The sequence below is a fragment of the Vanessa tameamea genome, chromosome 4 (genome assembly GCF_037043105.1).
Source record: "Vanessa tameamea isolate UH-Manoa-2023 chromosome 4, ilVanTame1 primary haplotype, whole genome shotgun sequence".
In the NCBI taxonomy this organism is placed as follows: Eukaryota; Metazoa; Arthropoda; class Insecta; order Lepidoptera; family Nymphalidae; genus Vanessa; species Vanessa tameamea.
The window spans coordinates 9,782,812-9,986,953 of NC_087312.1; the positions used below are offsets into that span (position 1 = coordinate 9,782,812).

The following is a 204,142-nucleotide window of genomic DNA, read 5'->3' on the forward strand; positions in this document are numbered from 1 at the left end:
TATACAATAACATACTAATAATTGGTCAATGTCCGCCCTTGGATCGGCTGGAATAAGATTTTTTTCATGAATGTGGAAAAATAAACTAAACTTACCGCTTTTGATGGAAAAAAATCCAATGGCGCGGCTTGGGAGTAAGACCTATTCATCTACCGTGCCGCCAAACGGCATGACGCTCTCTTATGCCGTCATGCCCCCTATCCGCTTGGTTCTCTACTCCCTTGTGTAATGTGTTATGTTGATCTTATACAATATTCTTCGGTGCAGTAAATTATTATAATAATAAGGAAACAATATTTTATTAATTGATTCTCATACGCTTTTCTAATTATTTTGTCATCAATTTCGATATTACGCAAATGCCGCGCGTCTCGTGAATACCACGTTTATAAAAAGTTATATATGTATATATATAATCTTAGTATGATAAATAAATATATATATATATATTGCATAATATATACACCATATCAATGTAATTATATTTTTTATTAAATAAATGTTCACTCAATTAATTCCGTTACTGACAACAGATGCAAGCAGAGCTGCAATATCTCATCACGTTGAAACGAGAAAATCCCTTATTACAAGTACTTAGCGCGGTAAAGGAATCTTACTCGCAGATTGAACGTGAAGCGTTGGATTTAGTATACGGAGTGAGGAAATTCCTTTATTATCTTTGTAGTAGGTAGTTTGTGAACATAAGCTTTGCTATCAATTTTTGGCAGTAACGCGAGTATGCAAATTATTACAGCTAGTAGAATACTATAGTGAACCATTTCATGAGTGCATTATAATAGTGTAAATTAAATTAAAAATTAAGCTAAAAAGTTTGTGTCTACAGACAAGCAAATAAATGTTCCGAACAACTGAAATTGCGTATTGTTATAACATTTCATTAATCATTTAACGGAGAGGTTGGACAAAATCTTTTCTTTTATACATTTATTATTTATCATAATTGTTGAAGAAGAACAATTAAGTACCTTTGTTGTTGATAACCTAAAATTTGGCTCGGTTTGATTTAGTTTTATCAATAACAGCAACTTCATCGACGCTCAAATGTTTTAAAAAATACCAGATTAATTACATTAATACAATTTATTAGTGTTCAGTCAGGAATTGTTCGCAGTACACTTAATTTTGACACGTCGTTAAACTACTAACTATTAATTAAATTACAAGATCTTAATGCCGATGACTACAATGACAATACTTTTATTAGTTAAGAATAATTTAAAATTTGTGTCTCATTATTTATGATGGCTTACAATATGAAAAGAGCAATTCTAAAATATAAATTTATTTCGTGATATTTATTCGTAACGATTTGGCTTAAATTTAGTATTAAGAAAACGTTTTGCTTTTTAAGTTTATCTTTATCTGTAAATTACAAAAGAATAATTCGAGCGAAGCTAAGTCACCTACCTTCTCGAGAATAATACTAGTAACTTTTTGTAGTTGCAGCCGTCGGAGAAGCAGTTACATAGCTTTAGAGAGCGATAAATAAATTATTTGATATTAGTTTTATATAAATGTATCATGGTCAGCACCAACTGTACTGTGCCAAAAACACTTAATATGGTAAAGCTGGGTGCTGCAATATCTCTCGCGCTAAATTTGGCTTTCATATAGTACTTGAGGTTTATGGCTGCTGCTCTGCTCCTGAGCCTCATATCATGAAGTTATATTGACGCTGACGGTGACGATTTCGCAGCCGTTTATTTGGTTTCAGTAACAGCCCAAAGTTATGATAGTTTGCCATTTTATGTATCTTCCTATGCTCCCTTGCTTCGGCATGCATGAAAGGTCGTAGACTCTGTGCATATGCTGATGTGGGAAACGCACTCAATGATCGCATAATTATTAACACTGAAGAAAACGATGTGGAGCTACCAGTGCCTAAAGTTAATATTATATGGAACAAGAGTACTGAATTGCGCTTTGAATTTTAATTGGAAAATACCTTTATTAATTACTAGCTACCCGTCCCGGCTTCACACGATTACCATAAAAGTCTATATGGAACTTTTATATTGAAGACCAGACATAAAAAGTAAGGAAGGTGATCCTTTCAAATAAGTCTGTTTATTGATGAAAACCGTAATAAAATCCGTTGCGTAGCTTAAAAGATCTAAACGTATAGAAGGCGCTATTCGAACTTGTTTTTTATTATGTATCTTAATCATTTATTAGAAACAATAAGAAATAAGTAAATCATATGAGATTTAATAAAATCATATGAGATTTTGCTTCTTAAAATCAAGGAACCTGAAAAATCAAATCAGGGACAAATCATACCAAATGTGACATTTTTACTGTTTATTAACTTATTAAGTACTTAACTAGTCAAATTAAATATAAATCTCAAATAACAACGTAGTTTGGCATTCGAAAATTTGTTTTTGTTTTCTCACACACGAATGGAAAGATGACTTAAAACAATATTTAATAGAAATTAATCATTAAAACTAGTTTTCAAGAGATCAAAACATAAATCAGGTAACAACAATTTTGTAGGTCGTAAAATGAAAGGAACATCGTCACTTTCCTATTTAAATTATAAAAATATCTCTTACATTCCTTAATGTATTTATTAATAAATGAATTTACTATAACTTTCCCTCTACTATCACCAATCACCATTATCACAATTCTTAGTTATATTACAATGTACATTTGTATTATTACAGAACTAGCCCAAATTAGTGACGTGTTGAAATAACACCCGTTAATCGAACAAAAATAGAGCAAATATTGCGCGTACGTATATTGGTTGAATGCTGATAAGGCTACTTTAGCTCCGAGTAGATGCTGCGGTTTTTATTGGTTTGTCCAACGTCACGAATCTTAACAGCATACAACGCTTATATGTAAGGCGAAATTACTTAACAGCTGAATATATAAAGTATTGTTATTGTTTAACAAAATAATAGCAAATATTCATTTAAAAAATAATTTAACGAAATATATATTTCTATTTGGTGGTTATTATTTATCATAAATCTTGTTGCATAGATAATGAGTTTTTTTTTTATATAAAAAAATAACAAAATTTGGAAAAAACGTGTCATTCCATAATATACTCTATACATTGTATATATACCTTTTCCTTTGATATGTTCCCTTAATTACACCAACTCCATTATCACAGCCCATTAACCGATTAGTATTAAATAACAGAATATAAACTATAAACAAGAGACAACTATAGAATGTCCATAAGTACTCAATTATTTTTACTTTCTAATTAAGTAGTTAAAAGAATGGAATATCATTAATAAAAAATCTATTGGCTATAAATATCATTAGAGCTAGGCTCTTTTAATTTAAATATTTTAGTTACCTACATATTATTTGTGGAGCGTATTCAATTAAGTCTTAAAAAAATTATCTACGTGTTTTTCGTAATTCCGTTTTTAAGTTATAATTATCCTAACCCGTAGGTAAATCTTCAGCTTGGATTGTTACCTACTGTATTGTACACAATTATTATAACTTTGAGGTTCCGTTAGGTGGGCTTCACCGTGACCTTCATTAGGACTAAGTAGCCTGTGCGCTAGCGATCATGATGATTGACACATAAAGTGGTAGAACTGATCGAAGTTAACCGGTTCCAGCTCATAATCTTTTTCTGATTTGTGGAGCAGCTCTGGATTTCTTTTCAAAAAGTTCCTTACCCAATCTTCACCTGCCATCCGAGTATTGACATCAAAAGGGTGGTTCAGATTGTTGTCTTCGGCATATTGGAATGCAAGCTCTCTAATATCTCTTCTGGAAACGCCCATGAAAAATTTTTCCATACTCTTAATATACCCGACTAAGTCCTTTTCTTGACTTTCTGTGAATACACGTCTGTAGTGTCCCATTAGTGGCTTGGGGTCATCGGGTTGCTGATAGCGTACTTTACTAGCTCGCCTTTGGAGTGTAGATCGTGGTATGTGGTAGGTTCTGGCGGCGAGTTTGTAACCCATTTTGCCAGACACCACGGCTGCCACGGCTTTTGCCATTTCTTCTTCGCTCCAGGATTGGCGTCCACTCATTCTTTCGTATTTCCGTACCATGACTGTCTGAAACGAGATAGAATTTGGTATATTCATATTGTGGTACATGTGTATCGAGAATTAAAATAGGGGTCATATAGCCGCTGTCAAACTTAGGCAGTCTTGCGTAAGTGAGTGTCACAATGGTAAATGAGGCCACGGTCCACCGATCACGTTTAACTTAGCTAAATTATTTTTAAATTTGCGATGAGTATAATAATAATATATAACATTAACTAGCTCTCCCTTGTTATATTAAATGAAGACACATCAAGTAACTAAATAATAAGCTGTTTATTTTTCATTAAAATTAAATGTAGACATGACATCTGCGATGTTCGGCGAAGGGTAACCGTGGCCTGTCTACCGGTTTTGTAAGCTGCGACCAATGTCGGCTCGAGGCGATGTAGTTAGAGCTATTTTAGAGGCTATGTTCAATGTAACTTCAAAGTAATATTTATGAATATGTAAATAAGGCTCATCTTTATTCAGGCAATGTGCGATATATAAGTAATGTTTTTAAAATAAATATGTACTATCAGTGCGTATTTTTATTCTTTTAATTAAAATGTAAGTTTTTATTAATTCAAACACTACTTATTGACTATTTTAGAAGCAGCTAAGTGTTTGATTACTTACGAAAAAAATAAGATTAATGAACGGACGCATTATTTTTACTTTCATAAAAAATCTTAAATAAATACATAAATATATATATATATATTATATGAATATTATATGAAATATATATATATATATATATATATATATATATATATATTTATCACTAATTAAGGATTGATCGAATTTAGCTTTTCCCTTTTTACATTTTAACATAATATATTAAGTACAAAATAATAATAATATAAGCTATATTTGAAAAACAAACTCGTTAATAAATTAGGAAATACTCTATAAGTAACTATGTACATATTATTGTAATGTAAATAGATTATACCCATTGACGTAGTTTTGGTCAGCTGCAAATAATTTGTATTAGATTATGAACATTCTAACTATGACGTAATAAAGACGATTTTCGCGTAAACAACAATGACTAACCGTGTTGGCGACCGCACACCGCATCGCTCGCAACAGCTGATAGTGAACACAGCACACGATAAAATGTGGCGTGTTTTTCCAGTGCGATAACTCGGGAAACGCGGCTTGAGGCCCCTTAACACAGCGCACATTTAACTACGATATTACTTAGCCGCAGTATGACCCACAAGTTACGTGCCTTAAAGATACATTAGCACCGGTAATGACTAGTGTCGTTTGCACGTCATTTGTGTTTCACTCTGGTGCCCGTTAAACGGGAAATACCACTCGATAGTTGTTGACCGTCCTTGAGTGACCGCGTCTTATTTTTTATCTGTTAAAAACTACGTTGACGGTCGGTCAGCTGTTTGTATTCGCTATATAATACACGTCTATCAACATATCCCTACAATCGAATGTAATTAAATGCTTTAAAACACGACCGAGTAGTATACACAATAATACATTGCTTATTTAAGTGTGTCTTTGTTCAGTTCTCTATTCGTCCAAAGAGCAATGCATGACGTCCAACGCGCTAGGTCGAGATTAAGATAGTTATTGAGACGTCACTGTAGCGGCACGAGCACGGCGTGAGCCGAGGTTACTGTGACGCGTGACTTGCAAGGTCCCCGCTGCATTGCACGATGCGCCAAGGTTGCCACGCTCTTCGTTACCGATATAAGAAATCTAGGTCTCGTGAACCAATAACTAACTATTTACGTGTAAAATTAATAGGAAGAGAGAGCAACGATGTGCGCGGGCATCCATCGGATGGTTGGTGTGCCAGAAGTGAAACCTGCATCGGCCGTTACCGCGGTGCATCGACTCGAAAGTGGTTTTCGGACGAGTAAATAACGTAGGGATAAAGGGGTGCTAGTACTCACGGGTGGTACGTCGGGAGCGGAGGGTGAGTGGTGGCGTCGGAGGCGGCGACAGGCGGCTGGCGTCAGGAGCAGGCGGCGGTGCGGGCGCGGGCAGCGAGGCGGCGTGCGGCCAGACTGACGGCGCGCGCGACACTGGCGCGGGGCCCGTCTTGCCCCGCCGCGGCCCTGGCGCGCTGACGTCACCTGGCCCAGGGCCCGGCTGCACGACTATTTTTGTCCACAACTAATTATCGCCTTCCTTTGTCCAATCATATGTTATGTACTGAAAAGGAAATCTGGTTTTGTGCCTACGTGCACCTATAGAATAAAGGACAATATGATAGCTGTAACAAGTGTCATACGTAATGGCTGCCGAAATTACACATGAGTCATAAATACATACTATTGTATATTATGCATGATACGTCTTGTTTTGTAAACATTACAATTTTTGGAAACATCAATCTTTCTTTAAGTTTAGTAGCCGATCCATCCAAATAGTATGACCGTGTTAAACCATTCCAATAATTTAATGGGCTTTTATATTAAACTGACTTACATTAAATAATTTTAAAGGCAAGATTAAGTTAAGGTTAATAGTTACAATAATTTCGTGTGTTTTATTCCAAGTTTATATTGTGGTCAGTAAGGTTATTGAATAAATAATTCCACAACATGTAAAATTAATAAATAATGCTTATTTACCATTTCTTCGATAAGACTAATAATTAAATTAGGTACCAACTATGTATAACTTAAAGTAGTTTTAAGTAATACTTAGTCATTTTTCGATAATTACCAAATTAGTAAAGTTCGCTAATTTGTTTTTGGTTATTTTGACTGATTAATAGTTAATTACTTTCTTATCTTATGACTAAAAAATTACACAAAAAATATGAAATGAAACAATTTATTAAAAATATGTTTTAAATTGTAAGCAATGAATAACATATTATATATGTACATATAGAAAAGAAAAACAAAAGTAATAATTATAAAATATTATTTTTACTATATTTGATTAAAGAAAAATTATAATAGACGCTGCTCAATTCACAAACAGATCATTGTGCGACTGTAAGCATTGAATTTGAGCCAAAATGCCTGCACTGAAGAAATTTCTTGTTATTACATTACGCGTCTGGATGACTCACATCGTCGGGTTTATCCCTGGTGGTTTCTGGACCGTTCAGATTTCTTTTCGATCGACTTTAATTACAATGCTTTCAAAATAAACGACTCAAGACTTTTGAAGGGTAACTTTACCTATACATTTTTTTATAGTTACAATATTAAGTATAATGCGCAATAATTATTTCCTTTATTGAATCTGCATTTAAATTCTCTAGCAGTCTAATATTTTACTACCCTCTTCAAAGCGTTTTAGACTATGCGGTATTGGATAATTTTCTTTGGGTGTCTCCACAATACTATGTTGTATCGCATCGAATCAGCTTACAAAACTAAAATGACTAATTAACTCATTAATAATAATTAATTCGATTTATTTTTGTCTTCTATAAAAAGAAACAACTTTTTTATAAACAATAATCGACCTAGATACCAAGTAACCTAGGTCGGTTATTCTTTATGAATTTATGGTTTTTTAATCTGTGCAAGAAATATTGCTACATTTACGATAAATCACAAACACTATTTTTGAAAATTATTATTAATGCCTAAACACTTTTCACAAATATTTTACTATTATATGTTCGTTTTCTATTTCACGTGACGCATTTACTAACTTATATTTGATGACTATTTTCTTTGGTTTGTACCACGTTCCAGTTTTTCCATTTGAACTAATTACATTTAAATATTGAAAAGGACCCAATGGTATATCTTTTATTAGAAAACACATTAGTATTTATTTATAATAAACATAGGGAGGTGTATTGTCTTTGTTAATTAATCTCTAGAGGAAAATGGAAAAACATCCCAAAGATATAATTTCTAGAAATACCCAGAGACCAACCTGACCCGCAGGGTTTTACATTACTGACGTGAGATTAAAGTGTTAAATCCTAATTTTTATCATATAATAACGACACTGTAATAAGTATAATTATGTGGAGTGTTAATGTTTTTTTTTATTGTTTTTTTTATTTTATTAATAAAATAACAAAACTCTACACTATTTACATTAACTGTATATTTTATAAATGATTTACCTACTTAAATAGTTGTTTTAAGTTAATATAATTTAATTTTTAATCATGATAATAATATTAAATATTTTTAAGATTAATTTTAAAATAATGTACAGCTGTGATTAAGACCAAATAAAAAAAACATATTAATTACTATACTTAAGTAGTCCATACTTATGTTACGGATGGGAAACAAAAAAAAAACAAACTACAACAGTTTTTTATTTTATTTAAAACATATTTATTTCGACTTTTTATATACCATTAATAACATTAATATCCATTTTTTTTCAAATAAATGTAAAATAAAACTGTTTTCGCACATTATTTATTGCATGATAACAATAATTATATTTTGATAATACCTTAATGCTATTCGGTAGAGTAGATAACTATATATACATATATTTACAATTATTTGTAGGAGTATGTCATTGAACTCCTTTAGTGAAGAAAAACATCGTCGGGGAAATGAATGTGCTAGATGAAACTCTACCACATACTCTTATGTCTATACAGTGATCCGTTGAAGCATGTGGTGGAATAAGTATCGAACCATTTTGATTTATTGTATTTCAGTCATTAATTTATTGCTTCTTTATAAAATTGACGTAGACTAAAATAGCGATCACAGACGACGTAACAGTTCATTTTAAAACATATGATAAAGTTACCGTTACATAAATATGCTTAAATAATTAACAATACCTTATTAACAATATTCTAATTATGGCTTACATTTAAATACGGAGTCGTAAAATTTTAATACATATATTTTAATCTTTAATTAGATAAAATAAGAAAATAGAAAAAATACGATATAAAATATACCTAAATTTAATATATAGCCATTTAAATATCTATTCTTGTTTGTTTTTGTAGAAATAGAAATTTGAAGATTTCGTCTACACTCAAACAAAATTATCACACACAATTATTATATATAAATAAATATTCATTCATATTGATTCATCATTAGCAGCCTGTAAATTTCCCACTGCTGGGCTAAAGGCCTCTTCTCCCTTTGAGGAGAAGATTTGAAGCATATTTCAACACGCTGATCTAATGCGGGTTGGCGGAATACACATGTGGCAGATTTCGTTAAAATTAGACACATGCAGGTTTCCTCACGATGTTTTCCTTCACCGCCGAGCACGAGATGAATTATAAACACAAATTAAGCACATGAAAATTCAGTGATTCCTGCCTGGGTTTGAACCCGAAATCATCGGTTAAGATGTACGCGTTCTAACAACTGGGCCATCTCGGCTATATGGTTGGCGACGTATTGACACTGTAAAGAGTTGTTTAAACTATAGCAGTACGTATTAGTGTCGATGGGCGAAAGTGTATACAACAGGTTCTCGTCTGCTGGCAGGTGGTTCTTCTGCCTTCATTTAATAAAAATAAATAATAGATAATTGAACTCTTGGAACCTTACAATATGATAAATTATTAAAATTTGAGCTGATAGAAATCGGATCCATTACAATAGCATATATAATTATAAGAAGTTATTAGTCGAAAATCAAACAAGAAATATAAAATGAATAAGAAATATTCGCGTTCTGTTATCAAAATAGTTTATTATCAGTCGTTTCCTCGCCGTTATCAGTGAAGATACAACTTCACCACTCTATCATGTTGTAGAAATCAAGATGTAGATAACATACGAGTAAGCGATGAGAAGTAGGTATCAATCCTTCGCTGTTACTTCTGTGACCTCCGATAAAATGTTGACATTCAATTACTCACTTATCATATAAGTAAGCGATCTGTTACAACTTTGTAAATTCATTGTGTTTTTTTTTCCAATCGTAAGATTTCATTCTCTACAAACTTTAATGCGTGTCCTTTTCTATAATATTTTTTTTGCTCTTTAGCTTACTATATTTCGTACATTTGATGTACTTATCTCGTTTTCGTTTTCTTTTTTCAGTTTTCAATTTTTTTTTAATTTAAACTTGTATGTACAAGTACATATATTAGATGTAGTACATATAGTATATTTTAAAACTGCCTCGTGTGCCGTGACGACAAACGGCATCACGCTTTCCTATGCTGTCGTGACCCTCACTCAGGTAGCTACAACGGTAGCTCTCTACTCCCTTGTTTGTGCGTGGCGCATATACTATACACATACTTCGTTGTTATATGTTATTCTAATATATTACTAACGATTATTTTGTATATTTATTTATTGGTATCCTTTAAATATAAATTCTACCAAAAACCATTAATTTCATTATATTTCATATTAATTATATTCATGTTACAATTCTGGCAAGCATCTCATGACGGCTTCTTTTTTTATGATTGAGTCGCACAATTTACAATATGTCTGTCGAATCAACATGTCACCCAGTTTTATAGCGCTACTTTGATTTGTGAATTGATTTGATGTTTTTCGTCTATAAAACAAAAGAAATATATATTTGTGTTAACAGTATATAATTGTGTAACAGCTGTATATCGTTTTCATAATTATAAATCATAAATATAATTTATATCCCGAGAAAACATCTAAAGTTTATTTTGTATACTGGGTAACATTTAATATAGACATATATCGCATGCTTAACGGAATACTGACTTAACTAAAAAATATCAATTTTTGGGAAATCGCAAAAGATCTTGCTATAAGGACTCATCTTACTTTTTGATACATAAAATTAATACTGATTAATAATTAATATTTAAAGCTTGTAATTTGAACGTTTGATTAAGTATTTATCAGATATGAGTCAAATAAGGCTTGAAACAATTTTTATTTTTATTTTAAAAATAAGATTCTAAAATGGGTCTATTTTTTGTAAAAAGTAAAGTAATAGTTTTTTAATGCAAGTGCTTTATTAAGTGATAAGCCAGTTTCATTTTTAATCATTTATTATTAATAATGACTCATTTAGTATTTAGTCTGTTCATGATTCATTTAGTAAAACACATTAGGTACGAGATTGGGTCAGTTTATTCAAAATGGCAGATCGTGAGTGAGCTTAATATTGGCCTTTTTCGATTAAATATAAGAAATAAATATATTCTATATTAATGTTTTATTGCAGCATCCTTGACAAGCAAGATAAAAGTAACGAATTTATTTATGGGCTTCATAAATCAACATAAAATAATTATGTACTCAACTTAAAGAACAAAATCGCGATAAAATAAAAACAAAAAGATCTAAGAAACTTACTTTAAAAAAATACAACAATACAATGTCTCGATCAAATTAAGTTAAATAACTATAAGATATAAAATAAGATATTTAAAGTAAACCTATTTAAACTAAAAGGAACTTTGTTTTTTTTAATATACCAGTACTCAATCAACGTTAACATGGGTTACACTGTTAAAGAATAGAGTTATAAAAGTCGGAATAAAATTTGGTATCATCTTTTTTGGAAATAATTCCCTAAGATCTTTCTTTTTATTCTCATTTAGGTCTTGCCTTAGAGTGTATACATTAATTGGTATAATATCACACGCACAGGAAGCATTTTCTTCCTTTTATTTCTGACGCTCACTTCCTGGTATTCACTATCTTTGTCTTAACGAAAAATGAGAAAGGCGTATCTCTGGTCACTCTTATCACCTTTATGTCATTCCATAAAACAGTTTTCCCCTCTTTTGATTTGTTAAAGTTAACACAACAATCTTCTTGTAGTTTTTTCAAGTCCACAAATGACTCGAATGTCAGTTCATGTACTGAGAATTTCTTGCCAGATTTCTTTGCGTTTTTAATTTTAGCTACATATTGGTGAGGTGAATATATTGGACCAGATTTTAGATTTTTTGCTATCTCCTTCTCTATGAGGCTATGAATATTATCACCCTCGTTTTGGGTATGACCTTTTACTAAGAATTTATGAGTGATAGTTTTTATATTTAGATGAGTGACTGCAAATAGGTACAGTGCTACCATGAATTTATTTTTATTTTGCCCGGAACAATTGTCAGATTATAGAATTAAGTTACACCCATTGTCATATGATGTCTCCGCTGAGAGCTTTTCAAAAACTTTTAGTAAGCAAGACCCTATTTCGTTGGCTCCGCGTTTAGCGTTTGTTTCATTCCAGAAGAAACAGTGTACATCATCATACCAGTCTTTCATCTGGCCGTCAACTTTTTTGTTTAAAGAAGTGACTGTGAAGTTGTAGCTATTCAACTTTGATTTGTAGTAAAATCCTGAAGTATCTCCTCTCGCGGATTGGAGAACAGCTTGTAGATCAAACACAAGAACCTTATTTATTTCGTCTATTTTTGAACGGTCATCATATTTTTCTTGGCGGCACAATGTTTTTTCTTATAAATGGGTATCGTACGATTCTTGGAGTAATAACTTTTGTTCAGGTGTCGAGTTCTTGTATTGCAAACATAGATCACATTGGTCTTTTCTAGGTCGGAAAAATAATATATTATAATCTTGTGTAAATTTTTTGTAAAATGTACAATATCTACCAGCCGCTTTTTTATTTTTATTTTGAGCTTCTTCAAAGTCCCGGAAAACATCTGAAATTGTTTTCCCGCCGTCAATGTACTCACGAGTAGAATATTCTCTGATATAATGGGATTCGATTCGTGGTATAGCGTCTATGAATTCTTTTATATCCTTTATTAGCTGTTCATCAATCCTTATATGGTTGATGTGTTGTCCTCTCCGATCTCGTGATAGAAATCCATGTTTATCTATTTTGTCTTTGACTGTGCGTATAACACGATCAGAAATATCTAATGTTTTAATAAAAAAAGTTTTACAAACACGTACCGATTGTCCTTCAAATAAGTTATGGAATGCTTGATTGCAATTTCTTGGATTACGAGCGTTTGTATATTTATATCTTGGGGTTATATCGGTCATACAAGAAATAATAAACGATCTTTGAGCATCAACTTGACCAAGATTCCAATATGCATCAAAAATTGTTTGTCTTTGTTCTGCGGTTATTTTTTCAGAACATTTATCACTACAGGGTGATTGAACAGAACGAGATTTGCTTGTTTTATTTTTCTTACTAATATATTGTTTTCCAGCATTTCTTAGACTTTTAGCTTTGTTCTGTTTCCAGCTTTGTTCATTTCGTTTACGTTTCCTTCCCTTCTTCTTTTCTTCTTGTGGTGTAGTATTTTCTCTGAATTCTTGATTTATCACAATTTCTGTTGTTGTACTTTCAATCTCGGTTTGCCGATTCCAGAATCTTAAAATATTCCTGTACGTTTGAGTAACGCTGATTTTCGGACTTGTTTGTTATATCACCTAACATCTAAAACAATTTAAAAAACCGTATTTAATAGTAAAAAAATTACAAAATATTTAAGAACACTTATAATAATTACCGTCACTTCAGTTATACGTACTGACTCGTATCCATCATCTTCTGTTGCCGTCTCTAAAGCTGGATTTTGAGCCTCAACAAGCTCCATTATTTTTTTTGACCTATTGAATAGCATTTTCACTCTAAAATATAAAGAGTAATATTATAAGTCTATTGTTTTTTTTTTAATAATAAGTATTTAGACTTACAAAGACTTAATATTAAAAAATTACAGGTAGTTCAAAAAGTGCGCATCCATTCTTTTTATTTTAACAAGGACTCAACTACTAATGCGGCTCCTAAGTAACAATACTTTAAGAAGTAAATAGACTTATACTTGAATGTCACAAAGTATTATAAATAATTAATAGTTTTTAATAGTAAACTGACTCAAATTGTATTAAGCCGTAAGAAATATAATAACTTACAATAATAAACTGTCTTAAAACGAAATGTTTCATGTTAGTAAAATTTGTAGTAAGCAGACCTAAGATTTAATCTGTCAATATTAGATTAAAAAAATTGATGAAACTTACCTTTGAATTCAGTTATAAATACAATCAACAACGATTGAGTCTTCGTTCAGTAAAATAATAATATCTTCACTCCACAAGTGCCGGACGCAAACTAGCATGAGTCGTTGTTCCGCGAATACACGATGAGAAATCTCATAAATATGAAAGAGACGGATATATCACTGGTGCGGCAACAATTCGTAACTTTAACGTAATTCTAAGGGTAAACGGTAGATGGTGCTAACAGAAGCATGTCTGTGTTCGTAACTCAAATCCGACCTATCAACTAATAGGTCAATTTTCGATTAAGCATGCGATATGTATAAACATTGCACAGAAAGCGGGCATAACGCCAGAAGAATGCTCTGCCAATCAAACTTAGGGAGTAGAAGAGAACGAACATTCGAATATGCATAAGATATGCAATTTATGAACTTAGGTCTAAAGATTAAGAAGCACATTAATATATTTTCATACTGATATTATTTTTATTAACCATTACCTTATAATTTATAAATTATCAAACAAAATTATTCTAATTTATTTTTTATTTTAAATTAGTCTGACTAATTTATAAATATAAATAATATTTACTATATTAAATACATATTTAAATTATACTACATTTATTTACCTTATCCAATTTTTGTATTGCAGTTGAAATTGGGCCAGCGCGCACTACATGAGATCGGATCGGGAATATTTTCTCTCACGTATAATTACATTACCGTAATTACGGCGTCAACGTGATTTCATATCTCATAAAATAATTTTACTAATATTCCGAATAATATTCTTGATGATTATTTGACGACCTCCGCGGTCGAGTAGTGTGTACACCGGTTTTCATGGGTACGCCACTCTGAGGTTCCGGGTTCGATTTCCGGCCGAGTCGATGTAGAAAAAGTTCATTAGTTTTCTATGTTGTCTTGGGTCTGAGTGTTTGTAGTACCGTTGTTACTTCTGATTTTCCATAACACAAGTGCTTAAACTACTTACATTGGTATCAGAGTAATGTATGTGATGTTGTCCAATATTTATTATTTATTATTATTATTATTCTACATGCGAAAGTAACTCTTTCAGTATGTAGTATAGCTATGTTTAATCATTAAGACTAAACTATTAAAGCGATATGCATATATAAATAAAAGCATATCAACTACGTGAAATATTATTTGACTCAGATAAACCTAGATGCTGGGATGGTGCTGCTCTCACATAAACACAAAACACAATCACAATGATAGAACTTGGCCTTAATTTAGTAATTAGATTGAAATTCGTCGTAACTCTTATCATTTTCGCCCTCCTATTACGGATTGGACTCTGATACAGATATACATATATCTTATTAAGGTTAAAGTCAAACGAGAACATTAACATGATCATGAGCGATCGCAGCTGCATTATACATATCTTTTAAAACACTATTTTATTCTTACAAGATTTTATTATTTTACTTCGTTCGTCATTATTATGTGTACGTGAAAAATGTGGCACAAGCATTTGGTGCAAGTTACGTGTTAATGTATAATTCGTACAATTAGGACCTCTTTATTTCGGTTGCATGTTTGATTCGAAGTAAATCCGAGGTATTCTTTCATTATATTTGTTTTTTTTTTTAAATTACTTATAACATTAAGAAAAAAAAAATTAAAAAAACCATTGCATAACCTTGCGTAAAGTATAAGTCTCGTATTTTAACATTGGTAATGTAACTCAACAACTTTCAAAAAATATTATTTTTATAAATTCTATGAATTTTTTTTCTGACCTTAAGAGACAACACACTATAAACATTATGTTAATTACCTTAAAAATACAGTTCTGTCCTTAAGCCTATAAGTAACTATTCTTTCTGTACACCAAGCCATTGAGTCATATGGGGATAACATTTTCCGTAAAATCATTGTATAGATTTTTATACAACTCAATAAAAAATATCTAGAACATTATTTTAATTATGTGACTTTCGATTAAGATTTGTATTTGTTTTTACAAATCTCATAACGTAAATTTTGTTAAATTTAAATATAAAAAAAAATACATCTTCAGTGAAATAAACCCCTACCAGTGAAAGTTGCATTTGTACTTTATAGATAGTAAGCATATTTTAAAAGTATATATCAAATATATCCTCACATAAAGTTTTAAGCGATCGTAAATTCTAATATTATAACATAAAATTGTCATTTAATGTCACCGAAGAGGTAGTTAAATAGTACTAATAAATATTTATTTTTTATTTGAGTTGTATGACTCATACAACGTAAATGAATGCTTAAGGTTCAAACGAGTGAATATTTGTTCCTAAGTCGAATGTCAATATCCAATATTGTTTCACTAAAATTAATTAATTTGAAACTTTGTTTTTTTATTTAGACGTGATACAAAACGGTCAAAAAATTAACCGTCTGAAATCACCTTTAGGTAGCATCTCACTTCTTGATGGTTATTCCAATGATTTTAAAAAGAATATCAAAATTTGTTTTTTAAGTTGAAAGAGCTTCTTAATTTTAGTAAATAATAAATAATAGAACACAAAAGAGGTTAACAACTGACACTAATGATATAGTAAAGAAAATTGATTTAAAAATGAACTAAATATATAAAACTAAAATAGGTACAACTTTTAAAGTTATTTATACGAGCACCTATCAAGTAATACTTACTCGTATATCGTCAAAAGACTAACCAAAAAGCTATCTGAGTAACGTAATACTCGACAGCTATTTGGTTAGTCCTTAAAATAGTTTCTTTTTATTGCTAATCTAAATATAAGTATAATTTAAAAGTAAAACTAAAAGTAAAAAAAAACGATTTTTATTTAAATGTATTTAGGTCAATATAGCTCATTAACAATTAGTTATAAATAATCTATTAAGAAATATATGTACACAGAAGTGTTGTACAAAAAATATTAACATATACTCTTATACAGTTCTACTCTAATATTTATTTAATAAACATATAATATAATAAACAAATTACAATAAAAGGTAGTATTTTGTAACTTAAACCTTTTTTAATTACATTGTGATGACTTTCCAAAGTCGCTGTCGTTGCGTCGAATCATATGAGAACCTTACCTTCCTCCCTGTTGGAGCATTGGATGGATGTGTGCAGAAGGATAAGAATAGCTGAAAGTTTTACATGAATAAAATAAATATCTGTAAGAATATAGGTATATACTTTACAAAGCAGATGTCCGGACTTAATAAAGGAAAACGATACATTATCAGAATATAAGAACAGCAATTAGCGATTCTTGGTAGTTAAAAGTATGTTGTCACTCGTAATTTTTATTTTCAACAACATATCTTGCCGTTAGTTCTGATATTATAGAGCATACTATTTTGGGTAATCTTTGGTCTCTTTTTTTCAAAATATCCTCAATCTTTCAGTAATGACACTCGTGCATCAATCTATTTCCTATAGCACGTACTGGAGATACAAGATAAACTCATTGGACCTTGGTCACGGACGCTACGTGACTTCCTATAGTACATGCATTGAGCCATTATCTTGAGTGCATTCATGCAATCTTCTTTGATTCACTTGCAAATAATTTGTAACCATAGAACATTTATTCGAAAGTTAATTCAATAATCTTTTCATTATTTTACTCACTAGTTGCTGATGTATGTATATAAAAAAACATGTCAAAGTCATGACACTAGCGGAACATCATTCAATGTATGACAATTCTGATTTTATCGGGAATAAATGATCCAGGTCCTATCACCAATTCCTAGCATAATTATTATTTAATTAAATTGTTTAGTATGGCAATCCAATAAGAAAATAATCCTCTCATTTTCAAGTTTAGTTTTGATAATAAAATTATATAACGATCAGATAAAAATATAGCAATTGACAATTTTGAAAAGGGATTTTTAGATTATTGTTTTCAATCCTGCCATTTGACTTATACATGCAGTTATCACAACTGGAAAAAAATGGCCCACATATTACATATATAATATGTGAGTCAGGCCCAAGGACTAACTGAATGCCCGCCGATCCCTTACGTATATTGACTAAATAACTACTAAGCCAATATACATAAAACTTATACCAGAAAATACAGTGTGTTTCGGAAAAGGTTTGTAAGAACTGCCGCGGGAAACGTTTCGCTTGTTTAATTATAAAATACTAATTTGAGTACTTACATTTATTTATTTTTGTTCTTGTCGGATATATATTCATGATAAATTTAAACCGTTAGCATATTTAATATCACATTAACAATTGGTTTTGGACTCAGGAACATATGGATTGGTTGAATACTTGTAATATGCATAGATAACGGCTGCCATTTTGTTTTTATGGTTTGCTCATCGGTTACTAATTACTACATATTTATTCAATAAGTTGAAGCAATGGTTATTTAACCCACGATTATATTTTAAGACGGCATCACATTTTGTTAGTCGTCAAAGCCTCGACCTCGACCTCGAAACACAAATCTCTCTTAATATTGAATAAAATATAGCGTAGCTGGTATGACAGTAGTAAATGTATATGTTTTAAACAAAAACAGTTATATTTTTCATTACGTATGTAATTGCATTAGAAACAGTCAGTGAACAATTTGACTTATCATAAGAACTTAAGGCTTTAAAAACTAGTAATAGTATATATCTCTTTCAATATGTTTTACGTTCCAAAAACAAGTCATTTCATAGTTTCAAATATAAGTTAAAATTGTTTTTTATCATATTTTTACTATTTTTACCTACCATATCAGCTTTTTAAATGTATTGTCATATTATCATAAAGCTGACATAGCTTTAGCATCGATCCAATATTGCTGTCACGAATGGCACAAACATTGCATATTTCATTTGCAAATTCGGTTCTTTTATTTAGAACAAGGTAATTGACCGACTTCACGTTGTATAACAATGTAACTCACACACGTGTAACTTACGCGCTTAAGTATGTGACGTAGCCCGTAGGTATGTGACACGTAATAGGTACATCTTTCACACCGACGATATGTTCACACATGCACAATGTGTCTAAAAAAGAATGTATAGATCATTTCGTCCACTATGGCGCGCCCCTCCACTTTAAATTCCGCACGCATGCATTAGTATGGGTGACGCTCGTGCTTACAAGTTGTCTTGGTGTGCGTGTGATGACTAATGTAAGAATTAAGGCAGCAAAAAATATATAAATTAGATTACTTTTGTTAATGCACGCCGATAATTTAACGTGGAGGGGCGCGCCTTCCTGAGTGAACAGGTCTATAAGAACTATCGATATGTTGTACTTTACTATAGTCTGATAGGTTATAGCGAAACATTTTTGAATTGTATAATTTGCAATTACGCCAGGATGTTTCATTAAAAATACATTGCCTCGTGAATCAAGCTAAAGTCAAAAGTTTAAGTACTATATGAGGGCTTAGATAATTTATTTAAGAAGCATTTTTTTTTGCAAATAAATAAGTATTTTTATTAAATCTGTTTTTATTTGTAGTATGGTGCGATTCACGTCGGTGGTTTTGACCATATATGACGTCGCGGTCCTTTCACTTTTGGGTACTTATAAATATTTTAAAATGTTTGCAAAAATAAATAAGTGACCTCAATAAAAAATTTTAAACAAAACAAATAATAAGAATTGTCAATTGATTTATGTAATTGCAGTTACCGCGGAATACTATAATATATACGAATTAAATCAATAATAGTAGTGATATATGATGTGACATATGAGTTTAAGAATACAATTGTCGTTATTCAGAATATGGTTTAGTAATCGTACATAACATCAAGTAATACTTATAACATATAAAATCATATACTTATAGAATAACGTGGCTTGTTAATGATTATTTAACAAATGTTCAAATTGAGATATTGACAAATGTAAAAGTGTCTGCGTTATTTTATTTTAGAAGCGAATACCTTGTCCCAGAAAGACGCATTGACATTGTGGAGTCGACAACTTTGTATTTTGGCAGACAATACAAAAACAAAATGTTTAGGAGTTAGGCGAAGTTCAAATTCCTGCACAACATAATAGTGTAGTGTAATTACATCAATCTTTATCAATTGGTACATTGAAGAGCTGTTAGATGATTGAATTAAAAAATGCAAAAAAACAATGAATGAAATGAGATGCCGACGTAAATTTCACATTAAATCATATTTTCTTCTTCATAGATCGGTCTTGTGGCTTCTTATTCAGCGTTGAGATAACAATCGGTGTATGAGTCCGCTCTTGGCATTCACCGCGTGCCTTATGATGGATAGGAACACATATGGCTGCGCAGTGAACGCGAGGAGGTGGACTGCTTTTTTCATACTATTTGCTTTCTTGAGTTTCTTTCAATATTCACTGTTTCTTATTGCTTCTGTGTATTGACTTCATAAGCTGATCCGGAGTTTATTTGCTTGAGTTTTTAAATATCAGTATAACATTTAAGTGTAATAAAATTTGTACTTTTTACATTTAATTTAAAAAATACGACTAATGTATTTTTTTATGCAGATAATGCAGATAGTACAAAATTTATTTCTAAGATTTTACGCCTACACAGATTTTGTTAATTTTCAAAAGCTATACATATTGCTATTTTAAACTTTACAGGCGTATAAATTTTTAATATAAATATGTATATATTTTGCATAACATTAATTTTACAATTAAAACAACACAATTTATCGAGTATTTGATACATTCAGATATTTAGAAATTTATAAAAATATGCGTTCCACAAGAAGTTGATCAATTTTCATATAAGAACACGAACAGAATAAGATGAATAAAGATGCCTCGTTTTTTCCAAGAATACCATAGACTATAAGGAATTACTATGATATTTTTTCTAATTCTTAACGTGACGCTTTCCAACTAGAGAGTCAATACTGTATGATAATTTTGAACAAGCGTAGCGTACGTTATAGCATAGATCAGGGGCTCAGGGGTGCATTGTCCAGAACAATAGGCTCAAGATGCAGCTGGCGTATTGTCACATATTCACAGGGTATATTAGAGGGGTTGTAATTTACCGAATTAGAGTTCTAGTTCGATTCGTATACTACGATTTCAGCTTTATATTTTTATATAATGTCGTGTGACTAAAATTATGTTTTTTGAATAGCGTTTTATTACTATAAAGGAATAGCCGCTGCATTAAATTCACCGTCTGAATATATTCATTACTTTTAAAAGGTTTAATTATATTAATGGTAAAGCAGTGTTGCTTATAAAGATAATAATAATTTGTAAATAATTGCAATTATAAAATACACACTGTTTTAAACAACAGTGGGTATTTTATAATTACGCCTTAAAACTTAAATTATCAACAAATTTATATACCTAATACCACTTTGTTTTTATTTAAATGTATTTAATTATATTACATAAATATGAATACATATAATTGAATTATGTAACTAGCAGAAATATCAATCAATAAACGGCATTTATAAAACAGTTACGTTATAACACAAAATCTTGTTCATCAGCGAAATCTTTTCCGAAAAAAATCAACTTTATTGAAAACTAATGAAAATTATATTCGTAAATTGTTAGCTCGTGTATTGTTGTTCAAATAAAGTCAGGTTTACGGCAGTGCATTCTCCATGGTGAAAGAATGTAAACATTGGGGCAATTAACCTCCACGAGCGAGGGGGCGGACTTACTACTTACTACTGGTCTTAAGGGGTGGCTAGTTGTTTAGTAACAGTTCGAGTGTATTACGATTTTAGTTATTAATGAGTAATAGTATCGCGTGTGGCTAAAGTCCACCCATTTGTTTTGAACGAAATTTGATAAATTTGATATTCGTATACATCTATGCTACATCGTAATCTTATCCTTGAAATAATGTTATATTCGTCTTATTTTATAATAAATGAGTATTTATTATAAAAAAATAAAACTATAGTATTCGATGTTTTCATATTACTCTATAGATTTTATTTCAACAATAGATAAGATAAAAAAATCTTTATCAACTTACAGAATCGATAAGTTGTTACTTATAAAACTATACAATAAATGTATTTAAAATGCAACTAGCATTTAAAGCAGAATCTAATTAGATAACAAAACAAAAGTAGATTAATAAAGCAAATTATCCCCGATCGTGAACAATGCGCGGAGGTTGGCAACGAGGGCAGGGAGGGTGAAGCCTCTCAATGCTTCCGATGACATCACACAAGTGCGTCTACGATCACGTATCCGATCATTGTATCTGACTACTTATTGCACGGTATTACGACATTGTTTATCAAAACATCAATCGATTAACCTCGGTTTTTCTTATACTAGCAATAGTTCTGGCTTCATTATACATTCACAATATACTAGTGGCATGAACATGCTTTGCGTTTTTGACTTCTAGCTTTAGATTCAATACGGTGATATACATATTTAACAAAGTAATTATATATTAACCAGTTCATCTGCTCGTGCCAGCTGTCACCTAGCGATTGCACAAAGAAAAATAAAGCAATTGTAAAATGTAATTTTGAAAAACAAGCTTTTATAGTATAGAAAATTTCGTATTTTTGGTACTGACTGTTGAGGAGTTGTTTGTTGTCAAATCATTGCATTATCATCGAAACTGCACGAACAAGTAAAATTTCAATTCCGTTTGATATGAGGCAGTGGTTCTAATCCAGCTTGAAAGATTCGACCCGTCCAAACAAATATTGCAAGATTAAAAACTTGTAATAAGTATTATACAAAGTTCGTTATCTTTTTTTGTATTCGTTAAAACAAATATGATAATACATTTAATTACTTAAGAATTATTAACAATATGTCTTTAACTATATACAAATAAAAAATAAAAATAGTATAAATAATATTAATATTTATTTTAGTAACGAACCTGTATGGTTTTATTTATTTTACTCCATGTATTGGTTTTCTTTAATAATAAATTCTTTCAATAGCATCATATACATACTAGGGCATCACGGGACGACAACTTTTTTTCTAAAATGGTATTTAACTTTTAAATTACTAATTTCTTTATCGTGATAATTTTTACGTTACAAACAAATCAGGTTACACTTTATTTATATTTATTTGTAAACCCAGTGCGCTTCCGAAGCAACATATTTATTAACTCTTGGTAATAAATACTTGAATAAAAAATAAACCATTATTTTTAATAATGGCATCATTTTTAAATTTATATTCGATTTACTTCATTCAATTATTTTTATCTATACTAATAAAACCGAAATTAAAAATAAAAGCGGTTGTTTGTATGTTTGATTGAACGATCAGGTTCTACCAGTTCGTTTTCGTCTCACCAATTATATTTGTACAATAAGGACTAAATAATTTAGAACCTATGGGGACGAAGTAGTAATGTGGTTGAAACCGCGCGGGGGCAACTGTTATAAGTATTAAGTCATTTCGCGTAAGCCTGAGGATATTCCATAGTTATCTGAATATTCATTTGCAATTATTTATAAACAATGAACTTAATTAACATTATTAAAGATGTTTGATTATTGAACTATAATTTTAACAAAAATTTAATGCACGTAATATTGAGTTTTGTAATTGTTCTATCGTACAAAATTATATTTTGAATATTCAGTTATGAATTTATCTTATAACTTTTTTAAATTTAAACCTCTTAAAAGTACATCGAACTTTCGTGTGAACAAAAAATGATTAGAACGAGTACGACCTTAGCACACTTATTTTTTTACGATCGCTATTTAAAATGAAGGGTTGATTTTGTAGGGAATGAAAGTCACGTGGCACTAGGGATAGTACATTGACCTCCTTGATACTTTTTTAACTATTTTAATTTATTACGTGTCAGAGTTTGTTAACAGAATTCTAAGTAAATCATTATTATATAGTTATGATTAGGTACTAGTTATACTCAACTAAAATTTTAAGTAAGTATGAAGAAACAAATGCTAATGGATGTACTGTAATAACAACGATAAAATTCAAATGGAAAATCAGATGATGACTACATATTAATAAGTTTTGTGTATATAATATATATATTTGTCAGTTTTAAATCTATTTATATAAATAACAAAAGTAATTGATCTGCTATTTCTAATCTATCAATGTTATAAGGACTACGATTTGACGGGTATGTGTGATAGCGTAGTAAAAGCCGGCAAAGACCGTGGGAGATGGAACCCTGTCATAACTTCCACCGTTCCGCACCCCACACAGCTGTCGCGATAATGTATGGAGTGTTCGATGAATCGATTGTTTGATTCACGACCGTCTTTTGTTCCTGTCAATTGTTCAGCAGACTCTTTGTCGCGATTGCATCGGGTTCCGTATCTATTATTATTATAATGGAAAGTTTGGACTATTAGCGTTTATCGTGTGAAGGTCGTAGTTCACATGTATGCGATTATCAAATTGCCTATAATGACGAACAATTTAAATCTGTGGTTTCAGTATATTCATACTTTTAGAACTTGACGAATAACAATGCTGCTATTTTTTATATTACAATACTTTCTAAATTATGCTTCTATGATCTGATAAAGTAATCGTTTATTTAATATGAAACATACTTATTCTGAATATTGAATTTAAGATTTAAGAATAATCATTATAATACCTTCATATGTGGGTAGGAATAATTTATGAAAACTAAATGATAAGTCTGACCAGTTTCACTATAATCCCTTATTTTTTAAAATAGGGTATATCCCTAGCCACATGCTTAATTCTATTAACAATGTAACCGGTTTCGCTGGCTTATGTCTATGTAACTTGCATTATGCATTTAATGCATACCATTATATATGCAGATAGCTTGCGCGTGCAAATAATGTTCAAATATAATGTATGGTCCTAGACAAAGCGGATTGAATTAATAACCCAAAATATGGGGTGAGTTTTTTGGACGTATAGTTGAATTGTCTAACTCTAGGGTCGTTGTACGCAGCTGCGCGGGCGCGGGCGCGAATCGAATTGATACGCACACATGTCGCGCGTGCGCCGTGACGTCATGCAATATGGCGAATGTTGCCGGCTGTCAAATGTTGCATGTTCTATGGTTATGCCGTTACATTGATTATGATTGTTAATAAATATAGTAAAAACCAGCCGGCACATTAAAATTATTAAAAAAAAAAATTGTACTCCAATTTATAATCATAATCAAAAAATATATTTAAATTCGTAATTGCAAAACTAGCTTATGGGAACGGTATACTAGCTTTATCTTTGTTTAAAATTCAAAGAGGGTGATTTACATTGCAAATAAAAGTAACCACGGCACATATTCTTCCCCTTTCCCTATGTCTGTGGGTGTTATCAATTTTATCAGAATGATATGTTAATAAAATTCTTATCTACTTTAAAAGTTAATTTCGTCCGTTCAATTAAATATAAAATTATTCAAGCCTATTTACGTACAATTTAGTAAAGACTAATTATTAATAAAACTATTTAGTAAAAGAGATTTTTCACGCTTACATATATCTATATGGATTTTTTCTATTATATAAATTTTATTTGAATATATTTAGTTTATATTTTTTTAATATACAAAAGATTTAATTGTTAAAAAACTTTTGAACTTATTATAAAATTAATACGTTTTGTTAGTAGCGTACAGTGATACGTACATAAGTTATGTTATGTTAAGTAGTATCTGTACAATTGCAACATTTATTTCGAAAATATTATTTGAAAACAAATATATTCCTTTACATATTACATTATAAAAATTAACCCCCTTGTATCCGATATATTGCATTTATTAAGATAAAAAAATGCAATTTAACGTTTTAATTTTTATGCGTGTGAAAACGATTTATAAAACTCATTTATAAACAACATATCGAAAACGTACGCGGATTTCTCGACAAAAAAATATTTTAAAATATTTTAATATTTGATATGTAGATAAATAGCACAGATAAACGATACATAAATGTTAAAATACTATAATAACCAAAAAGGTAAAAACTAGGCCTGTGCATTTGAGGCTGGGTGAGTATAAGTTTGTTTTATCATATAAATCATTGATTTCCAGATAAACGCCCTTATCACTGAGTGACCGAGGCTTAAGTTTGCTAATTTCCTTTGTAACACGGATTCATTTAATTATAAATTTACGCTTTATAACAATAATAAAATAAAATACTAAGTTTTAATTTTAGTTGGAGCTATTAAATTTGAAATAATAGTTGTTATTAATCAAATATTTGTAACGGTGCAGTTTAGATCGATCTATGACAAATAATGAATATATATTTTTGTTTTTACCATCGCAGTCACATCTTCAACAACAAAGTTTGATCCTCTTTCCATTATCCTCAACAAATTTGCTTATTTTTAACAAAAAAAAGTTTTAAAGTGTCGATTTTACGTTGTAATTATTTTATTGAATCTAATATATCTTTAATAATCTAACTATTGTTATCCTTTAACTAAAAACTTTGTGATCGCGAATAAAATCGAACGATCCGTTAACCACCACGGTCTCGTAGCGACTGCTACGCGCTACGTCAAGTTACGTTATCCATGATAACAGTCAGTTATAATGAAATGGTTCAGACGTACCAAAGCACATATGTATGTATGTGTAGTAAGTTCAACATACTCATTAATAAAGAGGTAATTTATTTTTTTTAAAGTTGAATATAAAACTAAATATATAAGTATTGTCTAAATATATAAGTTTGTCTTATATATATATAAGTATTGTCTCTCGATTGTTGAGTTCAATAAGGTTTTGCGATTACTTGATATAATAAGCTTTTGTTTTTAATAAGATTAATCGAAGATCCTCGATAGACAAAAATCGTAATATTTAAAATTATCATAAATTTTATCACTTCTAATATTTAAAGAGTGTTCTACATTGTTATTTATCTTCATTTTTTGACGTGTTTTATAGAAATATTTTACATATTTTATGTTTTATAGATATTGTATTCTTTAAATAAATACTTTTTTTTTTAATATTAATTTTGTTTTCTTCTGTATATGCGATCGTATTTAAATAAAATATATAATATTTTTAGAAATACGCAAAAACGCAGTAAATTTTAACTATATTGATAGAAGAATACGAAATTCTACAAATAAAACATCGAAAGAACACAGAACAGGCACAACACAGACATATAAAGCTGACATAGAAGCAACTTAAAACTATGTGCGATGTGCTCGAAGGCTGTCCTGGCAGAGTGCCAGCCGGCAAGGTGAAGTAGCGGCGCCAGTGAAAGTCCCCTTCTCCTTCTCTCCCGCTAGCTTCAGAACTACCCTAACTCATCTATTCAGTTATATTTTAAAACATTTCTATTAAAGTAACGAAGAGAAGAAAGATTCGCATGATTTAGTTTTATTTTAAATTTTCTTATAAAACTTAATATCGTACCTACATAGGATTCATTTTATAAATTTTAGTATGTATTTATGGGCAATAAATAGCGACATTCATTTTTAAAATCTCCAAAGATTTTATCCCACATTGAATATGAGAAATATTGAAGGTTGGCTATCATTCCTTCCTCCTTCCTTATTTTATGCGGTCGTTTTTCGATATAATGTGGCTTATGCTTAGTTTCATGTTAAAACAGATGTTAAAATGTTTCTTTCATTCGATGAACGCATTAAAAAACAAATAACGCTTGCATTTGTATAAAAATATGTACAAATTATTCACTCACCTTGTGACAAGCTCGAAGTCTGCTCTCCTCCGGCGTTTAATAGAAGAGATGCAGGCAGATAACGAGTGTTCGAAACAAAGAAAGCTTAGACAGATCATGCAAAACAGAAAGCGGACGAACATAGACACAGAAAATTTGATTTTTATTTCAATAGTAGCAGCTTTTAATAAAGCCGCTATAAATTCTTTAGGCATAACTTAAAGTTAATTGTGATTTTAAAATTTCAATGGACTAACAATCTTTTAATGTTAAATTACGCGAAACACAAACCACTTTTTAATTTTCATTCGATTCTCTTAATATTTTCTAAATATATATTTTTTAATTTATATCGCGATATCACAGAGTTGTCACTATAATTTAAAAATGTCGGGGTAGTTTGTCAACGGACACATTTGAAATGAGCGCAGAACAGTATGGTGCGACACTGACGGTGCATGCTTACGTACCTCGCCGGCTCACGGTTCACTCACAGTACTGACACTCGCGGAGCGCGCGGACAACGGTACACTTCAGGCAAACACCAAAAGCAAAATGGACATACCTGAGGGTGGCGGCTGGCACGGGGCGCGCTCGCTACTTGAATGAGCTTCCCGGGCAAAGCGGCGCGCGCAGGGGGCGCGGCTAGCCCGCGTGGCTCCGGCTGCCACCCTCTCACCTCCCGCGCTGCACCCGCCACCCCATCATCCCCAGCCTCTGCGTACGCCTGCACCGCTCAGCTGAGCCCTGATTAGCCCCGGCCGGGCTATTCAATTAGGGGTTGCTCGGTGCATTTCGCAAGGTAGCCCGGCAGCTGAGCCACCGGACCGCCCGCCGACCCTGACGCCCGCTTTGCTCGATGCCTTAAAGTACTCTTCATTACAATCTCTCCATAACTGATCCCATTACTTATATTCGTCCCGGCCAACAAGACCTCAGCTTAACCTGTTTATGATTTCGAATCTAATTTCGTCAGTAAAATATGATAGTAAGTAATAAAAAGTAATAGAAATATGTAGTAGTAATCTTTGTTACATTAAAAATACATTAAACATTTTGTTTTAGTTCAGTATATTAGAGGTTAGTTAGTATTTATGCTGAGAAAGAGTTATAAAATATATAATTAGTCGCAATGCTGAAGCTGTAATGTAACATAACGTAAAACCTTATCAATTGCGTCTGTATGAGACGCTATTGTCTACGCAAATTGCTACTGCCGAGGCGGAGAGTGGCCTGTCTTATTTGAATTGAAAATTAAGTGGAGACGTTGTCGCGAGTGGTCCCCAGGCGCGGGCTCGTTACCAACTACGAGACTTGCCAACAATGATGTTACTTTATTATTTAATTCTATACTAAAGTAATTGGGTTAAGTCATAAAGTATATCCAGTCTCTCTCTCAAGAGAGAAATTTCGTGATGAGATTATCTTAGAAAGTTTCTATTATTTATCGTCGATTATAGGCAAAATTATTTGTCGGCAGCTGTTCCTTGATAATAACCTTATTGTATTTAAACTACCGCATAGTTTAAGGACTTTATTTGTTATCTATACGGATCTATAAGGTGTAATTTGTTATCTATATCGATCTACGCATAAGTGTGTGTGTATTATGATTAAATTATTTATTTACATTTCATTTTTCTGACACGGCTTCTTCAAGCTTTATTTATATTGTATAATAAAAAAGGAAATAAAATTTGTCCTTTAAAACCTCAAGTACATGTTGTACATTTTACGAACATTGAGTGCCATTGCAGATGCCAAGGGTGATTTTTTGGTACTCTGGATGTATAAATCTACACAAATAATGTTCAACTCTATGTTCCTATATAGTAAAAGTTCTTATTTGTTTAAACGCCATATACCAATGCCATTTGAAAAAAAATTAAATTTGTATTGTGTATCCCATTCATCGAGAAAGGTTAAAGACTACATAACACTACGACGCACAAGGGCGGAGCAGTCACGAATAACTAGGGCGAAACCACGCGGATCAGCTTGTATGTGTTCTAGTTATATAGGATTTTTTGAAATTTCAATTTCAAGGATGCCAAATGGGGTTGACATTATTGAATTGGGGGAAAGTTTCACGAATATTGAGACCTAACACACTATTCGTTAAAATCGGAAGAGTTGTTCTCATCTTAATATAGGTACAATACCTAACTATTAAACCTTGTGCTTTTTAAAAGGCTTCATTAGTATTTTAGTAAATAATTTTCAGATTTTTAGGATTTAGATATTTGTGTTATTTATAAATGAATCAATTTACCTGTATGAAATGTTTATTACAACTGAATAATTAAAATACCAGTAGTGCATAAAATTAAAAAAAAAAGTTAAGATCAAGTTGTTTTAGTAATCTCATTAAAAGAATGTAACACGTTTTTATTTAAATAACGTTGACTATTTTGATTATTATATATGTTATTTAAAAATACAATTCAAAATCACCGAATCAATTATATTGAAAATAAAAATTAAATCACGTAAGTTTAGCAGACATATAAATCCAAAAGAATGCTAGTAATCTGTTTTTGAGAAAAATACATAATTTGTGACATCATAAAAAATGGGGCATTTTAATATAGTTATATAAAATGCTATTCATATTTTATGGTAATAGATTTATTCTAAAATAACCTATACTTATAGGCTTTCAACTATCGTTTTAAATTGATAAATAATGTTGAAAACATTACAAACATTTAACTGTTTTGTTGAGTAGGTAACTGGAATGGCTTTTCTAGTTTTTGTTTCTTTGTTATGTACACTGATTTCGTTATTGTGTTCATAGATATTTTGCCTCATTAGTAATCAAATTTTAATTAAAATATGTATATACGTATTAAAATTATTACTAACTGGACCCTCACATAAATGTTATATTTAACAACAATTTTTTTAAAGAAAAATGTCGTTAAATATAACATTACGAATGTATTTAAATCTTCTTATAAGACTAATATATTTATAGTTTAGCTTGTAAAGATTTTTCCTGAAGGTGAGCTTCTGTACAATGACAAAAGTGCTGAGAGCAAAGCGGGATATTGCAAGTGACACGAGGGAATTTTTAATTACAGCGGATAAAGGCCGTTAATGAACGCTATCTAGCAGCGCAAGAAAAGAACGATAAGTCTTTGGTGCATTTTAATCATTGTAGAATTATTTATAAGTTTAACACGGTACATTGTGAATAGAAAAAACTATGTACACTTCTTTTTCAAGTTTATACGAAAATAATGCATAAACGTTTTTTTAGAAAAAATATTATCTAAAATTAAAATGAATCTTTTGTGGCCCTTAAGAATATTTCTCAATATAACTTTGACATTCTGCAAAAGTGATACTTTCGTATTTGATTTCTAAGTTTAATTGATGTTTTTGTTAAGAACATAAGATTTTGATTATATATTATCAACCACACTGTTACACCATCAAGTACAAAACATCATAATCACAAATTAAATAGGTAAAAATTCGATAGTAATAACTTGATTTAAACTAGCAATCTTCTATTTTATCCACTGGAACATTCCGTGGCATACGAGTATAAAAATCGAGCTAGTTAAACTGTGCACTCTGAGTTTGAGGTTTGAGTAGTGGGATCTGTTTGACGTTGAAATAATATTGATATAAATGTCTAATGCGTGAAACTAGTGCAATCGAGCTGGGTAGACGAAATTCGAAACCAAATGGAATAGAAAAAATGTAAAAAGTAGTCGCGGAACCGATTCTGATTAAAGACACGATGCTGATTATTGATTATATTATTTATTTGTCTGGCCATTTGAAAAACAAAACTGGCTTATTATAAAACGCTCACACAGGAAAGGAGAAATGTGCAAAGACAGCCTAGAGGGTGTGTCGAACATTAATATTTTCAAATTTTCATACAACTAATTAATTATTAATAGTATCTTAAATATTTAAAATATTTTGACGTGATGCTCAGTTTTTAATTAATTCTAATTAATATTTCTATTATATATTTAATTTTTATTTCGATTTGAATGATTTACTTTTTAGTTATTATCTTGTTTTTAAGTTGTATAGATCTCACCAAAATATATTTTCCATGTGTTTAATTAGTGTTTATTACTCATATCTTGCTCGGTGAAGGAAAATATTCCGAGACAGCGTATATATGTCGGATGAAATTATATCCTACCCGATGGAGCAGCGTGGTGGAATGAGCTTAAACCAAACTTTCTCCTATAGAAGAAGAAGGTTTTGGTCCATCGGTGGCACATTTACAGATTTAGCGTATGTATTTGTTTCAATACTTTACGACGATTATATTCACTCGCTTCGTCTACTTAAAGATGTATTGACGCATTTAATTTTTTTTTAAATTAAACAATTGCTCAAGACGGTACTTATAGATTGTATCGCGTTTTCCATCAAAACATACTCGTACCGATTCTTATTAGAATGATATCCAAAGTTAATTTCAACGTACCAATTCATCTTAACATTTGCAAAGCTTGATCTTATTGAAAAACTAAATATTTATTACTTAATTGGGTATGAAGTGGGCGTACTTGTGTAATTATGTAATAATTAATAATATTTGTCATCAAATCTTGCAAATTTAATTCGAACTACTTCCCAGCTACCGATTGAGCTAACATTTTTCATACATATGTAAATCGCGTGACAATACAATATTATAATGACATGGTGCTGATCTGATGAGCCGGAAGGTGGTTGGGAAATAAAGTTCTTTCATTCCTTTTGTTATGAATGTAAATTCTATCTTTGATTAGATGGATAAGATGGATAACCCGATGCCAAGGTGAGCACGTGCCGAAGGCTGATTGGTATGATGGTGTATAGATATGTCATATTGCTAACGTTGCGCCTCTGGGTACCAGGGTGAACCCTGTTGTACTAAAGTCTTTATCCCCTTACAATGGACCTCTGGGAGATTGTCCGTTTTTGACCATTATTCGTGGGAACAACATGAACAAAAAAGAAACTACTACGCTAAGAAAGATACGTTCAGAGAAAGCGAAATTTAAGCGAAAGGAGAATAATGATTTTTAATGATAGCGATTTCCACAAGCGACAACGCTTGGAAAGAAATAGTTTAGCAGTAGCTAAATATAGAGAATACCAATCGTTAGAACAACTTGCTGTCCGGAAACATAACGTTAGTATACGTACACAAGAGAGAAGAAAAAATGAATTACGAGAAGAACACTTGGCCAGAATCGAAAGGAACAGAATGCTCAGGCAAGCGAGGAACAAACAACAGCAAAGGAACGCATTGTATCTAACACCAGAGCAAGAACGCCAGAAAAAGACTAATCAGAGGAATATACAACGTGTTACCGCTGAGTACTTTAATAACGCGATAAATACCTTTTTCGCTATTTTTATTTTCGGATTAAATAAAAGAACTAAAAATTTAAAAATAATAATTTTTAAACTTATAGGATTGCAAAAGAAAAATAATGAAGATGTTATTATGCAAAATGTTCTTTAATTATCCATTGCAATGTATTTTTTTTATTAGAACAAAATTACTTATTTTTAATATTTAGTTCTTTTAATTAACCCGAACATAATAAAAGTTTGTTTTTAAAAAAAAAACTGTTTCGCTAACTTTTTTATGAATATATGTATATGCCACGCTGTAAATAAATAAAATATTTATGTTTTTTCAGGATCTCTTACAAATATTATTATCTGTCTGTCCATAAAAGTTTGAAATTGATATCTTAATTTGTTTAATATAAGCGAGGCGGAAGAAAGGTTACGACATATACACTCACACTCTTCACATCTTTCTGTGTCCCGAAGATCCGAAGAAAAAAATATAATAAAAAAAAAATAAAATAAAAAATATATAAATTTATTAAAATACGAGGGATTAAAAATCTGACCTATTATAATAATTTACAAAAGAAAAGCTTATAAATAATATTTCGTCTTCTTGTCACATTTGTTTATAGTACACGTAATAGGTACATGTCTATAACTTTTTACCCAGAATGAATAAAAAAGAAATAAAATTGATGTCTACCACAATTTAAATGCATTGAATTTAGCTTTTCACGTCAACATACATCCATATTGGTATGACACAGAGAAGCTTTCCACAAACCTGCATAAGGAATTTCCGCTCACTACACAAGACGCGGTGAATCGTAAAGTCATTCGAATTGAATTTGCACATTGCAAACACGGAGTGGTGCAGGAAACTAGCAGTAAACGAAATGGCAAAAACGGGCTAAAATTCCATACCAGCAGGTTGGAACAATCTCTAAGGTGACTGCTTCGCTTCCGATGCAGTTACTTTACAGTCGGCTGCAGCCGGGTTTAACGAGCATATCCAGCACCGATGCCCGGGCCACGGTTAGAGCTCGATACCGTTGCCGGATGAAACCTAGCGTTCATTATAAATATAACCTTTACGATAGGTAATAGGGTTCGATGTTACGCGTTGTGTTTGTATGCAGGAGGTTGAGTTGTAAGTGCATAATGGCGTGTAATGTGTGTGTGTAGGTGGCTAGCGAGCGGCGGCGGGCGGCCCGGGCGACCCGGGCGGCGCGGGCGGCGCGGGCGGCGCGGGCGGCGCGGGCGGCGCGGGCGGCGCGGGCGGCGCGGGCGGCGCGGGCGGGCAGGTGCGCGTTGCCTGTGTGCGTGGAAGACAGGTGAATTAGTGACGCGTGCTAGCTCCCGGTACGGCGCAAGCCCGGGCAAGCTCGTCGCTATAGCGACACTCAGAATTTAATATAGAATTGTAGCAAATGAAGGCAAAAAATATATGATACACTGATCAAGGGAAACTGAATACAAAGAAGAAAAATACCTAATAAATTGTCAAATTGCAAATCGAGTAGTATTTATGAATGTATTTTAATTGCTACACGGTAGTTTTTCTCTCTGTAAATTTATCGAATTAAATTTATAAATAATATTTTTACAAACGGTATGTAATCTTAATCAAACCCGTATTATCTGTCCTTATATAATCCTAACACTTGCACTTTATTAATTTATTTAAAGAAAAAAACTTGCAATTTCTCGCGTTAGTTCCGCGGCTTAAGTCCACATTGAAATTTATTAAATACTTAAGGCTGTATTAAAACTAAGTACAGAAATAGAGTTAAAATAAAAATACAAGCTTTTAAAGCCGCACAAAAATGATAAGTATTAATCAGTTCTTAAAGATGTATGATGTGTCAGTTCTTAGAGAGCACATTTAATTGATAATATATATCTAATATTTAGATATTCAATGTATTATGTATTTACAATTGCACACATGTAGGTGTCGCCTGCACCGGCCATGCTCAGCTTATATAACATACACCATGCAATATTGCACATAACGTTATCCAATCTAAAACAAAATTAAATGGACTTGTCTGTCTCGAATTTTTGTATAAATGCTTTCAAAGAGGGGGATATAAGCCGATTATTAACAGACGACGGCTTTGTCTTACTGAAGAGATGAGATTTTATAAATGAGGAGCACTGGGATGTTTTCAATGGAAAGATTTTAATTTCATTTATATTTTCATCTCATGTTGACTTTTAAATAGAGTGAATGCGCCTGTAATTTATTTAAAATTAAAAAATATATATTATAGATTTAACTTTCGTACATATTAATTGCAGTCATCTATTGTCAATTTATTACTGTAAATAAAAACTATTCCCCTTTCTTATAATGTCATTAAAACTAAAGATATTTATTATATATTAGAGTAGAATTAGTGCATGACCTATTAAACTTAATACAAATTTCAAAACAGTTATTATGTTCGATATAATTAATTTTCTTTAATTCTTTTATCCCAAATATTCTAAGAGATAAGACATCAAATCTTTTTATTATTACGATAAAGATAAGAATAGATTACCTTGTTCTTTTTCTTACGTTGAATGGACATAAAATCTTGAATAAAAGCGGGATATATATGTATATCGGAAAATAAAAAAAAAAACTTTGGTTTCACCACCTACTGAGTTCAACTATAGCTAGAGACTAACAAGGTGACCCCAAAAGTACATATTTGGTCTTAATCAGAATTGTATATGTAGATTAGAATTATTTAATATCCGTTATTTGGCTCCATAGCGAAAAACCAGATGCACAGACTAGTGCAGAAGAAAAAATAAAACCGATCGATAAATTAGAAATTATTCAAGCAATTAAGAGTTTAAAATCAGATGAAAGCCCAGGTCTAGACAAAGGTACAAACGAGGCTATTAGGTATGGTGGAATTCTGCTAGTCACGATATTGGTACACCTTTTTAATCTCATCTATCTATCTATCTATCTATCTTGGTAAACAAATAAGCTGCACAAAAGATGGTAATGAAATGAAAATAGAGCGTAGAGTCAAAAACGCTTGGAATAAATACTGGAGTTTAAAAGATGTATTCAAAAGTAATATGTCTATTAAACTTAAAAAGATGATCTCAGACTCATGCATCCTACCTTCTTTAACATTATGGCTGTCAGACGTGGAAATTCACGAAAAAAATGAAAAATAAATTTAGTTCATGCCAGAAGGGTATGGAAAGAAGCATGCTAAATATAAAAAAGATACACAAAATTCGACACACAAAGATAAGACAACACACAAAAGCGATAAATGCGCTGCCGTATGCCCAAACACAAAAACTGAGATGGACTGGCCATGTAGTCCGTTATGTTGACGAGAGATGGATAATAAATGTCACTACGTGGACGGGCCCAACAGGCAAACGGAGAGTGTGGAGACTTTACACGAGATGGAAGGACGACATAAAAAAGATCGCAGGAACAAACTGGCTAATAACAGCAAAGAACAGAGACAAATGGAAAGCTTTGGAGGAGGCCTTCACCTGAGAGGGGTCCATGCAAACACAAAATTTCCAAGAAGAAATTTTCAAGAAATTTCCAATTAGGTAAGGTGTTTTACCTTACCTATGAAATAAAATGTATTTTTTATATATTTAAACATTTTAATTTTTTTTTTTACATAAATATTTAAAAATGTATATTTATATAACTTTAAAAAAAAAGAAAACACTTTATAACTGTAGATTTATGCATGGAATAAATAGGCTTTTTTATTTTATTATTATTTGGCTCAGATTTTATTTTAATTAATCTTATTATAACTATGTATAATATTCAAATAGACATAAATTCAAATTCGTCGAAAATGTTTTGATAGGTATTATACCTACGTTGTTTGTAACTAATGAAGAGGTATCGAATTCAAAGTTTGATCTGAAGTGCGTTTAATTTATTACCCTCGTAACAGTGAAGTTGGTACAAATATTGGCAGGACCGCAGGAGTAGCATAATTATGCCTAAATATGAGAGCTGCGTCGCCTGAGATTCCGAGCCTAGTGGCTGAACAGTAGTTGTCTCTTTGTTCGGCACATCTTTGCGTATTCATGAGCTTTTATTTCAAAAAATTGCATAAATTTAACTTTGTAAATAGAATGCTAAATGTCTGTTCGTCTTTTAGGTTTTTGAAATTACTATACTATATGGTATATACCATTCTTTTTATATTATTAGAGGTATTACTTAAGATACAATTGGAAACAAATAATTCTAATTATAAATAAATGAGATTCTTGTATTTTTTTTTTCATTTGGCACGTTCAGACCGCTTTTTACATGTATTGAGAATATGTGTATTAACTAATTAATAAGAGTATAAATTGGCCGATCGATTGTTTATTGTAACTATTCGGCTTCTTATGGTCATAGCGTGATGTTATATAATCTATTAACTTCCTTAATAAACGGACTATCTAACGCAAATAGATAATATAATATTAGTATAGGCAGTTTATGCTCCAGGTTTATACTTATAATGTAAAATATCATTTTGTAGTTGGCACTGGATTTGTTTTGAAAATACAACATTCTTATAACAAATAGTATGCAGTCCTACGAGCAAGTTTAGACAGCGTCACTAGAGATCGTTAGTTGCGCTAGAGAGTTCCATAGAAGACTGGGTGTCAGGTGGCACGTAACGGGAAGCTAATACAAAACGTGCCGAGTCGCCTCGGGCCGTAACTCTAAACTCCACTAGTTAAACCATCGCGAGGGAGAACTTTTGAGACAACTCTTCCAAATCCATGAACATAGGGGCGCTGAAACTCGTTAATCATGATGCGTTGCGCAAGTCCTCGGTTTTGTTTACAACTTTGGTGAGCCGCATATAAATAATGATATTGCGCCCACACTTATGACAAAACATTTTTAGAACCTATGTTTTAGCGTATAATATTTAAAGTTAAAAATTTACTATTTTGAAAATTATTATGAAAAAGCAGATATTCGATATATTATTTGTCTATGTGCGTGGGTGTATGGGACGTTATATGGGTGATATCAAACAGCCGGCGGCGAGCGGCGGCCGCATACAAAAGTTAACGGACGTCCGGATTGATTGAGTGGATCCCTCCCGATACAGCCTCTAATGACACGGAGTGGGGGAGGGTGACATCATTGAAGTTTTGCGAAGGCTCTTGCTGGGGCTCGTCCATAAACAGCGCCCGGGGATTACCAGAGCGAAGCGTTATCGGTTACTGTAAATATAAATTATTTATGCTACCGATTATACATCTGCTTGGAGAAAAAATAAATAGATTCTAATATCGTGGTATCAATAAAAAAAATACAATTAATGTTAAATTTAAATCATAATTTTAAAATTCAATCAAAGACTAAATTTCTTAATTATACAAGACATATTATGTATTTTACAATGAGCGCGTTTAAAGCTAAAGGCCAGTGAAGAGAAGAAAAATAAATGATATTGTAGAAAACCAGTATATAATATTAGATATACTTGTATATAATATTAGATATACTTGTATATAATATTAGTAATATTGACCATTTCTTACATAGCCAATACGCCACCGACCTTGGGAACTAAGATGTTATATCCCTTGTACCTGTCCTGGCTCACTCACCTTTCAAACCGGAACACAGCAATACTGAGTACTGTTGTATGGGGGTAGAAAATCTAAAAAATGGGTGGTACCTACCTAGATGGCTTTGAACAAAGCCCTACCACCAACTATAGTATATATATTATGTATAACAAAACAACTCTATGATTTGAGATTATTAATTTGATGACAGATGTATCATAAATATGGCCATATAATATAAAATGTTCATATCGAGAGTGAGTCGCAATCGCATGATATATGAGGGACGCGATCCGAGTGAAGCTGACGGCGGTCACCGGTCGCCGCGTTTTAGCTCAAAGGAAATCTCATTTTGCGGCCACCCTCGCCACCCTACGTCCGCCCGAGCGCGCCTTTCCAGTGAGGACTTCTATTAAAATTATTTGAGAAAACTCGACACTTTGCCAGACTCGACTCCGACGTCCATCACCCCCTGTTTACGACATTTTTTATTTTCAAGTCCTTTGTTGGATGTGAACGTTAATTAGATATCGCGTTTGAATAACATTATTTTATAAAGTAGGTACCTACTTATTAAAAATCAGACAGGAGGTATTTGAATTTTATGTCACAAATACTTTAAACATTTATGTACGTTGATCGTTTCGTTCGCTTCAATTTTTAATTAAAAAAAGATGACTTTCAATGTTTCTTCATTTTAATGTGAGATTTCGGAATATTAATTATAAAATTGTAGAAACCATACCCAGCTCTTACAATAAGACGTTTACAACTAAATAACAATTATATCATTTTTATAATTATTGTAATATTCGAATTATTTTGATATTTATTTGAACAAGGTAATAAATGTAGTAATAATGATACAATAATAGTTAACAGATTATTCCGTTGTAAAATAATTTAGTAATAAATATTTATATGGTTAGATATTTTAAGAAATCTGGCCTTTAGTCGTCAAAATGATGTTTCGACCAATAAAATATTTCTTAAAATCACACTCGAGAGTTAGAAAGTGTTTGTTTTAGTAGCCATATTTTTGTCTTTTTATCTTGCCTGACATTTATTAAATTTGAGATGCCTATGGTCCTACGCAAATTTAACAGTAACACAATTATCAACTGATTGAAGAGATATAATAATAATGTTAAATTATTATTATTTTAAACGTAACAATCTAGGAAGTCGATTATAACTTACTTCACATTCGTTTGAAACTTTTTCATTAATGAATTTCAGATGACAATATAACAATGGAAATCTTCACGTATAAATACATCTAAGCTTCAGCTTATTTAGTTTATTTTGATGAGTCCTATACATAGCAACCGACTATAATCCAAATATTATTGTTTGTAACAAATAAATGTTTTAAAATGACTTAATATTATAGGTAATTTTCTGCTTTTAACAGACTCAGGAATTCCGCTGAGCTGAAAGCGGACAATAGCTCGATAGGTATCAACGACAGAAATCGTAAGGGGTACCTAAAAATTCCATATTCCCCAAGTTAGTCAGGGGCCTGGGTAACTTTTTGAAGATTTTGAATTTAAGATTTTAAAAATATTTAAAATATCACAATTCTATTGTGTAAAATAGTTATGTATTAAGTACTTAAAATCTTTGTCATATTTTTTTCCTCGCAACATCAACAACTGCAAGACTTATAAAAAGCTACTTTATGTGTTACATTTTTGTTTTTCTCTCTCTGCATTAAAATAGGAACTGAAAACTTACTTTAACGTGTTTTTATATCGTTTATAGCTTAAATTGTTGTTTCTATATAACCATTGAGAAATAATATTTCTATTAATAATACATATATATAGGGCTTGTAATATAAGATACTTCTTGCTCAATATCTTTCAAAAGCATCAATATCATTATAATAAAATAAATTGGTACTTTTACGCGAAAAAAAATTTGTGCAAAGAATATCCATGTCATATGCAATGCAATGCTATGCTTTGCTTTAACGTTTAGGAGTGGATAAAGATAGATTTAAAATTTGAATTTTGCAATTTAGTACTCCACGATAGGATTTTGATAAATTTTGATTGTAAGTAACCGGTACACCCTTCATCATTAACTAAATTTTATCGTTAAGTTATTAGTACTTATTATTAGTGGTATTATTCAAGTCGTTTAAGGTATTATTCAGTTATGATATCAATTCTTATATTTTTTTTCTGTCAGTAGACAAAGCCGTGAAGGATAGTGTCCGTGAAGTGTAGTAGCTGTCAATCAATTTCATATATCTCAAAGAAAAAATCAGTGAAAGTATTAATTGTTTGTAAAAAAGGTTTCTCGTGTTTAATCTCACGGTATAAAAATGAAATAACTCAGGGTAATAAAAGCTTTTATGATTTATTTATAAAATCTCTAAGTATATTTTGATAAACTTTAGCATGTTGATGAATTTTAATTGTTACGTAAGAGCTGATTAAATATTTATTTTTAATATTTTTATGCTATGTTTATTTCTGAATAATATTAAAATAGTAAATGTGCATGTTTCTTTAAAATCTTCACAATAGTAACAGTTTAAGACAAGTGAAACATGTAAAATATTGTATTCCGCGCCTGGCAGATTTCAAATTACGAGGCGTGTTGGGGTGTATTACGTCTTACGCTTCGGGGCATCTTGATAAAGGAGCGTCGAGAGCCGAAATATTTGCATGGCATGCTACTTGCTTCAGACATTCCATACCTATATTCTACACATGCTCATGACTGTGTTAGCCTTAAGTAAAGTCCGCCTGTTCCTTAAATTAAATCTTAGAAACAAGTATGCTACTGATATATTCCGAAGTAATGTATTTAAGAAAAAAACAATTTGATTGTTGAAGTTTAATAACAAATTTAAATACTTATACAAATAAGATTATTCCGCTCATTATAATGTTTGCAACGTTTTGTCAACTTTGTTTAGGTAAGTTGTTGTTTCAGTAAAGGTCGCTGGGAGCTTTCGTTACAGATATGAGGTCGATTCATCATATTCTCATTATTTGACAGGCTCATTATTCGAAGACTGTAAAACAAATGATTACAAATGAATCGGGTGGTGCGAGCGGGGAGTGTGTTTCCATGGCGACGCGAGACGATCGATCCGCCCCGCCCGCGCACTCTGTGCGCCTCCAATTAAATAATGATTCACACGTTAGCAATGATGAATACGAGTTATATCAAAACCGCTTTGGGTTATGAATACATTTCTATCTACTACATATTTTGTAAAAGGAGATTACGGGAGAGAATCCATATTGGTTTAACCTAGGTTCTCAGACTCGTATGGTAAATGCCTTTAGAAAAATCTAATTGCTACAATAAGTTTTGTATTAAGCTGGTTTCATTCAAATATACAATTATGATGAACATTTGAAATTAACCTTTCATTATTAAGAAGTACTAATATAATAACCGAAAGAAAGAAATCACCGCTGTAAAAATATTTAAAAAAGCTATTAAATTAATATTATTTAAATTCATCTGCAATTGACAGAATAAAATCAATTAACAAAATATTATTGTTAGAAATTTATAAAATTATCTATATTCATATTTATATTACAGGAAAGAAAATTATTTTAGTTTATTTTAATAATATTAGGCCTGAGTAAGCATTAAACTTAAGATTGTGCTTCAGGGTCCAAACTGTTTATTTCAAACAAGGCTACTTAAAACGAAATATGCTTTTATATTTATTGCTTAACATTAAGTTTTCCGTATATTATGTAATCAAAATAATTGTGATTTTCAATTAGCACTCAGTGATACTACAGCCATATTTTAAAACGATTTCCAGGTTGAGCGCTTTTTAATTATAATTTTATTGCCACAACGTTATTATGTCGGTTAAGAGTTTAAATATTTGTTTGAAAATAGTTTTTATAATTGAACGGATTGCCTGGGTTATTAAATTTCTGTTCTGTCACATAAAATAAAAAAAATCGACGGCAGCTTGCGGTCGCTTTTCAAAAGACTTTACTTCGAATGCCAATAAGCGATTTGCTCGAAGTTGGCGTATCTACGACAGGTTTATAGGAATAACACCTAAAATAGTAAGTTTAAATGCGGCGCACAGGAGTGGGCCCGATGTAAGCTTTTATCGGATCAGACGGGCTAAACTCTTACCGACCTCCCCTAGTAAAGGGGTTATCACTATTAAAATTTGCGCTCATAAATGCTCGTCAAATAGAGATTTATTTCAGAAACATAACAATCTCAGGTGCATATGTATTATATTCAATGGTGTAATTACTTATAATTTATTAAATATGAATTTGAATAGATAGTATAAAATGTATTTAAAAATTGTGTAACAAGTTATAATTTTATATTTAAATATTATTAGTCGTTATTTGGTAAATTTAAATAGTAGTTTGTTTGCAGGAATAATAGCCTGGGTGACACGGATGGGACCCGATTGAACAGAAAGTTAACAACTAATAAAATAAGAAATGTTAATTTTACTTTCCTCAATCACCTCAACGCACCTTTTTCCACTTCACAGATATATAAAATTCACTGAAGTTTAAATTGATTGCAGCCATCCAATGAATATCATCAAAGGTATAATTATTATGAATGTCCATTACGGTTGGATGACTAAGTATTAACATGTATTCTATTAGAAAGTCTAACGAATTTCTTGTACTTTGTATCAGTGCGTTAGGAGCGAATGGGCAGACGTAAGAGCTGCATTTTAATTAAAATCTCGTAGCGAGAGATAGCGCAAGTTGTTGACTTTATTTTTCGCTTTTTCCAGTGGTTTGCTAGCAGTCTGAAAAATTGAAGGAGGTTTAACTCGGCGCTCGCAGCTAAAACCTGCGATAACGATAATACCGTGCCCGCATTTAAATAGGAGATTCTTGATGTGCATCTCCCAAGTGTTAATTCGAAATTTTCATTTGCGGTAAAATTTAAATATTTAAAACTACCTCTGGCAAATACAAAATGTTATCGATCAAAAGTTTTACTTCAAACATTAATTGATCTACACTGCGATGTTATTTTTACCAAACAAATATTTTAAAGATGTTATTTTAGCAAAGAGTGTCCCAAAGCTTTGTTTTGACGAGGACACAACAAAGATAAAAAAATTGCCTTTAATATTTTCACATTTTGCCGCTTCCGCAATAAATCTCATTAAAGTTATGTTATCAACTAAAGCTATGGGTGTTCGTTAAGTGACAACCACAACTCTCATTAAGCGTTTTCGTAATAAATACACAGGCGTCGCAATTAATGCCCATCGAACTCACACGTGGATGGGTAGCCGGCTTAATTATTTCCCCTGTAGATTTGTTCAATGGAATATAATGGTCCTTGGGCGATAATAGCGTGTCGTGTCATGCCGATGTGAATATTAGACAGAGTGTGAACTGTAGGTACTCGTGAATAGATGGCAGGGAGCTTCAGTCGGATACATTCAATCAAGTTAATAACTTTTGATTTAGAACATTCATATTATTTTTAAAGATGCTTCGATTGCAGAAATTTATTTCCTTTCATTGGATACATTTGGTTTACACGCTTTTTTTTAATAAAAACTTAACAAATATTTTTCATAAAGACTTGACAATTATATTTCATAAAGATTTTACAATAATTTTATGTCGTGTGGAAATGACATATTATTTCTGCGTTATTCGTGTACTTTTTTAATAAAATCCGTGTTGCCAACAAACTAATTGGTTAGATGAAAAGGTGAAGTAGCTCTCGCAGAGCTGTATGTATGTTATAAGAGAAATTTCTTCATTGAATTACGTGTAGTATGCAGTGCAAAGTGTAATAAGTATTTGTATGGGGTGGTGCTGCGAGGGCGGCGATCGAGCAGATCAAGGGCGCGTCAGACGGTGGGGCGGCGAAGGGGGACGTGTGGGCCGGCGGGGCGAGAGGCGCGGGGCAAGGGGTTGGACGCGGGATGCTGCGCTGGAGAGCGCGCAGATCAATATCTCGCGTTACCGGGGTGACGCCGCGCCAGACCGAGTGCCTCCCGTACTATGCCTCCCTAGCCGCCCCCACATCAACCCACAACTCGCTTATTTAATACATGCCGTATCTGGGATGCGAGCTTTTTCATGTTAAATGACAGGGCAGCGTAATACGCTTTAATTCCGAGTCACCGCGCCCGTGATAGTCGCGCGCTTCTCTGGCTGAGGGTTCCGGCGTTACATCGCCGGCTCTTACGATGACATTGACCCCTATCCCAGGGTGCTCGCTGAGTCTTTCCTACCCATTACCCTACATAGCTCACCATGAATAATAAAAAATTATAAAACATAACAAATTTCTCCAACACAACGATTATTTTATCAATTATAATTGTTTTCGTATTATAAAAATGTTATACAATATATATTTGTATTAAACTCGTCAAATTTTTGTGCTATTTTATCTCAAATTATGTAAATTTTGTGAATAATAAAATAATTAATTCTCTACTTACAAAATGTTAAAATATTATACAAAACAGTTGGGAAAATAGGACAAAGGAAAAATGAAACAGCAGACTTTAATACTTTTATATATTTTACTTTATAGCAACCCAAATAAATTAAGTCAACGTGGTAATATAGTCCAACTTCATTAAAATATAATAAAAGTAACCACTGAGAACTTAATAGGAATATTGAATTTAAGTAAAACAGAATAATTTATATAAGTACCTACTTACAGACGTTTAACGAAGAATTGCGTTTGTGTTCTTTGTTTAGAAAGCTGTTCCAAACGAACCTGGCACGAAGTATATAGGTATATTCGGGGTTATATTATTTGCTAGTCTTAAAAATATTAACAATTTATTTTCTATCAAATGTTTCGATTGGGACTTCAAAGCGATTTTATTTTAATTTCCAAATATTATTATTTAATTTTTTGATTACTTTTCTGTTTAATAAATATTACAAGTTACATTTATGTCGCGTTCGCGTCATTGATTTTCCAATTTTATTTTTATCCATATTCTATTCATTGGTACGGGCTCGTGCTAAGTGCATCGCTCGGAACATTAATTGAATCAGACGTCGCTTTACATACATAAGCATTCTATTTCTATTATAGAATCTAGGACAGACAACTAAACAGATAAATTAGATTTCAAATAAAATGACAAAAATAAATAATAATCCCTCGAAATTAACTCGATTAATACCTAAAGAAAGAAAAATAAAAACTACAGGTATATAAATATAACCTCAACCATTACAACCTATAAACAAAACTAAAATCTAATAAATTACGAATCTTGTTATTAAAGTACTAACTAAGAATAATATAATGAAATTATATTATATGTCGTGGACAAAACCCTTGGGCAAGACTATATTTTTGAATTCGACTTAATACGCTGAATTCACTATGTAAGTATTCAAACGTGATAAGTACAGAAATTTCTCTTCTCCTTCTAAAACTTTCCATGAAATTATAATTCGTATAGCGGCCGGCATAAGGCGTGGGCAGAATATTTTTAGTATCTTCTCCCTTGGTTAATCTAGGTCACATATATTTGATTTGTCTTCTATACGACAAAGCATATATGTTTGTATATATTATGTTTGTTTTAGAGAAAGAATGACTAGATCCAATATTATTAAAAATTACTAACGTTATTTTAATATGTTAAATACGGTTTGCTATATAAAAGGATAAAAAAATACACTACCCCTATACTACGCTAGGCACGTCTTCTCGTAGTATATGTTATTAAAAAAAGGCAAGCTTTCTTTCATAGTCTAAAAAATAGTTCGTAAACGTTCTTAAACCTGACCTGTGATACACATGGTAAATGACAATTCAAATGTTAGAATATATCTTTGAGTGAACGTTTTGGCACATTATTTCTTTCTGCTAATATGAAATTCTTCAAATATTATCAGAGCCACTTTCATGATCATTCCCGTTGAAAGTTGTAATGTGTGTATCTTCAAAAGATGAAACATACGATACTGTGTCTTTGCAAAAAATTAAAGAGACTATACAGTTTTTAAGCTGTCTTGTGGTAATGAAACTTAGAATGGCAGCTGTGTGAGGAGTGCCACACCTCTCATGATCCAGTGGTCCGGCGGCTGCGCGGTAGGCAGCCTCATGAAGAGGATGTAGTTGGTGGAATGTCCTGTGGTCGAGAGCACACCCCGCCGGTCACCCGTCTTATACAGCGGACAGTTGTAGAACACATCCGTCGGTATATCCTCCCGCTTCAAGGGGATCAACCATACCTAAATATATTTTACACATAAATCAATCGATGCCTTTAAATCTTACCAACTATCTGGATAGTACTTATTGTATAGACTGCAACTAAGAATACGAACACAACACCTTATTTATATGTGATGAATCGAAAATCTTATATTTAATTTTATATATATTATTTAGACTATTCAAATAATATTATTTGATTAAGATATAACGCGGGTAATATAAGACGTCAATTAATCATCGTTTTTGAGAATCTACAGACCAATTAACTTGTTCGTATAAGCAACAGGTCACAGAAATAGCCATTCCGTGAAATGTATTGCCAAGTCATCTTCTTCAATTGTAATCTATCCGTCGGAGCGGCGGGCGGAGTTTTAATTTTATTTGGCCTATTTAGCTTAATCACTTTCTACTTCTATCACGCAAAGATGAATATTCAATAGAAAGAAATTTCTGTTACCCAAATTAACTAAGAAAACAATATACGTATATATAAGCGTTTTTACGTTCCATGCACAAACAGATATCTGATAGATAATTTTAAAACATCATCATTTTGTATATACAACATCAACATATGTGTGTACATACAAAACATATAATGGCCTTTCTAAATAAAATTGGCACCATTACTTGTTAAAAAGTTATTTAAGAAAATAATTGTTTATTGGAGTCGGAATGAGTAATATTTGTTAGCTATCTATTTGAAAAATGCATTTCACATTTAATTTGTAATGCAAATGGTTTCAAATAAATGCAAAATATACATTATGAGAAAATGAGAAAAAAGAGTTAAGAGTTAAATTTAGTTGATAGAAGATAACAGTTTAACCCGGAAAAGATGAAGATGATATGGGATGAAATGAAGCTTAAATAACGTTTGAATGTTAGAATCCGAGGTTGTATCGTATAGATATTTTATTTGTCAACCTGCAAATGTGTCTGATGGTAACTTGTCACAATTTGTCATTAGCCCTGTGAAAAATATTAACCATTCCTTACATTGCCCCGCCAACCTTGGGAATTAACACGATATGTCTTGTGTCTGTAGTAAAATTGGCTCACTCACCCATCAAATCGGAACATAGAACTACTAAGTATTGCCGTTTAATGGTAAATATGTGATTAGTGTTCCCTGTCGAGACGGGGTTGCACAAATCACTAGTGTATGTAAATTACATTTTGAATCTGTTTAATTTCTATAGTTTTTGGTGATTTTAATTCTTTTTTTTTTATCATAATTTCATCTTTATATTTACATTTACTGATTGAACTGAACACTTAGAATTCTAACAATATAGAAAAAATATTATAAAATACTGTGATACAAGGCTCAAAATTATTTTTGAAGCAGATATACATTTAAACAGTTCACTGTTTTAATCAATAAATACATACATGTATAAAATTTGGAAACTTAGAGCGAGACAGAATTTCTGATGGCCTTCGACAAATGTAATAAATCTTTCTCTGTGCAATATAAAGAGTCCCTAAAAGTGTCACAAACATTGTCACTGTACAGCACAATGTGTGCTTAGCATTAGCAACTGTATATATCATATTTAAGCAATATTTAATCACTGTTCAACGCTGCCATTCTCGTACAAACTTCGAATTAGACCAAGGTCCACAATGGCTGCAGGCATAGAACACTGAGACATATAAACTTTGAAAGAAAACTACTTTAAGAATACTCTATCTACTTTAAGAAGAACATAGTCGTTTAGGCTGTATTACGTAAAACTTAATCAAGCCTTTACGTCTCCTGTACTGAATCGAAACATGAGACGACCGACACATGGATCGATCTAAGCATTATGGTCACTATGAACACTGAGAAATTTAGTAAACCTTGGGAGAGGGTGACTTCAATAAAGTGAGTCGATGCATCGTCAATAATTATTAAGATTTCATATTGTTACAAATTTTATCGCAATTTGAAGGGCTTTCATTCAAAGACCTAAGTGGTACGGTTTACTTATGCGACTTAATTTATATAAAATTACTATCATATGTCTATGTCGTTAATAGCTCTTAATGATCTTTACAGTCAACTTAAAGTTAAATACAATCTTCTCTTTTTGTATTTTTGAACTATTTATAATTTCTGTAAAACTACAAACTGATATTGTAACTTACCATGATTTAACTCCTGCCGTCGACAAAAACAATATATTTAGGTATACGGATAACACTCATAATTTGAAGACGTGCAAGAAGATGATCGATTTGCTTTAAAAGTAGCAATGTAATAATATGTTACAGTGGGAGGTTACTCAGGACACGGTAGCGTACTCGAGAGAGAGAAGTGGTGGGTACGGTTGGATTTTAGTGGGCATTCCGGCGCCCTCAAAACCGGTGAGTTCGCCATCACTTCATTTTCATTTTATTTTTATTTTCAATAGGACAACCAACAAGATACAATAAATATAACATCAAAATAAAAAATACATTTCAAAATTATCTTGGCAATTGTTCTACTATATACAGGTAGTCTCACCGTGCACTATCACATTGCACAAAATGTATTAAAAATATAAATTAAACATAATCAATGTGAGAGTCCTAGCGTAATTACATCGCACAATCTTCCATCATGCAGCAATACATAGTACTATTTATGTTCCGGTGAGTGAGCCAATGTAATTCCAGGGACAAAGGACATAACATCTTATTTTCCAACTATAACTTCCGTACATCTCCAATGCGCTGCATATTCATGCGATTAATATTTTTTACGAGGCTAATATTTCAGTCTTCGGGCGGTGGTAATAACTTGCTACCAGATGGCGTGTGAGCCCACCCGCAAACCAATATAAAAAAATATAGGAATAAACTAGTAAATGATGTTGACTTACTTACCATTTACAACATTTTATAGCTGTCATAAAAGAAGGTGATTAATTTCTATAGAACTAACCGGCGGGAAATCGTCGTACAGAACTTTAGGGCAGGACTCGTCGATAATGTAGTCTTCCATGTTCCAGCGCGCACCCTCCATGAACAGTCCGCGGATGTATACACCTTCATCTGGAGGCGTCTCCAGGTTGAAGGTGCGCTGGACCTTTTAATGTAAGAACAGAAAATCAATATATAATATTTTTTCTTTGGTAACTGTGGATGAAGAAGAAACGAGAGTAGAAAAAATACAAACTCAAAACATGTACTCATATTCATTTTCCTTCAATTTCTATAATGATGGAGTTCGAATTTCAATCACTGGGCGAACACTAGTCTAATGAATACGGGCACGTCGCGTGACGTGTTTCTTAAATTTACGCCTAAGTAAATATTATTGATAATTGATTTTTTTTTTAAATACAACCCGGGATTTGAACACCTTCTGGAATCTGGAGCTTTATAAGTTATTTACTAACAAGGTTGCCATTGATATCTAATACAATACTGTTAGATAATGCTTTGAACATGGATTACCATGTAGTAGTAATAACTATTAACCATTTTATTGACCTCAACGGCGCCTCAAATGATCACTGAAAAGTGTTCGCCAGACGTCGGAATGTGTTATATAGTTTTATTAGATATTAGAAATGCCCGTTGTAAGTGAGTTCTGTAGATTCGCTAAATTCTTCTTAAGTACACTGGGTTTTTATATCATACAGTCATATTTATTTTAATAATTATTATTATCAATGATTTGTGATCGCGTCGTTAAAAGACTTTTAAAGGGAAGAGTTTATCTTTTGTGAATTGAGGAAAGAATTGATGAATAAAGTTAATTTAATAAAAATGAAACTTTGTTTCTAGTTATTCTTCACACATTATCATATTCTATAGAAAAAGACTACAGTTACTTAGAAACAACATAAATATAATTATGAGACGTTTTCTGTAAAGAAATAAATTGGCTTCTAAAATTTTGCAATTTGGACTATAGTTTAGGATATATTTACAAGATATTTAACGGAAAAAACAAAATAACGCGTTAAAATACCACCACGAATAGATCCTTAGGATCTATTCGTGGTGGTATCGATATTCTAACAAAATATTAAATTTTGTTTTATCTCATTATTTAAAAGAAAATAAGAGTACAAAAATTTAAATCAATATGGATTGAAGAGAAAAACCGTATTTCGAAACCCAAATGCAAAAATTAATCATTAATTGCGTCTATCGGAACGCAAATGAATTTGGTTACAGAGCACTTAACAAAAAAGGTTACATGGAATTCAATAACGGTCGCGCTTTGTTTAAAATTGTATTACATTATAGCATTTTAATGAATCAGTAGACATATTCGATTTACATTTATAAATGTACGATTTTATAAATACATCGCTTCTATTGAATTTTCTGTACACCTCTCACTCATCAAAGAAGAGAAATCAACTTAATTAAAGAAAACATATTTTACTTGTCATCACGCATATCTCAATTTATAACATATTATTTATAGTGTATTTCTATCTATCTTTTACAAATTTTTATGTATACAAAATCTTTGATTAGCTATCTTTATTGTAGTATGATTATTTTTAAGTTTTTTTTTTTTGATAAACAATATATTTTGCACTAGATTTCGCCGGCGGCTTCGCTCTCGTTTTAGGGATGGTTGTCAGGCATTACGTATAAAAAGTAGCCAATGTCCTTGAATTTCAAATTTTCTCCATGAAAAAATCATACTTGATATATCGGTATATTTTGGACAATTTACAATAACATCTTTATAAATATGTTATGTGTCATTCTGATGTCTAAGCTATATCATTGTAAAGTATAATTTAAATCCATTCGGTAGTTTTTGCGCGAAAGAGTAACTAAGCCAAATCCATACATACAAATATCGATACCACCACGAATAGATCCTTAGGATCTATTCGTGGTGGTATCGATATTCTAACAAAATATTAAATTTTGTTTTATCTCATTATTTAAAAGAAAATAAGAGTACAAAAATTTAAATCAATATGGATTGAAGAGAAAAACCGTATTTCGAAACCCAAATGCAAAAATTAATCATTAATTGCGTCTATCGGAACGCAAATGAATTTGGTTACAGAGCACTTAACAAAAAAGGTTACATGGAATTCAATAACGGTCGCGCTTTGTTTAAAATTGTATTACATTATAGCATTTTAATGAATCAGTAGACATATTCGATTTACATTTATAAATGTACGATTTTATAAATACATCGCTTCTATTGAATTTTCTGTACACCTCTCACTCATCAAAGAAGAGAAATCAACTTAATTAAAGAAAACATATTTTACTTGTCATCACGCATATCTCAATTTATAACATATTATTTATAGTGTATTTCTATCTATCTTTTACAAATTTTTATGTATACAAAATCTTTGATTAGCTATCTTTATTGTAGTATGATTATTTTTAAGTTTTTTTTTTTTGATAAACAATATATTTTGCACTAGATTTCGCCGGCGGCTTCGCTCTCGTTTTAGGGATGGTTGTCAGGCATTACGTATAAAAAGTAGCCAATGTCCTTGAATTTCAAATTTTCTCCATGAAAAAATCATACTTGATATATCGGTATATTTTGGACAATTTACAATAACATCTTTATAAATATGTTATGTGTCATTCTGATGTCTAAGCTATATCATTGTAAAGTATAATTTAAATCCATTCGGTAGTTTTTGCGCGAAAGAGTAACTAAGCCAAATCCATACATACAAATTTTCGCCTTTAGAATATTAGTGAGGATTAAGCCATATATAACGTAATTTTAAATTAACTTTAATTTGCCTAACGCTGTCGGCAATTGTATTGTCGAACCACGCCCCATCGTATATTTATCAATATGTGATATGTTCACACAACCAACAACATGATTGTTATTTACGATACATTTTGAGAGCAATATCAGATTTATAGAAGATTTTTATTATTAAGTCGTGGATGCTTATCCTGATACAGAAAAAAAAACCTGTAGAATATAATGAATGAATGCTTATTCCTAACATAAGCACTTGAGCGTACAAATACTTTATTGAAATGCAGATAATCAAATCGTAGGGTTAAATAGCGAAGTATGCAAAGAACTTACCTCATAATGGAAGGCGAGCTGGTCGATGGGTATGCGGTACTTGCGCGCGTAGCTCTGCTGCGCTGCCGTGAGGAACGCTTGGGGAAAGTAGAAGCCCGACAGCCAGAACACCACCGGCGGCCCGTACTGATGCCAGGTCTGCCAGATTTATGAGTATTTATTAGTTTGCGTTTTAGGTAGTAGTAGTTTTCCATTACAACATTCATCTACCTGCAAAAACTCAAGCCTGGCCAGTAAGTCACTAAAGTATGCGCCAAGAGGTTTGAGCGAGGGGTAGCTCTTGCCGGCCCACAGCGCGGGGATGCGGCCGCGGACCATGCTCGTCAGCACTTCCTCTGTTACATCCGTAAGGACGCTTACGCCTGACAAAATATTAACAACAGGTTAAGTAATCAAAAGTATTTCATTAAAAGAAATTTTGGATTCATATTGTATTTCTCGCGCGACGGTAACGGTATCTTGTCCGCGCTAAAATATTTGTAACTGGCCGGTACGGGCTTGTGTAAACTTTTCTGGTTCGCGTACCGCCAAACAATAGGTGTTGCAGTAGCAGTATTTGTATTGCTGTACTTCGGTTTATGCACCCTGCATGAGCCAGTTTGAGCTGAAGACATCATAGTTTAGTTTCGGGTAGTCGGAGGTGCATTTTGTTAATGTATAAGAGTTGGTGATAACTCATTACCTTGGACAGCTCCAATCACAGCCCTGGAGCTCGATCGCACAACACTGACGAGTCGCTCGTACCTCGCCGCCTCCTGTATGACGACGATGGACATGGGCGTCATGTCCGCGGGCTTGATATCGCCCTCGTGGGACGGACCCGTTAGGATCTTGTTCGGTAGTCGCGCTAAGATATCATCAGCTATTGCCATGGCTTGTTGTTCTGGTGTAGCTCCACCACCGCCAGCGGCCATTGTATCCTAATACACAAATAATACTGTAAAACTTCTAAAAACCGTTTTCAAGTGTTTGATTAAATTATTTTAGTAATCTTTTATTAAAATTACAATTTAATAGGATTTTTATTAGGAAATACATGTTTTAAACTTTTGAAAAATATATAATGTGTGAAATAATTTATCTCTGATGAGAAATACCGGTTAACATCTATGTTACAGATCTGCTTCCAGAACATATTAGAAATTAATTGGTTTGTGAATTTATTGTTAAGAATTTACTGTTATTTTAATTGCAATCGTTTTGCATCCGAAGCGGAACGGAATTATACGGAGTCATTGTGTTGTTATCTACAAGACGACTACGAAGTCTTGTTGATTATAATTTTATGTCAAATAATTTAATTTGTAAAAAGATTGTCGTTATTTAAGAAAGCTGTATCTTTCAAGTAATACTTACGAATAACTCTTAACAATTAAATTAGCTTAAATAATGTTTCAAATAGTTTTCGCTCGTTGTTAATTTGATATAACAAACACATAAACATGTTCTATGAATATATTTACTTACCAAATATTGTTTCAGTCGGTCCTTTGGGCACAATGAAAAACAGTATGATTAATTACTTTTGCAGAATAGAAAAGATTTCATTAAAATTATTCATTAAAATTTGCTTACCGTGCGATCCTTGAGTAGAAGATGAATGAATGGAACAGAACAAAATATGATAGATTAGCTACATTTAAAAACATCTAAACTAAATTACAAAAATTACCTACGACTGATTAACTATTGTACAATGAAACCCAACAACAAATCGTATCGGCTACTTTATAAATAAACTATTGGAAAGTAGAAAATATGAATAAAAAGGTTATTTCTTTTTTACCTGATCACGAGAGCCGCATTATATATTCCATTATTACAATACTAGTTGTATGACAAGCCTTTGGCATAAGTATTTTCATGGCAGCGTTGTATGCGCTGAGTTTTTGTAGATGAGAAATTTTATTGGAAAGTCATCCTTACTACTAAGATGAAGTACTATTTCATTATACTATTAATATTAATGAATACAGATCAAGTGTGTTTATTACCTGTGTGAGCAACGCTGTGGTCAGTAGGTCCTCGGCTTCTCGGAAGTGCTTCGTGATGTCAGCGTTAGAGTGGAAGCCGAACACGCTGGGCGGAGCAGCCACAGGAAGAGAACGAGCGAACGAAATGAAGTCGGAATGCTCGCGGAGTGATGGTATGTAGTATGTACCTAGGTCAAGAGCGTTGAGCTGATTGCGTGATGGATAAATTGTCATCTATGTGTGAGAAGAAGTAAGAAACTAGCTCATGCCAGCCGTCTCATTTCAAAACAACTGGAATCTGCCTAGTAGATTTTTCATTATGTTCAAAGAAACAAACATATTTTACAGTTTCATAATAGGAAGTATAAAAAATATATTTATTTAATTAATGGCAAAACCTTTCTAACAGGAAAATACTGTAAAAACAAAACAAAGAGGATTTCTACATCGCGATGGGTTTTATCGTAAACTTTGTTATTATATTAACATTTCTGAAGGAATAGCGCTCACAGATAGTTTTTATTCTATAATTTTCTAATACCTATGTAGGGTCATGGTGCAGACTCAGTTTTAGACACAATTACCTGTGGATTCAAGCGGGTACTTGTCTTCGTCGATGGCCCGCGGGTTGTAAAACTTGTATAAGATGGTGTTCAGACAGCGCCGGTCCCAGTCGTCCGTCACGCGCCCGCCGTAGTTGCACTCACCGGTCAGATAGCGCAGCGCCACGAACTGCACGTCCTACGAGACATACGTTTACTATACAGTTATTTTGTGTTTAAAACTACTTAGTTAAAAAGTAACCATTAACATTAGAAATGTCTTTTTTCAGAAAATTACTATATATAGGAATATAAGTAATATTTTTGCCCTTCACTTAAACGTAATTTGTCTCAGGAGTGAGTTCCTCAAATGTCCAGAGGGTCAGAATCGATACTCCGACTTTTACATCAGTAGGCGGCCCGTATACTGTTAACCTATTGTCTTAAGTTATCATTAAATCCTTATATTTTTTTTTCTTCTATGAGTAAAACACAAGCCCTAGGTGTAAGACTTAAAAAAGTGTAAGACCACACGGTAACCTTAATTTATTCACGCGTGTTCGTCAAGCGTAAGGCTTTATATTTAAATAATGACAAGTCGTACACAATCTTTATACTAATTTAACTATAAATCACTACAAGACATTGCTGTCAATTTTAATTACACACATAAAAATAAGATAGCATTATTTTTAATTCCGTCAAAATAGCGTAAAACTAAATCCGATTCGCATTGAGATTGTGAAAATTTTAGGATTCACCAATTACGCGCATCGTACGGGTCCAAAACACACGCTATTGCTGCTATACATCGTTTTGAAAACATCCTCGCAAAATTAAAGTATCGTAAATTTTCTTTAGTTGACAGGATAAACTATATTTCTAATTTATTGTGTATAATGTTTGAGTATGAGATTATGCAATAAAATAAAATATCGAATGAAAGTTACTCTACTTTCCAATGCGTTCTCACCGATTACAATACTTACTTCATACTCGTTGAGGAACATATAAAGTTGTGTCACACTGATTCGGAGGTCGGTTTCATTGAACTCGTATCTGATGTTCCAGCCGAGTGGGCCAAACTGGCGACGTTCCTGGACTACAGCGTGGAAGAAACACAGCGCGAATAGAAGTTTCTTGAATATCTCCGATTGCTTGTTACCCTCGAACCATTCTTGATCGTTGATCGGGTCACTTTGATACGAACGTGCAATATTGGCTCGCAAACCTATTCAACAAGTAATTGATGTACAGTTATAAAATAGTTATGGACTTAGTTAATAGCTCTTGTTTCACCTATGATAGAATACTTTTTTAAAATATTTGATTTTTATCAGTTCGAATATTAATATTTCCATTATAATTTATTTTAGTCAGTTTACCTTGAGGTGGTTCATTAGTCATCTTTACGCCATTTTGAAGAACATAAACAGGGAAATGATCCGCTGGGTAGGATGTTAGCCACAGCCTGAAGTCCGGGTGTGTTGAATCTGGCGTCAGACCCTCACAAATCTGAATCGAGAAAATATAAGTTTTAAAAACGATTAGAATTTGATACTATATAGAGCGAATTATATGGTACCTTTTCCAGCATTGGCATCCAGCTTTTAGCTAAGTGACAGTTTTGCAACACAACCCAAGTGCCACTACGGACTCCTTCTTCGATCAATTTCACTGCTATTGGACCTTGGCCTTGTCCAAGTGACAGTGAGAATAAACGTGAGGATCCGAAGCCCTATAATTTATAAAGATCATGACTACCTGAACCAGAACAGTAACACATAAAAGTGATATATTACTCACCTGATCGTCAGCAAACTTGAGTAATGTGCCCATGGGGTCCGAGCCGGGTGTGAGAACAAACAAAAGTGGAATACAACAATGAGAATCCGCGTAAGATGAAGCCAAATCAAACAAAGGCGGCTCCACAAACTGACGACCCATTTGCGCTGAAATTATAATGATATTGAGTACGTGTACTGCAATATTAACATATCTTAAAAATATATCGATGTACGTCAAATAAAACTAACCTTCCACAAAGTTTTGTACAGCAGGTACCATCATATCCAAACGCATACAACGCAGCACCATCATTTTCTTAAACCAAAATTAAATAATCAATTACAAAACGCAGGCAAGTGAAACACGACAACAAAGTAGACACAAGGAAGAAATAATAAGAACTCAAGAAGCATATTATAATCCTGAAATATTCTCTAAATTGATTCTGATTGGAAATAAAAACATACATGTCAAACAAATACTAGAAAGATACACAATAGTCAAAGGCAACACGTCTGTGGAGATTAGAAGTATTGCAAGCAAAAATAACGCATATTATTCGTATGGTACTCGTAGTTGAATCTACGATGACACGCCTCTTTATTTCCTGATCACTACAGTAGTGTGGAATGTTATCAGTTAGAATGTGAGTTTATATCTATGTAGCAAACCCGCACACTGAGTTAATATCGTAGGTAAATTACATACGAGATTCATAGTCAACTGTAAATATGCTTTTCTACATATTCCCGATTTCTGATATACGATGTTATTTATTCAGTGTGCAATTTTCTGTATTAATCTTTTCTAATAATATTTATTTAAAACAAAATTATTTTTATTTATAATTTAAATTTGCGAAGACACAGCACAGAATAAATTTATTATGATGATGGCACCGCATTTCAGCACATCCATCCATTAGAATGGAGACTGTCTATCCTAAAAATATTTTATTATAAGGAAAGCAAATACCTGAGAACGAAGATAAAAAAATATATTATAAAAATAACATATTTATTGAAAAAAATATCTATTATGTTTGCATCATACTAAATTTATATTTGTCTGTTGATCAATATAAAAGCAAATAAATTTCAAAAATATATACCGGTCGCACTACCGAAACAAAAAATAGTGGGGAGTGATGTCGTGAATAAAACTGTTTGTAACATATATGTATATTGTAAGTATTTTGTAGGTTTCATTATTATCAACAAAACGTAACAAGTCACCTCAAACATATCAAGATTCTTATCCCAAGGCGCCGGCAAGGGTTGATTTTGAGGATCGATTGTATCACAATACGCTTCCCATTGATTCAGATGCTCAGTGAAATGGTCCACTATACCATGGAATGTATTAATTTCGTTAAGCCTGAAATCAGACTCCAATCATATAGTGCTAACCTAACCTAACATCATAGATTTGAAATATTTTAGTGACCAAAATAAATGACTAAGCGAGCCCGAAGTTAGGTCATGCACATAGCTCGCAACTATTTCAAATCAAATTTATCTAAATACAGTGTGAACCAAAATGTGGTAATAACCAAAAAAATTTTTTATTTTTTCTATTGTTACTACTATAAAAATGTGACTGCAATAAACAAAGAGTCTCCAGATTTAGGAACTACGGTGTTAGATCCCTTGTGGCTGTAGTTAGACTGGCTCACTCATGCTTTAAACCGGAACACAGCAATAGTAAGTATTATTACTATTTGGTGGCAGAATATATAATATGGTACCTACCCGTAGCTTTGGGGGCTTTGTGCGAGCCCGCCAAGTAATTCTCGAAAACTGAATGTTCTTGTTATTTAATGACTATTTAATATATAATTTCTATTTAATAAGCTGCATGAGCTACTTCACCAACAAAATATTTCTAACCCATTAAATTCTGCCCAGGCCTGTGGGCTGAGGAACGTTACTGGATTGGGAGGTACGTGGCGCGGCTGAGCTCCTGCCAGCAAGAACATTACGTTTGATTGAAGGAGCTTTTCCTCTGCCACCATAATCGTCACAGTGAGGAGCAGCGAAAACACCAGTTTATCCTAAATTTTATTAAAAAAATATATTTAGTCCACTTAAATATTGCTATGAGATTAAAACGTCTTTTTTCATTTTTGCGTTGAAAAACAATATCAAATCAAATTAAGTTAACAACTCATGTACTTTTTCAAAAAGACTCCTGCAGATGTTTGCATACAAGGAGTACGTAAAGTGCGCGCGAAGGATGGCAAGTCTTTCGGGAATCTCTTCCACCTTTTCGGTGTTGTCGATAGACGCCGTAAACAGTCCTTCAAACCATCCCAGAGAGTACTGGTACATGGGGTCGATATTCGCAAGCGAAGCTTTAACAACAGAAAATACATGTAAGTATATCATTTTATTGTAACTTAATATAAAAGTAAATAAATAGTTAGGCAATACCGATTAAGAAAAATAAGTTTGTTGAATGAACTGCAATCGGAATGTAATCGTTTCTGGCTTCATCGATAGCCTTCTCAGTAACCATAGCTACCTCTTGTTTCTCTTTAATCTCATTAGCCATATCTTTAGCTGAATTTAAAATCTGGAATATCATAATTTAATAAAAGTTATTTATGCGAAATAAGCTTAATAAGTGAAAGTTGGAAAAACTTTAATTTTATCAACTAATAGTCATTATATACCAGTCAATCTTTATACTAAAGATTCATGAAGGCACACTATGTTTAAATATACATTCTCATAGAACACATTTTAAAGTTCAGAAATTAAAAGAATAATATAATAATTACCTGAACTGCTTCTTCATCTTCTAATAAATGTTCTGAGGTAGAGAGCACATTAAGAATTTTCTTTTCTATATCCTGAAGCAGACGGCGATGCTCAGCGCCTTGGGTTGTGAGGTCCGCCTTAGCTTGCTGTAAGTCCGGTCTCTCTCGGGCCACCACTCTTGCTAGAAGCTGCGCTTCTAAGCCATCTTTCGCCAACATAAAATTGACCAACGTTACACGAACACCAACTTCCGGCAAATAGTGTGGGTTGGCCAATTTTGTACTTATGTAGAGTCTGTGCATTTAAAAATATAATTAGAAGAAATATATAATATTATTTACTATTTATATGATAGTTCGACATACTTAAAATCTTTGCTATATTCGACAATTGTATCTCCAATTTTGATACATAATGCTCCGCCTTGTCTGAACGTCTGTTGCTGCAGCAATGGCTCCAACATCGGATCTAATTCTTCTAGAACGTTTTCCAGTAAAACCTTAGATAAAAACGAAAAAGAAGCTTCGTGATACTTGTTAGTGTAATGTACAAGTTGTTAAATTAAAAATAAAATGGTTCAGCTAAGGCTCAATTGGCACCCCAGCCAATGTTATCAACGTCGATAAAACAATAGCAATTCACAATACAGAAAAAATAATATATTGAACACGTATTAACTTTTAAAATTTAACTTATAATTATATTTATTGTGCTTCCCACTAACTTTCCAAGTAGGCAAAAGCTATCGCCAAATTTCAGTGGTAACGCAAAGCTTTTTATTGAAATATAAAGAAAAGTAAGCCTATTTTATAAAAGTGTGAAATACTATTTTTATTATTGTAAAATATCTGCTAAATCGTGAAAAAGGGAAATAGAATATTGGAAATGGAAATAAATCATCATTATAACCGGTTGTCCAAATTGCACGGCGTTTTCCAAAATGCGACTCAGGTCGGCCTGGGTCATGCGCACCACGCTCAGGTTATTAGGTTTTTCCATGTTTTTAATCCAGCGATTAGCTTGTCCCTGTGGATCTATCATAAGTGGCCAACGACGTGCAGTCCTAAAATAAAAATAAAATATTATCCTTATAGTAAAAAAAAATAAAATTAAGCACAGGTTATTTTTTATGTAATATGTTGGCGGACGGGCAAATGGTCCATGTGATGGTAGGTGCTCACCACCGACCCATGAGTGTTACTCATTCCTTACCTCGCACCAATGCGCTACCAACCTTGGGAGCTTAAATGTAATGTCCCTTGTACTTGTTATTACACTGGCCCACTCCCCCTCCAAACCGGAACGCAACCGTTTTTGGTACCCAGACGGGATTGCAAAGCCCTACCACCAAGTATAAACGTAAATAAGTTAATTTATATTATGTCGCTCGGGTTTAGTTATTTTAACAAATTACTTGTAAAAATTCTAATGTTTTGATTTTAGTTTGTACTTCATACGGAAATTTTATATTTTGAATTCAATAACATGGAAACCTGAAAAAATTTAAATGAAATAATATGTGAAGTTATGAAAGATCAAAATACACACATGATAATGATCGCACTCTCAATGCTGAAGTCGTCTGCGGGCAGCCCGTCAATATTCCACTGCTGGATGGTGACGGGCTCTCCCAGCGATTTGATCAGGCTGTAGTTCAGAGTGCACACTATGCCACACTCGTGACACTCGTGTGCCCACTTCTTTACCTATTTTAGTTTTTGTATTTAGAATTATTGATTATGAATACACGTGATATTGTTGTAAAAATATTGTGATATCGCAGAAGGTATGCCAGTTTTGTTAAAAACATCCCGGAGGGAGTCTCGAGCTCTGAGGACTGACAACTATTACTAGCAGATCGCTCTAATTGTAGCAGATATCCTTAACCTGAGATTGTAATAATTTAAAGTTTTTCTAGCTCACTTGTTCATTTCTAAAGGCAGCAGTGAATGGTCCTAGATACGCTATAATTCCAGCAGCAATCAATATATCACCTGAGAATAAAATATTATCATAAAAAAATGACCTATCGAAGATTTCGCTTTGTGATTTTATAAATTATTTGCAATATATTTTATTTTTTTAACTTCATAGGAATTTAATCACCGGTGAGCGAGTTGTATGTTTCTCGTAGAGTCTTAGCGATGATCGTCCAACGCGTCTTTTCTCCTCCCAGACCAGAAATGAGCATCTCCGCTCTCTTCAGTTTATTGCTACAGTCCATCACTTCGTTGTCGAGAAGTCTTTGTTGACGATTCTGTTCAGATAGTGCTTCCTCCAGCTTCGCTAGCTTGTCTTGTACCTTTGATAAAATGTTATAATATCTTTTTTATTGTGCAAATAATATATTTAAAGTATATGTACGTACAGTTGGAATCTGTAAATGTAAGTAATAGCACATTTACTTCACATCGGATTAACTTTGGTTCTTTACCATAAATATTTCATTATTTTATAAAATTATTTATATTTTTTAAATTCCTAATTGTTATAGATGCTAAACATATGAAATTATTTCAAATGTGCAAAATTAATAGTACACGTATAGATTGTACAGGAGCGGTTTTTGTTTTCGATTGTCAATAGTATTTTCATAGTATCTATAAGGCAGATAAAATGTAATTTACTTCTTTGAGCTGCGCCTGCTTGACGGCGAGTGCGGCCATGGCCTTGTCGTACACGGCCTGCGCGGCCGCAAGGCGCTGCTTTTTTGGCGCCACCACCTTCGCCACCTTATCGTACTTCGTCATCGCTATTACCCACTTACACATACCTAAACAAATAGATCACAATATAATATACTAGATCCAAGCAGCTGCTTCGTCCGCGTGTGGGAAGAGTGGAGAGGCGATATTGAGATTGTTTTGCGGGTTTTAGAGGTAAAAGTAACCTATGTGCTATTTCAGACTAACAGAAAGAGGTAAGTCTGAAAAATATATTCTTCTTTACAACCAGTAAACACAGAAAACTTAACATAGAAATAAATCGAATTACCCTGCATTAATATTGGAATATGCAAGTCAGCTTCTTATTATTGACACTTAATTAAGGTAATAAGCGGGTCCTTTAATACCTTCAGCTGCAACTGACACGGCTCTAATCTTCTCCGGCACAAAGCCGTCGTCTTGCATAACAGTGGTCATGAGTTTCTTCATAACAGGCGGAGGAATGTTGTCTTTGTCGTAGTTCTGCAGCGATTCCAGGAACTTTATATCATTCAGTAACTTCTTCGAAGGACCCCAGTAATCCTCTATTGTACCAACTCCGGATGGATTTGGAACTTTGTCTGCTTTTACTTCCTAAATATTAAACACGAAGTAGTATATACTACATATAATAACATTATTATAGTATGCTATTAATTTTAGTTATAGAATAAAAAGTGTCAGTAACGTGTTAATTACGCCTGTTTTCTTACTGACAAAAATAACTAACATATATACAATTTTCTGCGCATCTTGACATTTAGACTGATTACTCAAAATAAATAAATCTGAAATGTATCTAATAGCAACAAAAACTACTTACCGGATCATCCTTTGAATGCATTGAAAATAGAAAAAATATAATAGCAAGTTTATATTTAAAAGTAAATGTAACTCAACATTTGCTCAGTGGATCAAAATAATTAATGATAACTTAAACGAATTTTTAATAAACATACTTTTAAAATGCAAATGGCTTCCATGACTAGCTTAATGCCTCGGGGTGGACTCTTCATAGTCTTAATGAAGGTAATGTCTTGCGGGGTTAGAGTGTCGAGAGCTGCTAGAGCAGCGTTGAGGATAGGCATCGCCTCGGCGAGATCAGCGTCGCACTCGTCTTTGATCCCTTGAGCTTCTTTTGCCTAAAATAACGTATGGTACATGTAGTACATGGTGTACAGGGAATACGAGTGATGAAAGTAAATAGCTAAATTATTAAGAAGTTAATCATTATTTCAAAACAATACGCGTTTCTTATTTTATTCTCTGCGTACAGTTACTTATGCTGCATACCGTTGTAGACTACCGGTCTAGAGCGAGAAATGAAAAATGAGTAAGTATAAGATTGGATAAAAATTATTAATTTGAGGAGACATTCCAGTAATAAATCTGAATTGATGTTTGTTATAGTAGACAGGAATTTTTAAGATAATCGATTTGTAATAGCTGAGAATTATTTGATTGACATATTGTTTAAAGCTTTATACCTGCTCTTCAGCCGCCGCTTGATCAGCTAACACTTCAGCTTCTACTAACGCGACTCCTTCCTTTTCCTTCTCCACTTTAGCTGTAGTCTCCGCCACCGCAGCAGCGCCTGCAGCCAGTTTTGGTTGTAAGACTTCCAGAGCTTCTTGCAGTGCTGCTACTGATTTAGCAGCTATGGCAAGCTGATCGAGTCCAGTTATGTATCGTTTTTCACTTGTTAACAACTCTCTGTAAAATTTATTGAACTATTTATCAAAATTGGGAAGTATGTAATTAAATAGTCTGAAGAAGCTACAATTACAATGGAACAAGTTTAAAAATTTAAGGGAACTTACGTTCGTTTCTTTCCTAACAATGCTTTAAACATATTGATTAATTCTAGATAAGCAGTCGGCGTGACGTAATTATATCGTTTTAAACGCAACAGGAACTGTTTGGTTAGTTCTTGAGTGTCCGTATGAAACAATTGACAGAGCTTAATGGCTGTGTCTCGTTCAAGATCTGTTAGCTCAACATCTTTTAAAAAGCGAGTAGCGACTGCGAGCAATGCATCTGGAGGCCATTCCTGTAGAATAATACATTAATGTTTTCTAGTAATTCTAGAAATTTTTATTATAAAATATGTTAGTTTTGATCTATGAAAATTTGGCTTATACCTGGAACCAGTCAATGGTACAGCAGTTGACAAGCGATGGAAACTTCCGTATGCGCGTGCGTAGCGATGTTCCGGCCGGTGACATCGCCAGCACGATGTGGAGCTGGTCGCGTACGATTGAGACGAAGTACGCATAAAGAGCAGTTGGACTGCCGTCCGTTTGAAGCGATTTGTCACGTTGACGATCTATCTGATCATATCAAAAGTGCGGCACTTGATTTTGAGTGTCAAAAGTGTTAAATAATAAAATGCTACTGCAATAAATGTGCGAGGTAATTTAACGCAGATTTAGTTATTACTTATTTCTTTCATATAGGCGTACATATTTTTGCACATACTATAACAATACATCAAACTCTTGTTTGACTTGAATATTATACAATTGTTTTATTTATTTAAATTAAGTATATAACGTCTCTCTCAGGATTTACCCAGAGTATTCAAAAGCAGATGAGTATTACGTAAAATAAATTTATAATACCTAATATATATAAGTATAAGTAAGTTGCATTTGCTTATTATATATTATAATATAATGTATAGAAACTCACTACTCGCATCTTTTCACACAGTTCCGCCTTTTCATCTGCGACGAAAATATTTGGTACTTCTCCAGAATTTAACATGTTATTAACATCTTCTAAAAATCCTTCCTCTTTGATCTGATTTTAAAAAAGATCGTGATGTGGATAATTATGTAATAATATTTTCATTTCATATTTAGCCTAATATACAATATACTTGCTTGTGACTCGATAAACAAGAATACCATGTGTAGATCAGGAGTACTTGATTTTCGTAACAAAGTCTTTAAATCTTCGCGCCATTCATTTTTACCATAGGTTCGACTCATTTCGACCTATAATAACAAGTACATTTAATATATTCAAAGCCAATCGATTAATTATTGACATTATTTTGTACATGTTGTTGTTGTCTTTAGTAGTCAAATATTACAAAAAAAATATATCATCTGTCTCTCATTCTGAAAATATTTGTCATTTTACAAACGTTTTATTAGCAACGGCAACTTACAACAATTCTTCTTCAAGCATGCTTAGGTGACGCAGTTAGTACATATTTAATAGTAAAGATATTTATGTAAACTACTTTTTGGAGCACCTATTATATGTTTGTATGAGTACAACTGTATAACTTCCTCATCATACGTATATGAAACTACGAATGTAATTTGATTTAGAGTTGCGATCTCCTGGGAATGTTTATATATTAGATGATGATAATGTCATCCTGTCACGGCGTCCAATCACAGAGGAGACCAGCCAACTCCGAAGGAAATTTTATAGTGCACAAGTAACACACAGGTGAACTCTCTGGTCCTTCACTCTTATAAACCGATGGGACAGCTAATCCGACACGACCGGAAAAAAAAGTTAAGGTTCAGGTTCAGACCAACGGCTTTACGTGCTTTTCGAGGCATAGGAGCTTCCAACTTCCAGACTTCCACAGTTACTGAGAATTTTTCGACACAAAAACCCAATAACTTTTTATAGGCCTAATGTAGGGCTTGAACCCAGAACATCAGGATCTGTGCCCTTATATTTCTAGACCAACGAAGCAGTCATATATTCGATAAATAATTATCCTTTGGTTTCAATTTTAGTTATAAAGGTTTGACCTGGAAGAGGTCGTATTCGTTGATGTGCGCAGCGAGGCGCGTCAGTGACTGCCGGCCAGAGCCGCCGAGCCCCACCAGCAATGCGTGCGAGCGCGGCTGAGTCAGCACGCGGCACACACGTGACACGTGCTCGATCGCAAACCTTCACAACCAAATTTATAAGTAACAATCGTGGTGTCAATTGTGCATCAAGTATAATAAATAAAAAAGCTTTTTATTACTATGGGTCAAAAATCGCTAAATTACCTAAAGAGCACAAGATTCATAGGTTTTTTAGACATGTTATTAAACTCCACAAGGTAAGCGTCCACAGTCGAATTTAAGTGCTCCATATTAGTGGTTTCCATGTAGAAGCGCGTATCCACTTTGGGATTGGCAAAGTCACAATATATTAAATTGCGTAAATGTAAATCCGTAATCTAAAAATAACAAGAACATTACATTAGTAGTAGTAAGCACATATACGAGTATAATATTTTATAATTAAAAAAGGTATCTTATAATAGTAGAAAAACTGATAAACGGTATCAATTGTATGTTCCATTTCAAGTGTCTTTATTAATGAAAAAGATCCTCGCCAAAGTCAAAATTCACAAAATATGGCTTCCTATTGTTAGGAATCAGATTTTTTTGTAACGTAATTAACAGTTTACGTAACATTTTTTTAAATAAAATTCGTTGTATCTAGATTCGAATAAAAAGTGTAATCTTATATAAAATAAGCTTACGGTATCTTTTGGTCCATTCAGCAATCTCGCGAGCAATTTATCGAGCTCATCATTTAAATGAAGATGAGTAGCTTCCCGCAAACACTTCACAAGCCAGTGACGATCAGCATCTTCTGTCAAACGATCAGAGAACACTCGCAGACATTCGTGAATCCATAACCTCTTGATAGATTGAAGATCAGGTGTCACTTCTGGTACCGATAATAGTACACCCTGGAGAAATCCGTGTGGTTAAACATATATATCAACTATTTTAAAGAATGAAAAGAGTATTTTTTAACAAACCCAGTTACAACATTTATAATTTTTTAGATACGTACCAATATAACTTTAGAAAAATCTCGTAAGTTAAAGGTATAGTGTGATTTAGATGGCGTTGGCAATAAGTTTAACCGACATTGCTTGTATACTTCTAATGTCGCAGATACTATTTCTTCAATGCACGGATCAAAATCTTTTGAAAAACCTCTGCAATAATAACTCTTAAAATCAAATTACTCTTGTATAAAAAGCATATTTGCAAAAGATTTATATAAGTTCCGAACCTTGTATCTAAATGCCAAAGCATAATTCTTCCGAAAATAACTTGAAGAGTCTCGTCATCAAACTCATCGATGCAAAAGAATGAGAAATGTCTCGAGAATCTTGGCGTTACTAACTTAGCACCAGGTGTGGGCTTACCCATCGCACACATGAACTGTAAGACATATAATTCAATTGTGTTTTTTTATAATTACATTACCATTAAATAACTTGACTTTTTGGACGATTTATGTCAATTTCTAAAGAAATATTACATTAGAATATTACGTATATATATAATATATACGCAAACTGTATCCGGTTGGCATATTTTATACGTGATATAATAATAACCAATAAATCTTGATACATATATAGGTATATATACAAATCTTCTGTTCGCGTGTATGTAACTAAACTCTTCCTAAATAGTCGGACCGATTTCGATTAATTTTTTATGTGTAGTTGAGTGGGTCCCTGGATTGTTTAAATTGGACCCAGTAGGAGGCGTAGGGAAGGAAGTAAAATTCTTATTTTACCAATACGAAGTCGGTAAAAACAGCGAGTAGCATAGAATTTAAGTTTATTTTAGGTATACTCGAGTATGTAATAATCAATCTATCTAATATGATGGTCAGTCTGCCTGTTATAAGTGTATCTACCAAACTGACATTTTAAAACAAAACGCTGAAAAGTTAACTAGCTCTTTTCCATCATATTTTGGAAACTACCTACCTTTACTGGTACAAGTTGTTGAATATTAGTTACTAATAAAAAAAAATATATATAGTCCATTACTTTTTAGCATGGTGATGATTAATATTTGTATAATTCATATTTATAAAAATAAATGAAACAGTTGTATACTAACTTGCACATCTATAAGGTGCATCGCGACATTAGTCTTTCGGTCGTACCATAGACCGAGATCGATGCCCTGTCTCAACACTTCTATCGGAGGCTGAGCGCCGTACGTCTCCGCTTGAGGCATGCTGACGTCGTCTACGAAGACCACACAGTAGCATCCAATCGGAGGACCAAATACACCTCAAAACAAAAATATTCGATATAACAAAAGAGAAGAAACAAAAAAAAAAAAAAATTTTACCTAGAAAAAAATTCTAATTGATAAATCAGAAAAAAATAGTACGTTAACCAACAATTAAAACAGTTAAATTATATTGTGTTCACCTTTTCTTCTTTTATCCAGTTTACCCATAATAATGTCCTGCGTTTGATTGCAGTTCGTTTGCGCTGAGAATGCCATTATTAGAGCTTTATATATCTTGGTATCCACTCTTTTAACTAAGAATTCCTAAAAAGCATAAATAATAGTAACACTGTTACCGAAAACTCAATATAATTGGACAAGATTTCAAACGTACAATGATATATGAAGACTTCCCCGTGCCAGTAGGTCCGATCATCATCACTGCTTTGTGATGTGTTACCAGCAACTTGAACAATGCCAAGTACCTTACACTGTCTAAGGTTGTAACCAATATTTGATTGGGGGGAGTATCGCGACTGATAGGCGGAGCTGCCACTACGTCATCCTGCCATGGTTTCCACTTTCCTTTGCCCTAATATTTAAAGAAAACTTAGAAGCATGAAACATCTTGCAACAATATGTATGTGACAGTGATAACAAAGGCTTACTTCTTTTATAAAACGATAATCATAAACTAAGCCATCTTTTGGAATTGTAAATATGTATTGTTTATCTGGTTTTGTAATCTCTTTCGGATACCCTAAAATTTCTATGACCTGTAACAATTTGTAAATATATAGATTTAAAGTGGCCAAAATTAAACAAAAAAAAAAGTGAAAAAAAATTATATACCTTTTCAGGGAATTCTTTTTCAAGTAAACCACGAAATAACATATCAAACTTTGCTCGGCCATCACTCTCTAACGTTGCTCCGATTGACCAAATACTCGAAAAGAAAAATACCCCCTATAATGTAAAACGTTTTATATTCAGTACTTTAACGATATCAAAGAAAAGAAAGAAATCTAAAGCATACTAGCATACCTCAAGTTGAGCTCTTATATCAAGATCTGATAATTGCTCAACATATTTCTCATCGTAAAAGTCATCCATAAAAGAGTCAAAAAGATTCATACACGCCTTCACTAAGTTCGAACGTGAGGTTATGTACATTTGCTGAAATATAAACATTACAGATACGAAAGAACTATTTTCATATTTTTTTTCAATCACTATTAATAAATTAATTAAAAATAAATATAGCAATTCATTAAAAATATGGCGAAATATTTTATATAACCAAATGTGAACACCACCCCTACCTTAACTTTTCCGGAGAGTTCAACAAGCCATAGCAATGGCGACATGAATCGATTGAACAATGTTCGGATGTAATTACGGTTAAAGCCATGTAGTGTAGAAGGCAGCGTATTTAGCCAAGATTCTAACAAACATTTCCAGCCAAGACCTTTCGGCTCCATGTAGATCATACCACAACGAGAAACCTAAGTTGTTAAGTAAATTTTGATTATTAATAGGCAGGAAAAGAAAACACAAAAATGATTCTGATTTTAAATGAAATAAATAATATTATTTTACATAAATATTTTGAATTATATTTTCAATTCAAAGTGCAAATAAATACTACTACTTTTTTTTAATTCAAAATACGAATAGGTAGGCAGACTAGCAAGTAGTTGAAACCAACGATAGACATTGGTATTGTAAGTCATTCCTTTGGTTTTTTTTATTCTAAATGGGCTTTTTCGCATACGCGAACATGCCGCCCTGGTTGAGGATTCATTATGAGGATACAAAAAAAATATATATTATTATTACAACTATCTTAATTAATCACAGGTCTATGACTTAATTTGGACATAATTTTTGACATTACATTCAACAGACATTAAATCTAAATAAGTCTACTTCTAAGTTATCCCTTACATCGCCAACGTACCACGAACCTTGGTGAGCCTATATTATATTATTTGCGCCTGTATATGGTCATTCAACACTTCAAACCGGAACACAACAATACTAAATATTGCTGATTTGCGGTATAATATGGGATGAATTGTACCAACCCAAAGGGCTTGCACAAAGTCCTACCACCCTACCACCGTTACTATTTACAATTGTTCATTTTGATTTCATAATATTTTTGAAATAATGAAACAATTTATTATTATTATAACAAAACAACATTGATACATATTTTTTTTTAATTCAAATTTAATAAATACCGTAGCCGGTGAAGCAGCTTCAAGGTCCATGGGTTCGAAGATGAGATTAGTAGTCGGCGCTAGCTGGATGATCTCTCCACTCATCAAACACAACTTCTTGTTATCATCCAATACTGTATTGAGGTTCTCTATCCAAATTGCATCTACAGGCCCATCAAATACAAGCCATTTTCTGCAAATTATAAAAGAAAATTACATAATACCGTAAAACCGGTTGGGTGAAGTGAAGAGTAAATTTTAGTTTTTTTAATTTTATTCTTATCAGTTACAATTTTAAAAAATTAATTACCTGTTATCGTTCGGCGATACTGCAAAAGCTCTATAACTGACTGCAAGAATTCCGTCCGACCACTCGTGGGATACAGGATCGAATTGACCATAGAGTTGACCCATCGTTATAGACTTTGGATTTATCACTGTCCACTCAACGGCGTTCTCTTCCATTAGACGCTATTTTTTAAAAATAATATAATGTATTTCTATGTAGTAAATTCTATTGAAACAAAATATATTTTACAGACCTTTTCAGATACTAATCCCAAAGCATGTCCGAGAGCGTGATAACATTTCGTCTTACCGGAAAACGGAAAACCGACTAACATTAAGCCGTGCCTCACTAAAATCATCTCATATAATTGAAGAACCTGTAAATGAAGCCCAGTAAGTAAAGCGGATATGTCGGATTACATATTAGTCAACTTATTTTGTTACCTTTTCAATAAAGAAATCATTAGCTTGAAGATTAAGTGGTACGCAAACTTCTTTCAAACACGAAACCAAATGTGGAAGTCCCGGTTGTGGCAAAGGCAGTCCAGGGAATAAGTCTCCAATGATACCCTGTTGAATTTTGCAAAAATAAATATTCACTGTTAAGCATACCCGCGTACTGTATCGTTCAAAGGCACATGACAGCATATTTTCGACCGTTCTTTCAGTTTTTAGTGCTGTCGTTTATAACTATTATCGAAATACCATTACCAAAATTTATGCGAATTCACAGCAACTTAATTTAATTGATTCAAATGCACATTTTAACATACCATGAAGAGTGGGACATCGTGTTCAAGAAACTTGGGCAAATTCACGTCTTTTATGGAACGTAATAAAATAACATCCTCTACTTCATCCGGGTAGCGCAATTTCAATGCACCGGCTGCTCTCAACACTGACTTTACAGCGCGCATACCTGTAAATTGAGATATTAAAAATATTTAACTTGCTTATAATTTTAGAACTTGTATATTTTACTATAATAATAAAGAAAAATTATAAACCATAATCATAGTGACTTTGAGATGAGAGCTGTTCTGAGCAGAGCTTATAAGTGGCCACGATCTTGACGGCGAGTGGTTTCGCATTAAGATAACCAAACGCATACAACTCGATCTCTGATATCAGCACGTAATCTGGTACCATCATAGCTACCGACCGGAAAAGCGCCTAGTAAAAAAGAAAACGAAGAAAATAATGTTTGTCGATTTAAGTTTATATGAATAATGAGAAAGGCGAAAATATCATTAAACCAATATTTTTATTTGATTTTATAGAATGCTTATTGCGTTACTAAGTATGACTACGAATTATTTTCGAAGACTAACTAGTTTAACAATACTGAAATAGTCTTAACTTTTCCACATACATATACTAAAGAGTACAACTGTTGATTTTAACTTAAGAGACTTACCCATAAAAGAAAATAAACCTTACCTTCAAATTGTCAGGTAATTCCGATCTGCCAGCATAACCCGGATTCATAGTTATAAAAACAGCGCAAGACTTATCCAAATGCAACAGGGTTCCCTCAAATAATAGCTCGGTTGCTCCAGAGTTAATACCTCTTTGTATGGATAATATTTGCTGCGCAACTACCGACAGCACTTCGAGATCAATACGATTAAACTCGTCGAAACACGACCATGCACCGCATGATGCCAAACCCTGTGGAATAATATTACAGAAGTATTGCTTTTCAGTTATTATTTTACAGTCAGTTTGACTGCCCATAATAATATCGAATACATAGAACGTAATTTTTCGAAAAATATTTTAAACAAACTAACTAACTTTAAACTAACTTCTTAAGAGTAACATTTTAAAGATGATTTGTAAATATTTGCTTCCTATATTAAACAAAAACAGCGATATTCAAACGAGATACCTTAAAGAACTTTCCTAGTGCAAGATAATCCAGTCCATCTGAACAGTTGAACACAACGCACTGCTTGGCGACTGCCTTCGCTAGATCTTTAGTAGTTTCTGTCTTACCAGTGCCTGCTGGACCTTCAGGGGCACCACCTGATAAATATATGCAAAAGCTATATACAAATGGTTTGCCTTTTACGTATGTGAAATATATTACATTATATTTTAAGAAAATCATAATTCTATTCTTTGAAGCCTGTCTGGAGCTAAGAAAAAATGTACGTACCCAGATTCAGATGCAACGCTCCAAATAATGTTCTGAAGCATCTATCAGTAAGAGGTGTCACTACTAGTCTACCAGTATTGCCGAGGTACTCGTAGCCGTACATCAATTGAGAATTAATCATACGAGTTGCGATCTGCATAGAGTTGTCTTCTTCTTGCAACTGAAAAGCGGACCAATTTAAAAACATTTAAGCCGATGGATATATTTTAGTAAGTAACATAAATGAACAAACATTGGGAAACAAATAGTTTGAAAAATATTATCTCTTAAAAACTAAGCACTTTACCGTTAATGTAATTATGATAGAAAGTTACTTACTTCCCAGTAATACCTAATTTGCGATAGCCAGTTAAAGTCGTTGTCGAGTTGTACGTTGAAATCGATGAGCTCCATGAGAACATCTCTAGCGTGCACATCCAATACAACCAATGCACCTATAGAAAATATAAATTTCATTAAAAGTAAGAGTTACAGCCCAGTCCCACAGAGGCCAACGGTTTGTCCCTTTTAAGAAGGTTTGAGATTTTCTTCGTGACAGCAAAGGGCTTATAATTCATCTCGTGACAGACATATCACAACATGTATTATAAGCACAAGAAAAACAATAACTGTACTCGCCTGGATTTTATACTATCTTCGGTTAAAATCTACGTGGTCTGTATCTTTTGTATCTAGTGTATCGTACCAGTAAATCATAAAGTACAATTTAATAATAATAATAAAAAATAAACTTAAAAATGTCATACCAAGCGTTATTCGGTTTTGCAAACTAAGTTCGCCTCGTACCAAGTCAACTATCTTTGATATCTGATAGTTGCACTTATCCCAGTACGCTCTCATGGCTGGGATGCTGATGTGAATAGCTTCCGTTACCTCGGATGTCCAAAATGTCATCGCTATGCATTGCACCTGATAATGTTTAGTATATGAAAAATAGTGCCTAAGACAACTATAATATATAACATTTTTCTACCAGTTTCTTACAGCTTGCCCCGGCCAGATGAGCACCCACTGTTCACGTGGTCGTTGTAAGTAATCATCGTAGGAGAGCGCTACCACGTGGTGTACTGAAGCTTTCATAGCTATCTCGAGCTCTAATAACCATTTCTCCACCTGTAACGGATCATCTATAAAATTTAATATAAAACTAGGCTATCTTATACTACTTTTTAGATCTTTAAATTGTATATAATTAATATTGTCTCAAGGCTCCGGTGATTCTCAAAGTTGAAAAAATAACAGATAATAAGTACTAAATAATCTTAGATTACTTGTCCTCTGGCAGCCGCAGTGTTTATTGTAATCGTGAGTTCCACAACTTCTCCTTCTGATGACTTCATGTGTGTCACTACTAAATCTTCGGTGAAATTAAGCTTTGCAATACCTTCGAAACATTTCTTTAGATGAGGTTGCACCCTGAAAAGGTATTTTATTTATTTAAAAAAGTATATAAAACACCTAAGAAGCACAATTCTTTCGCTTTTCACGACTACACTTTTTATTAGTCCAGGTTACGATCCATAATATTATCAAAAATTTCGAATTATTTATGATACAGTTTCTTTGTAATTAGTATATTAATTACATTTACAACTTACCGCATAGGGTCTTTAGTTTCCGACAGTATTTCGAGCAGCTCATCATTGGACAAGAAGAAGAAGCGCGGGAAATAGAGACGCTTCTTTTCAAGATACGCGTTCAATCCTCGCTGGACCATTTCTAATAGATTGTTAGATTTGCGTAATCGATCCAACATTTTCTCAATAGTAATAACGTCTAACACCTTTGGCTCAGTGTAAGCTGCTTTCATTATTTCACGCCACATCTAGTGGTGAAATTATTAATATTTAAATAAAATAAAGTTTGATAAGTAAATATTACGTTTTATAATCACTAGTCTATATTTGATCACCTTAAAGATATTTATATAATACTACAAGAATAATAATTTATTATATGCATACTTTGTCAACAGCACTAAATCGCCGACCTTCCTCAGGAATTTGCTGCTGAATATCAGGAGAAGAAAATATTGGCTCTAGATACATCCAAGTTGCTTGAACTTTCAGCCATTCATCTAGAATTTCCTGAAGCAATATTAGCTTACTTTCCCAATCGCTGTAATTAAAATATATCTTATACAGCATTTGACGGAAAAAAGAATGACTCCAAAAAAATTTTTTTTATATAACTTTAAGTCTTCCTTGCACTATTTATGACTTACACAATTATTTCTTCAAAAGGTTTAATATATGGTGAATTTTTCATCGTCTGAGTCTTAACAATGTGATCGTCAAGTAATAATTGTATTTCATCAACACTTGATAAAATGTAAGTTCCCGTATCCCTGTAAAAATGAGTTTAAATAAAAATATGAGCATGTTTGCTCTAAACCAAAAAACAAAAATATTTAAATTACGAACTTATAAGGCAAAATGTCGAATCTTAATTCAGCCCATTCTTTTATCATCTTATCAAGAGCTTTTTCAAGGTTATTTTCCTTCGTAGCTGCTTCTGATATGTTCTCGAACTTATCTATATAATCGACCAAATTAAAGTCGATAACTTTTTCTAGTGACAGTTCGTCATCCACGACGATAGGAAAGCCGACGATTTCTGATATTTTCTCCCAATGCCTTGCTTTCATGCCAGGATTTCCTAGAGTCTGGATAATTGGCAAGTGTGTTTTAAATTCTTCCATCTTTTCCCTAAAATTTATTAAAATTACTATGTAATAAAAATATGTAAAAATCTTTCAATTTAGTTTGATATTTATTACATACCGGACTGATTGTGCAAGTTGGAAAGTTTCAGGAACATCTTGGAACGATTTCTCCAGTTTGTATACAATCTTGTAAAAATAACTCACATCGCCCTCTATATCTTCCGGATCAAAACTTCCAACCTTTTAAGTCAAAATTTAAATTAACAAATTGGTTTGATACGTTTCTACTGACTACTACGATTACTAGAAGAAAAGCAATAAATATTACCTTTGACGTCATCCAGGTGTTATGTTTCTCCAAAAAGTCATATCCTGCATCATATAACTTTTTAAAAGGCATGAGTTTATCATAAACAGCTTTTCTTTTCGGATACTGTGATAATTCCCACCCAAAAGCAGTCTCTTCTTCATTAAATTGATCAATTTTAACTAACGCGTTGGCAAGCCTAATAAGAAAATGAAATCATTTATGGTCAAAATCGATCAATGACTATTAATCGTACGTAAAATTGTATGTTCTTTTCAATATATTACTAACTTTTCATCTAAACGACGTGCACGTGTGACGTATTTGGATAATTCATTGATATCACCCCAGTATTGAAGTTCATCGCATTGAGTTTCGTAAGTATCGAGATCTTCGATAAATTTAGCAATTCGCACCTAAAAATTGTGAAATCATGTCACGTATTCAAAAAATACTTGAGTTAATTTTGCCAAAGTATTTTATATACCTGTAATAAATCTTGATACTCAATTTTCTTCTGGTCACAAATAACTTTACACTCGTCGATAATTCCGGACATACGAGCATACCTACGAATGAAAACACATGTTAAGTAAAAGAAACAGTCTCAAAATTACTGGACTTGAGTAAGTGATATTGTTATGATCCCGATCTTCGGAAAGACGAAATCAGCCATACTGAGTGTGAGGGAATTGTGTATTTGTTTGTACACATACTAGTGCAATGTTATAACATCTCCTGATGGTTAATATATAAGAGTAACCAAAATTGCTGTAAGTAGGCAGGATATTGTTATTATTATATTGGTACTCGTCTAATTGGTATTATTTATTCCTGCCTAAAATGTGACTTTTCATGTATTTGTTAGTACGTGTTGCAAAAGTTGCAGTTGAAAAATATATGAAGTTATTTTCTAAGAAAAAATATATAACTACTTGATTGTTTTAACTTGCATACCAGTGAAACGATTGGTTATTAGCTTTCATTTCTAGGGGAGTAAAAACTGTGTAGTCGCTTAAGAATATGATATATCTCATCACATTCCGCAACTTGTCCTCCATCTCGTCCAGGAGTAATGCCTCTACTTTCTTGCAGTAGTCTATCAGCATCATCAACGCGGCGGTATCAGGTGGTGGAGTCAACAGGGTATTCGCAATGCTCGAATACTCATCGTATATGCTGAATAATTAAAGTAAGTTAGTTATTTATTTAAGTTATACCTGACACAAATAACATTTACTACGTCAGCTAATAATAACTCTATTTTGATTATCTTATTTTCGATTGTTTTAATAAATATAACAGACAGCCCAACGGGACAAATTTAAACCTGTGACTTTCCCATCACTAGAAGACAAAAGACACACCGCCGATCTTACTTACGATTTAATCATGTTCTGATAGTCTTCTGTCATCCTTCTCAGCAGAGTATTAGCTATTCTAGTAGCAGCTCCACGCAACGAATTGATGAGATCTCCCCTTTGCATTCGATACATACCGATTATAATCGTCCCTTCTAACTTAGAAGGAATCTCCTTCGCTACATTTACGTATTTAACAGCCTCCTCACAAAACTCTTCAAATGTTTTCTCTGGATCTGAATTAATAAAACTTTCAACTTGCGATTGTGACTGAAAAGTTTAAGCAAGTATTAATTTAAGTCCATATGTGGTAAAATACAAAATCTTGAGAATTATGATTATTAAAATATTCTTACTTCCCCATTCAACAGACAAACATAATTATCAAAATCTTGCACACGGAGTTCTGGTCCTATTCTCTGGTCATTTATCAAATCGGCAACTTTCTTTTTATAATCTTCAATGAGTTCATTATCAATAATTGGCTATTGGAAACAACAATTATTTAAAATATGATACACTTGTAATTTGACTTGACAAAGAAACGTTTTGTCATACCTTTAAAGTTTCTTTATTGGTCACAACGAAATCTTGGTATAACAATGTCTCCAATCGCGGTGATTGTCTACAAGCATCTATAATGAAATCATATAACAGACAGAGCTGATCTCGAAACTGCTTAAAAGTCGGTTCAAATCCAATGGCATCATCTTTGAAAGTTAAGTTGATGACAAATCCTTGATTCATACCCTGACAAAAAAAATAACGTTAAGCAAAAGGTACATGAAAATTGGTAAAAAAACAATCCAACAATCCGCATTAGAGCAGCGTGGTTAAAAGTGTTTCAAACCTTCTCAATAAATGAGACATTTACGGGTGTTCCTTTTATAAATAACAATAAAATAATTAAATTACGAAAATAAAAATTAATGGAACATTTTTGGAACAAAACAATTGCAAAATATTGAAGCCATTTACCCCAACATCAAGAATATATTCTGTAAAATCTTGCATGGACTTGAGACACAAAGTTTGAAGATTATACGTCATAATACAAGCCAAGCAGTTATAAAAGCGCTTCATTTTCAATACTTGCTTCGGATCTGGTATCTGTTTTCTTTTACTACCCTGAAAAATTATAGAATAAATAACTTCAGGCGTATGTGATTAATTTAAAGATTCACACAATTCTAAATAACAAGTATATTCAAAAAAATCTTGAGATGAGTCTTTGAGGCAATATTAGGATCGAATTATTTATTATGCTATGAATACGACAATATATATATATATATTGATGATTCGATGACATTTTTGTGATAATAATTAATCATATTTTGTATTATGACATAAAATCAAATCACCAAGGTTTATGGTTCTTGATTGTATCAAATAAAATGTATTTTTTACAAATTTGACAAAATATTCCGTTGCCTTATAACATATAATATCTTTTTAAGTTTGATCTCGAGTGTTCATAATGCTACATTAACAGAAAATTTAACAATTTGAGAGAAACCTGGAGAAAGACCGCTTGTAGTGTGGGTAACCACTGTAAGGTGAGCACGTTACTGGCGGTATCAATATGCCGCTTGCACACGAAACAAAAGTCTTGTAACTCGTACGCTTCGTGTATCGTCATTATATCTTTCATGCTGATTAGCCGCAAATCGCTTGAATGATAAAAATAAAATTATATTTTACTACAATTGTTATGTATTCAGAAAACAATACAAAAAGTAGGCGAAGTTGAAAGTTAAAGGTCGAGCTTTTAGTGTCAAAAAAGGTGACAAATGTTTCTTTCCTCGATTTTCCTTATCATTCTTCCTTTCCTTTTCCTTACTTAACATGTCGCAAAATATAGATATAACATTGAAGCTGTTAACATAGCCAAATTCTAGATTCTGGTAGCTGCACTACATACATATTTTGAATAATGAGTTGTTTAACAATAGCAGACTAATCGCATTGTGCAGAACCTAAACATTCTGTTAAAGTGAACGAAACAAAATATAAAAACAATTTCAAAAAGTGAGACTAGTCCTCGCTTACAAAGCACTTACTTGTACTGCTTCCACCAGATCTGTAAGACTTGCGCTATACAAGGATTTACGTTGTGAAGGTTCTTGTTTAAGTACTTCTTTGCTACTGCATAACGATTCCTCCAAGCATCATCTTTCATGGCAAGTTCTCGTTTCAAAGGAGTATCTTCTTCTTCTAAAGACTCTTCCTGTCAAAAAAAATTCAATCATTACAAGCTTTTTATACTTTAAATGTTAATTATGTTTTTTGTAAATTAAAATATGAAAACCACCGTATTAGGGTCCTTAAGAACAAAGTCAACAATGGCTTTCTTCATGCTCATCATAAAATCTTCTCGCATTTCATCAGTGGCTATTAATAAACAATCTTTCCACTTCTTCAGTTTTGGAGATATAAGATTATGAACTCTGCAATATAAAATTTGATAATATTCATAAAAAGTTCACTCCAATGAGCGAATTTCCAAAATATTGACAACATACCTCAAAATCATTTTATTATCCAGCGGAGCAACGTGTATTGTGTCTATACCGTAACGTAAGTAATAATAATATCGTAGCAAATTCTTCTCATCGCCGGAAGGAATCATATCTCCGTCCTCTCCGGGAGCCGATTGGCAAATCAGTTTCATAAGTTTTGCTCTAAATTCCTCCCTTGCTTTCCTCATGGCTGTAAAGCTCTTCATAACTGAAATTAAGAGATCAAATGTTACACCTAAAACAGTTATATCCTTTTTTGGTACGTACTCTCGTACGTTTGACTAATTTTTTCAAGAACTAATAATCTACTTAGAAGTTTGGGCGAACATTCAAGCCTCATGTTTGAAATTTTGAATCCACATTCTTTGATTAGTATGATCATGAAAGAGAAGAACTTTGTTTACATATACTGGCTTCATTTAAATTATATTTATTTTATAACTTCAATTTTGAAAGGGTGGGACTAACATGGGAATATTAAAAATATTTCAATATGACGGTGCTGACAAGTAAGTACATACATAGGTAACGTTTTAATGTATGTAGTAAGTTTTTTTTTATAATTGGCGAACAAACCGCTGGAATTTCTCCTAGGAGCCGATTGCGAGGATTGTAATTTTGCCTTGTTTGTTGCAGGAGGTAATTTTAATATTTCTTCCGGAAGTGAAAATAATGGTTGTGTTCTAATCTTAAAATCCTCAGGCATTTTAATCTTCGGGATCTTGGGTAGCTTGACATCTTCGGAAGAAGAACCAGCCTGTCCCTTTTTTCGAGTTGGCTTACATCGTTTCATTTTTGATATATCTGCAAAATAAATAAAACTGTAATTAAAATAATTGTATATAAAATGTGATAGCTCAGTGTCTAAAACATGAGAATCTTTTCCAACGATTACGGGGACAAATATACCACTAAATTTCCATCGGCTTAATTTGCTCTTATAATTCACCTCGTACTGTAAAAGAAAACACCTGTGCGCGAATTGAAGCTAGGTAATGGTATCAGCTACAAACTTTTTCCTCAACAGTAGAGTAGGCCTATTTTGGCCCCTCGAGGGGTGAATTAAAAAATGTAGCCTATGTCCTTCCCCAGGACTCAAGTTATCTCCATGCCAAATTTAATCTAAATCGGTTCAGCGGTTTAAGCGTGAAGAGGTAACATACCGTTTTGATAAGAATAATAAAATTATAAATCTATATATATATATAATATAATATATATAATTTAAGAAAAAAATAACGACATCGTAAAATTTGCTATCCAATATGAAATTAATTAAATTATCATTTGTTACTTTTAATTTTGTCATAATTTGGGAATACAAATTAAATATAAGTTTTCATATTTATTAATATACATAACATTATATAACATACTGATAAAATTAATGTGTAGGTAGGTGTTATAACGATAAGAGTTTTAATCCTCAAAATTTGAAGCAAATTTGAAGACATTTTTAAGTAAACCTTGATGTTGTTATGTGTTTTAATATTTATATTTTTAGCTAACTATTGTTGCTTTAAAAAGATAACCAAAGGGATTTTACTGTCTAAATATTTGTGTCGGAATTACGTATATAAATGGACAGACAAATATTATTTTCTTAAAATATATCTTTTTGACATCTTACTAATCTATTTTCATAATATTTTTAATTAGTATAATTTTACCGAAGTCCACTAACCGATTTTAGAACTTACAAGACAGCTCAATGTCATTTTGACAACTATAATAAAATAATGTTCTTAGGTCATAGGTGTAACACACAATTTATTATTTTAATAGGCGATAAATTCCCTTCAAGATTATTTTAGTACATTATTTATGAAATTTGATTTCTTACCGTACGATTATTTAATACAGTTCATCGGCTCATATCAAATAACCTACAAAGGTACGGTACTTCTCTTTTCAAAAATTACACAATCTTTATTGATTTTTTATGTACCTTTTCCTTAAAAATCCAATACTTAATATAACGTAATGCAACCTTAATTATATTAAACCCTCTTGACAACCAAATAACAAAATGTTATTGATTTCTCCATGACAACATATTATATTTTAAAAACAGCCAGTATTCGATCTCAAAATGTTTCTTAAAAATGTAAACTCTCGCATTTATTTTTCATAATTTACGTAATTGATAGATGGTTTCTATTTTTATAGGTTCCCATAATTAATTAAATGAAGCAAAAAATCAAATCCTTTTCCATGGTAAATGTTTGATATGATTGTAATGTTATAAGCTTTACACTTCATTCGCTTGTGTATTCTAGCTACATCTATTATACATTTATGTATTGTGTTGTGTGTTGGTTTGTCCTTGATTGGATTTAACAGCTAGCTTATGATGTCATCAGAGCAAAATTAAAACCAAACCTATTTGAGACCTTAGCAGTATTATTTGTTCATCAGTATTTTGATTTTGTGATAATGAAATGAATACTATTATTAAAAATATTTAAATGAAGTAGTAAATTCAATTGCATGTTTCCATAATATTGTTTTGGGTAACTAGCAAAAGTTCATTGAATAGTATTAAACAATTTAGTGTTTTATTAATTTCAGGCAAAACAAATATTGTTATTTAATTTTATGATGAACTATTTCGTTATTTTATATATAAATGAATGATTACAGATGATATTTCAATTAGTGAGAAATTTCCATGCAAGTCATTGTTATCGAGCTGCAGAGTCTTCACTTTTGGCGAAACTAAGAAAAAAGACTGGATACACCATTGCTAACTGTAAGAAAGCCCTTGAAATGCACAACAATGATACAGACAAGGTGAGTTTTTTTCTAAATAATAGTTTATTTATAATAGTTAAAAACATGAATTATTTGACAGAATAACTAAAAGTAAAAGTGCTAATGTAGTTTTCGAAATTGGTTATTTATTAGTATCAAAATAATAAAAGAGGAATTTGCAAAAGACCTCTTGCTATATACATTAGAAATTGAATACTTGATCATTTACAATTTGAATAACACATCATATTTAATATTGAATTTAGTCTGACAGATTTTCTTTATAATTGAATTATTATAAGAACAATAAAAATGAAACACTGAACCTATTATGAATTTATATTTCAGGCTGAGGCGTGGCTCAATGATCAAGCACAAGCCATGGGCTGGGCTAAAGCCACTAAGTTAGCCGGTCGTAAAGCACTTCAAGGTCTTGTAGCTGTGAAATTTGATAAGAATCATGGAGTTCTTGTGGAAGTAAATTGTGAAACAGATTTTGTCGCAAAAAATGATAAATTTCATAAGATGCTTGAAGATACTACACTTGCTTGTTATAAATTTGCACACACAAACTTAAAATCAAAGGGACCTATAACAAAGGTATATCTAGATATTTAGTTTTATTCCTTAGTATATTATAGTATTGACAACATTCCCATTATTATTATTACTCACGTTTATACTTTATTCCTCAAATTCCCAATATCAATTCATATGTAGTTGTATAAACTGTTGTATTTGAAATGAAGTTATCACTTTATTATGTGTGATATTTGTGTGTAAAAGCCTCCTCCATCTGATCGAATTATTTCCCAGAATCACTATGATATTAACAGTTCATCTTTTCATTTGTCTTCCCACCCTCCTTTTGTGGGAAGAGTCTCTTGCCCCTTTTTGTTGCCACTGTCCATCATGCCTATTGCCTTATTATCAAAAAAATATATAATTCTTTTAATTTTTTACAGCTAGAATTAGATAGTGAGCAGTTGGGAAACCTTTCATCTGATGGGGGTAAAAAGCTTTCAGAAGTATTAGCACTGTTCATTGGATCTGTGGGTGAAAATGCTGTTCTACGTCGTGCAGAATGTTGGAAAGCAAATAGCGATGATGTGAAAATAACAGCTTACACTCACCCCGCACCAACAACTGCGAGTGATTATTCAAGTGGTAAATATGGAGCTTTGCTAGCTTACAAACAACCCAATGATGTTGAAGACATTGGTAAACAGATTTGTCAACACATTGTCGGTTGTGCACCAAGAAAAATTGGTGACAAAAAAAAAGATAAACCAGCAGAGAATTCTGATGACGAAACATGCCTCATTTATCAAGAGTATTTATTAGACCCGTCATACACAATAGAAGAGGTACTGGAAAACAATAAAATTGAAATTTTAGATTATATAAGGTTTTCTTGCGGTGAGGTAGAAGAAGAGAACATGCCTGGTGTTGAAAAACAGCCCCTAGATACAGTTCAAACTTTACAGTAGTAAAATTGTTATTAGAAGACGAGTAAATGTATTAATAAAGAAAGTTTAACTCTTAAAAAAATATTTTATTTAATAAATAATAATATCACATAAATATAATATTATTTATACCTTTTTAGAAGGCATGTATTGAAATCATTTGTTACTCATATCTTGAAGATTTTTTTTCGTTTTTCCTTTCCATAAAAACATTCTGCAATCTTTCTTCCAAAACATAGCTATGTGAGACGGCTCAAAGTTATAACCGTGATAATTTAGTACTTCAGGAGAAACGATGTGCAAGGCCAATGTATTTCTCTCTCTCGTTCTAAAAGGTATTGTCGCTGCCGGTCGCATGAGGCACCCACATGGACACACCGCTGCTAGACGGGGTGTGGTCATAACGCGATTACAGACATTTAGTCTCTGAAAGTTATTACAAAATCGAAGTTCTTCTACTGTCCCAGTGAATGATTGTGTCGAACGTAAAGCTAAAGGCCTGGCGCTTTGGTTCTCAGGATTGATTCGAAATCCAACCGTAGATAGTGACTTCCTTATAACATTTTGGTTTTCGGTAAGACGTTCGTCTTCACAATCGTCGTCTCTATCAGAATTTTCTTCAGTATACATTGTAACTTATATAAATAATGTACAAATATATGACTTAAATTTAAAAACAACAATAAAATAACTAAATTGTCAAATTTTTTTTAATTAGATCGTTGTAAATGACAGCTGGGAATTTATGATAGACCGTATAAGATACTGCATGGCAAATTGCAATTGCAACAAAATACGAAGGAACATATTTTGCTTGAAACATTATTTACTAGTTTGCTACATACTAGTTTGAACATAGCTGCAATTTTTTTCTCTTCAAAGAACGAGAACGTTATTACAATAGTTATCTATGTGAAGTGAGGCAAAGATATTATACAACACATTTTGTTTTATTTATCAAGTCTTGGACCATCGATGAGGCGCCCCAGGTTTCTTAAAAATCATTTTTGTGATAGCTAGAACAATGATTGCATTAAATGTTTGTTATTCTTACGACGGGCCGGCCTACAACACCAATGCACTACCAAATTTGAGAATCGTACGTAAATAAATCGTACAGTTATAATGTTTTTTGCTATTTTTACCTTTCTCTTGGTATATATTGAAAAATTGTATATTATAAAATTCGTGGAGCATGCTGATACCTACAAAATCATTTTTTTACACAAAAATTACACTTTTCATATCATATTCAACTTTTTAATATTTATATGCTTCTACGTTTCGATGGAATTTGGTTTCATTACCCCAGAAGGGTACCATCAGCAATTGTAAAGAATCCCTTCCTGCCCTCCGAATTCTGGGCAGTTTTACGCTCGTCACTGTTCAGGGCAAGTGGAGCTGGCATCCACCCCATCCTCTCTGTGGACTTCTGCAACAATTTCAACTTAAACGCTGTTCACTTTCACCTAGAGACGGTGAAGCCGGCCTTGCTCTTTCTTACCGAGAGCCAGATGTCCTCTTCGGCTGATACCACTTTTCTCTCCTACCTGACCATTCTTAGATTATATCTGCTCTGGTCGCGTCGGTAACCTTAAGGAATGGGATTTATCCATTATCTGGCTGAGTGTAGAGTGCGATGACCATCAGCAAATCTACGCGTGCCTCTATAGGGCCCATAGAGATAATGCCGAAACAGACCAACTGGTTGAGCATGTCCAACTACAGATTCTGTGCTGTAGCAGATCCCATCCACATGGATTGTAATTCTTGGCGATTTTAATGCCCACCACCGAATGGCTTGGATCACGTACTACTGATCATGCTGGTAGATTTGTTCTTGACTTCGCTTTAACATATGATTGGACAAAACAAAATCCGAATACAGGATGTGGAGGATCATATTTGGACCTTCTACCAACTTCTCATCCACTCCTTACGGCCTCGTGTCGTCTTTGTGGGCTGCCACCAAGTGTGACAGTACAAGTCAGCGGATCGGGATGGGATGCGGTCCTTCTTACCTATATATCTTACCCATGGGAGATTTCTTTCTCGCCGGATGATCCAAACGTTGTTGCTGACTCTAACTATTAATTTCTTATTCTACAGTGCCCATCGGTAACAAGTGCCAACCATGGTTTGGTCGCTTCTGCAAATAAGATTCACGGCGAAAGCGGGAACGCTACCAAACCTGGGCTATCGCATCGACGTGTTGTGATGTATATATTGGCGTAATCGGAAAGAAATTAATAATAATATAAGAAACTTGAGTCCAAGGGAAGGCATTAGCAGCCAGTTTGGACATAACGAAGGCCTTCGATTGGTTATGGCACAAACCGCTTTTTTTCGAGGCTTCCTATGGGCATCCCGAAAAATTTAGTAACTGGATCACCAGATTTTTGGCAAAACGGAGTATCAAGTTCGTTGTCGACGGTTCATGCTCTGACTTAAAATTCGACAATTCGTGCTAATTTTTCTTGGGAAAACGTCGACGAAAAGCAAAAAAAGAAACCTGTTTGAAATCTAGTCTTTGTTACATAAAGTCTCGGACTGAAACCGGCTAAACCTAGTTCAATTAAACCCCAAAAGACACAAGTTTTTCAACTAAAATTTTATTATTAAAACAATAATAAAATTTTAGTGGTTAAAAAATAAAAAAAAAACTATTATATAATTCTGTAAATTTTAAGACACAGAACTTTGCTGTACTTTAAACACTGTGATATATGATAAAAGTAGCAGAATTTCGTAATTTACTTTAATTTCGCATTCTTTTGAATTTTGCATGTACAATAAACAATCGAATATTGTAATAATGAAAGCAAGATTGTTTATTCCAAAGGTCTCCAAGTGATTTTAGTAGATATATTTAAATTTATAGTTGGCGTAGATGATACTTTTCTTTCAAATTACTTTTTCGAGGAATACTTTTCCTCATAAAAGTAAAAAACCGCAAGGAACAAGTGGCCTACGTTTCGACACATGCGTTTGTAACTGCATTATTTTTTACGGGGACACCGTGGAATTGGACAGCACGTATGTTATAAAAAATGAAGAATTTTCTTTGCATTATGGCCCGAAGAGGCTTTTTACGCCACTGAACAAAATATTTAAATAAGTACACACAACAATGCAGCCGAAATAATCCTCCTAATTGACCTTCGCTGCGTTTATTCTCTAGGAGTCCATTCCTTTCTTTCGGTTCTTTTTCTATGATATATGGTTTTATATTATATTATTTAAAGTTATTTTTTTGCTATTGTTTTATTTTACACTGAATTTTAATAACAATTTTACATCTTGTAATTTCATTATTCTCAAACGTTGTTGATACATCAACAACGTTTCTTCTTTCAACGGGCCTTCATTAGTTAATTGACTGTTATTTAATATATCATTTGTGGCAATAATAACTTCGTTCCGACTGGGTCACGACACCTTTTTTTATTTCATTTATACGTGTATTGTATTTATTTTATTTAAGATTCGTTCCTATGTTTATTAATTTATTTTGATATTATATGAATTAGAATTACTGCGTGTTAATTATAATTCAACCATAAAAAATATTCGCCGTACAAATATAATAACCTTGAATTTTGGAACATTGTTTATTGTAACACACAATACAATATATTTCCTAATCTAATCATGTCGTCACAAGCGGTATTGTGATCAGTTATTGTGATGGGAACAATAGCAGTTTAAATCTAATACGTATCAAATGATGATTTACTTCAAATCCTCTGAAGCGCATCGAATCATTTTGTAATTTGCGGACAAAATCTAGAACTAGAAACGTATTTATTTAAAGAAACGGTAAGTTGGTTGCACTGTCTGTTCGGGCCTCTTCTAATATTATTACCTAACTTCTGTAGGTGATCTATATTGATTATAACCACACTCTTACCATGCAACAGCAAATCTAAGAGGATAAGATGCTCGGAGATTTTAAATAGCCTTTTACTTTTATTCTTTCGTAGAAAATCAGTCAGAAAGTCTTTTATAGAAAATAACTGTCTGCAGCGTTGCTCCAAGCTAATATCCCATAAGAAGTTACGAGCGACGTAGTCGAGCAGTATCGATATCAATTTACTGTTTAATTTTTAAGAATGATAAATAAGAATTCCTCGAAAGTTTGAATTTGATTCCCAAAAATACTTTGGTATCTGTTATAGTTAATATTATTAATGTAAACTTATATTTTTAATTTATTTTATTTATACTTTACTACATACTAACATCACGAGGAGATGAATTATAAACATAAATTAATGACATAAATACTCAGTTGTGATTACGAATTGAACCTGCGATCTTCGGTTGAAAAGATCCACGTTCGCCACGAACTGGGCCGCCTCGGCTGTTTCCCTACTTATATTAATTTAATTTCATACTGCATGCAAAACTTTAAGAATAAAACCACGAACATACCTTTCCACATTCGACTATTATAACACGCCACATATCTAACCAACGAAAGTGAACATACAACACAGTGGACACAAAGCGCGCGTCGAACCGTGGTTCCTGAACCAGATGTATCAGCTTGCGAATCATTACAACTTCTAGTCAGTGTACCGTCTCTCCTGTGAGCTAATACTCATCAGCACCAACAGTGCCAGATATTAATCAAATACTTTCTACGTTCAAGAAAGTGTAGCAATACATTCAAGAACATTGATGGACACTTATCAGGTGGATCTTATTTTTTGTAATACATAATTTCAGCTTTAATTTATGAACATGAAAAAAGCCTTATTTACATTTCTTTTTACATCGCGAATATAAAATATGTATTTATCTATCATCATACTAATATTAATAAAAAAAATGAATAAAAAGGAAAACCGCAAATGTAAATTAACAAGTATCAATGAGATTTAAAATTTCTAAATAGGTATTTATATAGTTATAGGTATAAAGTAAAAGTTATTTTAGCAATTTACTCAATTATAAGTGTTTCAAATCGATAGCCTCGTTACCTCCCCATTATAGTTATCATTAACATAACGCATAGGAGTGTGTCGCCGATATTATCTAAGTACCAATTGAACATTTTTTTACCCAACAAATGTTAATAGAGATAATGCAGATGAAAACATGATATTTTAAACGCCGTCATCAATTGCCCGCAACACGCTAGTCAGACTTTCGCGAGAACTAATATATTCCTGTATTTAATAAAATATGCGTGTTCAGTTAGCGTGAAAAAAAAATCTTTTCTCGTCAATTGATCAGCGGTTCAGGCTAGTTAGTCTTGGACTATACATCACCGTCACGGTCGTCTTATTTGGTGCGCTCTTGAGTGGCTACTGAGCTGAGTCTGGTGGGAGCGAACGGCTCGTGGTGATGGAGCCAGTCCGTCCCTGACCACGGCCAAGAATATGCACATCCTGGAAATAGGCGCCGAACAAGTAAAAAACTTTGTGATCTAGTTCTATAGTGTTGTTTACTAATAAAAAGTGTGTTAATTATAATTAGTGTGTTAATGTGGCTTTAATAATTTTACGTATACAGATGATACTATAAATATCAAATCATAATCTTTTATATAAATACTTGAGAGATACTTAATTACTGGGCTATTTATTATAATATTGTTGGTTTTTCAACTCGTTGAATATTTAGGTATTCTCGTATTTAAGGTTGAAAAAATCCAAAAATCATAAATCATTTGTGTGAATTAATTTTTTCGTTACTCTGTGTACTATTATATCTGCAGTACGCGAGGTTAATGTTGTTACTAAATATTACACAAAACCTAAAATACCCTCAATGCCCATGTAAACTTAAAAGTAAACAATCGACCCAAAATCTTTACATACTTGCAAACAAGCGGAAGTAAAGATAGATGTTGCCACTATTTTGTAAGGAAGATCTAATTAAAATAATATTAATAGCTATAAGCTAAATAACGGGCTATCTGAATGCAGTTTATCTTCCTGCTCAATTCTAGCATGTCATTAGCGGGTAATTCTAAATGTTGCTTACATATCGAAGAAATTTTGACACAAAGAAGATGTAACTTATGTTTTATAGAAACGAATAGTAACGATTCTTATATTAAATAATGGTGGTATATAGTGTTTATCATGTGGTGCAGGAAGACGAGGGAGGACAGCCGCGGACTGCGCCGCAAGAGGCTACCTTCCGCACTGTTCCTCGAGATCACACCACCTTTTTGATCTGGAGAGTCACGGTAAGTAATTCCATTATTAGCTACATTTCAAAATTTTATACTTATTATGTTAATTTATAAAAAAATAAGTATAGCATAACTAACAATAATCTCATGAATATTTTCCATAAATAAGTAAATACAATGAGATATTTTTTATATTTTATCGAAACATCAACCACAAAACAAATAAATAAAGTCTATTATTTAAGCCATAAATGGACTTTGATTGCAGTGAAATTAATCTTTAACGGTGAAAACATAGTTCGTAAAATCGTTTAAAAATATGTAGGTTAAGGTGAGCTGTAGGTACGATTTCTCTTTAAGTTGGTCTTATTTATAAAATGATTCAAAGTTAACTAGATTATATTCCAGGGGGTAAGTTATAGATATAATGACATAAGACAGCAAACAAACAAACACCCCTCCCCAATCGTGAAAGACACAAACCTAAATAAAAAAAATGTAAATATACATGAACTAAAAAATAAGTACATATTAAAAAAAAATTTGAAAGAAAAAACGGCAGCATACAATTATTAAGACGTTCCGTTATGTACTTCCGCAGACTCTTTGCAATAATTTTCAAGGAAATGACGAGGATTATTATTTTCAAGTACTATTTACCTATATTCCATTGCTAGACTGCAAAACGACTGATTTAAAAGATCGACTTTTTTCGGATACCTTGTACGTTTTTGTATCACGGATTTTTTATAATATATTCTGAATAATATAAGTACAGAAGATCTTTTTAAGGTGAAAAAAGCATTAGAATTTATTTCTCGTTTCTTGGGCGTTCCTGGATCCGGAAAGCTGTTGAACCTTTTAAAGATCATTAGCTCTTTTCTAGTTGTATGTGTTAACAATGTGAGTACTAATTGCGTGGTATCTACCTAGACAGGCTTACACATATACTTACCACCAAGATATCCCAAATGATCAGATCGATTTAAAATTTATTTATACTTTGAAATTATACTACAATAACCCTTATCTGATGCTACAGTATAATCTAGAATGAGCTGGAGCTACCAAATTACTACTTAAAGGAGACGTGGGTCTTCAAGAAGTTTAGTTTTATTGTTTGAGCTCAGTGGCGTGTCAAATAATAATCAAATCTAATCTAATAATTAGCTAATTGAAAAGTCTGTTTTCTTTGGTAAAAAACACATAGGTATAAAAAATATATAAATATAAAACCCTGTTTTATTTTTTTAAAACTTTATGGTGAACGAAATTTCGCTGTCATAACGACCTCCGTGGTACACGAGTGTGTACACCAGTTTTCATGGGTACGCCACTCCAAGGTTCCAGTTTCAATTCCCGGCCGAGTCAATATAGAAAAAGTTTTCTATGTTGTCTTGGATCTGGGTGTTTGTGCTACCGTCGTTACTTCTGATTTTCCATGCCACAAGTGCTTTAGCTACTTACATTGGGATCAGAGTAATGTATGTGATGTTGTCCAATATTTATTTATTTAATGATCACAATGATCTTATTATCCACATTGAAATGGTTACTATATTTTATTTTAATTGTTTTCTTTCTTGATTGCAAAGTTAAATTTAGATACGATTAAGAAACTAAACGACTCATAAAGCAAACTGTTTCAAATACCGACTTGATATTATTATAAAATGTCGATTTACAAAATCCATGCGAAATGGCCGTTAAGGCTTAAGAACGCTATTTACAAATGACTGCTTACTATAGAGAACTGACACGCATGCGTTACAAAAGGTTTATTCACGTCGAATTTTACTTTCACTATGTATGACAGTTCCATATAGCCCAACAATATGATCGTACCTTCTATCTGGTCGTAGTCTGTTTCCTCTATATTTCCGGCGTAAATGTGAGGAGTGTTGAGTATTAAAATGCAGATTTCCGTATTATCATTACGTATTTCGCATTTAGTTTTGCCGTTTTTTTGTCGAATTAAAATTATGATTTTTTTATGCTCCAAAGATTAATCGAATAAATATAAAACAAAAATCAAGAACTGGAAAGGAAAATATTCACGTCATGATGACGATTGACTCCCAAGTCTCATAAATCTGTTTATGGTTAATAGCTAGAATAGGAAAGACAAATTTATCATTGGCATCTCATAATTTATTATTAGTACTGTACAATTGGTTATAATTTTAAAAATATTTACTCTATGCTATTAAAATTTCATATAAAGCGAACCATTATAAACTCGGGACATTATTTAAGTATCTTAAAAGGAGCTCTTTTGCAGAAAAACTTTAACTTAAGTTTGTTATAGTAATGGAGTCTATTTTTCGAATATTTTTCCAATTCGTGTCACAAGACAACTAAAGCCCAAGCTTTGTTATCTTATTTCGTAATGAGATAGTTTTGTGAAAGGGTGACCCAAAAATCTGCTTCATTTATTCACACGAAACAATAGTGGTTTCGAACTTTCAACATAATACCGGTCTCTTTATCAGTTTAAAAATAAGAAAAAATGTTTTTTATAAGACTATTTGGAAAAATGGTTCATATAAAGCAGTATTCCACTTTGTGATTATGTCAAAGCATCATTTATATATTCAAGAAAGGCTGTTATGTCATTTTTAACTGTATTCTGTTTCCCGTAGTCGTAACAGTCGTTAAGCGAAATAGGAAGAGAAAGGAAATTACTGGCTCTTATCTCAAACCATATCTAATCTACCTTTACTTATTTTTCTATACAATCATAACGTCAATTTTATCACAGGCTTTTTATATGTCTGTACGAGTGCGTAGACAATAAAGTTGATGAAAGCTTTTAGAAATACCACAATCTAATTTGATATCGTAATATTTTTGGATTCATTTGATTTAAACAACTTTTAAATTTAAAAAGTAATGTATATGGTGCAGCCTTTTGTGTTTTCTTATTCTTAAATGATCCCTGAGGGATACACACCATAAGGAATAAATAATAAAAAATAAGGAAACTAGCGTGTGTCAGTTTAAGTTTTGCCATGTTTTTCTATTAACCCACACCAAAGCAATCTCTTCGCCTTAAGGGGAAAGAACAAATTTAGGGCTATATATGTATTGTTTCGTTACTAATGTTTCTTTATTATATTACTATCACTATTAATTTATTAAGTTTTGTTTAACGATCTCCGTTATAGAACCTACTCATACGTAGCCTTCTGCCGTACTGTCAAACTAATCAAAGCGAATGAGATTAAGACATAGATAATTTCACTACTTTTTAATTATTTGACATATTCCTAACATTTATAAACATTTTTTGTATAGCGACAAATGTGCAATGGCTGCATTTGGTATCTATAAATTGTATGTAGTTCCTAAAACATTAAAATAAACAAAACGAGGGAAAGTTAGGTACAGTTATGCATGGCCAGTAAATTGCAGTGAGGTGCATGCTAGGCGTAGTGCCCGCACGTCGCACGCTCCGTAGTCATCTACAATGCGATGTCTGGACATGATTAACTGCCTGCATCTATGATTAATAAAATAATAATAGTAATAAGCTGTCCGCTTCTATACCGTGCTACTTACCCGATAAATGTTCAAACTTAAGAGTTTCACTTGAAACAAATAATATAACATTTTAATGACTAGGTTATTCTTAACTTAGAAATGAACACAGCTTAATGAGTCAAATATAATTAATGATTCGACTCTTAACAGATATGATGAGATGTCTAAAAATATTTATTATTGCTAAATATCAATATGCAAATACTATTATAATGTTTTGCAACAGTAATAAAAAGATGTGACAAAAATATTCTATTTTTTACTTTTTCTTGATGTAGGTATAGGTTCGGTCAAAAACCTCCACGGTCGGTTGATTTAGTCTTGCAAATTATATAGATAAAAATGTAGGTAATTGGATATGTAGATGTGATAGTGTTTAATTATCCTGATGCTTAAATATAGTTACAATACAAAAAAAATATTTTTATATAAATTGCAAAAGATAAATTCGTAATTAGAATTAATTATATTACAAACAATCACATTAATCATGAAGTTAATAGGTCTTCTGACTATTAAGTAAACTATTTATTACAGTAAAAGTTAAAACGTTTATTAATTTAAATTATGTTTAAGCTTTTTTGAAGTAGTTTTAGAATCTGGATCAATATAATATTTTTTTTATACTTACTCTATAAGAAGTTTTAAAAGTGCATTAAATCGAATGATTACAAACTATTGTAGATAATAAACCATTCGTAACGGAGCTGTGATTCATTCCACCAACATCTTAGTACCGCTAACAGAAGTGCCGCCGAGCGTCGAGCGCCAGCCAACCATGACGACCATATTTTAACTCTTTTAATATCATTTAATAAATAGGTCAACAGATTTATTGGATTCGCTATTACTAAGTCGAAGTTAAATGATAATTATTTTAGAAATGAAACGAATCTCCGGACTATTTTAAAACGGAAAACTGGCGAATACTGGGTAGTTCGTAAGTGCTAAAAGATACATTTGGGCGAATTGTGTCAAATTCGATATACAATAATACATAAACAGAGTTGCATAAACTAATCACCAAATATAAGTTTTTCTTTGGTGTAGTGATGTGTAATGATTTTTTTTTCTAGGGAATGGTAATCATAATAAATACAAATTGATAATATCGAAATAGTAATTTAATCCTAAGGTAAGCTAATTATTAACTTAAATACGTATGCATATATGTAATCAGATTATAAATGTTTATATTCAATGAGAAGTAACTGTGAAAACCGATAAATGAATTACCATTTCGTGTTTTATTGTCTTAGCTAGGAAATATGCATTACGTTGTTGATGCTGATTTGCGTTGAAATGAAAGCGTTTCTGCTAAAACTAAAGATGTCGTGCACAACTCGCATGTGTAGAAACGTCATAATTTCATACGTGACTTCGTAATTGTACAGATTTAATATTGCGCCGTTTACATTAGATATACGTTATGTTAGAGAACTCCGTGACCAGTACTAGCGTTTGGAATACTTTATAACAACGATATTTGGTACAAGTCTTGGGAGATGAATTTCATAAAACTAAAATGCATGTTTGTCAATACATATATATCTGGCGGTAGGTTAAAGTCCTTATCGCTTTTTTTATTCTTTATTTAAAGAGCTTGGTCATACAAATGACTATAACGCTCTGTACGTCTTCCTTTACCAGAAAACTGGGCTTGAAAAAAAAAATGATACACATCTTCGATTTTATCACATTCCTCACAATTAGGGGAATCAGACATATTCATCATATAAGCAAACTTGTTCAATGGAATGTGTCCAGATCGTATTCTTAAAGTTATTACTATATTTAATATATTTAACAACAACATATTCGTAGCTTATTTAAACACTCTGCACAGCTGACTATTTCACTAATATATTATATAAGTATCAAATTCATTGCCTCGTTGGTCTAGTATCATGATATAAGGCCGCATAGCCCGAGGTCCTGGGTAAATAGTTAAAGGGTTTTTCTATTGAAAAATTGATACCCTTTAATATAAGTACTACTTCTTTAGTTCGACTTCTAATAGACTTATCATTATTTACAGGAATCGGGCACGGAGCTCTTACATCGGTCACACTATGGCACATTTTACGATACTGAGGCGTATTTGCTTTATTCTTGTTCACTTCCGGGCCAGCCTGCTGGACCAGATGTTATTGTAAGTCGAAGCTTGAACCATACGCTATTATGAGATGAATACGTTCCTTTTTTTTGTTCTTTTACTAAAAAAGTTATCATATTATATTGGTTAGCGTCGTGAAACAAAAGAAAATGGCAACGGAGAATATGCCGAGCGACATGTGCATACCTGGGCTAGCGAACGCAGCGGCACACTAGCGGCGCTGACTGTGCGACGCGCTACTCAACTATTGAACCATTTAGGGACGCCAGTCGTCCTCTACCGGGAAAGCGCAACTAAAGAATCACCGAGAATGCTTTCATATTTTCGCGACGGTATCAGGTTAGAAGACTTCTGAACGGCTTCTTCTTAATGACATTCGTCACAAATTACATAATAAGCACATTTTATTGGCAGGATTCTCCGTAATGGTTCCCTGAACGGTTCTGCTCGTTTATACCGCGTGCGCGGTCACAGACCTGTGGTACTTCAATTAGAACCTGTATCATGGGCTCAGCTATCCTCAGACGGTGTGTTCGTGCTGGATACGTCAAGCTTAATCGTTTTATGGCTTGGCCGCGCTGCTAATTTGATTGAAAAAATTTTCGGCGCTAAGGTTAATATATATTTCGTGTCATTCGATTACGATTAAGAGGTACCGACTTCGAATAATATTAAGAATTATTTTAACTTACAGATCGCATATCGCATGGCACGTGGCCCAGAAAAGGGAATGATGATACGACGCATAGCAATCGCGCATGATGGGTACGAACAAACATTGCCAGTCGCAGATCGCGAGCTTTTGAATAATCTGCTGGAACTTCGTTCACGTTCAATTCGACCTCCGCCCACTGTCGCAGAATCGCCGCGACCTGCAAGATTATATAAAGTAACACAGCCGCCTAGAACATCTCCCATTAACGTCCCGTCACAAAAGTCAGCAGCAAGATTGGAAGAAATCAAACGAGCGCCTCTGTACAGAGAAGATTTACACGATGATGTAAGTAACTGCTACTTTTTGTTCTATTTTTATATATTACCTACTCTAAATCTCAACATTTAAAAGAATATTTTGCTATAATGATGATGACAAGCCGTCTGCGCAAAATATATGTGCGCGCATCGAATGGAACGGCACGGCACGACCGCATACAGATCAGACCAACGGCTTTACGTGCTTTAAAAGGCGCTAATGAGTATTAATACAAATTTACCAACTCCGACCTTCTACTGAGAATTACTAATTAGAATACATTTATTTGACCAATAAGGGATACGAGATAGGGACATCATAAAATGCATCCGTACGTACTAGCCACTAGATTAGCAGTTATAACAATAAGTAATACCTGACAAAAAAATGATTACAGAGCGTGTATATAGTTGATGGAGGGTCACGAGGAGTTTGGGCTTGGGTAGGCGCGAGCGCACCACCTTCCGAGAGTCGTGGAGCTCTCGCAGCAGCCCGAGGCCTCGCACGAGCAAAGAGGCTATCGGGTCCGGTGGCTACAATGGTCGCAGGACGTGAGCCGCTGGAGTTCGCAGCGTTATTCCATCGCTGGAGCTGGGCGGACGCGCGTCGTGACGTACGCGTTCGAGCAGCCCGCTCCGCCACCACCAAGTTGGACGCTGTCAGCCTCGCTTCTAATGCATGGCTTGCTGCTGAAGTAAATAGTAAACTGCTGACGTATTTTGTTTAAAATAGCACTAGTGAAATATGACTTAACTGCTATATCCTCATCAATCTCGTGGACAAGACTTAGACATTGAGTAAATCTTATTTTAAAGTTGCAAATCAAAATACTGTAAAGTGAAATATTAATATTAAATATTTGAATAAATACAAAAATATTATTTACATCAAGTACTATATCACCGTAAAATTTTACATAACTTGAGATTATAATGTATCCCGGGAGAATATAAACTATCGAAATATTGTGAACGGCCATTCAACTTATAATAAAACGTACAAGTCCGATGGTTAATATTCCGTTTGTATTTGGTTAGAGTTTTTATAATTTAACTAAAATTTACTTACGATACTTTATAATCTACCGAAAGATAATGCGTTTAATTCTGAGTGGTCTTTACGGCTTAAAATCTCCCGAGTTAGAGTATAATCTAAGAGTATTTATAAAATATAACGGTAACATTTACGAATCAAAATAAAAAATCTCTGAACAAAATATGACCTTTAAAATTAAATACAAATTTCGGGGAAAAACATGACAACAGTGTTAGATATTTTTTTCCTGTCGCCATTTGAGGCATTAATTATCACTTATGTATTAAAGACATGTTATTGCTCGAACGTGTTAACAGCTGGATGTTTCCTACCTTTAGGCGCAGCTGCCGGACGACGGGTCCGGCTCGCTGCGCGTGTGGCGCGTGTCGCCGGACGGTGCGCTATGCGAAGTGGAGCGCCCGCAGCAGGCCGCCTTCTATGACCAGGACTGCTACATCGCGCTCTACACATACCACGCTCCTACGGGAGACCAGACCATACTCTATTATTGGATGGTAAAATAATGTTAACATAGAGTGGATTACTAAATAAAATTATAACTCCATTTCGAAATTATAATTAAGATTATTATAATTTTATTCTTGCATATTTTAGGGTGGCTCTTCGCCAAATGAACTGAGGAATTTGGGTGCTAAAGAAGCCAAAGATCTCTACACAAAGTTAGCACGTCTTCCCATTCAGGTGAGGTGGAAATATGTATATGTCCTACACTCTATGTGTAGGTAATAGACATATTAGAAATTTATTCATATTATCTAGTTTAGTTTATACCTGTCTGTCTGTTAGTTGCTTGGCCTTGCTTATATATCATAATGCTTCTACCATAAAAAGATAAAGTCAGACTATATTATATTTAAAAAAATATATTTTTAGGCTTGGATATATCAAGGCAAGGAGCCGGCGCATTTTCTGCAAATCTTCAAAGGTCGGATGATTACTTACATCGGAAGTGCAACCGATTACGATCGTAAGAAACTCTTACTAATTAGGTAGAGCATTTAAATGTTTAATGGATTCTAGTCCCAGAAAAATAACATTAATTCTCATAGCTTTCATAAAAATAAAATATTTAAATAGTTTTATCCTCGCGTTTTTTTTCTCGTAACTGGGTCTCTTGATAGCTAAGGTTAAAACCTGACTCATACAATCTTCCAGCGAGTGGGCGACGCGTGATCCCGCCACCCCGCGCGCTGATCCGCGTCTCAGGACAGTACGCACGCGAGGCGCGCGGCGCCCAGGTGGGGCGCGGGGCGGGCGCGGGTGCGTGCTACGTGCTGCGTGACGGTGCGCGCGTGTGGGTGTGGTGCGCCGCCAGCGCCACCGGCGACGAGCGAGAGGTTGCCAAGAACATGGCCGCCGCCGATCACACGCTCGTCATGCAGGGTAGGCTGGAGCCTCAACTGAAGACTGTGGAAGACTTCTATGTTGAATGTATGACTTCCGAGTGTCATTTGCCATATGTAGAAGGAAGATAATTTTGTCGTTACAGGAAAAGAGAAAGCAGATTTCTGGGCTGCTTTGGGCGACAGACGACAGCTACTAGAGGTGTCCCCGCTTAAAGAAGTAGAGCGTCCACTACCGCCACGCTTGTTCTACGTGTCACTAGGTGTGGCCGGTCAATATTCATGTAAGTAGAGGAAAAAGTATTATAACAATTTGTAAGCTGGCCACTCCAGATAATCGCATTATGTGGTAACGTAGGTATGAAGGATGATGTTCGTAATCAAAAATTTGGAATCGTCGTATACCTAAGTTTCTCGCCATTCCAGTCGAGGAGATAGCGTCGTTCAGCCAGTACGAGCTGGCGCCGGAGATGGCGGCGCTGTTGGACGCGCACGCGGCCGTGTTCGTGTGGCTCGGCGCGCACTGCGGGCCGCGCGCCCGTGACGACGCGCGCGCGCTCGCTCTGGCCTACCTCGCGCACGGTAAGCTCTGCGTATACAACTCTACTCTCTATGACCATTTATAAATGCATATGCTTCCTCTACACACTCATCCGTATACTTTGAATACTACAAAAGTAAAACGTAAATAAATCACTTTGACGGTACATACTTGTGAGTTTGAACCAAATCTTAAATTAAAAAGTACTATATGATAATTCTTAACCTTGATTACATACAAGGTATGCATGTGAAAGTGTAACGTTTAGCAAAATTTTATTCAGATTTTCGTCCTGCCAAACTGGAACTGGAACGAATTTAATCTAAAAAAAGAGCAAATTTTAAATAGGCACATATAAAAACGCCCGTTTTTAAAGTCCCTTAAAAATCATGACAAGACTCAATATTATTTTACCAAATTGAACCATTATTTTGCTTATTATTCAAATATAGGTTACACACAGTTATATACAGTTTTTCTACTTTTTAATAATTGTACTAAGCTGTCAAGTAATTATTTAATAATAATATAATAAATATAAGACATAATTGTATATTAAATCGGGTTTAGTTTTTCGGTACTGTATCTATTAAATTCAATAAAGCTTATAAATCCCTTACCTTATGATCTTCAGATCCAGCAGCTCGAGACTCCGAAACTCCTATAATTGTAATCAGCCAGAGCCGAGAACCACCAAACTTCACTGGATTCTTTCCGCACTGGAAAAATTCTATGTGGAAGGTTAGTTCTATTAAAAACGTAATTATTATATAAATAACAAAAACCCATTGCTTGATTGTTTACAATTGTCAGAGCAGTTGAGTTTCCTTATTATTAATATTAATTAAAATTTAAATGATTACTCATGATATTTCGTCTTCATCTACAATTATGTTTCAGGGTCATAAAACTTTTAGTGCAATCGTGAGTGCTTTGGAAGGTAAAGCAATCGTTCGAGGAAGTAACAACTCGTTAAACAGCGGGAACAGTGAGAACCGCTTCGACCAACACGAGAAGTACCCGCTGTCCGTGCTGCGCGGGCCCAAAGAGCACATGCCGAGTGACGTCGATCCGCTGACGAAGGAGGTACGTTCAATACCCTCAACAAAACCAATAGTTTTGCTTTACAAGTACTTTTGAATAGTCGAATGTTTCATCCTTTATTGTAAATAATTTACAACTATATATACATATATGGTAAAAATGTCCGAAGCGTAAAAATTCTTTAATGAAGGCTGCGGTCATTCGCAGATGATCCTTATTGTATCCACCACTTCGTGAGTGTCATGTTCCAAATCTCTCGCTATCCGCTCCATCATCCAAGTATAATTTATAAATTCAATTTATTTTATCTTAATAAATCACACTAATATAATAAGCATTAATAAAATAAGCACATATTACCTTGATATGTCATTACACTACGTAATAAAACAAATTCGCTTACCGCTGTCTATCCCTATGTATGCTTAAATATTTAAAATTACACAACGGATTTTTTTAATAGATAGATTGATTCAGGAGGGAGGTTTTTACCTATGTATAATAACATGCACAATTTAGTAAAGAAACACTGATAATTTTAGAGGTTTCTAAAGTGAATAAATACATTTTTTACGCTTACATTGCAAGCGCTAGTTGAACCCTACGAGATAAATCAAAATAATGTACTACAGTATTGTACACCTTATAAAGGTCTTCAAAAAAGTCCATGGTATATGTCTATCTCTTAGGGATAACCCACAATAACCTTTTTTATTCTCTTAAAATGCTAAATTTTTATCTCAGATTATTATTTTTGTTTATACGAATTTTATGTTAAAAGATACCGTTCTTTTTTAAAAAATTTCAACATAATTATTGTTTTTAAGCTTCCCCACACAATCTTTACATACTGCTAACACCGGTGACTCATAAAATTAAACCTTTAAGTATCGACGTGCATTTTTTTAACGTTAGTACCGATGTGAGGCCTGAGAGGCCGCGTATATAATATCAGTTTTTTTAAAGAAAAGTAGGAGTTGAATATTTGTCCTTTCATTATGATGAAAAATGAAGAGTGTTAGAAAATCAACTTAATTAAATATTTGAGTGTAACATATTTGGCTTAAATTTTGGGAAAAAATCAGACCATTCGATATAAAAAATCAAAACACAAAAAATACTCCTTGCAAAATAACAAAAAATAGTATTTCTCACTTACGACTAATATAACTCTTAGATAAAAAATAATGTAGGAAAATAAACCTTCTGAAAACAAAAATATCCACAGTTCAACTACTCGCTAAATTCTAAGCACAGTCAGAGAACACTTGTTTCGCGCACTACAAACAAACGTGTTTATTGCACGAATAGCATGTATCAGTCGATTTTTGTTTAATTTCAGGTCGCCAAAAATAAGTCTTTTGTGTCTTAACTTCCTCAGCTTCAACTTTACACTTTTCTGTCTTATCAGAAACAAGTACTCTTGTCCAGTTGGGCATAGCGTGAACTTAGAATGAGTTCATTCTAAGTTCACGCCCTAATACCAACTGTCGAAATATTTTTTTATAAAAGATCCTCTATCATTGTGTCGTCCCACCTGTACATCGTGTAAAAGATGAGAATTGACGAAACTAATAGCTAAAATCCAGTAAAAAATTGTCATGGGCGCCGTCTTGATCGGCGACTGCAAGTATACATAGAGCATTTCTTATCTATTTCGTCTACACCGCCTTTCGTAGAATTATGAAAATATATAATTTCTGGCTCCCCTGAGTGTTTATTCTTTCATTATGATACATTGATGAAGCTAAAATGACAGCTATTACTTTCTTGGCAACATGAGACAATATCGTTGTATCTTTCGTAAAAGCAAATAAAGTTCAAAAATTCTGGGGATATTTCTTTTTAATCTGTCGCACAACTGTTTCATTTACTGCCGGAAGTCCATGGTATATTCATACTTCATAATATCTCTCAAAATAACAGAGTCAAACAATAAATAAAACAAAAATCTTACCTAAATAACGACGTGAGGCCTGTGAGGCCGCATTAGAATTTCAAAGGGTAATTACTCACCAAATACATCCGCGGCGACAACATTGCCGTTTCCGACATCAATGTGTGCACTAACCAGGCAGCTACTGAAAAGCTGGGATCGGTATTGTGAAGAGAAAGGACTAAAATAGCAAGTCGGGTACCTATCGGGGCCTCTGAGACCGCACGTCGGTACTTAAAGGTTAACATGCATATTAGAGGTGATGTGTCCTGTGACCACAAGTAATAAAATGTTCTCATAGCAGCTCATTTTTTTAACCTTATAAATATTTAATGCAAGTTAATGAAATTTAACAATTTGTTCTTTGCAGCTATATCTAACCCACGATGATTTTGTGTCAACATTTAACATGGCCTACAACGAGTTCCGTTCACTGCCTTCATGGAAACAAAAGGAATTGAAGAAATCTGTGGGACTATTTTGAAACAATAACATTTAACCTTACGCATTTTCACATCATATAAGTTTTATCTTCTCACTCAACATACATATATTTTATTTACTCAACGCTATACCGTTTTATAATTTATCTAGGAAATATCGAAATATAATAATGAACCTTATTATCATATATGCATTTGATACTTTAAAATACATAATCTAAAAGCATTTAATTTTGTAACAGTATGAGATTAATTATATTTCATATTTCTGTTGATTTATGGTAGTATTTATTATTGTTATCATTAAGTTAATATTTTAAACTAAATAAAACGATGAATTTTAAAATGTTATTTATTTTTTCACAAATGTAGCACTTATGAGCTAGGCATTAATTTTATGATAAAATTAATAATTTTCTTTACAATATACAAATTCCTTAAAAAATCCATAAAATATTGGTTTATTTGAAAACATATGTACATTATCATAACTATCAATACATATAACATAGTATGTCTAGATGATATGGGAGTGGGCCGTGTAGCTAAGGCACGTGGTATATTAGTATTGCAACAGACGTCGGACGTCGCACACGCAGCGACCTTGTCGCGACGTCGAAACGGAAATGCACCGACAATACGCCGACAGCGCTCCGATGCCGTATTGTCTGCGCACTGCAGTTTGTACTAAGACTATATCAAATTCTAAAGCACATTTAACGAAAGATTCTCCGATTATAATAATTAATAAGCATTAAAAAAATATACCCACTTATCGACAAACAGTAAATGTTTAATGTATTATCATCAGCATTAGATATCTGAGAAGCTAGCTAGTTAGGAACTTACAATTTTAAATTGATAAATAAAAACGTTATGATGTAATACAATAAATAATTTATCATAATGACGATTGTACACTGCTCGCTATTGAAATGATGCTCCAGGGGCAACATTTCGAGAGTATTTTTGTACCACCACCGAGACCATTTCTACTAAATAAAAATACTCCCGAATATGTTTAACAACAATAGAAACCAGCGCAGTAATTATGCATTATAAACATATTATAATTTAGGTACTGAATTAATATTAATGACAAGCATAATTTATTTGTTAACGGAATAACGTTAAAAAAATAATAAATTGCAATTATTTGTATAAATTAAAATTCCAAAATTTCTTTGGCAATAAACAGAAATATCCGAACGTGCGTAACAAATTATTTTTTGGGGTTAACGATGGAATGACGTCACACGAAAGAATGCAATAGCTGCCTAACAAAATAAAATTGAAAAATGCATCTCAAAATATAAGCATATAACTACGATTAATTGCAATTTATAAAACATTTAAGTACGTATATTTAAAATTCGTATGTCAGTTATGTATCGAGTAGAGATTTTTTTCAAACTTAAAACTAGAATATATAAAAGCGATAACTGGTCAAGCGAAATGGTTTAACTCGAGACGACGTAAAACTAAGATAAACAAAAATCAACATAGCTTTGTTGCAGGAATGTTAACAGTTCGTAGAGCAATAATAAACAGCGCATAATAATGTTTAACAAGAACCATTAGTAACAACAATGCGTCGGAGGCCTGTTTCGCTTTAGCACCACGGGTGTTACCTACACACGTCTATTATCACAACTGTCCGAGTTTGAGCCTTCTTCTACCGTTCCGGCGTCTTTCACAATTAGGCCAAATTTTATACAGAAATTAAAACACCAATACCGATATTCGTATGTTTACACTACACTGGTGTTACCGAGAACATTAAGAATATGGACAAGTATTCTTTATCGCGTAGAAGGATTTCAAGCGGTGTCCTGTGTAATAAATGTACTTTCATATCTAGTTTTGTACTTTATTGATCACTTCATTGACTGCATTTTATGACAATCTAACGGTCTTCATTTGTTTTATTGAAAATTAATTATGTAATTCCTACACATAATAAGCTCACATTGGTGTCATTTTACACAACCGTTTTAGGTGACTTCACTAATTATATATTTAAAGTTTATTTAGCTATAATTTGTACATGTTTTATCATAGAGCGAAATTTGGCACCAAGAAATTGAATTTGAAATGAACTTATTAAATCAACTAGTATTTTTAAGCTGAACACATATATTTTGTTGGGTTAATATTTAAAAAATACATACGAATTGCATAAGCAAAGAATGAGTAATTTACTTTCGCAATATTTCGTTTTAACGTCTACAACTTTCTTTGCCTATGGGCTACAATAATCTGAAGGAGACAAAGGGAAGCACATGTGTATCTTATGTTAGGTCAATTGCAAACTCATGTTATGTATTAGTGAGGTTGAGCAAATACCAAGAACTACAAAACATTATGGCACTATACCTCGTTAATGAAGATTGTCAACGCAAACTTACTTAAAATTGGTTCCCTCAGTTGTATAATATTTCGTAAGTACATGAACTTTTACGTTTTCGTGTCTAGTAAACCATTAGTGTTAGCATTAATTTTTACTCTAATCAATTCCGTTTTAGTATTGCTTGATCTTATTTTGTAATATTTTCAAAAAAAGTTATTGAGAGTGTTAACTTTTGTAATTACTGGAATTTGTATTTTTGGCGCAAATATTACACACGCTTCGTTTGGTTTTTCGAACTTAAAACGAAGCTAAAAAGCTTGGAAAATATCGTTTTTTCTTAACGAGCGATTATTGCGCAATTATTTTTTTAAAACACTCCCTACATACGCCACACCATAACGCGGTATTAGTGAACAAACTATACAAGTACAAATATTTTGGTCATTACTAACAAATACCTTCGGGACCTCGTATAACGTTGTGAAAATTTCATATCTTTGCAATACATCTTACTACTAACAACACTTGGTTAAAATTGTCTCATTCTAGTCTCATCGTAATTGACTGGAAATTACTGGAATGGCTTCTTTTAGCTAATATTAACTGTTTGTAAGTATAAAAAGTAATTTTATACAAATTTGAAATATCCTTAATTTACTGAAAACTGAATTGTATCAATCTACTGTGAAGTCCCGCACCAGCGATGTTGTCGTTTGAAATTATTCGAAAACAACGACTGTACTCATAAAGTATCTAACATGGTTGCCAATCAGTCGAGCGATACCCAAACAGAGCGCGCCTAAAAGCGTTTAACGATTCATTAATATTTCGCGATCTACTTAAAAGCAAATCTATCGCACCAAAGTCACGACAGAACTCCGCCGCCTATTAACGCGTAACAAAATTATATTACAAATTAAAATATAATATCAACACAATGTAACTACATAATATGTACACGTTGAAACTGATCGAAAATGAAATTATTAAAACTTTGTTACATCGATAATAATGGAGACTTATCTATTAGCACATATTTCTTGTCAGTTTCAAAATATAATAAGAGTCACGTAACAAGAAAGCATGTGCGATCTCTCTTTTCTCACTAAACCGCTTTTAATGCATTCACTAATTAAATAATTATTGATTACGTTCGTTGGCAAATTTTTATTTCAAATTCAATCATTATTTTATTCACTTACATGTCCCTTATCGAAACGACAACAGCGACAGCGACATTCAATTGAAACCAGACAATTGAAGCACACTTTTTTGAAAGACATTTTTCTAAATCATTTTTTTTTTTCTAATAAGTACAAAATTTAAGGGGTTATGTCATTGCAATGATGCCAATACTTATTGTTAGTCAAAATATAAACGAGACTAGCGAACATTATATTAAGTATTATAGATTTTATTTCACTTAATAATTGTTGTCTGAAATTCTTCAACTGGCTAAAAACACACCTAAATATTTTTATTCATTTTAAATTGAATATAAAATAAGTGTGATATAAAAGGAATATTAAAATTCAAATTTCGAAAAATGGGTTTATCGTATGGATGTAACATTTCGATGATGACATGATTACCGGTACGACGTCAAGACCAGGCGTGAATAAGATGCAAATGTAGGTATTCGATTCTCTGTCATAAAATATATGCCAGAGATCCCTTTTCCTGGGGAGATAAATATCCGGCGATATTTGATGGTAGCGCAGCGCCCCGTGCGCGTCACTGCCGCGGGAGCGACGCGTTGGCGGGCAGCGTGGAGCTGCGCTGCGACGCGTTCATGTAGGCCGCCTTCAGGTTCGAGCGCATGGAATCTCTGAAAAATAAAAAGATTAACGTTTAATATCACCGCTAACGACTCGCCCCATAGCGACTGGCAAATATTATTATCATTTTTATAAAAAAAAACTGCATTTATCTTCAAGTCAAGTCGCACATCATTATAATAGCATACCACGAATACAAGGTGTGCGGTACAAGCTCGTACAATCTCTATTTTTGACAGGACTAAAAATAACATACAAGTTTACGAGGTCACGAGGCAAGCGAGAAAGAAAATTCAGCTCGTTCATAGAGACCTAGGCGACAGCTTGGTGTGGTCGTGGTTGGTGTGCGCGGCGCGGTACCCGTAGCGCTGCACGCGCCGCGCCAGGCGCGCCACCCAGCGGCGCTGCTCCGGCGCGGCGGGCGCCAGCAGCAGCAGCTCGCGCGCGCGGTCCGCGTGCAGCTTGCACGCCGCCACGCCCTCGCCCTCCGACACGTGCTCCGCGTGGATCTTCATGCGGCAACCTGCAGCGCGCCGACTTACATTATACCGTCTGTAGTCTGTACGGATTGCGCGCCTGCGCAACCGTTGGAGGAGATTTACCACGAAATGTAATCGGTCGGTACATTTCAGGAGATGAGGAGATTTAGTGGGTCTTCTCAGACATTTCAAATCCAAAGTTATAGGTACCCTCCTGTAGTAGGAGTTATTCGGAGATTCGCTTCACATGGACAGAGGGATAGGACAGATGAGTGGGGACTTTCCATTGAAATGATCACGGAATGACTTACGCCGACACTCGTAAGCCTGCGGCGGACGGAACATGTGCCACAGCGGACGCGTGCACACCTCGCACGCGGTGGGGATGTGGTACGTGATGCTGACCAGGTCGTGGCCCTTGTGTTGGACTGTGTTTCCTGAAATAAGTAGAATATAATATTATAGCATGTATTATACATAAAATCGATTTCTTGCTAAAAAAAAAAGAATAAAACCAGAAAGAAAAATCGATCTATTATTGATTTTTAAGGTTTTACTTTAACTAAACAATATAATAATGTTTAAAAAACGATCTAATCATTAAATATTAAGGATTTACCAAATTTTGAAAAGGAATTTTCAAATTTACTTTTGCTAAACTGTCAAATGATTAAGAAATTGTATTTCATTATAACTATAAAAAAAATTAATATTCATGCGAAAATATTCCTACTAATCCCATTCAACTAACTAGTACATCATCGACCATGCAAAGTGCAAAGTCAGTGACCCGGCAGTGTACCCACCGGCGTGGTCGGCGCCGTCGGCGGGCTGGTCCTGCGCGTCGCCCGGCCGGCGCGCCTCGCCCTCGCCCGCGTACAGCAGCTGGAAGATGCGCGGGATGTCCTTCGCGTCAGCGCGGATCACGTCGCCCTGCGTCACCGACCGCACGTGGAACACTTTGCTGCGATGTGAACATAAAATGTTGTGAATATTACTATTGTATATAATATAATATAGTACTATATATGTATTTAGTAGGCTATTTTAATATAATATATTTAAATACTTCAAAATCCAACGTCAATACACATATCCGATAAAATAAAGTAATAATACGAAATAATGAAAGAACTATATAATTTACCTGAAATAAAACACATAAAAGACAACGGAAAAGGACTAAATAAACCATATGTATATAGAATACGTAAGTATAACATTATTTAAAACAAATAAAAAAAAGTACCTCAAATCCAATATCATGACTGGATCTGTAGTGTTCTGCTTATCGTTCTCGGTGTTGTAGAAGATAATTTTCTTAGAGGAGACGACGACATACTGTTTCTTCCAGCCATGCCTGCGTATGTTCTGCTTGAAGGGCACTGAGAGCCAGCCCTCTAGGGTCTGTTCCGTCTCGCCGTCCTCCGCGTCGGCGGACGACTGCGAGGCGGTCTCGCTTGTTAACGCAGCTAACTTTTCTTTAAGCTGTTCGATTTCTACGTCTTTGCTATCCACCTACAATATAAAAAGCAAAATAGTATCATGTGTACACTTCAATTGCAGCTTTGTGAGTATATATGTATATAGTTGTACAAACCTCCATGGCGAGCCGAAGTCTCGTCTGCTGCTCCTCAAGCAACTGCTGCTGCGCATCCTGCAGATCTCGCTGCAGTTTTGCGATGTGCTGATCTGATTTCTCCTTCTCCCGCGTCAACTCTTGCTGCAACTTGCGGTAGTCCTTGTCCTTGCGCACTGACATCTTGCTCTTGTTTTTCGTTGAGGCAGGATTCATATCTTTTCTGTTAACAAAACCAAGGTTTATGTTGAAACTTCAAATAAATTCAATATAATTTTTATTGTAATAAATTATACTAAAAATATTATAAAGGTCATGTTCGTGGTTGTTTCCATTCTATTGTTTGTTATGGAAATTTGGTTTAATTATTTTTTAAGAGTGAATCATGGAATTTTCATATTTTTCCCTTGTATATAGTTCTAACAGTAAATGTTTTTAAAGAAATTAAGTAAGTGTAAACATTTCGACGATTACTAGTTATAATCAGAGTATCAATCTTAAACACACACAATAACACTTTTTTTTTAAATAATGTTACAAAATAAATACCTGTTCATAATCTCAGCCAATTTGTTGACGGCTTGCTGCTTGAGCATGATCTCGGAGTTGAGCTTCTTGTTGAGGCGGTCGACGTCCTCCTGCAGCCGCTGCATGGTCGCCAGCCGCTCCGCCAGCGCCGTGCCGCTGCGACGCAGCTCATCCACTTCCTGCACACGACGCATAAAATTATATCCATTTCTACAATATATATCGAATCGAAATCTGCGAATCGCTTTGGCAGCATATGAGAGCATATTAGCTTGAATTGTATGTGTAAAAAGAATGTGATATCAATAATTAACTATAATAGTATAATATATTTTTATTTATTACTCGGGTTGTAGCCATTTTATTACTAACGACATTTCGATAGAGTCGTATCTACCGTGGTTCATGATCAATTTTGTATTCGTGGCCGATGTTTGACTAACTAATGGTCAGTTTGTGAAATACTTTTAATGACAACTTATTGATTAGTGAGTGTCATCGGTTCGATGACTTATAAAAGTGCGTTATAACATATTCTTTCATTCATATCCCTTTAAAATTAAAAGTTGTAAATATTTTTGGCCAACTATTTCCATTCGACAAAATTATTACACTTTATTAATAAATATAATTATAAAAATCAATATCTGACTCTGTTTCGGTTTGACAAGGCTCATCTAGCTGGACATTATGAAACTGCGATCATGATTAATATAAAATACTTTTTCCTGTTATAACTCGAGTAACGAGCATTTTAGTACAATAAACATCGAATGTGCTATCTCATAAGGCGCCGAGTAAGTGTGTATGTGCGAGACCTTCCGCTGCAGGTCGATGGTGGCCCTGTTCTCGTGGTCGCGGTCGCGCAGGCCCTGCAGCAGCGCGTCGCGCGCCGCCAGGTCCCCGCGGTGCTGCGCCAGCGCGTCGCGCATCTCCAGCTCCTTCATCGTCTTCTCCTTCTCCAGCTCGCCCACCGTCTCCTCCGCTATCGACCTGCGCGCGATCGACGTCTTAGTGTTTCAACTTACTTCCCATATCACCCTACCTTGTGATTTTCGAGTAAACTTGAAAATTATTGCAAAAAATATATACATTTTTGTAAATTTGAAATTTAAAATACTAATATCTCATTTAAATAGACGTAATGATGTTTAGTTCGTTTAAAACTTAATCAACTCTTTCTTTTATATCAGTTGATCGATAAGAGATCTGAAATGACAAAATGTTGATGATAATGATAAAGCGTAAATGATACCTAGCGATGGCTTCCGAGTCGGCGCGCGCGATGGCGAGCTGCAGCTGGTGCATGAGGCTGGCGCGCTCCTGCTCGAGGTCGCGAGCTGCGCGCGTGCTGTCCTCCAGCTGCGCGCGCAGCTCGCTCGCCTGCGTGCGGTACACCACGCAGTAATGCTGCTCGTTCTCCAGCTGAGATCGTAACTCCTCGCTCTGAAATAAGAGTAAAGTTAATTAACATCTTACGGTTTTTTTTGTTGGTAATTGTATGGCAACAGATCGAATGGGTCAGCCGGTTCGAATTAATTATCAATCATTGCTAGTTGATACATCCATCTTCGCGATGAACTGTTCATCGCACCGTCAATATGCCGCCAAATAAGAGGAGACTAAGGTAAGAAGTTCCCTGCGCCTGTCATTACACTGGCTCACCCACTTTCTAAATCGAAGCACAACAAAACAAGATATTGCTGTTTGACGGTACAATTTAGCAAATCGAGTGGATGCTACCGATTGAGTCGAGCTTGAACAAAGCCCTACGACTAGGAAAAGTTTACTTCCTCCTCGTCAATATAGCTCGCTTACTCAATAACACGCCTATAATTAAATTAATCATAACGATAAGCGATGCTTGCCTTATATAATAACATAACATAAAACATAACATAATCAGCCTGTAAATTTCCCACTGCTGGGCTAAGGCCTCCTCTCCCGTTGAGGAGAAGGTATGGAGCATATTCCACCACGCTGCTCCAATGCGGTTTGGTGATGATATAATACAAAAAAGATATTTTCTTTTTTTATATACATTATGACTAATCTGTATTCATAGCTATGTGTAAATGTATTATAAATAAGCATAATGAAAACACTAAATTTTAAGGGCAGTGACCAGGTACATAATAACATCGAAATATATTACTTTCACATATATAAAAACCTATAATTCAATGAAACATAAGGTCGAGATCTTTATATATTCATTAACACTGAAGTAATATTATAGTGGAAGCTGTTTATATTACTATCAGAGCAAATAAAAAAGAACGCTAATTACGTGCAACTTTCCATTTAGTATTTTAAAATTAATTTGGGAAAATGTTCAAACATAAACTAAATTTGTTAACCGTTACTTCATGACCGCTCGACGGCTAACACCGGGTTTATCGAGGCGTGACCATCTCGACTCAAATAAAGCATCAAAATGTATTTCTTGTTTTTTTAGGATTAGTCTTTATTAGCGCTCGACTCTCGTGTATGTGTGACTCATTCATATTTTAAATTTTTAAACTAGTATCAACGACAAAATTGTTTTGACAAAATATTCATAAGCCACCGGATATATTTATGTGACAACCGCATAATGCAAATTAAGTAACACTCGTAAAACCTTATGTAACAAATTTTACATCTCAGATTGTTGCACGTTGGGTGAAAGATATTTAATGACTGAATTATAATCACAATAACATATATATACATTTCTATTTAGGACATTTGTTACTCGATATACCTACTGTACTTTGTTATGATAATCGTATCATTCACGCACGTTTATACGTTTTATATATTTAGTTTTGATCGCATCAGTAATTGAAAACCATATTTAAAGGCTATAGTGACTAAACTTGATTCAATAAAATGACAACTGGTTGAGGAAGAGCAGGAAATAAAACCAAGCAAAATATTCCATAAATGAAGTTATGCAATAATCCTAGCTTTTTATGGACCTGTCCACTCGCCTAGTATTAGCTTTAATAACATTAATAAACTCTAATATAAGTAGGATTCACGATATTTCTTAATAAAAACACAATTTTATGCAATAGAGGATAGCTAACGCAACTTGTAGATAGTACGGAATTTCAATACAACAAACGAATACATAAATATTTGTTAGGGTTTTTTTAAGAAACTATTGCAGCTGGTTTTTTCCGTGGACAAGGAAGTAGACAGTTTTTGATTTACAGTATTACCTAAATCTGAAATTTTACAAACATGTTAGTTGACACTGTGTGTGGTTATTTAAAAAAAAAAAGTTTTTAAAGATTTATTTATTATAATCAAACGGCTTGATTCTTTCAATGATATTATTTTGCTGACAATTTGCGATTTTAGATTAAACCTAATTCAAATGACAAAATGCATAAAATCCCATGGTAAAAATTATATACAAAAAGAATCTTCAAGTACGAACGTGAAAGAAAAAGTAAACTCGAACACTAACACGATAAAGAATATTATTTGATGCAGATAATACAATAGATATACACACAATACTTATATTCAGTTATTTTTTTTAAATCAAAATATAAAAAATAATATATCATGAACCTTATCAATTGAAAACGTATAGATTTCAATAAAACCGTGGAAATTTTGTGTTAGTTTAATTTGTGTTATTGATGTATCTGTTTATGTGTTATATGTTTGTGTATCAATAGCATGTCTCGACGGTTACTGGTAAGAACACATTGATATCGGTTCTACGAATGTTTATCTTTATTTTCTGGGCGCATCAATCGAGCTTCTGTTTAAGTAAGATAAAATATTTAAAATTACTCTAGGCAACTCTGTTACACTACAACAATATCAATTTCATTTGTATTTTAATTAATTACATACAACTTAAATATTATTCAAAGTAAACTCATTTATACGGCTATTAATTGGTATAGTGGTCACGATTTCAGTATTTGATCCCACTTATGATTACTGTATTGTTTGAGTCGTTGGTCGTATTTTTTTTATCAAATTGTTAATTAAAAAAGTAGCGCGTGTAAAAAGACCACCTGATGGTAAGTGGTCACTACCGCCCATAGACATGGCAGACAGGCTCACTAACCCTTTAAACTGGAAACCAACAATACTAATACTATAGAAGTATTGCTGCTTGGCGATAGAATATATGATGAGTGGGTGGTACCTACCAAGACGGGCTAATACAAAGCCTTATCACCAAAAATAATAAAATGTAAAATGAATCCTAACTAATGTTATAAATGCGAAAGTGAGTTTGCTTATTATTTATTTGTTACGCATTCACGTCGTAACTATTCGACAGATCATCATTATTAATAAATTTTGCATACACTTTGTAACCCTGTTACATAAAACCTAGCCCGCCCCTCCTATACCGCGGACGGGAATCAGTTACAAAAAAAAATGTCAAAAAACAAAAAAAAACTTATTGAAATAAGTAAGTTATGAAAAATAAATGGCATTTGATGCGCAAGTATCAAATTGAATAGTATTTAGGTTAAATTACAGAGGACTATCGTATCGTGTGACCTCTGTTGTTTTCGTCAGCAGGAACGTAATATGGATGCCCATTTCAATTAGCGCATCTTAATGGACAGTGTTGATAAATTGAACCTAGTTAATTAATTATTATAAATATGACTTTAAACATAATATAGAATATTATTATTTACGTAAACCGTTAGATATTAATTTCACGGCGCTTTCTATGAGTTTATAACGGAACAACGTTTATAATATATATAAGAATAGAATAGAAATACCATATATTTATATTCAACTCTTCTGTACACACTTCAAAAATGTAAATGAAAAAAAATCAGAACTATTGTAAATCATTGTCAATATTACAATATAATTATTTACTTTGTGCATATAGCGCTGTTTGTAAATTTACGATACTTTATTTATTATTTTAACTATTTTATGAATACAATACAAAAAATAGTAAGGTGAAAAAAATGAGCCGTGTGAAATAAGAATGTGATGTCAATGAATGTGGTAATTATAATTGCGTTTATTTTAAAGTCATGGAGTAAGCATTTTCCGGGAACCAGTTTAATGTGATTTTTATAATAATGAAATAAATTCGTAATTTTAACCAATTAATAACATATTCACTAAGAAAAACCACAAAATACGTAATTCCAAGTTTATTTACTTAGAGTCGTACGCGCAGGTGTATCTTATAAGGCATAAGTTTGCTTGTGTGTATGTGAGTGCTCACAATGAGTCATAATGTCGTAATGCCGCGAAGGACAGTCTATTTCGGCGTGATGAGACTATGATTAATTCAGAGAATAGTAAATAAAAGCAATGTGACAACGAAATGCATTGTCAAATAACACGAAGGAAAATTTATTCATACTAGAGTCGAAATTCGACCACAATCATGAAAAACATATATTATATTATGCATTTTCATAAATAGCACATATTTTTTCTGCTTGTCTTTTTTATCGATAACATTTAATATCTACCAACCATAAAATAAAGAGAATAGGTTGACATACAAACTACAAACAGGTACCGGACTGTTATTATAGATTATTATATAATTTTTTTATATATATAAGGTTTCTTAAAAACACCCAAAATATTATGGTGAAATAAAATAGCGATCTTTATCTGGAGATCAATTCTAATAATCAATTTAGACATCTATTGCAATTAAACTTTTGAAACCGTCCATCGAGAATATAACGATTTCAGCCGAAAAGTACACACGGCAGGACTCACCCTGACGTAGTGCATGTCGCGCTCGGCGGCGGCGGCGGCCAGCTTCTCGGACGCGTCGTGCAGCGCCGAGCGCACGGCCAGCAGGTCGCGCGCGCGCGCCTCGCGCTCGGCGTGCGCGGCGCGGCTCGCGGCCTCCGCCGCCGCCGTCTCGGCGCTCGCCGCCAGCCGCGCCGCGCGCTCCTGCTCCAGCGCCGCTTGCAGGCCCACCACCTGCGCACGATTCCTTTACACGCTACTGCCCCGTCGACGTCGGGGAGTCGTTTGTTTCGTTTCGCTTTTTGTAAGTCGTGCAGTAGAACGATTAGAATATAGTTACACTCTTTCGAAACTAAGACTGCAACGCATACCCTGTCTATTCGAAGTAATCGTTCAGTTGCATTGACTATTGGTATTTTACCTTAGAGCGGAACATCAGTAATACAATTATTATAAAACGTTATCTGGTTATCCAACTCCGAATCGAGCTCGCGATGAACCGAACGTTATTGTCATCCTTCGGACTGTTGGGGTTCTTCTCGATCGACTTAATACACAATAAACCCTTGTTAACCTTTTCGCTCTCCTGTCGATGTTCACCCTCCAATTTTTGTAATCGTTGTTGCATTTGTCGATAATCAACACTTAACATAGACATCTGACGATCTTTTTCTTGGGAAACTGAATCGGCACGTTGTCTTGCCGTTTTCTCTTCATTCAATTTGCCTTGTAAAGCTATAGAAAGAAAATAAAAATAATTTAAATAATAACATCCGATTATAGTTAGTATATAATAAGGCTAATCTATTTTATGAATTTACTGCTACTGTCTAAGAGGTCTTAATTTGGTTTTATGCGAGAGATTGAGCGTTATACAAAAATAAGATAATAATTTAAAAACTACACAAATTTAAATATGTATAAATAAATATTATGGATTTAATAGCAAAATTGACAAACCTGTCAAGATTTTTTCCAACGTTCCTGATGCATGCAAAACAATAACATAATGGTTTTTTAATCTTACTACACATAGCATACATTGAATAAAACGGGAAATAGCCTTTTCTAAGATTACATAGATTAAATATTTCTAAATGGAATACATACGAAAATGCTCACCCTTGACCAGCTCCAAATTGGCTTCTTGTTTAGAAAGCAATTGGGAGCGCTGCGTCTCTTGATGAGCTCTTAGTTCTTGCTGGTACATGTGCTGTGAAGTTCTCAGATCGTGAGCCATCGAGGCATACTCCTTTTCCAAAGAAGAAACACGTTCCGAAAGTTGCCGATTGTCAGTCATGATTTGTCCTAATCTTGTTGATGATCGCTCCAGCTCAGCATGAGCAGCATTCAACCGACTAGTTGCTTCAGCTACCGAAGCCTCCGCCCTTTGTTTAGCTGCCTTTACAGACCCGAGCTCCTCTGACAAAGTGCTACACTCTCTTTCGAGAGTGTCCCTCTGTGCTCGTAAGCTTGCCATGGTACCGTCGCTAACCGCAGCAGCTGCGGCTTGGGCTGCACTCAGTTCCGCCGCTTGCTTACGTGATTTAGCTGCGGCTTCGGATTCTTGTTTTAACTTTTCCCGCATTTCTGTCAATTGTTTCTCTAACGCATTGATTTTTTCGTTATATATCTGTAAATTACTCATTTCTTTTGCTCTCTTACTCTGCTCTTCTTCTAAACGACGTTTAACATCACTATAATTTAATTCGGCTTTTCTTCTGGAATCTGCCTCTATTTCAGCCTTACGTTGAATTTCTTTAAGATCATGTTTAAGGAGTGCCAACTCTTTATCAGTATCGGCTATAATTTTTTGATTTCTAATTTCTCTCTGTGAAATTTCGTCCAATTGAGTACAAAGCAGTACTTGCCTGTCTTCAAGTTTACGTCGTCCATCTCTTTCTCTTTCTAATAATTTTTCTAACTGCAATATTGCCTCAGACCCAACGTTGTTTATGTGATTATTAGATATCGTATCAACAACATCAGCAGGCTTTAGTCTACCTCCACAAAGTTGATAATCACCATTATATGTGAATCCTACAAATGGTAAATGATTGCCGACAAACGCTTTAGGAACAGGAAATGATTCATCTAAAGCATCGGACTTTTCAATATCGTCAAAATTTCTTGTGTCATCATCACTGGATAGTTCGGGTACAACTGGAGGAATAGAGTCCCTCAAGTTATCGAAACTCCACTGGTCATTAATAAAGAAAGGATGTTGTTTTATTTCATCTACACTATTCTTTCCAAGTCTTTTTACTCTATCAGTTAATAGGCCCCTTATCAATGATTTCGCTTCTTTTGATATTTCTACATCATCAGGAAATTGTAAAGAATTTCTGTGATCCATTATTTTCCCATACGTTCCAACTAAACTATCAGCATAAAAAGGTGGATCACCAATTAACATCTCATATAAAAATATTCCCACAGCCCACCAATCACATTCACGGCCATAAACGCCTTCTCCATTTTGAGATTGTAATACCTCAGGTGAAATGTAATCTGGAGTACCTACAGCATTACTAGCTCGAACCAGGCCATCAGGTCCCATTCTCATGCAAGTGCCGAAATCTGCTAACTTCAAATGTCCATATTTGTCAATGAGCATATTGTCTGGTTTAACATCTCTATGAACAAAACCCATACCATGGATAACATTGAGTGCAAGTACAATTTCCATAGTATAAAATTTCGCCCATTTTTCTGGTATATCATAATTAGACATGAGACTTACAAGATCGCCACCAGGCATGTAATCCATTACCATATACAGATATTTATGGTCTTGAAAAGCAAAGTGAAGTTTAAGGATCCATTCAGAATTAGCATGAGCCATTATATGTCTTTCTTCCCAAAAAAATGTTGAATCTGATCTTTTAATCATTTCCACTTTACTAAGGAGTTTCATGGCAAATACCTGATGTGTGGATTTATGTCTGACTAGTTGAACTTCACCGAATGCACCTCGACCTATTACTTTAATCAGGTCAAAATCAGCTGCTTTCATACGCAAATCAATGATATCAGATGCAAACTCTTCATCTGCAACAAACTTTTAGAATTAAGTACACATAAATTATAATCACAATACAATAGTACTTTAGCATAGTCAAAAATAATACCAATATTAAATGTCTGAGTGCTAAAGACCAATTTCTTCTAAAATATATATTTTGTGAAGAGAACATTCAGTAACATAAATATGTTATTAAATGATCAATTTAATTTTTTTCTAATTATAAGACATGGTTTTAATATTAAATTATCCAAGTTTATTGTTTATTACCAATTTATGTGATTTGATGATTTGACCATAATTCAATATAGCATAATCTATGTTACTTAAACAAAATAGGTTTGTTATATGAGATGTTATACACAATTTTTACTTACATAAATAAGTTGAAGAAAAAACAACATTACTTATTGAGAGAATTTAGACCAAGGAAAAGAGTAGAAAATAGTTCGTCTAAAATAAAATAAAATTGTACTTGTTATACCGATAAAAAGAGTGAATAATGGTTATTTTATATTACAGCAATGTTAATTGAAATATTATTAAAGATTGTTGTTATGTTCATGACGTTTGTTTACATTAATTTATTTTATAATATATTTCAGCATATTATGTTGATTTGCAAGTGCAAGTGCAAATAAAACATAACATAAGGTGAAATAATCTAAAGGAATTAATGTTCTAGAGGATACTTTTAATTAAAGTGGTCTCAAATGTACACATATTCTGCATGTTAAGCAAAAATTATACAATTGTATGTGACTTGTAACATTAAATAAGTTTACTAATTATCTGTCTAATGTAATTAATCAGTAATTATAATGTGAATTGATTTTACATATCTTTCCATCAGAGCAATGTCAAGGTTTATTTTGATAATAGTATTATTTTGTTATTAGTCAACATTAAAAATATTTTTCTTTAATATTTACTATTTGTACAAATTGCTTTTGTATAAAATTATTATTTTCAAATTGGAATTTGAAAGTGCTATCCTGCTTTTCATTTTATAGTAAAATAATTCCTTAAACCTCTGATTAACAATTTGCTAATTGCATATCTATGAAAAAATAGGAAAAACATCAATAACTTGTACCTTTATTTTAAATTAGAGTAAGCATTTTTGTATATATTTAGAAGTTTTTTTGTCTATAAAATTTTAATATACTCATAAAAATACTCACATCGGCTTGTATAGGCTTCGACATTTTTCATTCGACGAATGGCCGGGTGATCGCAGTCAGAGACGAGTGCAGTGACAGTGTCAAGCAGGCAGTCCACGTTGCCGGTGGAGCGAGGATCACAAAGTTTCTCCTCCAGCGCACGAAGACGCCGCAAGCGTTCCTCATCTTTTACCGTCTCCATACTGAACCCTGGGTCTGATTCTATCGGCCACTAAATACCACCGTACATTCTCCTGATAGGCACTACGAATGGGAACACCACTCTCATTACGACACATCAACAAGTTTATTGTCTCGTTATTTGCACTATCCAGCACTCCCTAACATACTATACAATAAGAAACTTATGTTTCATTATCAAAAAATTACTTGCTTTAGCTCAGAATGACAGCAGATAAAGGTGGTTCTCACAACAAAGCATATGCACGTTTGCAAACATAACCGATTGATTGTAGTTGTTTAGCGCATTAAATTTACTTTTAGTAGTTTTATTTCACTTATTTTCGATACTAATTGGCACAAAATTAAAAATAATGTAAATTAACGTATTAATAAAAACCGCTTGATTGATGAACGATGATCGAACAATAATCTGAAGTTGGCAAAACATCGCAGGATTGCAATGGCGACTTGTAGTGTGAAATTCACAAACTTCGAAGACAGTTTAAAAATAATATTAAATAACTTATAAAAAAACTGATTGACCTACCGATCAGCTACCAAATGTTTCTGTTACTAAACAATAATTAATATTATATTATTTTAATTTAAAAGTAATAGTTACAAATACATTTAAAAAAACTTATTATTGTACACTTTAAACTAATTACAAGAATGAGGCTTTATTTTACTTATAACGCTGTTATTGAAAATAAAAAACATTTTTTAGTTTTTTCACCCAAACGAATTTCCTCATTTTTTTTGCAATCATTAAATTTTATACCTACTAAGTAATATAAATGATATGAGTAACAGGTATAATTATAAATGTATTCAATATATTAACTTTTTTTTAGTTCGTCCGTTTAAACTGTATTAGCCTAAGATTTTAAAATGAAACAATAAAAAAAACATTATCGTATGAAAATTACTTTAAAAACTTTCCTCTCGTTGCTTGCCTCTTTACATTTTTATTTTCAATATTTTAGTTATTATATTATTAAAGCTATTATTATAAGCATGAAAAGAAGGAAACATAAGTCTCATTTGAGTCTCAATTGCGCATTGCATAATTATAATGTAAGCTATAAGATTTATAGTTTATATATACACTTAATTTTTAAATATTATGAAAATATTTTTGAAATAGTATACTCCTCCTAAATTTTTAAGGATTTATAGTTTGTAAATAAGCTTGAGACGAATTTTTTGACACCATAATGAAATAAGATTTTTGGAAATTATAATATAAAAAACATCAATGTTCTGAATATATATTAATATTAATAATTAGGCCCTAATTTTGCGCATAATAATTGTAGTTTAGTATTACATATTTCTTTTAACAATGTATCTAAAAAATATTGAAAAAAATCTTCTGTTTCATTCATTCATTTATATATTCTTTTACAACTCGTTCACATGCAGTTGTCGAACGAATGATACCACTTTTGTTCTCGTACGAATAGAACATGGCGGTGCTAGGCAGGATGTGCAAAAGCTTTTAATTTCTGCGCTAACGATTTGCATTTTTGGTTTAATCTTTATGACAACAAAGTTTTTTTGAAAGCTACATTACATGCATTTGTAATTGTGGATTATTTTAACTTTACCAAAGAGTAAAATTTTTGGACCAAGTTGCAATGAAAATTATTACTTCATTGGTGGTATAAAAATAATTGTGACAAATATAGCACTTAATTCCAGGTAAAATATACTTTTAATTGTTATTTATTAAGTTTATAATAGGTAACCAACATTATCAATTTAAGTCATTTATCATCGCAGCATCCGTTGCTTTGTCATTCAGTTTCAGCTGATCCTTACTTGTTCTAGATAACGTTCCATCGGTAGTCTTTTTTGTATTTTAGCATACGAATAATTCTTTATTTTTTTATATTTTTTTGAATGTTACATTTTAAAATTTTAAATTCAGGATATTAGCATGCTTAAGTTTAAATATTTTATCTTTGTATTCTCAATCACGTGTGGTTTAATCTTTATTATGGGGTCAATAACTGCTGACTGTTGCTTATTTATTCATTCATCTCAAATTTAAGGCGAAAAATAATTGTCAACGACCTAAAATAGACTGATAAAGTAGTTGAGCTCTTTGTAGAAGAATAAATTTAACAGTCAGAGGGCGATTGGGTCGTTTTTATAAATGTCGTTTTACACTCCATTATTTCGGATGCTTGTCACATAAGTAGGTGCAAGTGCAATCTGTTTTATTACCTGGTGGTCTGTAGAAGCATAACTATAGCTTGGGGCGTATTGCGGGGGGACGCGAGGGACGAGGACTCGTCCGGCAGTCAGCTGTGCAAGTGTCATGTTGTCGGCGTTGTCGCATCTCGCTACGTCGTGGGAAGTGGCCTAAATTGGTGCCTTTTTTGACTATTCGATTTTGCCAAAGGAGGGCCTAGGAGAGTAATGACCCAGATCCACCAAAGCATTGCAGATTAATAATATATTGATTAGTTTAGAGTGGGTGTTGGCTGTGAATATTCCTTTTAGTTATTGCATTTTTCAATTCTTTGACAAGACAATTATTTTAAACCATTCTGTATAATAATCTTTTATATTAATTAATCATGCAAAACATTTTATTGACTATTCAATCAATATTTCATTTGGATTATTCAAATAAATATATTTTTATTGTGAAAAACTCCAAAGGTTTAAGCGAGTATTGTTTTAAAAATTTCGAAGGTTTATAAATTATGTAAAACAAAACAAGTAAGGACAAGCAATGCAAACTTATTTCTTACCTAATAGTTAAAACTCACAGAACATAGTAATTCTTACATGTGTATGTTTAGTATTGGCTATTGTTGTGTAATCAACAGTTTTCAATAAAGTTCTCTTTATGGTTTGTTTCTGGATACAACTGATAACTGAAACAGCTTAGATTGAATTGCATTAATCAATGTTTCTCCATTTTCTATGATTCATATCCTGTCATTTGATAAGAGTCTATTATTTAAATACAGGCAGATTTGATACTAATATATTAATAGAATTACATTTTTACTGTTAACATATTTAAATACTGTATTCATATTTAAGAAAAAAATTGTAGGCCTACTTACATTAATGAAATACTGTTTTAAAATGAAATTAACTAATAACTTATACAAGTACTAACTACTAGTATATTTGTTTGTTTTATTTTTCAATTTGCTTACATAAATATTTATGTGTTTTATAAGTATATTTTGTTTTTCAGCAAGCCGTGGTGGACATGGCTACGCTTATTCAAGAGAACGGTATCAAGGAGTTGAGTAAAGGAACACATGGAGTTGTTGTGAACCATGGCATGACAACACATGGCGTTCCTAATCACATGGTGCCAGATCATGAATATTGTGAAGCTGGCAAGCCAGAACAACCCCCACAGCAATGTCTCGAGACTGCAGATGCCACAGTACAACAGGCCCCTATGGAAGAAGAGGAAGAAGAAACCCCCGAAATAGACATAATGATAAACAATGTTGTGTGCAGTTTTAGTGTTAAGTGCCACCTAAACTTGAGAGAGATCGCTTTAAATGGTGTAAACGTCGAGTTCCGACGAGAAAATGGTATGGTGACAATGAAACTTCGCCGCCCCTACACAACAGCGTCAATCTGGTCGTCAGGACGCGTGACGTGCACAGGTGCGACCAGTGAGGATCAGGCGAAGATCGCAGCACGGCGATATGCCCGTGCCTTACAGAAATTAGGATTTCAAGTGCGCTTCCGCAATTTTCGTGTAGTCAACGTTCTGGGAACTTGTCGAATGCCTTTTGGTATTCGAATTATAGCCTTTTCAAAGAAATATAAGGAAGCAGAGTAAGTATATGTTAAAGCTTTTTTTGTAATTTTTTTCATTGTCCTAAGTTTCTGAATATTTTTCAACTTCAATAAAGATTCTTATCTCTTCAGTCAGCTTGCTCAGTAGTCATCATCAATAAATCAGTCAAATATCTTTTAGTTTTAGGTAACCAAGCTTAATTTATTTGGTTCAATGTATAACTTTTAAAAATACTGTTACATAATTTATATTGCTACAGAACTCTCTACAGAACTCTTCTTCTATTCTTCAACATAAAATTATTCATAAGTACAAAAGTATTGTGTTGCATGGCTTTTTTTAATTATTTCTGATTATGTGTATTAAACAGTTCATTTTTTTGATTTACTTTTGCTTTATGTCAACAATTTATATCATACGCTACCTAGAAAAGTTATAACATAAAATATAATAAGTACATAAGATGTCACATAAATTAGTATTCTGACAAGCACATTGTCATTGTGCTTATATAATTCATAGTTTGTGTATAGCCTTTATATGTTAAAGCCAGTGAAAGACCTTAATTTCAAAATAGTTTTGATTCAAAATGAATTTCCAAAAAGGTAGGTGTGTATAGATTTACAACCTTTTAAATATTTTACCATGGTAGTGAAATATGTATTCATATTAGTTTCTTCTCAACAAATGCAGACTTCCTCAACGCATCTTTCTTTGCTGAGCAAAATTAACCCTTTCATATATTTATATGAATTCTTAATTATTTAAATTAAAAATAATTTGCAATCACACAAGGCACACCATACGGCTTTGTAAGAATTCTGTTATATTTACACTCTGTCAATAATCATGTATGATTTTTTTACTGTTAAGTGTTTAGGTTAAGTCTGTGGCTTTACCTATGCGAAATTGATAAAACTTTACCTATAGCACATAGCATCACCCCCATTCATGCATAAATAAAATAAGTATCTTATCTCCTTCCCCGGGACTTATACTGTCTGTCTCCATACTAAATTTCACCAATATTGGTTCAGTGGTTTAAGCATGCAACAGACTGAGTTACTTTTGCATTTATAAATATAGATTATACATAGGATAGAAACAAATGAGAAACCTTATTAATTCATTTAGAAATTTAATAAGATAAAAGAAAAGAATAAATGAAATACCTGCTATATGTGTAAAAAAATAATTATTATTATTATCTCACGAGCTACTGTGCCTTCATATAATATAATTTGGTTAATGGAAATATATTATTATGAATTGTATCTAAATAGTTAAATGCTTTGGTTTAGCAATAAGGTTGAAAGTTTAAGTTAAGGTTAAGGTGAAGGTTTCAAGTGAATCTGATTCTATTATTTGTCTATAAGTACTTTTATTTAAAACATAACAGAATCAATTTTCAATAAGTATACCATTCAAATGGTTTGTGTTAATGGTGGCTCATGCATTAGGTAGAATTTTCTACAATTGTATTTACTGTGTTTATAAATTTAGTTGTGGCCAGAGGCCTATTGTTTAAATTTGTGCCTTTGTACATAATCATTGGTCGCAAATAAATGTATGAAACAGATACTGCAATAATTCTCTAGAACTTTTTGTTCATGAATATAGCTTTATAAATTCTTGTGCTTTTGACTCTATGTTGGTGTACATTTTTATTAATTATATTTTTTGCCTTGATTATTCCATGTACTAAAACTCATTGAATTGGGTACACTATTTACTATGTTGTCTGATGCAAAGTTTCAGTTCAGTCATTTGAACTTGTTTATATATATCAAATCATTCAAATCAATTTTCATTATTCATTTTATAAAAAATTGTATGACTGATATGTATAATTGAAATATATTTATGTTTAAATGATTTTTACAATGTTTTTTTATTATTTTACAGTTATGAGCCTGAACTTCATCCAGGTGTGACATACAAACTTTATAACCCTAAAGCGACACTGAAAATTTTCTCTACAGGAGGCGTCACAATCACAGGTACCAACACTTCTTTATTTATTGCTATTCACGATACCCAATATATTTTTTTCATTTGGAATGAGATAATTAATACTTTGAGCATGTCGAAATATTGATATTACGTCATTTGTGGTAATTTAATTTCAAAATTTCTTTATCAATCACCTCTTATCTTAACTTATCGATCGAAAGTAAACTAACCAGTCTGAACTCTAAAAAAAGAATGTAAGTAACCAGTGGAACGTCGGTGTCGTGTGTGCAGCGCGCAGCGTGAACGACGTGCAGTCGGCGGTGGAGCGCATCTTCCCGCTCGTGTACGAGTTCCGCAAGCCGCGCACGGCGGCGGACGAGGAGCTGCTGCGCCAGCGCCGGGCGGCGCGTCGGCCGGCGCCCAGCGCGCCCGCGCCTCGCGAGGTGCCGCGAGAGACGCCCGAGGTGCCGCCCGCGCGCGTGCCGACCGACCCCATGCACCTCGTCACGCTGTCCGACGACGAGGACGCCGACGCAGACGCCTGGGAATGACGCGCCCCGTCCCGCGCCCACCCCCCGCTGTGAAACGACGGACTCTTGTTTGGCATAGAGCGATGACCGTCGGTCGTTAGTGTAACCGCGTGTGAATTGTCGGCGAGCTCTTTTCGGTTCATGCCAAAGATATTTATTAGAGGAGGTGCTTCGCGCTTGTCAACGGACGCCGCCGCCTCGCCGCGCCCGCGGGCCGCTTGTTCTCGGTTCGTTCGCGGACGTATTATGTTCGTGATGCTCCCGTGACCTCTATTAGTATGCGTAGGTACGGTTGATTCGTTTGACTCGTTCGATTCGAAACCAAATTGTCGTAATTGATAAATGATGAGATAATAAATCTCTACCGATACTCAGTCTCGTTTTTTATTTGCCGTTGTGATTGATGATTTCGTAGTGATAATAGCGTTCGCGATAATGATGTAAGGAAGTAATGACTGAATGTTAGGTAGATGTTAGTGGTTGTAAATACGAAAGCTTTAGACATTATACATTTAATTAAAATTTGGTTTGTTTTATTACAACATTAATTTAAAATCGTAAAATAGTAAACATCAGTCTGGTGACTTAAGAAATCTATTTTAAGGTGCAGCCATAAATACAAATCGTGCATAATATTTTGATAGACAAAACGAGTAAATTGTATGTTATTACTTATAATATTAGTTATTAAGCTATGAAAATGGAAGCGCGCTTTATTGACACAATCAAAAATACTTTATGTTAACAAACGACAGAGCCACAGAACTAGGAATCCGAATCGTGTGTGTCGTATTCGTCGCTGGTGAGCGGGCGCGCGCGAGTGCGCGTCGGCCGCGGCGCCCGCACCGCGCCGCTCGCCGCGCTGGCGCCAGTGCGGCGCCGACCGCAGGCGGCCGCGGGCGTGCGGATGTAGGCGCTCAGGTCCACAACGGCCAGCCTCGGAGTACGAACTGCCTTGCCTATTATGTTTAGCACAATTACTGTCATGTTTATATTAATACATTTATTAATAAACATATCTTAATAAAATTGTATTGGATAAAGTAAAAACAAGATGTTATGAATAATGTGTTAATTCGTTCTGACTAAAAGTAATCTTTGATAATGTGACAATAGAATAGTTTAAAAGAGTAAGTAATGATTTTCTTGTCGGTTGACTGACTAACCGGCGAGTTTTCATTGATGACAATGTGATTAAATAAAATTCAAAAGAAACCAAAAATGCGTCTACTGATTGTTTCATTTTGTTATCACAAAATACTTTAAAATAAATAAAAATTTAGAATGTGATCAAACAACATTTATTAATTTGATTACCAAAGAAATGCGTTTTGAGACATGTTTTAAATTATTTACCAGTAATGATCGGAAGATTGCTTTCTACAATATGAACCGTACGCGGCCTAGCTCTCAGGCCTGCGTTTCTTGCAGTTCGTACAGGAAGTGCTCGCAGCGCGGGCGGAGATCTGGCTGGTAAAGGGGGCGATAGCATTCGCGCAACCAGCACCCTCCTTTCCGGCGATGAGCTGGGAGATCTTACATACCAACCATTTCAATTTTTTATCGTAGCAACTATCTAGCTACTTAAACCCTCAAACATGAAGTATTCAAAGACTACACCATTCTGCATTTCAGTAAATCTAAATGATAAATGGGATAAATGTAAAAATAGAAAATAAATAATCAACAATTATACCTTTCTCGTTCATTGATTGGTCGTTTCCGTCGCCGCCTCCTCCGGGATTCCTTTTTCTTGATATTTGTACCCTCGCGAGGTGGAATTACACCAACGTGTCGGTAATAGTCACATAGTGCCTTTGCCAAAGACCTTCCTATTTTAAAATCTTCGATTAAGTTTAAGCTTATATATTTTTTACTTTTTAATCTGATGAGGATTTTAGTCACAAAAATATTTTAGAAATAATAAATTACTGCTTCACTTCAAAGTTTATTTACTAAAAAGTACATTATCTAAGTAATGAAAGACAAACTAACATGCGCAGTAGTTACTAGTGGTGGCCAAGTTCTTACAACATAAAACTGCCGCATGATTTGAAGAATTGTGACTAAATATGTAAAGAGAGCAGCATTGGGATTGATTGATTACAAAGGATACAGGCATCTTCAGTATAGTGTAAAAAGGGTCCTCTTGGAGTTAATCGTCGACCACCCAAAGACGCTAACAGCGTATAGGAGTCGATGGTGCCTGTAGGGAGGCTGCGTCGCGCACTGCCCATAGCTAAAGGATCTGCATTATACAAACAAGATTCTGGCTTCCATGCCTCAACGCGCATTCCCAGAAACTTTGGAAGTACTGCATGACGTTCAAACCTGAACACAGATAAAATAAAAAAATGTTAAACAGTCGATTTAATTTCTGCTTCTGAAAAGTTATATCAATAGAAGTTACGTGATAGGCCATTAGATTATTAAAAATGTATTGTGACCGGTTTACACACAAGATGTTTGATATGAAATTATATAATATTGTTATACTATATATTTAATTTTACCACAATCGTTGAAAGGTTGAAATATGAATATCGCATTAAACGCTGTAGGTACACTGCCCATAGGGTACTAAAACGAGTGTGCTGTTTGCCACTATTCAATAAATTATTTGTTTTCAGAAAGGACAGTTTCACTTGAAGTTTAATGTATGTTAATAGTTCTAATAATTAAGAATTAAATAATGGATTATGAATCTTAATAAGCTAATGGTCTGTAAATAGCCTACTAGCCCTAGTCCAAGTACTAGTCTAAAGATTCTCTTTTTTGAGGAGGTTCGGGGTATATAATGCGGTTTGGTTATATCCATGAGGCTTTTCATCCGGCATATGTAGGTTTCCTCACGACGTTTCTTTCACCGCCAAGTAAGAGACGAAACAATTAATATTGCTTTATAGAACGTAAACAAAGACATTAACACAAACATTTTAGTTACTCATACGTTGCTATAAAATTTAAACAGGAATTCTGATTATGCTTAACAAGATTTTTCATATAACATTGCATTATTTTTAAGTGTTATCCTACGAGTGCCTATCGTAGGCCTGTCCCATATAAGATAAACAGATTTTAACACTTACTATAAAATACTACCTGCATTTACAAATTAACTAAGAACTTGGACTAACTTGCTACATTGAAGTTTTGTTTATAAGGACTTATGTAAGAGTAACATACCTATATACGTCATCGTATGAATTACCGCGTACAAAAACACCTTCGTGGCTTATATCGGAGTGGATATCTATAATAAAATCTAACTGCAGAGCCTAAAAATAAAATTTATGATATTTGCATATATAAAGAAACATTAAATATATATGCAATAAAAAAAATGGTTAGTATAACAAGTTTTCAACTTTTCCTAATCGCCTATAGCTACGAGTACGTACTTTTTCAGCTGTAATCTTTTTTAGCTGATCGTTGACCGCAATAAGAGCAGGGTGAGCGTAACTGGTAGCTTTGTTCCAACTGCGATTTAGGTCTGAACCAAGCAAGTCTGAGCGCTGATTTCCTAAGAAGACGCCATCGGGGTTTAGCATTGGTACAACCTAAAAATAAATTAAATCAATATCTAAAAATATTTCACCTCTTTTTTTTACTTGTTGCTTATGATAATTTTTCTATGAAGTACCTGAATTACAATTCCATTACGTAATGCCATTGCTTTTTCTGACGAACTTGCTATGTAATCTAAAAAACCTGAAACATGCCATACTTGTTTAAAAGAATGTAAAAATACATATAAAATAAAGAGAAACAATAAAATAAGTGCATTAAATACATTAAAAATATATATTCAAAATAGAATATATATATATATATATATATAAAAGCGAAGGTCTATATAAAATACATTTCAAAAATAAAACTAATCGATATCCAAAACTATTTAAGGCACACATTAAATTTTAGTAGACGATATTTAATAAATTTTGTTATATTTATACTTTACAGGAAAAATAAGATTCAAAACAAATAAAAAAGTGCAGGAAATATTAATAACCTTGACAAATGTAAGAAGACGGTTGTTCACCGCCATGGACTCTTGCTAACACGACAACGACACGTTTCTTTGTTTCACTAGGCTTTCCTTTTGCTACTAATTCCTCCTTACTTTCTTCTTTAGGTATGAGGTTTCCAATAGTAATTAAATCTATTCGACGTTTTTGCTGTAACATAGAAATATACAATTAGGTGAATACCAAAAGCAAAATATATAATAGTAATAATAATGTTTTTATTGGTTTACAATATGTTCCATATACCAAAGAGGCCCTGTACCCCTAAACTACCAGACCCCGTATCTTAGGGGCCACTGACTTCCCAATCAGTGTTTACATTTGTTAGACTTATTAAAAAGTTTAAATTTTAAATAAATAAAGAGAAAAAAGTAAACAATTTTATATACTACGTGTATATAAAATAACAAACATGCATGCCTATGTGTATGTGTGACGTGTTTATATAGTCAATAAAATTATCAAAATATGATTTATCTCACTGTCGTTTGTGCAATGCTCTCTCTAGTAGCGAATGTCTGAGCTCGCTTTTCCCAAATATTTAAATGCTTCTGCAATCTCGAATATGAATAAGGTGCTGCTGCTGCGAACTGGTAGACATCTTCTTCTTTATCAAATCCAAACGCTAAACTAAGTATCTTCCTACCTCGATGCACCAGCGACCGATGGTAAAATATTAGTCGTCGAGGTATACGTTGCCTATAATATTTTTTAATTTAATGAAATATTATAATCAAATGTTTTAGTAACGAAAAAACTAAGTAAAGCACTGATAAATGTTTTGTTCGATCATCTAATAAATAATAATTCCATTATGAAAAAAAAGAATATTAATATATAATGGCGCTTTAAAAAATAGCATTTATTAATTTTGTATCTTTCACGTTGTATAATAATTTTATTGAGTACCAAAAAGGAATACAATTGTCTTACCACTTGGGCCGAGAAGTTGATCGTACCAAAGGAGTCATGTTTTCGTTAAATAAGTTGTTCTCCTTTCCTAAATTTACGATATTGAATATAACACGCTGAAAATAATAAAAACAATAAGTAAGTTAAGAAGGTCCACTTGTGGCCATAAGCGATATAATAATAACAATATCTTGTTACCTGATCTTGTTTTACATTTTCAACCGTAAAATTGAACCAAAAACGCGAGCGCGGTCTACACGTGTCAGGTCTGATAAAGAGATCATATTCGAGCTCGGTAATATGGTCAGCGCGCCCTAGGTTTCCGCACTCGAAGGCTGCATCGAAGCATAGGTGACCCCGCTTCGCCTTCCCGCTGTGACCGGGCGGACGCACAATGAGGCGATTTAGATTCCCTAGCCCACCCTCTCCATCACTCTCTTCGCTGTCTGTAATTATTATCTAACATTGATTGCACTTAAGTTTTAATAATATATAAATTTAGTAGCATAAACCTTAGTAAGGCTTAAGCAGAAATCATCTTTTTAAGATTAAATTCGATTAATGAATGTACCATTTCTAGGCCGTAAATATATCGTAGTATGCTCAAGGTTGTCAATGAATGATCCCATTATGGAGCCGATTTTTAAAGTACTAATTACAAAAAAATATAATTATAATGAATTTAATTTTATAATTTATAAAATAAATAAATACTTGAAGTATACTGAAACAGTGGTTTCTGCTCAAAGGCTTAGAGGAAAGTGTAGAAACTGTATAAAGCTCCAATATAGAAAACCGTTTACCCAACACGCCATGAGTTAAAATTGAAAAGCTTTACTCAATTTATAAACTGGGTACTTCAAGTAAACTAAACACATTTTAAAGAACCTATTTCTATATATTTAGAACAACTGTATAATCCAATAAAAACCTTTCGAATTATATACAGGATCTAGAAATATAAATACTTATTTTATATAATAAGCACATACATTATTAAAAACAGTCTATAATCATAAATAAATCAAATATTATTATTTTATATGTATACTACATATTACTACGTAGTTAGTAAACATAAAAGTCAATGATCTTATGCTTGCTATACAAAGTATTTTTGTAAAGTAGAATATGGTAATATATGTACATATATACTATAAAAAACTCTATAAGTAGAGTCTTCTCCGATTCACACATTCGTAGTTAATAGCAAGTAAAACGAAATTGATTTTCAATATCTGCTTGTATGTTACGAGTAAATTGAATCCATTTTACGAGTAATGACAGTCATCACAACCCAATGTCTTCACATAAATCGAAAAAAAATGAAACTACTTGTACGCGATGTTATCGTGAAAAACATCTGTAAATTAAAAAGAAATTGTATTTATAGTCGGGAAAATTCATTTTATTTTGATAAAAGAACATTTCGTGCGACAAATAACACTATTTTATATACAACATAGTTGCAGTTTGTATATTTAATTATTAATTGATTCTTGAGTTGGGTTGAAACTATACCCAAGGATGTAATTTTGCAGTGTATCGCATTTCCGACAAACACCCTAGGTATTTCACGAAGACGTAATTCTTATAAAGAACTTTAGTCACGCAACCTTCACATGCATTTTCCTCACAATATATCCGTCAGTAGCCACATGAACTGCAAGCTATACCGATTTACATATATTAATAGCACATTCCAACATTTCTTAACGCTTTGCGAATATGCCTTGATAGAACTGAATGCTATGTTTTGGACAATGTTTCACAAATTTGTCAATTTTGCATTTAGTAAAATAATTAATATAGGTATATAAATTTAGACAGTTCTTTTTTTTAATAAGATGTGTTCTGAATATACTATTTTAATTGTACCGTTTCCTTTTTCAGACGACGAAAACAACAATAAAAAAATAAACACGTGTCTTTAAGGTATCTAACCTACAAAAATTAATAAACAATTACTAATTATTAAACTATATCATTTGTAAACCCTCTTAAACTCATTAAGCCAACATTTAAATGTATTTCGCAATGTAATTATAAAAGGTACTTACCAGACATTTTATTTTACAGCATATTTATTCACTAAACTTTTGATGCTTAGGTTAGAAGTTTAGTAACACAGAATAATTCAAGAGTTATTTTTAAATAAGCACAACTCAATTCTGGATTATGGTAAATGATTTTTGGAGTTCTGTGTTCAACTCGCTTGTTCGGTTCCACTTGTTGTTGCCACGATACGACACAATGCGACATTTTGCTACCTAATAATAACAAAAAATAAAAAGTGGTAGGCGAATGAGTTATTGTTATTATTCAAATTAGTTAGTTGCTTGGCAACCAAGATAGCTCTGTAATGTTCTTTTGATTGTGTCACTGACATGGCTAATAAAAATCAATATATCTTAAAATGTACTGGACGTATTAAATTAATTCCATATTAATATAAAAATATGCAATTTCGAATTGGAAAAAAATAATAATATATTTTTATGTTATAGGTGGCAAACGAGCAGGAGGCTCACCTGATGGAAAGTGAATACCACCGCCCATGGACATCTGCAACACCGGGGGGCTTGCAGGTGCGTTGCCGGCCTTTTAGGAAGGAGTACGCTCTTTTCTTCTTCCCAAGTCGTATCGGTTCGGAAAAACCGCCGGCGAAAGCCTATGTCCTGTACTTTATAATTATAATAAAATTTGCGTGTCTAAATAAAAAATCATTTAAAAAATGCATATATACATGGAGAAGTGCTACATAACTTACGGATAATATCGACACGTCCTACTTTAGACTAAGTAACTGCAAAAACCAAATTTAATATGAGAGCGTTTTTAAAATTCTAAAAATTAAAATCATGAAATTCTTTATTGCTTCTTCCTACATAGGTTTTGAAACTTGGGAAATAAGTTCTAATATATATGTAGAGTATATTAAATTGTAAATTTTGTTCCCAAGCTTCCGTAGTTTTTATTTTTTAACACATTTATAATTAACTATTTTTTTTCCTAAAAATAAATGGTCTTAAGTGGATCTTTCTAATATATATTTTTTCAAAGGAATTTGAAAAATTTAGTATCGTGTATCTATCAAAATTCCTGTTTATTCTTATTAACTTTTTTTTATATTTCAACAAATTATAACTTAAATGATTTATATAGGAGCTAAATAGTTGTTCAGTCATAAATTTGCAGAAATTGAAATATTAAATATTGCTTCTCTAAACATATTCTCTTATGTTACGAATGTTTGGAAAAATATTGTAACAAAGATATTATATGAAAATGTAATATTCATATAAACTTTTTGTAGGGCATATCACTATATTAGGCACCATAATAGGATCTCGGGAAGTGTAAAACCTGCCTCTATGGACAAAAAAAAATAGGTTAAAGGAACGTTAGTGTAAGAAGTTAGTTCAAGAAGCAGATTGATAATTATATTGTATTGATCCTGTATTGACTTGCTGTTCTGATTTGTTTAGGTTTTCGGGATCATTCCATTTTTTATACAACATAAGAGGCTTTTATCTTTTGTCGTGGATAGTTTCCATTCTATTATAAAGACGGTACAATCGATTTTAAACACGTATTTTCGTACTCTTCATATTTCCTTTTTTTATATACCATCGAGGATATATTGTTCAGTATTCACCACGGATAAGATTTCCATCATTTCCATAAAACTGGTGAGCTAAGCCGCAATGAAGCGTCAATAGCGCGAAGGAGTAAAAGATCGTAGGATCGATCCTGACCCCTTGGTCTATAGTCGTCCTCACTGCTAACACTAGCTTTAAGCTTAAATCGAGGAGTAAATAGGAATATTAGAAATTCTTTATAATATGGCATTGCTACAATTCATTTAAGAAAACAACTGTGATTGCAAAAAGAGCTTTTTGCAATGAGCTAGGGTATTGCCATAGCCCAACTGGTTTTTTGTTGTTTTTAGACGTTGAAAAATAACTTTTAGTAGATACCCTAAATTTTATATTTATTAAATGACCTTAGATACCCATTGAAAATGTACAATTTGTCACAGTATAATGTATTGAGGAACATGAATATGGTTATGGAACATCTTTGATGGTGATGGCCTCCTTGACGTGTCCGTCAATGGCGAATTTAGCTTGTGTACCTATTGTGAGCGAAGGTGGCTTGAAAAGCCCCATTTGGTTATAAAAGTTCTGTTGCAGGGATGACAGAACAATTGGCCTTTACTATAATACGTGGGTTTGAGAGGTCATACAAACAGTTTCGCTCGAAAATGGTAGAAGTTTTATTAACAGTATTACATCACACTAGCGAGCGATTCCCAAGTTTTCAGAGGGGTATTAAAGGCAGTTAGGTGTCGCTTTAAATCCTTCTTTTTTAATCCTTGTGTCGAAGAAATTGCCATCCAGGTCTACGCGTTCCCTCCTTTAGCTAAACAGAGATTTAGGTAGTCGGAAGTTGTCCATTCACAAGTTGAAAAAGGTGACTGCACCATTTATGTTGATGAGCAGGTGCTACTTATTTATGTGTTACTTCGGAACTGGTTTTCTTTAATTTGAAGTAATTTTAATATTATATTACAAATTAAGTATACAGATATCAAATCATGACCAAAATTTGTTAACAAAATTAAAAAAAAATTATGTATGTGCTAAATATATTTTTTCATTAAACTATTTTTGAAGTAACAAGTTTATAAGCGCCTAAATATAATTTTAAACTATATTGAATTACATCGAATAAGTGTTATTCCTGTAGTTGTGTGTAGTCTGTACCAAATATAAAATCGTACTTTAAGTAAAAAAATATTTTAAAGGTACATGGAACCCGTACCACTATTAAGATAAGATAAGTTAATATATATATTTTTTTAATTTATTACATTTATTAAAAGGAATTCAGCATAGACTCAAAAACCCTGTAAATTAAAATAGAGTCAAATTTAATCGTAATGTGATCGAACGCATTATACAAAAAAGAGTTATTCTCCGATCTCCATCGACAGTGCCTAAAAAATTATACGTGAATAATGGGCTGGTCCAACGTATGTAACGCAACTGATAATAAGGAATAACTTTCTTAAATCAAAATGAAATATTCTATATTAAAGTATTTTAATCGTCACGTCAGTGTTGAATTAAATATAAAGCTACGAATAAGCTATAAGCAAAGTTGCGTGTCTTTTTGAATGGTGGAGCAACCTCCTAGGAAATTTTGGTCAAAAATTTCCAGGATGCTTTTAAAAAAATATCTAAATTATACAAAAAAATTTAAAGAGGCTCACATGCTTTTTAAAATGCATATATTTACTGGATTTTTCTGCATTGTAACGGAGCGAACCAACTAAAAACTCAGTGGTGACTTTCTATCGTGAATATAAATAGACATAAATACAATGTCTACAAATGACTGAAGTATGATTTACAAATTTAAAGTTATTTAATTTGAATGTTGTCTTAGTTTCTTTTGAAAAATTTGCCACCAGGGATTTTAAACATATCTGATATTATATAAATTTTATTAGATAACTTTGTTTATTCAAAATAAATATTATCATTTTCCTCTTGGCGATTGTGATAACTGTGTAAACAAAGAGACATTTAAAGAATCAGTTAATACTAGCTACCCGTTCCGACTTCACGCATTATAGTCGAAGAATATTACGTAGCCATAAAATATTTAAAAAAAAGTCTCTGAAGAAAAATAATAAATAAAATAAATCAAAAATATTCTTTCTCTAGATACATTTCTTTTTCATTCACTTTTGACAGTTGTCTTAGATTGCGGATCACGAAAAAGTTAACTTCAAAATGCGTGCTAAATAAAATAATTATGTAAATTGTCTAATATTATTCAATTACCTCATTTATGACATTTTAATTCCTTTAATATAGTTACATCTTATGTCGCTTAGAGACGTGATCGAATGTATTCGCTGCAAATAAATAAATCGAAAATAATCGAAGTATACATAGGTGAATCAATATAACAATTCCTATAAATACCTATATCTATTTTGAAAAAAAGCTAATGCTTCTAATTTTTGCATCGAAAATTGAGTCAAATAAATATTCACAGGTTTTATTACAATAAGTTTTATTAATAAGCTTTATTTATTGTTCTCGGTCTTTGGACATGGAACCTTTGTCAGCTGACACCCTTTGATAAACTATTAGATATTAAGATATTATTTCGAAATTTTGAATCATTCATAAAAACTTATGCAGAAAAAAACGGTGCGTTTTAATAATAATTATGTAGAACTTAAAATACAATTAGGTTTTTTCTGTTTCCGCGTAAGCAAGGTGCTCTCTGTTGGGGTAGAGTTTATTTTGTCGGGTTTCTACTTAACAAAAGAGAGCTATTTATAATATTGGAGTTCCTTGGAGACTTCGGGATGTTTTTAACGAAGAAGGAATAGTTACAATTGCGTCACAATATATTTAAAATAATGTATATTTACAGAAACATTGATAACTTTGATAGAATCAGTGATAATCATTGTATGGATACGAAACGTAAGGATAACTTATAATGCCAAGTTCTCCGACTCGACTCGACTCCTCAATGTCATTAAATCCTTTTCAGAATTAGGTATAAGTTCATATACACAAATCATTTGTTAAAAAAAAAACATGAATAAATAAAGCATATTATTCAACATTATTATTTAGATTTTAGATTATAAAGCTAAAACTTCAGACAGTATATATTATATATCATTGTATTTAACTGACTTTGTAATTCAAATATTGGAAAAGTTTAACTACTGAGTTTCTTGCCGTTCTTCTTGGTAGAATCTTCGATCCGAACGGGTGGTAGCTTTACGTTTAATACAGTTCTGTAAAAATACGTTTCAAAAATGCTTGTAAAGTATTTGAATAATAATATAAAAGAGTAATTGAATAAGGTATATTTTGATTTTGATGTTAGTGGAAACTTACTGGTCACGCGGTTGTTCTCTCAGCTGAAATTATACTCCGATATAAAGCGCACAGTGATTTTCCTTCAGTAGTTTCGGAAATCAGACCGAAGATAAACATAGACACAGAAAATTGAGGACTTCAAATTATTATAAAAGACTATTATTTATATTATTATTACAAAAAATTATGATAGCCAACATCGGACGAATATTCAGCATTCCATAGACACACCGTCCAGGTACCGAATTCATCGTGTGGTGGAGAGTGGAACTCCAAGCAGTACCAGGGACTTGCGACCCCGGTGTAGGTTTAATGGCATGCGCATCAAGGCCTATCCTCAATTTTGCTGGAATACCCCTCGCTCCCACTACCATATAAATATAAATTAACAACTCATACGTTTTTCGTTAGCTCATTTGTTAGTTGGTATTATTTTTTCTTTTTTTCTATCCGAGCTTTCGGTATGTTCGTTTTTCACGGTATAATAAGTTTTATTTGTCTGTTGATATTTATCTACGGGTTCTGTATAAAATATATTAAGCATTATGTGTATTAACAATGATTATTTTCATCTAATGTTATAAACTAGCGACCCGCCCCGGCTTGACGATGATATATGTATATTGTATATACTACAGAATGTCTTTATATACAACGTTCACAGCAAAAATACAAAAAATTCATTTAAATTTCACGCTATAAAGGACCATATTCATTTATGTTAAATGCACAATGTATTTAATGTAAATAATCGGATAACGATTAATGCTGTTTTGCCTAAAATCGCTTCGTAAATAAGCTATTATTTCACGTCAAAATTAGTGGATAAAAAAAGGTTAGTGTGTGTTATCCCTAAGAGATAGACATATACTATCACGGACTTTTTTTGTAGACCTTTTTAGGGTGTACAATACTGTAGTACATTATTTAGATATATCTCGCAGGGTTCGGCCAGCATTTGCAATGTAAGCGCAAAATATTGTTTATTTACGACATCACATTAGAAACCTCTAAAATGATCAGTCTTTCTCTACTATATTATGCATGTATTTAACATATAAACCTTTCTATTGAATTACTTTATCTATTAAAAAAACTGCATTAATATCCGTGGCGTAGTTTTAAAGATTTAAGCATACACAGCGACAGGCAGACAGCAGGAAGCGACTTTATTTTATACTATGTAGTGATAATACCTCAAATGTTTCTTCTTAAACTCTTCCCAATATCAATATTTGAGTTATCACAGATTATAAGCGTTGTTATCGGATGATCGGAAATGTCGCAACGGAGCTACAAATATATATAAAGGTGTACTTTGAATATTATCAATAGGAGTCGAGTCATTACGATGTTAGGATCACCGCAACTATTGTAAGTTACGATTTAAAATATAATTAGTGACTGATTTTTGTAATTATTGTGATCAGTTTATTTACTAAATACCTTTATAAAATGTTTTTTTTAAATCACTTAATACTGAAACACTAGGTACTATTTCCATTTCTATATATTTATCGATATATCGAATCTAGTTAAAATATCTTTAACAACGTTTCGCAATCAAAATTTACTATGTGTACTTTAGTTAGCAAATTATTTCACTGACCTAGCCTGCAGATTGAAATTTGGAAGTCAAGAATTGACGCTATATAAACTAGCCACTAAGACGGTAGCGCTGTATAACGCCTTGTAACGCCTTATAACGCCAACTAACTAACGTTGATACGAAGGTCGAAGGTCGTCCTCCCCATTCTGACTTTGTTCGTAAAAAAATAGGAATTTATCTCTCATGGTTTTTTTTTATAAGTGAGGTAAAAACATCCACAAACCGATCTAAAATGTATAAAGATGCAACATATTAAGCTACTTTATATTTATACCCTATATGCGTCTTGAAACTATAAATCTTCTTATATATTAATAGCGTAATCTGATTTTGGTACAAGTTATTATGGCACGATAGCTGGACATAAAAAATCAGTTATCGTCTCATTTTAAAGAGCTCCAGCCTAAAGAATAAATTTTAACAAATAATTAATTTTAGAGAGCGGAAGAAAGTTACTGGCCAGTTAGAGAGCAGTAATACGGCTGTATAGAAAAAATAAAATAGAAAACACAGATAAACTTAAATAATCATAGATTCAATCACAGGTTTCGAAATTCCTAATAAACGCGAAGTTTCGCGGGAGACCCACTAGTATAAATGAAAGTTGCATATGAATAGAATTTGTTCTTTTTGAATGAAACCAAAATAATCTAACCAAACTTAATATATAAGTAATATGTAAAATAATAAATATTTAACAAATTATATTTATATCCACCAAATTTATTAATTTTAAATTGCTGCTGTAAATGAAAGAAAAATGTACGAGTAGATAAGTACACACTATAAAAGTAATTCAACTATTGGAGTGTCATTCAAACGCAATTTTATCGATTTTTTTTCATACAGTTGGCCAAAAATAGAATAAAAATAAAAGTAACCAGCTAAGTTACTATGTATGTACAACAACAAATATTAAATTCACATATGCTGCACTAAAAATGCAAAGGAGAATGCCCATAGAAATAAGAGTTCTCTTCTAGTGTGGCGTCAAATCCAAAGTTGTTTTATACTTGTATAATATATATTTAATATAAATTTATTTAATAAATATATCTATTTATTTATCTATTTAATAAATATATCTTCAATTATTCTGTTTCGAACTCAAAACCTGGTTTGTGTTTTGTAGAAAACGAAAAAATTTTATTAACATTTAATTTTATCTCAGTTGAAATGCTCAGTTCAAGACACATTACCTGATAGCAAAACGTGACGAATAATAAAGAAAAATTTTGTATTTATTAATGGAAATTGTAAGTTATTCTTAGAAGAGACATATGCTATAGGGATTTTTTTAGAACTTTCCATGAGGAACAATTCGGCCATATGTTATTTTCGTAACTATAACTATTTACGCAGTGTACACGTTGAAAGTTTTTAGATGTACTACTCAGTGGAAGATATACGAATATAATTTTAAAATAAATTTATCAAATAAGTTTTGTGGTTCCGAAGTTTACTTTCCGGAAGGCCACAAGCTCACAAAATTCGCGCTCTTTCTTTATAATATTAGTTAAGATACTGAAATATATTATATTTATTTAAAACATATGTATAATGTCTACAAATTGTAATATAGGTTTTCTCATAGAAAAACCTTATTCCACAGATTTTATGTTGCTTGCTTTGTTTTGGCAGAGAGCAAGGTAGCAAATGTTAATCGACATGAAGCAAGAAAATTTCCAGATGGAATGCTTCTCGGTGCGGCCACTGCTTCGTATCAGGTCGAGGGAGCCTGGGATGAAGACGGTATGTACCTATACGATACGAAATTAAGTCATTGTTAAATTGAGATATTTGCTTAATTTTATTCCTTGCGTAATTATCTATTTCGAAATATTAAGATATTTACATGCAAATCTTTTTTCAATCAATTTGCAGGCAAATCGGAAAACATATGGGATACCTTGACCCACCGGGAGCCTTGCGTAATCGCTGAATGTCATAATGGTGACGTGGCTGACAATTCCTATCATTTATATAAGAGGGACGTGGAGATGATGAGGGAACTCGGTCTTGACTTTTACAGATTTTCATTATCCTGGTCAAGAATTTTACCAACTAGTTTCCCAGATAAGATCAATGAAAAAGGAGTAGAGTACTATAATAACTTAATCGATGAAATGCTTAAATACAACATTCAGCCAATGATAACGCTGTATCACTGGGATTTGCCACAAAAATTGCAAGATATGGGAGGTTGGACTAATCCTCATATAGTGGATTGGTTCACTGACTACAGTAGAATTGCTTTCGAACTATTTGGAGACAGAGTTAAATATTGGTTTACAATAAATGAACCCAAAGAAGTTTGTTATCAGGGATATGGTTCGGCATCTATGGCACCTTTGTTTACAATGTCTGGATACGCAGATTATATTTGCACCAAAAACTTATTAGTAGCTCATGCAAAGGTTTATCATATGTATAATAATGAATTCAGACCTGCCCAAGGTGGCACCATTGGTATCGTTCTGAGTATGTCGTTTTATGAACCGGAAAGCGAAGAGCATGCTGAAGCTGCAGAAGATCTTACACAGTTTGAGGCAAATCAATATTTAATATTCATTGTAAAATGTTTGTACTTTTTTTAGTGTAAAAGATAATAACTCGTTATTTTTTCCAATTTTAGTGGGGAATTTACGCTAATCCTATATTTTCAAAAACTGGAGATTTTCCGCAAGTAATGAAAGAAAAGGTAGCCGCTAAAAGTAAGGCTCAAGGATTCCCACGGTCGAGACTGCCCGAATTTACTCCTGAGGAAATAGAATTAGTGAAGGGAAGCTCTGATTTTCTCGCAATCAACCACTATACTACAACTCTGGTTTATAGAAATGAGTCTGTTTTTGGATATCATGCATCTCCCTCATATTATGATGATATCGATGTTATCTCATATAAAGATAGCTCTTGGGAAGGTGCTGCGTCTAGTTGGTTAAAAGTAAGTAATTGTTTTACTTAAAAGCAATTTTACGAATACATGTTGCATTGATATATCTCTTTAAACCTGACCAGGTTATTCCGTGGGGCTTTTACAAGCTGTTAACAAAGATAAGAGAAGACTACGACAATCCCACAATTTTCATAACTGAAAACGGATTCTCCACACGACAAGGACTAGTAGACGACGATCGAGTATCATATTATAGGCAATATCTTGACGTGATGTTAGACGCCATCGAAGACGGCTCCGATATCAGAGTGTACACTGCATGGAGTTTAATGGATAACTTTGAATGGTTACAAGGATACACGTGTGTATAACTTTTATGTAAAATAGCATACTCAATATTTTACCTATTAGCGCAATTTCGAATGGAACAAGCCATATATTTTGTAAAACAAAATTTTTGTTTTTATAATCATTCATACAGTCTCAGTTATGTATATTTATAATTGATATTGGAAATTTGTTTTTACAGGGAACGATTTGGCTTGTATGAAGTAGACTATGAGAGCCCGGATAGGACTCGCACTCCTCGCAAAGCTGCCTATGTTTACAAAGAAATCATTCGTTCAAGAAAACTTGACTTTCACTATGAACCCGATATGAGCTTGCCTCTGACTATTGATGAAGAACATTAAACTTCGAATAATAATGTTGATTTTTTTTTAAACGTTGCTGGTATTTTCTCAAAAACAAAGTTATCAAAAATATATAGGTATACTCAATAACTTATGCAGTGTGAGTTATTGGTAAGAATTTCCCTGTATTCGCACGGAGTCTGGGAATAGCGAACGAATTTTTAATAGGGTTCATAGATTCAATTTAAATGTTTACTTGATAAATGTTTATTCCAATTATCTACTTTTCATATCCACGCATTGGGTAGTATCGTTAATATGTAATAGTACTAAATAAAACAAAGCCACAATTGAATTAGCTTAGCAGTCTTACTCCTATCCTGAAATCCGTTTACGCTGAATGAACCGTACACTTGTGCAGCGCTTGGCCTCTTTTCGTCTTTCTAGGCACATTTCCTCGTTTTGCTGGGTACAGGGGCGGATGCAAAGATTACGTGCACAGCCAAACATTTAATAGTCCCAGTTGCTACTTAAAATCACCTGAATATTTGCACAGGACCGATATCGTGAAATAAAAATATAGATTATGTATGTTATTTCTTTATTTAACAAATATATTTATAGTAATATTATATATTTCTGACATCACAACGCCTCATGCTCTGCAAACATATTATTAAGCTGAACATAATATACATACATACATATATAGTCTTTTTACTTATATTCTGATAATAATTATGATATCTTAATATTTACAGTCTTTTATATTAAGTACGCTGGCACTTATTTAGTACCATTAAAATAATATATTAACAAGCGTTTCTTTATTAAAACAAAAAAATAAATAGTAAGATCATCATTCCTTGCACGAGTCATCATATGAAAAATAAATAAATAGCATTAGCTTATACATCATTAGCATTTTCCTTTCAAATAAAGTATTTTCAGATAAACCGTCATTATTTCATTCATTTTACAACGGTTCCGTATGCGATCCGGAGTTGAGTGTGCAAGTAAATTATAAGAAATATTCAGAATGTATTTAATGCTTATAAAATATACAACTTCAGACTATTCTGAAGAAAACAACGCTAAAAAGGTCATGCTCTTCTGCAGTTTATCACTACAGAAGAGCATTGCACTGCTTTGTCAGCAAGACCGTTGTATGTTAACTTAGGTTTACATTTTTACGATTTTCTTCTTTCTCGGTATTTATTAATTATGTACAGTATAGCAACAAAAGTGAGGCTTAAACATGTAAATAAAATGTTTAATAATAGCTAACTTTTTCAGTAGTTTAGTTAAAATGAAATGTATGTACGTTGAACATGTGTTGTGCACACGATATTTGACGGAAACAAGTAACAACAAGAAGTGCTAATCAAAAAGTGCTGTTAACCTATTTGTTTTTCGCTAGGTACCGAAACAACGATGACATATAGATAGATACTGATGTAACTACATCTAATATCATAAGTATGATATATGTGATATTCGCAGATAAAAAGATATTTTATGTAACACAACATTTACATACTCAGATTATAATATCGTTTTATTTGACAATAGTTGAAGAATGCAAAAAGATAAATAATATAAGATAAATGAGAAAACGTAATAATTTTATAAAATTATATACTCAATAAACATAGATTATAATATAACTTTCGTAAATAAAAATATATAATTATTTTGACGCTGTTTCTAAAAAAAATATAACAAATTATATAATTATGATTCCGAGACATTACTACGACACAAATATTAGATAGATATTCCTTATTTATTTTTTTTGAATTGTAGCTACTAAATAATAACAAACAGAACAAATACCTACAACTAGACGACCAAATGACGACATGAAATATAGTTAACATTTAAAGATCATGAAATGTTTTAAATACAATCGATATCAATTTTATTGTGAATATATTTTCAACAGAAGACAATTTATAATACACAAATATAATGATCCGACATTATAACAATTCAATTCCTTTTTCTTTTAATAATAATATTATTTAGGGCACATTAGAACGTTTTTACACTTGGTTTATATTGAAAGGTCCTCTTTACGAGCACACAACTAAGTCACGCCTGTGTATCCCCGTCTGTGTAGTGCGAGGGCCCCTCTGCTGAGCAGACCGAGTCCTCCGGAGTACGCGACGCGTCGCCTGCCTCACTTGCCTCCACGGCACTCGCACTGCCTCCCTTGTTTTTACATCCCCGTCGAGCTTGCAGTGCCTAAGCAAAAAAATCATCTTATATAACAAATTTAATTTAAAAAACGATTAAATATAGAATGAATTGAGCGTCCATTTATATTTATTACATATATATCGTGTCTGATAAAATGTATACGTAGCAAATATGTGTACGTAAAGCCAAACCATTAGTGTAAACAAACCAGAAACTGTTAAATCAGTTTATTTAATTATGTAACTATTTTATTTCTCTAAGGGATGTAGAAATTCAGCGTGTTAAAGGATAAGCTTGTAAGCTTGTCTTTTAGCAAAAACGAGATGTGCGTGTAAATACGATGTCTAGAAGTTTATTATTTATTTTAAATTAGTGTTCAAACCGAAACCAGTGTATTCCGCAGAAAAAATGAAGCATATATCACACATAAAAAAGTAGCGATTGTGATTTGTACATAGACTGAGTGCGGACGATATCCGCTATTAGTACTGGTAGGGACTCAGGCTGACATCAAGGGGCATGCGGGTGCTCCAATTCAGTGCGCATGCGATATATTCCACATATCCTTACCTTTTCACGACTGCCTTTTTTCTAAAGTAGGATGGAAGTGAAACATTATATTAATGAATGTGATCGAACACTATGAAAAAGGGATTTCCTAGTTTACATATATTTAATTAACACGAAACATAATCCTTCAGTTATGGCTATTAGGTAGGTACTTGGTCATGGGATTAAAATAATAATAAAAGGTTAGTGAACTTATAAGGAAAAACAACATCAATAAAGAGCGAAAACATACTAGAAAGGTGAACACAATATAATAAAACACAAATACAAACATCAAACTTTAATTTTATTCATAAATAAGGATATATTGATTTTTATATAACTTTTAATTATAAAATAGTAAGAATGTAAAAAAAATTACGTCGATAATATGACATTTTTGTTTATTCGCAAACAACAACAATGGCTATTTCAATTACAACATTCATCTGTCATATATGCACCATTACAAGATGTATGAGCCACCTTCACCAACCACTGGTTCTAAATTGTTACGTCCCTTGCGCCGGTAATTACTCACTACATGTATCCATTCATTATACCTGATGAGTGGTAGTACCCACCCAAGCGGGGTTGTAACAGCGCTATTTCCAGCTATATTTGTATATAGCAGTAAAATAATTACTCCTGTGAAACACTGTTTCATGTTTAAATAAGCAAGTAATTTATTCGTTTCGCCCACATAACGAAGTTTCGGCTGTTAAAAGTAATATATTTTAAAGTTTGTCTAGAGCTCTTGTAGAGGTATCGTATACTTTAAAAATAGTTCATCTCTTATAATGTGGGATAAATGATTTAAAATTAAAGAGCTTTAAATTATATACCTGCAATGAGAACCGCCTGTGAGGTGGCTTTCGTCCTCCACGACGTTTGCTGATATGCGGATTGTCGCGACGGAGCGTCTGATTGCGCAAAATCTCCAACTGCACGTACAATCGCTTCAATTCTGCGCGCACTTCTTCCGATGTGGGTTCTTCTTCACCTTCTGCACCGAAACCCTCCGCTGGACCGCGACGAGATACCTGAATCGTTTTGTTCTAATATTTTAAAGAACAATCAATTTTATTGAGATTATTTATTTATTTTATATAAAATTATAAATATATGGATATATAATATGCGTTTATCACCTGGGATTCGAATCTATAGAAATACCAAAAACATTTATAGGAGAAGGCCTGATTTTGAGGAAAACTACAAGTACATTATTATATGTAGGTATATCATGTTAAAAAACGTCCACAAACCTCCTGTGCGAGCGACCGTGCGCGGTACCCGTGCCAAAGCCGCGGTGCTAGCACGCACGCGAGCGCTGCGCCGGCGGACAGGTGCGCGCGCGCGGCCGCCGCCAGCGCCGAGCGCTCGGGCGCCGCGCCCGCCAGCGCCGCTACGCGCCACGCCGCGCCGCACACGCCCTCCGCCCACAGTGCCGTCGCTAGCCATCCACGCTCCTAAAAACAATTTGCAAAACAATATCATAGTTACGACTTTCCTACATCTCGGCTGTGATGATCCGATTGATTCTTGCATAGACCATTATTTGTTATCTTTTAAAACTTTTTCGCTTTTCTCGAATTCCACCATATGTTTCTAGCTGCTTATATTTTACTATTGAACTTTCTTGGGTTTTTATTTGACGGAGATTGAAATATTTTGTTAGTAATAAATGTTGTTATAAGTAGCAATTCTGCAGGTGATTTTTGGCAACTGACTTACGGTGATACGTACTCGTACGCGTATCAAAATGACGTGTATTCTATAAATTTGATATTTCTTGAACGAACAATGAACATAAACGTTACATATAATTCCAAACATTATTATTTATTTTTATGATAAAGTTGAAATTAACATATTACCTGAAATGGTACATTTGCGTTTCTCGCTGCATGTGCTATCCGAAGTCCCGCTACAAGTAGGAGCAACTCGGCAGCGGCCGTGACGTGGTGCCAAGCAGCGCGGGCACAGCCTCCGCCCGCGTCTTCGTCGCATGCCGTCGTCGCAGTAAAAGCTGATAAGTAACAAGCTGCACCTAACACCATCGCTGCAACTATTCTTAAGACCTGTAATTATATTAATTTAACTCCACAGTGACGTAGCATCAGATGTAAGACTAAATTTGAATCCGACTTTATCATATAACGAGGTCAAATAAATAACAATGCTATTGATCATTAACAATAAACTCGCCTCTGAGTCTCTCGGTGTCCAACGATGTGCCTTTCTTGTGCGGAACTCTGCGAGCAACACCCACAACCGCAGAACTACAGAGCCGTAACACGCAACGAAGCCAAGCTCGCGCAACCACGCTCCCGCAACGCATCGCCAACGCGCTATCGATATGTATTGGGAAGCCGCCTGTGATCAAAATCATTGTATTTTTAACATTAACATGATATTAGTACGTGCGGTTATTTCAGGGATCTGCAATTCATTTCAATTGGAATCGAGATGATTCAAACGTTTAATGTAACTTACATTAAACGTTTGATAACGTTTATTGACGATAAACGTTGATTGGCGATAACGGATTACCGATAGTCAACCTCGCAAGCTAGACCCAATACTCTTCCGTTTCCTTACTAAAAGAAGTATTGTGTAACAGAAAAGATAATGAGCAGTGGATAAATTTTACATCTAACGCAGTAGAGTACAACGTAGAGTTTGTGAAGGTCTTCTAGAGATAGAAGCCAGGCTCTACGTGTGATTTGACAACTTTTTGACAGTGCGAGTATGTTCGCGTTTTGGCAACATTTTACTTGAAAATGTTTTTGGTGGGATCCTAGGAAATTTTCGTCAATTATAAATAATGTTAGAATTACAAATAAGGAATTTTATACAATATTTAATAAGTTGCCTTCTCGGCTCACAAGCTTTTTTAAAGTTAATTTACTGGAATTTGTGGATAAAGTTATGAAATTTAAGGATTTAAATTATAGATTTTATTATTATAGTTTCAAGTCATTTGTAAAAAATACATTGGTAATGAAGGCGTATTATTTTATTGATACAAGATTATATTGATGATAAAAAAGCGTGGAGTTAATGCTTGTAGACTTCCAGTCAGGAGATATAACATACATATATAATTAACTAACATAACTGTATTTTTAGATGTTGAAAAAGAGTAACTACTGAGTTTCTTGCCGGATCTTCTCGGTAGAATCAACATTCCGTACCAGTGGTAGCTTTACTTTAAATAGTTTGTTAAATGACGATTCAAAAATGCTTGTAAAAGCCTACTGGAATAAAGTATATTTTAATTTGATTTGATTAATTGGAGCAACGTTAGCTTCGAAATCGTCTAAATTTCCATTCAAGTCAAATAATCAACAATATGTTAATATACTATATATCTTTCGTTTATATATGTATTATTTTAGATCAGATAAGAAGACCTAAAAACCAATAAAAAACAACAAATAAACAAACTAAACTTACACCTTTCTTATGTTCATATGATTACATAAGTGTGATAATATTATCTTAAACGAACAAAAGTAATATTATCAATGAAAAACATATTCCATATTAGATAACCGAAGATTATTTTTTTCTTAAGCCTAAACTTAGCTTTGAGATAGCCTCTCCCGCAAATGTACAGTGAGATAATTCAAAAACATTTCGTCTTTATCGCGCGTATTTTTTTAAACAGGCCGAAATAAAAATGTCTTACCGAAGCATACATGAGCATAGCACCAAGAAGAACCACTTCTAGAACTGTCCACATGCCCATGGCAACGGCCTGAAAATAAAAGTGAGGCATGTTTTAAAAACAGGATTTCAATAAAGATATTTAAAAAAAGCCGAATTGAAGATTTTACAATTTTAATGCTTAACAGTAAACAGTGATTACATTTATAAACATGAGATCATAAATATAGATGTCATCGTATATACGTACATACTACATTTATATAAAACAAATGTTAATTGTACTTATAATTTTATTTTGATTAAGTTGCGTAGAGACATTCCGCAGTTGTTATTTGCGCCAGGCCTATTACTACGTAAGTTTTATATGTCTTAACTTTGCGATTAAATATTGTAATTAATGATCATTATCATGTACCTACATGTTTATAATTTAACTGTATTTATTTAGTTTTAATGTAATAGTTGACCTCTAACCTATGTTAGACACAAAACTCTTGATTATATTCGAAAATATACCTTAGAGGTGAACTTTAAGATCTTATATCTAAAAAATATTGACTTATAGACTTTAAAAATAATAATTAAAATATTTTATCAAACAAACATATTATTGCTTTAGCTTGCAATCTTCCATTAAGGTTCTGGCCGCTGGCCAACTTGGCTAGTTTGAATTATTATTATTTTAATTTCAATTTATTCAGAAATCTGAAACAAAATGTACTTTTACTTTTTTAATTTAAAGGTAATACGTACTTTACACTTTCTCTTTTTAAAAATGATAAATCCGATGACGAGGCAGAGCAGCATGCCAGCAAGGTTGGCTGCTAGTAATGAAGCACGGTAGGCGTCGGCGAGGCATGCAGCTGGATTGCTCCCCAACCCACATGGAGTGCAGTTCATCTGACCGATTTCAAAGAGCGTTGATCTACTGATCCAATCTCCTCCACTCGCATGCCAATGACCCGAGCTACATTTACAATGGTACTGGAAAAGAAACAAGACAAGATAAATGCAAGAACGCTACGTTATTAATATTTAAAGAAACAAATAATAAATTGTACAAATATATATATGTTACTAGTTAAACGCCCCAGTTTCGCAGGGGTGCAATTGATGAAGAAAGAAAATAATATGATATATCATTTCTTATAAATTATAACGCTCAAGAATAATGTAGCTTTATACCAGTGAAAACATTTTAGCTTTGGGTCGTTAGTTCTGAACTAACGTACTGTCTATACTCTCTACGTACAAACAAACAAATCTTACTTCTTTATATTATTAGTATAAATATTCAAAATTTTCATTCAATATTGAGAATGACTTTAAATAATTGATACAGTCTAAGCAAAAACTTACAAACAATATCTAAGACTAAGAATTAAAATGTTTACCCCAAGTCTTTGGTCTCTATTTTCAGAAGGAAAAGCTTCACAATCCGTCGTAGCTGGATCACATAACGGTGGTCCACCTAACCATTCATACATAGTTTCTTCACATGGTATAGCCGGTATGCGACGAAATATTGCAGCAGCAGCTCGAGCTGGTCCAGCGCCTCTAGCCGCTGCCGTTCCACCCCACCACCCCGGATTACCTTCACATGAATACCATGCATTGGACCAAAGAACAAGACTAGCGTTCCAAGCAGAAGCTAAAGTGCGCCAGAACTGTTGGAGTGTGGCTGAGTTATTTTGTTGAAAGACGATTAGTCTTGGAGGTTCTGCAATGTAGAGTATGCCAAGGTGCAGCTGTGGTGCACCGAGTGCGACAGCAGCTGGGGGTGGGTGGAGTGGAGCGCGTGCAGCGGCTCGTGCAAGGGCAGCTGCCCTAGCTTCGTCCGCAGCACCCTGCTCCACCAGCTCTGACAACGCTCGAGCGGTTTGAACAACAGCGGCTTCATATTCGCGAACATTCTGTAAACATATTTTGTGAGATTAGATTTTTTATAGTCTTGTTAAACAAGAATATATAACTTTATTTATTCCAAGTAAAAACTCACGAATTTTAAATGTAGTTGAATTACATTATTTATATTATATGAACGTCGTCAAAAATTATTGACAAAAAAGTACAAATTTTGTTATTTGCGCCCGTGCGTTACAGACGATATTTAGTAGTGTTGCTTAGTGTTAGTTAGGTGATGAGCGCGTGGTACCTACCAAGGTGGGCTTGCACGAAGTCCAACGCCTGTTTTAGAGTTATCCAATAAATTTATATTAGTATCTATAACATGATTATTTTTATTCTTTTCTTTTATAAAATTATACTAGTTGAGCTCAAAATAATCTTTGTCTTCCACAAATCTTTAATTTTCATGTATGCTAAATGACCTGTTAATTGCGTTTCAACTCTGAGTTGCAACGCAATTAACTAGTAAATCTTATACATCTAACAAATTTTAGTGGGTTGATACGAAACAGTAGTTGAATAATAATCCGTAAAATTAATTACCGACTCGAGTTTACGATTTAGTGGCTTCAAATATATTCCCAGTAAAACAGATGATTGAGAAGGGAACTTGAACTTTAAGAAAAAAAAAATTAGAAACCCAACACAACAGAGTGTACTTTATCAGATAACTTTATACCGATAACTCAGTGAAGATATTAATGATCATATCAATCGATACCAATAGTATCTAGAAATTGTTATCAATACCTTAGTGAAAAAATAAGAAAACTTTTTAGAATGCAAATAATGAGAATAAATGAAATAAAGAGAAAAAAGAGTTAATGTTAGAGACGATGACTATAAAATTTTAGATATGAACCGATCAGATATTTTATCCCACGTAAAAATCATTCAATCCTTGACACATGACTTGGACTTCCCAAAATAATAAGAGACGTTTAAATATTATACTTAGTTTGCATCGAGAAGTTTTCTAACAAGGATATACATACATTAAAATAAGAATAATAGCATCATACAATATTTAAAATGTTTTTTTATGAAATTCACAACACGCAAGATAGCACGCATATTGTTTTCATATTTTTGGATATTGTTCAAAAAAAAAATCCAATTATTATCTAAACATTTGAAAGATCCTGAAATCCTTGTTATTTCCTGTAAGTACCTGTGGTAAAGGTGGCGTCCTTTTTAGAAGTAGCGGGTCGCACGACACGGGGGCGGATGAGGGTGCGGGCGACGGGCCGGCGGGCGCGGCGGCGCACGCGCAACATACTAGCGCCAACGCCGCACACCGCGCCCACCGCGCCCCCATCGCTCGCCTGCACCCCGCACTCTGTATTACAAAGCAAACCAAAACCATAAACATCATTTTTCAAATTTCCTCAAATAAATAAGTCGTGCTACTGTATCGAGAAGCAAAGTAGACACTTAAAACACACGCCACTTTTAATACGACTTATAATAGTGCCTTAGTTATTACGCACACGAAAACAAACTCACAAAAACTATATTTTTACGCAAACTTGATACGAAATAAACCTTATTAATATCAAAATTAAAAGACTCACAATTGAATTACAAAACTAAATACTAATTAAATACAACAAAATTATTGTAACATATGAAAATCAACAAATACGCTTTTTCATATACGGGTACAACAATTAAATTGGGGGATTTTTTAATTAATTGTGATAGCTAAAGGTATTTTCCTAACAACAACAACTAAGGAAAGATAAATTGTCCTTACGGAGGTGGAATCTTGATGCAATAAAACAGATATTTTTTGTACAACGGATATTAGTCCAGTCATTACGTAGGGAAAAACGGATGAGAAATGCAAATGAACCGAGAAAGTCCAATTTTGGATGTTATGTGGGGGGCTGAAAAGCTTAAGTTCAAATTGTCGACCAATAAGGACTTGTGCATTTTCTGTCATCTTGAAAAAGGGTTAAATTCCGATTTTTCAAAATAACTTGGTTCTCCGTTGAGATACGTAAATTGTTAGAGAATACTTTTTTGTTTGCTTTTTTTTCTAAAATTATGGTCCTTTGCATTTTTTATTTGCATTTCCAGATGTATTTTCTACGTCTGAAGCGAAAAAGTAAAAATAAAAAATAAGAGTTATTTATCATACAAAATAGTTACATAAAATCTAAGCTATGATCGATCCCACTGCAGTGAGGTAATAACGTTGGCACATTTGCTATTCTTTTCCCTGTCAGCTGGCATAATATTATGAATTTTGATATAGAATTAATTAAAGGGTCGCTGGTCCCGTTGTTCCAAGTCTTTCAACATTATACAAATATGGCATATATTCGTTTCCAACACACCCTATGTTAATACCTATAGTAATTAACGCTTATCGATAAAAAATGGCTTAAGTTTATATGCACAGTATTGTTATCAAATGTAGTAAAGCCATATAAATAATTTTAGTGAAAGTTTAGTTATTCCATCCATTTTTCGAGACAATTGCAGTTTAATTCCTCTATGTAGTATGATTGGCTCAGTCTCTTTTGATTTCCGTTATTGATTATGGTGACGTCTGCAACTGACATGGAAATGAAGAGCTACTTGACGAACTCGAATGACTTCAAACTTTGTGCTCTAATTTAATTATTTTATGGATTGCGCATATTTCAAATACTTCCATTAATGTTCGCAGGGTTTTAGTATATTGACGTATCTTTAATAGCGTGTTGTTTTAATTCTTATTATCATTTAATATAAAAAAGTGTATATTACAATAACTTACTATTTAGACTGTAATGAAACCGATTTTAATCTTACTCTAGATAACCTTTTCTTTCAAATTCAGTTTTATATAAAAACTATTCAAAAATCGTCAGGATTACGATACAAAGCGCAGTTTTTTTCGATTCGAAAGGAAAGAAAGGACAAATATCTTTTTTTTTTTTAATATTTTATAGGACGTGAAAGATTGGGTATCGGTCGAAGTATATAATTATAAATACATAAAATAATAGTATAAATGAATAATATGTAGTGCAAATACAATATTTTATTTGATAGAATAAGAATATTTGTAATACTTAACGTGAACTCCTATGCCAAACCATGTTAGTGATGATCTGATCCGACACGCAAATAGTTGTGAAACTATTAATAAAGAAAAAGTTTGCCTGAAATTATCACATAAATAAAATTGCTGATCCGTTGGAATTCTTAATTCAATTATTGTTTTAATTGAATTCGTTTGATCTTTTATAAAAAAATATTTGTTTGTATTCGACATTCAACGTATAGGCCCATAATGTAGAAGTTTTTTGAGATTTCACAAAAGTAACTAGTATAAAACACGAATGCGTTTGAATTTTAAAGAACGCCTTACTTGACTCCTTTTGGAAAATGGCGGTCTCACAGAAGGATACCACTTCTCTCCGTGTCAATTCACTCGCAGATCATCGCTGACACTGCCACTGACTGCCCACAGGGAGATGTCTAGTCCAAGAGTTAATACAGTGACTTTTATAAGTATTTTTTATTTCTATTTAGTTTTATTTATTGAAAAAGTTACACCATCCATTTATTTATACCATTATTTATTTTATATCACATAGGTAGGCGGCCTGGCATATGGTGTGCCTAATAGTAAGAGGTCACCCATAGACATTGGTACTCTAAGAAATATTAATTATTCCCCACATTACTAATGCACCACCAACCTCGGAAACATTATATCCTTCGTACCTATAGTCACACTAACTGACTTACCCTTCAAATCGAAACCCAACAATACTAACTTTTGCTGTTTAGCGGAATAATATACGATGAGTGGGTTGTACCTCTCTAGTCTAGTCTAGTCTCTAGTCGAGATAGGCTTGCAAAAAGCCTAAAATAAATCGGTACGTCAATTATTAATAAAGTGAAAGTACTTTCGACGTCTTAATAAAATTACGCGTCTCTTCGCACTACCGCGAACTATATTCTCTTCCGTTGCTTCGCTATAATGTTTCGCGGGCTCCTCGCCTTTTGTTTTATAAACTGAGCAAGGAACATTTCGAATGACACTTGACATCCCGACTTATTCATGTTAACAAGTGCCTACTAATTATAATATATTTAATGAAGTTTATGAAAATACTCGTGGCACTCAATTTTGTATTGCACTGGTAGTGGTATTTTTATTTGTAGTCTTAAGTAATCGAAGAATTAAGACATCGTTAAAGACTTGTAAGAAGTGGTTCCGTACATCTTGCTTTGGCGTAAATAAGAACAATCACCTAAATGAATTCATTTACAGTAGTCATCGTTGGAAATGGACATTCACTTATCAATGTGCGATATTGATAACTGTTTATTCGACTGTATTGTACAAAAGAATTCTGCACCCAATTTATGTATGTGCTCTGTTAGAGAAGCTGTATTAGAAATTGTATTTGTGTGTTACTTTTTCATTATTGTGTGAAGAATTTCTTAAATGTGTGTCGTTCTTTTATTTTGTAGTATTTATTATGCGCGAAAAGAGCGGCAACAATTGAACATTTAATATAACGCAATGGTGGCATATATATTTTTAAGTAACTGTCATTTTGGTTAAGTAACTGTCAAAATTTTAATGTTTACAACATCAATAGGGATGTTGATTTGTAGATTTATATATAGTGTAAACTCTATATAACGACTCTCAAGGTATATGTATTTTGACGTTATAGACAGTTGTCGTTAAATGGAGAGAAGAAAAATCTGTATTAGAAAAAGAAAAAAAATATTTCAGATTAGTGTTAGTAATAAAAAAAAAACAATTATTATTTGATCGTTATTGTTAATTTGGTCTGACGTCTTTTGCCGGACCAGTCATTTTGTTGTACTTTTTCACTTATACATATCGGTGCGATATTGAGGCATCTTGGTGATAAAATGGTGCTTTTTCAATTATTTTACTGCTTCCAGAGCTTCTTTAAGCAATCACAATTTGTAAACTAAAGATTGGATTTCGTAGAAAGTTCGGTATATATGGTGCCGACAGTTTATTACGGGCTAGGTTAAAAAAGCGACAAAAGAACGTACACATTTGCACAGTTTTTGCTAATTTTGGCATCTAAAAAATAACTTTTTATTATTTATTTATTTTCGTTATTAAGAGTGGGTGTATCGCTTTACAGATTGTATCATTGTATGGAAGACGAGCTGAACCAATCAAAGTCGAGTTATTTCGACGCTTTAGGGAGTTTGTCGTTAAATCGAGTGACGTTACAAGGAGTTTACACTGTATATGTATATATAACGGGGCGCAGTTACTTTGGTTGTTGATTTGGATAATTAATGAATCGAGTAGTTGGCAATAATGTTTGATGCCTGATTTACTTTTAAGAGCGGGTCATCCCGAAAGGAGTTGTAAGTGTCATGGCAACGCGAGTCGTTATGTTTTGACAAGCTACTTGAATGCGATGGTTGCTTGCAAACCCATTTGCTCTTAATCGAGATGAATTATTGTAATCCTATGATATTATTATGATTATTCCAAATGTCGGATCAATCCCCGAACCCAACTGTTTGGCATCCTGCTCCTCCGATATATATATATATATATATAATGTGGTGCATGGTGGATTTAAGAAGCACGTTTTTTTTTTACATCATAATTTTCGCTAATATCTATAAAATATTATAAATCAATCAATAATGATTTGGTAGTTTCAGAGATAAGAGCGAATGAAACATAGATATATAGAACTTTAAATGATTTTAAATGACTCATAGGCAATACTGATTGATTTATTATATATATGGTTTTCGTATAATTATTATCATCTAATATTATAAATATTATCTCAAATGTTTCTTCTTAAACTCTTCGCAATATCAATATTGGAGTTATCACAGATTATAAGCGTCGTTATCTATATACGATTTACGACGTTGGGAATGGAAAACGGACGGAACTACGGATATATATAAAGGTGTACGTTGAATATTATCAATAGGAGTCGAGTCATTAAGATGTTAGGATCACCGCAACTATTGTAAGTTACGATTTAAAATATAATTGATTTTAAAATATAAGCACTGAATACCAAACGAATGTAGATGTTTATATTAAAATTTCTAAGAAAAAACGAATCTGGAAGGCTTCTGGTTTTATAACCATTTCCTCGTTTGTACCTATTCTGGCCTTGGCAGCCATTCTCAAGAGAAACTAACCCGAATACATAGTGCACAAATGTATACGCGGATACAAGAGCTCACTCCATTCCCTTACTCTCATAGTCGAATCAAAATCAAAATATAATTTATTCAAGTAGGCTATACAAGCACTTTTGAATCGAAACTATTTTAAGTAAAGCTACCACCGGTTCGGAATGTAGATTCTACCGAGAAGAACCGGCAAGAAATGGGAGGGTAACCCCGAATCCGACCGGAAAGAGTCCAGACGTAGGATCAGCGGCTTTTCATGCTTTCCGATGCACGGGATACGCACTTCCAAATTTCAGAATCCGAGCTACTGCTGAGAATTTTTAACAGAAAAATCTAATTTTTTTCACTGATCTAGCCCGGGGATTAAAATCAGAACCTCGAGATCTGGTGCCTTATAAACTAGCCTCTAAGACTAGATCAACAAGGCAGACAAAGTTAGCGCCGTATATACCTACGCGAACTAACTAACGTTGATACTTGTACTACTTGATTTATTACATTATCTTAGGTCTAGTTACCCGTTCCGAATTCATTCGATTATAATAAGGAATTTATATCAGTCTTTTTTATAAATGAGATATAAACATCAATAACCGATCTAAATTGTATCTATATATATCTAAAACATGTTGCAACATATTAAAATACTTAGTAGCTTAGTCATGAAACTGTAAATATAATTGAAAGTTACAAATAAATATAATTTGAAGTTTTTGAATGAAACCGAAATAAACTTACCGAACTTATAAGAACAAATATTATGCCCATAAAAGTAAAAACCCTCTTCTAGTATCGCGTCAAATCTAAAGTTGTTTTATACTTTATAAATAATATATTTCAGTCATTATTATTGAACTCAACACCGTGGAAAACGTAAAATATCATCAATATGTATTTTTATCTCAGATGAAATCCCCGGTTCAGCACACATTATCTGATAGACGAATGTGACGAAAAATAAAGAAAATAATTATGGTATAAGGAAGATAAGTACCAAAAATGTATTATGTAATGACGTCCACACCGCCTGCGACTGCTTAGTGTGACTATCTGGAAAAATGTACCTTTCAAATAATGAAAGATTTTTTCAAAAATGTGCTGTCGTTTCGTAATTTACTTCTCGGAAGATCAAAAGCACACGTTTTGTCAAGATAAAATATTTTTATTTAAATTCCACAGATTTTATGTTGCTTGCTTTGTTTTGGCTGAGAGCAAGGTAGCAAATGTTAATCGACATGAAGCAAGAAAATTTCCAGATGGAATGCTTCTCGGTGCGGCCACTGCTTCGTATCAGGTCGAGGGAGCCTGGGATGAAGACGGTATGTAATATACGATACGAAATTAAGTCATTGTTAAATTGAGATATTTGCTTAATTTTATTCCTTGCTTAATTATCTATTTCGTAATATTTAGAGATTTACAATTGCAGGCAAATCGGAAAACATATGGGATACCTTGACCCACCGGGAGCCTTGCGTAATCGCTGAATGTCATAATGGTGACGTGGCTGACAATTCCTATCACTTATATAAGAGGGACGTGGAGATGATGAGGGAACTCGGTCTTGACTTTTACAGATTTTCATTATCTTGGTCAAGAATTTTACCAACTAGTTTCCCAGATAAGATCAATGAAAAAGGAGTAGAGTACTATAATAACCTAATCGATGAAATGCTTAAATACAACATTCAGCCAATGGTAACGCTGTATCACTGGGATTTGCCACAAAAATTGCAAGATATGGGAGGTTGGGCCAATCCTCATATAGTGGATTGGTTCACTGACTACAGTAGAGTTGCTTTCGAATTATTTGGAGACAGAGTTAAATATTGGTTTACAATAAATGAGCCACGAGAAGTTTGTTATCAGGGATATGGTTCGGCATCTATGGCACCTTTGTTTACAATGTCTGGATACGCAGATTATATTTGCTCCAAAAACTTATTAGTAGCTCATGCAAAGGTTTATCATATGTATAATAATGAATTCAGACCTACGCAAGGTGGTACTATTGGTATCGTTGTGAGTATGAAGTGGTATGAACCAGTAAGCGAAGAGCATGCTGAAGCTGCAGAAGATCTTACACAGTTTGAGGCAAATCAATATTTAATATTCATTGTAAAATGTTTGTACTTTTTTTAGTGTAAAACTAAAAACTCGTTATTTTTTCCAATTTTAGTGGGGAATTTACGCTAATCCTATATTTTCAAAAACTGGAGATTTTCCTCAAGTAATGAAAGAAAAGGTAGCCGCTAAAAGTAAGGCTCAAGGATTCCCACGTTCGAGACTACCCGAATTCACTCCTGAGGAAATAGAATTAGTGAAGGGAAGCTCTGATTTCCTCGCAATCAATCACTATACTACAAATATGGTTTATAGAAATGAGTCTGTTTTTGGATATCATGCATCTCCCTCATATTATGATGATATCGATGTTATCCTATACACAGATAGCTCTTGGGAAGGTTCTGCGTCGCCGTGGTTAAAAGTATGTAAATGTTTTATATAGTAGTCATTTTATGAATACATGTTGCATTGCTTTAATATTTCATAACGGATCAGGTAATTCCGTGGGGCTTTTACAAGCTGTTAACAAAGATAAGAGAAGACTACGACAATCCCACAATTTTCATAACTGAAAACGGATTCTCCACACGACAAGTACTAGTAGACGACGATCGAGTATCATATTATAGGCAATATCTTGACGTGATGTTAGACGCCATCGAAGACGGCTCCGATATCAGAGTGTACACTGCTTGGAGTTTAATGGATAACTTTGAATGGTTACAAGGATACACGTATGTATAATTATTTTTTCAAAAAATAAATAAATGTAGAAAATAATATCATTTAGGTTCCTACTTATTTTTAGAATACCGATTAGCTGTTACTCCTGATGCGTGTACGGAGCAATTAAACACACTAGTGATTTTATATTGTTTATTTATCGAATCATTACTATTGGCACATTTTACTCTTACATAGGGGACTTTATATAAATTTAATATAATATAAATTTACTTACCTTTCGTACACTTTTTAGATTTTATTATTTTACTACGTGATTAATTGTCGTATTTATCTAGTGTATGTACTTACGTGTACTCTAGTTTGTTATAAAAAAGTCCGAAATTATTATGCCGAAAGGTTAAAGGGTTATAGCCATTTTTCTACGATAAGATATTTGTACGAATGTATCCTACGTATGGGGTACGTTCGTACAGTAGTTACAGTAGTTCGTACAGTAGTTCGTACGTTTCGTACGCCTTGGGGTAGATTCATACAAGGTAACTAAAAAGCCAATTAAAGTCGTTAATTTTTTATTGATTATTACAAAAATATTTATTTATCAAAGAACTAACTTAATAATAACCATTTGAGATAAAAAGATAGCTAGATAGCTAGCCTTTTCTGTAATCCTGTATGTGACAAAATATAATTTTATTATGTAATATATCTAATTATAATTAAATAATTATTTGATAACAACATGTCTTTGATAAAATAGTATTCACATATTTGACAATATGACAGAAAGCATAATAATTAAGACTTCAGACTTACTATAACAATAAAAAATAAATTTGTAAGTGATATTGAAAATATATTTTTACAGACAACGGTTCGGCTTATATGAAGTGGACTATGAAAGCCCGGACAGGACTCGCACACCTCGCAAAGCTGCCTATGTTTACAAAGAAATCATTCGCTCACGAACACTCGACTTTCACTATGAACCCGACATGACCTTGCCTCTCACTATTGATGAAGGACATTAAACTTCGAATATTAATGCTGAGAAAATAGTTATTGAAATAAGAAATACCTATATATGTTAGCGACAATATTCCATTCTCTTACTAGCTTGTATGCATCTAATGAAATCTTTCAACGTGGTTTTCCTATTTTCAAGACGACTGTTGATCTTGCAAAATGGCGCACGTACTAATGACCGATGACAAAACAATATTTTAAATAATTTTAATACTAGTATCCTGGGTAGGGTCAACAGAACAAAAAATACTGGTATTACAGGTTGCCTATGTACCGTTCTCGTAGTGTCGGTGAATGTTATTCATCCCCGGTTTTTTTTATTTAATAATTTATATTTTCTTTATTTAAATTGATTTTCAAAGCATAATTTTGTAAAGATGTACATATATAAATGCAGCAACTTCTTACAAATCTGCTTCAAACATTTATCGCTTAATATTATATGACTACCACATTTTGTCTGAAGATAAACTATTTGGCAACAACCAACAGCCGCAATGGATCAGTGTGTTCATAGTGATTTACGATGGAGTAGCATAAACGATTATGTGTACATTATACAATTACATCTGTGCTTCTGAGTTTTATTTTTACCATTTTTCAATCGACTGAAGTCGCTGATACTGAAGAAATCGTATTGACGTTGTTTACTAACTGAATTCGATTCCAATAAATTTTATGTATGGATATTTTTTATTTTGAATATATTTTAGTTAAATTCTTCTTCTGTCTACATATTTTTAATACTTTTCAACACAAAACATTTGCTAATAATATATTTTATCAAAGTTTTCTATAACGATGTCCCATAGGATAATGTTTACATAATTAAACCACTACAACAACAATAATTTGGCGATTAGCCAACAATGTCATATGCTACGTGAACAGACTTTAAATTTATATTTCAAATCAAAAACTAATTTTACAAATTCGAAAGTAGCTCTGTCTGTTACCTCTTCATGTTTAAACTGCTGAACCGATTAACGATTTATATGAAATTTGGTATGGATATAGTTTGAGTCCCAGGAAAGGACATAGGTTACTTTTTAATTCACTCCTCGATGACACGGATAGAGGCTTCGTGGGCTGTAGTAGGTAAAGTTTTATAAATTTCGTCTGGATTTAGCTGCAGGCGTAGCTAGCATCATATAATATAATATTTTTCCTCGATATCGATATATCATACAGTTGATCTGTATATATTAAAAATTATTATTTGTAAACACTTTCTTAAAATAATGTTTTTTAGGTTGTTCAAAATTAACAACCTAATAATTATTATTCTTCAAATATCAGTAACTAAAATGGTACGGTTATATTTTTTCAATCAACCAACTAATCTTATAATTACAAAATGAAAAATGCAAAATTCTAAAACTTTCCGTCAACGTTAACATTCACTGATATATATTTATATAATACAACAAGTTACATACGGTTCATATCACTTAAAAAAAGGTTGTAAAAGATCCGTTTTGGTTGTGTGGTTAAAGAGCAATATTTGTCAGTTCAATGTTTACAAGGTATGAACGCGGAGGATATATTTCAGACGGGCTTGAAGCGGCGGCCTACGGTAAACAAACGTAATTTGGCCTCGAAATATTAACATTTTGCGAGGCGTCGTTTCGACGTTGAACTTACATTGTATTAATAATAGTCATCTAAATTTATTATTTTGCCTTAGAGATGACCTATTCACTGATTTTTTTTATTGTTAGTCTAAATGCGTATCATGTAAAAAAGTTTAATACAATATTTTGTAAGTGCTAGATATCATATACCATATGTACATAACATTATACATAACATACTATATGTATACCGTAATCATACGTTATGAAACAATACATATATTTTTGTATCCTTTGATGTACCTAAGTAATCAAACACGTTGTAAAAACCTTCTCATCCATTAAGCAAGTACTCTTAACAAAATTCGAAGCGTAACCTAAAAGAGCAGAGCTATCTCTTCACAATGTCTCGAGGTGTTTATCCACAACTCGACGTGCTCTTCAGTAACGCTTCAAACTAAAGCTTGTAAATAAAGCTTTGTTTGACGTATTCGACATACCATATAGAGTACAATGACTTATTATCTACATATATTTCATGTATAATTTAATATCGATCATTACACACTTATTACACTACTATTAGTATAAGTATATTGAGTAATATCATTTTAACATATCTATAAAGTACAGTATGAAATGTTATATACCATTTAAATGTTTGTATATTTCTTCGTTATAATTCCAAATAATTTAATGTAAACAAGCGTATGAAAATAGGCAAATAAGTATGAAAATTACTATTATGACCGCAAATTAAAGACTTTACTATTGCCGGTCGATATTATAGTTGTTGAAGCTACAAGAAATCTTGGTTTTATCAAACGGAACACACAAGGATTTTCAGGGATAACTAAATTACTTTTACAATTATTGTGTAGTGCGCAGCTGTCTCAAGTATTAAATATGTAATAGTATGTAATAGTATAAGTATGGAATACACTGTGTAGCATACACTCTCAGTGTATTTAGCATGTTTTAACGAAACATCTTGCGTTTATGACAAAGATTTTTCGCATAGACAATTACACAAAGAACCTTTAGCAATATTTAATATGATTTATCTTATGAGTTACTTTTTTTTAATTTGTTAGATAATGTTTTTATTTTAATTTATAAATCTGGAAGTGCTATATACATTTGTAATTCACATGTATATTTGATATTTTATTGTTGGTTAATTAATTAATTTGTAAATACTTTGTGTTTATGTGTTGTAAGTGTGCTTTACTAATAAAGAAAATTAAGTAAATACTGATTGTTCAATAGCTTGTTATTCAATATAATCTAAGATATTACGTTTTACATATTATGTTATCAAATGTTTAATCGTAAAAATGATTCATCTATTGTTCAGCCGAGTGTTGAAAGTGTTGTGCCTATTTATAATAGTCTGTGAACCATTCAGTGGACATAGAGGACACAGGCAGTGTCGCTCCATTTAACATTCTTGCATGCTTCATATGACTTAGTCTCGTCTAAGAAATTTATTCACAATCTGAGAATGCGTTTTCTCAACGAGTTTCAGCCATGATTTGCATTTGATTCTGGAATGGAATATCACAAACATGTACGCAACAAGTTAAGATATTATATAGTTTCAAATTGATTGACAGACACTGATATAAAGGAAAAGGAAAATAACGTTGCCGAATGTTTTACGTCTATAACGATAATAGCAATACGATTTAAGAAAATTATTTTGATAAGAAAATGTTGAGTGTTCCTTTGTCAATCGAGTATACCGAGTGACTACATAGAGTCTTGCAGGGTACATAAATGGCTTACATTTCGAATCTTTGTAAGGGAAAATGTCGATTGCTAATACTATAAAAACATTATCAAATACATATATATGTAGTTATGTATATTTACACTTTAAATCATTATATAATTAAACCTTAAAATATCATTCTCGTACTGAATAACATAATTCAAAAAATAAAATAATCTTATGTTTAAACGTGCTAAGTCTTGTCTGCACATAAACCTTTTTAGCAGTCATACGCTTAATTTAAATCTTTACAATGTTACTCATCACGTATCATATATCTAGTATTATTAAAATCGTTAATGATATTTATGCGAGCCATGCTTCGTTTACTGCGACAAAACTGATAGTCCTTACGACAAATTTTGTTATATTTTATTTCTACAAAACAAATATTCTTAAAAAACAGATATTATATAATTTATAAACATCTTCGAAAAACAAAAAAATCAGACGTTATTTCATATTTTATTTACAACCGTTTAAACTAATACCTCATAAAATATCATTCGCGTGTTTCCTCTCCTACACCTAAAAGGTCAATTCAAAAATTTATATCACAAACTATAATTCTACAACAACAAAAAATAACATTACAAATAGGTATTATTAGGTACGCACCTATGTTGATAGCACTCGACAGTTAGAGTCTATGTAGGGATGAATCATTCCGGTGTCTTTGAAAGCCATTAAGTAGCTCAATACATCATTAATTTTACGCACAACCGAAACAAAAATCATAGGCATTAACGTTTCATAGCAGGTTTAAACGGTAACGATTATATTGATAATTTTGGCAATCGGTTTCATTATATTTTAGAAATTTTTGATTGATTCGTTTTTTAATGGATTTGAGTGTTGTCACGAGCCCCCCAAGGGCCAGGAATCGACCAGGCGTCCCGCCGCGCCACTGAGCGAAAGCTGCGAGGCTCCCGGCCCGCGTTGATACGCGCATGCGTAGTATTCCTTCGCGACACGCCGCCCGCAACGCTGTATCCCGACGCTCCTTTAATTTCCTAATTTGCTTTTACATTACTTGCTCACGTAAAATTCACGTACGTGCTCTATGGATTGAACTGGCGACACACCGAATTATCGAAATTCTTATCCGTATTGGAATCTAATATTCTCATACCAAATGTCTATGAAGTATGAACTGAATCGAAAATCGAAGCTGTGGGCATATAGGTACTTGTAAAATAGCATTTATATTATTATACCATTGATATATATAATATTGCACTCAGCCCTTTACCTAAAATCATATATTTATATAAGTATTGCATAGCTGATATAGGCTAAAACAATTATATAAGCTTGTGTGGTGTAAATTTACCACACAACCTATTGTATTGATATGAATTAAACAAATCAAATACTACATTGCTACATAACTTCGTACCACACTTGTGATATATTGAAAAACTAGGGATGTTGATGCGTAAGTATGTCAGTGTGTTTATTATTATTATATATTTAAGAGTTATAACTAATATTGTTAAGGTCGCAAATCACTTTCTGACAAATAACGATCGTGTTCTGTAAGGTGAGTTTCATTTGAGTGTTGAACTTACTGAATATCTTTAGTAGTTCAAATGCGCATTAAAGCAAATATGTATATCTTTAACAAATTAATAAATTGTTTTTTTTATTTTAAATCACCGAAGTTCGGCTCAGTCAAGTATGATGCATTAGTCGTGTACGTATTGTATAACTTTAATATTCCTTTGTGTTTGTCGTAGCTATTATAGCCGATTGGAATAGATTTGTATGATTTTAACAAAATACGTTAATCGGCAATGCAACCATATCATGGTAACTGAGCTGAAGTTGAAAACTTTTCTTAAATAATGCAGCAAGGGGATACCGTACGATAGACTTTACTCTACTTTATAAGCGTATTCGCTTCATTTAATTTCGCTTTATTACAAAATTTAATACAAGCATTGCATTACATTTTTTTTCAATTCTTGGAACTTAATTTTCTGTTTAATATTGTACGTCTCATTAAATCCATAAAAATTTAACTTATATCGATGTAAATAGTATACATAAGATAAAATTAATCATTATTCATACAAATATTTTTTATTCATGTGAATGAAATGAAAAAGTGCACTTAATTTCATTATTTACTTTTTTAAACTGGGTTTTTTGTTAACTGCTTCAATAAACACAAAACATGAAGAGGGATAAGGTTTATACATTTAAAATAACCAACTATCTCTGAATTTGTTTCAGCTAGCAACTTTAGAACTCAAAGGGAAGATTTTTGAATAAAATGCGTTTGAAATTTGCTTAATAATTGTATTTTATTATCTTTGTATAAAATAATATAAACGATAACAGCTTTGTAACATACACGTGGCAAAAAAAAGTAGGTAAAATTTTTGCGTTTTAGCGTTAAAATAAATATTTACATAACGAAATATATTCAATATCGTATCGGTTGGAAATTTATTAAAATTAGAAATCATATTAAACATTCTCTTCACAAGAGATCAATTATTCCACAACAATTAACTCTTACGTACCTATATTGTAAAATTCCAACAATATTTTTTCTTAATTTATAACCAACAATTAGTACCAACCTAGCAGTTCTAGCTAACGATTATATAGAAATCTATCTAGTTTATTGACTCAATCTTTTATTCTATCTACTCATACAAATATTGAACAATTTTGTAAATTTTGTTACTTAATTTTTGATTTTGTAAGTAAAGAAATTTTTAAAATTCAAAACATACGTACATCATACTTATGATATCTTTCAATTCCTTTAAATATCCAATACAAGTTAATTGAAATAAAATTTATTGAAATTGACTTTAGTATTAATCAAATCCATGAATTGTAACTGTCGAAACAACTCAAATGAGTCTATAAACAAACGGTACGTTCAGTGAAAGCACCCATTATAGTCATGTCATTAGAGAGAGCTGCGCGCATCACTTGCGGACCCACTTCGTCTTTCACCCTCAAAGTAAATTCACGACGTGTCGGTGCAGGCAAGGCGCCGCCCATCGCTGACAAAACCCTTGACCTTCCAGCAGCGTCCAAAGGCTTACCCTCAGCACTGTTTCCTAACACTTTTCGCACACAAATAGACCGGCAAGCTTCTTTTTCAGCTTCAAATAACTCTCTTGCGGCAATTTCAAAAGTACGTCTTTTATCTACTCCTCCTATTGATGAGCTTGTTGTGGAAGCTCCTTCAGACATAGCTTTCAAAGCGCCTGCCTTTAACAAAGCAGGTAATAAAAGTTCACCTACGGCGCCTACTGATCTAGATCGAAGAAAATGTAACACTTGTTCTGCTTCTCTCGTTTCATCAAAAAGGCGTCGTTGACGACCTGCTGGCACAGGTCGCGCTACGTTCCACGCTTCGACCCAAGGATTCCCGGGTAAAAGCATACGGTCTCCTAAGGAACCACCATCGTCTGGTTTCCAATCTCTAGGTGAATACCATCGCACAAAATCACACAGCTCCGCTCCGGGATTAGCAGCTTTAAAGGCCTCCATATCCGAAAGAAGGGATGCGCTCATCATCTTTGCACGAAGCTCTGATGCCTTAGCATCGTCACCCAATCTCACCATCAATTCAGCATCCTCTTCTAATTGATCTTCAGTTTTAGGAGCCGGGTCCTGAATTTGATAAGGGTAATTACATATATATTTTAATTTTATTCAATAAAAATATAAAACCGAACTGTAACTGCATTTACCTGAGTCCGAGGAATATAAAGTGGGGCGCCATTTTTTAGTGTAGCGTCATCGAGTCTTTTCAGGCGTCCAACTGGTCGATCCCAAGGTAATTGGTCATCTGCTCCTTCTTCATCTGAGCAGTCGAAGAATTCCTCCTCAGATGAATTACCCGTTGCATTACTAGATCCTTCTTGGGCTTTTTTTATACAGCAATTCAATAATTGTAATTTCTGATGAAGCAGACAGGTCCGAGCATTTGGCGCGCCATCCACCATTCTAAAAATAACAAAATATAATATTTATAATAGAAATATTTTACATTAAACAATGTCTAACAAAGAAACTAACCGATGTACATACATATATTTATTAGATAATGAAATAATCTCTTAGTAGAATTTCGTTTTAACTTTCACATAAGGCGTTTTTAAGAAATTAATACATGACCTCGAAAAGCCAGCGAAAATCAAAGAATGCGCAACGACTAGCACACTATACCAGAACATTTTCTCTTTCGTGTATGTAAATTTATAATTAAACAACTTCTTCGTTCTTCGATACCTAATAACATGAAAAGTAAGTATGTACGTGACAAAATATACTTTATTTCAATTCGATTTACAGAATGATATTCCTTTGATTTTATGCCATGGCCTACAATCTATGCGAAGTAACGTAACCGCTCGAGCACTCCGAGAACCGTTATCTATATTGAATTATAAATATGAAGCGAAACCAGAGAGCAGGGGCTGGCGTCAGAGCAGCAACAAGATGATTGTTTTTCAAGATGCTTAATGCCTAATCGGTCGCTGAACCGTTTGTTTACCGGAGTCGATGCGTCCACGGCAACTGTGTGTAGGTCAGGGCGAAGTGGTGGGGCCGTGCGCGCGCACAGTCCGACGCCAACGAGAGTCGCGCGCGCATCCATCCCACAGTCATGGGGCTAAACCGACCTAACCCTGCCTGACACTGTTACCAAAAGCTCGAATGCCTCGAAAGTGACCCCTTTCCCACTGTTGTGAACCGATTATGAAAGTCTGTGAATACGCAAAATTTTAACGTGACAGTGATTGTAAAAAGTGGTCAGTTTCATAGGATATTTGGAAAAGTGAAAAGGAATTTCAGCAATATGGTAAGAACGCAAAGAAAACGCGCCCGCAGACTGAAATGTATAATTTCTATAACAAGTATTTTACCCGTCTGAAGTAAAACGCTACATTGTGAAAATAACAAATATCATAAATTAAGTGATAGCTCATTTATGGTATACTTAAGTCTGTCAACAACAGGGCTTATTGTTAACTGATACGTACGAAAACTTAGTTGAGCTAAAAGCACTGTCATAACTCAATTAACATCATTGAGTTATCTTAGTAATCCAACATACTACACAGAGGTTTTGATGTTCACTATACGTTAAAGTAACGGTATTTGATTATTAGGACACATTTGTGTATAATATGTAATGTAAAAAAATAAAAAACATTTATAAAAACATTCAATAAGTTTTTACAATTTTAATTTTTTATACTTTTTTAATAATTTAATTTTATACAAAACTAATTATTTGAAAAACCTTAGTGAAGAGTAGTAGAGCAAACACAATTAAAGGGTAAGCTGTTAACCACCACTTTAGGTATTTGTTATTTGCAAGTTTAATCGTGTGTCACTAATAAGTACTTCGTAACTCTAACTCGACATGGCAATGCCTTTCTTCAGTTTGTAGTATTATTTTGAGCCTTTATTGTGAAATAGTACTCGTTTATGTTCACTTATACTTCGCAGATAAAAACACGAATAGCTTAAATAGACCCATTCTTGATCTCATTAAAGAGACGAAATATCCAAACTATCGGATCAAACGATAAAAATACAGTAATTATGTTATGTTAAAAGGTAGTATAAGCTGTTTAATACAAAATTAATTTATTAAATTTTCCATATAATTGAAGTTCTAATACATAAAAACGAAACATTTATTTTATGTTCATAAATACTTTCTTAAATATTTCGAACGTCGCCTGCATCTATAAGAGTCAATGAACAGGAAATGTGGAAGGTAACAAAACTCATGAAAGACGTTCTTGGATTTTCATTCATTCATCAACGTCGCGATATTTCCGCAAATTTCACTAAAGATCAGCAAACGGACAAAAACCCTATGGCGTCGAACCCGAGACAATAGACAGGGTAACTGTGTCGACGTGTACTCGCCTAACGATTCAGCGGCGCCTACGTTGTTGTCGTCGTCGTGGGACCGCTATTGTGACTAGCGTAGATTACTTTATAGTACGGTATTAAGCATTCGAGATATATATTCATTCATGAAAAGTAGCTCTACATTTTATTATAGAAGTAAATTTCAAAGCTTATCGTATTTATTTATTTTTGCTATATTATTCTATTTTTGGAACATTGCTGCCGTCTGTAGTCAATTATTTAAAAAATTTAACGAAAGATATCTTTGAATATGTTTTCAGTAAACTGACAGTAGTAGGTAGTAAAGTGACGAGTGAGAGTGAGTCACAAACAAATGAACAAAACATTACGTGCGGTAACATAATCTCACTTTAAATATAAAGTTCGCTTGCTACTTATAACAAATAAAAAAACGGTACAATTTAGTTTCACATTATTATTATACTAGATACCCGCTCGGATCAAATAAATAACACTAAACAAATATATATATACTAACTGCCGTACCCCTGCACGAAATTATTATTTGCAACACAGTTTCTGAATTCACCCGTAAACTTCAAACATGACCGTCCATTGAACTGTTGAATTTCATATATTTAATATCAAAATATCTCAATTATACGAATTTTGCGGATATATTTTATCGACTAAAATTCATTATTTTTTAACGATCTATAATTTTGGATAGGTTTCGATCATGTCCATCGTAAACCTGCACGAAATTATTATTATAGAGCTTAATAATCATGAACAATATTCTATTTTAAACTGTAATTGCTGTCAGACAGTAGAACTAAACTAAGACTTAAAACTAAGTACACGATCAAAGTTATTGTAGATAGTATTAAATGTGTATACCCAGTCCAAGACTATGTCCATCAATATTTTATGATACCGTCTGAGAGTGTGATGGCTCATAAAATGACGCAAACCGTCACCGTGTTAATTAAATAAACAATACTTTAAGTTTTATGAAGTTTTTACTGCCGGCGCTTCTGGTTGCACTTATTGGAAAAGTGTTGAAGTTACGTAACAAGTATATTTGATAAACTTTTTATAGGACATTACATTTTTCGACTTAATATGTTGTCCCTCTCCGCAACTTAAGACAATGCCCCCTTAGCTCAGTTGTGATATTGACTTCTATGTGATTATTACGATCGTTGTGTACATAAATATGAATAACATACAAGATTTTGTCAAATTTCATAAATACCGAAACAAATTTGCTTTAAAAATTAGTAATTAATTATATTATCAAAGCCAAATGACTGCATCTTCAACATTATGATTCATCTATATAATCAGATTGCGACACCATTGCGTGCTATAACATTTGATTCAATTGCTCAGTCACAACAAGAGCTAGCCTACCCGACTTTGAACTTGAAAAACAAAGACTATACGATTTTTTTTTAAATGACATACACCAATATACAATGCCTATTAACATAATCATAACATACCTACCCTTTGGAGATGAGTCAATATTAAGAGCAAAGTGTACACGGCAATTTTTATTAAGAGAACTTTTCAAAAATGATGTCAATTATGCGTAATGAATTAAAATTGAAACAAAGTTATTATTTATTTTATACAACGAAGTTCTTCTAATAAGAAAAGAAGATCATCTTATTAAAATAATATGAGTGTACAATATAAACAACAATTTTCGAAATAAATCAACAAAATTATATTAAAAACCGCATTAAATTCAATCAAAATAAGTTTTTACTAATTATACGTTATTTGTCACTATTACTGTATAAATGTAACAACATATAAAATGATGATATTTTCATTTCAATCGCCATTAAAAAGTCAAGTAAATTGTTTAAAATCGAAATATATCATATTCGACTCGACTCATTTCGATTCATATGTTAGTTTTTTTATATTATATTACAACAAAAGTAAAATAAATACAATATAAATATGCATTATTGTACACGAATATCCTGTATATTCGTGTACAATACTTATTACTTATTGGTAATTCGACGTATTCCCGCTAGAACATGACAGAATTCGTACTAAAGGTCGCTCTTTAAAACTCCCACAAAATTGATTTAAAATAATAACCAATGTAAAAAAACTTACATATTTACTTAACTTACTTGCTTAATACAAATTTAAAATAAAATTTAGATACATAAACAGTTCAGTAGCTAAGTTACAATTAAGATATTTTGTATTATCTATTTAATCCTGTGCACGTTATTTACGAAGAGCGTCCTTTCTGATCATTTTATTTCGGTTGCTTTGAAATAAATTCCTAGTTTTTATACATTTTCGGAAAGCTAAGTAAACGATTATGTTTTTAAAATAATCTGCAGAACAAGTTTCATAATGTTTCTTTTTGTTTTTTAGGCATATTTGAGGGAAATAAATAAAAAAAATATTGAAATAATATCGTTTTCCGTCTCGCATTTTTAAATTTGAACCGATAATTATTGTTTAAATATTAAAAAATATCCAGTGTTTAATCGTTTTTATAAATCAGAAGAAAAAAAAATAGATTTTAATTGATACTTTTTTTTTAATACATTTTTGAAGTTGCAATTTGGACTTATTTTGAAAAAATCTAAAAAACGTGATAACTCAAAAATGGTTCCCTTTTGCATCATGCATATGGGGGTTCAAATTATCGCAAATAGTCACCCCTATCACCTCCTAACGGGAAAACGTCGAATTACCAATAACCCTGTATAAAATAACATACTCAACCTTAAATTTTACGAAAGTGTTAACAAAAGCCAGTCTTATCGTTTATCGATCAATAATACAGTTAATAACGATCTCTTTCAGACAGCTTAAACGTTAATTAAAATGAAATAATACAAATGATTACATTTTCATAACGTAAATGCGAATCTATAATTACGCTAACATAATAACTTTAATACAATAATTATCGACTTCACCGTTGTAGATAACAAACTTTTCAAATATGAAATCATCAAAAATTTCGATAACACAAACGTTATAATTATTAGAAACTTCTAGAAATTGCCTAGTTTTCGGAACCGGTTATTTTTATGCCAAAATAAAATATCTCTTTCACTTTACGCTAGACTTTAATAAAATGGCTAAGAAATTAGAAATTTAATTTTATTGATAAGTAACCCATAATGAATGCATGAAGTCGACATTCATTTGAATAATTTATAAATATATAATTATTTATACTTAAATAAAATATCAATTTAGTATTATTTGTGTTAAATCTATCTCGTCGATGTTTATATATTATTTGAAAACAAATTCAATTATAGAATATACCTACTTAAAGACTCTTAAGGTATTATTAAATTGTCATCATACGGTACAAATTAAATGTTAGGTTACCCGATTTTCAATATTTATTGTACCACTAAGAACTAGCTCATTGGCAAGTTCATCCGGCTCAGTTAATCAAATTATATAATTACATTTATATAACCCGCATGAAAATTAACGGATACTAGTTCGACACTTTTTACTGAATTATAAAATCTTAATGAATACGTAGTTCTACCACGCGGCTTTAACCCTTACATATCGTTCGTGATAAACCTTTTTCAGATTTGGAATATCAAATGAACAAAAAAAAACATCAATAGTTCCTATTAGAGATTAGTGCGTACATAGGTGACTATATAATATAAAATTTAAATATATTTTAAAATCATCTTTCTATCAATGTGGATAGATTCCGACGTTAAAGCATCTTTTGCTAGTTTATTGAACTCAACAGGTGCGAAGCGCTGTGCATCAGCACCGTGTCACGTTCCTTATAAGATTGATGAATACCAATCATTATAGCCATTAAAGTTTAGAACCAATGTATCTAACGTCTTTTTTTCTGACAAGAATTCACAGATAAATCAGAAGATAAATGAGAAAATTCCATAACGACTACATAGGCATTTCATGCAATTGTAGAATGAATTGCGACTGCATCCAATATTAATTTTAATTTTATATGATTAAGATAATTTTAAATTTGTACGTAGACTCACTAATTTTTAAAAGTAGCACTGTAAAAAAATTCAGTTATTTTATATTATTTTTGAAATACATTAGTAATTATTAAGCCTTTTATGAATATCTCTTAAAAAGTTAATAAACAATGAGCAATGGCCGTACTTAAATGAAATAAAAATGTTATTTAAATATTTTAAATGTTCGTACCTGTACTACATTGTCAATGAGGCGCTACATCTATTTAAATAGGCTATAGAAAGTTATTTTCATAAATATGACCCAATCACTTTCGCACCTTCGTTTGATATTAAACCGTTAAAACTGACGAGACGTTAAAATCCATAGCATTATTGCTACAGATAAAAAAGGCAGAGAAAACAAATTAAGTTTAAATAATGTTAACTGCTCTTAGTGTTGCTGTATCTAAATCGCGTAAATTTAATATCGCAACATTTCCTCTATAGACGTTTTTCTTTTTTTTTAACCGACTTAAAAAAAGGAGCCTCTTCCTTCAAAACATATGTATGTAAGCAAGCTTTTACCTCCGCGATTTTCTCAAAAATTACACATCCGATTGGAATGGGGTTTATGGTGGAGAAATGCATCTTTTTCCAGGGAAGATTTTAGTGTATATTATATTAGGATCTGATGAAGATCTTGGGATATAGATAGAAACTCCACAATAAACAAATAGCAAATCTATGCATTGTTTTCACCATTTCATAACATAGCAGGTTTTAAATTAAACAGATGTATATAGGACACGTTCATTTTTAGTTAAATCGTATTAAATTTATGATTGAAATTTTTTTTATTAAACTTAGAATTTAACTTATAAAGAAGATTTTGTCATTATAAAGATCCACATTTCGTTCAATGCTTCGTAGCTGACCTATAAGTACCATTTAAAGTGGCACCAGAAAATTTTATGATTAGGACTGGTTTACTAACAAAGCTAACGAGATCGAGAAGAGGCAGTATCATACCGTGTCCGTATAATTATGTGGAACGGTAAGACGAGATGGTCGCGCGTCGCTCGCCATCGCGGCCGCGGCTTTTACGCCGAGCCCCCACTCATCATTAACGCATCACCGCATACCTTGCTTTTTACTCACATTCCTGTTACGAACGAATGTATATTTGTCTCTTTTGTAAAAAGTTAATTATTATCTACAAACGAATAGTATTCAGGAAATACCTAAAATAGAACTTATATTGTGGAAAAATATCGTACTAATTGTACATATTAACTATAATAACATCGCATGAATGTTTGAAAAATATTTTCAAATATTAAGTTATTACTATTTACGTTAATGGAAAACAATAATTTATTCAAACAAGGAAAAAAACATTTAATCTACGAACTTGTAATAGGTATCACTTATATTGCAATTAATACCCTTTATAACTTGTTAACGTTTACATTATACTGTTATAGCTTATTGTATAATAAGAACCACGCCTTGATTGTTGCCATATTTATAATATAATTACATTAACAAGATTGTACAGGATGTTGCACAAACTTAAAATCGGGGATATCCAATAAAACTTCCCGTCAGTTTAGTCAGACGTAATTACACGTTAACATTCAAGATTTATTAATATCCATTACCAACAACAGGTTAAATAATTGCAAATATTTGATCTATTTATAAAAATGTTATAAATATCGAAGTAAATTGTTCTCTTGATCAATTGCAGCCATGGCGACCATTCTCGTATTTAATTATATTATAGTGCACAAGTGTGTACGAAGACACAGATGCACACTCACAATTTAATGCACGTTATTGTAACAGCCTGTATATGTCCCCGTATTCGACCAAGGCTCTATCTACTCTGAACCAGCAATCTGCACTAAGTGTTGGTGTTTACACGTGTGGAAAGATATCATCCGACACATGCAGATTTCCTCATAATGTTTTCCATCACCACGAGCACGAAATTAATTATAAACACAAATTAAGCACATGAAAAATCAGTGGCTGCTACCGAGGATTTCTTGAATACTCAACTTCGAACCGAGATTGTCAAGACTATGCTAGACGACCGAGCCAGTTACATACTAATAACCTAGCGAATTGTACCTAAACATGGTACAGAGTCATGAAATACATTGCTAAACTGACGCGATTTTCATGCATTTAAATTTTAATTCCTTTAAAAAATACGACTAGTTCGTTAAATACAACATAATGATAAGTTAGTAGTTATAGAGACATTATACCTACCGTAACCATTTTATGACAACAATATTAGTTTCTAAAACAACAACAAGTTTCTATAATATTAATAAAAATCTTTCTTTCAAAAATGCGCCGTAAAATGGTAATTATTTTACTAAGTAAACAGATGTTATATTTGAAAACCAAAGAGAAGTATGAAATCTAAATAGTTTCCATAACAAAGAATCAAAGTACAAACATTAATTGCCGACTCATACTTTGTATACGATATATATTTATAATAATTGAACTCATCAATCAATTCTGTTACCGAACAAATGAAATTTGCTTTTTTTATTTGAATCAGATTATGACAATAATATATTAAGAATGAACAATTATTCTTATATATTATGTTATAATTATATTTACGTATACTTATTTCGTGTATCCCGGAAAAAGGTTCTAAAAATTGCCTCAAATTTACCTGATATTCAGATAAGGGTTTCAGGTGAAAAAAATTTCAGAAAACTCGAAATTGCTGAAAAATATATTAATTATATTTCTTTTATAACGAATGTTATTTATAACACACAATATTTTCCCGCCGCTAGTCGAACGCTTCTTATAACGTTTTACATGCGTGGGCATTAGGTATAACACGAGCGGCTTTCATTGACAAACTCCAATACCTTATAAGTTCAACACGTGTTATTTGTGTCAAATTCAAAAATTTCATACTCTCGAATTTTTGATGTCTTCCCACAATTTATGGAAAGCAAAATAAAGAAAAAGATCTAATAATATAGAAGAATTTATATATGATTTACCGTGACCAAAATATGTCGAATAATATTCCAGATATAGGTATTCTATTTTCCTAATTTATTACTTATAAAATTTACTCTAGTCTAACAAATTATTTAAAGAATAAAATTTGTTTCCTATTCGGTATTAAATATTCGGAATTGGTGATAAAAAATTTAATGACGTCAACTAATCACACTAATAAGACAAAATATATGAACGCAACTGTATAGGGAGACGCGCTTTCTAAGCATTCTTTGTAACAAAATGACATTGGCATTCATGATACGACAAAATAAATACAGTATAAATTTAATAATTAAATATTATAATATATATAACTTCAATTATTAGTAAATATCTATAATAGATGTTGATTTTTTTAAAACAATTCCCCACTCAGTCGTATGAGTTAGAAAAAAAAAGATTCTTTGTACTGGTGACAATACAATCTAGTAAAACAATGATTATTTGATAAAAATTGCCGGCCTTATAACAACCCGATTTAAAAAAAGGTATTATTATATTTTAAAATATGTGCAATACGATTTTACATATAAATGTAATGAAAACAACCTTTTTACATGCCATACAATATTAAGTAAACTGTATTGATTTCGCACATCAATTTTGTTTCATTCCTAAATTTTTTAAACAAGAATAAAATATATGATTATGTCGTCCAGACCGATTTCGGCCACAGGAACTAATCTGAAGGGAGACCAGCCAACTACGCAGGACATATTGTAGTGCACAAATACAGGCACACTCTATTCCCTCACTCTCTAAATCCGGAACGGCAAATCCGATCCTACCGGATAGAGTGCAGGACCAAGGCTTTACATGCCTTCCGAGGCACGAGAGTTTATACAATTTCAACGTCCAAACAGCGGGCTATTACTGAGAAATATTTGGTGCGAAATCCAATTCAACTATAGACAATAAGATAATTACAAATATTGGAAAGCAATAACAAACCGGTAAATCTTCATTCGTACCGTATTAATTCATTTCAAACTCTAAACCGTAAGCGGCAATTTTAGCTTAAAGATTTTTTTTTAATAAAAATTAAGCCTCTGTTGTTTCTTTTAAGTAACTCATAGAAATAAAACTATCGTGTGGAATCCATTAAAAAAAAACAATATGAAAGGAAACATTATCATCAACGTGCTGCAGATTTTCCTGTAAACATTTTGAAACTTAATTTTAAATTCAAAGTTATCTGTTATAGTTTTGGACGCGTCCGCTTGGCAAAGCACAAAACCTTAAAACACATTAACATACTTAAACTGTCATTATTCCCCACATCGTCAATGCACCACTAACCTTGGGAACAAAGATGTCACGTCCCTTGTACAGTAGTTAGATGGCTCACTTACTAATAAAACAATGACGACGAGCTTACACAAAGCCCTGCCAAAAATTTATTACAATTAATATTATAGTAAGTAACATGAAATGCATGGTTTTGGAAATCCTCACTGTTTTTTTGAACCATTTACTTTGAACTAATTATACTAACAAATACATATTGTAAAATTTACAAAAAAGCTTAAAAATAATTTTATTCATTATTTTTTAACAGTAAATAATGTATGTTACTGATACGTTTATTTATATTATATTAAAATGGATCTTTCTATCTCATCCACTACAGTTCATATGTAGTGAAAAGGTTAGGGGTCAGAAGGATTTTGGCCCGCCTGAATGCGTAACAATCGGTGGCGGACTTCACGCAGACGCATGATTAGCCCGATCATCATTCCCCGTTGTAACCTTTAGAAAGATCGAACCGTCTTGATTGTCAACATTACTTATAGTTTGCAGGTGAACCAAACGATAGCGCGATTTAAAAGACACACAACGCCATCTATTACAGTATCCCTGAACTAATTCGTTTACAGAGGTTATCTTAGTATTGAATACTGAAGAATAGCTATAATAATATTTTGCTTTATTTTACCAGTTGCTTCGGTAATATCTAGTTAAGTTATCTTATCGCTATTTTATGAATCAATTACTTATTAGATATTTAATTAAATAACAAAAACTAGTAAGTTAATCTGTATCCGAACTATTATTTATGTATTACAGTTTCTACGGCAAACCTATTTGCTAATTAATAATTGTATAACTTGCATAATTTTCATAATAACAATATTATAAAAACTCAAATAAAATGAAACTAAATAATTCAATATATCCTTTATAATATATATATATATATGTATGTTTTAGCGGCAGCCAAACCTTGGGGTTAGGGTGCTAGGTGCACATTGGGTAGAATTTTTACCAATGTCAGACTTTTAAATTTTTTTGTTTTCGTCGCGAAAGCCCTTTTTTAGTGAATATTGTGTGTAGTGTAGTTTACCTATTAGTGATGTTGAATTGTTAAAATAATCGATATGTTTCAATGTACTTGATATGTGATAATAGCTTGCATATTGGATAAACATATTAATAAACCTGGAAACCTTTTCATATATGAATATATATGAAAAGGTTTAAAGTGGCTATTAAACTATACTCAACACGAAAATATTTCCAAATGTGAATAATTAAGTATGAACCGTATCGCTTAAGAAGTAAAAGTAATTTTTGTTTAACTGTCGAAAAATAATACACAAAGGAACATGAAAGTGAACCATGTTCTCACTCTCGCGTCGTCGTCTAAACTGAGCCGAGTACCGTTATCGGCGAAATCGGATGACGGTTGACTGTTGACTCGGCTAAATGGGCCAGTGGTACAAGCTCTACGGCCCCGTCCAGTTGTAAACGTTAACGCTAATTTAAACTTGAATAATTCGAAAGTTAATTTCTCAAAGAGTCGCGATGCAAGCTCAATTAATTAAATGCTAAAAGTAAAAATGACTTTTGCTTTCCTACGACTATTTATACCTTTTGCCGAATAACAATATTTGCCGTTATAATCGATTATTTGTAATTGATTGTTTTGACTGTTTGCGAAGATGACATTAGGTGGATTTTAAACGAAGATTCTTCATCCGACCAAGCGTAATTGACATTATATATATTTAAATTAATATCTTACCCGACGGTGATGGAAAAACTCTTTGGGAAACATGTATGTTTCCGAAAAAGACCATGTGTGTCGGGCGATATTCATGAAAAACGACATCTTCCGCACGTTGTATACGCCGTAGAACAAATCGCTTTATGTAAAAAGGAAGCAATTCCAGCTCATTACGTATTGCATTTTTTTAATTGTTAATAGATACAGAATACAACAAAAGGTACATATTATTCTTGAACTTTACATTTCGGAATTATTATAATCAGTAACATTGATATATAAAAATTAATACGAGTATAAGGCCTCTTTCTTTTTTATAAATTAAATTTACGTAAAATTACTAAAAATTTGGTTTTTAACAGGAGTCGATGAATATAGTGGCGATTGCCTTAGCACCCAGAACAATTTGTACATGAAATTTTGACGTGTTCACTTATGTTTTAATATCTTTATGACATTAACATATTAATGAGACATCGATAAATAAGAATGTTAAACCGTTAAAGAAATTGTCAACCTACAATGAAAACAATAGTACGGGCATGGTCTGCTACACAATAGTCACGTATTAAACATTACTCGTGCAGGGAAAGCCAGTTTTCCGGGCTAGTAGCTCGAGGCAACTGCAATGCACTTCTCTCTTCAACGGTCCGTGCACCGCTTGATTGCGGTTTATCACTTTAACAGTTGCCACTTTATCGGACCATCGACATACCATCGCCATCGTACTAAATAATTATTTAAATTTGCTTGAATAATCAATACCTTCAAACTATCAAATTTATGGAGCATGGTATAGCCGACAATGCCGCAACTAAATGTATAATACCATTATAGATTTTTTATAGATTCACTAAAAAGGAATTATAAACAATATACTCCACAACTTGTTCCCAATTTAAATTTAAAATGTTTTGAATAAAAATTCTGTTTGTTTTCAGGAAAAACACACACATCCCCGATTCCGGTTGTTGCTGCCACTGCTTATGGCTATTTTTCATTGCACGCATGCACAGTGCCCTTGGACCGACATGCCAGAATTACAAGCAACATGCGTATGTGCTTTTAATCTAGCCAGGCAAATGTCTGTACAATGTGATCAGGTATAATATGACGAAATACAATTATAAATTACATAATACAATTAGTAACTAATCTCAACATTATTTTTGTTCTTAATAATGTAATTTCTTTTACAGGTCGATTTTCCAACTTTATTATCGACGCTGAATTCAAGTGCAAGGAAAATATCAATAGATCTTCTGTATATTAATAATTCTACAATTCATTCAATAACCGATGAAATGTTTATAAATTTAGCGATACACAACTTACAGATATCGGGATGCAGAGTAAAAAAAATTGAAAATAATGCATTCAAAGGGCAAGGCCAATACTTAAAGAATCTAAACCTGCAGGACAACGAGTTGACCGAAGTGCCAGTAAAGGCATTAAGAATTTTAACAAATTTGTCTTTGTTGGACATTTCCAAAAATAAAATAACGTATATCGCAAACTACTCTTTTTCGACTCTTCATGAACTAACAACACTAAAAATATCTGATAATAATGTAACATTGGCACCTCAAGCTTTTGCTGGATTAGAAAGTTCGCTGAAAAACTTAAATCTCAAGGGAACGAAGCAAAAAACTGTACCAGAGTGTATAAGAGGACTACGAAGTCTTGCCTTTCTCGACCTCTCACAAAACAGCATAAGAGAACTACCCGGACCAGAGGGCATAAGTACTTTTGAAGGATTGGACTCATTGACCGCTCTCAATCTAGAAAGAAATTTATTAGTTAATTTAGAAAAAGATTCGTTTTATGGAATAAAAAATACATTAAGTTCACTAAGTCTATTAAACAATCTATTACCAGAATTTCCCACTGAAGCTATAGCTACATTATCAGATTTAAGAGTTTTGGACATAGGCTTTAATTTACTTAATAAGTTACCTACAGATGCTTTTTTAAAAAATCCTTCAATAACTTTATTGGCATTAGACGGAAATCCACTGCGAACTGTTGAAGAAAAAGCATTAGCGCACCTTAATCACAGCCTTAGAGGATTAAGCCTTGGTGGCCGCTTTTTAAGTTGTGATTGTCGATTACGATGGATAATTGAATGGATTCGTAACGGTGAGCTACAAGTTACTTCACGTGAAAGAACCCCTCAATTTTGTGGCAGTCCGTCTCATTTCCGTGAACGTGGATTCTATAGTTTTGAGCCCAACGAACTTATTTGTGAACATGATTCGAATTTAACTGTAAATGTAGAAACAACGGTTGTGAACGAGTTCAATGTAAGTCAAACTACAACACCAATGCCCTCTTCTACTTCAGCTGATTTACAGTCAAATTATTCCTCTACTACAACGTTCGGTACCCCAATACGCAACATTACTGAAACGACGACTTCTAGAACCACAATTCCTACAACGACGACTATTGCTAATAAAACAAACAAAACTCCAGCTTTGCGTCCAGCTGCACCTACATGGCGCCATGCTCCTAATCAGAGACCACCATTGGTAATGAACTTCCCCCAACAGAAACCAATCATTGACGATTCAAATGAAGTTATAGTAAAAAATGCTTACAGACAAGATAACTCAGTAATCATACAATGGGATTCAAATGTTGCTAATATACTAGGCTTTCGTGTAGTATATCGACTATTTGGTGATAAGAGTTTTAAGCAAGGACCACCCCTTGAAGCAAGTGAAAGAGAATTCAAAATTAAAAATGTTCCATCTCAGGTATAATCATATATTATAATTACGCATTTTTTTTATATAAAAGTAGTATTGAATTTGAATGGCCAATTATTTTAATAATTACACACAGTTGAAAACATGTGCATGTTGTTTACAGGAATGTATCGTCGTCTGTGTAATTTCATTGGAAGAAGTTCACGTTACTCCAGAAACGGTGCCATACTCACAGTGCCGTGAAGTACGCACTGTATCTGCTGCTGCAACTAATATGGATAAAATTACTATAGCAGCCAGTGCAGCAATATGTGGAACAATTGTAGTTGCTGTTCTAGTGTTCGCCGCCGCATCACGTCGCCGTTCTCGTACCGTACATCGGTTACACACTCAGTTACCAGAGAAAATTCCTAATCCATGCTGCGGGGGATTTAACGGGACACCAAGTCCCAGCGGACCATTATCGTCACTAGCCACGCTAGGCGCATTTGGAAAGCAACGTGAGTGGGACCAAGTGTCAGCTTATAGTGCACGATCAATACCCAGAGCACGTTCTTATACCGAACCCGCGGCTCCTGAGCCTTTGCCAGGTCGACCAGGAAGAGCACGTTCCTTAGCCGACGGACAGTCACAACACAGTTATTCACATTCCGGCCGATACGGAGCTCCAGCATATCCGGGAAGCTTATTAGGATCAAGAACTGGTATACAGTAATTTTATTATCTTTAATATTAATTGTAAAATTTACAAATATACTCAATAGTCTTATTCGTTTTAGATCTACGACAATCTCGGCAATCATTGGGGGCAGCATCGGAACGAGCATCGCGTTTGTCGTTGAGCGGGGCAGCAGGCGGTGCTACTAGTGGCACTGCCGGTTCTAGAAGACGACCGAGATCGAGATCTCGTCCTGCCAGTCGTTATAGTGTAGGTTCACTAGGATTAGGCTACTGCGATACTTCAGACAATTGGACTGACCATGATATGGATATTTATATGGCACGAAACCCAACAAGGGGTGGCTTGGTTCCATTATAGCGTGCAGGAAATACGGTGTGGGGTGATCTAGGGTGGCAAAATCCAAAACAATTTAAAAAAACTGCTCAAGTCTCGAACTGCACTCATGTGGCTCACACCTGCCCACACCGGCACATTCATCATCACAGCCACAAACATAGAAGAAAAAGTCGAGACGTTTCTTGATGTAAACTGAGACTGTTTCAATGGAAACTGACCTACCTATAGTTAGAAATGTACATTAGGGTTTTCAAAGTTTTCAATTCAACCAATTTGGAGTCATAATTATTCCTAATTTGACAACAAATTATTCTTTAATTATTACATATCCCATAATTATAGTTTTAAAATTACTCTAAAGGTACTGTTACAGAAATACTTATGATTAAAAAAACATACACAAACAGACATTTTTTTTAATTATAAATTAGGCTTGTAGGAAATACAAGCAAAACATAAATAAATTTTGAAAGATTTTTGTGATTTTTTTCCAAAACAAAATAACCATCAGCATGATGTGGTAAAGCATTACTTTTATATTTACGTTTATTGGATAATCTTTATTTTAATTTTTCTATTTTTTTCAAGTTTTACTTTATTATGTAATTCATATATTTTATATTTACAATTTTTACCTATAATTTGAATATGACTACAATGTCTAAAATGTAATGTGCCCAGTAATAATTTTGTGAAGTGTATACTTTGTGCTAAAATATAACCAAGCTTTCCGACTTTACAAGTAGTTAACATGATTAGTTGAATACATACTATATGCATGTGTTATATTTATTATGCATTCAATTACTCTAAAATGACTATTTTTTATTGAGGCTCATTTTAAATTTGAACTAAAAGAACCAAACAAGTGACTGTTTATTCCAAGCTTGAACTGTATTTAAAAATAGAAAGTTAGAGTTAGATTTTATTTTTTGTTTAATTTGTTGTATATAGTTAAATTATTTAAGCCATTAAATATTATGATGTAATTAAATATAGCTAAATGAAGCTCAATCCAAATGGTGCTATCGAATATTAAGCAAATGTTTAATGTATTTTTGTAAATAAATTAATTTATAAAGTTTATACCACCCAAATGAGTTTTGTTTATATTTTGTTCATTTGTTCAAGTGGAAAAATATTTCTACCTTAACAACATGAACTCATTGTATAATAGAAGTTTAAGTATCTGCAACTGGAATCTTAAATATAATGAAAAATATCTTAAAAATAAATATTGCTATAAACCAGACTTGATTCTCAAGTCTGGTTTATAGCATATGTATTGAGTATTACTGTCCTTGGTTTAACTTACCCAGGCACAAGTATTCTGTGCTCCCATCTATATTGCAGCTCTTGTGTAAATTCATACCAAAAATGAGCCAAATAAGGCAGTCCTCCAGCATCCATCAAACGAGCAGAAGTAACAGATAACCTCCAAACAAGACCATCTTCAGGACTTGTTTTTACATAACTGCACAACTTTGTTTCATTGATATCCTGAAAATATGATTTATTCATTTATATTACTGTGATAATTATATTGGTTATATTAGTTAGAAATACTACATAATAAGTATATATTTGTTGTTGCTGCTATCTAAATAAAAATAATAATACAAACCTTCTTACTTTCTGCATCTAATCTTTCAGAATAAGGAAAAGTATTATCCTCAACGGCATCAGGAAATACATAATACAATAAAGGCATTAACAAATCATCTGTTATTGGCCCCTTGAATTCAGATATTTGAGTATTTCTTCCCACTGCTGCTTTAACAAGTTTGGATATTGTGATAGGTGCTTCTGTAATCTTATTTAAAGGATTAACCAAGCCCAAACTTCTACTCAATCCTAATGTGTCCATCAGCAGATTATTATTATCTAATAAATTCATAACTTTTCCAATAATTTCTGACAACTGACAACTTAAATTATTTCTTAATGTTAAAGTTATCGTCCACATAGGTGCCATGATAGGATCGATATCAGAAAATGTGGAAGAATCAACTATAGCACTTTCCCGGAAGTGAGGCCATATTGCGTTAAGAAGTGCACTGTGCAATGGATTACTCTCAGACCCAAAGGGCAGCTCTATTAACTTTTTGACATCAAAACCATCAATTGACAAGAACTCATTAGAATGACTTCTTTTTCTCCAAGCAAATGAATCAGAATCTTTTAACTCATATGAAAATTTTGTAGATATTACAACTGCATCGAGAGGTACAGGTGAAGATATTTTAGACTTAAATAAACTTACAAGGCCACTAAGATGAGAGCACTGATTCGAAATACGCTTTAAATGAATAATATCATAACTCATTTTATACTCATTATCTTCATATATTCCTAAGTAAATATGTTGCCAATGCTCCCTTATTTTCACAAAGAATGCAACAGCACAATCTACATTTGCAAAAGCAATATTAACTGAACTCATAATGAGCTTGATAAGACTACCGTCTACAAGTGGAGATTTAGGACACAACATTAAGTATCTTTTTAATCCAAACCAATGAGAAACTGGATAAGGGCTACCATCTAAATCATCCATAAAGTTTGTGGTCGCACTCCAAAGTCCTTCCTGTAGTTCTGTTAACAAAGACTTTTCGTCATTTTCTACCTCTTGACTTTTAATAGATTCGAGTGCATGATATGACAGCGTAAAGTAAAGTCCTCGAAATTTTAATTCCTCTGATTTGGTTATCCATCTTTTTGAATATTCTGAACAACTTTTAGAGACTTTAGATTTTGTCAAATGCCATTCAGAAATTATCTCTTCTATACGAGCAATAAGTACTTCCCATTCCGAAGCTGTTGTAAAATCTTGATGATAAATATCATATTCATCTATTTCTTCATTCATTTTATTTTATTGTTTCTGTCTATACTTTTGATAAAGTCTGGATGTGATTGTGATTTGTGGATAAACAGAATACAGCTGTGATGTGACAAAATGCCAAATTAAGTCATCAAAATGTTTCCATTGTAATAAAGTGACAGTTGCCAGGTAAAATACTTTAGGAATTCTCGAAGACCACTCAAAATATAAAGCAAAAACATCTTCATATAGAATCTTAACGGAAGAACATCAAGGTAATACTATTTTTTTAAATTAATTTGACAAAAACAATTTATGGCCAATGAAAGCTTGAAAATATGTAGAAGCATTGTTTTTCATGTTAATTTTTGTTAGACTTAAAAGTACCATTATTTTTTATAAAAAAATATTACAATTTTTTTTAGTATAAATAATGATTATTTATTTTTATACTAATTACTCTAATTAGGCCAAATTATATATGAAAAATAGTTAATATATACGAAAACAATTTTGTAAGGTTTTAAATATAAAATTAATAATTTCAATACTCCACGTATGTACACCTTTATTTGAATAGGTAAAAGATTAATCTGAGATTGTAATTGTCTCAATCAGACAGGTGGCAAACAGCCTAGAAGCTCATCTTATGGAAAGTGACTACCACCACCCGTGAATATCTACAATACGGGGGAGCTTGCACTGAGTACTAAGTACTAACTACTAAGACATATGTCAAATGTCAATTTCAAGTATATAGAATATAATTATATAGATAAAATAAGCTTAATTTATCTTACTATCCGGCAAATTGAAATAGTTATTTCTCATTATCAAATAGAATATTTTTATATTTTGTCAAGCGATGCCAAATTTGTCAGTTTAGAGGATTTAGGGATTTTCAAATGAATTTTTAATTGAGGGAATAAAATTTAAGCTCTAGCGAGCTCCCTTATCGTTACCATGGGAACTAGGTGCATGTAGAAAACATACACAAAAATAAGTTTAAAAAGTGTTAAATATCATAAACTCAAAATATTTAATAAAATTGGATAAAATGTTTAGAGGAGATAATTCTCATTCTTTAAGTTATGAACAACAAGCGAAATTTATTCAAGATCGCATTTCTAGTGTAGAAAAGAATTTTGGAGAATTATGTGTCGGTTTTGGTGATTATACGAGGAAAACTGCTAGGTAATATTTACATAATAATAAGCTACCTCAAATAAAGTTTAAATGATACTATTATGACAGTTAAGAGAAATAACTTTGTGTATAGAAAGTGTTTCTTAAAATGAGTGAAATAAACTTTAAATTGCACTACAGGAGCTAGATGCTAAAATGGTCTAGCCGAACTCCCATATCGAAACTGCCCCTAATTGGAACCTATATCGGAAACTACGCTATGTTGTAGAGGGTTAGCTCTATATCTTAGTTAGTCAAGGTCTATATCTTAGGTAGTTAAAAATTTGAAAAAATCCTTACCTTTCTCTTTCTTGACAATGACATAATATACTACAAAATTATTAAATCACCACTTTAACAGATTACGAGATATGGGTGACGAATTGTCTAAAATAATAAAAGAATATGCAAACAACGAAATCGTCAACAAGTCTTTGAGTGCTGGTCTCGATAACTTGTCCATAACACTCACAGCAGTGGAAGAGTACAGGAACTGCGAAGTTCAGCGCCTCGAAGCTAAGGTTATTAATTATTTACATTGTGACATCGTTTATTAGTAATGATAAAGATGTATCATTCCTCTTCGTTAAAATTTTAATGTTCAATTCATACATTTTAATTGGTTAATTTTATTCGTTTGTAATATTGCAAATCAACGAATTATACATATTATAATAATTTTAAGTTTTCTATATAAACAAGTATATATTGACCTAATAATATAAAATTGAATTCCAATTTCTAGTATGTATTTAGATATAGTTAATCTATTATAATAATCCTGTATTCATATAATTTATAGTAGATACAGTAGAGATAAATATCATATTATATATAATGATATTCATATTTTTGGGGATTGTCAATTTTATTGTAGACGCGATTTCGATCTTCACCTTCGTCTAAATAATTTAATACAATACGTCAGTAGGCTATTTGACTTGTTTTTAAAATCCATTTTATATTATTTAGTAGAGTTAAGGAACTCAGTAAAAGTTGTGTTTTTTAATTCTAGTACATATTTGCTGAAAAATATCAAATTAAAAAACGCTACTTTGACAATATGGCATTGCAATGGGGTCGGTGACATCACTTGCCTGTATTGTAATCTGTGGCACATATAATCCACATACAGTAGGCAAACTAGGTTAACAAGCAAGTGACGTCATCATAAAATCAACCAATCAGGAGCGTTGTGTGTCACGTAAAAAACGTTTAAAAAAATGCATTATTATTTTTGGGTTTTTGAATAAATTAATTATTATTTTCAACTTTCGTTACTAAATGCCTATATAATAAATTTTTAAACTCATGATATATACTGATTACAATAATTGACACTTTATTTTTCGCATTGTCAAATAGCCTATTGTTGGTCAGATCAAAAATTGAATTTATTAATGACATTGAATCAATCAATGTCATTAATAAATTCATAAATTTTAGCTTTATCTAAAAGTAATGTGCGTAGGGCATAGCCTATTCCAATGAAAGTAAGAAAAAAGATAAACAAACCTTATGTTTACGTATTTCATGAGATTTACTATTAGTAAATCGCATGAAATTCAGCTATTTTGTGCACTGCCTAGAGTTTAGATTAATATATCTTTAGTTATAATACAACACTATTACACTTAACTCCTTATTTCCACATTAAATTGAATTCCAAAATTCCGGTACCAGTTTCGTCGACGTTCGATAGACATTTTTTCGCAAATCCATTGTCAATAACATAGATTAATAAAGCTCTCGACCAATGATATCACGTCAATTTGCTGTTAAATGTTTTTTATTTGGCTTTTTTCCTCTTATAGTTGGAATATAGTATATAGATAGTCTCGGGCGCCACAGGGCTAACTGGATCGGCCGCTAAAATCGATTTATCGACTGCAACATTTATCAATCTGCAATAAATATTTGATAGCAACAGTTGCTATGCTCTTAACCCTATAGCTCCAAAACTTAACTTAAAAAAAATAGGTATAATACCTATTTTTATTATTTATTATGAATACTACTGTTAGTAATTAAGTATAGATAAATGATTTGCGTATATAAAGCTATTATAGTTGCATATGTATATCAGCGGTCGTGCCGTGTTCTTGTTAAACATACTGTCTGTGCAAACATTTTCCATTCCGTGCATACAAGCTACGTAAATATTTACTTTTTAAATTATAAAATTGAAACACTATCACCCACACAAAAATTGAAGCCAAAAAGTAATTACAATACATAGACACATTAAGTAGACAATTTTGTATTTTAAAACGATAGTACTTTATAATTACTATATTATACATAAAAAGCAATACATTTTAATTGTGTTTTCGTTAGGTACGGTTAGGATTTTTGTATTTGTATCTCCACAGACATGATGTCCAAGCCTTTGGTGTAACTTATCTTTAATTAGTATTTGATATATTATAAGTGTGCCTGTATATTTTAATTACCAGGGATTAAACAGTTTAACATTTAGGATTAAAATTTTGTTAAATCGTGTTGATCTACGATCTTTAAGAATTATAAATTAGATATATTTATGTAGGTATATACATATAATGAATTTAAAATTCTTATAATACGTACTGGTACGATCAATATAAAATAATGTATTCGTAGGTTATAGGGGAGCTTTGTCAATATGAAAGTATCTGCAAGCATGCGAGGGAGGAACTAAAGCATACCATGAACGTGAGAGAAAAGGAAATGTCCAGAAAAAAAGTTCTGGACAAAGCTAAAGAAAGACAACCATTCAATAGGCAGCAAGTAGTATGTTAATTCATTTTAATTAGTTACTATTTTATATTATACTAAAATTAAATAATATTAAAACAAAATGCAGAGTGTGAAAGTTTTATTGGATAATAATTATATTCCTTATTGTTTGTTGAAGTAACGTAAGCCTGATTAGTTCAGGTGTTTGAAAAAAACAAGTTGTGATTGATTTTTTTATTAACGATTTAATTAAATTATCAAACATCAATGAAGTCGTTAAAAGAATAAAATATATCAGAGTATCGCTTTTTACTATTAGGGTCCTTAAAATGATCTTAGAGCTCCTTAACGTCAATTTCTATACGTACAATATAAACCCTTTTCATAAAATGAATGGAAGAGTTCTGATATAATAGAGCTTTACATTAATGAACGTAATAGGTAAAATGTCATAAATGGAAAGAAAACTAAAACACTTTTATTATAACTATTACATTGAAAAGTGATGGCCTAGAGTTTAGGATACATGCATCTTAACTGAAGATTGTGTATCCAACCCGGAAGCATCACTAAAGTGACATATGCTGAATTTATGTGTATCATCATCATTATCAAATCATCTCGTGCTCGGCGGTGTAGAAAAACCACTTGAAGGAATTTGCATGCGTTTGATGAAAATCTGTCACTAATCCGCATTGGAGGTGCTTGGTGAGATTTGGGTCTACCGAAAGTTCTGACTATCAAATTAATCATGCGGTAGTTTGCCTTACCTAGCGAAATTAAAAGGAAAAAAAAAATCTTTAATTCTTTCTCAACATAATTAATATAATATATTAATTTTCAATTTTTTGCATGATGCATCTAATACGTATTCAGGCTATTTATCATTCGTTTTATTACTTGCTTTTTGTAAATAGACTTATGCAGAATCAGAGTTATTAAAAGCTTCCGCGGAAATGTCGCGCACGGCGAAAGGTTTAAGCGAACAAACGGAATTCTTCGAAAGACGCAAATTGCAACAACTGAAAACACTACTCTCAGATTTCGTGATGATCGAGATGACGTTTCACGCGAAGGCAATGGAACTGCTCAGTGTCGCCTACCAACAAATAGCAGATATTAATGAAAAGGCGGATTTAGAGGTAAGGCTCTATTTTGTTTAAAACTTTCGTTTTACAAATCTATATATTAACTCAACAAATATATATCACCATTTTGTAATTATTATAAAAAAAAATAGCATTACCTATTTTAATGCAATATACTTCTTAAATCCTCTTAAAGTAGAATTCCAGTAAATATTGTAGATTCTAATTAAGAAAATAATACATGATATTTAACTTAAAACTTTTTTTTACATAGTTGTTAGTAACAGGTCTTTCTGATCAAGAGGAACAAACGGTGAATATAACTTTTTTTAATTTAAGTTACTTTGTTAAACTTATTACAATGAAAACTTTTTATTTTTAGAACTTTAAAAGAAAATTACGATCACCGGAGAAGCAAGTGAGCACAGGTATATCAGTGAGATCTTCATCTTTGGCATCACTTTTGAATCAACAGTCACCGTTAAAGGACGAAGACTCAATGGTGAGGGTTATTTGAACCACATAATAAATAGATATTAACTGAGTTTGTGCTTTCGGTATTATGTGTCGCTTGATATAATTAATTGACTTATGGAATATATCTCTAATAAAAAGTCACTTTCATCTTTGTGTGACGTGTTTCTCTTTTTTTATTATTCATTTATAATTTAATATATTTACTTAAGAGCGTAGTTTGTAAGCGTGGGAATTTATTTTAGAACACACACATAGGTACTTTTCAATAATACAGTTGCATTGTGCAGTGTATCGTACGCATCCCCGGAGATAATTAGTTGCTTGTTTTCGGTGTAACGAATAAATTAAATTTTCATTGCGCGTTCATAACGTAGGATTTATAAAAATACATTTAATTACGAGTAATGTATTAGCTATAAGGTTGTCACTCGCAAACACAATTATAAATTATTTGTTAGCATAGGGTGCGGTCAGAGTGCATTAAGATGCCAAATATTCATTATGAGTTTTATTGTTTCAACTGCTTTCGTCTAACTAAATAATAATAATTATTTTCTTGATATTTTAAGGTTGGTAGATATACCGAATTAAATTAAAGTAAAGACACATTAAATAATCACTTCTTAAATTTTTAAATATAAATAACGGAGTTAAATATAATTTTTTTCAATATTCTATTTTTAAGTAAAATATTCGAAAAAAATATTTTAAATCAACTTCTAGTCCATTTCGGTACAAATACTATTTTTCATAGTGAGCAATTCGATTTTACAAGAAGTCGCTCGACAACTGATGCGAGAATAGCACTTCTTAAACATATTTACGATGCTTGACAAAAATCACAGAATGCTATTGGAGTATTCTGTGATTTGTCTAAAGCATTTGATTGTGTAGAACACGAGACGCTTCTTTATAAGCTCAATTACTACGGTATTAAAGGTAATGCTCTTGATCTCATTGCTTCATATTTAAGTCAAAGAGTCCAGCAAGTTTTCATTAATGGCATAAAGTTTTCTGGATCTACGTTAAAAATGAGTGTTCCACAAGGATCAATTTTGGGTCCCTTTCTATATCTAGTATATATAAATGATCTTCCTTTTTATGTTAAGGGTATTTGTGATATAATGTTGTTTGTTGACGATACTTCACTGATTTTTAAGGTAGACAGGAAAAAACTGACTATGACGATGTGAACGGTGCATTATCATAGATACACGATTGGTTTACAGTAAATAATTTAGTTTTGAATACTCAAAAAACAAAATGTGTAGTTTTTACCCTACCAAATTTTAGAAAGCAAAATTATAATATATCTTTAAATGGTGGCCGTCTTGATGTAGCCAATACTACGGTTTTTTTTTGGGAATGATTCCAAACTTCAGTGGAGTCCTCATTTATCGTCTCTGACAGGAAGACTCAGCTCCGCAGCATACGCGGTTAGAAAAGTTAGACAACTAACTAATATTGGTACCGCTAGTCTAGTATATTTTGGTTATTTTCACAGTATTATTTCATATGGCATATTACTTTGGGGTAATGCTGCAGATATTGAATCTGTTTTTATTTTACAAAAGAGAGCAAACCGGTCTATTTATAATCTTGGAGCTAGAGACTCTCTTCGGGATGTTTTTAATAAAGTAGGAATACTTACTGTTGTAAATGTAAAATAAATGGGGTACTTTCGTACGCCATGGGGTAGATTCATATAGGGTAATTAAAAAGCCAATTAAAATCGTTAATTTTTTATTAATTATTACAAAAATATTTATTTATTAAAGAACTACCTTAATAATATGTGATTTGACTAATGGTCGATAAATCTTTCCTGAGAAAAATAACAAAAATAAAATCGTTCATCCTTCGTTTACTTTTTGATTATTCTAAACTTTACAATCAGTATATATGAGATGTTTACAATAATTTTGTATGGCATCGTTGTACAGTCTTTGATAATACAACGATCCTTCAGATTCCTATGAATTACTATTATTATTGTCTTACGACTTCTGGTGTTATAGGAAGATATGTTTTTATGCATTTTATTTCATAAAAAATAATTTTGATATACTGGTGGTTAATGAAATTTAAGGGGGCACATTCGTACGCGTACGAATATACCCCCTGTCTAACTGTCCGAATGCACCCGATGCCTTTACACAAAATTAAAATACAACTATACATATACAAAATCTAAATTAGTTTCACAAATATAACAATTGAAACTCAAATTAAACAATGTTAATCATCACCATTTTGTAAAAAACATAACAATTCTACTTACAATTACGAACTAAGCTAAGGTAAAAAATTTACTTAAAAAATTGGTAAGTAGTGTTTCTAAGGTTTCATACCTTATGGGTAAAAACGCGACCTTATTATTAAGACTCCACTGTCCGTCCCTCTGTCTGTCCGTACGTCTGTCGGTCACCAGGCTGTATGTCATGAATCTAGACAATTAAAATTTTCACAGATTTTTTTTTAAATTGTTACATACTGTTTATTTTTTAATTATTCCTTTATTTTTTTATGTGTTCGATAATTTTCTTTACGTTTTCCCATTTAATTCTGAATTAGATAGAAATTAAATAGATAGAAGCAAAGATGAGGAAAACAATAACCGGTTAGTAATACTTACTTACTGAGTTCATCTGGTTTCTTGAAAAGTAAAAATTAACAATTGCGTCCCACGACACTCGCGCCCCACCCTTATGCTAACTTGTCTATGTGTGCGTAGACGTTTTGCGAAATTATAAGAGTCGGCTCGAAATAAAAATTGACGTGCTCTCACCTTGGGCTCTGGGGAGGGACTGAAAATTTATTGACAGCGATGTCGAATAATAAGTCAAAACCGTCAAATTATTTTCTCCATACTAAAATGTATGGACGCCGAATGCCAAAAAGTAAGCAATATTTAAATAAAAATTACTATAATATTGTGAGATATAATAGAAATTGAACACGGTGAACTTATTGTTTACACTTTTGTGTCCCCATTTAACCAAAAATACATGTATAAACTAGCCGCTAAATAGCTTAAAAAATGTTAATAGAAAAGGTCGATTTCAGTGTTTGGAGTGATGTTGACGATTAATTTACCAGGTTATTGATACAAATTTTATAAATATCACGCGGTGAAACTTGAGATATATCTATTGAGATACTGAATGTATTTTTTTATCCATAATCAATGCTCCAGTTTTAAGATATTTCGAAAATAGTAAGCGCTATTTAGGCGTTCCGCAAGGACTGTCCTCTTAAAAGGACAGTTACTTACTTCTCTAGCGTTTGGTGATTAAACAAAGGGGAAACCGTCACTACATTTTTTTTTGTGGTCGTGACACCCAAGGAAGTCTGATTATTCTCTTCTTTCTACAAATTATTATTAAGTAATTTAAATGCGCCAATGAGGCAATGACTGACTGCAAAAGTGTGGTCAGAAAGGTCACACTTGATGCGCACCGTACATACTTGTAGTTTGACTAAAATAATTCTACTTACAGATTATTTGGCATTATTGGTTTCGCAATTTTTTTTATTTTTAACATGTTCGTATTCGTCAAAACCTTTTTTTTTTTGATCCCGCATTGTTATTACGAATACAGGCACATCTTACCTCAGCCTAACCTAAATGCATCCCATACAGGAATTTAAAAATATCCTAATATATTAAATTGAGGACTAATCTTACTTTAAGTAACTTCCTAATAAATTATATTTTATTTTATTATACAGCGTATGGGAAAGTTGCGTTCTCCAGAAAACAATAATTTATCTAATAAAGCGAGATCGAGCTCGTTAGCGGCCTTGATGAATCATTCTTCATCAAAAGAAGAAGATACATCGGTAACTTTTTATATAATTTTTTTCTTATAGTCTAAAATATTTACTATTTATTTTATTAAAACGAGTATGAAATTTAAAAGAGGCACAAGCTTTATTAAATAAACTGGAGAAAATCTACTCTCATAATTGATGTTAACTCAATTCTTAATTTTATTAACAAATAAAATTATCTTGTAATCGAATGTTATTTTATCTTCTCAGGATTCGGATGGCTCTACAGATCATAGTACTTCTGAGGAAACAGAATCGCGTTAATACTTATTGTTTGTGTATAATAGTTTTACGATTAATAAGACCTAAAAAAATATTATCTGCCTATATTTACCTACATGTGTTATAATTACGTAACATGTTTTATTCTTAATCTCATAGAACAGTACCTAAAATTGTAGAACTTTTTTTCTTATTATAAGATTGAATATAAACTATACATGTACCTTTGTACTTTATTCACTGATTCCTTAAGCCTACCTATTTTACCTTGAGTACCTCAGCATTTATTTTAAGTTTTTATTTCAGTGTAATATGCATTACACGTAATATCAAAATGCATTATAATTATGCCACATAATAGTCATCGATTTAGCACGTCTAAAAAATGATTACATATTTGTTCCTTGGTTTTTTACCATGATAAATTCAGCCAAGGGCATTTACGTTTGTATATCATAAAAAAAAAACTTAATAGAAGCGTGAGCAAATTACACAAATAATTTTATATTTTAATAAAAATTAAATGCTGAATCTATAAAGTTTTTACTGGTTACTCAATAAATAATATAAGGCGTCATTTTAACCTATCAGCATCGGCATAATGCATCGAGCATCGTTTGGTGTGTACGTACTATATACATCGTTAGCAAAAAGCGATAAGTAGCTATCGCATGCTCTCAACTGATGCAATCTTTTTTATAGCTAGACTCTCGAAACTCGCAGCTAATCAGTTACAGTAACATGTTTTCGCTTGCTTGAACAATAAAGATACGAAAGCTGAATCCATGCAAAACTGACAATTGATGGTATGCATTTTCCTAAAAACAACTTGAAGAATACGAATCGAGTCTAAAATGTAATTTAAGCATATTTGTTATATAATATGCCAGAATTTTCAATGAAGTTGAGTATTTTAATAAAAAAATCTTTATTAAAACTTGGCCAACTAAACATAACACAGGATTGTAGGGTTCGAAAATATAAAGATTTCAATAATTACCACAACAGTGCAAAAGTGATTTAATTAAATCATTATCAGGTTTTGTAACCAACAATATTATAAACATCAATTGCTTTTTGTACTTCCTAATAATTTAGCATGCTTAGAATACTTATCATTCAGATCAATATAACAGTGACTGTCACAGGCTTGAACAACATATTGATTTTAAATAGTAGTAACTTTTAGTACCAGTCAGTGCATGCCACAAGCTTTAACCATTATTTAGTTCAAACTTAAAGGATAAGAATATAATCAGAATTTATGTAGCAATTGTTTTAATTTTGTTGAAAAACAAAATAAATATGGATCTTATACTACTATAGTTTTAAAACTTTTAAGATGTATTTATACTTGTATTGATATTTATACAATTCAAAACAATAGTGTTGCAATAAACCAAGTCCACATTATACTTTACAATCCAAATATTGCTACTTAAACCACAGATATTATACAAATACATGAAAATATTTAGATTAACTTCGTTCACCTGGATTTGGTTACAATTGAAGGCATACAGTGTTATTCAATTTCATGATATATGTATTAGTAATCTATATCTTTACACCATTATGATTTTAAATTTAATACAATGCTTATAAAACTTATTCCATATTCTCTTCTTTACATTTAAATGGGTTCAATGTGTTAAAAAAGCCTGGCTAGTTAAAACACAAAACAGTATAAAAGTGAAATGAAATTCAATATATTTATTTACCAATTAACTACAAAATGACAATTCGTTATCATGTTTCTTATTTGTCACAATATTATCTATAGGTGATTATGATCTAAAGTGATAGTCCCAACTACATTTAAGCCTAACTCTACTTTTCATTTTCTACACCAGCCTGTGTCATAAGATCTGTAACATTTTTCTCGAGTTCATCAACTCTTGATCCCATCTCGTCTATTCTGTTAATTATCTGATCTGACATACTTTGGAATTTGTCTTGCATATTTTGCAATAGAGATTGGACCTATAATGATAAAAAAAATATATTATAATGTGTGAATATAAAAAATAGGTAATTCAATATAGCACTATAGGTTTCATTTAACAGGCAGCATAGATTATAAAAGAAAAGTTAATAATGGTACCAATATTAAATACTCACATATTGTGTTACTTCTTGCATATTTTTAAGGTCATTAGCTGGTGTAGAGTAATTGTTCTCCTCTTCATTAGTTTTGGTAGGCTCAGTATTCTGCTCTGACATTTTCTTCTAATTGTATATTATATATCCTTAGATGAATTAACTGATAGAACTATGAATTGAACGTTTTTCTGTAACAATTTTACAATGTATGTATACATGCAAATGCTTATAAATTTCTTACCAATTGTTTTAAAATGATTTTCGCGTCGGAGCAGTAAAGTAGATACAGAGAAATGTATCCTGCAGTTTAAAGTTTCAAATCAATAGCAATATCTTAAATTTTTCAATGCATTTATAATGTATGGTTTGATTAAATTCTTACAGGTTATATTCATATTATTTACAAAGAATACCTAATTGTCAATATTGGAAACGATGAATACTGAAGTAGTTCAGTTCAGCTACTAGTCTCTCAACTCTTGAAAACTCAACTGTCAAGTGTCAATAAGTTCGTACTTCGTCGTATTTTAATAGATAATGACATTTTTGAAACAGTGTTGTCGTGTGAACTCATCCTTCTAGAGTTGCCAAATCTAGGAATTTGTTTACCTAAAAACATTTTTGAAATTTTGTTATTAAGTGGTTCAATACTAAGAAAAGTACTTATTTTACATACCGTCTTTTTGTATATAAATATGTATTTTTCATTTAACGTTTAACACTGTAATAATATTATAATAATAAATGTTTTTATAAAATAAAGTTGAAAAAATCTTTTAACCGACATATTTTAGATAACATAATTTTAATCTATGATTGAAATTGAATTCGCTGTCATCAATGTCATTCATTACATTAAACATTTGTCAAATTGTTAATATATAATGTACTCTGTGTATACTGTCAATTTTGAGTATTAATGTTATGTGTCGGATATGTGCTTTTTTGAAGTTTGAGTGCTAATGTTTTTATACACTATCATATCGTAATTATAATGCTAACGTAACTTCAATTTATTATAAGATATACACTGTTGATTCGATACAAAAACCGTTTTTATGAAACATAAACCTTAAACCATGCAACCTTTACTTAATACAAAAGGGGATATTCAAATAGATTTAAATCAAGTTAAGATTGATATATTACATGGTATTCGGGAATGTAACGATCGTGGCTTAATACAGACCGTGAAATGGCTCTCAGAATTAAACTATGCACTTAAAGATCACAAACTTTCTCATAATAATGAAATCCCTAATTCTGCTGATGACGAAATTATACCAGAAGAAAAAGAAGCATATACCTTAGCAAAAAGTTACTTTGATTGTCAAGAATACGATAGAGCTGCACATTTTATTGAAAACTGCACTAGCCCTAAGTGTGTGTTTGTGCATAGATATTCGCAATATATGTCCAGTGAAAAAAAGAGATCTGATAATGCAACCGATACAGGATCAGAGAATACTGAATCAACTCAAGTATTACTCGATCTGTTATCTTTTTTTAAGGTAAATTATTAAGGTAATAAAAATACACAAGAATATATAATTAAACAATAATGTAACTAATTTATTTATAAAATTTCCAGGCTAATCGTAATTCTCTTGATGGGTACCTTTTATACTTAGAAGGAGTAGTTTTAAAGAAATTAGACTTAAGAAGTCAAGCGGTAACAGTGCTGCAAGCTGCTGTAGCTGCTGCACCCACACTTTGGGCGGCGTGGGTAGAACTTGCAGGCTTAGCTAATGAATATGAGGCTTTAGACTCTCTACAATTACCGAAACATTGGATGATGTACTTCTTTGCTGCTCATGCTTTTGTAGAACTAAAATTATCTGAACAAGCTCTAGAAGCGTATATGGTTCTAGCAGCAGCAGGGTTTGAGAAAAGTACTTACATCACTGCGCAAATGGCTATTGCACATCATGATAGGAGAGGTATTTATTATGCATTACAATAAATAAAATTATGATTCATATTTTAACTGACAAAACTAAAATTTAACTTTATATAAAAAGATCAGAAATGTATTGAAGCATTTTTCTCAATCCATTCCTCAATTAAACTACAACTAATGTAGTTGAAAGAATAATTTACTTTTTTTATTTCAGATGTAGATTCATCATTAGCATTATTTCGAGATTTATACCAAAATGACCCTTATCGTCTAGATAATTGGGATGTATACTCTCATCTCTTATACCTCAAAGAAAAAAGAATGGAATTAGCAAATCTGGCACAAAAGGCTGTTTCTATTGACAAGTACAGAGTTGAGACATGTTGTGTTATAGGTAAGATCAAAGATTAAATGCATAATCTTACAAATCACAATATTTTAAGCATTTGAACAGTAAGAAATACAACAAAACTATGCAATGTTATTTATACGCTTTTATTACTTTTGAAATATACAATATGTAATTTTTCATGTATTTTTTGTGGTTCAAGGTAATTATTACAGTCTTAGGAGTGAACATCAGAAAGCAGTTTTATATTTTCAAAGGGCCTTATCTTTGGACCCTCAGTACTTATCAGCTTGGATTCTTATGGGTCATGAATTCATTGAGTTGCAAAACTCAAATGCTGCAATACAGTGTTATAGACAAGCTATAGGTAAGGATGATTTAAAGGTTTTATCTAATTGATAAATGCTTTGTTAGCATTTTTAGCTTTAATTTATTATAATTTAAACTTATTCTGTATTATTGCACTCAACAATCCTTACATAATATATAGCATTCAGAAATAATGTAGCTTTCTACCAGTGAAATTAATTTAGAATTGGATTATTCCCTCCATACAAACACAAATTTTACCAATTTATAATATTAGTATAGATGAATTCTCAAAATATTTTGTACTGTGTTCTGGTTTCTTAAATAACAATCTTCTTTCAGATGTGAATAGAAATGATTATAGAGCTTGGAATGGTCTTGGGCAAGCTTATGAAATTTTAGGACTAAATGGTTATTGTATATATTACTATTCAAGAGCAGCCCAGCTCAAACCAGATGATTCTAGAATGTTAGTGTCTCTCGGTGAAGCTTATGAAAAGATGGATAAAATTCCTAATGCACTTAAATGCTATTATAAAGCACACAGTACAGGAGATATTGAAGGCATGGCTTTATTTAAATTAGCAAAGTAAGTAAATAATTAAATAAATATAATAATTAATACACAGATACTGATTATAATCATGGTATCATGATATTATATCAGGTTATACGAAAAGTCCAACATGCCGAACAGTGCAGCGGCGGCGTACACTGCGGCGTGTCAGGAGCCCGCTAACGCCGGCAGCAAGGAGCTACCCGCTGCGCAGCGCTACCTCGCGCAATACTACCTTCGATTTTCGCTGCTTGACCATGCCTCGCATTATGCTTATAAATGCCTTGAACATGAAAGTGTATGTTGTCCTTTATTTTGGAAGAAATTATAAAAAAAAATATTGTTACGTCATTGCTTGCGACCTTTTTTTATACTTAATTAATACTCAATCTCAGTGCTTTAGTTTTATAATTATTTTCTTTATCGCCAAGAGTTATACGTAGTTTCTACCTAATGTTACAATTGTTTTACAGACCAAAGAAGCTGGAAAAAATATACTAAAAACAATATCAGAAAAACGTTTGGCCGCATCCACCTCTTCACAAACTTCAAGTTTACCAGAAGACTTACCAGAAGCAATCAAAAATGCTTCCACTTCTATAACAAACGACACACCAAAAACCCCATTCCCGAGTCCCAATGTTACCCCTGACAACTTTTCAACGCCTATGTTTTCCAGAAAAAACAGTAAATATAAAATGTGACAAATAATTTTCTTCAAATGCAAGATGTAATAGTTAAATGTTTCAGCTATAATAAATTGTTTACATAAAAGTAAATTACTATTATTTATTATAAATATTCAAACTTGGCTATGCATAAGAAACTAATATTTAATTGGACCATTAATTTCTGCAAATATATTCAGAATGCTAATACCAGGTCGTATTGGGTCAGTGTTGGGACGTTGGAAGTGTGTATACTCCAGTGCCTCTGAAAGTAGGTAAAATCATTGTTCCTGCGCCTGAACTACAGTCGCGTCGATCGATTCGCCTGAGTCGATTTGCCGTCCCATCGGATTATGAAAGTGAGAGAATAATTTGTGCACTATATAATATGTAATGCGTATATAGTTGCCTAGACTCCTTCGAATTGGCCGCCGTAGCCGAAATTGTTCAGGCATAGAATATATATTAATTACTATGGACTTTTTAAAAGACAACTTTTAAATAAAATTCTTATAATGGTTATAATAGTACAATAGTTTAAAAAAATATAACTATGCTGAATTCATGATGGAGCCAGATCTAATACAATTGAAATTGCAATACTAATAGTAGTAAGAGTAACATCTCAAGTTTGGCTGAAGTTTCATTTGTTTTGACAAGTTTTCGTTCGCTCTTTGTTAATGTTACTTATCAAAATGCATACTCTTTAAAGGTTGATTCAAAATAATTTTGTTTCCAAGGTATAATCGTGGCTATCCCAACCACTTCGTACAATAATTATGATTGTATATTTAATTCCGAATAAAGGTAAGGTTAAAGTTAAAAAAGTAATCTATATCCTTCATACAAAATTTCATTAAATTCGGTTCTGCTGTTTTACCTTGAGAGAGTAGCATACCTACATACACAGTTACTTTCGCATTTATAATATTCGTGTAGATCGGTAGTTCCCAAACTTATTTTTCTCGTGGACCACCTATTGGCATGTGCGTGTAACCACAGTTTGAGAGAAACACTAAAATATGAACTAAATTTAAATTTGTTTAATATTGGTGCTTTTAATTCTATACTTAGTAACCCTACGAGTATTTCAGCAATTAAAATTTATGAATTTGTTAGTGATTCTCTCAAACTGATGATAACAAAAAAAAAGGTACCTTTGGCATCAAGTATTTATAGTGGTGATCAAGTTATCAAGTTCATGTCTGAAC

General features: G+C 32.7%; 16 protein-coding genes across 27 annotated transcripts; 8 read left to right on the plus strand and 8 right to left on the minus strand.

Moving 5' to 3' along the window:
* Window positions 1-2,307: 2,307 nt before the first annotated feature.
* Window positions 2,308-6,339, minus strand: LOC113403949 (uncharacterized). 6 transcript variants are annotated; one of them, XM_026644623.2, is made up of 2 exons: window positions 5,969-6,339; window positions 2,308-4,066 (listed from the first exon to the last, which is right to left on the minus strand). In XM_026644623.2, the coding sequence occupies exon 2, from the start codon at window positions 4,062-4,064 to the stop codon at window positions 3,567-3,569; it is 498 nt and encodes a 165-aa protein (XP_026500408.1). In that variant the 5' UTR covers window positions 4,065-4,066; window positions 5,969-6,339; the 3' UTR covers window positions 2,308-3,566. The 6 variants fall into 6 exon arrangements, with proteins under 6 accessions (XP_026500408.1, XP_026500407.1, XP_026500409.1 ...); XM_026644622.2 differs by having other exon boundaries at window positions 2,308-4,070; window positions 5,969-6,332; XM_026644624.2 differs by lacking the exon at window positions 5,969-6,339 and adding an exon at window positions 5,106-5,330.
* Window positions 6,340-12,334: 5,995 nt separating this feature from the next.
* LOC135194702 (uncharacterized) lies at window positions 12,335-13,521 on the minus strand. The gene is made up of 2 exons (XM_064220542.1): window positions 13,460-13,521; window positions 12,335-13,307 (listed from the first exon to the last, which is right to left on the minus strand). The coding sequence occupies exons 1-2, from the start codon at window positions 13,519-13,521 to the stop codon at window positions 12,404-12,406; spliced, it is 966 nt and encodes a 321-aa protein (XP_064076612.1). The 3' UTR covers window positions 12,335-12,403.
* A 32,819-nt stretch (window positions 13,522-46,340) lies between these two features.
* On the minus strand, window positions 46,341-80,776 carry LOC113395246 (dynein axonemal heavy chain 7). Its single transcript, XM_064220712.1, is given in 73 exon segments — window positions 46,341-46,688; window positions 49,592-49,735; window positions 52,706-52,843; window positions 52,916-53,067; window positions 53,388-53,625; window positions 54,700-54,866; window positions 55,263-55,419; window positions 56,210-56,451; window positions 56,606-56,735; window positions 56,806-56,958; window positions 57,027-57,172; window positions 57,257-57,323; window positions 58,244-58,385; window positions 58,898-59,061; window positions 59,183-59,361; window positions 59,441-59,582; window positions 59,791-60,064; window positions 60,136-60,269; window positions 60,680-60,833; window positions 61,319-61,476; window positions 61,694-61,764; window positions 61,877-62,072; window positions 62,398-62,543; window positions 62,844-63,069; window positions 63,435-63,617; window positions 63,963-64,188; window positions 64,296-64,525; window positions 64,617-64,805; window positions 65,167-65,277; window positions 65,361-65,474; window positions 66,255-66,396; window positions 66,501-66,673; window positions 66,983-67,195; window positions 67,303-67,450; window positions 67,528-67,679; window positions 68,376-68,595; window positions 68,677-68,819; window positions 68,890-69,087; window positions 69,164-69,271; window positions 69,348-69,461; window positions 69,540-69,671; window positions 69,824-70,000; window positions 70,742-70,913; window positions 71,031-71,191; window positions 71,263-71,385; window positions 71,453-71,578; window positions 71,782-71,927; window positions 72,016-72,181; window positions 72,449-72,679; window positions 72,900-73,036; window positions 73,170-73,322; window positions 73,484-73,603; window positions 73,916-74,078; window positions 74,154-74,282; window positions 74,441-74,585; window positions 74,768-74,994; window positions 75,134-75,287; window positions 75,394-75,516; window positions 75,593-75,877; window positions 75,953-76,074; window positions 76,163-76,340; window positions 76,433-76,557; window positions 76,629-76,710; window positions 77,099-77,320; window positions 77,525-77,772; window positions 77,859-77,987; window positions 78,061-78,252; window positions 78,481-78,630; window positions 79,022-79,175; window positions 79,566-79,732; window positions 79,817-79,952; window positions 80,028-80,232; window positions 80,601-80,776. Coding segments are annotated over 73 exon segments (11,901 nt in total). The 5' UTR covers window positions 80,731-80,776; the 3' UTR covers window positions 46,341-46,481.
* A 971-nt stretch (window positions 80,777-81,747) lies between these two features.
* On the plus strand, window positions 81,748-84,329 carry LOC113394643 (elongation factor Ts, mitochondrial). Of its 2 annotated transcripts, XM_026632039.2 has the most exons (5): window positions 81,751-81,918; window positions 82,194-82,241; window positions 82,668-82,817; window positions 83,127-83,378; window positions 83,744-84,329. In XM_026632039.2, the coding sequence occupies exons 2-5, from the start codon at window positions 82,212-82,214 to the stop codon at window positions 84,266-84,268; spliced, it is 957 nt and encodes a 318-aa protein (XP_026487824.1). In that variant the 5' UTR covers window positions 81,751-81,918; window positions 82,194-82,211; the 3' UTR covers window positions 84,269-84,329. The 2 variants fall into 2 exon arrangements, with proteins under 2 accessions (XP_026487825.1, XP_026487824.1); XM_026632040.2 differs by lacking the exon at window positions 82,194-82,241 and having other exon boundaries at window positions 81,748-81,918.
* Window positions 84,330-88,812: 4,483 nt separating this feature from the next.
* Window positions 88,813-103,647, plus strand: LOC113394450 (villin-like protein quail). 2 transcript variants are annotated; one of them, XM_026631771.2, is made up of 16 exons: window positions 88,813-88,945; window positions 90,354-90,449; window positions 95,977-96,090; window positions 96,185-96,393; window positions 96,469-96,667; window positions 96,749-97,054; window positions 97,425-97,721; window positions 98,401-98,577; window positions 98,678-98,764; window positions 98,957-99,050; window positions 99,239-99,466; window positions 99,573-99,710; window positions 99,853-100,008; window positions 100,602-100,708; window positions 100,868-101,053; window positions 103,318-103,647. In XM_026631771.2, exons 1-16 carry the CDS (start codon window positions 88,931-88,933, stop codon window positions 103,429-103,431), a joined length of 2,523 nt encoding a protein of 840 aa, XP_026487556.1. In that variant the 5' UTR covers window positions 88,813-88,930; the 3' UTR covers window positions 103,432-103,647. The 2 variants fall into 2 exon arrangements, with proteins under 2 accessions (XP_026487556.1, XP_026487550.1); XM_026631765.2 differs by lacking the exon at window positions 88,813-88,945 and adding an exon at window positions 89,439-89,664 and having other exon boundaries at window positions 103,318-103,646.
* Window positions 103,648-103,728: 81 nt separating this feature from the next.
* On the minus strand, window positions 103,729-120,662 carry LOC113394435 (rho-associated protein kinase 2). Of its 3 annotated transcripts, XM_064220659.1 has the most exons (14): window positions 120,023-120,662; window positions 116,936-118,864; window positions 116,774-116,797; window positions 116,388-116,548; window positions 115,838-116,047; window positions 111,360-111,550; window positions 110,923-111,097; window positions 110,126-110,283; window positions 109,598-109,799; window positions 109,247-109,515; window positions 108,804-108,961; window positions 108,309-108,434; window positions 107,831-108,041; window positions 103,729-107,568 (listed from the first exon to the last, which is right to left on the minus strand). In XM_064220659.1, the coding sequence occupies exons 1-14, from the start codon at window positions 120,201-120,203 to the stop codon at window positions 107,475-107,477; spliced, it is 4,089 nt and encodes a 1,362-aa protein (XP_064076729.1). In that variant the 5' UTR covers window positions 120,204-120,662; the 3' UTR covers window positions 103,729-107,474. The 3 variants fall into 3 exon arrangements, with proteins under 3 accessions (XP_064076729.1, XP_026487540.1, XP_026487534.1); XM_026631755.2 differs by lacking the exon at window positions 116,774-116,797; XM_026631749.2 differs by lacking the exon at window positions 116,774-116,797 and having other exon boundaries at window positions 116,924-118,864.
* A 938-nt stretch (window positions 120,663-121,600) lies between these two features.
* On the plus strand, window positions 121,601-126,976 carry Trf2 (TATA box binding protein-related factor 2). The gene is made up of 4 exons (XM_026631825.2): window positions 121,601-121,888; window positions 123,408-124,009; window positions 125,877-125,971; window positions 126,216-126,976. The coding sequence occupies exons 2-4, from the start codon at window positions 123,423-123,425 to the stop codon at window positions 126,473-126,475; spliced, it is 942 nt and encodes a 313-aa protein (XP_026487610.1). The 5' UTR covers window positions 121,601-121,888; window positions 123,408-123,422; the 3' UTR covers window positions 126,476-126,976.
* Window positions 126,977-127,219: 243 nt separating this feature from the next.
* LOC113394109 (cytosolic carboxypeptidase 6-like) lies at window positions 127,220-132,212 on the minus strand. Its single transcript, XM_026631311.2, has 12 exons — window positions 132,201-132,212; window positions 131,596-131,856; window positions 131,419-131,513; window positions 130,968-131,184; window positions 130,470-130,635; window positions 130,098-130,165; window positions 129,856-130,014; window positions 129,641-129,732; window positions 128,571-128,785; window positions 128,151-128,298; window positions 127,811-127,989; window positions 127,220-127,413 (listed from the first exon to the last, which is right to left on the minus strand). The coding sequence occupies exons 1-12, from the start codon at window positions 132,210-132,212 to the stop codon at window positions 127,220-127,222; spliced, it is 1,806 nt and encodes a 601-aa protein (XP_026487096.1).
* Window positions 132,213-139,653: 7,441 nt separating this feature from the next.
* On the plus strand, window positions 139,654-143,602 carry LOC113394509 (myrosinase 1-like). The gene is made up of 6 exons (XM_026631845.2): window positions 139,654-139,691; window positions 141,539-141,678; window positions 141,811-142,475; window positions 142,562-142,870; window positions 142,945-143,183; window positions 143,352-143,602. The coding sequence occupies exons 1-6, from the start codon at window positions 139,669-139,671 to the stop codon at window positions 143,512-143,514; spliced, it is 1,539 nt and encodes a 512-aa protein (XP_026487630.2). The 5' UTR covers window positions 139,654-139,668; the 3' UTR covers window positions 143,515-143,602.
* Window positions 143,603-145,201: 1,599 nt separating this feature from the next.
* On the minus strand, window positions 145,202-165,983 carry LOC113394482 (metabotropic glycine receptor). Its single transcript, XM_026631814.2, has 11 exons — window positions 165,706-165,983; window positions 152,963-153,130; window positions 151,278-151,796; window positions 150,637-150,867; window positions 149,903-149,971; window positions 148,417-148,584; window positions 148,086-148,289; window positions 147,474-147,677; window positions 147,051-147,248; window positions 146,227-146,247; window positions 145,202-145,701 (listed from the first exon to the last, which is right to left on the minus strand). Exons 2-11 carry the CDS (start codon window positions 153,107-153,109, stop codon window positions 145,549-145,551), a joined length of 1,914 nt encoding a protein of 637 aa, XP_026487599.1. The 5' UTR covers window positions 153,110-153,130; window positions 165,706-165,983; the 3' UTR covers window positions 145,202-145,548.
* Window positions 157,734-161,758, plus strand: LOC135194779 (myrosinase 1-like). The gene is made up of 6 exons (XM_064220596.1): window positions 157,734-157,790; window positions 159,142-159,281; window positions 159,392-160,056; window positions 160,142-160,450; window positions 160,525-160,763; window positions 161,582-161,758. The coding sequence occupies exons 1-6, from the start codon at window positions 157,768-157,770 to the stop codon at window positions 161,742-161,744; spliced, it is 1,539 nt and encodes a 512-aa protein (XP_064076666.1). The 5' UTR covers window positions 157,734-157,767; the 3' UTR covers window positions 161,745-161,758.
* A 1,394-nt stretch (window positions 165,984-167,377) lies between the features above and the next one.
* Window positions 167,378-187,671, minus strand: LOC113394477 (rab3 GTPase-activating protein catalytic subunit). The gene is made up of 4 exons (XM_026631801.2): window positions 186,323-187,671; window positions 186,014-186,198; window positions 168,810-169,065; window positions 167,378-168,729 (listed from the first exon to the last, which is right to left on the minus strand). The coding sequence occupies exons 1-4, from the start codon at window positions 187,565-187,567 to the stop codon at window positions 167,968-167,970; spliced, it is 2,448 nt and encodes an 815-aa protein (XP_026487586.1). The 5' UTR covers window positions 187,568-187,671; the 3' UTR covers window positions 167,378-167,967.
* On the plus strand, window positions 169,651-185,070 carry Haf (hattifattener). 2 transcript variants are annotated; one of them, XM_026631788.2, is made up of 5 exons: window positions 169,651-169,921; window positions 181,911-182,072; window positions 182,169-183,728; window positions 183,844-184,180; window positions 184,460-185,070. In XM_026631788.2, exons 1-5 carry the CDS (start codon window positions 169,919-169,921, stop codon window positions 184,717-184,719), a joined length of 2,322 nt encoding a protein of 773 aa, XP_026487573.2. In that variant the 5' UTR covers window positions 169,651-169,918; the 3' UTR covers window positions 184,720-185,070. The 2 variants fall into 2 exon arrangements, with proteins under 2 accessions (XP_026487573.2, XP_026487567.2); XM_026631782.2 differs by having other exon boundaries at window positions 169,656-169,921; window positions 183,844-184,384.
* An 821-nt stretch (window positions 187,672-188,492) lies between the features above and the next one.
* On the plus strand, window positions 188,493-197,137 carry LOC113394552 (CBY1-interacting BAR domain-containing protein 1). 2 transcript variants are annotated; one of them, XM_026631903.2, is made up of 8 exons: window positions 188,493-188,716; window positions 189,069-189,228; window positions 191,330-191,479; window positions 192,343-192,567; window positions 192,788-192,826; window positions 192,896-193,015; window positions 196,723-196,833; window positions 197,035-197,137. In XM_026631903.2, exons 1-8 carry the CDS (start codon window positions 188,580-188,582, stop codon window positions 197,086-197,088), a joined length of 996 nt encoding a protein of 331 aa, XP_026487688.2. In that variant the 5' UTR covers window positions 188,493-188,579; the 3' UTR covers window positions 197,089-197,137. The 2 variants fall into 2 exon arrangements, with proteins under 2 accessions (XP_026487688.2, XP_026487696.2); XM_026631911.2 differs by lacking the exon at window positions 192,788-192,826.
* Window positions 197,138-198,039: 902 nt separating this feature from the next.
* LOC113394611 (heat shock factor-binding protein 1) lies at window positions 198,040-199,673 on the minus strand. The gene is made up of 3 exons (XM_026632007.2): window positions 199,563-199,673; window positions 199,168-199,337; window positions 198,040-199,029 (listed from the first exon to the last, which is right to left on the minus strand). Exons 2-3 carry the CDS (start codon window positions 199,267-199,269, stop codon window positions 198,877-198,879), a joined length of 255 nt encoding a protein of 84 aa, XP_026487792.1. The 5' UTR covers window positions 199,270-199,337; window positions 199,563-199,673; the 3' UTR covers window positions 198,040-198,876.
* A 396-nt stretch (window positions 199,674-200,069) lies between these two features.
* On the plus strand, window positions 200,070-203,071 carry LOC113394593 (cell division cycle protein 23 homolog). Its single transcript, XM_026631972.2, has 7 exons — window positions 200,070-200,660; window positions 200,741-201,089; window positions 201,264-201,443; window positions 201,601-201,765; window positions 202,050-202,296; window positions 202,375-202,561; window positions 202,737-203,071. Exons 1-7 carry the CDS (start codon window positions 200,229-200,231, stop codon window positions 202,965-202,967), a joined length of 1,791 nt encoding a protein of 596 aa, XP_026487757.1. The 5' UTR covers window positions 200,070-200,228; the 3' UTR covers window positions 202,968-203,071.
* Window positions 203,072-204,142: the final 1,071 nt, after the last annotated feature.

Bases quoted from the DNA above. Each gene is read 5' to 3' on its own strand.
- LOC113394435 (XM_064220659.1), bottom strand. From the start codon at position 120,203: ATGGAGACGGTAAAAGATGAGGAACGCTTGCGGCGTCTTCGTGCGCTG. The intron at 118,865-120,022 runs GTGAGTATTTTT...AGTTTGTTGCAG, and splicing joins CGAAGCCTATACAAGCCGAT to ATGAAGAGTTTGCATCTGAT. The intron at 107,569-107,830 runs GTCTCTATGAAC...TTTATTTTTCAG, and splicing joins CACACCAAGCTGTCGCCTAG to AGATTCCATGCGCTCGAACC.
- LOC113394643 (XM_026632039.2), top strand. From the start codon at position 82,212: ATGAAGCAAAAAATCAAATCCTTTTCCATG. The intron at 82,242-82,667 runs GTAAATGTTTGA...GAATGATTACAG, and splicing joins AAATCAAATCCTTTTCCATG to ATGATATTTCAATTAGTGAG. The intron at 82,818-83,126 runs GTGAGTTTTTTT...TTTATATTTCAG, and splicing joins ACAACAATGATACAGACAAG to GCTGAGGCGTGGCTCAATGA.
- LOC113394477 (XM_026631801.2), bottom strand. From the start codon at position 187,567: ATGAATGAAGAAATAGATGAATATGATATTTATCATCAAGATTTTACA. The intron at 169,066-186,013 runs GTAAGTTAAACC...TGTTATTTTTAG, and splicing joins CACAGAATACTTGTGCCTGG to AATGGTGGATGGCGCGCCAA. The intron at 168,730-168,809 runs GTAAATGCAGTT...TATCAAATTCAG, and splicing joins TTTATATTCCTCGGACTCAG to GACCCGGCTCCTAAAACTGA.
- LOC113394509 (XM_026631845.2), top strand. From the start codon at position 139,669: ATGTTAGGATCACCGCAACTATT. The intron at 142,476-142,561 runs GCAAATCAATAT...TTCCAATTTTAG, and splicing joins AAGATCTTACACAGTTTGAG to TGGGGAATTTACGCTAATCC. The intron at 143,184-143,351 runs GTGTGTATAACT...TTGTTTTTACAG, and splicing joins GAATGGTTACAAGGATACAC to GGAACGATTTGGCTTGTATG.
- LOC135194702 (XM_064220542.1), bottom strand. From the start codon at position 13,521: ATGGAGCTTGTTGAGGCTCAAAATCCAGCTTTAGAGACGGCAACAGAA. The intron at 13,308-13,459 runs GTCAGTACGTAT...TCAAACGTACAG, and splicing joins ACAGAAGATGATGGATACGA to GAATATTTTAAGATTCTGGA.
- LOC113394482 (XM_026631814.2), bottom strand. From the start codon at position 153,109: ATGGGGGCGCGGTGGGCGCGGTGTGCGGCGTTGGCGCTAGTATGTTGC. The intron at 150,868-151,277 runs GTAAACATTTTA...TTTCTTTTCCAG, and splicing joins ATAGAGACCAAAGACTTGGG to TACCATTGTAAATGTAGCTC. The intron at 146,248-147,050 runs GTATATAATTTA...ATCCTACTTTAG, and splicing joins ACAGGCGGTTCTCATTGCAG to AAAAAAGGCAGTCGTGAAAA.
- LOC135194779 (XM_064220596.1), top strand. From the start codon at position 157,768: ATGTTAGGATCACCGCAACTATT. The intron at 159,282-159,391 runs GTATGTAATATA...TTACAATTGCAG, and splicing joins GGGAGCCTGGGATGAAGACG to GCAAATCGGAAAACATATGG. The intron at 160,451-160,524 runs GTATGTAAATGT...ATAACGGATCAG, and splicing joins CTGCGTCGCCGTGGTTAAAA to GTAATTCCGTGGGGCTTTTA.
- LOC113394109 (XM_026631311.2), bottom strand. The intron at 128,786-129,640 runs GTATGTTACTCT...ATCTGTGTTCAG, and splicing joins TCATACGATGACGTATATAG to GTTTGAACGTCATGCAGTAC. The intron at 127,990-128,150 runs GTATAATTGTTG...TTGGTATGTAAG, and splicing joins CCAATCAATGAACGAGAAAG to ATCTCCCAGCTCATCGCCGG.
- LOC113394450 (XM_026631765.2), top strand. From the start codon at position 89,635: ATGCACATCCTGGAAATAGGCGCCGAACAA. The intron at 96,091-96,184 runs GTAAGTCGAAGC...TATATTGGTTAG, and splicing joins CTGCTGGACCAGATGTTATT to CGTCGTGAAACAAAAGAAAA. The intron at 97,722-98,400 runs GTAAATAGTAAA...TCCTACCTTTAG, and splicing joins ATGCATGGCTTGCTGCTGAA to GCGCAGCTGCCGGACGACGG.
- LOC113403949 (XM_026644620.2), bottom strand. From the start codon at position 5,129: ATGCGGTGTGCGGTCGCCAACACG. The intron at 4,071-5,105 runs GTTAGTCATTGT...ATCTCGTTTCAG, and splicing joins GGTGTGCGGTCGCCAACACG to ACAGTCATGGTACGGAAATA.
- LOC113394552 (XM_026631903.2), top strand. From the start codon at position 188,580: ATGTTTAGAGGAGATAATTCTCATTCTTTAAGTTATGAACAACAAGCG. The intron at 191,480-192,342 runs GTATGTTAATTC...TTTTGTAAATAG, and splicing joins CATTCAATAGGCAGCAAGTA to ACTTATGCAGAATCAGAGTT. The intron at 192,827-192,895 runs GTGAATATAACT...TTTTATTTTTAG, and splicing joins CTGATCAAGAGGAACAAACG to AACTTTAAAAGAAAATTACG.
- Haf (XM_026631782.2), top strand. The intron at 182,073-182,168 runs GTATAATATGAC...TTTCTTTTACAG, and splicing joins TGTCTGTACAATGTGATCAG to GTCGATTTTCCAACTTTATT. The intron at 184,385-184,459 runs GTATACAGTAAT...TATTCGTTTTAG, and splicing joins CTTATTAGGATCAAGAACTG to ATCTACGACAATCTCGGCAA.
- Trf2 (XM_026631825.2), top strand. From the start codon at position 123,423: ATGGCTACGCTTATTCAAGAGAACGGTATCAAGGAGTTGAGTAAAGGA. The intron at 124,010-125,876 runs GTAAGTATATGT...ATTATTTTACAG, and splicing joins AAGAAATATAAGGAAGCAGA to TTATGAGCCTGAACTTCATC. The intron at 125,972-126,215 runs GTACCAACACTT...TCGTGTGTGCAG, and splicing joins AGGAGGCGTCACAATCACAG to CGCGCAGCGTGAACGACGTG.
- LOC113394593 (XM_026631972.2), top strand. From the start codon at position 200,229: ATGCAACCTTTACTTAATACAAAAGGGGATATTCAAATAGATTTAAAT. The intron at 200,661-200,740 runs GTAAATTATTAA...TAAAATTTCCAG, and splicing joins ATCTGTTATCTTTTTTTAAG to GCTAATCGTAATTCTCTTGA. The intron at 201,444-201,600 runs GTAAGATCAAAG...TTGTGGTTCAAG, and splicing joins TGAGACATGTTGTGTTATAG to GTAATTATTACAGTCTTAGG.
- LOC113394611 (XM_026632007.2), bottom strand. From the start codon at position 199,269: ATGTCAGAGCAGAATACTGAGCCTACCAAAACTAATGAAGAGGAGAAC. The intron at 199,030-199,167 runs GTGAGTATTTAA...TTATCATTATAG, and splicing joins TGCAAGAAGTAACACAATAT to GTCCAATCTCTATTGCAAAA.